Below are 218,879 nucleotides of genomic sequence, written 5' to 3'. Positions count from 1 at the left end.
ATGTGTATAACTTAAATCTAGGGAAGCAGACTAAGTTATCACCTCTTAAGGTTTTGAAAGCATTGTCAGAAAAAAACATGTAAATGGAGTTTAGCATGTCTAATCAGGTCACAAACAAGAAGACAGCCTCCTAAACTATTAGTAGATAAAGTCAGTTGCAACTCAAATGATTAAATATGGTTTAAGGCCCTGCAAGCTAACATAATAGGGACTTCCCATGATGGTGGTCCAGTGGCTAAGACCCCATGCTCCCAATGCAGGGGGCCTGGGTTCGAACCTTGGTCAGGGGACCAGATCCCACATATCCCAACTAAGATTTTGCATGCCACAGAGAAGATGGAAGATCTTGCATGCTGCAATTAAGACTTGGTGCAGCCAAATAAATAAACATTTTCCAAAAAGCCACACACACTTGTACATTTGCACATCCACAAAAAGAGGAGTGATGATGTCAACCAGCTCCTTCATAGTAAAAATAACTTTATCTTGCATATGTTAAAAATTAAAAACTCTGGAGGACTGTGACTTTCTTTCTTTTCAAAGATATGTTTATGTTTACTGCCACTTTCCCTGCTTACAAAATATAAACTTAAATAGTTTTTCAGATTTATTTACACTAAATTTGTTTACCTGACAGTTCATGGACTTTCCTCTCCCTGTGGATCCAAGACAATTTCGGGGAAGGTAGAGAGACAATCTTTCTTTTCTCTTTCTTCCTTCAGGCAGATTCCTTTCAGAAAATAGTAAAAGTTATTTCAAAATAATCTGTTGTGGTCTCATATCACAACAAATGTCACATTTTGAAAGTATTGTATGGGTAATTTAAAAATTATTTTTAAAGAAATATTTATTTATTTGGCTGTTCTGGGTCTTAGTTGTGGCCTGTAGGATCTTCCATCTTTCCTGTGGCATGCAAACTCTTAGTTGTGGCATGTGGGATGTAGGTCCATGATCAGGGATCGAACCCGGGCCCCCTGCATTGGGAGCAAGGAGCCTTAGCCACTGAACCACAAGCAAGTCCCCGTATGGGCAATTTAAAGGGAAACCTGCAGAAATGTGGCTTCCCAGGTGGCTTAGTCGTAAAGAATCTACCTGCAATGCAGGAGATGCAGGTTCGAACCAGGTCAGGAAAATCCCCTGGAGAAGGAAATGACAACCCACTCCAGTATTCTTGCCTGGAAAATCCCATGGACAGAGGAGCCTGGAGAGCTATTGTCTATAGGGTCTCACAGAGTCAGATACGACTGAGTGGCTAAGCACAAACGTATGCAGAAATGTACAATGATGTACAAGAACCACCACAATATTCTAAAGTAATTAGCCCCAATTAAAATAAATTAAAAAAAAGAAATGTACAAGATTGGGAACCCTTATTTGAAAAGCTCTGCAAGAACCAATATAATTGATTCATTTAGTATAAATTTATTAAATTAATAACAACACAAAGTGGCATGGGGTTGAAAAACACAGACAGGATGAGAAATAAAGATGGCCGACCTTTCCTTCCAGGGGCCTGGGAATCTCTGCTGAAGTTTTATTTGTTGTGTTGTTTGAGGAGTGAGTGCTTGAGGCCAGTTCCACCAAGGGACAAACCCGACTCCCAAGCCTCGAGCCCAGGGAAAGGGGACACCTCTCCACTCTGAAATGTTGATGAGCTGTGGAGGGGAGAAGGACAGGGGAGCAGATGGAATTCCTGGACAATTGTTTCGCTGTCACCAGAGAAGACAGGCAGGAGGCAGCATGGATAATTTACAGAGGAACAGATGCCTAGTCTCCTCTAGCACCATCTGGCCAAAAGAGGCCTGGGCTTGGGGTAGATATTATCTTTAGATCTGAGTAAACTCCTCAGCCTCCGGCCCATCCTATTTCCTCGACCTAAATTGGAGCTTTCCCAGGAGAGCTCTGCTCCCTGAGGACCTTGCTCCGGAGTTGCACTTGGCTCTCATCCTGCTCCCTCCCTTCCTTCCTGAGTCTGGATTCTGTCTTCACTCCCATACCTGATGTGGCCAAGTCTGGTCTTGGGGACCTGTACCTTCCATTTATGCACTTCTCTATTTTACAGTATTTTCAACCTCTTCTCCCCATCTCTACATTCCAAAATCCCTCCGTCACTTCTTTCCATGCTATTTATGCATTCCACAAACATTTATTGTGAGGAGTTTCCTGGTGGTCCAGTGGCTAGGGCTCCATGTTCCAATGTAGGGGGCACAGGTTTGATCCCTGGTCAAGGAACTAAGATTCTGCATGCCATGCAGTGCAGCCAAATAAAATAAATGAAATAGACATTTATTGAGTATCTACTATGCCAGGCATTATTTTAGATCCTGGGGATACAGTAATGAATGAGAGAAAGCCCTAGAGCTCTGGAGTTTGCAATATAGTGGGAGATGATCAACAAAGAAAAATATGTCAGATAATAGTAAGCAGGGTAAGGGAGAGTGGTTAGCAGTAGTAGTGTGGTTGTGGTGTTAGTCACTCAGTTATGTCTGACCCTTTGCAACCCCATGGACTGTAGCCCGCCAGGCTCTTCTGTCCATAGGACTCTCCAGGCAAGAATACTGGAGTGGGTTGCCATGCCCTTCTCCAGGGGATCTTCTCAACCCAAGGATTGAACCCTGGTCTCTTGCATTGCAGGCAGAGTCTTTACCATCTTGGGAAGTCCCAAGGGGAGAGTGACTGGGGATGTCTTAGACAGAATGGCAAGGGAAGGCTTCTCTGAGGTGGTAACATTTGAGCAGAGACACAAATGGGTGGGACTGTCTGGAAGTAGCCAATCACAGGCACAGGGAACAGTAAACCTAAAAGTCCTGAGGCAGATATAGGCTTAGTGCATGGGAAATGTTATGCAATTTATTTGTTACACATTTATTGTGAGCCACACACCCGCAAGCGTATGAAGATATAATCAGATTCAGGCTTTGCCCTGAAGGAGCAGGAAGTTTAGCAAGGGACACAAAGTGCAAATAAATAATTACAGCATAGGGTAGCTACGATGGCCAAGTGGCTAGAGATAACCAGCAAAAGAGCACCAAATCCAATCTAGGAAATTGGGGAAGGCTTCCTGGAGGAGGTGATAAACTGACTTGAGGGCTGAAGGAGGAGTAGGAATTCATAATGTAAGGGGAGGAGAGGACTTGCAATGGCGAACATGAAGTCCCCGGTAGGGGTGGAAGATGAGGCTGGTGAAGGGGCGAAGAAACTAGGTCTTGCCGATTTCCACGTGACAAGCTGAGAAGCTGCCTTTTACCCTTTGAGTGATGGGGAACCATTGCTACAACTCTCACTACATTTTTGTGCTGTTTTCCTCCCATTCTTTTTTTGTTTTTCTTTTTGAATAGCAGAATCTTTCCCCACCCTTCTCGCTATCTCCCTACTCCTGACGAGACACCGCCTTCCTTCTTCTGCAGCCGGCCAACAAAAACCTGCTTTTACAAGATCCGCGGCTTTCCTCCGGGTCCCGCGCCCCGGTGCCCCAGTCGGAGGCCACACCCCCATGGCCACGCCCCCGATGACGCGCGGCGCCTGGTGCGTGGGGATTCCCGCGGCCGTGGCCACTACCCGGCCTGCCCCGCGGCAAGATGGCGGCCTGAAGGCAGTGGGCAGCGGCAGAAAGTTTGTTGTGGGATTGGATTAGTCGGGCTGGGAGTCTATGCTTGTAGGGGATCGTGAGGATGCCAGCGGGGAGTTGGGGCAGAGGGAGTAGCTCTGGGGTTGAGAAGAGGAAGTGGAGTGGTGGAAGGTTGGAGGCAGAGAAAAAAATGAGATAGGGATGGAGGGGAGGGGGCCTAGATTCCAGTGGTAGCCTTGGGGGAGGGGATGCCAGGCGGGGAGCCAGAAGTAGGTGTGCAGGGAGGGAGAAGCCGAGTCACGAATTGGAGCGGAACTTCTTAGCCAAGAGTAAAAAAGCCCGGAGCGTGGAGTGGAGGCCCTAGTGCAGGCTGGTGGGAGAGGAAAAGGGGTCTTTTCCGTGGAAGAGAATAGTAGGGAACGGAGGAAGAGAGACCTGAAGGAAAGAGGGAACTAAAGCCAAACAAATGACCCTCTTCTAGACTTAGATCAGCCTTTCCACAGTTCTTATAGCAGCATCTGCCCCAATTTCAGCTGAAGACTCAGGGGCCCCAGGGATTGGAAGAAATCACAGTGCCTGCTTGGAAAGAAGAAGAGATAGCGACTTGCCCCAGCTCAACCCCAGAGCGGGTAAGGTGGCCTCCGTTGACAGGCTGGCATGCTCCCTGGAAGCGGGATGCATGGGCTCCGAGTGATGCTGAAAATCATTTATTCTGAGAAGGGCGCTCTTCTCTAGAGGCTGCCTTTTGCCTGTGGTCCCTAAGTTAGTCTTCTGCTTAGATTTCATGCTGATTTGTTGAGAGTTGGGTGTAGTACTGTGCAGGCACAGGTGAATGTGGGCAAAAGCCTAGAGATCAGACTGAAAATATTTTAACACAGCCCTGTCACAAGCAGTTTCCTTCAGGGTCACTGTATTTTCTTTGATCTCCCCATCACATCTTCAGTTTGGTCTCTTGCCCAAAGTGGAGATTTGTGGGTGACAGATGGTGAGTAACCATAAGAAAACAAACTTCTGGTTGGTGTCCGTTAACCATTTAGGCACCTGCTGTCACCGGTTTCTGAATTCATTCTTGCCACATGTCTACCTCTTTTGATCTTTTCTTTTGGTAAGAAGGGCTCATTTATTTGGGCCTGTGTTATTTGGGGATGTGGATTTGGTGCCTAGGTGGGGTCAGAGGAGTGAGGCAGGCAGGTTGGGATTAGGGAGGAGAAACCTAGATCAGTTTATGGTAAGAGGTCAGGCTGACAGGTGCAAAGCTCTGCACATGTTTTTCACATCATTCTGTTCCTGAGACCCCTGATATTTGAGAGTTGCTTTACAACCTGGAACAGTGTGATGCAAGGAAAGGCTTGTAGAACTTGCCTTTTTCTCTTCTGGTAGTTTTTTCCTCTTCTTTTATATCTTCCTATCAAACGACATTTAAAAAAAATTTTTTTTTAAGTTTTGGGGACTTCCCTGGTGATGCAGTGGTTAAGACTCCGTGCTTCCAATGCAGGGGTCGTGGGTTCGATCCCTGGTCGGGGAACTTAGGTCCCACGGCTATGTGGTGTGGCAAAAAAAAAAAAAAATCAGTTTTATTAGCAAAACTAAGCATGGCTTGAGAGATAGTGGACTTGGGTTTGGAGGAAAGAGAAGCGGTTTGGAGGCACAGAGCTCAGTGAGTATGGTTCCCACTCCTTTGATGCCCTTTGGTTATGCCTAAGCCAGAATTAGAAGCATGCTTCTTACTGGAACGTGTTTCAGGGCAGCATCTGCTCCATGGTTGGATCAGCAAGTCTGATTTGATCTAGGACTGCTTACTAACCATCTTCTGCTCCCTACTCTCAACCCATCCGTGCCTCCAAAAGTCTTACTCCAGGCAGACCAGCCTAAGTCACTGTCTAGACTAGCTTCAGTACCTTCAGGTGTCTGAAGAACTGGTGTTGTTATTGAGCTATGACTTCATTTCTGGAAGGTTGAAAAACTTCTCTTTCTGAGAACAATTTGTGGATGCCTCTAGGAGATTGTGACCAGCAAGGACACTGGTGAGCCAGTATAGAGATTAAGAGCCCTGACGCTGGAGCCAGATTGCCTGTCCAGATCTAGACCTTGCCATTTGTGACTCTGTGACCTTTAGATATTGCACAGCTCTCTGCCTGTACTTTCTCATCAATCAAATAGGGATGGTTGGAGTACCTATCTCACAGAGTTGTGCGAAGGTCAAATAAGTTAGTACGTTAGTGTATTTAGAACAGTGCCTGACATTCGGTATATATATTTGTTGTTGTTATGCTAGTCAGATCTCAGCCCTAATTTCTGCTTCATGATTGAACTTGGTGTCTCTCTGTGGCGGACCTGTACGGGTTTGAGCTGCTCTCCTGATGTGAGAAGACGATAGTATAGATTTTACATATAGTGAGAATATCCTCATTAAGCTATTTAAAGTGATATTAAAATGCCAGTGATTTCCTGTTTGAAACTCTGAGGCTGTAGAATTATCAATTTGCCATCAAGTGATGAAGATAATAATAATAGTGCTTAATGAGCAGGTTCTGTATGCTTGGCACTTTTGTAAGTGCCTTATCTGGATCAGTAGTTTAATACTGTTAGTATCCCCATTTTACAGAAGAGTAAATAGAGGTGCAGCATTGTTAAGTAATTTGCTCAGTATCACCCAGGTAGTAAGTGGCAGAGCTGGGATTTGAAGTTAGGCAGTCAGGCTTAAGCAGTTGAGCTTTTTCTTTTTTTTGCATTTGGTATGAAGTTAACTTTTAAATATTCCTACTGGCAAGTTGTGTCTCTTGTTTGCTTGTCATGATGGTTAGATGTGAACCCATATTGTAGTAAACACTTTTTTGATTGTTTAAAAAATGTTTTAGGAGTTGAGCTTTTATCTCAGCTCTCCCCTTCCTCTCAGAGTTAATAACCCGTGCAGGCACTGGTGGGACTTCCCTGGTGGCTCAGTGGTAAAGAATCTGCCTGCAACAGAAGAGACCTGCGTTTGATCCCTGGGTCGGAAAGAACCCTGGAGGAGGGCATGGCAACCCACTCCAGTATTCTTGTCTGGAGAATCCCGTGGACAGAGGAGCCTGGCGGGCTACAGTCCATGGGGTCACAAAAAGTCGGACATGACTCCAGTGACTTAGCACACACACAGGGGCTGGTGTAGGAGTGCCCTGTGCCATGTTCGCCAAGTCTAAACTCTCTCATCATGATTCAACTTGGTGACTGCTCTTTGGAAAACTTTGAGCTGGCTTGGGTGAGATCCATTCTTGAGATCCATTCTTAGCAGGCATTGAATGTGTCGGTGTTTATGTTAGTTCATGTAGATGTAAATATAGGCTCATTTCTGGCTATGGTTACTGACATGACCGTTGAAGGAACCATAGTGTTAAACTCATAGACAGTCTACATGCAGCTTTCTTTAAAAAAATAGCAAACTACAAAAGGGGAAAAACTGTGGTATTAATGTGAGAGGAAGTTGGAAAATAAATGTGCTTCTGCTGAAGCTTGTGTTGTAGAGGAAGGCTCTGGTGCCATGCGCAGGTCTCTTTTCCTTTAAGCCAGGCAGGAGGCAGAGTATGTGTAAGGATTGACTGACGACTGGCTTTCCTTTGCCCGTGTTTAAGACTCACCCTTCCCTTCCTTCTGAGTCATGCCCTGTCTATTTAACACGCGCCCTCAGGGCCCATCTTTTTCTTTAACAAATGACTGTTCACTCTGCCGTTAGGGCAGGCACACGCCTGGGCTCATGGTGTCGGGGGCTCAGGACCTAAGACTTGCCCTGTGATGAAATTTTCTGTCTGATGAAATTTTTTGTAGCATGGCACATGTGATTTTGAGAGCATCTATCGGTCTCTGCTCCCCTCCTCCACCAACGGAGGATCCACAGGCCTCAGGATGGTGTGCTTTATCTTGACTTGCGCTGCAGTCAGCATGCTGAAACGTGTCATCTCCATAGCGTACATGTTTGTGTTTTGGTAAAAGTTCTCTGACTTCCTAGATCCAGATCACATTTTAGCAAACGATTGAACTTCAGGGCGAAGGCTGATGGATTTTGAGCCAGTTCTCCCCTGTTACCGTTCTCTTTTTGTTGTTGTCTAAATCAGTTTGTTCTCATAACACCCTGTATTCATTTGTTATCGTTGAATCAAATTCCTTCACCTCCTTTTCGCCATCATATTTGGAGTGCCAAGTCCTATGAGTAAACTGGGCCTTCATTTCTCCAGTAGGATTCATCCTCTTAACAGCTCTTTTAAAAAAAAATTATTTTAAAATGTTATTATTAGTTTTGGTTGCACTGGGCCTTTGGTGCTTTTCAAGGGCTTTCTCTAGTTGCGGGGAAGCGAGGGCTGCTCTTTGTTTTTGTTCATGGGCTTCTCATTGCAGTGGCTTCTGTTGTTGTGGGACAGGGGCTTAGTTGCCCTGTGGCATGTGGAATCTTCTCAGATCAGGGCTTGAACCCATGTCCCCTGCATTGGCAGGCAGATTCTTATCCACTGTACCACCAGGGAAGTCCCTAACAGCTCTTTAAATTTATCTGGTTCTCTAGCTTCTGGGCCTTGGTACATGCTGGTTGTGCTGCATTCCAGGCTCCCTTTACTTTCTTTATTGCTCTTGCGGTCTCATTTTAAAAGTCACTTCCTTTGGGATCCCACTGCCCTTTACTGTCCTTCTGTGCTTACTTCTGTTTTAACACTTGGGATATATTATAATTGCCTGTTTATTTGTCTGACTCTCACAGATTGTAAGTGCCCTGAGAACAGACACTGTGTCTTACTATTGTACTCTAGTGCAGGGTGCGTAACAGGTGTTTTATAACGCTGTGGTGCATACAGAATGAAAGAAATGTGATGGGCAGTCTCTCCCTATTCTATCTTCCATGCTGCTGTAAAAATTAACTTTCCTATAAAAAAGTATTGTCTCTTCCCTTTAGGCCATGGTTTCTCTCTTGTTTGGGATAGAGTCCACAGTCTTTAGCCTGGTGTGCCAGAAGGCCCAAACTCGGCTCTCTAGCCTGAGTTACTGCCCCTCTGTTTCATCTGTCCTGTGTTTCCTTGCTCCTGAGTTTGCTACTGCTCTGGACCTTTCTGGACATTTGTTTACTTTTTTCTTCTTACTTGTGCGTTTCACCCTCTGCATCATGCTCTCCTCTGTCTCTGAAACTCTGCTCACCTCCTGAGACCCAGTTTCTCTGTCACCCTAAATGAGAAGACTTCCCTGCTTCCCTTTCTTCCTCTTGGTCCCTCCAGCACTTTGAACCTCTGTCCTGACACTTACCATGTTGTCTACCTGTTTACCTGTCTGTGTCTTCCACTGAGCAACAAAAAAAGGTGAGACTGGGGACTAGTGTCAGTGTGCAAAGGAAGTTTGTTGATGCTTCTTCCCATCTGTTAGGGTGAAATGACTCCTTTGCTGGATCGTGACAAGCATGTGAAATTAGCAGTGACTTTGGTGGATATAGGTAGGGGTGAGTAGGTAGCAGATTTGTTATGTAGTTAAGGCTGGAGATGACTAAATGGGGTGGGTTTTTGCTGCTGTTGTTCTTTTATTAAACTTTTGTATTGGAGTATGGCCAGTTAAAATGTTATGATGATTTCATGTGGGCAGCAGAGGGACTCAGCCATACATGTGCATGTATTGGATGGGGTGTTTGAGGATTCATGTTCCGTGGTGTTTGAGGATCCATGATCCTTGTTTGTGGACTGAAAAATGTTGTGTGAAGCTGGTAGTCTAGGCTTTGAGAAAGCCAGACTTCTTGTCCCAGTTTTTCTTTTTTTTTTTTTTTTTGAGGGGGGGCTTTGATGATCTTGTGTCACAGAACAGGCTTATGAACTCAGGTGCTCCCCAGAAATGGGGCGGGAGGCTGAGGGTCGCTGTCCATCCTTTGGCTTTTTGTTTTCAGTATAGCTGATGGGAATAATTCTTCAGCACCAGTTCTGAACAAGCACCAGAGAAGTTTGTTTCCAGAAGTCTAGACCTCTTAATTGTATAATGCCGGGCTGCACTCCAGTGGGAATTTGCAAGCACAGGAAGATTCGTCTGGGTTCTCGAGAGGGCAACCTTTCTGTCTGGTCTTTAACTCCCTGCCTCAGCCAGATGCCTCTGCTGTTTGCTCTTAGAGCACTCACCACACTGTGATGCAGGGGGGCTGTTAACCTGTCTCTCCCCACCTAGGGGTCTTTCTTTGAACCTTCTTAGGGGCAAGGTCATTTATTAAAGGCTGAGCGTTTAGTTAGCCCCTACATAGGAGGTGCTGAGCAGTCCTGTTCCCAATCTAGTCCTTTCTTGGACTAAAGCAGATAAAGTCTATCTGGTGAAACTCTTTGAACTCTCAGGAAGGAAGATCCTGCATAAACAAAAGGTGATAGTATTAACAATCGCCTTACTAATTATTTTCCAGGGTTGAGTTAATGTGGTTAAATGATCTAGGTGCTTCGCTTCAGTTGCCTCCCTCTTCAGCCTTCTATTCTAACCACACATTCCTAAGCCGGCCGGAAGGAGTTAAAAGAGGAACTGAAGTGCACACAGGTGTATTTTCTTGGTTAATTAGCATCCTCTTAAAAAGGCTTTGGCTGCCGGCATCCTCTTTGTTATTCACTGAGCTCCTTTTAGTGCCTGCAGTCACCTGCTGGCTTTTCTGTGGTATCCTTGGTCCTCCCTTGGTATGCTCCACGCTCACAGCCAAGACATCTTGGTACAGCTTTGTTCACTCCTTGTTCACACCTAGAAGAACCACAGGGATGGAACCAGTAGTTAGAGGTGATTGAAGGAGTTTTCCCTGGGCTTTGCCCCTCATCTCTTGGTGTGGGGTGCACACTGCAATGTGGCCCATCTTCACGATGGCATCTTGGCAGGAGTGATAAGCTGCGTTGTACGTTAAGCAGATTTGAGAGCAGATCGGATGAGCCAGCTGAACTGGATTGTGTTGTGTGCTTTTAGGCCTCAGAGGGACTGAGTCTGGTGAGTGTCCGTGAGTAGAAGGGTGAGACTTTCTTTGTTTGGTCTGTCTTGTAAGTGCCAGCTGTCTGCTAGGTGACATTTGGGATCTATCAAGGACATGGCCCCCTATTTGTGAAGCACTTTTATGTTCTCATAATAAACCGGCAGAGAACTCCCTGAGGGGTGGGACTACCTTGCGGAGAGTCCACCTAGACCTGAAAGCCCTGGGCTAACCAGCAGGTTAGAACTCTGCACTTATCACCTTGGGTACTTAGCAGTGGCCTCTTTGCCCCTTTCCAGGTAAGCCAGATGGGGAATTAAGTCTCAGATGTCTTTGAGGGTCTTTACATCAGGGCAGAATTGTCATCGCTTTCCTTGGCTCCCAGGAGAAGACAGCTTTGCAGGCTTTGCACTGGAATTGGAAATGGAGGGTTCTTTCCCCGTGCGTCTGTGGCCTTGGGCAAGTCTCTTGTCCTCTGTGTCACTTCAGAATGGGAGAACTCCACCTGTTCCGTGGGCCTCACTAAGCTACAAGGATCGAAGGAAATACAGTTGAAGGGAAAGCACTTCTGGAAGGGTACAGCACAATGCAGATGGAGTGATTTTGTCCATTTGTCAAGGAACAGTGCACTTTCATCATAAACATGGTGTATCACCACATTGAGAATACCAATTGTACAGAAAAATATACAAAATTAAGAATAAAGTAAAAAGACCTTCCCTTTCTTCTCCCACTGCTCCTGTCTAAGCCCTTTTCCAAAGACAGGGTATACTGTTAACCATTTATCCTGTATCCTTCTAATCATTCTAATGTATTAATACTTCCAGACATTCCCCATCATGTATTGCCTGTAAAATAAACACAACTCAACAGTAATACATATTGTTCTTCAGCTTGTTCTGCCCTCCTAACAATTAACCCTGGGTGGGGCGGGGAGGGGGGAATTAGTCCCTGCTGGAGCCTTCGAGGAGCCCAGCTTCAGCTTCCCATCTAGCTTGGTGTGTTCCTGGGGGGCTGGCTGGCTCCTTGGGAAGGTTGGAGCAGCTTTCCCAGAGGTTATTGCCGCAGCAGACACCCTGCTTATCTCTGAGGGATTGTCTTTTATGCTGGGATGAAATTTTCTGGTAGTAGTGCCCTGGAGTGGGAATCAGGATGGGTGCGGGTGTGATGTGGGCACCAACACCCCCGGCTCACATGTGTCTCTCTCCTTCACTCTTCTTTCATCTCTGGAAAGGGAGGAGACTTACCTGATTTCTCAACCCCTGCTGTCTGAAACCTTGGATTAACCAGGTCACCTGCTGCTCCCCGTTTGAAAAACAAACCAGACCCAGCTGGTGCGTGTTTGTTTATTTATTTGTATGTCTGTTTCGAGGATTCAGAAGGTAGTCTGCCCATAGCCACACTTCCTTGCCAGTCCGGGGAAGAGGTCAGAGCCCACAGGAAGAGTTGGCGTCTTCTCTGCTAGATGGCTAGCTCACCCTTCCTGGTCAGGCCTTGGCCTTTTGACTGCCAGGGCTGTCAGAGCAAGGCGGGGAGCCCAGCGACGGGGCAGTTGGGAAGACTGTTGGAGGCTTCTCTTGCTTGTGTTCATTGTTGGCCTGCGCTCGGGAGAAGCCAGGCCTATGTGTGGGGCCAGGGTGGTCTCTGCTTTCCCCTTCCTATCCCGAGTCATCTCATCAGACTGAACGGGGGTCGTTCTCCTGCTTTTTCCCTGCCAGCCCTTTTCCATGAATCACAGGCAGTATTTGCTGATGTCTGTGCTGTAACTTTCCTGTCCTGCGTCCCCAGGGGTCACATCTTGGCCAGGGCAGGGGGTCTCTGGGACTCCACTGCTGTGGCACATTTGCCTTGAGATCTCCAAGCCAGGGTATGTCACTTTCCCTGGGTGATTCTGGAGGCTTCAGGGCAGAGTGTTCCCTGGGCTAGCTGTGTGAGAACCTTAGACTTTCTGGGCTTTGTCACCCTGAGGGGGTGGGAGAGTCCCTCTGGGTCTGGGGAGCCTGACTGTGGCCTAGCCCTTACCCTTGCCCCGTGGGTTCCTTTGGGGCCAGCTCCCTTGGCCCTTTCTGAAGCTAAAAGGTGGCAGAGTGTCACCCGTTCCCTGGGCTGGCGTGGCTCTGGGCCGGGCACACACTGCCCCATTGTGCTGTGCTTTTCCATGCAGCTCTTGTTGGAGCCTCTGGTCCCTGAGCCAGTTCTCTCCCGGCGCCTTTCCTCGGAGCCCGTGGGAGGAGGTGGGGTGGACTCTGCTGGCACAGGCTTGGGCGAGGTGGCAGCTGCAGCTGTGGGTGGCTTTGTTCTTAGAAGCAGCTTTCAGGGCTGTGGTCCAGCCTGGCAGCGGTGTTCCGGGAGTAGGTGAGACAGGAGAGCTGCCCCTTGGCAGCAGTGCCCCCTCACTCTCGTTCTGTTGACAGCCAGAGAGCCTTGCTTCCTGGGGTCACCAGCCGGGCTCACTGCTTGGCAGGGCGGGTGCTGTACTTCCCTGAGGCCTGCCTTCCAGAGGGGAGAGGCCCGGAGGGTCTGGCGGTAAGTCCAGAGGAGCGTCCCTATCAGGAGAGGGCAGTGTGTACCCGCGGGCATCCTGCAGCCTGGCATTCCTTCTGCTCTCTCTTTGCAGCTCCGGAGTTGGGCTGCTCACAGACCAAGCTGTCTGTTTGTATGGAGTGCCTGGAGGGCGTCTGCCATGAGTCTGTTGCTAACCGTGCTAACCAGGAGAGCTGGCTGGTTGGGGAGAAGACACTAACCCTGTGAGTCTGACCCGGGCCAGCTAACCGACCCTGAAGGTGCCTGCAGCCACGCCTCCCTCCTCCCTTCCTGCCCCTGGCCTCCGCCCCTCTGCTTACACCCGCTCACTTGTCCTTGCTGCTGGGTTCCCTAGGTGGGGCTGTGCACAGGCACCTGTCCCCCTGCCAGCCGGCTGCTGGACTCTGCCCCTCTTCCTCCCCTCAGTCAGTACTGTGTCTCTCAGTTCTCCCTTAGAACAGCATGTCTCTTTAATCTGCTTTTATCATCATGGAGTTTGAGAACATCCCTCAGTTACCATGCTGTTGGTTTCATGCCTCATAGAGACAGATGGAGGGAGAGTAGGAAGGGAATTTTCTGTTAGACTAGAGAGTTTCCTCCCTTTATCAAAAGGGGAAGATGATGGACAGTCCCTTGGCAGTCCAGTGGTTAGGATTCAGTGCTTTCACTGCCGAGAGCCCAGGTTCAGTCCCTGGTCAGGGAACTAAGGTCCCTCAAGGGCATGGCCAGAAGAAAAAAGGAGAAGGTGATGTCCCCCTTATTCTCATCCCAGGATAAGGGTTGAAACTGCAGGTTCTTCTTGGGGACCGGGAGGTTGAGGAAAATCTTGGCCTGGCTGTGAGAAATGGCCTGAGCAGAGGAGTGAAGCTATGTCTGAAAGCTGGAGCCCAGAACCGGATACCCATCTGAGATGTCGCTCCCGTTGGCGACCGTTGCTCTGGGAGGTGGGGTGGGAGGAGTCAGTCCCCCCACCGCCTTCCATGTCTGGAGCTTCAGGTGGACTTTAACCGAAAAGAGCTGGGAAGGGCGCTTTAGCCAGAGGGGGCAGGACCTGGCTTTGGACTCCACAGTGGGCCTGAAGAGGCATTGGCCTCTGCTTGCCATGGAGAAGCTCCCAAGCTCCCTCCTCCCTCCAGGCTTGGAAAGGAGAAGGGGGGTCCAGAGGTTGCAGGACGGCTGACTACGTGGGGCTCCCTGGTGGTCTGCAGAGGTAACTGTAGACAGACCCTGTCTGCCACCTCTGGGAGCAGTGGCCAGGGAGGGGGGCAGACTGTGGTGCGCTAGATAGGGGGACATGAGACCTGGAGGCCCTCTAAGCCACCTCTGTTTCCCTTGAGCCAGGAGGCAGAGGGCGGGAAGTTGCCTGCGCCCACGGGGTGGGAGTGTGTAAACAAGAGAGGGTGTAGAGGCTCCGCGGATGGTGTGGACCCTGAATAAGGAGTTAGCAAACTGGAGGGAAAGGTTGAGGGCAAGAGGAGAAGGGGGTGACAGAGGATGAGATGGTTGGGTGGTGTCACCAACTCAGTGGCTATGAGTTTGAGCAAACTCTGGGAGATCGTGAAGGACAGGGAAGCCTGACATGCTGCAGTCCATGGGGTCGCCAAGAGCTGGACACGACTGAGCAGCAGCCCCTGGAGGGGCCTGTGGCGTGGCTCTGACCAGGAAAGCAGAAGGGGTGAGGAATGGAGGGTTGGTTCTTCCTGAGCGGAGGGCATGGGGACAAAGGTCAAGTGCTGCTTCTGATCCTGGGGACTTTTGAGCCCTCCCTTTGGGTGGGGGTTGGTTTGCTTGGATCATCATCATCATTAGTCTTCAACCCCTTTGTTCCTGTCAAGTGTTGGCTTGAACAAGAGGCCAGGTGGATAGACTTGAGGTATTTGCTCTGGTGGGGAGCCAGGTAAGCTCTCACAGATCACCAGCACTAGTCTGAGACCTCAGGATGACTCTGGGGCAGAATATTCCCACCCATTCTGGTTTTTAAATACCTGTAGTCTGTTCCACTTAGAGTGGGCAGGGGGCCAGGTTAGGGCCGCAGGCAGCATGTCCTGAAAGGGTGGGGTCGTACTTTCTCAGAGGGGTGGCAGGCCTGCTTGGGGGAGGGGCAGTGGGGCTGGTCTGGGCACAGACTGGCATCTTCCAGTCTTGTCATCAGCCCAGAGGAGAGCCTGCCCCGGCCCCACCCGTGTTCTGCTGGCTGCTTGCCTGCCACGCGCCCAGGATCGCTCAGGGCTTTGCTCAGGTATCTTGGGAACAGCTGCGCCGGAAACTGGGGGCCAGCGCTGGGAGGACTGAACCCGCGCTGCTTCAGTAAGCTCGGCTCTCTGTGCGGCTGTTCACTCTCAGTCAAGAGGGAGAGGAGCCATCCTGATCAGGGGTGGACGTGGGAGGGGTCCTCATGGGCAGTCTCTGGACCCCCTGCTGGCTCGCCTGGTTAGGGGGCTGGCCCTTGCAAGGTGGTGGTTTGTGCTTTTTGGTCCTTAGTTGGAGCCAGAACCCGGATTTCAGAGGCCTGAGAAGCAGTTGCACTGTAGGAGTGTGTCTTGCCCCCTACCCCACCCCACCCCGTGAGGCGTAGCTTCCTCCAGGCCTGCAGGGTTCAGAGACCACTTCACAGCTGAGGACCATTCCAACAGGGCAGGCGCTCGTCCCTGTGATCACACGCTCCTGTTTAGTGGTTCACCGGGGCTTTAGGAAGGGCTCATATTTGGTTTTGTTATTAATTTATATCCTGCTGGGGTAAGACAGCATACAACACAGCTGGGGTATTCTGAAAAGGGGCCAGTTTTCCTTTCATTTTAAAAGCAGCAGTGACTGCTGCCTTCCATTTGACTTTCTTTGCCTGAATTATGAAAGAAGAGCATTAGTTAATGATTTTTGTGATGTGTGTGCCTTCCCTGATTCAGAAGATTGGGTTCATTGGCCCCTCAAGGTCCTTCACTTGCTTGGTTTCAGTGACAGCTGGGGACAGAGGCATCAGTAAGTACAGAAATGCTGAGCCCAGATAAACTGCTGGGGTCATCATTTCTTAAAGAGAATGTGGGTGATGGAAGTGGCAGAGGCAGGCGGTTTCCTTGGGTAGGCAGCTGAACTGGGTAGGGGGCAGGGGTGTAGTACAGAATTTGGGGGCTAGAAGCAGACCTGGGGGCTGTGGGGGAGGGCAGAGTTTCAGCCACACCTGTTTTGGATTCATTCGTCCCCCTCCGCTGGGGCAGCATCGAGGGGGTAACCTCTGAGCAGAGAGAAAGCTGGATGCTGGGAGCCCCCTTCCTCTCCTGCACCTTTGATTTTGACCTGGGCCTCTGGCAGACCCACAGAAGGGATGGCAGAGGGAAGTAAGAGCTTGTCCTTGGCTCTTGGAATCAAACCTTTCATTGTTGCCTCTTTGGGTGTTTGCAGGGAGGAGGAGAAAGGATAGCATTTTGGAGAGAATCAGATTCTGAAGAGGGCTCCTCCTCATCCTGCTCCGTCTCCAACAGCGTCAGGACTGACCTCGGTGGGGGCCTCTGGTCACATCCACACACACTCCATGTCCACAAAGGGGAGCGAGTCGGAGAGCCATCCCCTGGTTCGAGAGAGGAGCTCGGCAGATTTTTTTGTCCTTTGACTAAAGGATACTGCTCAGCTGGCTCCTGGCATATATTGCTCCTTATATCTGTCTCTGATACACGCTCTGCTCAGCTGTTCAGTGGGTTCAGAGCACAGGTTCACTGTGCGTGCCGAGTCCCATTTCTAATGAAAGTAGACTTTGTTCTCTGGAGGCAGCTAATCGTGCCCGTGGGCTGTAATCAGGGAGAAGGTATTTAATACAGGGCAGGAGGCAACAGGGGCCTGCGCCGACTGGCAGATTGCAACATGGCAATTACAAGGCTATCACCCCCTCCTTCTACTCCAGCAGATACCGGTTGAGTCCTCTGAACTGCTCCTGAGTAAGTGAAGAATGAATACTATGCAGGAGAGGAAGGAGGAGGCGGGGTTAGGTGGGGTGGGGGCTGTGAGGAGAGCTGCTTTGCTTTCCTTTCTCACCCCGCCTCTGTGATGCGGGTGGGGTGTCTCCCTCGATAGTGCCTGCAGGTGCAGCCTGCAGGTCAGCTGGGGGGGGTTGAGGGGTCTCAGCCTTTCTCCCAGAAGAGCTTCCCTCATAGCTCAGTTAGTAAAGAATCTGCCTGCAATGCAGGAGACCCTGGTTTGATTCCTGGGTTGGGAAGATCACCTGGAGAAGGGATAGGCTACCCACTCCAGTATTCTGGCCTAGAGAATGCCATGGACTGTATAGTCCATGGGGGTCGCAAAGAGTCGGACATGACTGAGCGATTTTCACTTTCACTTTTCTCCCAGAGCACGGCTGTCATACAAACCCAGCCTGAGATGAGGTAGCCCACGTCCTAAGTCCTCTGCTTCCAGTTCCTTGAAGCTCAGGTAGTTTGTGGTGAGGGGTGGGAGTGGGATTATTCCTCGTCAGTTTCTAGACTTTCTAGAAGACCCTTCTCATGGAGGTGCCCTGGAACCAGCGCAGCATCTAGAGGCTAAGAGACCTCAAGGGCTGTCTGCCCGCTCCTCGTGGCCTGTGGCCCATTTGGACTTGTCTGGCCTTCCCTGGGGGGCTCTTTTTCTTGATGTGGGATTAGGAGTCGACCTAAGGTTGAAACACTCCAAAGCAGCTTGGAGATCTGTGGCTGAAGGCTGTGTGGCCGGGGAGGCGGCCTCTAGGAGCTGGGTCTCCCTGGAGGGGCCGCTCTGGTGCTTTGTAACCTGCCTCTCCTCTTCTCCCAGCTGTGACCCTGCTGCCCAGCTGCCACTCCCTGTGTCCTCCAGCAGGCCTGGCATCGCGCTCACCCCTGGGCTGACCTTCTCCGCAGTGCCAGTGGCCTGCCACGCCCATGTTTGCCTGTTCAGTGCTGGAACAGTGGTCCCCTCCAGGCTGGATCTGGAAACCTTAGCAGACCTCAGGAGTTGGAACCAGGGCCCCAACGTGCACTGGAATTTAGGGATGTGGGGCAGAGTGTGGCACAGAGTCTTCCTCCTGGACTTATGTTGGGACCACTGCGGCTCCCTGGTGGGCTGTCCTCCCTAGCAGGGTGTGGTCTTCTGCTTCCCCGGTCGGGAGTCACATCCCTCCCTGTGACTGCAATATGTATGAAAAGAGCGGGTTCTGGCTGGGGAGAGAACCTCCCGAAACCACTGTCCTTTATCTGAGAGTGCTAGTCTGCACTTTGACCCATCTCACTGCTAGCCACATCCACGCTATCTGTCCCCTCAGCAGGCCAGATTATCTGGCCATGAAAGCCCCAGGAATATGAGCTGTGGGGCCATGAGGTTGAGACGGGGCAGGATGAGCTCGTAGGACACGTGACAGCTTGAGCTGGGGCAGCAGGACATGGAGTGAGGCCGCTGCGTCTCTGCACGGGAAGAATGATTAGATCCCTGGGCACGTCAGTGTCCTCTGCCCACTGCCCACACCAATGTCCCAGGGCCTGGAGGACAGTGTGGGCGCTGGCAGGAATAGGGAGGAGGGGGGAAGGCAGAGGCCGGCTCTGGACTTCACAGGCGCTCCTGGCTACCAGTATCTCTCACTCCTGTGGTCTGACTCTTCCTTTTCTGACATGTACACACCGCCCCCCCCCCAACTTAGACCCCCTGAGTATCCGAACCCAGGTGCCCGGGCTGGCTTGGCACTTTCTGGGCCTGTTCCCTGGGCCAGAGGAGCGTCCACCCAGGGCCCCACTGAAGGGGTAGCCCCAGGGAATTGTGGGGGTGACTTGTTTGCTCCCCCACACCTCAGGAATGTGCTGTCCCTTCAAGCCTGCCCGGATTCCTGTGCAGGGAGTCAGCCCGACACAGCCCGCTGCGTGTGCCCTGTGGGGACACGCTCTGCCTCGCCATCAAAGGGCTGGAGGCTGGCGGCTCGTGCCTGCTGCCACACCCCAGAACCCCACACCAGAGGCCAGGCTGCCCAGACAGAGGGGGGAGGCCACTCCTCTTCCCGCCCTCCCCACCCCCTCACCGTGCCTCCCGCCTCAGGCCCTGTTGGAATGTGACAGGAGTCGTGGCCAGGGCATGTCCCGACAGCAGGAGCACATGCTTTAGCCCGCAAGCCTTCCCTCAGCCCCCAGCTCTGGTTAGGTGGATGGTGGAGGCAGAACTGCTAATGCCGGAAGGCCACCTGAGGTTGCTGCCTCCACCGGTCCCTGCGGCGGCTGCGGCAGAGCTGCTACTGCCCGGAAGGCCACCTGAGGTTGCTGCCTCCACCGGTCCCTGCGGCGGCTGCTGCCCCCGTGCTGCCGCCCAGCTCGTCACAGGCGGGGGAGGTTGGAACCCCAAGAACTTGGAGCGGGCCTCACAGGCCACTCAGTCCAGCCACCGCTCTGCAGATAGAGACAAGCTTATCCAGTGAGGCAGGGACTAGCCAGGGCCACACCGTGTGTCAGAAGCAGCCCTGAGCCCGGAAGCCAGGTGTCTCAGCTCCCCAGACTGGGGCTTCCCACACAGGCCTTCCCAGCCCGGGCGCTATCAACATTGTGTGCCAATAATTCCTTGTTGTGGGAGGCTGCCCTGTGCTTTATAGGATGTTTAGCAGCATGCCTGGCCTCTACCCACTAGATGCCGGTACCACCCACCCCTGGCGTGACAACCAAAATGCCTTCAGATATTTGCCAGATACCAGGGGCGGGGAAAGAAGGGGGCCAGGGAAGACCAAAGTCACCCTGGTTGAGAACCGTCATTGCTCTAAAATGCTGCCTTTTCCAGTTTTCTCTCCTGGACCTACCCCTTCTCCCCACACAGTCTGTTCACCTCTGTTGTCCATAGAACTAGTGCTTGGGCTCTTCTGGAATCATTGGTAGGAGGTTTCTCTGCCCCCCACCCCCCACCAAGCATCTTTTTCTAGGCTTTTTCCTGGTGTTTTCTTCTGCAACCCATGTCCCCCAAATCTCTGAGGAGTTGTTTCTAGACTCTGAGAGGCCCTGGAGATGAACAGGACAGATATGGGGTAGGATAGGGACAAGACCAGACCAGACCTATTCTGGAATCAGATGTGTGGTAAGCCAAGACCACGGTCACACAGACACACCTGTGTCTCCCTGGGCCTGTGATACCATTCATGGGGAGCCCAGTGCTTCCACTCCGGTCCAGCCTCCACGGCTCTCCTGCCCAGCTCTCCTGGGGGCACTGACAGATAGGCGCTGACACCTGGTTTCTTGTTTTCTTCCCGTCTCAAGTTTCAGGAGCTGTTGGCCAGAGGAAGTGGCCGGGCCGTGGGATGCGGAGAGCCACAGGCTGACTCCTGGACAGCGGAACAGAGAGTGCTGCCAACAGACGGACGGTATGTTCATGGTGAGGCCTGCGCCCCCACGGGGCTTCCTCCTGGGGAGGCTGGCAGGTGAGGGGGCAGCAGGTGGCCCCTCTTGGTGGGGGCTGGTGAAGAGAGTGGTGGAGGCCAGACAGGCTTGACCTTCAGGGCCCCCAAACCTGGTGACGCCCCGCCCCACAGGGTCCAGGCTGGGCGTACATCTCAAGCCCTTACTTTCTGCTTACACTTTGCTTTAAAGCTAACATTAGTTGAGCATCTGGGTGCCAGCTTCTGTTATTAGTGCTTTCCATAATCATTACAACAACTCTCTGAAATTGGTTGTTGAAATGAAACTCAACCTAGAGCAAACTGGCGTTTGGAGAGTCGCTCTTCCCTCTGAGGCGACCCTCCCACGCCTGCAGGGGCCAGGAGTGGGGCACTCCTCCAGCCCACCGCACGCTCCCTGCGCCCAGGCCCTGGGCCCTGCCTTTCCCCTCATGTGTTACCACTGGCCCTGGACCCCTCTCCTGTTCACCATTGACCTACAGGCAGTAACACACCAGAGTTGAGCACTTCAAATAACCCTGGGAGTGGCCCAGGCCTGTCTGCCTGCCTGGTGGCTCCTACGTGTCCTCTTTCTCCCTCAGTTCAGAAGCCTCTTGCGACGTCTCTGAGCCTCCTCCCTCCTTATTTCCTTCAGCAGGTTGAAGAGCTCTCGCCTCCCAGAATGACCAGTGCAGCCCCTGCTAAGAAGCCCTACCGTAAGGCACCACCCGAGCATCGTGAGCTGCGGCTGGAAAGTCCTGGCTCCCGGCTCGAGCAGGAGGTCAGCAAGGGCGGTCCCCCTGCCCCAGCTGGCAGATGCAGGTCCCTGAGGCGGGGGGCCTGGCTGTCCTGAGGGGACGTCTGGTTCCCCTAGTTGGGGTGAGGGTGTGGTGTTGCTGGTACCCACTTGGGCTCTCAGCTGCCGCCATGCTTGTGGGGGGCCATGCAGACTAATGGGGGATGGCTGTGACACGTCCACATGTCCAGGAGCCCCAGAGTCTGTAGCTCAGCCTACTTGATGTGTGCAGTGTTATTCTTGGTGTGAGAGGCCGCCCCCCAGACAGAGGTGTCTGACCTACCCGGAGCCTGGGACTCTGGCCCTCCCCTGGTGGACCAGAGCTGTTCAACCTGCAGCCCCTCTGGGCGCCGTTAGGAAGCTCCAGCTGCTTGCCCTCAGACAGTTCTTCACTGTCCCTGAAAGGCTGATGACCTTCGTCCAGCTTTGCTTTGTCGGGCTGACATTTATCAAATATGTGCTCCCTGCTAGAACTGCATTAGATTCTTAGGAGGCCTTCTTCACGCACCTGCCAAACATTCTCCCGATCGGTTTTCCTCCCTCGTTAAGCTCCTGCAGGAGGAGGAGAGTTTATTCTCCTTGATACTGTGTCTCTACCCTGTTGAAGTGCATGGAGCACATTTAGAGAACTTGAGAGATGGCCAGCATGTGCCAGGCGCCCAGGGCAGAAGTGCCATCCACGACTTGCCCATTTTCAGTTTAGGAAACATTAAAAGGCTAGACACTGTGTGAGGTGCCACCCTCTGGACACTCCCCCAGTTTTGCAGATGTGGTCTCTACGGTTCAGCAAAATTAATGTAACCAGTCCAGGTGTCAGTGACTCCCAGGCCCATAGTCTGGGCCACACACCTCATTATCCTGCCTGTGATGAGCGTCCTGAAGCTGTGAGGCCAGTCAAATGCCACTCAACATTTCCCTCCTGCCATAGCGCGGGCTGGCTCTGCATTGTGATTGGCCGAATTCTAGCCCTTGGGCTTGTGACCCGTGTGGGGGCTTGAGGAGGATGCTGCAGGAGGGAGAAAGCAGGATGAGACGCTTCACTCCTTTCGGTCCGGGTTATCCCAGAGGTCCTGCACTTGTGCCTCCCGAGCCTCAGTGAGGGCCCGATGCTGCCCAGGGGTCCGGAGGGCTTCATCAGAGCTCTGGACCCTACTCCATCTAACCTGGCTTTGTCACTTCTCTGGAAAGTCTTCAGCCTTGCCTGCAGGGCCTGCTAGGAGCCCAGTGAACAGCTGAGAGTCTCTCTAGCCCAGGGAGGGATAGCATGGGTACCAGGACTCATTTGTGGTTGGCTCTAGGACTCAGAGGGGTTGGAGCTGGTGTGGGGAACGGGGAGGGTTGGAGTCTGGGTGGCATGGGCGAGAGTAGTCTTGTCTGGTCCAGAAGTTACTCGATGGCCTCCATATCTGTGGGGCCCTGCAGCCCACTTGTGCCAGACACATCTTGCTGCAGACATGACCCTCTCTGGGGCTGTTTGGAGGAGGTGGGAGTGAGCGCGAGGCAAGTGATCCAGAGCTGAGCCTCACGCTTCTGTTCTTTTGTGCACAGGAGCCGCTTACTGACGCGGAGAGGATGAAGTGAGTAGCTGCTGCCCAAGAGCCTTCCCCGCCTCAGCTCTGTCCCCTTAGCCCCAGGCTGTTGGGCTTTTCCTTGGATTAGGTAGAGGTAAAGGTTGGGGAATTTTAGGGACTCTGGAAGGCAGCTTGAAGTTTTGGATATTCCTTCTGGAAAAAGATTTGTTTCATGAGAACCTGGCATCGGAGAGGTGAATGGCTCTGAGGGGCCTGCTCTTGCCAGAGTTCTTCCCCAGCTCCCGGCCCTCCTGTGCCAGCTGTCTGCTCGCAGCCCTTTCCGTCAGCTCCGTGAGGCCTCTGGAGAGCAGGGCACTCCTGGGCTGGGTTTCCACGAGTTAAATAATGGAGCAGCTTGACTGTGCAGTGGAGAAACTGGAGCTGGGGGCCGTCTGGCTTGGGTTGTAACCAGAGACAGATGGCAGCTGTGGCCCCTGCAATTCTGTCTTCTCCAGTGAGGGGGCCCGACTGTTCCCCTCCATCCCCTCTGCCTCCCCCACCCTTTGGCCAAGCTGTGTTCTCAGGACCAGCAGGCCTATGGGATACACTTCCCCAGACTCAGGCTGAGTCTCAGGGAGTCCCGGCCCTCAGCTGCCTGTCCTCCTGTCACCCCTATTTCCTTCCTGAATCCAGCCTGGGACTCCAGGGTGGCCCTTCCACCTCTGATGCCCCTCTGCCCTTGATCCCTCATCCTCCCAGGCTTTTGCAGCAGGAAAACGAGGAGCTCCGCCGGCGCCTGGCCTCGGCCACCAGGCGAACTGAGGCTCTGGAGCGCGAGCTGGAGATCGGGCAGGACTGCCTGGAGCTGGAGTTGGGCCAGAGCCGGGAGGAGCTGGACAAGTTTAAGGACAAGTTCCGCAGGTGTGGGACGGGGGCTGGGACACGCATGCATGCACCTCCCCATTCACGGGGTTGTCAGCCAGGAGTGGCCTCAGAGGTGATCCGATTCTGATGTGAAAACTGAAGTTCTGGAATGGACACCTGCCCAAGATCCCACATCAAGAAGGGGCTGAGCAGGGTCTGAAGAGTGGCATCTTGACCTGGGGGTCTGCCCTGTGTTCGTTACAGGCTGCAGAACAGCTACACGGCTTCCCAGAGGACCAACCAGGAGCTGGAGGACAAGCTGCACACGCTGGTAATCTGTCGAGGAGGGCAGCTTGGCTGGCGCTGCACTCACAGCATAGCACGGGGCTGGGACTCGCCAGGGCCCCCCCGGCCCCCCCACCATCCTGCCTTGGGCTCGGGAGGGGGTGGCTGTGGTGGGGAGGGGCCTGCCATGTGCCGTGCGAGTCAGGATTGTCCTAACGCTCACACTGTTTCTCTTCTCTCGTCTTCCCCTCATGCTGCCACCGTTGCTGCTGTACTCTTCTCTCAGGCCTCTCTTAGCCACAGCTGGATTTTTGCAGTTGCGTCTGAGTTTGTGTTTTCTCCCTTGCCCTTGCCTCCTCCTCAGCTGAGATCTGGGATGGCTGGGGCCTGGCCCTTGCCCTGTGCCCCCTCCTTTCCTCCTCATGGGAGGCCTAGTCAGCAGTGAGTGCCTCACTCCTGGGGGACAGCTGGGGAGCCTGTTCTTGGCTTGGGCAGAGGTACTGATTGATGTCACCACTGAACACTCACAGCCTCTCAGCTGCAGTGGCAGCCAGCCCCAGCCACTTGGAGGAAGGGGGCCTGTGGATCCAGTCCCTGAGCTGAAGATCAGAAGACTGCAGCTCCCTCCCTGCTCGACTAGATAATCTCACAGGCGCCCCCGGCTGCCACCCAGCCCCGCTCCGTGCCCAGCTTCCTCCCCCCACCCAATAGCCTGGTGCTGTAAACAGCTACATGCAGCATAGGCCTGAGCCCTGGGTCTGCAGTTCTTGGCCTCTCAGGGTGGAAGCTTCCTCCCCTGGTGTGTAGGGCCCCTTGAGCACACCCAAGGCTGGGCAGCTCTTAGACTGCTCTGCTCTGGGCCCTGGGCAGCTGTCAGTCATGTTCAGAAAGCCCCTGCCCCACAGCCCGCCTGCACTGCAGGAGAAGTGTCCGGTCTCCTTCTGTCTGTCCATCATCTGTCTACTCCATGTGCCTTGGCTGCCCTAGCACCTGTGGCTTCCTGTGTCTCTGGGCTGGGAGGAGGGGAGGAAGGACTGGCTGGGGCCTGGGTTGGGTTCACTGTGAGTTTCATGCCTCAGATTAAGAAGGCTGAGATGGACAGGAAGACCCTGGACTGGGAGATTGTGGAGCTGACCAACAAGCTGCTGGATGCCAGGAATACCATCAACAAGCTGGAGGAGCTCAATGTATGGGCATCTTGGGGCCTCCCTGCCTGTGCCACTGTGTCCCCACCCTGCTCCCCAGGTGGGGCCAGGCTCTGAACTGCATCTGTGTCTGCAGGAGCGGTACCGGCTGGACTGCAACCTGGCCGTGCAGCTGCTCAAGTGCAACAAGTCCCACTTCCGTAACCACAAGTTTGCTGATGTGAGTAGTGTGCCCTCCCAGCCAGTGCCCATCCACTCTTTCTAGGACCCCTCCAGCTCCAGTTTCTACACCTCTCTGTCCTGTCCTTGCACCTCTGGCTACCCCCCTTTCTGCTTTGCCTTCCCCTCGCCTTCCTGTTTCCCCTCAAGCCAGGCAGCTCAGCCTCTGGTTGGTGTCCTGCATGCTCTTGAGGGCCTATCACTAGGGGCAGGGTGAGACTGGCCCTATGGGTATTTCTCTATGGGAACAGAGATGGGGAGAGGGTCTCAGTTTCCAGATCTGATGCAGGAAGGAGGGCATGCCAGAAGTGTGGGCCATAAGATAATTGAGAGAGTCCTTTGCTCCAAGGGGAAGCTCTAGACCCCAGAGCTCCTGCCTAGGGCTGACAGGGTCGACAGAAGGGGTGGGCCTTAGCACCAGTTCTGGGGTCAGATCCTGGCTGTGTTGATCAAAAGCTTCAAGTCATTTCACTGCAAAATGAGGATATACCTCAGTGTGCTGTGAGAACAGGTGATAGCAAAGTGCCCCGCACACTGTGAGGAGGGAGTCTTGCACATGGCAGCCTTTATTTTTGCCCTGAAGCAAGCTGTCTTAGGCTGGGATCTTTCATGTCTCTCTTTCCTTCTCTCGTTCCTGTACCCCAGCTGCCCTATGAGCTGCAGGACATGGTTCGAAAACACCTGCACAGTGGTCAGGAGGCCGCCAGCCCGGGGCCTGCCCCCGGCTTGGCCCCTGGGGCTGTGGTGCCCACCTCGGTCATTGCCCGTGTGCTGGAGAAGCCAGAGTCTCTCCTGCTCAATTCAGCCCAGTCAGGCAGCGCTGGGCACCCCTTGGCTGAGGATGTCTTCGTGCATGTGGATATGAGTGGGGGTGACCCGGGTGACTCAGCTAGCCCCCCAGCCCCGAGCAGCCCCAGCCCCCAACCCAATGGGGAGTGCCATTCCCTGGGCACTGTAGGGGGCTCCCCGGAGGAGGAGCTACCCCTGCCGGCCTTTGAGAAGCTGAGCCCCTACCCAGCCCCATCCCCGCCACACCCACTGTATTCTGGCCGCAGGGTGATTGAGTTCTCTGAGGATAAGGTGCGGATCCCCCGCAACAGCCCCCTGCCCAATTGCACGTATGCCACCCGCCAGGCCATCTCCCTGAGCCTGGTGGAGGAGGGCAGTGAGCGGGCCCGCCCCAGCCCGGCACCTAGCAGCCCTGCCTCGGCCCAGGCCTCCCCCCAGCACCAGCCCCGCCCCGCTCCGCCGGTGCTCAGTGCCCCGGCCAGCTCTGCCAGCTCCGAGGAGGACCTGCTGGCCAGCTGGCAGCGGGCGTTTGTGGACCGCGCTCCGCCCCCGGCCGCTGTGGCCCAGCGCACAGCCTTCGGCCGGGATGCACTCCCTGAGCTGCAGCGCCACTTCGCCCTTGGGCCCGCTGGTGGAGATGAGGAGGTGCAGGCACCATCGTCCCCACCTGGTGAAAGCGGGCTGCTGCTGCCGCTCGAAGCTGACCCTGGCTTCCCCAGGGGGGAGGATGAAGAAGAGCTGAATCTGCCCATCAGCCCAGAGGAGGAGCGCCAGAGCCTGCTGCCCAGTAATGCTGGCACGGAGGAGGGGCCCGGCACGCCTCGCGCTGAGGGCAGGGTGTGGGCACTGCCCAGCTCCAGCCGCCCCCAGCGAAGCCCCAAGAGGATGGGGGTGCACCATCTGCACCGCAAGGACAGCCTGACGCAGGCCCAGGAGCAGGGCACCCTGCTGCACTAGTGCCCGGCTCGCCTTCTTGCCGCTGCTGCACAGGGACTGCAGGGCGCTCCTGCCCTTGCAGCTCAGGGTCTCCGCCCAGCCCAGGCCCTTGACCTCTGCTCCCTGCGCGAACAGGGTCAGGCCGCACCAGGCCTTTCAGCTGCATTGACTAACTGGTATCAGCTGGCCTCGTGGTTTTTCCCTCCTGGAATATTTATTCTCCAATGGTAACGTGCAGCTGGGGCTCATGACCTTTCTTCCAGTCAGCTCAAATCGGTCTGTTCTGGGGAGCTGAGGCCTTTATTACATCAGTGTTTATCCTCCTTCCTCCTTTCATAGCCACCAGTTTTTTTTTCCCCCCGAGTGTAAGGGGTCATTGGGATTATTAACCTCTAAATAGTTCTAGTTTTTGACCGGTTTCTCTCTCCTTCAATCCCCTGCACGAGCTGTTGCCTTCACGGGGTCTAGCACAGCAGGCCCTCAGGGTGCGGGAGAGGACTGACTCAGGGCTCCTCAGCTGTTTCCTCCTCCCTCTGGGAGGGAGAAGAGGGTGGGATTCAGGGGCCTTAAACTGGGCTCTAGGTGAAGCCTGGCCCCACTCCCAGCCTTGGCTCTAGACTGTTACTCCCAGCACTGGGAAATTTTCACATCGGTAACTATTTTAAAATTAAATAAAACTATTTTACTGGAATGGCCTCATTTGTATTAATAACCTTCCTTCTACTAGTCTTCTCCCCATTCTTGAGTATCCCCAGCCCTAGTCCTGTCCTAGTCTTTGCTCCTGACTCTCCTTACCTTCACTTTGCCTGGGGCTTCCTTGCGCACAGAGCATCAGGCAGTGGGAGAGAATGTCCCTCAATTAACCTTGGCAGGGCTCCTGAGTCTCCTTGGGGTGGGGTCCAGCCAAGTTTTGGGGGTGCTTTGCCTCACTTATAGTCCTTGCAGGGCCTGTGAAAGGTGTCACCCCAAAAACCCAGGTCCTAGAAGTCAGAGACCTGAGCCAGAGCTGTTTGAGACATTTGGGGCCAGTGGATACTGCCTGGAGCTTGGGCCATAGGGTAGCACTGCCACCTAGTGATGTCTAGAGGTATTTCCAACTCCTCCCCTACTGCCATCCCCCAGTGACCAGAGCCACACACCAGGTTATAGAGTTCATAAAATCTCTTCCGAGCCAGCGGGCTGCAGCCAGAGCTGCCAACAAGTCCAGAGGCACTGCCTTGGGTTCCAGTGCTCCCGAGGATTTTGTTGAGTCACAGCCTCCAGAGCCTCCCACCACACCACCAGGAGCTGCCAGAGCCCCAGGCACCACCCCCTATCCACAAGCCCCAGGGTCTGACCCTGACATCTGGGGCAAAGTGCTGGAGACACAAATGTAATGATGCGCAGAAACGGAGAGTCACATCTCAGTCTCAGCCAACAGACTGTCCCCTAGTCCTGATGTCATAAGCACCATCTGAGAGCTGGGATCTGTGGAAGGGCAGAGGGGTGTTTAGACCACCATGCATCCCTCCTCTGGGGACCACAGGCAGAAGTGGCCTAAGTTTCCCATGCCCCGTCTAATTGGTCTCAAGCCTCCGATCAACCCCTGGGGGCTCTTACCACTGGGACCTGTCCAGGAGCTGCTGCCCCTCTGGTGGGCAGCAGGCTGCCGTGCTCGCTCTCGTTCCTGGGTGTCGCCAGGCCCTCCTGCCACCTCCTCCTCCTCCTCCTCCCCCTCAGAGAGGAGGTCGCAGATCTGCTGCTGCAGCTCCGGGCTAATGCTGTTCTCGGCCAACACCAGACTCCGCAGAGCTGTAGGGTAATTTTCTACCATATCCAGCAGGGTCTGTGGTGGGAAGAACACGGAAAAGGATGAAGGCAGTTAAGGAGGCTCCTGCAGGCTCCAAGCTGCCACCCCTTTGGTGTGTCCACAGGATGGATGTTGAGGCTAACCTCAACCCCTGGTCCATCCCCCAACGTCAAGACTTCTCACCTGCGCTGACTGGTTGGTGAGCCCTGTGCCCTCCAAGTCTAGGACCTCTAAGGTGCGGCTGGAGGCCACAGCTACAGCCAGCATCCCTGCCACGTGGTCACCTGGGGAGACAGCGCACACACACACCCACACCCACACACACTCACCTGCAGTCATTTGCAGGCCCGCTAACTCTTCCCCACAGCCTCCCCATCACCCTAAACACCTAAGATCCCACCTCAGGCCAGGAAAGGCTGGCAACTGGTAGATGGCCAGGAGGGAAGCATTGTGACTGGCCAGTGAATGAATGAAGCCAGCTAGGCCTCGGGGGTAGTGATGGATGCTCTGATCTAACTGTTGGTCAGCTGGCCCTCCACACTGGTGGCTTCTGTACTTCCACCCACAACCCTCTTTTTCCTTTCCTTCCCCAGTGTGGTGGTTACTATGGCAACTGATGATCCCAGGTTCTTGCAGGTGGGGTGAGGGGAGTGATGAGAATCAAAAGGGACTTTTATGAGTCTCACCCAGGGGATTGTAGTCCAGATTGAGCACGCGGACCTGGGAGCTGTGGGCCACGGCAATGGCGAGGCGGCTCCAGCCCTTAGGGGTTATGCCGGGGTTAGCGCTCAGTGTCAGCTCCTTCAAGCCTGGGCAGCGTCATAGTGAGAGCCAGGATGGGGAGGGTCAGGCCTTTCTCCAACCCCTCCCCGACCTGGGGATCTTTGGGGTGTCCCTGGTGACTGAGAGCCATGCCAACCTCTCCACAGAGCTTCAGGGACATTAGAGCCCCATGCCCTTCCTGCCCTCTGTAGCCTGGATTCCTGTGTCTTCATCCTGCTCGGCCCCAACCCTTCCTCCTTGAGAGGATCTGAGAAACATTCTCACCCATACAGTCAGAGCCCTCTTCTCTGGGCCAGGCCCCCTCCCCTCTGCACTTAGTTTTTCGCTTTTCATCAAGGCCACATCAGCCCTTGCCCTCAGCAGGGCCCCTGCTCACCGGACTTGGCCCCGTCAGGCGGGAGGAGGCCACAGATGAGGTTGATGGCTTCATCACCCAGCATGCAGTCCCCCAGGTCCAGTGCCACAAGGGCAGGGTGGAGGGCCAGGGCTGGATTCAACAAGGCCAGCCCCGCGTCTGTCAGAGGGCTCCCATGCAGGCTGGGGGGTAAGAGCAGAGAGCAAAGGTTACTTCCATCATCAACCCTGTCTGTAAGGGGGAAGGGGCACCCTCCCTGATGGTGAGCCCTAGAGGTGAAGAGGACATTTGGTCACAGCACATGGGAGAGCCCTGGGAAGGAAGAAAATTCTAGATTCTGAAAGAATGCAGTTAGAAGAGGAATGTGGCTTCTTTTCCAGGGCAGGGACTAGGCTCCACATCAGAACACAGAGAAGGAGCGTGTGGGGGTGGTATTTTGGACAGAATGTATGGGCAGGGATCTAGTTCTCAGGGGAGGATTCCTTCTTTGTGGACTGAGCAGCTGCCCTGGAGAAGTCATTGGGGTGATCACGTTGGGCGGTACGCCGACCCTGCCAGGAAGGGGGTGGGTATCCTGGCTCACTTGGGGTGGGGCTGGTGTTCACAGTCTGGAGATGAAGCAGGAGCTTAGAGGGTGTGGTGGAGGTATGGTTAGAGAGAAGAGGTGCGTGAATAAGGGGTGAGAAGGTAGGTCAAATGCAAAGACAGGTACAAGGAGGTGTGGGAAGGAACAGGAGGTGGCAAGAGGAGTGCGAGGAAGGGGTGTGGTGCCCAGGACCCCCTTTTGAGAGAGCACACTCACAAGAGGGACTGGATGGAGCGGTTGGTCCGCAGCGCCTCCGCCAGCTGCTTGATGCGGCTGGGGCTGGACACGACGCCCAGGTTAAGGTTGAGCTGCGCCAGGGACGTGGCCCCGGCTAGGGCCCGGCAGATTCGGCCGAAGTCGCGGTCGCAGAGACGGCAGCCGCGCAGTGAGAGCAGGCGCACGGCGTTGTCGCGCAGGCCGCGGCAGATGTCCCGCACCTCGGCTCCTGACAGCGGCTCCCCCGAAATCTGGATGGAGCTGGGCAGCATCGTACCCACGGCTGGGCCGCCGGGGCCGGGGCCCGGGCCGCGGCCGAGGTTGGCGGGGCCGCGGGCGGGGTCGGGGCTGGGGTCGGGGCCCGGGCTGGGGTCGCGGACGCAGAGGGGGTAGCGGGGGCGGCAGAGGCGCAGGAGGCGGCGGCGGCGGTAGGGGTGGCGGGGGCGGTGGCGGCGGGGGCGGCGGCGGCGGAGAGGAGCGCCGGGGCCGGGGCCGGCCGGGATTGCGGAGCCGCCGAGGTCGCCGGCCGGGCTGAGACCGCGCGGCGCTGGAGCTGGGACGGACCGTGCGGTCCGTGTCTGGGCGACTGGCCGGGGGGCGCGTTCCGGGGTCGGGCGGGCGCTGCTCCGCGATGGTCCTCGTCCCTCGCGGTTGTGGCGGCGGCTCAGGGACCTCAGCTTAGGACGCGCAGGACCAGTCTCCGCTCGGAGGCCGCATCTGCTCTCTCCCTTCCTCCAGCCCCGCTCCCCCTACCGCCTCGCAGGGAGAGCCCGAGGCGGGCAGGCCGGCGGGCCGGCAGGCGGGCAGCGGGCGACGGGCTGCAGCTCCGGCTGAAGCTGCTGAGCCGGAGCGGGCGGCGGGTTCCCATGGCAACGGTCGCGTCACCACCGCTCGCCCCGCCCCCTGCCCGGCCTAGGCCACGCGGGCCCGGGAGGTTTGCGCACACCCGGCGTTCAGGTGGGGACGCCTGAACGTCTGGGTGTGGGGCCAGACGACAGGTGGAGAGTAGGTAGCCGGGTGGAAGCCTGGGTCGGGCAGGGGATGGGGAGGGGAGAATAGAGGTACGTCACGTGGAGATGGCGTTTGAGACTAGTAGTGTATTGGGTCCTTTTGCTCATTTTTTCGTTGTGCTTTTGCCCGGATCCAGGGCACGCCTCTCTCCCCGTCGCCTACCGGCTCCGCCATCCAGTTTCGAGGTCCCTCGGTTCAGTTCAGTTCAGTTGCTCAGTCGTGACCGACTCTTTGCTACCCCATGAATCGCAGCACGGTCCCTAGGGCCCTTTAATCTGCGCCTCGCCCCGCCCGCGCGACGAGAGGCGTCGCGTGCGTGGGAACTCCAGCCGCGTGCCCCTTGCCATGATGGCTGCGTTGCAGCGAGGGCCCCCAAGGGTCCCGTCCCAGCTGAGACGGCCTGAGTTAACAGGCCCAGTGGAACCCTCAAAGGGTCCTTGGAGTAGGTGAGCTGCAGGTAGATGCAAGGTGCTGGTGCAGCTCCTTTCCAGGTGATCAGGGCACTGCTGATGCTCTGACGTTCTCAGTACCCGTGGAGACTGGAGTGGCCAAAATGAAAGGGGTGCCAGGATGGCAGCCTGGAGTGGTTTTGCCGCTGTGGATGGTGGCTGGAGCTTTCAGTAAGGGCACACTGCTTAACACAGGCAGTGCACTTACAACTTGCTCCACTGGTAACTGTGTAGGGACCTTCCCATATGGTCATATAGCGCAAACCCTAAGGATGTGTTTCTTAGTTCCCTTATTAGAAAGGAGAAATGCTGACCCAGATTTACTAGGGTAATGAATTTTTAAAAAATGCATCACACAAAGTAGTGAAGGGAGGCCAAGGATCCTGTTCCTTCCATTAACTACCCTAAGTAACTCCTTAGCTGGAACAGATTAAACAGCTAGAGGGGGTGGATCTGCTGTGCTTGGGGTGGTTATTGCTTTTAACCCTGAGAGAACTGAAGGAAGCTTTGTTGCTCTGGCCCTGTATAACCAGGCCGAAGCCAACTTTGACTTCAGATGTGAGCTCCCACAGGAAGATTATCCTTACAAAATGACCCAGGTGCCAAAGGACCTTGTTATGACATGGGGTTGCATCTGGAAAGTTGTGTCCAATTGTCACTGCTCCATAGGCATCCCAAGAGTGAGACGGAACCCAAAGTCAAGTTGGGCGCACTGTTCCATCAGATTCATGGTTCTTGAGCTAAGGCCTCCATGCTGCTGCTTGGATTCTCATTTCCTCTGCCTCGGGGACAGGCAGCCTTCAATGTACTCAATGTAGTCTGGACTGTCCCACTTTATTATTAATATTTTTGGCCATGCCATGTGGCCTGTGGGATCTTAGTTCCCCGACCAGGGACTGACCCCATGCCCCCTGCAGTGTGCCAGGGGAAGTCCCTGGGCTGTCTGACTTTCATTCTGCTCGCACAGGGGTATACTTAAGGGAGGAACATGTGACATGACCACCACTGACAGAATAGGGAAGTGCACAAGAAGCAGGATGGCACGGAAGACCACTGGAATGGGTAGCTGCAGTCCCAGACTTCAATCAATATTTTAATTACCAAGTCTATATTTAGCAAGACAATGTGGGAGAGAGAAAGAGGAAGGAAGGGGTAGGTGGTGAGAGGGCCTCCGAGGAGCTGACCCACTTTCTGCACTGGCTGCAGAACCCTGCAGTCCTGGCCAGGAGTTCCTGGCCTTGTGCCCCCAGAAGCCCGACAAGCATCGAGGAGATACTTGAGTGGCTACAGCTCTGTGGCAGCTGCAGACCCCATCAAAGAGACACACGTCATCAGTACTGTCCTTTAATCTTCCTCCGCTTCACCGCTGGGGGCAAGGGGCCGGCCGGGGATTTCAGGTGGGGTCAGTGTGACTGCAGGGTCACGGCGACAGCCCTGGCTGTGGCGTTGAGCACAGTGGTGGGAAGCCTGGCAGCAGGTAGTGCGGCGGGGATGTCTCTGGGGACCCTCTGTATGGGCGGAATGTTGGGGCCCTCCAGCGTGTCCAGGATCCCTGAAAGGAGGAGGATGGAAAGTGAGCGAGGGTTGGCAGGGCCCTGGCCGAGGCAGTGGTCCTTCCCCCTCCCTGCAGCCAGGCACTCCTGTCACTTACCCTCTACCACCTTGTGGTAGGCAAAATGCAGGTAGAGCAGGAAGAGCATGTGCAGGGTAGCCAGGGTGCCACAGAGGAGCAGCCGCTGTGTGGGGCCCACGGTCCGTGACACCAACACTGCCACCTTGGGCAACAGGAACAGAGCTCAGAGGCCTGCTCCAAGCGAGTGGCGTGAGGGAGCCACTCTTACCCAGAGCAGAAACTCTTTGTGGGATTGGACTTGAGCTTTGACCTGTTTTCCCTACTCCCTAGTAGGGCAGCCCACCCCGAGAAACCTCCTGCCCAGCTTACCATGCGCAGGGTGGACAACCCACCCACCAGCAGCCAGAAGAGGTAGAAGAGGGCATGCAGGTGGATGTTATAGGTGATGAACAGGACAATGCAGTGTCCAAAGAGGCCGTAGCCCTAGGAAGGAGGATGGTGGAGAGGAAAGTCGCTCAGACTGAGCTGGCCTTGTGGGGACCTTGAAAAATAAATGGTCCACTGGCCAACTCACCCCATTGCAGGCCCTGGGGCCCTAGGACAGGTGCAGACCAGAGCCTGGGTACTCTTTTAGATCACACTTGCCCACCACTGTCCTGGACTCCTTACCAGCAGTGCCAGCATCTGGAGCATGGTGATCTGCGCGTTGCACAGGTAGGCGAGGAAGTAAATGAAGGACGAGACGCCGAGCCAGTAGCCAAAGCAGGTGCCAATGGCTGTGCCCATCAGGGTGCCCTCCCGCTGTGGGGTGAAGGCTCTATTAGTCCTGTGAGGCCCCTGGTCTCAGTCTAGCCCAAGGCCTCCTCCTTCTATCCACCATGTCTCTGTGGGCAGCTTTCAACTCACTTCAGTCACTACCCCCCCAAAAGTCCTCTGTCCTGCTTACGATAATGGTGTCAGATGTCTTCATCCCATGGAGGAGGATGGCCACCAGCGTGAAGACAAGCATGAGAGGTCCGTAGAGCTCACCTGCGATTTTCTGTCAATATACCAACTCATTCAGGCGGGGGGTACAATGGCTCTTCTGTTGATGTCTTCCCGGGCTTTGCCTCGTGGCCCTACCCTCTGCCCTAGTTCCTCCCCCGGCTCTTCCAGACATGCTACACCCCCCTACACACCTGGGGGAAGCTGACCATCTTGATAGGGATCATGGATTCCAGGAGCCTGGGAGGGGAGAAGAGAGAGGAAAGCAGATGAGGCACTCGGCTATGAGGTTCTGGAAAGCCTGGTCTTACTCATCTCACTGACTGAAGAGAACAAGCTGGATGGTAAGGAAGAAGAGGGTAGTAAAGACAGATGAACGAGGAAATCACTACCCTGCCCCTGAAAATGCTTCCAGGAAGAGCAGCCCTGACGCTGTGCCGACTGATGCAGCAGCAATATGGAGAATCCACAGAGCCCCCTAGGCCTTTGGGAGGGCTTGGCCATTTACCTATGTGACCTGTTCCCCTTTAAAAGGGGAACCTCAGCAGAGATGTAAAGATAAAAATGTTTAGAAGGAAAGTTGTCACTTGAGAGAACCAGGGTGCCCCCTGCCTCTTCCTACTTATCATCCCTCCCGATACCACTGAGAATTTTCCTGAGAAATGTATTTGAAGTGGTATTAAAATTTCAGGCAAAGCAATCCCACTCCTGGGCATACACACCGAGGAAACCAGATCTGAAAGAGTCACGTGTATCCAATGTTCATCACAGCACTGTTTATAATTGCCAGGACATGGAAGCAACCTAGATGCCCATCAGCAGACGAATGGATAAGGAAGCTATGGTATATACACAATGGAATATTACTCAGCCATTAAAAAGAATTCATTTGAATCAGCTCTAATGAGATGGATGAAACTGGAGCCCATTATACAGAGCGAAGTAAGCCAGGAAGATAAACACCAATACAGTATACTAATGCATATATATGGAATTTAAAAAGATGATAACAATAACCCTATATGCAAAACAGAAAAAGAGACACAGATGTACAGAACAGAGTTTTGGACTCTGTGGGAGAAGGCGAGGGTGGGATGTTCGGAGAGAACAGCACTGAAACAAGTACACTATCAAGGGTGAAACAGATCACCAGCCCAGTTGGATGCATGAGACAAGTGCTTAGGGCTGGTGCACTGGGAAGACCCAGAGGGATGGGATGGAGAAGGAGGCGGGGGGGGGGGGGGGGGGGGGATCAGGATGGGGAACACATGTAAATCTATGGCTGATTCATGTCAATGTATGGCAAAAACTACTACATTATTGTAAAGTAATTAGCCTCCAACTAATAAAAATAAATGAAAAAATAAAAAATAAAAAAAACATAAACTTTCAGGCAAGACAAAGAGAAGTACCAAAAACTTTCCCACTTCTTGAGTGAGTAGCTCCTAATAGAACCTTAGATCTGGACTGGATTTTACTTCTCAGAAAGCTGCCCTGTCCAACCCTCCAGCCAACCCTGGGTTAGGGGTCCCTCCTGGGTGTGTCCCTTCATGGCAAATGAATGCTTGAGGGCTGCCCTTGAGCGTAAGGTGTCCCGTCTTGTGTCTAAGGCTCCCAGACACAACTACTACAGTGCCTGATGCATAGCCAAAGCTTAGTAAATACTTGCTAAGTGGTAGTGGGTATTTGATAAACACTAGTTGAATTAAAGGATGAACGAAGAACCAAGCAAAGATTAAATCCAGTTCTTGAAGTCATTCAACAACTATGTACTAATATTCAGATTCAGAGACTGTTCTGGTCCTGAGAATTAAAAAGTAAACAAAACAGAGCCTACTTCTGAGGAAGTCTTTGGAAAGAGAGACCCAGGAATAAGAAAGTACAGCACTGCTTAAGTGTTACCTGTTAGAAGTGCAGAGCCCTACTGGAGCACCAGGAAAGGACAAAGTGGGGATGGGGAGCAAAGGAAGTGACGTTTGAGCCAGGCTTTGAGGGAAGACGAGTAGTTTATCAGATGGAGCAGAGGAGGAAGGCAGTGTGTTATCACCATGCTCTGTTCCATGAGAAGAGGTATGGTGTGGCTGGGTCATGACGAGGGGAGTCTAAGGGCTTGACGTCCCGTTGTAGTTTGGATGAAGGACTAGGTGTTAGGGCAGCTTCTGTCAGGAGGAGGATCCTCACCTGCTTCGCACCTGGGCCGGCTCCACATCAAAGTAGGGTCTCAGGATGTCGATGTTGGCATACAAGCTGAAGGCTCTGGAGGCTTGTCTCTTCCCTGCCTGCCACATCTATAGCAAGGAAGATGGGTGAGGTGGAAGGGTACTGTCACACTCTTGGCTCTATGCTCTGTTACTTATTTTTTATCTGATTTCAACATGGTTCGAACTGGACAACCTGGGGTGAACTTCACCAACACCAACTCCAGAACCAGAGGCCTCCTGGGTATACTTTTCCACCTGTCAAGGAGCCAATTTTGCTTACCTGATCAGCCACCTGACGGCTCAGCTGGCCCTTAAAGCCCTTCATCCCCAGGAACTCCCCATCCTCTTCTTCAGCAGCAGCTGCATCAGCATCCACTTCCTCCTCACGCAGGCGCTGATGCAGCTCACCCATATCCTCGAAGCTGGAGCCGGAGGTATCATCCATGTTCTCCATGTCAATCACTGCTGAGCCCCCACCCTGTGAAGACAACAGATCCTAGAGGGCAGGACCTTTCTGCTTCATCCAGTTGTCTTTCTCTGTTCACCACACGGTTTGGGGCTAGGGGATAGGACTTGAAATCACCACAGATCATGCCACTCTCTTCCCCTCATTTGGCCTCAGAACCCCTGCTTGGTTCTCTGTTCTAGCCTGCGGAACCTAGTCCCTATCTTCCATACACGGCTTTTTCCTACGTTCCCTACCAAGGCCCCAAAGGGCTGCAAACTGGCCATTTCCTTCATCTCTCCCAACCCCAAAACAAGGCTATACGCACAAAGTGTGGTTTTGGCTAGTGAATCCCACCCACCCCCCAAGCCCACTCCCGCCTCCCGCCATGCCTGACTCCGACTGACTTTCTTTAACTTGTGGAAAGCAAGAACAATTGGGCCCAGATACCTAAGGCCCCTGGCAGGAGCCTGGACCTTTAAGATCAGCACTAGTCCCACTGCCTTTCTTGTGCACGAAGACTCAAAGAAGGGAAAAAGTGCTGCAAATAGACCAGACTTCCAGGCTCTGAGGGAGAATCCCCACGACACTTCAGGACGGCTGCCGGCCCTGGGGCTGCGGGCAGCCGGAGCCGTGGGGCCATTACCTGGATGTTTTCTTCGAACCCTCCCCATTCCGGGCCGGCCCCGTTTCGGGCGCCGCCAGCCGGCGCCGCCGGAGTTGCCATGTCCCTAGAGGGCTCCCGTCGCTGAAGCCCGCGCTTGTCCCGCGCGCGGAGGAGTGGGAGAGACGTGGGTCTGAGAAAGGGACAGGTCTAGGGACAAGAAAGAAAGGTACGATAGGCCGGAATGCAAAAAATGAGAAACCCGGATGTTTGGCTCAAACTGACTTCCGGTAGCTGGGGACGTGGACGGAGGCAAGGCACAGTCTCGCGATATTTAAGATTCCAGGAGGTGGTGCGTTGCTACAGAAACGGAGGCGGATGATTAGTGCGCACGCATCAGTTAGGTACTCTGATCACGTGGAGGAGTTGAAGATGGCGGCGGCCCAGGCTGTGGAGGAGATGAGAACCCGCGTGGTTCTAGGGGAATTCGGGGTTCGCAATGTAAGTCTTTTGGCCTTTAGCTCGGGAGCAGAGTGAATTAGAGATGAGTTGGGGTCAGAGTGGGGACGGGCTTGGCCTCGCTGCCCCTTCGCGGACATTCTCGTCTCTCTTTGCTCTAGGTTCATACCACTGACTTTCCTGGTAACTATTCCGGCTACGATGATGCCTGGGACCAGGACCGGTTTGAGAAGGTTGGTGGAGCTGGAACCGTGGGATCGGACTTTGTGATATGAGCAACTTGTACTTTAGAAGCTGTCCTTGTAATTTCCAAGGCGCAGCAGAAAAGGACAGCTTGCAGCAAGCAGCAGAGGGCGGTAGCTGGAAAACTAAGCGGTGACCACAGGGAAAACGTCAGTTTCCCCCACCGGGAAAAAGCCAGACTTCCCCCACCTGGAGTCCTAATCACGACCACAGGAGCCAGCAGTTAGGGCTAGAGTCCCTAGTCCTTGTCTGCCTAGTCAAGAACAATTCAGGCGAGGAGGCAGAAGGTAACAGCATAAAGTACGAAGTTTATTGAAAAGAAAAGTACATGTAGAAAGGCATACAGGCAGGACCCTCCCATGAGGTGCGCACTCACCCCTTAGCCAACATGGATCTGGAAGTGGAGGCTTCTGGGAAGAGCAGGACTCATTATGGCCTGGAATTATCCTCTGACTTTTGACCCCAAGTAGCCTTTCTGCACTTGCGATGTATCTTTCTTATCCTAAAAAGGGGGAAGCGGAGATCCCTTAATACTTAGCCAGAGGAGGGGTTTTGCCTTGTTTTGTCCTTGCTATAATTATTTCTTCAAGATGTGTACAAGAGACATAGACTTTTTAGTTTGTTTCTGTTGTTTCTTCTGTTTTCAGAGGGCAAACAGGAGGCTGATAGTAAATTCCTTAACTGGAGCCCGTCTTTCTCCTACCACACTTGTGATGCGGGACAGGCTAAATTAAAGGTCCAGGTTCTTATTTTACCTGTAATTTGGACAGGGAGTGCGAAAAAAAAGTCACCACAGAAACTGACATGTAGAGAGAACAAAGAAGCAATTTATTAAGGAGAAAGGAAAGTATACACTCACAGAAGAATGCGGGTGTCCACACGAGTGAGGAGCCCACCTGAGGGTCTTTCTAGCCCCCCTGCTTTAATTCCTTGAATGGGTGGTTTCTTTGTTGTTGTTCAGTTGCTCAGTTGTCTGATTGTTTGTGACCCCAGTGACTGCAGCACGCCAAGCTTCCCTGTCCTTCAGTATCTCCCAGAGTTTGCTCAAACTCATGTCCATTGAGTCAGTGATACCATCCAACCATCTCATCCTCTGTCGCCCCCTTCTCCTCTTGCCCTCAATCTTTCCCAGCATCACTTGTTTGCAATGAGTCAGCTCTTGGCATTACATGGCCAAAGTATTGGAGGTTCAGCTTCAGCCTCAGTCCTTCAATGAATATTCAGGGTTGATTTCTTTTAGGATTGACTGGTTTGATTGTTTGATCTCTTTGTTGTCTAAGGGACTCTCAAGAGTCTTCTCCAGCACCACAGTTTGAAGGCATCAGTTCTTTGGCACTCAACCTTCTCTCACATCCATGCATGACTACTGGAAAAACCAAAGCTGTGACTTTATGGACCTTTGTCAGCAAAGTGATGTCTTTACTTTTTAATATGCTGTGTAGCTTTGTCATAGCTTTTCTTCCAAGGAACAGGTGTCTTTCAAGGTTGCAGTCACTGTCCGCAGTGACTTTGGAGCCCAAGAAAATGAAGTCTGTCATTGTTGCCATTTTTCCCCCATTTGTTTGTTATGAAATGATGGGATCAGATGCCATGATCTTAGTTTTTTGAATGCTGAGTTTTAAGCCAGCTTTTTCACTCTCCTTTTTTACCTTCATCAAGAAGCTCTTTTAGTTCCTCTTCGGTTTCTGCCATTAGGATGGTGTCACCTACATATCTGAGGTTATTGATTTTTCTCCTGGCAGTCTTGACTGCAGCTTGTGCTTCATCCAGTACTCTGCATATAGGTTACATAGCAGGGTGACAGTACACAGCCTTGACGTACTCCTTCCCCAATTTTGAACCAATCTGTTGTTCCATCTTCAGTTCTAACTGTTGCTTTTTGATCTGCATACAGGTTTTTCAGGAGACAGGTAATGTGGTCTGGTATTCTCATCTCTTTAATTTTCCACAGTTGTGATCCACACAGTCAAAGGCTTTAGCTTAAGTCTTTGAAGCAGAAGTCAGTGTTTTTCTGGACTTCTCTTGCTTTTTCTATAATCCAGAGGATGTTGGCAATTTGATCTCTGGTTCCTCTGCGTTTTCTAAATCCAGCTTGAACATCTGAAAGTTCTCGGTTCACATACTGTTGAAGCCTAGCTTGGGGAATTTTGAGCATAATCTTGCTCGCATGTGAAACGAGTGCAGTTGTGTGGTAGTTTGAACATTCTTCTTTGGCATTGCTCTTCTTTGGGATTGGAATGAAAACTGACCTTTTCCAGTCCTGTGGTCACTGTGTAGTTTTCCAAAGTTGCTGGCATATTGAGTGCTGCACTTTAACAGCATCATCTTTTAGGATTTCAAATAGTTCAACTGGAATTCCATCACCTCCACTAGCTTTGTTCATAGTAATGCTTCCTAAGGCCCTCTTGACTTCTTTGATTAGGGACAGTCTATTTATTTTGGGGAGGATGGGTGGGATCTTGATCGCACTTGGTTATAACAGCTTCTCTTGTGCATCTGTCTCCTAAAGCCACCACATCAAGAGCCCTTTTCCTCTTAATTTTCCCTTAGAGTGAAGCACCAGGTGTGGAAGGTTGTATAGAAGCGTGTGTCTCCTTATTGCATATGCTCGGCCCAGCTCTGTTAGGTTTCTAGTCAGGGTTTCCTGTCCAGCTGTCAGAAAGTGTAGTCAAGGTTTAATTCCTGTTCCTGCTGTCATTCCTCATGCTGCATTATCTGATTCAGTGCAGAGCAAGGAGAGGTGGCTTTGCCTTTTGCCTGATGTTTGTGTATGATGAGGCCAACATAAACAAATGACTCCAGTGTAATGTGCTAAAGGCAGCTGAAAGCAGAAAAGGATGATGGGGGTGGGGTGGAGGTCAGGATTTTTGGGGCGGGGTATCCCACACACTTAATCCAGAATGGGAATGGGGAGCAGAGGTATGGAAGATTTTCTGAAGGAAATGACATCTAAGTTCCGCCCTGAACAAGGAGCAGAGGCTGAGGAGTGTCCAAGCAGTTCAGTGGTAGGCAAGATTGAAGTGCATTTTAGGCACCAGAGGTGATAGGGAGCTCTGGAAGAGATCTTAAGCAAGTATGATCATATCTGCAGGCTTAGAGGTAGAGAGAGGATTTGAGGCTTGTCCTGTGGGGTGTACAGTTTGTGACAGTTGCATAGGGAAGTTGAGGCTGAAGGCAGAAACGAAGATTGTGATGATGAAAATAGAGCACAGGGGAGACGAAAGGTAAATTTGGTGGTTGCTTGGATATGGGCTGATAGGGGGGAGTGTAAAATAACTGCTCTGATGGGTGGTGGTCATTTAGTGATGAGAAATCAGTCTAGGGAAGGGGAATGTTGAGACATTCAGTTTCCTGTGAGTGAAGTCCAGCAAACTGATTTTATATATATAAATATATATATATGTAAGAGTTGTTCATACAGATGATTGCTGAAACCATGAGCAGGGTCGAGGTCACCCTGGAGAGACAAAAACTTGGGAAACAGTAATATTTATATAGTAGGTAGAAGACTGTGAATTTAGAAGGATTGATCAGATGAGGAGAAGATTGGCGCTCTGAATTCAAGGCAGCTGAGTTTGGAAACAGGCTTTTCTCAACAATGCCAGGTGTAATAGAGGTGTATAGTAAGATAAAAGTTGAGTAGTGTCAACTGGGTGAGCAGTATGTGAGCCTGTTCTTAGTAACATAGCCTCTGTGAATGTGGCTGGAAGCCATATTGCAGAGGGTTTTATTTTTTTTTTACTTTTTAAGGAATTTGTAAGAAAATTTTATTTCTGGCTGTGCTTGGGCTTTGATGTGCTTGGGCTTTCTCTAGTTGCAGTGAGCAGGGACTGCTCTCTAGCTTCAGTGGGAGGGCTGCTTATTGCAGGGGCTTCTCTTGCTGTGGAGCATGGGCTCTAGAGTGCTGGCTCAGTACTTGTGGTTCATGGGCTTAGTTGCTCCATGGTGTGTGGGATCTTCCTGGACCAGGGATCGAACCCGTGTCCCCCCTGCATTAACCACTGGACCACCAGGGAAGTCCCTGCAGAGGGTTTTAAATGAATGGAAGATAAAAATGAAGGGTTTTCCAAAATCTAATGAAGGATTGGGGGAGAAAGTAAGGTCTAATGAAGGGACATCTGGGCAAAGGGAGGTTTTTGAGGGGAGTATCAGGTGGGGGGAGGTATTGCGTATAGAGACCAGGCTTCATTTAGTGTTTCTCCTGTCCCTTTAGAATTTCCGCGTGGATGTGGTACACATGGATGAAAGCTCATTGGAGTTTGACATGGTGGGAATCGACGCAGCCATTGCCAATGCGTTTCGGCGCATTCTGTTAGCTGAGGTATTGGGCACGGCGGCCAAGGTTGGGCTGTGGGGAGGACCTCACTTGGAGAATTGTCTCAAGCCGTGTTCTTGCAGTGTTGCTGAGCATTCCTCCTGCTCATTCTTTGTAAACTTTTCATCAAGTGTTCTAGGATGAGGTCTCTGTCTCCCTGTATCCAGAGACGGGGGAGTTGATGGGGGGACTGCAGGGTCTTCTCTCCTTGGGCAGGTGCCGACCATGGCTGTGGAGAAGGTCCTGGTGTACAACAACACGTCCATCGTCCAGGACGAGATCCTCGCCCACCGCCTGGGTCTCATCCCCATTCATGCTGACCCCCGTCTCTTTGAATATCGGAACCAAGGTGAGGGTTTGAGAAAATGAAATTTGGGGAAAGGGGGGCCGTGCTCCTCTGAAAGGGATTCTGGAATCAGACTGCCTGTGTTCGAATCCTCTGTTATCTACCTTGGGACCCTGGGCCCATTACCAATCTTGGGGTGTGTCCGTGCTCTCCTCTGTGAGAACACTTGCCCTCGTCCTTCCTTTGTTTGCCAAGAGAATGACAGAAATGTATGTTAGGCAGTTGGCGCAGTGCTGGCTGATGCCATTAGCTCTGTGAGAGCCCCCACCTTCTCCCTCTGCAGGAGACGAAGAAGGCACAGAGATAGATACCCTGCAGTTTCGGCTGCAAGTCAGGTGCACTCGGAACCCCCACGCTGCTAAAGACTCCTCTGACCCCAATGAGCTCTATGTCAACCACAAAGGTGAGCACCAGGGGCTGCGGGGGGGAGGAAGAGGGCTGGTGGGCGCTAGTTTTAGGGACTCGGGTGTGATGTGCTTCCTCACGCAGTGTACACCAGGCACATGACATGGGTGCCCCTGGGCAACCAGGCTGACCTCTTCCCGGAGGGCACCATCCGCCCGGTACATGACGACATCCTCATTGCTCAGCTGCGGCCTGGCCAGGAGATTGACCTGCTCATGCACTGTGTCAAGGGCATCGGTGAGACCTTTTGATTACACTGTTGGTGAGATATGACTATAGAGATGTTCCCAACAGGCAGAAAGCTGATGGACCTTTAATCAGTGGCTTAGGGAATGTGAAGAAGGGTCTCCTTCCAGGCTCTGAGTGCCCTCTTTCCTCCAGGCAAAGATCATGCCAAGTTTTCACCTGTGGCAACAGCCAGTTACAGGCTCCTGCCAGACATCACCCTGCTGGAGCCCGTGGAAGGGGAGGCAGCAGTAGAGCTGAGCCGCTGCTTCTCACCTGGTGTCATTGAGGTGCAGGAAATCCAAGGTATGGGATTTGGGATGCTGTGTAAGCCTGGCCCTAAAGTGTATTTCCTTTGAAGGTAGCAGAGAGAAATTCAAGCTGTGGGCTCATGTATTTATAATATGGTTTGTTTTCATTAGGTAAAAAGGTGGCCAGAGTTGCCAATCCCCGGCTAGATACCTTCAGCAGGGAAGTCTTCCGGAATGAGAAGCTAAAGAAGGTTGTACGGCTCGCACGTGTTCGAGACCATTATATCTGTGAGTTTCTGATGGAGGGGCAGCGCCAGTTCTTTGGTGCCACAGCTTTCTGGAGGTCAGATGTGGAATCTAGCAGTATGTGTAAGGCGCGTTTCTCTCCGGTCCCTAGTTTCTGTCGAGTCCACAGGGGTGTTGCCACCAGACGTGCTGGTGAGTGAGGCCATCAAGGTGCTGATGGGGAAGTGCCGGCGGTTCCTGGACGAGCTGGACGCGGTTCAGATGGACTGAGGCTGCGCTGGGGACTTCCGGTTCTGTCCTGCCCCCAACAGGACTGCTACAGAGAGCCCAGAGAGACTAGGGGCCCTGGGCTTTCTGGGGCAATTCCAGCTTTATTTTTAGTCAATACATTTTGTTAAATGTGCCACAAAATGACTTTTATGCCTTTGTAAGGCCTTGGTGTAAATAAACTCACATCCAGAGAAAAATCCTTTTCTTGGAGACCTTTTCTTCAGTTTCCATCCAGAAACATGGGGGCCCACCTCAAAAGAGATTGGCATTATTTAGCAGTTAGGAATTTTGGGCTCAGATGTGACTGCAGGTCAGGGTCAAGTACCTCTGAAGTCCCACGAGAATGCCAGATGGGGGCACAACCAGACCACAGAAAAATACTATGTGCTGCACATCTATTTCCTGTATACGAGGACGTTCCTGAGAGAAAAGAGGGTGTTTCGTGGCAGTCGTCACAGTGCTATCAAGACAGAGGCAGGAAGAACAGCAGTTCTCTTTGGACAGCCCCCCTGGATTAGGTCCAGTGGCCACAAGTGACGACACTTGGGAGGATGCGAGGGCTGCCTGGTCTACATGTCATGGAGAGAAATCCTCTGGCTAGCATGCTATTCTTAGTTCAGAGGGCCTGATGGAGCAGGTCTATAGTCAGTTTCTCCTGTCCAGCCCCCTTGGCAAGATGCTTGTGAGTAACAGCAACCCTGGAGTGTGTCACTGGTTTGAAAAAGGCAGATGGGGCCCTTTCTGTATGAAACAGATTTTTACTGACATGCAGATGTGCTTCAGTTAAATGTTTCTACAAAAAGGTTATATAAACAATAGAAAACTTCTAGCATGAAGTCACTGGATGTTAAAAATATTACAACACAATAAATACAACTATACCCTCCACAGCCCCACCACAGAGAAGAGTAGGCAGCTGATAAATCTGGAGGGAAACATGCGGAGATGGCCTTCACAGTGGACAGGAAGCCCAAAGCACCACCCAGGAAGAGGGGACGGACCTAGCCTGTGCCACAGAGGGTGCTACACGGACTCCAAGTCTTTTCTAGCTTCACCTCTTCCTGCCCCCTGACCTGGGGCCACACCAGCTAAGAGCTGCAGCTTCAGTCCATGCTGTCTCACTTGCTCTCACTGAAAAGCCTGGTCAGTGGATTGGATTGATGCCAGGCCTCTGCAGGGAGCATGTGAACACTGTGTAGATTAACTTGATTCCCACAGCCATGTCCCCTCTGCTTATAGGGCCATCCAGTGATGTCTAGAACAGACTGGAGACTCACAATATAGACTCTGATGGGAAGGCATGTTTTTCTTCTTCTGGAAATGGCCCATGAGGGAAGTGACCAGAACCCGAAAGACCATGAGATTTTTGAAGGCACCTGGACTCAGCTAGTCCTAGGAGAGGAGACCAGTGGCTTAGCTAGCTGCTTGTCACAGATACAGCCTGGTTGGTCTGGATTTATCCTTAAATGCCAGTGACATCACATGACACTAGATAGGGTACTGTGGCTCTTGTGTCTGAGTGGACCCTGGGGGCTGGGGAAACAACACTGAGTTCATGGCAGGATAAAATGTGTGAGCTCTGAGGGATGTTAGCACTACAGACCCTGGCCCAGCCCTGGTCCCTGAAGGTACTAATATTGATACTGTACCCAGAGCTTAGCAGTGGCTCATACCATGGATCCCCTCAGGTGACCAGATTCTTGCTCAAAACAAAGTGGGAACTGGCCAAATTCAGTTCAGCACCTGACCCAGATATGCCCCTGGAAAATGGGGAAGGTTGTCAGCCCAGCAGCAAGGGGGCTCAGTGGAACTTGCAACGACCCAGGAGAAACTCTGGCACAAGTAGTTCAGGGCTGAGCCCTCACCGCAAGCCTGGCTGGTTGCAGCACTGGGTGTGGCGCCCTTGGTTACCACTCTGCACGGGTGTATGGCTGCCTGGGCACGGGAGGGCTCGGGGAGAGGCCGCTCTGCTCTAGCTTTTCTCTCTGGGAAAAGGCAAAACTCCAAAGAGGATGGGAGATACCTGGGAAATCTAGACAGAATGGTGTAAGCCCTGACTCCCTCTCTCTCGATACTTGAGCACAATGATTTCCGGCCCTAAACAGGGCCCGCTCTCTCCAGCTCCAGCCCTGGATCTCTCTCCAGGCTGACGACGGTGGGAAGTGAGGTGGCGGTGGAGAGGGGCCTAGAGATCAGCTACACAGGGGAAGAAGAGATGACAATAAAGGTCGAGGGAGGATGCGCAACAGCTTGATTTAGGGTTCAAAGATGGTGGCCAGGCCGCCCTCCTCATCCAGCGCATCTGTCTCTGGCATTGGCTTTGGTTTTTTGAAAAGGGAGGGAAGATTCTTAATGTGAACTTCTTTCCGGAATTGCTCGCCCAGAGGTTTCTGTGGAAGACAAAAGAGAACTAATGCTGGGGCCCGAGTAGTAGGTTATTTTAAGGATTATCTCACCATAATGGGCGTGACCACAGGTTTCTGAGGTGACTGCAAAGGTGGTTAGGAGCACCAAGAAAAAGAGAGACCTACCCCAATGCACCCAGCAATGAGGCGCTTGAATTGGTCCTTCCGGCGCTTGTCAGCCACTTTTTGCAGAGAGGGGTTCAACAGCTTGCAGTCAAACTGGTCCAGACAGTCCTTCTGAATTTCTGGAATCTGCTCCATCACAGCTCTTATCTCCAGGTACCTGGGCCGCTGAGAAGTAGGGATAAACCCACTCAATGGCATGGGTCTGGGCCCTGCCACACCCACGTCTCAGGGGTAGCACTAGCAACTTGGCAACTGCCTGTGTTGAGTTTATTAAGGCCCAAGTGACTGAAGCGGCCTGTGAGGGATCAAGCTGCAGCCATCCTGCCCACAGGCTTTCTCCACTCACCAGCGCCTCATATATCTGGAAGGCCAGGTGGACCAGGGAAGCCATGCAGCCGTCGTGCTGCCCATGTGTCTGTAAGCCCTTCAGCACGCTGGTGAACAGCCATGTAACAGCATCTGCGAGCAGTGTCCCTGACAGCACCTGGGGAGACAGCTGTGCTCAGGGCCGAAGTGGGGCTCTCTGAAGGCCCCAGCACCCCGGTTCGTCCAACTGATTCAACCCCCCCAACGTTTCATAAGGGGTGAGAAGAGGGATAAGGAACCATACTTGTTTGAGGAGAGGCCAGCAGAGCTGTGTGGTCGTCCTCTGGCAGGACAGAGTGTCCTTCCAGGCCAGGGAGTTGAAGGCCGTAATTAACAGTGCTGTACAAACATCCTAAGGGACAAGGATGAAGAAATACAATGAGAACTCAAGCAGTGTTCTCTGTATTATGCATCAGGAGCCAGCGTTTCAACAGGTAAGCAGGAAAATGATAGAAGCAGCTACTGAAGAGATGTGAGTTTATTTCTGCTATCAGGCCATCAAAAACAGGAACCAACCAGTATAGAAAAGAAAACCTGTGCAGGAAGGAGATAGAACCTAGGCTCGGGGAGGCTGAACACCAGGGCCTGGTGGCAATGTGCCTGGGTGTTTATCTGAGCCTTGACCCATGCCGTCATGGGAATACTGGGGCCTTGAGCCTTTCCCATATGAAGAAATATTACCAAAATACCCTCCAGGTGGTACCAGAAAGTGAGTAAAGTGGATGCGGGCTCCCCAGCAGGGCAAGGAGAGAACCTCACCTGCCCCTTCACCCACCTCATGCTTCATCAGGCATTTCCCCAGGTCTGTAAGCTCCGCCATGGCTGAGGGGGCTACCTCCGTGGCCATCATCTCTTCATCTGTAAGCAGAGAGCAGAATGTTAAGGTTCATCCTTTCAGAACAGAGGGTGTCCTTTCTGACAGAAGCCTGGAGTAAAGCAGAGTGAGGATCCTGGGCTGACTGGTGGTTCTAGGTACTGGGACAGCCCGTTAGGCTCATGAGAGGGTGTAGAAGCCCTGGCCCATGGCAGATCTAGCGATACACCTAACTGTACACTTGCAAAACAATTTTTTCTGGATAGTTACTTAAAAAGCCACAAACGTGGAGGCTCTTTTATCATTGAACCAATATTTGCGCACCCACTGTAGCAGACACTGATTTACTTACTGGGGATATAATAGGAATAGGACAAAATCCCTTCCTTGCTGAGAGTTAAGTTGTAGTGAGGGAGAGAAGTCACTGATAAAATAGGAAAAACATGATGTCAGGCAGTGATCAGTGCTGGTAAGACAGCAGAGGAGACCAGAGGCTGGCGCCGCTGTCTGTGATAGGACAGTCATAAAAGACACCCCTCAGAGGTGACATCTGAGCAGAGACCTGAATACAAGCCACAATACACTGGGCTGGTCCAGCACATAGCTGGGAGAACAATCATTCTGGATAGATTGATCCAGAATCTGGAGAGAGGGATCACCCAGTGCAGAGGCTCTGTGGGGGGATGGTACTGGGAGAACACGCAAGGGGGCCAGTACAGGGGAAAGCTACATGTACCTGTACAAAGTCTCCTCCACACTAGCCTGCTAGGGACATGGTTTCTATGGGAACTGACCTGGTTACAGAAATTATGATATTTAGGAGTAGGAGCTTAACAGCTGACCTCCAAGGGCTGCAACAGCCTCACTTACCATCTCCATCTGCAGGGGGAGCAGTAGTATGGTCAGCACCTTTCTTTGAAACACAGCACACAGCTAAAGCAAGAAAGCAGGGTTACTGGGCTGATTATCACGAGACAACAGCCATCTCAGGCCAGTGGATCCCAAACTGTCTCTGGGCAGGCAAGGACGGGGGAAGGTAGAGGACCGTCCAGGCAAAAAGTTGGCTTCACCAATAGAAACCGAAGCATTTGACCAGATTGTGTTCTGGTCCCTCTTCAAGTTCAATCAACTGGACGGAAATTACAGAATGACCTAAGAGTAACTGACTCGGAGTGGAGGGCTCATAGGTATAACTGGTCTACTTTGGATGTCAAACAAATGAACTAACCAAAAAATAAAACAGAAATATAACCACCTGTATGTCCAAGAATTAAAAGTTTCCCCGTTTGACAAAGCTAGGAAGTTACTCCTACCATTAATCCAAACTCCTCCTACTATGTGAACCATTTCTTCATGTACTGGCCTTAGTATGAACAACTACAATTCAGTTCACAATTCATAACGTGTCTTTAAAAGTTGACTTAAGGGTTACCTAGTTTCTATTTAGTTCATTATTTCTTATCAGTCTGTCAGTGTTGCTGCAAACATGTTAGGTGAATGACCAGCTGTTTTTCCAGAAAAAGGCTTGTCTTCTACCCCTGGTTCCCACGCCACTTACTGATCAGGTCCATGACTTCTCGGGTTAACATCCTCACCAGTTGTTCCTCCAGCATCTCTTGAGACTCTGGGTTTTCATCTGTTGTCTCATCTTCTCCACTGCAGAAAACCAGGGACCAAGTCTCATGGGAATGCCAAAGAGGCAGTGACCCTAGCCAGGCCCTCTGCACCCACTTCCTTCTCCTGACTTCCCTGGTCTACAGTCCACTCGGATGTTAGGAATGGGCAGCAGTAGACTTACCTGGTGGTCCAATGGTTAAGAATCCACCTGCTAACCCAGGGGACACGGGTTCGCTCCCTGGTCCGGGAAGATCCCACATGCCACAGGGCAGCTAAGCCCATGTGTCACAACTACTGAGCCTACACACCCTAGAGCCAATGTGCCACAAGAGAAGCCACTGCAATGAGAAGCCCAGGCACCATAACAAAGGGTGACCCTCGGTGACCCCTGCTCTCCACATCTGCAGAAAGCCTGTATGCAGCAGCAGTGATCACCGAGGGGCATTGTTATAACACTTGTGACTATCTAGTTGGCTCGAGGGGACTAGATCAAAATCCTAAGTGGTAAGGATGTCTTAGCATTCACCTAAGGCAGCTGACGGTACCCCCAACGAAAGCTTGAGCCGAGTTCGCCTGTCACAGAAAGGCCATCTACCATTTCGGCTGAACATGACTAAAACCCACCACTCTTCTAGCCCTGGGATGGTAGAATCCTTTCTTCTACCATTTAGGCTGAGCATGACTATAAGCCACTACTCTTCTAGACCTGGGATGGTAGAATCCTTCCTACCCTATGGCTGCCTTCTCTCATCCCAAACCTGGCTGCAAGCTCATCTATCAAGGAGAAGAGATACTCCCTTACCAAAGCAGGCTCCTCTGGTTGATGACTTGCCATTTTTGGGAAAGCCTCTGGGAAAACAAAACAGAAATAAGCACTACACTGGGGGGAAGGCTGGAAAAGATAATATCTAAGGGCTACTTTGTGGTTAGAATTAGCTGAGGATGAGTCCAGGTAACAATTGCAGAGCCTTAAGAAATCCCACAAGGTTAAAAAACCAGATATGGTTTTCTGTAACCTCTCCCACAGTGGCTCAGTGGTAAAGAATCCACCTGACAATGCAGGAAACATGGATTTGATCCCTGGTCTGGGAAGATCCCCTGGAGAAGGAAATGGCAGCCCACTCCAGTATTCTTGCCTGGAAAATCCCATGGACAGAGGAGCCTGGCAGGCTACAGTCCATGGGGTTGAAGAGTGTTAGACATGACTCAGCAACGGAACAACATCCTCTCCCAAACCCGAGTCAAGGGCAGCATATCAAACATTTCTTTGCTTGGTAAGGATCAAGAGCATTTTAGAATTCCTGAGTCTCTTCTAGACACACCGTATTCTCTGCCCAGCTGGTCTCCCTGCTTAATTCCAGAGCTGGGGAAACAGAACCCCCCCGAACAGCACTCCACTGACCACCTCTCCTCAGTTAACAGGACAAGAGCAGAACCTGAGATTGCATGTGCTTGGTGGGCAATGCAACCAGTTCAGTTCTTGGGTGAGCTGCTCTATCCAGGGCAGGGTGGGGGGGGGGGTAGGGTGGGGTGGATTTGCAGCTGTCCTGGCAGGGCAAGGAGACAACACTTCTGGGAGCTCTTAGCTTGTGAGACTCACAAGAGGCCACCAGCTCTAAGGTCTCTGTGCTACCCTTTCCTGACTGATCTCTTACCACGTGGAGGTAGGTGAAAAGAGGTCCGAGGATGGGAGACACCAGGGCTTCATAGTGCTCCGGGGGACAGAAGAGCACCAGAGGCTTCACAAAGACCCGTGCCGAGGCAGGTTAAGGAGCCTTAGCATACAAGCGACACCCTGTTGCTCTAAAGCACCTCTCCCCTGTGAGGCTGGAACTACAATAAGCTCTCCTTCACCACTCTCCTTATATTGTAACTTCAGGGAAGAAGGACACTCCCCAAAACAAACAAATGAAAACAAAGAATCCAAATGAGAATGCAGTATGAGTGTGTCTTCAAAGAGAGGCACCTGACATAGTACAGAAAAGGGATAAAAGCCTCATCTCCCATCTTTCCAAGCAATGGGAGGGTAAAGATATCTATCCCTAAGGAGAAAGAGCTTTCAGGACCCCCTGAACTGCTTTCAGGTTCTCCCTGCTGTTTACTTCAATCTTCTTGTCTTTTTAATGTGGTTACTGTATACTGAATAGAAATGACTATCTGTTTCACAGAGCTCAGCTCTGCCTCCTCTAATGCCTGTGAACTGTTCCTGTCTTAACCTTCTGGCCCTTTGGGGGTTTTCCAGGGAGTTTCGAAAGGATATGAAGCATGGGTCTGAGTCGGTAGTCAGGAATATTGTTCAAGTTGACGAAGGCAGAGCTGAGGAGCTGGGTGGCCAGATGCTCCACAGTGTAGAAGTCCTGCTGCATGGAAGGGCCTGCCTTCCCGAGGATATGGAAACTGCAAGGGAAAATCATGGACAACGTCAAATCCATGATCTGTCACCACCATCCCTGACTCCCCTGGGAATCTCTTGTCTACGAGAAGACTTCTCAGCTAGAAATGCAATTCACTGTATTTCCTTAAAAGAACTTCAGTTTAATCAGCATCCTTCGAAGACGTGGACTTAATCTTCTATCAGAAGTGAAAATACTAGCCCCCACTTTTAAGGAAACTTGTTGACAGCAGAGTCAGTTACCCCCCGCCCCTGATGCCAGAACCAGGACCCCAGGCCACCAAACATGGCCGCCACCTTTTAGTGTCGCACGGAAAGTGGGCTATGAGTAGTGAGGGGTCTGAGAACATGCATCCCCATCACTGTATCTTCTACTCTGATCTCATCATTATATGCACTGGAAATAGACTTAAGGTGGGCATTAAAATATCAAGTCATGGCTAGGATTAAAGGCACATGTGACAATTAAAAAAAAAAAAAAAAAGAAAAAAGAGGAAATCAGCCTGTTCATTTTGATTTGACACTAGATTCATCAGTCAAATTCTGTCCTCATATAACCTGTACACTAGAATGCTGGATCAGATGTAAACCCCAAGGCCATTCCTATACAGTGCACGTCTAGGAGAAGAACACGAAAAGGCAGCACTGGTTCCTTACCAGTTTTCATAGAGGGTGCAGAAGAAACGCTGCATTCTTTCCAAGACCGTTTTGTAGACAGGAGAGTCATTCAGTTCCAGGAGAGGCTGAGGTAATCCTACAAAGATGGGTCAGGAACCTGCTGGTCCACTGCCGAAGGCTCTCAACCTACCAGCACCCTCCCGCAGGCAGAGGTGGTTTGGGGAGCAGGGGGTGGGGTGGGGTGCGATAAATGCGAAGCAGCTAACCAAGTCTTCTACCAGCAGGAGATGCTAATAGATTCCCTGAAGGGACTGCTACACTGCCTTTGCAGGAAAAGGTGAAAGCCATTTAAGTGTCCAGGTCTGAGGACTCCAACTTTCACCTGGGTTTCTCCAGCTGGAACTTGTACCGAAGCACACAATGACAGCCCCAAATGATCTCTCCATAAAGCACTGGGAATGTACCCCTTCCCTTTTAAGTCATAAAATCTCTTTTTCAAGCAAAATTTTATGCAAATGGCCGAGATGTATAGCAGATCAAAATGAAGTACATTTATTTCAGTATAACAGCTGCCATTGAAGATCTGTACTTCTAATCAGAGGCAATTTTGTTTCCGGCCTTGCTTCTGGTTGGCAGCTGCCAGAGGGAACTGCTTACCCATTCTACTGTTTTGGTTGGTCACACATTTCTACAGCACACGTTCCTGGCTTAATTTGCATAACTGAAGGGGGATGGAAGAGGAATAGGTGGTGAAGCAAAACCTACTTTTTATACTAATAGTAAGACATTTCTTGGATATTCTATCTTTACTGGTGTCTGAAACAGGGAGCTTAAGTAGTGGTGCCAAAGGAAATGGCCCAGGATCATTTAGGTCAAGACAGACGGGCCCCGGAAAGGGACACCGACAGTCTTCTTGTCATTAAGTCATAGCTGAGGTATGCTCATTGGACTGCTTAATCATGGCCAGGCCCAGGCAAGGGTGATAGCCGGGGCAAGAAACACTGTGGGGGCTGTGATGGAGTGCCAGCCTGAACTTTCAGAGATCAGCACACAGTTTAGACAACTCTGTTGTCTCCAGTTCCAACTTCTAACCGGTCACCCTGCTCTCCGTGCTCCAGCCACACCGAGTCGCCTCCTCCTCCCTGGATATATTGAGCTCTCTGCCTCATGCCTGGGGACCTGGCATCTGCCACTCCTGTCTGCTTAGAATGCTCAGCATCTCCTTTTGCCCCCCAGTCTGGTTGGTTCCTGTGCATCCTAAGTCTCCACTCAGAGGCAATCTTGTGACTCCTCTCCACGACTGGGTTGGGTCTTCCAATAAACCCTCTCTCCCAGTCACTTTCCTACACAGCACGTATCACGGTTATGATTGTAAAGTTATTTGCTAATGGGAAATACGAGTTAAAGCAATGTTCTGATAAAGGCAAAACTTGAGAAACTTGACTGAGAAACTATTCCTTTAAAAACTTAATAATAAATATAATATTTTACTGATTAAAGCTATTTAAGCTTAATTGTTTGATTACTTTCCCCGTTCCCCCTGCCCCCCATACAAAAGACAGGTAAGTAAGCTAATATCCTTCAAGTCCAAAAACCATGGTTTATTTACAATCTAAACGCTCTAACATGTACCACCAGCTGGTAGGTAAAGTGGAGGAGGGGTTAATGTGGGGTGTGTATGCTTCTGGAGACCTTCTCTGTATGTTAAGATAATGAAGTGAATGTATTTGTTTCCAGAAAGCCTGCAGGAATTCCATATGCGCATTTCTGAACAAACTAGTGGTCAAGGTACTGCCAGGTGAGGAGAAAGGGACGCAAGGCACAATGAAGCTGCATTAGGGATAAGGTGAACCTCAAGGAAAAAAAAAAAGGTTAGATTCCTTACCTAAAATAGCAGATTTTTCCACTTCAAGCATATCCAGAGCCCTTGTGAAAGGTTCTGCCATTTTGGCTAGCATTTCTGGTGCGTATAATGTATTGTGAGTTCTGAAAAAAAATAAGAACGCTGTGTGAATTTTCTTATCCTGCTGCAGAAGGAAAGAGTGGATTTCACCTTATAATTCAATGATATTACATTTCCACACAGACAGACATCTGTGGACAGACATCTTCCTATCAGCACTATTCTTGGCAGGAGAATTTAAATGTTTCCCTGGAGAAGGGGTTAGACTTGAAGCTATTAAGTTTATTTGTATGGTATACAACAGCTAACAGCAATCAACAAGAACCGAATTCTGAGAGAGCTGGACAACATCTCAGTCTAAAGCTGGAAAGCAAAATTCTTTCAAATCTGAGACAATGCCTGGGCACTGTTTTCTGACTGTCAGTGATTAAGGATGAGATGTCAGAGGCACTATGATGCAGGAAGACAGGAACAGACAGCAGGTAGTGATATACCCCTCTTTTTTAGGATATTTTGTCTCTGATCCAGCAGGGTGGACCCAACAATGTCTGACAGCTGTTTAGCCTCCTAGCGGCACATCTACAGTTCCTAACGTGAGCATTTCCTCCTCACCAAAAATGACTCACCTCAACAGTTATCAGCTTTGTTAGAGTACGGGCCTGATCTGTCTTCCACAGCAATGGCACCCCTGAACATGACAGCCAGAGATCTGCACAGCTACCTATTTTTCTTTTAAAGGTTAATTATAAAAAAATCAAATGTACAGAAAATTCTAGAATATAAAATGGACCAGGCAGATTAAATATTTAAGATGAACACTGAAGGACTTCCCTGGTGGTCCAGTGATTAGGAAACCGTTGTGCATTGCAGGGGACTCGGGTTCGATCCCTGGTTCGGGAACTAATCCTGTATGTGATGGAGCAACTAAGTCTGAGCATAACTGGAGTCTGTGTGCCGCAACCAAGATTCTACATGCTGCGACTAGGACCCAACACAGCCAAATAGATAAATAGATAACTTTTAAAAAGATGGATACGGTTATTTTAGACCATGCTTATTTTTTGAAAACCTGCAATAATTTTTAAAACAACCTAACCATGTGCATTCATCACCACACTCCTTTAAACTGCATTTTTGTGACTGGCTTACTCCACTTAGCATAAAGTCAAGGTTTACCTATATTGCAGCATGTTGCAAAAACTCCCTCCTTCTTAAGGCTGAATGATATTCTGTTGTATAGATCACATTTTGCTTATCTACTCACCCACTGATGAACACTCTGGTTGCTTCCACGTTTTATATAGCTATTGCGAGTGATGCTGCTATGAACATGGTTGTATAAATAGTTCTTTAAGACCCAATTTTAATTCTTTTGAGTATATACCTTGAGCTGGAATTGCTGCTTAATATGGTAATTCTGTTTTCAATTTTTAATTGTCGAATTAAAATTTTTTTTTTCGGGGGGGGGGGTGCTGCACTGCAGGGTCTTAGTTCTCTGATCAGGGATTGAAACTGGGCCCCCTGCAGTGGAAGCAGAGAGTCCTAACCAGCAGACCACCAGGGATTCCCACTATTTTTAATTTTTGAGGAACTGCCAAGCTGTTTTCCACAGCAGCTGTACTATTTTACATTCCTACGAACAGTGTATAAGGGTCCCAATTTCTCCACATCCTTCCTAACACTTATTTTCTGATTTTTGGATAGCTGCCATCCTAATGGGTGTGAGGTTTCTTTATTTTAGTTTTGATTTACATTTCCTTAATGACTAAAGATGTTCAGCATTTTTTCATGGCCATATTGACCATTTGTATATCTTCTTTAGAGACATGTCTATTCAAGCCTTTTGTGCATTTTGATGCGATTATCTGTTTCTATATGTCTACCCTTCTCAGTGGGCTTCTTAGGTGGCTCAGTGGTAAAGAACAGGCCTGCCAAGCAGGAGATGTGGGTTTAAGCTCTGTGTTGGGAAGATCCCCTGGAGGAGGAAATGGCAACCCACTCCAGTATTCTTGCCCGGAAAATCCCATGGACAGGGGAGCCTGGCAGGCTACAGTCCATGGCATTGCAAAGAGTCAGTTGGACACAACTCAGTGACTAAAGCACCATCACTATCCTTCTCAGTTACAAACTATTTTGACTTCTCTAGCTCTGCAATAAGTTTTGAAATTAAGACGTCTGAGTCTCCCAATTTGGTGCTTCTTTTTCAGAACTGTTTTGGCTTTTGGGGGCTCCTTGCAATTCATATGAATCTGAGGATCAGCTTTCTGTAAAACAAAACAGTGTTGGAAATTTGTTTGTTTGCCACTCAGCCTGGGGGACCTTATTTCCCTGACCAGAGATCAAACCTGTGCCCCCTGCAGAAGAAGGGGTGCACTCCTGACCACTGGACTGCCAGGGAATTCCCACTGTTGGAATTTCAATAGGGATTGCATTCAACATTCAGATTGCTTTGGGTAATATTTCATCTTAATGAACTTGAGTCTTTCAGTTCATGAATACAGGATGCCTTTCCCTTTAGGTCTTCTTTAATTCCAGCAATGGTTTTTAGTTTTCAGAATATGTCTTTCATATCCCTTGGTTAAATTGATTCCTAGATACTTTATTCTTCTGAATGCTATTACAAATGTAATTACGTTCTTAATTTCCTTTGGGGATCATTCATTGCTGGTGTATAAAAACACTGATTTTTGTACGTTGATCTTGTATTCTATAATTTTGCTGAATTTATTTATTAGCAGTAGTAGTTTTTTTTTGGCATTTTTTTTGGGGGGGATCTCCCATGAAATGGGAGGATCATCATTTGTGCAGATAGTTTTGCTTCTTTTCTAATTTGGACACCTTTACTTCTATTTCTTATCTAATTGCTGTGTATGGGACTTCTAGTACACAATGTAAACAACAGTGGTGAAAGTGGACATCTTTCTCATGTTCCTGATAACAGAGGAAAAGCTTTATATCTTTCACCAGAGTATTAATGTAAGCTATGGATTTTTTGAAAAAATCATTTTTGTGAAACAGATCGCCAGTCCAGGTTGGATGCATGAGACAAGTGCTCGGGGCTGGTGCACTGAGATGACCCAGAGGGATGGGATGGGGAGGGAGGTGGGAGGGGGGTTCAGGATGGGGAACACATGTAAATCCATGGCTGATTCATGTCAATGTATGGCAAAAACCACTACAATACTGTAAAGTAATTAGCCTCCAACTAATACAAATAATTGGGGAAAAAAAATCATTTTAATGTTGAAAAAGTTTCCTTCTAGTCCTAGTTTGCTGTTGCAAAACAACACTGTTCAGAGGGTGTTGGATTTAGCATGAGAGCGTGGTGGATTTTGTCAAATGCCTTTTCTGTGTCAATTAAGATGATCAACTGGGTCGCCCCCTTTTTCTATTAATATGGTATACTATGCTGTTATATTTTTTTAAGTTGAACGACTTCTCACTAAAGAGGTGGCAACATGGTGACTGCACTTCTAACTCAAATGCAGTGGAAGAAGGATTCAGTACATATTACTCTGGTATCTCTGACTCCAGATCAAGGAGTCATAAGCAGGGCGTCCGACAAGCCCTAGTTATATTCAGATTTCTAAAATATCGCCTTTTCTGATACACCTGCAAGTTAGAGCACTATGCTTCCACTATTAAGAGGAACTAGTTATTGCCTGGCAAAGAAAAAGACAAGCAAGTGATAAAAGTTTTAAGTTGTGCATGATCTGTACTTAGCTGAAATATTCTTATTATCATTAGCTAAGGATTGTAACCATCATACACACAGGTATATATTATTCAGCCACAATAGAGGAGAGAATCTTGCTCTCTGTAACATGATGGACCTTGAAGGCATTATGTACATGAAATACATCAGACACTGAAAGACAAATGCAGTATGATCTTACATATGGAATAAAAAAATCCAAACTCATAGAAACAGAACTAGTTTGATGGCTGCCAGATGAAGGAGATGGGGGTGGGGAAAATGGGTGAAGGTGATCAGAGGTACAAACTTCCATTAAAAAGATATGTTCTGGAGAGGTAATATATACAACATAGTGACTACAGTTAACAATACTGTATTATGTGTTTGAAAGAAAGATCTTAAAAAAGAGATCACAGAGGGGAAAAAAGTGTGTAACGACAAGAGGTGATGATGGTAACTAAATCTACTGTGGTAACATTTCAAAATATATACATATATCAAACAAACAAAAAAGTATAATCATTAGGCTAACCAAGGTTTCCCACATACAAAGATTACAATAAAATATCACAGATATATGGAAACGTAAAAAACTTCAAGTTTATCAGAAAAGTTGTTATTCTAATAGATAGTGAATGATAATGAACCTTTTGAGAACCAGAGAATTCTATCCCCCACATCTATCTTCCATCCAACCCACTAAGAACAACACTGTCCGGTGGAAATAAAATATAAGCCACGTAAGCCATTTAAAATTTTCTAGCCAGCCAAACTTGAAAAGTGAAAAGAAATAGGTTAAATTAACTATATTGTTATTTAACCTGAAACATAAAAAGATCAACATTTCAGTGTTAGCAATATAAAAATTAATGAGGTATTTTAAATTATTTTTGTACTAAATTTTTGAAATGTGGTGTGTATTTCACACCTACAGTTTATCTCAATTCAGACAAGCCATATTTTAAGTGCTCAGTTGCCAGCTATGTGGCTAATGGCTACCACACTAGACAGTGCAGCTCTAATCTGCACAATCAATCTTTGATTATCAGTTGATGAGGAATTAAAACAGGAATTTTATAACAAGGAGTTAACATAAACTGGCAGAAATATAAATTAGTACAACTTTTGAAAACTATTTCATTCATTCTATGAAAGCTGAAAATACACACACCTTATAAACCAGGAACTCCATTCCTATATGTAGGATTCTATTCCTACCCAACACAAAAAGACATTTTTAAGAAGAACATTAATAGTAGCACTCTTTGTAATAATAAAAAAAATGCTGGAAACTGCCAAAAAGTCCATCAACACTAAGTGGATAAATGAGAGCATACTCACACAATGGAATACCATACCAGCCAAGAAAACGAACAAGCCACAACTACATGCAGTAACACGGATGCCCCCACAAACATTAATACTGAGCAAGAGAAGCCAAGACACAGAAGACTGCATGCTTCCAACTCCATTTATTAAAGCTCCCAAACCAGATAAAGTGTTAGTTAGAAGTCAGATCAGTGGTCACCCTTGAGGGGCAGGTAAGGACGGAGAGGCATTGGGGAAGGTTGTTCACTGATGTAGATGCTGATTACACAGAGGTGTCCACTTTGTCAAAATTCATCTGCCTGCACTCACAAGTCGTGTCCTTTTCTTATGTGTATCTGTACCCTTAACATTATACTTCAAGGTAAAATTTATCACAAAAGTAAGGCAAAACTTTTAACAGCCCCAGCTGCACACTTCTCAAGGAATCTAACCACTTCGTAACTACACTCAACATTTTTCAAAATACCTTTTGACTGACTTTGGGATTTTCCAAAAGCATCGAACTTCCTGACAACTGTCTTGTCTCCTTGCCTGACCCGCGGTGCACCCTGTTTTCAGGTCTAGGTTCCTACCACAGGGACTCTGGCCACAGGCCTAAAAAGTCAGTGAGTCTCTTGCCGCCTGACTTCATCACTTTCTTATTTCTCTAAGCTACAGAAGATCCTTCTGGTCTTAGAAACATACACATGCTAACAAATCTTTCCTTGACTAAATATTCTACTACCCTCTCAACATGCAAGCCATACTTCTTTGAAATCTCTTTTCTCCTTTGGAAATCAGAACAAAATATCGTCTACTTCCATAGACATGTCCACAATGACAACTTGTTCAGATACTCCAGCCCTCCAATGTGGTCAACATTAACTTAAAACCTTGGATTCTGTTGCCAGGAGAGCATCCCTGAGACATGAATAATCTGTCTGCCCAGCTGCGACTGTGGTCTTACACCACAGGGTAAGAGGCCAAAATGCAGTGGAATAGAGCTCTCACCTGAACTCAGAAACACTAAAAGATGTAAAAAAGCAATCAGATTTTGCTTTGGTCAGTAAGACGTGCTGCTCTCCAGAAGCTCTCTTGCACTGCAGAGACTATCTATTCCTGGACCATCAAACACACATCGAGTCATCAATAAGTCTAGATTTAGTGTGTCTGGGGTGAAGCCCTAATTCTACACTTTAACCAACCTCTCAGGTGACTGCTGATGCTGCTGGTCTGAGGACTCAGCTTTGAGAAACAGAAACCTAGGGCCCTGCCGTGGAAGAGGTGCCATGGCTTCCTTTGCTCTGTTTGATCCATTTGAGATCAGTCACTACTAGTAAATCCAGATGAGCTCATCTGAACATCTAACCCAGAAAAGCACCACCACAGAAAGAAACTGCCCTGCTCCCAATGAACAATTCCCTTAGCGGCAACATTTTAGACTAAAGAAAACTTAGTAGGGAATGAAATTTAAAGAAGTAAAAGAACTCAGGGGGTGCTCAAAATGAGAAAAGCCATTTTGAGATTAGCACCCACAGATGTGTTCACTTGGAGTGCAGGATTTAGACAAGGGAGAGCCAATGTTATTTTTAAAACGAAGAGCCCTTCTAGAATGAATCAAGACCTAATCTCTCATTTACCACCAAATGGTCTGAAGAAATATAAACAAATTAAGCTTTGGAGATTTGTCAGGTAAAAAGTCTTAAATACAACAGAGAAAAACCCTCAGTCTGACTCACCTTATAAGGGCAAGCAAATTGTCAAGAAGTTTCAGGATCTGTTCTGTGCAGGGGTTACGGAATATTGGGTTCCCAGTGGGCGTATAAGCCACCACAAATCCCCCAGCTTTGGCCTCTTCTAGGTCAGTGGGCCAGCAAGTTCGTTTCATAACACCCAGGATGCTATAAACACAAAAGCTCATCTATAGAAAAACAGAACATGAGAAGTAAACATAAAAGGGGAAGAAAAGACCACAGTGCTATTAGATCTTTGCAAGATTATGGTGAAAGTGATACAAAAGTTGGAGAGAAGGAAAAGACGCTCCCCACCCCCGCTGCCATTCTTGTTTCTTTCTTTAAAGTCAAGTCCAAATGGGACCTATTCAATGCCATCTTCAAGACCAGTGGTAGGTTCCAGAAGCGTCCCTTTCATGAGGATGTCCTAGAGGCTGTGGTGACCCTCTCGCAGGACCCAATCAAAGGTGGCTTGGACATGCTTCAGATGAGACTGGGCACGTTCAGGATGGAATGGTAGTAGACTGGACATGCTTCAAAACTGTGTTTACCCTAACAACATTTCATATTGGTTTTGAGTTGGTCTTGCATCCTCCAGATTAGGCCTTCATAGATTTGCCTTAATCCTCACTCAGTACTTTCGACCAACTGACAACTTGCCAGGTTAACTAGTAAGACTTTTTGCCATAATGGAGCCAGGAACAATGCTCGTTTGAATAGCAAAGAACTGGAAAATCTCACGTTTGCCAAGTCAGGCCACCATTTAGGACTTTACGCTGTGTTGTGTTTTTGTGCTCAGTCATGTCCAATTCTTCACAGTCCCATGGACCATATAGCCTGCAAGGCTTCTCTGTCCACAAAACTTTTCAGGAAACAATACTGGAATGGGTTTCCATTTCCTTCTCCAAGAGATCTTCCCAACCCAAGGACCGAACTTGTGTCTCCTGCATTGGTAGGTGGATTCTGTACCACTGTACCTCCTAGGAAACCCAGGACTTCACATGCCAGAGAGCAAAGGCAGGGAGAACCCACCCACTGACCCAGTTCTGACCTGCTTCCTCATTACACCTTTAGCCCTCTGAGCTACTTAGATATCCTTAAAATCAAAATAACGGCTTCATAAAAAGACTGCCAGCTCTGCTGTGAGAACTAACTCAAGAATTCAAGACCAAAGAAAAGAAAGGAGATGCTCAGGGAAGTGGAGGCACCCAGATTCTTCACTCGTACACAAAAAAATCTCCACAAACCTGGATGAGTGACAATACCCTACTTCTATCCAAGGCCAACACACCTTCCCATTCCCAGGAGAAGCTTACTTACTCGTGCTCGGTTTAAGCCACAGGGATCCTCCAGGCCCGGGTCACAGTTTTTCCGATCGGCACCCACATAGGCAATAAAAGCATCAACATCTGAGAGCACTCTATGGTTGGCAGGGGAAAGATAAGTTACACCATGATTTTAACTAAGGACAGTTACTTCCTCAAGAGATAATAAGCTGTATTACTTAAACCCCAAAGAGCAGTTGCTACAGTGAGAGGAGTCTAATCATATTCATTGTCAGCTGTCATATGAGGATTTATTAAACTTCTCTTCCCCCTTCTAAATGTTACTGGTGACACTTTAAGAAGCAAAGAGGATGCAAACTTGAAAATGCTATGTGGGCACAGAGGCGTATCTGTGCAGCTCCTACTTGCATGGCCCCCACCAGCTGTTCCCACTTCTTTACAGGTGCTAGGACTGAAGCCTGACGCCACAGCAGACCTCGCTCTGTGGCCTCCTGCCCTACCCTATCCATCTTTATTCATTTCTTCTCTATTCCTCTGCCTCTGCAGAGCAAGGTGGTATTTTTAGCACTTCACTCCAAGAATGCCTTTAGACACCTTCAGGTATCACTGACAGCAATGAGAATAAACAAACCACTGACACATTGAAGCATACTGCTGCCACGACACCTCCATATCCTTATGCCCTGACCCCAGGCACAGCTCTTGGAAGAGCGTGGGTGCTCAAATGCAGTGAAGGTCAAGAACAAAGGCTCTCCTCTACCTGTGCATGTTTTCAGAAAGCCAGATGCTGGCTACGGGTGCCATCAGCTCCTCAAGGAACACCTTCTGACGCTCGTAGTTCTTGAACTGGTTGCTGATGAGAACCAGGGCTTCCATGAGGGCACACTTCTCCATCTGTGTCAGGAGCAGCTCGTTGGAGAGTAGCTGCTTCACATGGTTGTACAGCATGTCAAAACTGGGCTGTATATCACAGAGAGAAAAACCCAGAGGTGGTGAAGGTCTGATTTTCAGGAAGTGTGGGTCACTCAAAGAAGGTAAAATGAGGACGAAGACATTCCCAGAATAGTCAGGCCAATAAGACTGTCACTTGATAACTTAATTACAAAACTCTTTTGCCTGAACAGGCAAGGTAATTCAGGCTTGAGTATTTGGGGAACTGTGCTGTCCTCGTCTGTAACTATGAAAACCATCTGTTTTTTTTTTTTTTTCATATTAACTTTTATAGTATGTTTATGGACAAAGAAAAGGAAAAATATACCCATTTGAATGCAGAGTTCCAAAGAATAGCAAGGAAAGATAAGAAAGCCTTCCTCAGCGATCAATGCAAAGAAATAGAGGAAAACAATAGAATGGGAAAGACTAGAGATCTCAAGAAAATTAGAGATACCAAGGGAACATTTCACACAAAGATGGGCTCAATAAAGGACAGAAATGGTATGGACCTAACAGAAGCAGAAGATATTAAGAAGAGGTGGAAAGAATACACAGAAGAACTATACAAAAAAGATCTTCACGACCCAGATAATCACAATGGTGTGATCACTCACCCAGAGCCAGACATCCTGGAATGTGAAGGCAAGTGGGCCTTAGGAAGCATCACTACGAACAAAGCTAGTGGAGGTGATGGAATTCCAGTTGAGCTATTTCAAATCCTAAAAGATGATGCTGTGCAAGTGCTGCACTCAATATGTCAGCAAATTTGGAAAACTCAGCAGTGGCCACAGGACTGGAAAAGGTCAGTGTTCATTCCAATCCCAAAGAAAGGCAATGTCAAAGAATGTTCAAACTACCACACAACTGCACTCATCTCACACGCTAGTAAAAGTAATGCTCAAAATTCTCCAAGCCAGGCTTCAGCAATATGTGAACTGTGAACTTCCAGATGTTCAAGCTGGTTTTAGAAAAGGCAGAGGAAACAGAGATCAAATTGCCAACATCTGCTGGATCATCGAAAAAGCAAGAGAGTTCCAGAAAAACATCTATTTCTGCTTTATTGACTATGCCAAAGCCTTTGACAGTGTGGATCACAATAAACTGTGGAAAATTCTGAAAGAGATGGGAATACCAAACCACCTGACCTGCCTCTTGAGAAATCTGTATATAGGTCAGAAAGCAAGTTAGAACCAGACATGGAACAACAGACTGATTCCAAATAGGAAAAGGAGTACGTCAAGGCTGTATATTGTCACCCTGCTTATTTAACTTATATGCAGAGTACATCATGAGAAATGCTGGGCTGGATGAAGCACAAGCTGGAATCAAGATTGCCAGGAGAAATATCAATAACCTCATATATACAGATGACACCATCCTTATGACAGAAAGTGAAAAAGAACTAAAGAGCCTCTTGATGAAAATGAAAGAGGAGAGTGAAAAAGTTGGCTTAAAGCTCAACATTCAGAAAACTAAGATCATAGCATCCAAACTAATGCCATGGCATTCTCCATCACTTCATGGCAAATGGATAGGGAAACAGTGAGACACTTCATTTTTTTGGGCTCCAAAATCACTGTAGGTGGTGATTGCAGCCATGAAATTAAAAGAAGCTTACGCCTTGGAAGGAAAGTTATGACCAACTTAGAGAGCATATTAAAAAGCAGAGACATTACTTTGCCAACAAAGGTCCATCTAGTCAAGGCAATGGTTTTTCCAGTAGTCATGTATGGATGTGAGAGTTGGACTATAAAGAAAGCTGAGTGCTGAAGAATTGATGCTTTTGAACTGTTGTGTTGACAAAGATTCTTTAGAGTCCCTTGGACTGCAAGGAGATCCAACCAGTCCATCCTAGAGGAAATCTGTCCTGGGTGTTCACTGGAAGGACTGATGTTGAAGCTGAAACTCCAATACTTTGGCCACCTGATGAGAAGAGCTAACTCATCTGAAAAGACGCTGATGCTGGGAAAGATTGAGGGCAGGAGGAGAAGGGGACAACAAAGGATGAGATGGTTGGATAGCATCACCAACTCAATGGACATGAGTCTGAGCAAGCTCCGGGAGTTGGTGATGGACAGGGAGGCCTAGCGTGCTGCGGTTCATGGGGTCGTAAGGAGTTAGACACAACTGAGTGACTGAATTATGGACGAAGATCAGTTTGTTTTATATATATATACATATTAATATACTTTACAAGTACATAGAGCAAATAAAAAAGTCGGGGGAGAGGGAAAGAAAGAGACAGACATAACTACTGTGTATTCAGAGAAGAAATTTTTGGTTAATCGTTATCTGAAGTAGTGCTAAACTTCTCAGAGAAACCCTCCAAAAAAGGTTAGGGTTTGTACCTGGCTTCTCTCAAGACTTGCATATTACTTAGCAGTGGTGGTTAAGAACATCACATAGTACAGTAAAGAGGTGTACCAACAGGGACACCCCCATATGGAAGAGAACTATTCATTTGAGATAACATGTTTGGATATTTAACTCCACTAAGGAGGAGAAGGGGCCTCCTAGGTGGTGCAGTGGTAAAGAATCTGCCTGCCATGCAGTAGACGCGGGTTCAATCCTTGGGTCGGGAAGATGCCCTGGAGAAGGAAATGGCAACCCACTCCGGTATTCCTGCCTGGGAAATCCAACGGATAGAGGAGCCTGATGGGCTATAGTCCACATGGCCGCAAAGCATTGGATTCAACTCAGTGACTAAACATCACTACCACCACGAGCATGAGGAAGAAGACACCAACTCCAGAACACATATACTAATACTTTTTCTAGCAAAGCTAAAGTTCCTAGTTTTCCTCTTATGTGAGGTATAATTAGGGTTGGATTTACAGGGAAATGTAGGCAAACTGGGCATGTCTCAGTGGCTCCTTGACCAGAGTCAGGGCTTACTTACCAGCACGAGCTGGGGGTAGTCACGACACATCTTGATGATGGAGGAACATGCATGTCTCCTCACATTCCTCACCGCCCGGGTCCTGGGAGCCTGGGAAGAGATATTCAATCAACTTAGAGCCACTTTGAATATAATTTACAGATGCGGCAGAGAATCATGTAAGTATCTCCTTCAGAGGCAAACACAACTTTCATAGCTACAGGAGCATAATGAAATGACATTTATAGTTACCATGAATGAACCCACACGTTTACTGCCTGCCCTAGGGTGTCTTTAGTGCCCAACACCACATTCTATGACTATCTGTCTTCTGCCTTTATTAACCCTTTTTGTTTACAGAAAAAAGCTAGACTAAGTGTTGGGTATTTACATTTTTGTTCTTAAGAAGTTATAATTTGGGGGTTGAATGAATGGTCTTACCTTACTTTCTTCAACAATTTCAAAAGTGACAGATGAAAACAGCTATGGGAAAGAAAAAAGGTCATTTATCAGTACCAAATGCATAAAGTATTTTAAAATAATAGTTGTAAAATTTTCAACAAAATCCCCAAAGTGCAAGTAATAAGGTAGCAAATGGGTTTTCAACTGGCTTTACAAAGTTTCAGGTGTTCCCTTCCTCAGATAACTGGAAGAGGCTCGATAGCCGTAATTTTACCATCAAACATTTTACAAATAAAAAGTTCACAGAACCCCTGAACAATCTAGGCTATCACCCAAACACTCAGCCAGGGTAACATCGCTGCACTTTTTATTAAAAGTTGAGTGGTCTACTCTCCCTGATTCCATTTCACAACTTCCCATTTAATCCAGTGTGGTGGAACTACTGCCCTAGTCACTGTAATGGAGTAATACGCTAACAAAGGTCTGATTGAGGAACTCAATGGACATTTTCCAATTCTTAAGAGAATTTCCGTAGCAACAAATGAGTCTGTTTTGAAGTCTAAAGTTCTCCTGGACTTGGTAACACATTTTCTCTCTGGTCATCCCTTTCTTCTTCTTTGAGGGCTTCTCCCTCAATGATGGTGATCACCAGGATTCTCTGCTTAAGCCCATGTCCAACTCCACATACATCTTTGCTAAGGCCTTCGTCTCCACTGTGGAGGAGGGCACAGCAACCCACTCCAACATTCTTGCCTGGAGAACCCCCATGGACAGAGGAGCCTGGTGGGCTGCAGTCCATGGGGTCACAAAGAGTCAGACACAACTGAGTGACTAAGCACACACATGCTGTCTATACTGTTGGCACTTCTATCATGGCTATGACTTAATTTAATCTCATCAATTTTCTGAGTCTAGACTTAATCTCAAATAGCCGATTTGGTGTGACACATCTCCACCTAGAAACTGTATGTATACTTCAAACCTAGTCCTTCAAAACAGAGCTCATCCCTTCTTTTCCTGACTCCTACCCTCCTCCTGGTCCAGTACTCTCACTCAGGTGGGACTCCAACTCTCACTAATCACCTAAACTGGACCCTGGAAACTTTCCTCTTACAAATCTCCTCCCAACCTGCCAGCACACGTTGACACCTCCTCCTTCAGGTACTCTTTTCCATTCCTCAGTGTATACGTCTACTAACTGCGATGCCACGGAGGTACGACACCTGTCTATGCACGTTTTCTCTCCAAACAGAGAGGTGCTTATGGACAAGGCTTTCCTCCTAGCATGGTTCCTGCTCCACTGTAAGTACAGGGTAAACATTTGATAATTGAATAAACAACTGTTTATTAGCTTATCTCATATATTTATACAAACAGTTACAAAAAATAATTAGCTTAGAAATGCCAAAATAACGTTTACAAAGGAGGGGGAGTTTACCTTAGAGAAGACCTGGGGCAGAAACTCTGGTCTGTAGGTGACAAATGGAAACAGTGCTGAGACGTTAGTGAGGACACAGGACAGGATGAGGGGATCCTTGGTGTCAAAGTTCAGAACCATTTGCAATAGCTCTACTCCATCATTAACAGGAATTTCCTGGGATGCAGACATTAAAAGGAGGTTGCAAGAACTGAAACTGCTTCTGTTAAATTTCCTTCACACTATAATTATGGCCATCAAATATGGTTTTTATATACTGCTTCTTAACCCTTAAAACAATCTAAGCATTACACCATGTTATTAAAATTTTCATAAATGATGCTGCCATTATTAGGGCTGAAGCATCACCTACTACTGGAAACTGAACAAACTCGGAATGCCATCATTTCTAACTGAAGTAATTGATGTAAAAGCAGATGAAGTCAACGTTCCTAACATCTAATTTGTTAATATGCCATTTATGTGAAAAAGTAATAAATCTCACTTATCGTCAAGGGACTCAGATTCTTTAGACAACTAACCTAGAATGCACTAAGATGATTACCCCTCAAACAACTGATCCAATTATTTTAATCTAATTAACATAGCTAATACAGTATATGTTGTTATCCAGATGATTACATAATTACCTTTAACATTATAAGAGACGGGTGACAGGTGACATGAAGTATAGAAAAGCAAGATCTACTTAATCAGATTACTTAGCAGAGAGGGACGCAGATCAGCCATCATGAACGTTCTGGCCGATCTGCCATAAACTGAAATGGTAATTACCATAAATCCTAATGGTAATTATCTCTCCAGATTTTCCGATTCAAGCTTTCTATCACTGTCCTCCCTGTAATTGTTATCCTGCTGGTGGTTCACTGTACTATCAGGCTCATCTTACTACGTAAAAACAAATATTAAACCCTGCAGGGCTTAAGAGTCAGAGAGACCTAACTGTGTTCCAACTCTGCTGTTTTTAAACCATTTGACCTTGAATATGTTACTCACCTTCTCTGAACCTCAGTTTCCTCTTCTGTGAGACGCACAGTCACATATTTCCTATCTCCCTACCAACTCTAAAAAAATCAAACTCACTGTGCGACCCGCCTGGGAAACAAGCACTTACTTCCTTGTCCAGCGTTCGAAACATCTGGTTGATCACACTTTCCAAAAAAAAGGTCATGGCTTCCCACTGCACAAACGATGGTGAGAATATGGAGCAGAGGCTGCTTTCTCCAGGTCCAGCTGTGGGAGAAGAGCATTGCAGGTAAACACACACACACACACGCACTATAGGATCGCAGAAGGCATCAGGCCAGGGGGGCCTCAGAAACCACTAGGTCACTTCACAGCTGAAGGAACAGGGTAGTCTAACCCTGCACAGCCAGGGAAGAGAAAATGGTAAGAAGCAGAAAGGGGTCCTTATCCTGCCTCCACCTCTAAAAATGAGCTATCTGGATTTACCTCTCTGAGCCTTGTCTGCAAAACCAGTTTGACTACTGAATGAGAATACACACATCATCATCAAAACCAGTGCCTGGCCAATTAGACAATTGAGAAATATTAATTTCCCCTTCCTTCCCCTTTATAATCTGTCCATGGGAATCTAAATAAAGATATCTAAGACCATAAAGAATCCCTCCAACAAGGAACTGATATAAAGATACAGAACACTGCTTCACATCCAGCTCATGACAACTCCAAGGGCTGTGTGCAGATAATGGTGCCACCCTCCAAATTCACAAGTATCATCGAAGCACATCACTCCAACAGCAAGGCACAGGCCAAAGGAACCACAAAATACTTTTCTTGCTACTGTATAGTGCTCACATTTACTAACTTCATCTTGGTACACAATCTATTCGGGCCTCCATGAATATTCAAGCTACTAATAGATACCAGGGACCTTCAGAATAAATTGTGAATACACAAAACTGAATGTCCCATGAATGTCAAGTAACTAGTGTACTTGCTAACTGATCATAGTGTGGAGCTTTGCAAAGCAGTGACTTAAATCCTTCCCTTAAAATTCTCTCACCCGCCGCATGCATTCATAAGATGACAGACAGAAGATACAGAGAATTTACCTGGCCTACACTTTTGGGTAGAGGGGGCTTATTTTGATTTTACATAAAGTGACATTTCCCAAAGACTTGGAGGGGAGCTGAGCAGTATGGTAAACCCCTGCACTGCTCCTGCTGAATATAACAAGCCATTCTTTTCCAGTTTAAGAGAAATGCTATGCAAGAACTTGGTTGAAAAGCTTTAGAAAGTTAGGTTGAGACATGTAATCTGTTAAGATGGTGCCTGAAGTGAAATAGTAAAATAATCAATAAACAACTGGTTGACTCTATTAGAAAAGAAAAATGAAGGCAAACCTGATAGGGTCATGGTTTTACCCTAATTAAAACAGAATTAAAATCTGGCATTGCATCTGTCTTCTCTACCTGTTTTTTTCAATGAAAAGGCTCATTCTCCAGGATGGAAGTGGGCAGTGAGCAAAGCTATTTCTGAACACTACTATCATAATGTATTGATATGGGGCTCAGAGATTTATTTCTATGCACAGTTTTGATAAAATACTTCACTATTGTTTAGGGGGGAAAAAACAAAAAAAGTCTTACAGTTCATGGAGCCAGGGTCAATAGAAGTTGAGAGCTGATACTTTAGCCACTCCCCAGCCATCTGAAAGCTAGTCTTGGGATCCAAACGACATGCTAACCTTATTACCTCTCCTTGTTGGGCCCGAGAGGCTGCCAAGAGAAAGACATGAATCAAGGATCAGTGTAACGTAGATACTTAGGCAATATTTATTCATTTATCCACCCCAAGAGAAAAATATTCAGAAAATTTTGTTTTGAAGAAAGAATCTAACAGATGTTCACTAAAGCTTTGTTAACAAATCTAGAAATTATCCAAAATAAATTCTAAGCTGTCACACCACCTAAATCCTCTAAGTAGCAAACCAAACAGAAACTCCCCTTTCTATTGGAATTAAAAGATCAAGTTGGTACATATGTAAAATGGTATGGCTGCTGAAGAAAATGGTCTGGCAATCCTGAAAACATTAAACATGGAATTACCATATGATCTAGTAATTCCCTTCCTAGGCATATACCCTAGAAAAGTAAAACTATACATTAATTTAAAAACTTGTACACAAATGTTACAACATGATTCTTAAAGCCAAAAAGTGAAAACAACTCAAGTATCTATCAACCTATCAATGGATGAATAAAATGTGGTATATTCATACAATGAAATATTATTGGCAATAAAAGAAATGATAAACATTACATGATAAAAGTTTGTCATTACGTGATAACCATTAAATGATAAAAGTACTGATAAACATTACAACATAGATTAATTGTTAAAATAATACACTAAGAGAAAGACAGCAGTTATCAAGACAATATACTGTTTGATTCCATTTATATCAGATATTCAGAATAGGTTAAATAAAGAAAAGTAAATGAGTGCTTTTCCAGAGGGATAAGAGGGTTGGGAGATGACTGCTAATGGTTACAGGGTTTCGTGAGATCAAAAAACATCTTAACATGGACTGTGATTGTAAAACTCTGAAAATACACCAAAAAATCTCCACTGCATTGTATACTATAAACAAGTGAACTGTATGATAAATGAATTATCTCAGAAAAGTTGTTATTGAAAAAAGGTGGGGGGAGAGGGTGTAGAACCAAGCTATAGAAAACCTAGAAGAGAATTGTGAATCGTGAGCTTTTCTTCTCTTTTCTAGAAAAAAAGACCTACAAAGTAACATGGTATTTAATTCTAATACATTTAAAAAATCAAAGTGCTTTACATGTGGTTACCATCTCTCAACATCAATGTCCAAAGGCAGCGTGCATGTGCGTGTTTTAAGAGAGAACACCAAGCTTGGAATGAGTGCAATCCCAGCGCCCTCTGCAATGTGCAAGTGGAGATTAAACAGACTGCTGTCCACACTTGGGGAGGGGGGACTTCCCAGGTGGCAAAGTGCTAAAGAATCCACCTGCCAAGCAGGAGACATGGGTTCAATCCCTGGGTTGGGAAGATCCCCTGGAGAGGGAAATGGCAAGCCACTCGAGTATTCTTGCCTGGGAAATCCCATGGACAGAGAAGCCTGGCGGGCTACAATCCACGTGGTCGCCAAAGAGTCAGACATACGACCTGGTGACTGGACAACAATGACAACATCCAGGCTTGGGGCTCTAAAATACAGAACCCCAGCTCATACACCATGACTCAGTGCTAGATGCCAGGCTGAGACTGCTGGGAGAAAGTTCAGGCCAGTTCACTCACAGTTGAAGAAAGCATTGAAGTCCTCATCGCTATCAAAATCAAATCGAGAGTATTCACAGCTAGGGCTGTCAGTTTTAGAAGGAAAGCCCATCTGGAAAGAGAAAGGTAATTGGGGGATGGAATGAAAATGGACCCACTGAAAGAGTCTTCAATTTCAAGAGCTCAGAGACCTTTCATTTAAGAAGAGCTAAGGGTTTACATGAGGTAAGGGTTTTATGATAAATAACTGCTTCTGGTCTACACTAAGTCCACAATTTCCTCCCAGTTGGAACAGTCCTGGGAGTTGCAGAAAGAGAACATTTTTATTTGATACTGTCTTCCAAGTTCCTCATGGAAAATTAAATTCTGAAATCACGTTTAAGGTCTTTGAGTATAAAGATGTCTCGAAATAAAGTGCTAATACAGCAAACAATAAGTAGAATTGAGACTATATGTCTTCTTTAATGTTGAACCCAGGGAATAAGCATGGGACTTTGTATGTTTCATTCAAAAAGTACCAAAGACCATGACGGCAGAGATCTAGAACACAGTGTGCTACCTGAATCCCCTGAGGAAATAAGAGAATCCTTGAATGGGTCCCATTCTCTGATTTTATAAATCAAGAATAAGTATTTGTTAGTTGCCAAAAGCCTTGAGGAGACCTCCGAGTGTTCATAAGCAACTCTCGACTGAGGTAGTGAGCAACCTGCTTTCATTCTCCCTTATTCTCATTCACGTTCCTGACTCTCATTTGACCTTCAGAAAGTCAGATATTAACTTCCTTTTGGCATCCCCCTGACTCCGCCCTCCATTCTGCTTTTAGCTTCTGAAAAGCAATGATCACATTTTATGGATCATAGTCACTACTCTCATTCTATCACTTTTTCCTAGCACTTGGCTCAACACTTGGCGCGTAAGTGCTCGCAAGTATGAAAGGGTAGACATAGTAATGAGTAGACATAGTAACGAGTTCTTTCTTTTTAAGGAATAAAAGTCTAATACACCTAAGGAAAGGATCTCAGTGACCAACACAGGGCTGGCAATGGAGCCACCTAAGTCTTAAGATGTGTATTCACCTACATTCCACTTTAGGGTCCCACTGCATACCTTGACCAAGTTAGTCATAGAAGCACGCAGATATTTTGGTATTATTGCTAATAGTAAAGGGTCTCGGGAGAGGATCTCATGTCGAAAGAGGGCTCCCCAAGTCATCTGAGTTGAAGAGCGCAAAAACTAAAGGAAAAAAGAAAAACACTCGGTTTAAGGGTTTAAGTTTTATATAACCAAGACTATTACTTAGCTCAGCAATTATCCACTATATTTTTCCATGGAAATAAAGCCCTGTAATACTTTGAAACTGCCCATACTGGAGTACATTAGCAATGACTGGTCACTACAGACCATACAGTAAAGACAGACAGACGGTGGGTCATGTGCAATACCCAGAGAATGAGCTGAACTCTACCACTTTCTCTTTTATGCAAGAAAGCATACAGACAACTCAGGATGATACCACAAGGAAAATCTTGGATTGGATGAAATTAATTTTATAATAACACAATTAATTAGACTTTGTGATTTACAGTATGTTTAGTAGCAAATTACCTGAGAAACACCTCACATCTGATTGAGCATTATCAGAACGATATTACCTGAGGAGGTAATTGCTGATCTAGACTGCAAAAGCTAACTTGGGAAGAAGATGCGGCAATTCTCTTAATGAAATCCCACTAGAGTAATTCCCCAGGATCTTAAGAGTCACATTTTATATGTGAGCTGCTAATTATTTCAGGTCATAGCACTTGATTTTAATTTATGAACTAAAATTTTGATTAGTTATCGCCATAAAGTTTACCTGACTTGGATGAGTTGTGAAAGCAAGAAAAGATTCCAGGTATTTTCCAAAGTTTGCTGGTATTTCTACATCAGAATCCACACCCTATAGGACAAAAAGGTCGCTATATTAATAATGCTGATGAGGAGGTCAGGGTGGAGAGTGGAGTAAGACAATTTATATCCTCAAAACTTTCAGTTTTGAAAGGACTTTATTGTACTTCCTTGTGGCCTAAGGAAGACATCATTTCAAGGGCAAAAACCCAGAAAAGCTGCTTTACCTCAATCATCATTAAAATCTATTCTGTGATCAAACAGTAAAACAAAAGAGCATTCATGGACTTCCTGGTGGTTCAGTGGTTAAGAATCCACCCGCCAGTGCAGGGGACACAGGTTCGATCCCTGGCCCAGGAAGACTCTACAGGCCTCGGGGCAACTAAACCTGTGCACCACAACTACGGAGCCCACTCGCCTAGAGCCTGTGCTCTGCAACGAGAAACCACCGCAATCAAGAGCAGCCCGGCTCACCACAACCAGAGAACACCCTTGCACAGCAATGAAGACCCAGCACAGCCACAAGTAAATGAATAAAATTTTTTTTTAAAAAAAGAATATTCATTTCAGAAATCACCTATTTCTTCAGACCTGGCCTAGTCACATTTCTGTGACTCAACCCTTGATGGTACACATCTTATGCCTGAAGTTCTATCCCCTTAAGCCATTCAAGCCACCAAAAAAAGGCACTGACATCAAGCACAAAAGTCTGCACCAACATTCAATCTTTTAATGTGTAAGAGAGTTATTTTCAGGTCAATCAGACTAAAGATTTTTTAAAAAATAATTCAGTAATATATCCTTTAATTTGGGAAAAGCGTTCTTTATTCAAATCCATGTTTCATGACCTAATAGGACTTTAAAGGGTAAGGCACCAGGCAGACTGAAGTTTTACAAGTATCAAAATGAAGAGAAGCAACACTGATTTTACGGAATAACAGGTGTGAACATTTACTATCGATATTAACAACTGACATTAAATAGATCTATATCATTCAAATTCAGTTAAGGTAATTTAACCTACAGAATTATAAGAAATAATCTGTAGGGCAATGTTCCCTCAGGCTAAAGTCAAGGGCACATGTTACCCCTTACACAAACACCACTTTCTAAATCCTCTCCTTAGATGGCCCTGAAACTCTCCAGAAAGTGCTCACCAACAATGCACACAGCTGGTTGCCCAGAGCACGCAACACCTGACACAGTCTCTTCAGGAAGACGTAGTGTTTCTCGACTAAGCCTCCTCCATCAGCGGTCCTGTGAGATGAGAAAACAGTGTGATTAGCAGCACATCAGGAACACCAAAGAGTCCCCCGGAATGGACTGTATGTGGTCTGTGCTCCAATATTCATATTTCAGGTGATTGTTACTGTTGAAAAGAAAAAAAAAATCAACCCCTAATCCGCCAACCAAACACTGAAAGATCGATGAGCAACAGGATTCAATGCAATCTCATCCTTTAAGAGGCACCCTAATTTGGGGTATTATATGGTATTGGGGTATTTTGGAATAGTAATGTTAACTCTAAGCATGACTCCACAAAACAATGCATATATGTATAAGAAAGTGCACGAAAAGACAGTGATACCTAGGAAGGACTTGGATTCCTAGGGAAGAATGTAGTAATTCCTTAAACCACTGACAAAATCGAAAGGACTATAATCAAGAGAATGAGGGACTTCCCTGGTGCTACAGTAGATGGGAATCCACCCGCCAATGCGGGGGATAAAGGTTCAATCCCTGGTCTGGGAAGATTCCACACGCTACAAAGCAACAAGAGAAAGCACTGCAATGATAAGCATGTGCATTGCAATGAAGAGTAGCCCCTGCTTGTCACAGCTAGAGAAAGCCCACACACAGCAATGAAGGTCCAAGTACAGCCAAGAATAAACAAATAATAAATAATTATTAAAGAGAGAGAATGAAAAGTGATAGACTGGGAGAAAATATTTACAAAAGATACATTTGATAAATACTATTATACAATATACACAAGAACTCTTAAAACCCATTAAGAAAAAAAATCTGATTAAAAAAATGGGCCAACAGACACCTTATCAAATAAGATACTCAGATGGGAAATAAACATATGAAAAGAAGCTCCCCATCAAACTGCTATCAGGGAATTGCAAAATACAAAAACGAGATAGCACTACACACCTATCAGAATGGCCAAAATTTGTAACTCTGAGAACACCAAATGCTGGGGAGGATAAAGAGCAACAGGAACTCTCATTCATTGCTGGTGGGAATGCAAAATAGTTCAGCCACTTTAGAAGACAGTTTGACAGTTTCTTATAAAACTAAACATACTCATACTATATGATTCAGTAATCACACTCCTTGGTAACTACCCAAAGGAGCTGAAAACATCTCTATACAAAAATCTACATATAGATATTCACAGAAGCCTTATTCATAATTGTAAAAACTTGGAAGCAACCAAGATGCTCTTTAGTAGGAGAATGGATAAACTTTGGTACATCCACACAATAGAATATTACTCAGTGGTAAAAAGGAATGAGCTGACAAGTCATCAAAGACATGGAGGAACTCTAAATACATGATCCCGAGTGAAAAAAACCACTTGCAAAAGAAAAAAAACCACTTGCAAAGGCAACACACAAGACTTTTGACAGTCCCTTGGACTGCAAGGAGATCAAATCAGTCAATCCTAAAGGAAATCAACCCCAAATAATCACTGGATGGCCTGATGCTGAAGCTGAAACTCCAATACTCTCGCCATCTGATGCAAAAAGCTGACTCATTAGAAAGACCCTGATGCTGGGAAAGACTGAAGGCAGGAGGGAAAGACTGAAGGCAGGAGGAAAAGGGGACAACAGAGGATGAGACGGTAGGATGGCATCACCAACTTGACGGATATGAGTTTGAGCAAGATCTGGGAGTTGGTAAAGGACAGGGAAGCCTGGGGTGCTGCAGCCCATGGGGTCGCAAAGAGTCGGACACGACTCAGAGACTGAACAACACAACATCCTAGAAAAGGCAAAATTATGGAGAAAGTAAAAAGATCAGTGGTTCCCAGGGATTTGGGTGGGAGAGGGAAGAACACGGAGAGCACAGAAGATTTTAAGGGCAGTGAAGAAACTCTGCAGGATACTATAATGATAACGCTGAAACCCAAAGCCTGTACCCATAAAAGGTAGAACATAATATGTGTAACATAATGTATAACACACTGTGTGTCATTGTAAGTTCCTCATCCGTTGTAACATCTGTCAGATCATAGAAAAAATAAGAGAGTTCCAGAAAAACATCTACTCCTACTTTATTGACTATGCCAGAGCCTTTGACTCTGTGGATCACAACAAACTGTGGAAAATTCTTCAAGAGATGGGAATACCAGACCACCTTACCTGCCTCTTGAAAAACCTGTATGTAGGTCAAGAAGCAACAGTTAGAACCAGACATGGAACAGACAGACTGGTTCCAAATTGGGAAAGGAGTACGTCAAAGCTGTATATTGTCACCCTGATTATTTAACTTATATACAGAATACATCAAGTGAAATGTTGGGCTGGATGAAGTACAAGTTGGAGTCAAGACTGGGAAAAATATCAATAACCTCAGAAATGCAGATGATACTACCCTTCTGGCAGAAAGCAAAGAGGAACTAAAGAGCCTCCTGATGAAGGTAAAAGAGGAGAGTGAAAAAGCTGGCTTAAAACTCAACATTCAAAAAACAAAGATCATGGCATCCGGTCCCATCACTTCATGGTTAGATGGGGAAACAATGGAAACAGTGACAGGCTATTTTCGTGGGCTCCAAAATCACTGCAGATGGTGACTGCAGCCATGAAATTAAAAGATGCTTGCTCCTTGGAAGAAAAGCTTTGACAAACCTAGACAGCATATTAAAAAGCAGGACATTACTTTGTCGACAAAGGTCCATCTAGTCCAAGCTATGGTTTTTCTGCTAGTCATGTATAAGCTGAGCACTGAAGAATTGATGCTTTTGAATTGTGGTGTTGGAGACTCTTGAGAGTACCTTGGACTGCAAGGAGATCCAACCAGTCAATCCTAAAGGAAATCAGTCCTGAATATTCATTAGAATGACTGATGCTGAAGCTGAAACTCCAATACTCTGGCCACCTGATGTGAAGAAATGACTCATATGAAAAGACCCTGATGCTAGGAAAGATTGAGGGCAGGAGGAGAAAGGGAAGACAGAAGATGAGATGGTTGGATTGCATCACTGACTCAATGCACATGAGTCTGAGCAAGCTCCAGGAGTTGGTGATGGACAGGGAAGCCTGGTGTGCTGCAGTCCATGGGGTTACAAAGAGTTGGACACGACTGAAAGACTGAACTGAACTGAAGTTCATCAACTCTAACAAATGTATCACTGCTGTGGGAGGAGGTCTATAATGGAGAGGCTGTGCATGTGTGGGGGCAGGGAGTATATGGGAAATCTCCGTACCTTCCCCTGAATTTTTCTGTGAACCTTAAACTGCTCAAAAAACATAAAATTCTTTTTTAAAAGACTATATTAAAAACATTAACTTGGTGTCTCATTTCTCCAAGTCATTTAGTTCAGATGAATAAGCACTTAGGTGCTATCTTAGAGTACAAATATCTTTTTAAATTAAAAAGACAATTTTTATTTAGTGGCAAAACCTGACCAAAAATGATGTAGTACAATTCACACTAATAAGAATTAATCAGGACTGGTGTGGACAGCAGCCACGGAGGCAGTACACTGTAACGCAAAAGCACGGGCCTCGGGGTAAGGAAGACCTAGGAGCTAGTGATGCTGAAAGGCAGTGTGGCACCATGGTTTCTGGTGCTGGCTCTGAAGTCTGACCACCTGGTCTGAGTTACAGCTTTACTAACCAGTACCAGTGGCACTAATGGAGATGGGATACCTCAGTGGGAATGTCATAATCTTTAGGGAAGTAAGAAATGGGACTTGGAAACAGTAACTAAAGTGGCCATCCAAAAGACACATTATTCATTTAATTAACAAGCCTTCTTAAAAACAGACCTGTAGTATCCATAGAAAAGAAAGCCATCATAAAATCTGTGTTAGAATGGACAGTGAGAGAGTTCAAGTAATATATGTGTGTCTCGCATCTTTCCATTTGTCCTTGGCACCAAAAATGAAGAGTATGGAAGAAAAGTGGGTGTTGTGACAGTTTCAATTACTTATAACACACAATTCTATCTGACTCCTGGGTAAGAGACACATATCAGGAAATGCTTTAATATTTTCCAGAGCAATTAGAAGAAAAAAAGCACAAGCCACTATTTCAGGACCTAGAATGTGTTTATAGGTTGGTGGAATGTGAGTGGGTGCTAAATCAACAGCCAAAACTTATTTCCAGCAGAAGGTCTTCAAAAGGTGAAACAGTCCCTTTAAGAGTGTCTGATTTTTCTTCTAAAAACACAGGGAATTCCTGGTGGTCCTGTGATTAAGAATCTGCCTTCCAATGTAGGGGACACAGGTTCCATTCCTGGTTGGGGAACTAAGATCTCACATGCAACTAAGCCTGTGTACCTCGACTAGAGAGCCCATATACATTGTAGCCAGAGAAGCCTGTACACTGCAATGAAGACGCAGCATAGCCAACACACACACACACACACAGACACACACCCACAGCAAAATAAACCATAAGAACTTCACACTGTCCTTAGAATAAAGCTCAAACTTAAAACAAAAAAAAAAAACAGTTGACTGACTGCCAACAGTCAGATAGGAACTTTGGATATATCCAAGTAAGATACAAAAATGACAAAGAAATTAGAAATCACATAGAAAAGTAGACACTCACTGTGCAGCGGAGAGTATATAATGCATGGCAACATCTCCAAATAAGACCATCAAGGGCTTCCGGTCTTCCAACTTGCCCTAGACCCAATTTTAGGGAAACACAGGTAATACAAACTATGTTACTAAAGAATTCTAAGTACTAACAACTTCTACGCCTATATAATCAAATATACTGACTTCCTAATTTTCACATAGCCCTGGGGCTAACTGAACACTGGAAAGAGGTCAACTCTTTAAATTGAAATCTGGATAAGACATATTTTAAAATGTGTTGGTACTCAATTAAATAAATGATATGCTGGGTAATAATGATGATATGAAAGCAAATTACATCTAAACATAACATTCTTCATGGAGAAAAGTCATGATCTCATTTGTTAGCCAAATCAGCTATAAAGTCAGTTCAGTCACCTTCTACGATTCTTTGACATAATACTGTGTGAGTTTTAACATGACACTTACATAGTTTTTTAAATGTGAAGCACCAAAACCCACAAATGTTTCAAGACCCACGTAGCCCTACACATCTCTGTATATCCTGCCAGTGGATTCCTAGCATACCGGCAAACTGTTGTCCAAAAGGTTGGAGATAGGTAGGTTGGTGTCAAGTAAAACAAACAAAACAAAACACCCAAACCTTTAAATGTCGTTCACCACAACGTGGAATGGAACACACATATGCGTCCCTCAGAGGCTGAGGATCAAAGTCAGCCTGCAGGGGTAACTTACTTTCCTGCTGACCGCGATGAGAAGACACTCAGCGGCTCCCAGCTGAAGTTCCTGTTCGTTCAGGAGCAGGCACAGCACCTCCAGGAGCTTGCAGTTCTCAGCAGTAATGTGACTCATGGGCACCCAGTCAATGTAGCCTGCCAGAGTGTTCAGGGCCGCCACTCCCACTCGACAGTTCGCTTGGGCCTGCGTGAGAAGAAGTAACTTTTAACCGCTAAGTCCTCACTAACAGGTGAGAAAGGCTGTGGTTATACCTGACCTCCTTCTGTTTTTTAATTTTAAAAAGAAAACAATGGAAAGAAAAGTGCTCATGCAACAGTTATTGATAGGCAACTCAAAGGTTTTTTCTGATACACAATCATTTCTCAAACAATGGCACCTCAGTGTCCGTCAATGAGACCACATGGGCATGTGTGGTCATTTTACGTCCTTCAAGAAATCTCAGATATTATCATTTTAACTCCCTTTCACCATAGCTCAGTGATCAAATAAACCAAGGCTGAGGGAATTCTCTGGCGGTCCAGTGGTTAAGACTCTGTGGGTTCAATGCTGAGGGTGTGGGCTTGCTCTCCCTGGTAGGGGAACTGAAGCTCCTACAAGCTCCATAGCACGGCCAAAAACAGAACAAAACAAAGCTGAGGTAACCCTCCACCAGGTGTATGCATCCCCGAACCCGAAAGCCTCAAAAAAAGCCCCCTTCCAGCTCCACAGAGAGCTCTTACCTTTGACTCCTGAGAATTATCTGTCTTCTGAAAGAAAAGAAGTATAAGGATCTAATGTTTTTAATGAACAAAAGGCTGTGTAATAACTTTCCACCCCCATAATCTAGGCCCTCAAACAATGATTTTCAAATAGACTCAACTTTTAATTTTGGAATAGAAAGACAACTTTACTAAGAACACATAGCTGATATTCTCAAGAGGAGGACAGGTTATTTTAGTAATATGACAGAAGGTTAATATTTAAAGAGCTTACATAAATTTATTAGAACATTAAGATCCAAAAAGACAGTTTCAAAGCACAGTTTACGAAGAAATACTACTAACAAATGAACAATGGAAGCAGGCTCAACACTGCTACTGATGAAAAGAAACAGTTAAAAATTTAAGTATTAGCAATTTTTCCATATTAAAATAGAGACAAATTATAACTGGCAAAGGTATACTGAAACGATGCAATGTTAGTGGAAAATAGCAAGAAGCAAAATTGAGTACAATTTATGACCATGTATATATGGACATAACTGTGGGAAAACCACATTTACAAAGAATATTAAATGTTAAATAGACCAAAATAATGTCTGTTCAGTTAATTAAACATTTTATAATTTTTTAAGCAGGAGTAGCAACTCCTGAAGTACTTGAAAAATTACCACCATAAGCATCATAGAAGATTTGTTTTATGATTCTTTTTTTCAACTTTCAAAAGGTATTTTTTCTAACAAAGAACAAGTATTAAGCCTTCACCAGTGGTGATCGAGGAGGGGTGTTAATGGGACAGAGATGAGTAGAACCCTTTCACAAGTATCTACTGATGCTGCCTGAGAAGGAAAAGGGATCCAGGCAACAACAGCCCAGTCCAGCCTTGACCCTCTACTCCAACAAGCCTGCATTACCATTCGGATCCTATTCTGACCCTGGGACCAGTGCAAGAGCCAGGGGATAGACAGGGAGAGTAAGCCGACACATCCCATCCTCATTTACCATTCAGTCTACTGCCCAGGGAAGGGGAAAGGATGGAAGCGGAGAAGGAGCTATGAGCAAACTAAGAAGTTGCAGGTGCAAGAAATGTCCCTTGGTATGCTCTGGTCCTGGGAGCCTGGTTTAACAGATGGAGAAAACAGAAACTGAGGCTGAAGAAAAACATCAGTGGATGTTTTTCTAACTTGTGTCACCCTGCTCTAGCATATTGGCTTGATGTCTAGGGCATCGAAGCATTCATAATTTGTTCATTTCTCTTAGGGATTAAATCTCCTAGGGGAAAATAAAAATATCACCTCTTTCACTCTCAATACACAGAGGTTTTTTCAATTAAAACACTTTTGAAAAATCCTGGGGAGGTATTTTGGGGGAAAGAGTCCATTCTAGTAAAAAGGATGGGGCTTGAATTCCCCACAATCATTAATCAGGGGATCTCCAATAATTACTCTCTGAAACTTGGTTTCTTCATCCATAATATGGAAACAATAGTTTTTGACTCAGGGTTGAGGATTAAATAACGTGTAAAGCATGAAAAAGTATATAGCATAATATTAGGTACTCATTGTGTCTCCCTACCCTGACAGCTAACAATACCTTGTCTTATCATTTGTGTTAGTATTCTAGAGCTCTCAAAATAAACTTAAGGAAGCTACTGAGGGCAGAAAAAATAATGAATCTTAATGAACACTATTTGTGTGAAATAAACATGTATTAGGATTCTACCTTACGGTTCTGAAACCTCAACCCTATTGACATTTTGGGTCAGATAATTCTTTATTGTGGAAAACTGTTCTGGGCACTACAGGATGTTCAGTAGCATGCCTGGCCTCTATCCACTAGATGTCAGGAGCAACCCCTAGGTGTGACAACCTGGATGGCAAAATTGCCCTCCCCCTGAGAACCACTGTACTAAATTTTAAAAAATTCAGCTTCATTTTTACACTATCTCAGGAATTTTCTTACTAAAAAGGAAATTATTTTTTCTATTATGTTCGGAACTCATTGAATTGAACCTCCTAGAAACTTAATTCCAGTTTTTCCTGTCATCTTTCTGTTTTGCTTATAAGATAGCCTTTTCTTTTACTGACCTGAACATCCTAGTTCCTTGCCACAGGATTAACTTCAAAACACACAAACCCACTCATATCAGAAAACAGAACTTGACGAAAGGTGGGGGGGGGGGGGGGTTATAATCGGTATCCCTTACCACTTGCTGGTACTTGTTTACATTTTCTTGAAGTGTGTTAAGGAGAAAACTGAAGATTCTTTCCATGTTCTGGGTTAACGTTTGCTGGATATCCCTTCGTCTTTGAGGGGGTAGTGTCTGAAAGGTCACTACATCCTCTGCCAGCCGCAAAAGAATGAACATCACTAATTCAGTCTGTGTTTCCTATACCAATAGAAAGAAGGTAGTTAAATATGTTTGTTTTTTTAAAATTGGGCTATGTATAGCTGATTTACGTGAAAACATGTTTTGCATTATAAATATGACCAAAGGCTCTTTTCTGCTGACAGGGCAGACAAACAAACCAGAAAAACTTGGAAAAGCAAACAAAAACAAAACCCTGAATTGATACAGCCGTACTGCATACCCCTTGTTTGGAAAGAGTGTCCAATTCTACTAGCATGTCAGGCCAGTGCTGTGGCCACTCTCGCTTGATCATTTCTACTACAATTCGAGACAGAACATCTTTAATATGGTTCTCCTCTTCCAAAATGTTCAGTGTTCCCTGCAAAAGAATAAGTGACATCAAGAGGTTTGCAAGACTGAATTCAAGGGAACAAACTGGGCTGTAAGAGTGTAGAAAACTTAGGGGCAGGCCTACTTTTCAAGTAAACAAACCCGTTCTCCATGTCTGAGTCACCGGTCCTGCGTTCTCACTAATCATTCCTCCCTCTCAAAGCTTAACAGAGGGTTGCATCAACTAGTAAAATGGCTGTCACACAGAGCAAGGAAGACATCACTGTTCTTCTTTACACATTGAAGAGACTTGAATATGATTGTTTCATTTTGTATGATGGCCAGAGTAGAAGAGTATAGAAATAAGGAATACACTGAAAGGCTGACAAAGTGAGAGATTCAGGAGCAACTGAATATTTTCCTAATAGTTCTAGCTTTAGAAGACACAGGAAGACCACTATTGGGACTCTCTTCTCAAGTCTGGTATCAAGTGTAATGGATTAAGATTTCTATCACATCTCCCCAGAACTAACAAAATATAAATCCTAGCTAGCTAAGTTAATAATTTTGAAGGGAATTTTTTTTTTCCTATCAAAGACACTAGACTTTGGGGATGAAAGGGGGCATGAATTCCCCTTTTCATGTCCTTTGTAAAAAAGAACATAAAGGCTGTGGATTCTAAATGTGTTTATAAAGCTATAGTCTAACTCCAAAAACAAACTCATTTAGCCTACTTTTTTATTGCTAGTAATATAAAATAATTCAGTTTAAAATAAAAGGAAACAAACAGCAAAGTGCAATCTAATTTAGAACTGAGTAATCTAAGACTCTTATACATCTGTTAAAAATGTTTACTATCTCTACCCTGTCTTCATAATTTTAAAAATAGAAGTCAACATGTAAGGGATTAATTAAACCAAGTAAATGGGATGAACTGTGATTTCTAGTGATGGTGGTTCTTTTTAACTTGAACGTAACATTTAATATTATATAAAGTTGTTTGACCTATGTAGAACCAGTGAATTTTTACACAAATGCTACATTGGAAAAGTCACACTTTGTCTAAACTACCTAGTAAACGTAAGTCTTCCAATCAACCATTCCTTACATTTGCAATCAGCTCCATGACACTGTTCTTCAGATAGACCTTCTCCAATCGAGACATGTTGTTCCAACGAAACCTGGCCACCAAAATGCATAAAGTCAACAGAACGACATTATAAGCCTTCTCTTCAGAAGAGATTAAGCTTTGATTCCTATGTTAAAATTATGCTGTTGATTTTATTCAGAAATTATACTCTTGATTTTGTATCCTTCAAAAAACGGACAGAAACAGTCCACATTTAATTAAAATGCTAAAAGCAAAAAAGAGTTTAATATAGACAGTGACCCATTAATTAGAATCCAGGTAGAATTTGTGCACAGATGAGCTTTCCCCCTTGATTTTACTGACAGACCATAAGCAAATACATAGCCAGGACAACTACAACAATGTAGCTGGTTTTCAGAAACTAGAACCTGATAGTACTAACTCCCCTTCTATACTTGCTTTGTTTAGTCACTAAGTTGTGTCCGACTCTTTGCAACTCCATGGACTGCAACACACCAGGTTTCCCTGTCCTTCATCCCCCGGAGTTTGCTCAAATTCATGTCCATTGAGTCAGTGATGCTATCTAACCATCTTAGGCTTAGAAAGTAATAACAGCACAATTCCAGAAAAACTGTGACTAAATCTTAAAAGCTGGTGGATTCTTCAGATAGGCAGTAGGGGTAGGAGACTCAAGTTAGAACGGGTTTTTAGTTATTCTCGTATAATCCTGCTTAGAATCCTGCCATGCACACTCAAAACTTAAGGAAAAAGAAAAGAAATTAAAGGCAGTGTCTTTCTAGTGTCTAATCAGATATTTATTGACCTGTACACTGCATTATTCTAAAAAGACTGAGGTCGGTGGGCATATATTAGGAGCTCAATAAATACTAGCTAAGTGACTGTAAGCTAATATTTGCAGAGTATTTTAGTATGTACCACGTACTTTACACAGATGAAGAAACTAGGGAAAGGTTAAGTTCTGAATGAGAGCTCCCATGAGGCTGTGATGACCTCTAGGAAGCACTCCTTTCTCCCTGGGGATTGCTCTTTTCTACTCACCTGAAGACTATCTCTAAGAGTTATATAAGAAATAAAGATTTGCTCTCTCACATACTTGACAACGTGTTCCAGGATCTGAAGGCCAAAATGTCTGACGATGGCAATTTGTGTTTTCTCAGCCAACCGCAAACCACAGGGGACACAGACAGGGCACTTTTCTTTAAACTCCTCACAAAACTGGAAAAAAAAAAAAAAAAGTTAGTGTTTCCCTCAGGAGCCAAGAGAACAGTGGGACTAGGAAAAAAAACAAAACTCCAACCTGAGCTACTAAGTGGCAAAATTTAGATAAATATTATATAAAGGATTATTTTCAGTTTGATAGTTCCAGATTTCCCAGGCAATGGCCAATTAGTGTTGGAAAAAATAAACAATGTGACTAAATGAGATAAACCGGTGAAGCACATAGGGGTGAAATGACAATTACTAGGATTAAAAACCTTTGGTTGGGGCGAGGAATAAAGCAAATGTGGAAAAGTCTTTACAACTGCTGAGTTTAGGTGATAGGTATACACAAGATCATTACAGTATTCTGCTTATGCTATTCCATGGTAAAACAGACAGAACCCAAATATTTCTGATTCCAAATTCTATGGCATACATCAAAACATTGTAAAACTTCCTCCAAGTGATGCTCACTCTACTTCATGAAGTTGCATCTCTTAAAACACACACAGTACTGTTCCAGTGGTCATTTCTCATTGCCCACATACATTGTTTGATGGGGGAATAAACTCATATCGTATTAGCATCCCCATTTGTTTTGTATTCAGTTCAGTTGCTCAGTCCTGTCCAACTCTTTGCGACCCCATGAACCGCAGCCCACCAGGCCTCCCTGTCCATCACCAGCTCCCAGAGTCCTCCCAAACCTATGTCCATTGAGTCGGTGATGCAATCCAACCATATTTTCCTCTGTCCTCCCCTTCTCCTCCTGCCCTGAATCCTTCCCAGCATCAGGGTCTTTTCCAATGAGTCAGCTCTTCTCATCAGGTGGCCAAAGTACTGGAGTTTCAGCTTCGACATCAGTCCTACCAATGTTTTGTATTAGCTTTCCCAATATACACAAGAATCAGTCTCAGTAGTAGAGAAACTGGCAGTCAAGAAAACTACTTTCAGGAAACCAAAAAGCCCTTGCTAAAATGCAAAATAAGTGGTAGAAGTTCAACTTTGCGCAAAATAGTCTAAGAATATCACACAGGAAAAAACATGGGGGTAGGGGGGATGAGAATTAAGCCAGAAATATCCAAGACACAGAAGTGGGTTAGGGAGAAGTGTAGGGATATAAGTAAAAGGGCACTAGAGAGGCTGGGGCTCGGTTAGGGCGAGTCAGGAGTGTGTGCCAGCAGGGAAACGTTTAGTGTAGGGAGACTGTAAAGAATGTGGCCGATGTTGGGGACGTGTTGGACACGTGCTCCACGGGAAGGAGATGGGATGCAGGAATGTGGGGGTTAGGAGAATAAAGTGGGTTCAGCCAGCTGTGGAGGGGATCCTGGTGCGGAGAACAGTAAACAGAAGCGGGGAGGGGGGAGGAGAGGGCAGTGGGGAGTGTCGGTGAGAAGAGACGACCACAGTGAGGTAGGGACCGGAGCGTCCCGGGAAAAGGGTAGGCGCGGCGAGCAAAGAAGGCGGGGAGTGGGAAGAGGCGCGGGGAGTGGGAAGAGGCGCGGAGAACTGCAAGGGGGAGGGCCCCCCGGGGTTGGGACCGAGGTCCAGGGGCCGCGTGGGCGGGAGACGGCCAGCGTCGTGGGCTGCGCCGGAACGGCAGAGGCTGGGGGAGGGTCTCGGGGCAGGCCCGGGTCGCCAGAACTCAGATACCTTGAGGGCTTCTAGCCGGTAACGCTGGGTGGAGCTGGGGTCCATCATGATCGTCACCGCTTTCACCAGCTGCTCGCACAGCGCGTTCACTCGATCCATCGCCATGAGTAGTGCCACGCACCACGAGCGCGCAGCACCGCAGTCCTGGGAGCACGAGGCAAGGACCGCTCCGTTGGCGGGACCACACGCTGGTACCGGGCCGCGGCGGGCCGAGGCGGGGCGGTGAGGAGCAGGAGGAGGAGCGTGAGCCGCCGAAGATCCAGCCGGGAAAGAGCCGGCGCTGCGCACGCGCCCGACGCACCAGTGCGCATGCGCCCGCGGAAGTGGCGGCTCCCCATGACGGTTGCTCCTTGGTGGGCGGAGCGAGAGACTTTGGGGCCGCGGTACGCAGGCGCGTCAACGGTCCCCGGCGGCGCGCGCGCTGTGTGATTGTCAGGAAGGCGGTGTGCCGGTCGCGCTGGGCAAGGCTGGACACGCCCGACTGTGCTGGCAGCTGCTTAGGCGAGAGCCGTCTGCGACCCTCGGTTCTTTTCTCCGTCGTTCCGGGGAACAAATCTGTCTCGAAACCGACTGATCCGTTCCCAGAAAGGGGACAAATATTCAGGACCGTTTTAACATCCTTCCAGTGGACGCCTAGCCCAGTCTCGGCGGCGTCCGCGGGTGGCGATTTTGCCAAGTGTCGTCACATTGGTAAGAGAATTTAGAACCGTTCGGTATCTCTGTTTTTAGACTTTTCATGTTGCCTTGGCTATTGGTTGTATAATATAGCAGTGATTGAGGACAACATTGGACCGAAATTACAGTGAAGTAGAAAGCATTGCTTACAGAAAAGGCCCTCGTATTGCCTTTTAAGAGAATTTTTCTTGTGGGGAAAAATGGTAGCTCTTAAACTTCCCTCTTGTACTTGTTTTCCTTGGCTGTGTTATCAGCTTATAGGCACTAAATGTGTTTTGTACAGATCTTGGTAAATCGAGATCGTTAAAGATGAGGAATTGTAAATACCGAAGGTTTGTACAGTTTTGGTCATTTGAGGTGTAGCCTAATCCTTATTCCCAAAGGAAAGTTTTAACATAGAGCGTATTTCACTTTTTATCTTTAAAAAGTTGTTGCTTTTCCCGGCAAAATACGTAAACTGAAAACTAAAACAGTTAAAATCTAAATATCCGTTTTTGGTGTTTGAATATTTAGGAAATGTTTGCTGTACTTAAATCACTGCTCCCTGTTCCTACTCCACTTTTAGTATTTGTATCTAATATGGTACTTAGGGGTGTGTGTGTGTGACAATGCATTTACTATTTTTAATCTGATGTAAGTCTGTGTCTGTATGTGTGTGTGTGCGTGAGAGAGAGAGAGAGGCATTGCATTTACTGTTTTTAATCCGATGTGTGTGTGTGAGACAATGCATTTACTATTTTTAATCCGATGTAAATCTGTATGTGTATGAGACAATGCATTTACTATTTTTTAACCCAGTATTAATCTGTTCGAAGACTACACAAAAGCCACTTCAGGGTAAAGTGATTTCTGGTATGTTATGGTTTAAAGTATTACATTCTGCCTGTTTTTGGTGAGTGGAGTTTGTAAGGAATTAATACCTTGACTACTATGATTTTTTGAAGTCATCATTGTTCCTCCCTAATCTTCCAGCATTGTAGTAGCATGACACTTTTTTCAAGGTGAATGTTAATTTTTGACACTTAAAAAGAAATAGTTGAGTGCTTACTCAAGTGTAAAACCTGTGTTCTCTCGTATTTAAATCATAAATTACTGGTATCTCCACAAATATCTTGTTTACGTTAGGTCAGTGGTTTCCAATCTCTGCTGCGCATTAGAGAGGACTTTTAAAAAATTGCAATGCCCAGGCCACACCCATACTGATTAAGTTAGATGTCTGGTAGTAGAAGCCAGAAATCAATAGTGTTCCTAGGTTATTCCAATCTGTAGCAAAGTTTGGGAGCCACTGCTTTTGTTTACTAAAGCCTTCTTTCAGATTTCTAACAATGTTAAATGAAAACATTAGCCTCTATCAACTTTATAAGGTTTGTTCTTTCAATCTAGCATCCATACCTTTACGTGTGTCTATCTACAAATAGTGTGTAGTATTTTCTTTTTTTTTGTTTGCTTTTGTCTTCAAAAGTTGAACATGAATAGATAGAAAATCAGCATTAGAACACTACAAACTAATTGTTACAGGACAGATCCATTGATGGGTGCTCAGAAGTTCAAAATTTGAAGAGAAATGGGATATTTGCATAGTCTCAAAGTATGTCTTCTAAGAAAGGTTTAGTAACTTTACAGTGAGAAACCTAGCAAACACTGTCACTATTCAATGATATGTTTACCATCACTAGTATTAAGACATAGTTACATGTACTTCCAAACATGATACATTACTCAAGAAAAGCAGAACATTTCCACAGTGTTCTTGCCTGGAATGCATAACCTCAGTCTTATCAAGAGAAAACATCAGGGCTTCCCTAATGGCTCAGTTGTAAGGAAGCTACCTGCCAGTGTAGGAGACACGGGTTTGATCCCCCACCCAGGAAGATCCCACATGCCTCAGAACAATTAGGCTGGTGCTCTAGAGCCCGGGAGTTGCAGCTTCTAAAGTCCATGCACCTAGGGGCTATTCTCTGCAACGAGAGAAGCCACTGCACTGCAAAGTGCACATTGCGACTAGACAGTAGCCCCCACTCACAACTAGAGAAAAGCGCAAGCAACAATGAAGACCCAACACAGCCAAAAATAAATAAAATTAATTTTTTAAAAGAATTTATTTAAAAAAAGAAGGGAAAACAACAGACAAACCTAAATTGAGAGATGTTTTCAAAGCAACTGAGTAATTCCCTTTGAAAGTGTCCAGGTCATGAGAAACATGAAGTGGCACTGATTGGAGAAGACTAAGACTAGATCTTAAGCTGGATTCTGGAACCAAAAATGGACATTAATGGGTGTAACTGGTAAAATTCAAGTTAAGTTTGTAGTGTGAATATTATACTAATGTTCATTTTTTAGTTTTGATCATTGTGCTGTGTAAAATGTAGCATTAGGGGAAACTTGGTATGGGAGAACCCTACTATATTTGCAACTTTTCTCTAAGTATAAAAGTTTTTCAAAATAAAAAGTTTTAAAATTCACATGAATGCTTTGATATTATATATTATTTTGTACTTCTCTTTACCCTGAATTTATATTTGAAATTTGTCCATTAGATTAACTGTTGGCTTTATCCCACCATTGATGTATATTGTAATTTGCATTTGTACATGCAATTTGCATTGATGTACATGCAATTTGCATTTCCCTATGCCTAATAACATTGAGCCCATTTTCATGTGCCTGTTGACAATCTGAGTATCTTTTGTAAAGTGTTCAGTTCTTTGGGAGGAAATGGGTATTTTTTAAAGTTTTTAATATTATTATCCTTCTAAAGTTGTTGTATCAATTTTTTATTCTCCTGCCAGCAGTATATGAAAATGCCTGTTTCATTCTTGTTAGTTTCCATGCTCCCATGCTTATGGTAATTTGACAGTGAAAGAATGGAAATACAGTTTTCTTTGGTGATTTAGATTCAATATCCTTTCTAACTGTTCATAATATATTGTCTTACAGAAAAATGACTAATGGAAGAGACCGGGTAGTTGCCCTAGTGGACATGGACTGTTTTTTCGTTCAAGTGGAACAGCGGCAAAATCCTCATTTGAGGAATAAACCTTGTGCAGTTGTACAGTACACAGCATGGAAGGGTGGTGGGTATGTATCGTAGTTATTCTTATAACTCTAAACTACTGGTTTAATCTCTGAGAATACATGGCACTATGCTATGTCCTATTTTTGAGAGTTCTGAACTGCTGTGTTTGAGAATGAATAGTCGTATCAGTGGGACTTTCATGGCAGTCCAGAGGTTAAGACTTCACTCCAGGGGGTATGGGTTTGGTCCTTGGTCAGGGAATTAAGATCCCATATGCTGTGGTGTGGCCAAAAAGTATTTAAAAAAATAGTAGTAGCATCAGTGGCCAAAAAGTTTCTACTGTTATGTTTATAACCTAGTTGTCATGTGAAATTTTATGATCATGTGAAATTTTTATGATCATGTAATTTTTGCTCCATGGCCAAAAAATTAAGAAAAATAAAACAGTAGCATCTGTGAGCAAAAAGTTTCTATTATGTTTATAACCTATTCATCATGCTAAATTTTAATTACTTTTGCTTATGATCATGTAATGTTTTTGCTCCCCTTTTTTTCCTAACCTTAGAATAGTTGCAGTAAGTTATGAAGCTCGTGCATTTGGGGTCACTAGAAACATGTGGGCAGATGATGCTAAGAAGTTATGTCCAGATCTTCTACTGGTACAAGTTCGTGAGCTCCATGGAAAAGCTAACCTTGCCAAGTAAGAAGAGAAGATGGTTTAAGGGGAGTGGAGGAGTTGGAAGCATTTCATGAGGCTAGGAGCTGATGTTTTCTAATTTGTTTTATGTAAATGACATCTGAAAAGGTTCCCTTCAGTCAGCCAACTTTTTAGTGTGACATGAAAACAGACTTTAATATTGTGTTTTAGGAACAGTTGAGAATCATTATTACCTATAATAATATCTACTTTTAATACCTTTTCAGTTCCTTAAATGTTTAAAAATTGGTTATTGTAATTAAAACTTAACACCAGTTCCAATGTTCTCAGGTCAAAAGTCTGACGTGTTTGAAGTTATTAAATTGATTGTGAAACTTAAAAGAGTTTTCCCAGAGAAAGTTGAGTCAGATTCACATTCTAGTGCAATATCTAGAATTATTTGCCAGAATTGAACAGATTCAAAGGTGCTGACCTTCTCTGTTTTGAACTGAGCTCTCTTCCCCAAGATTTAGAAAGTTAGCCTCAGAATAGACATTAGTATAGGCATAGCCAAGTTAGAGGTAGATACAAGCCCCCACCATTATAATAGCTAGTATATATTGAGTCCTAGTAGAGATGTTGAGAGATGTTTTCAAAGCACCTGAGTAGTTCCCTTTGAAAGTGTCAAGGTCATGAGAAACATGAAGTGTTTCTTCCCAGTATATATTGAATCCTAATAGCTAGTATAGATTGAACATATGTCATATGCCAGGCACCGTGTGACATTTTTCATTGGCAGTGTCTCTTAAATCTCACATCGTTATAAGGTAAGTTCTAGTATTATCCACCCCACCCCCTCCCCACTCATTCCTACACACACGCACACACACACACACTCTCACACAGATGAGGGGCAAGTTTAGAGAGGTTAAATAATTTAAGTTCATATAGCTAAAAAGTAGAAGACTGAGGATTCAACTTTTTTTCAGATCTCCACATTCTCACAGTACACTATACTGTGTGTGGTGGTGTGTGTAGGGATCATGCTTTGACTTGGGACTTGAGATATTCCTGATTTCACCTATCAGAAGTCTAAAAGTAGAGTGTCATAGCCAACCTCACACTGGAATTATTGCCAGAAAAGGAGACAGATTTAACTGAAGATTAATACTGTTACTCTAAAGTAGAATTAATTTAGCTAATGGATATATGTTACATTGCATTGAATAGAATTTTATGCTGGCTGGGAAAGACTGTTATGTCCCAGAAATATAGTTGACTTCAGAGTGTGATTTTGAAAAGCCATATGCCGCCAACTTTATACTGGATCATTTATTTTACCCTTAAAATCTTCAAGTAATGAACAAAGGCAGTTTTTAAAAATTTAGGAGTATGTTTATAGACCAGAAGGTTATTAAGACCTGGATAATTTAAAATTATTTTAATAGTTAACTTGAGATGCCACATTATAAAAATAAAAATATGATTTGCAGAAACATATATGTATGTATATGTATACACTAAGTTTTTCAAGTATTTGTAAAAATATCTTGGAGTAATTTACTCAAGTCTATGAAGGAACACCAACTACTGCATAAGAGCATCCTTTCCTTGGTCTGTATGTGAGTATATTATGCTATCATGCTCTTAGGTACCGGGAAGCCAGTATGGAAGTGATGGAGGTAATGTCTCGTTTTGCTGTAATGGAACGTGGCAGCATTGATGAGGCTTATCTAGACCTGACCAGTGCTGTGCAAGAGAGACTACAAAAGCTCCAAAATCAGCCTATCTCAGCAGACTTGTTGCCAACCACCTGCATTGAAGGGTTTCCCCAGGGGCCTACACCAGCAGAAGGGACTGTTGAGAAAGGTACTTCCATAGCATCAGTATCGCTCTGCTTCCTGCCTCTGGAGCCTGCTTTGCTTGGCCACACTGCTCCTTCTTGGATTCAGTGAAAGGAAACTTAACCTGCAACGTGAATGAATCTCAAGGACTCACATGGAAGGATAGACAAATTCTCTTTATCTTTCCAGGTATATGGATATTGAGAAGCTGTGAAATCTGTAAAATCAAGTTTCTCCTTAAGCATAACTAGGGCAGGTTAAAGTTATCAGTAGAAGGCTGACTGAGCACTTCCATTGTTTGTAGGTTAATTTATATTATTATAATGTGGTTCATAAGAAGGGTGAGCTTTATTAAGGGAACCTCAAAAACAGGGAGTTGAGTTACTCACAGGATGATGCCATCAGTGAGCTGCTAAAGGCCTCTCATTTTATTTGACTTATTTTATTCCTTTTCCTCTTCAGAGTGATTCCCTTCACTCCCTTCCTACCCCACAAACCCTCTGGCACTCACTGACAGATCGTCTTAAATATGTATGTGCCTTATAAATTGTACAGTGTTGCTTTGTACATGTGCTTTAAATTGTTTTTATTTTAATAATTTATTATAATTTTTCATTTATTTTTTAAAGTATAGTCAATTTACTATTATTTTAATTTCAGGTGTACAACGTAGTGATTCAATATTTTTGTAGATTATATTCCATTTCAAGTTATTATAAAATAATGACTCTGTTTCCCTGTGCTGTATCATTTATTTTATACACAATAGTTTGTAACTCTGATATCCATACCCCTAATTTGCCCCTTCCCCTTCCCTTTCCTCACAGTAACCACTAGTTTGTTCTCTATATGTGAGTCTATTTCAGTTTTGTTGTATTCATTTGTTTATATTTTAGATTCCACACATAAGTGATAACATATAGTATTTGTCTTTCTCCGATTTAATGTGTGCTTTTAAAACTTGGGCTTTTTATATAATGTGTCCTTAGCACACATATAAGTGAAAAGATGTTCAACATCAATAATTAGTAGAGAAATGCAAATCAGAAATACAATGAGGTATCACCTCACACTGGTCAGAAGTGCCATCATCCAAAAAATCTCCAAATAAAAATGCTGGAGAGGATGTGGAGAAAAGGGAACCCTTGTATACTGTTGGTGGGAATGTAAATTGGTACAGCCACTATGGAAAACAGTATGGAGGTTCCCTGAAAGACTAAAAACAGAACTACCATATAACCCATCAATCCTACTTCTGGGGTATATACCCAGAGAAACTGTAATTCAAAAAGATACATGCACCCCAGTGTTCACTGCAGCACTATTTACAATAGCCAGGACTTGGAAGCAACTTAAATGCCTATCAATAAAGGAATGAATAAAGAAGATGTGGTACATATATACAAAGGAGTATTACTCAGCCATAAAAAAGAACAAAATCATGCCATTTGCAGCAACATGGATGGACCTAGAGATTGTCATACTAAGTGAAGAAAGTCAGACAGACAAATACATGATATGTGAAATTTTTTAAAAATTGATTAAAAAAAAAAAAAGGTACAAATGAACTTAACTACAAAACAGAAGTAGAGTCACAGATGTAGAAAACAAACTTGTGGTTAGCAGGGGATAAGGAAGGGAGGAATAAATTGGGAGATTGTAACTGACATGTATATACGCTACTATATATAAAATAGATGACAGGAACGTGCTGCGTAGCACCAGGAACTCTACTTAGTACTCTGTTACGGCCTATATGGAAAAAAAATCTAAAAAGAGTGGATGTAGGTATTGAGACATGTATAACTGATTCACTTTGCTGTATACCTGAAACTAATACAACTTTGTAAATCACCTATACTTTTAAAAGTTTTTTAAAAAGATGAAGTTGAGTATAAACTGCATTAATTTGCTGTCAAACAAGGTTAAAAAAAAACTTGTGGTTCTTAATTACAAGATAGTGTTAAGGTATTATAGATCTCATTCTTTTTAATTTTCTTTCATTGGTGGTTTTATAGATCTACCCATGTAGCTGTATTTATGTGTAATTGATTTTTAGAAAATTATTAGAAAGTTATTTAGAAAAATTTATTATTAGAAAAAATTATTAGAAAAATTTTTAGAAAAATTATTTTTGGGGGGGCGCTGGGTCTTCATTGCTGCGTGGGCTTTTCTCTAGTTGGAGCGAGCGGGGGCTGCTCTTTAGTTGTGGTTCACGACCTTCTCAGGGAAGAGGCTTCTCCTGTTGTGGAGAATGGGCTCTAGGGTGCACAGGCCTCAGTAGTTGTGGCTTCCTGGCTCTAGAGCACTGGCTCAGTAGTTGTGGTGCATGGGCTTAGTTGCTCTGCAGCATGTGGGATCTTCCTGGACCAGGGATCAAACCTGTGTCCCCTGCATTGGCAGGCAGATTCTTTACCACTGAGCCACCAGGGAAGCCCAATTGATTGCTTTTAATTGCAGCATAATCTATGGTATGGATCTACTATGTTTACAGACCCTTCTGTTTATATGATGAATGTCCTTATTAATCCTCTTTTGGACCTATGCAAGGGTTTCTCTTGAGTATTTTCAGGTGCGATTGCTAGATCATAGGGTATACACATAGTTTCACTAAATATTGTCAAATTGTTTTCCAGAATTGCTGTAACAATTTGCGTGACCCCTTACAGTACGCAAAAGTTCCCATTTCCTCCCTATCCTCACCAGCAATTGGTATTATTTAATATTTTAAAATGTAACAGCTATAAAGGTGTACTTTATGTTTTGGGGCTTGAATTAACTTATATTTCTCTACTAATTGAAGTTGAGCTTTTTTTCATATACTTGTTAGCCAGTCGAGTTTCTACTTTTATGAGTTTGTTTGTTTATAATTGCCCAATTTTCCATTGGATTTCCTGCTCTTTTTTGTCGGGGGAGAAGTCTCCTGTATCCTCATGGTTGGTTCCTTGTCTGTTTTTGACACTTCAAACATCTTTTCCGAGGTCTGTCATCCATTAACTTTATTTATACTGTACTTTGTTGAATGAATTCTTTTAGTCCTTCCATTTTTCACCTTATGGTTTGTGCATTTTAAATTTCATTTTAGACATCCATTTCTACCAGATGTTCCTAAAGACATTTTTCTATGTTTTCTTCAATTTGCCTTATAGCTTATTTTTAGATATTTCAGCTACATGGAGTTTACCGTTTTATTTGATTTAAAGTAGGGAGCCACCTTAATTTTTCTTAGAGTAAGTCAGTTTTCCCAACAGTTATTTATTAATAATCCATTTTTCTCAACTTCTCATATATGTGAGTCTGTTTCTATAATAGCCCATTAGTGTCTCCTTTTGCTTCAGAAACACATTGTTTTTATTAATTTGTGGTATGTTATAATATTTGATAAGGACTTCCCTCTACTTTTGTTTTTCAAAATTGCTTGGCTATTTATGGGCCTTTATTGTTTGATATATATTTTAGAATGCATTATTTGAATTCCTCAAGAAATTCTGGAAGTTACATTGAATTCACATTTTTATTTATTTATTTATTTTTTAATATTTATTTATTTAGCTGCACTGGGTCTTAGGTGCGACACGTGGGATCTAGTTCCCTGACCAGGGATCAAACCTGGGTCCCCTGCATTGGGAGCTCAGAGTCTTAGCCACTGGACCACCTGTGAAGCCTCTGAATTCACATTTTTAGAAAGATTAGTATCTTAGTGGTAAATTATCCTATCTATAAACATTTCACCAGCTTTTTAAGGTCTTCATTTATGTACCTTTTAGTGATTTTTATTTTTTAAAATGCGTTTTGTTGAAATGTAGTTTTTTTTTAAATTTTGGCCCTGCTGGGTCTTCATTACCATGTGGGGTTTCTTTAGTTTCGGCCAGTGGGGGCTACTCTACAGTTGCGGCATTCAAGCTTCTTATTGTGGTAGCTTCTCTTGTTACAGAGCACGGGATCTAAGGCATGCGGGCTTCAGTAGTTGTGGCTCCTAGACTCTAGAGCACAGGCTCAGTAGTTGTGGCACATGGGCCTTGCTGCTTCTGACCAACCAGGGATTGAACCTGTGTCTCCCACATTGGCAGGCGGTTTCTTCACCACTGAGCTACCAGGGAAGCCCTGTTAAAGTATGGTTTATTTACAATGTGTTATTTTCTGCCATACAGCAAAGTGATTCTTTAAGCCATATATATTTTTTTCATATTTTTTCCATCATAGTTTATCACAGGATGTTGGTATAGTTCTCTGTGCTATACAGAAGGACCGTGTTGTTTATCCATTCTCTGTATTGTAATAGTTTGTATCTGCTAATTGCAAACTCCCAATCCGTCCCTGCCTCCTGCCCTTGGCAACCACAGGTCTGTTCTCTTATGTTTTCTAAGTCTGTTTCTGTTTTATAGATAGTTCATTTGTGTCCTACTTTATACTCCACATACCTTTTAGTAACTTTTAAATTATAATTTTTATGATACGATTATTTCTGCTTCTTCTGAAATCTGGAATCCAGTAGGTTTCCCTTTTTCTTTCTCATCTAAACTTTGATATAATACACATAAAGTGTGTAAATGTAAATGTACTTGAATGATTTTCCAAAGTAAACCCACTTGTATAAATAGAACCCAGATCAAAAAACATCAGAACTCTAGAAGCCACATTTGCTTGCCCTCCCAGTTATTCTCTGTCCTCTCCGCTCTCTCCTATATAAAAACTGTCCTGATTTCTATTGAACTTATTTTTGAAGTTTATAAAATTGAAATTATGCAGTATATACTTGAGCCTGGCTTCATTCACTCAACATTGTGAGATTCATCCATTCTGTTGTATATAGTTGGGTTTGTGTAGTATTACATTGTATGAATATACCAAAATTTACCCATGGATATTTTGTGGGGTTTTTTTTTTCCCAGTTTTGGACCAATAATAACAAGAGTTGCTATGAACATTTTTGTAAATATCTTTTGGTGAACAAATGTATGCATTCTGTTGAGCATGTGACTGATGTGCTCAGTTGTGGGGTTTGCCTGTATTCAGCTTCAGTTTGTCTGTACTCAGTGTTGGTAGATACCCTCAAAAGTTTTCCAGAATGGTTGTACTGATTTATAATTCCACTAGCAGTATATGAGAGTTCTAGTTGTGCCACATCTTTGTCAACCCTTGCTTTTTCCTCTTTTGTGTTTTAACCATTTTGATGATATCATATATTGTGTTACCATGTTATGGCTTTAGTTTGCATGTTCCTGGTGTTACTGAAATTGAGCACCTTTTTGTAAGTGATGACCATTCTTTCATGAAGTGTCAGTTTAATCACTTGCCCATTTTTCTTGGTTGTCTTATTCATCTATAGGACTTCTTTATGTATTCTGGATATGAATCATTATCAAATATATATATTGCAACATCTTATTGTTTGTGGCTTTTCTCTTTTTAAAAATTTTTTTGCCATGCCATGTGATATGCAGGATCTTAGTTCCGTGCCCAGGGATCAAATCTGTGCCCCCTGTAGTGAAAGCCTAGAATCTTAACCACTGGACTGCCAGGGAAGTCTTGAGACTTTTCTTCTCTTTTTGAGGAAGGCCTGTATTGCTATGAACTTCCTTCTTGGGACTCCTTTTGCTGTATCTCAGATTTTGTATGGTTGTGTTTTGCTTTTATAATATTTAAAATAATTTGTTGTTTAAGGTTTTTTTTTAATTTTGAAGACTGTATGCCCTTTTGAAAACCTGTTGAAAGCTATGGACCCTTGCTTGTCTCAGAAAAATGGGATACCTACATATAAGACAATTTTGCATGCAGTTTTCAGGAGATTAGCAGACCCTCGCAAAACCTACATAGTTCAGAATAAGAACTGTTTATTACACATTACATTGGTTTTGTGGGGGGCAACTCATTGTTGAAGAGCTCTCTGGTGAAGATGATGGTGCATACCTTTGTTGGTGGTCAAATGTTACTTCAACTCAAATGGTTGTTCTATACCTATCTTTATTAACATTTTTCTATGAAATGCCAGTGTTTTAAAGAAGTCTTATTTCTGTATGAGGAAAAAGGTATTTGTATATGAAGAAACAAGTTGCTTTATTGTGTCTAGTTTAAATATTAAGCTTCCAGAGCAGTGATAACATCTTATTATTTAGAGTGTTCAGAATAATACAATGTCTAGGAAATGATTTATGGTGATATTTCATCTATACTCCTGAGTCTTCATATGATGTGTGCAGCCAGAAAAAAATCTGATAACAGAAATTAGCTGATCTAAGTGTATATATTCTCCCAGAAATTTTCATGAATGTGACATATTTCAAAGCTAGGAAAACAATTCAGGTATCTGTGATGTTTTGATACTAAAGTTCCCATTCAACTTTACCATCCTGTCTCTTAATGGGTCCTATTCACCCATTTGCAACTTTGGGTTTTCTGTTTCTGAAATAGTTGTGTGTGTGTGTGTGAAGTTTAAGCAGTATGATTACTTAAAAATAATACTCAGAACTTGCCAGAGTGAAAACTTTCCCTTTGGGACTTCTTTGTAACTGGTTTATGTTAGCTAAAGAACTCCTTTGTTTTCTCCTTTGCTTCCTCTTAATTCATTTCTTTCTAAGCAAATATTGAACACGTGAATGTATATAACAAGAAACAGTTGTGTAGTTGTATTCATATAAAAATATTATAAATCAACTGTCAGGGACTTCCCTGGCAGTCCAGTGGTTAAGACTCCATGCTTACGCTGCAGGGGCCATGGGTTCTATCCCCTGGCCCATGTGCTGCCCAGCTCAGCCAAAAAGAAACAAAAAGAAGATAAAAATAAATTAATATTTAAGAACTTAAAAAATATCAGCTGCCAAAGTTGAGAGCTGTAGGAGTTGGGATAGATTCCTTGCAGGCTTTGAAGAAGGACACTGCCATATTGCAAGAGGGCCTTTGGAGAAACCCCCATGTCTAGGCTCTGAGAGCTGTCCTCTGCTGACAGCAAGAAAGAAGGACCTCAGTCCTACAGCCACAAGATGATAAATTCTGCGAACAGCCAGAGGGAGCTTGAAAGTGAAAGTGTTAGTTGCTCAGTGGCATCCAACTCTGCGACTCCATGAACTGTAGCCCTCTAGTCTCCTCTGTCCATGGAATTCTCCAGGCCAGAATACTGGAGTGGGTAGCCATTCCCTTCTCCAGGACATCTTCCTGACCCAGGGATCGAACGGGTCTCCTGCATTGCAGGCAGACTGTTTACCATCTGAGCCACCAGAGCTTGGAAGGCACTAATCAGCTCATGGCACAGAAGAAGGTACACCGGTTATCAGTATAGGGACTTCTCTTTTAATAGTTATGGATCCTAGCATTGTGGACCATAGCTAGAGTTTATCAGTTTAATCCTGAAGTTTTGGCACATATTACCAGTGCTCATTCTTACGACAGTTCTAGTCAACATTGTACTAGAGGTTCAAGATGATGCAGTCAGTACAGGAGAAGAAATAAAAGATGTGAAGGAAGAAGGATATAGGAGACATGGCCATGTTTATAGAAAATCCTAAGGAATCTACCCACCCCCCACCCCCACTAAAAGAACCTAGAATAACTGAGATTAGCAGGGTTGCAGGGGACAAAGTCAATGTGCAAAAATTTATAATATTTCTATATATTAAAATCTAAAATGGGAAGTTGAAATTTAAAAAGCAATGGCATTTGCAATAGCATTAAAACCATGAAATTATTAGAAATATATCTAACAATATATGTGGAAAAAAACAGTTCAACATATATGCAGGTTAAGCCCTAAGCTGGCCTGCAGATTTGTTGCATTTTCACCAAAATCCCAGCAGGATTTTATAGAAATTGACAAATTGATTCTAAAATTTATATGGAAATGCAAAGGATGTGGAATAGTCAAACAATTTTAGAAAAAAACTAATTTGTAAAACTTAACACTACCTGATTTTAAGAGCTAACTATAAATTTATGGGTACTTCCTAGTGATCTAGTGGTTAAGACTTTGTTTCCACAGCAGGGGCTAGGGGTTTGATCCCTGGTGTGGCCAAAAACAAAGCAAAAGTTAAGGTGGCACAGGCAAGAATGGAAGAAATATGAATAAAATAGGGTGAGTTGCAATGGATATGTGGAATATGCTGAAGTGGCCTTGGTAACTAGATAACTGCAATTGTTGTGTTAGTCGCTCAGTCGTGTCCGACTGCGACCCCGTGGACTGCAGTCCACCAGGCTCCTCTGTCCATGGGATTCTCCAGGCAAGAACACTGGAGTGGGTTGCCATTTCCTTCTCCATAGATAACTACAATGAAGGGGAGTAAAAGAAAAGAAGTCAATATTAGATTTTAAACCTTTAAGAGAAACAGGAAGTTGTTTGGGAAAGAGAACCTTTGGGGAGGAAGATATAAAGATTGACTTTAGTAACATTTTGTTTGATACTTCAGTGAAAAATTCAAGAGGACTTTTTCTGTAGGGAGGTAGAAATAAGGGATTAAAGTTTTAAGAATTTGGGGAAGGAGCTTTAAGATTTGCATGTACTCAGCATAAGCAAATTGAAAGTAAGCCAGTACCAGTTCACTGAGAGAAAAGGTATCTATACAGAGAAGAATGTTGCTCAGTATCCACAGTTAGGGCATTAGAGGAGGAAGACAGGTTAGCAAAGGAGAGAAACAGCAGCTGGAAAATAGTTGAAAAGTACTTCCTTCTATGTGGTCATCTTCCTCTTAGTCTCATATGTATGAACCTTCACTCTACCTCTTCAAGATACTCTGTATCTTTTTGCCTTGTTCATAGTTCATTTGTGTGTATGTGTGTGCTCAGTCATGTCCGACTCTTTGCAACCCTTTGGACTGCAGCCTGCCAGGCTTCTCTGTCCATGGGGTTTTTCAGGCAAGAATACTGGAGTGAGTTGCCATTTTCTCCTCCAGAGGATCTTTCTGACTCTGGGACTAAACCCACATTTCCCACGTCTCCTGCGTCTCCTGCACTGCAGGCAGATTCTTTAACACTGAGCCATCAGGGAAGCCCTCACTTCAGCCTCTTTAAACCAGCATGTGTGTACTTCTTAACTTTCTTGTTAAATAATGCGTTTAAAATGTTTTTCCAAAACTCACTGGTCCTAAATTGGATAATAAGATATTTTCAAGGCTCTAAGTACAAAGCTACATCTAATTTAAATACTTTGTCAAGAGAATAAATCTTCTAGCAGCTCTGATTAGATTTAAGCTATTCAACTGGAACCAGCCTGTAAAATACAAATGTGCTAACTTAAGTTTATACTGAAGTGTGAGCTAATTCTGAATAATTTCTAATTGAGTAACTTAATAGAATTCTTGGTGGCATGCAAGGGAAGTTGGAGGAAGAAAGTTCAAAACTGGAGAGAGAAAACAGAAGTACTTTTAAATCATTGCTCATAAAAGACAATACAAAATATTTGTTGGTTATTGGAGCTTACAAGGTTCAGCCTAGGCTGGAAATTGAGGCTGCTGGACTTGGTATGAGAAATTTATCTCTGTTGTGATACTGAGTAGTCTTCTAAAAACATATCTAAAGTACCTGAAATCTAAGCATTTCTGCATTAGATTACACAAATAAAACCCTGACTTTAAAAAAATGTCTACCTGTGACCTCTCGACTTTTTCAGAGGAAAGGCGAAAACAAGGCTTATTGCAGTGGCTTGATTCTCTTCAGACTGAAAGCACCAGCTCCCCAGACCTACAGCTCACTATGGGAGCAGTGATTGTGGAAGAAATGCGAGCAGCCATCGAGAGGCAGACCAGTTTGCAGTGCTCTGCTGGGATTTCACACAATAAGGTAAAGGCTAATAGTAGATTTCAAAGAGAAACACAGATATATCTATAGTTAAACACAGGGATAGAAACAAACACAAACTTAAAAAAACAACAACAATAAAACATAGCCGGGATAGACAGGAGTGGGGCATTTTTTTTTAAGATTTTTTATGGTGGACTATTTAATAGTCTTTATTGAATTTCTTATAATATTGTTTCTGTTTTATGTTTTTCTTTTTTGACTTTGAGGCATGTAGGATCTTAGCTCCCTGACCAGGGATCAAACCCACATCCCCTATGTTGGAAGGAGAAGTCTTAACCGCTGGACCTCCAGCAGAAGTCCCTGAGTGGGGCATTTAAACCATTACACATCTTTGAAATGGGTTCCTCTTTAAACTTCACATTGAAGACGAAAACCTAAGTAATTCTTCAGCGTGAGAATTGACGTCGCACATGTACTTTCCTAACAAACAGGCTGAAAATTTTGCTGGAAATGGTTATTTACATAGTTGTAGCCACAATATTTCCTTAATGATTGAACTATCCAAAGAAAGGAGGAGGTGGGAATTCCCTTGGTGATCCAGTGATTAGACCTTGGCACTTTCACTGCCCAGGGCCTGGGTTCAATCCTTGGTTGGGGGAACTAAGATCCTACAAGCCTGGAAGTGTGGCCAAAAAAAAAAAAAAGGCTAGTCTTTTTATTTTATATACGAACCTATTCCTTTTCTTTTTACTTGCTGAATATTCTAGTATTATCTCACTTCTTCTGTGGTGTTACCTAGGTATTCTCTGCTTTTTTCTATTCTTTCTAATTAAAGTACAATTTCGCCCTGGGATCTTCATCCCCTTTGGTCTAGGCTTAGTCATTGGGGTAGCTGATTTTCCCTGGTTACTACCTTCTCTCCCTTCCTCAAGAGGAGGAAAGTTCGGCACTGTGCAGCTTGTGGAATCTTAGTTCCCTGACCAGGAATTGAACCCAGGCCCTCAGCAGTGAAAGCACTGAGTCTTAACCACTGGACCACCAGGGAATTCCCAAGAAGAGGAAAGTTGCCAAATTACCTAGTAGAGTTTTGGGAGGTTTTTTCCTGGATAGGTGGAGGGAGAGGAAACAAAAATCTCAGTGTAGTAATGACTTAGTATAAGTTTTAGAGAATCTCTCCCATGAATGTGAGGTAATTTTGTATTTTTTCCTACCAATTATAATTTGTGAAATGATACCACTGAAGTACCTTATTCTTTGAAAAGACTTCTCATGGGTGTTTTTCATTTTGAAGTCCTATTTAGTAATAAGAAGATGTTTGCTATTGGATGATGATTTTGAGCCCAGTCTTTCTCACAAATACTAAATGATGGTAACCTGTATTAAACTGGGACTTAAAATGGACTGACCATTAATCAATAAATGTCTTTAGGTGGGGTAGAGCAAAATGAGTTTGTTTTAGCATTTTCATATGAACACACTAAGAAATGCCTCTTAAGTCTCTTCTGTAGCTTCTTTGTTCTTTACCCTCTTGAAGTAGGAGAACTTTAAGGAACAGATGAGGGTGGAAAAAACTAGTAAAGGAAAACTGAGAATGGAAGATGTGGGAAGAACAATGAGGATAATGATAGTGGGTCATGTTTTCCACTGTGGATGTTGTTGGACACCCAGGTTTGGAGATGTCTTGAGTTTCTGGTTCTGTTTTTTTTTTTAATGTGGAAACCACCAGTTACAGCCCTTAAGCTATGCCTTGTGTGTGAATGGGGGTATGTGTGTATATTAATATTCACCATGTGTGGGTGTTGACAGTAATGAGATTTTTACACTTTCCATGCTCCAGGTTCTGGCAAAATTGGCCTGTGGATTAAACAAGCCCAACCGGCAGACCCTGATCTCACATGGGTCAGTCCCACAACTCTTCAACCAAATGCCTATTGGCAAAATGTAAGTATTCAGGGAGCACCTCAGATTTCATTCCTCTATCTATGTGAAGGTCCTCTCTGGTTGTAGTTTCTTCTGTTCCTGAAGAATTGGAGCCAAGGAAAACAGGTACCATGGAGATAGGAGGGAGATGACCCAAAATTTTGCAAACACACTGAGATTTCTTTTCTTAATGAACCTTCAATTCCAGATTATCTGTGGAAGATACTTAATCCTGAATTTTAAAAAAAGAACTGATTTTTAGCCATATGTTTAACTTCCTTCTAGATTTTTTATTAAAACCTATTACTAAATAACAAATAGGAATTTTAATTCTTTCCTTTTTTCTAATTTCATAGCAAGCCATTCAGGGCTATTGAATTGTTCCCAAATAAAATTAATAACTAGGCTGTGCATACCAATTGTGTGTCCTTGACAAGGACTTATAGTATTGTTGAAGGGACACAATATAACTGTTCAAAGCAATAGTGAAAGTTCTGTAATCAAGACTGTATGGAGCTGCTAAATGAATTGTACAGGGAGTCACCAAAGTTCATAAAGTCATCTGAGGACATAAAAAGGGCATGGGGTCTTGTTTTCAGATTTGGCACAATTTGGAGTCAAATGAGAATATAAGAGAAAAACCAATTTGGAGAATGTTTTGAACACAAAAAGGGGGAAAGTATAAGGTATTTTCAGTGAACAGGACACGACCTAGGACTATATTGAGGAAAATAAGTAATGGAAAAAGGACTGAACAGATAGGTTAAGGACAGATTATTAGACATCTCAAAGGCTAGGCTGAAAAATTACTATATTCTTAAATACAAAAGGTTTTAGCTATTGAAAGGATTTGTTTTGGGAGGTGGAGTTTGAATCCATAAATGGGACAGTAGATCCTATACAGTTGAAAATTTTATATACAGTTGATTTGATAACCACTTAATGACTTTACCCTTGTGTTTATGCCATGGTTACTCTTCCTAGGCCCTAACTCCCAGAGTATTGAATTTCCCAGTCATCTAGTCTTAATTCTAGAAAATCAGTAATTTACAGGACCAGTATGTATTGTCATTTTCCCTGAATCTTCTGGAGAACTGCTTACAGAAAAAATGTTTTGTATCTACTGCTTACTAGATATTGATGATGTTAGTTACAAATGTATTGTCTTTTGTTGTTTTTGTTAGCCGTAAGCTTGGAGGAAAACTAGGGGCCTCTGTCATTGAAATCCTGGGGATAGAATACATGGGAGAGCTGACCCAGTTCTCTGAATCCCAGCTCCAGAGTCATTTTGGGGAGAGGAATGGGTAAGTGATTCCTGAAACTGTTCAGTCGTAACTTTTATGGATATGCTAAATTCAAATGTAGACAAAAGCATCAGGTAAAATCTAGACCTATTAGGTTAACATTCACTCCTTGAGGTAACTGCATTGATCCTTTTGCTTTAAAATATTAGATCACTATAGGCTATCAGTCTAGTGTTATTTTTTTTTTCCCTTCATGTACCTAACTAACTAGATTGGTAGAAAGGAACTCTTACTTTGAAGCTTAGTTATATATGTGTACAACATATGTGTGTGCTAATATGCTGTTATTCCTTTAAGATCCTTGTATTTAGGCTTAATAAGTACCAAAAAAGCTTGGGGATGTGAAATCCTGTAATTTGGTTGGTACTTTTCCAAAAATAGAAATGATGACTTGACCTTAGAAAGCATAATCAGAATTCTTCTCCTGAGCCAGTTTATCATACTGGAATTCATGGGGAAGGGCAAGATTCTGTGATGTACTTAATTTTGAATAGATTTTTCTTTTTTCATGAAAGGGATAAAAGGTTTAGTATAATAGGTATTTTAACAAGAATAGTCATTTGCCTTCACTTTAAACTTTTGTGTTGGTTTTATTAGATCTTGGCTATATGCCATGTGCCGGGGGATTGAACATGATCCAGTTAAACCCAGGCCAATAACCAAAACCATTGGCTGCGGCAAGAACTTCCCAGGAAAAACAGCTCTGTCTACTCGGGATCAGGTGGGCAGACATTCCTGACAGAACATTGTCTCTTTTAAGGGAACTGGTGGGTAGGTTTTGGTAGCTGTGCAAACTTAGATGGAACCTTCAGGCTGTAAAATATGTAGGAAACAGAAGGGGTTTTGGGTTGAAAATTGATGAGTTTCATTTGGGATTTTTATTTTTTTTTCCTTTCTTCATCTAAAAAGAAATAGAATGGAACTGACTGAAGTTTGAAATGGAATTACTCCATTGGATGAAATTACTCCAATGGATGAAAACTTAAGAAGCCAGGATATCGTGCCTCAAGTTTGTGTCTTTTTTCTCAGAGCTGGAACATGCCTGAAGTTCACCTAATGGCATGCCAGCAAGAAAAGAAAGTAAAAACTCCTAGATTAGGGCAGGTCAGAGTTCTGAAGATTTCTATCATCTGGTGATCCTTACGGGGGAGACTTTGTTGCATACTTCCATTTTGGGGAGAACTGAACAAAATGATTATTTGTGTGTGCTAAGTTGCTTCAGTCATGTCTGACTCTTTGTGACCCTATGGACTGTGGCTGGCCAGGCTCCTCTGTCCAAGGGATTCTCCAGGCAATAATACTGAAGAGGGTTGCCATGCCTCCAGTATCTTCCCAACCCAGGGATCAAACCCATGTCTCTTACGTCTCCTGCACTGGCAGGCAGGTTCTTTACCACTAGCACCATCTGAGAGTTCTGTAATAAACCTAGTCTTTAAATGAAAGATTAAAATCTCAATACTTTTTTTAGGTACAATGGTGGCTTTTGCAATTAGCCCAGGAACTAGAGGAGAGACTAACCAAGGACCGAAATGCTGTAAGATTTTCTTTATTGCTTGGGTGAGCTTTGGGATATAAATATCAGTATAGAGTAGAAAGAAGATACAAAAAATATCAGCTAGAAAATGTTAAGATGTCTTTTATCTTTTCCCATAAAACTGCCGTAAAACTCTATGATTTTCAAAAACCTAGATCTGTGAACTACTGACTACTCCTGTCTCCTTCATTACCATTTGCTTTTACATTTTTGTATATTATCTAAATCCTACTCCAACTCTGAACATACAGTAGATCTTCAATAGAGTACAGAACTGTTAAGCAGAACATTTAGGGATTGGACTGTAAATTATTCCGCTTTAACACAGCCCATGTGATGAAGTATTCAGTTTTAGAGAGAGTCTTAAGGCAAAGATTACACATATGATTAGTTTATCTTCTCTCTTTAAAAAAACCTATATATATATATATATATATATATACACACACACACATATATTTACACACCATCAAATTCACCCATTTACAGTATAAAGTTCAGTAGTTTTTGTATATTTCAGAGTTCAACTATTCTATAATCAATTTAAGGACATTTCCATAACCCAGAAAGAAATCCTGTACCCACTAATAGTTATTCCGCCAGCCCTAGGCAATTCTAGTCTGCTTTCTGTCTGTATGGATTTAGTATTCTGGAAATTTCATATCTGTGCAGTAATCTTATATGTGGCCTTTTGTGACTGGCTTGAAATCTTTAACATGTTTTCAAGGTTTACATGTATTGTAGCATCTATCAGTCCTTTTATTCCTTTTATGACGATAATATTCTACTGAATGGATATATCACATTTTATTTATCAATTCATCAGTAAATGGATGTTTGAGTTTCCACTTTTTGGCTATTTTAAGTAACGTTGCTGTGAACATTCATGTACAGATTTCTATGTAGACATGTTTTCACTTCCCTTGTATATATACCTAGAAGAATACTGAGTCACATGGTAACTCTTTGTTAGCACATCAGGCTGTCGTTGCACTATTTTATACTCCCGGCAATGTAATTTCTCTATATCTTTGTTGTTTAGTCGCTAGGTATAAAATGGTTTTCAGGTGCCTATTGACTGTTTTCTGATTTTATTTGGAGAAATACCTGTTGAGATCCTTTGCCCATTTTTGAAATGAGTTGTCTCTTTATATTGAGTTTTAAAACTTCTTTATATGTTCTGGATACAAATCCCTTGTCAAATATATAATGTACAAATATTTTCTCCCATTCTGTGGATTTTCATTTTCCTGATGGTATTGCTTGATATGTCCTCTTCTTGTTGAAACATCAACTAACTATATACTATCAGGAATCATCTGTAATTAACTGTCTGCCCCCCTTTAGCGGAAGTGGTGGTAAATGTTTGTTTTTTGGTTGTTTTTGTTTAGTCACTAAGTCATGTCTGACTTTGCAACACATGGACTGTAGCATGTCAGACTCTTCTGTCCTCCACTACCTCCCAGAGTTAGCATCACTGACTCAATGGAGATGAATCTAACCACCTAATCCTCTACTACCCTCCTCTCCTTTTGCCTTCAAGCTTTCCCAGCATCAGGGTCTTTTCCAGTGAGTCAGCTCTTTGTGTCAGGTGGCCGAAGTATTGGAGCTTCAGCTTTAGCATCAGTATTTCCAATGAATGTTCGGGATTGATTTCCTTTAGGATTGACTGGTTTGATCTGCTATCCAAGGGACTCTCAAGAATCTTCTCCAGCACCACAATTCAAAAGTATCAATTCTTCAGTGCTTCGCCTTCTTTATGGTCCATCTCTCACATCCCTACATGACTACTGGAAAAACCATAGCCTTGACTATATACTTCTTTGTTGGCAAAGTCATGTCTCTGCTTTTTAATATGCTATTTAGGTTTGTCATAGCTTTCCTTCCAAGAAGCAAGCATCTTTGAATTTCATGGCAGCAGTCACCATCTGCAGTGATTTTGGAGCCCAAGAAAATAAAATCTATCACCGCTTCCACTTTTTCCCCATCTATTTGCCAAGAAGTGATGGGACCAGATGCCATGATCTTAGTTTTTTGAATGTTGAGTTTTAAGCTAGCTTTTTCACTCCCCTCTTTCACTCCCATCAAGAGGCTCTTTCGTGCCTCTTCACTTTCTGCCATTAGAGTGGTATCATCTGCACATGTTGTTGATATTTCTCCCGGCAATCTTGATTCCAGCTTGTGCTTCATCCAGCCTGGCATTTCGCATGATGTACTTTGCATAGAAGTTAAATAAGCAGGGTGACAATATACAGCCTTGATATACTCCTTTCCCAATTTTGAACCAGTCTGTTGTTCCATGTCTTGTTCCAATTGTTGCTTCTTGACCTGCATACAGATTTCACAGGAGGCAGGTAAGGTGGTCTGGTATTCCCATCTCTGGAAGAATTTTCCACAGTTTGTTGTGATCTGTACAGTCTAAGCTTTAGCGTAGTCAGTGAAGCAGATGTTTTTTCTGGAATTCCTTTCTCTGTGATCTAACAAAGTTTGGCAATTTGGTCTCTGTTCTTCGGTAGGTAACATAAAGAGGTTGTGCTATGGGCCTATTTGATGTTGCCCACTAGGTGTCGCTCCGTTTTCATCTCTTTATCCTCTGATAGTCTGACCTCATGTCCTGTCATCTCCCCCTCACTTACTCCACTAACAGCCTCCACTCTGCTGGCCTCTTCCCCGTTTATTTAACACACCAAGTAAATTTCACCTTCACTTCCTCATCAGTTCCTCTATCATATCCAGCAGCCTCTGTCACTCTCTGCCTTACTCTGCTTTTTTCCATTGCACTTTGTAGTCATTTCTATTACAAGCCTACTTGTTTATTATATGTAGCTCCTACTACAAGATAAGATCCTCCAGGGCATGGACTTTATTTTGTTCTCTCCTTTATCTCTAGATAGTGCCTGATACAGTTATAGTTAACTGGTTTTAGTCAACAAGGACTTCTTTGTAGTTGTGATTTGTATTCTCTTGAGATATATACAAACCTGAATAAGCTGTATTTACAAAATCCACAAAAATACAAAATGTATTTTTACCTAAAAATTAGTTGCTATTCTCAGTTTATTTGTCTTAAGTATATTTCTTCTCACTGGAATCTTTTGATTTTGAGGAGTCCCTGTGTATACTTGTCACCTTATTGCCTCTTGGCTTTACTTTCTTAGTTTGCTTTGCATGAACAGGATTCATATACTTAAGATTTCACTGAAAAGTGAGTCAGTGATCTTGCTTTTTAGAGGCAAGCTCACTACCTGTGTATCTTCTATAGATGGGCTGTAAGGAGGGGCTCGTAGAAACTTCTCTTCTTGAGTATGAGAGCATCAGAGAGGTTAAAGAAGAGATCTACTACTCAATCCTGACCCCCTTTCCATGACTTACGTGAACTCTTCCTTCAGTCACAGAATATAGTACTATAGACCTTTGTATAATCTTCCTGCATGGATACCACAAAAGAACAGTTAGGAGAAACCATTTTCATTTATTCTGTCAAAATATCCTAGATATTCTAATACTCCATCACCCAAATTATGTCTTCTCCAGCTACTTAGAAACAGCACAAATATTTTAAAAATTAAATCCTATTTCCAAACCATTCTGCCACCCTGATTCTTTTCTCTCACACAGTTCAGTATTAGAATCCAGCTGCTCAAAGTAACTTTAGTTCTGTCTCAATCCTCTTACACCCACAGAACTACAGGGTGGCCACTCAGCTGGTCGTGAGCATGCGCATACAAGGAGACAGGCGTCTCAGCAGCTTGCGACGCTGCTGTGCCCTCACCCACTACGATGCTCACAAGATGAGCCATGATGCATTTGCTACCATCAGGAACTGTAACACTTCAGGAACCCAGACTGAATGGTGAGTTTCCTTCTAGCTCATCTTCGTTTGAGACTCATACCCTGTCTTTATTTAAAATTAGTGAGTATATAAGCTTTCCAGTTGGGGTAGGTTCTTTGTAGCAGGACCTGTTACAGAGAGGGGTGGTCATGCGTTAAGGGAGAGAACACAGTAGAAATATCAGAAACATGGTGCAGCCTCTTTGTCTACATTTGGTGCCTTCCAGTGCCCAGGGGTGAGACTGAACCAATACTACCCTTTCTGATACTAAAATTATGTTATAGTCAGGGGAACAACCAGTTGTACCTGGGAGTGCAGAACTCCAAGTTTTAGAGAACTTCTCTCTCAACTGTCTGATTGTTGTCTTTTAAAATCATTCTCCTTAAAAAAAAAAAAATCATTCTCCTTGATGGTGAAAATGACCTGTATTTACCAGTAATCTCTATCTCACATCCCAACTCAGTTACAAGCTCCACTGGTGTAATACCAAATGTCATAATAATAAATTTCACTTCTGCTGGCCATTAAAAATAATCAGCTTTGTATGGGAGTGTGTTCATTTACTGTTCAGATAGCAATGATTTTCAGTATTGGAATCCTATCATTATTTAACATAGCCTCTTAAATTGTAAAAGTATTCCAAATTCACAAGGTAAATATATTAATAATATGTGAGAAAGATAAACTGGTTGTTTATTATAAATCTACATTAGAGATTATAAAAAGAAAGTTTAGTTACCATCTTAAGTTATTGCTTATCTGAATATATTACTCTCTAAAGTTAGAGTCTTCCTAATACTTAGAAGACTTACTTACTTGAAGAATACTTACTTCTTGGCATACTTGTTATTTACAAAGACTCTAATGAGAAGTAAATTATTCTAAGTAAAGAATGAAGACTATTTATTTTCAAATATTGAGTGCTTTTACTGAACCAAATGATAATTGTGATACTATGTTCACATTAAACCTTATAAACTGACAGATTATAATAAATTTCACCAACAGTATAAAATATATTGGCAGGGAAGCATAACAGTATCTGATTATAAGACTCTCCCAAAGCATGAAAGAGAATAGTGAGATACTGTCATAATAATCTTAAAATAGCATTGACCCTTTACCTCATTGAGGGACTAAACCTGTATATAAAAGCACATTTTCATCTTCAGAAATTCAACTTCTGTGAAAATTTATTTGGAATGAGATATAATGAGGAACTTCATGACAGAAATTTCTTGAAGTATTTCTGAGACTAGGCTAGGTAATCAAAAGCAGTTGTGAAATTTCATCCTCTAGATAAATTCCAGAGTTGAAAATCTATCAGAGTTCAGGTTCTGTTTAAAAACAGAAGACTGTATAGAGCATTTTTCTTGAAGTCTTTCCAGTCTGAATATTTTAAAACTTTTTGGTAGCTCTAGATAGTGTCTTGCTTCAACCCTGAATTTCAGCAGCTGTGAAGCAGTATCATGAAAACAATAAACCCACTTGTCAGGGGAGCCAACTTACACATCCTACTTGCTGGGTCTTCACCAAAGCCAGTGGTTCTCAGGGTGTGGTCCTAGACCGCAGCATCAGCATCACCTGAGAACTTGTTAGAATGGTAGATTCTCCACCCATTCCAGGTCCGCTGAACCCAGTATACCCACTTTTGTGGCAGAACCAGGGTCCCAGTCATTTAGAAACTTACTGTGACCTGCTGCTAATCTATTCTTTCACTTTCTATACAGGTCCCCTCCCCTTATAATGCTTTTCCTCTGTGCTGCCAAATTCTGTTCCTCTACCCCTTCACCTGGTCCAGACATCACCATCTTCTTGAGCAGTGACCCAAGTTCTCTGCCAAAAGTGCCAATCACCAGTTCAGAAGCTAAGACCCAGGGAAGTGGCCCAGCGGTGACAACGCCCAAGAAAGCAACCACTTCTCTGGAATCATTCTTCCAGAAAGCTGCAGAAAAGCAGAAAGTCAAAGAAGCTTCACTTTCTTCTCCTACTGCCACTATACAGGCCCCCATGAGCAATTCGCCATCCAAGCCCTCATTACCTTTTCAAAGCGGTCATACTACAGGAACCGAGCTCTTCTTTAACCAGAAAAGTCTGCTTCTAAAGCAGAAGCAACTCTCTAATCCTTCAGTTTTCTTCCCTCCACAGAAGCCACATTCTAGTCCTAAAGAGTTACCAAATTATTTTCCAACAGAGAATCCAGATTGTGCCCCTAACTGTGAAAAGATGTTGAAGCTAGGATCCCCCAAGACAACTCCCACAGAGATGGATTTGGCCCAGAACAGCCTCAGTAGCCATGCTTCTTTAACTTCCACATCTGCTCTGGAGGTGGCTCAGAAGGCAACTATGACCTCCAGTCTTCTGGCTGCTGAGGACCAAGTGCCCTGCGAGAAGTGTGGTTCTCTGGTACCTGTGTGGGACATGCCAGAACACTCGGACTATCACTTTGCATTGGAGTTACAGAACTCCTTTTTGCAGCCCCACTCCTCAAACCCGCAGGTTGTTCCTGCCAGTTCTCCTCAAAGCAAAAGAAATCCCAAAAGCCCTCTGGCCTCCAGTAATAAACGGTCCAGGCCTGAGGGCATGCAGACCCTGGAATCATTTTTTAAGCCATTAACACACTAGTGCTGCCCTCAGGCTTGCTGCAGGGTGTTAACATTTTATATGTAACCTGGGAGGTGAGAGTATGTTCACTTCTCAAGGAGACTTATAACTTCATGAAATTTTTAATAAGAAAAATAATCCAGATCTTGAGTTAAGGCTCCCATCTCTTAACAGGCATGGATTCAAATCCTATTGCTGATAAGGATGTAAAAACTCATCTTTCAGATCATAACTGTTTTGAGTTTTTAATTGTTAGTCTTTAGGGAAGCAGTGTCAGTTTAGAATGCCTGAGCCTCTGAGCTTAAGAGATCTGGTTCCAAACCTGGCTTTGCCTCTTGGAATATGTCCTCAAGACCTTGTCCAGGACCTTGTTACTCCCAGTGTGACTTTGAGGAGCAGCAGCAGCAGCACAAGGGAACCTGTTAAACATAATCTCAGCCTTATCCCCACCTCTGCTGAATCTGTGTATTAATGAACTTGAGAAATGAATTTGATCTAGAAGATAATAACTATCCTCTGGGCAATGTAAATTTCCTTAGACCCTAAATACACATTTAAGAGGGAAGTGCTTAGGCCTTCAGGGTCACCGCCCTATTCAGTTCTTTCCTATTCAAGTGTGATTAGCTTAGGGTTTTAAATGAATTATTGTAGCTTTTTGCACTTGTCTGTTTATATTACTGTATACTTAACTCTGCCTATGTATAGAAAGCTGTGGCTTTTCTGATGTGGGACATGTTGATTACACAGAGAAGCCAGCTGAAGGTGAACTGAGTGATGGGGGCATAAGGTACACGTACTCAAACCAGTACTTCTGGGCTTATTTTAGCTTATTTATAAATTGGGTACCTATAGTTTGAAGGGGGAACATTTGAAAACCACTGTGTCTAGCAAATTAGTTCTTCCTCCAAAAATACTTTCCACTTTTGTGGCAGTTAAGTATCTAATAAAAGACATTACTTACCGTGTCCATGGCTCTTCCTTACTAGATCTGTAGATTTCTTAAAGGCAAGACTTCTTCACAGAGACTTCCCTGGTGGTCCAGTGGCTAAGACTCCCGTGCTCCCAGTGCAGGGGGCCCAGGGGTCAGTCCCTGGTCAGGGAACTAGATCTCACATGCTGCAACTAAAGATCCCACATGCTGCAATGAAGACCCAGTGCAACCAAATAAATATTTAAAATGGAAAAAAAAAATTCTTCACAGTGCTTTGCACACAACAGGTGCTTAATATTCATTGGACTGATATACAGAATGAAAATTTTAGGGTTAGGGGAACTAACACAAAATGTACAGACTACTTATACACTTTTTCATCCTTCTCAGCGCTGTATCAATGCAGAGTGCCTCACTAGTTTGTGGAGATGTCTCAGTATCATTTTCTAAAACTTCCTTTCTTAATCTAGGGAGAAATTTGAAAAGAAATTTCCTTTGGGTGCTGTACAGATTAAGTTGAACAAATTGTTAACACTTCGGTAGACAGGAAGAAGTCATACAGAAAAGCACTGTGGTAGAAACTTTGGTTCCAATGGCCTTCTAGAGGTCAGGAGCGGTCCTGGGGGGAGGGGAGAGGGAGCACCAGCAAAGAACCAAGGCCACACCGGAAGCACACCTTGGTTTCTTGGGGATACCAGCCCTGCCCCCGCATACTGGTGAGGAACCCATGGAGGGGACAGCAGACAGATGTGCAAAGGCTAGTGTTGGGAAAGCTGTAGTACCTTCACGCTGACTGCAGCCTTCCCTCATAGCGGTTTATGAGCAGCTGTACAGAAGGAAGTAAAGGGTTCTTAGTTCCCAACACCAGTAGGAAGTTCTTCAACCACAGGCTTCTTAGTAGCCAGTTAAACCAGCAATATTTAAAAAGCAGCCAAGGGACTGTGCTTCCCTTGCAGGGGGTGCAGATTTGATCCCTGGTGTCAGGGAACAGATGCTTCACGCTGTGCAGTGTGGCCAAAAAGGGCAGCTAAGCCTGAATGATAGGGAGGCTCACTTTAATGCTCTGAAGGCAGAATACCTCTGGGAACATAGGCCACACTTATTATTAAATTTCTTTTGCAAGGATCAGTACTGCAAATGTAGTCCCTGTTTTTTGCATTGGATTTTAACCTTGAACCACATTTCTCCACACATAGAATGTGGTAGTCAGGTACTCTGAACACAAACAGGAAGAAGACAGGTTTCAGTGGGTAGCCTTCAGCTCCAAAAAGTCAGTTTAGACTGTATTACGAACCTCACTTCACTTTGCATTGCTAGGAAAAGAGTGAGGATCAGACTGCCACGTCTCTTAAGTTCTACCCATCACTACATAGCTGGCACGCTTATCTCCAAATCTCTGACAGGGCAGTCATCAGCCTCCTTATGTAACCCTGTGACCAACTCCTCAAGTACAGGGTGGGTACCTGTCTTAGCTGGAAAGGTGACAGTTTCACTTTCTATTCTGCTCAAAGAACTATGCAAACCAAGCCAGAAAATGTGAGTCACAGCACTGGAACACTGACCCCAAGTGGGGGAGAGGAGAGGACACAGGGTGAACGGGGGGTCAGATGGGTTCTGTCCCCCCATCAGGGCTTAGCAGCGTAAGGGTTTCGCTTTTCTCTGATCCTCGAGAGGAATTCAGCTCTGGAAGATGAGCCTGGGGCTTAAACATATGCACGGTGTGTTCAATAAAACATTTTTATTCTGTACAATATATATATATGTGTATTTAAATATATATATGTGTATATATATATGCAGAGAAACCTCAACCAAATCCCTGAGTCCATGGGAACCCAGGACACTTAACAAAGGGAAAAGAGGGAATCCATGCCCTGAAGAGTAGGAAATATGGCAACATCTTTCCCTTTCCTCCAGGTTCCCTGCAACAGAGGGAAAGGGATGCTCACTGCAAACTACTAAAACAAGAGAGGACTTACACGGGGCCAGAGGGGAGGTGAGGGTGTGGGACGGGGAGCTGTGGTCGGGGAAAGTAAAACATCCTGGCTGATGCAGCGTTAAAATCAACAGATCACTGCGGAGGTGGGGACAAGACTTATTGACATGCAGCTGACCTTCGGTTGGCCAAGTCTTAGCCTGGCGGCCCCACACCTGGGCCAGCACAACAAATAGCACCTGTGGGGCCTCTGAGAGGATAAACCGGGGACGTGGCCCTTGAGTGAAGAAGGGAAGGGGGAGAAAGCTAAGGAGCTGACTTGTGTGTCGGCACAGGGCGGGAGCTCGGCCTTCACTGTCCCTGTGCCTTTTCTTCAGACCCTGGGCCACCGGATGGCCCGGCACAGAGGTCTTTTGTCCACAGTCAAGTAGAGGTGGGCAACTTACATGGCCTTGAGAAGAGGTATAGAAAAAGAAGAGCTTTCGAGGACCACCCCCCGCAGTTGTGACAATTCCTGACATGCAGGGACCACACCGGTGGATCATGCCCAGTCCTGACAGTGGGGCCGGTGTGGCGGTGGTCAGCTCCCTCCGGTGACAGGCCGCAGGGTTGCCAGACTTGATGAGCCAACCAGGTGAACACTAGGCTGCTGAGCACTGCCCTGAATTCTCCTGTCTTCTCCCTCACGACTGACTGCCCCTCCCTGGTCATACCTAGATTGGCATGTCTCCAGAAAAGAGGCAGGGAGCAGGCAGTGGAGAGCGCCCCCTCTCTCTCGCCTACTAACACACAGAGCCGCCAACGTGGGGGCAGCATGGCCGGAAGTCACCTTTTGTATTGTAGGGACAGCAGCAGAGCTGTGCCCGCTTGGAGTTCAGAAGCCCATGTTGGCCTGGGCCTCTCCTGCTGCAATGGCTTGCACATCGGTGACATGGCCGATGCCTTTGGTGACACCCTCCCGGAACAGCAGCTTGGCGCCCACCTTCAGGTACTCTGGGTGTTTCAGGAAGCGGAAACGTACCACTGCCTTCTCCCCTGTCCGCAGCTTGTCCTGCAGCAGATACACGGTCACTGGCCCTGGACCATGCCTCTTGTCTCTACTGGCCTTGGCCCTCCACCCTCGAGGGTTGAGCAGGCATCTACCCACCCCGAGTGGGGCTTTGTGCTCTTTGAGGGATAAGGGAGGTCTCTGATTCTGGGGACAGGGTTCCCTCCTTTCTGGACGCAGGAGAATTCTGACTGTTCCCTGGGAAAACGGGGGCATGGCTGGGTCCCCTCACCTTGGCATGGATCTTCTCCACCACTGCTGTCTGGCGTACGTTGCCCACATGTACTGTCACCTGGAAGCCTCGCCGGAAGGTGGTGGCATGGAAGAGCAGGACTATCTCTGCCTCGAACACTGAGCAGATGGTGGGGTTCATCTCTGGGCTCACCATCACCATGCCCTGGGGAGGCAGAGCCCTCGGACTCAGGAAAGGCAGACCTCACATTAGTCTCTCCTCCCGGGCTGCTCTCACCACCCTTTACAGCTTCCTCTTCCTCTAGGACTTCAACCACAAAGCCCTCAAAAGACTGAAAACCCTTCTCTCTAAGGAGTGCTCCCGTAGCCACCTCTGTGTCCTCTAACCCTTCTAATGCTTGGTATTTTCAGAGTCCTGGACACTAGGGTTGTGACACAATGATTCACATTTAGTGATCTGTGCTTTGTGAGTCCCCTAAGCCTTCTCCATACCCAGAGAGTGTACGTCCATACCCAGACAGCCTTCTTGGGTTAGAGACCACGTTCCCTCCGAGTTCCCCTGAAGCACCTTTGGTGCTTCTCCTTCAAGTAGCCAGCCTCCCAGGCACTTCTCTTTGTGTTTTCTCTCCAACCCACTCTTCCACCTCACCTTGCGAAGGAGAGCTCTGTCAAAGTCCCCGAGGGCCAGCGTAGCCGCCTGACCAGCTCGCAGCACACGACAGGCAGAGCGGTTGCGTTGGATGCTACAAACTCTGAGCTCCAGGAAGCAGCCGTCGTCTGTGGGGCCCACCACCAGCTGGTCCCCCTCACGGCAAATCCCACTGCAGTCCAGAAGGCAGGAGGCACAGCGTCAGTCTAAGCCCCCCACCTACTTCTACTAGGTCATTCCCTTCTGAGTCCCTCAGGTTAGGGGGAGAGACCCCAAATTGTGACTCGAAGCTAAGGGAGATGACTGCCTTGCCCCAGTCCAGACTGAAGGCTCACACCAGCAGAGCCTGGCAGACAGGGACCTGCTGGCTTAACTCTGAACACCTGATTCCTGAAAGGGCAATCATGCCCTTGGGCAGAGTCTCAGGGGACCTCATTTCCCTGGTGGCAACGAAGTCAGCTGAATGCACTCGAGGTGTCTTTGTGGGGTCAAGACCCACACTTCCCCCTGCAGGGGCTGAAAGGTCCTAAGAAGTGGCAAGTTTCTTCCCTTATAAGCCAATTTATGAGCTTTCTCCAGCTCCTCTGATGGCAAAAGCCTCATCTACAAACAAGCACATCCGTTCACCACCAGGGTTGCCTGTGAGCTATGATGTTTTCAGGTCCTTGGGTGTGTGAGGGCTGCGTGGGGTAGATAACAAGCAAGAAAGGCAATTCACCTGGAAAGCGTCCCTCCAACAACTGTGCCCACCTCTGGTACTGTGTAGATTTCATCCACCTGAAGCCAAAGAAGATTCTATCAAGGGCTGGCAGCTCCAAAACCTCAAAACAGACTCCGGGCTAGGGATTAGTCCCTCCTAGTTCCCCCGCTGACCGCCTGTCCAGATGGCCAATTACCTGGAACTCCGTCAGCTGCTGCATGAGTTCCTCCTGCTCTTTGCTATTGGTGAGTGGCGGCAAAATATTCAGAAAGACTTTGAGCAGGTCCAGGCTCTCTCCAGACACGCTGGACAGTGTGAAGATAGGGGTGATGCTGTAGAGGGAGGCAGGGAATGGGCAAATGAGCAAAGTTCCAATAGGAGGCAGAGGCTGGGGCCCCTACATGGAAAGGCAAGCCTCTCTTGGGGTGGACAGGGGCTCCCCTCTCCTATTTGCTAACCAGCTCAGGAGCTTGGGGCCTCTCTCTATGAGCCTGGCATTTGAGACCCATCTCAGAGCCCAGAGAGATGGCAAATGCCTGGCACAGCACTTTGCCTCCAGGTTCCCAGGGGTCAGGAAAGCTGACTGGGGGAAGGGTCAAGCCTTCAGCAAAGACTCCCTCCCACAATCCCAACCTGAAAAACCACAGAACTGAGCCGAACTGGTCTGGTCTGTCAGGAAGGGGATGGGTACCCCATGCTCCAGGGCCTGGTGGCAGCCTTCCCTGAGGATTCAGGAGTGAGAAAGCCTTACTTGGGGGACTGGGCAAACTGCTGAGCGGCAGTGACGGCGTCGTCCTCGGAGGTGACCAACATGGGAACCTTGTGGCAGCCAGGCTGCTTGAGGACCCGCTCTAGCTGGCGTACTGTCCTCTCCACGGTGGTCTTGGCACACAGGTCCACCTTGCTGACCACGATGAAGAAGGGCACTTTCAGGGCCAGTGCCAGCCCCAGATGTTCCCGTGTGGTGCCAGCTGCTCAGAGAAGGTGGGCGGGAGAGTCAGGATGCGGGATGGGGGGTGAGAGCACAAGAGGAGAGGTGGTCTGGCTCCCAGATGTGTGGGGGCCCGGGAGAGGAGAGTGAGCGCTGCCCCTGCGCCGACGCCTCTTACCGATCCCGGTGTTTGCACTGACGAGGAGCAGGGCGCAGTCGGGGCAGTAGGAGGTGAGGCCGAAGATGGTGGTGTGCAGGTACTTGTGGTGGCCTGCCAGGTCGATGAAGGTGATCATCTTGGAGCTGCTCTCACAGATCTCTTCTGCCGTCCGTGAGTCACTGTAATTCACCACCTGGCCCAGAGCCCCGGGCTCTCAGTGACCCCGGCCAGCCTCCCCAACCCTTCATGAGTTGCCAGGACCTAAACCAGTCCCTGGGTAACCCTGCCTCTTAACCCTGAGCCCCACTGAGGATTTAGTTCAGTTGATTCCCTGTTTGTTTTCTAAGGAGGTCACAGCAGGTTCAGTGCCCAGGGGCCTTCATCTACACTACTCCACAAAGTCTCCACATTCTGCCCTCACACTCTGTCCTTCACCACTACCATCCCATCCTCAGAGTCTGGTCCCACTGGGTCCCGTTGATTGCATGCACCTCTCCCTTGCTGTTAAAGCCCAGGATCTCGAAGCTGATGCTGGAGGTTCGGCCGGACTGAATCTCATGCAGGTGGCGGAAAAGGTTGAGCCGAGCCCGGCCCCGCCCATTGTCCAGCTCTCCCTGGGTCAGGACTCCAAGCAGAGTTGACTTTCCTGAGTCCACATTCCCCAGGACGGCCACACGGAGGTCCAGGAACTGCGGATGAATTGTCAGAGGTCAAGTTCCAACCCCTCAACTCTGTCCACTGAAAGGTCAAAAGCAGCGGCAGGGACTTCCTTGGTGGTGCGGTGGTTAAGAAGCTGCCTGCCAATGCAGGCAACATGGGTTTGATCCCTGGTCCAGAAAGACTGCACATGAGGTGGAGCAACCAAGTCCAGGAGTCACCAGTACTGCAGCCTGTGCCCCTGGAGCCGGTGCTCCGCAACAAGAGAAACCACCAGAATGAGAAGCCCATGCACCACAATGAAGAGCGGCCCCTGCTCACCAACTAGAGAAAGCCGGGGCACACCACCAAGGACCCAGTTCAACCAAAGAAAACAAACAAAAAAGGCATAAGCAGTCTCTGGGGACCAAATCTCAGAGTCCCAGGCCAGGGAAGAGTCTGCCACCAGAGGACCTTCCCAGGGAGCAGGGGTGTGAGAACAGGGAGGAGTGGGGACCCACCTGCTGGTTGTCAGGAACCTTTCGTACAAGCACCTCGGTGATCTTCCGGGGTGTGTCACTATCATAGTCCACTTCTCGCTCCCGGAGAACAGTGATGTCTGCCCCGACTCTGTCACAGCAAGGCCACAGCTGCCACATCTCACCCGTACTCCCCATCCCCCTCGACCAATGGCCTTCTCATACCTCCCCAGAGCTCCGAACACCTTACTCCACTTCCTACCTGCCTCCAATCTATCCTGCATCCACAGATCCCTTGACACAAATGAACCTTAAGTCAAGGAGCAAAAAAGCCTGGATCCAGGGCAGAGGATGCCAGAAAACTAACCCTTCCCACTTCAGCCCTTTGTCCAGAGAAGGCGGGTCCTGGGGATTTAGGGAAAGGAGGACCAAAGGGAAGCATACTTCTCTGCCATCCGGTGCAGGGTCTTGAGGGAAGCCCGCATCTCCTCCTCAGCCAGCCCCACCAGCAGCCCATTGTCCTCTACCCCAATCTGGTAGACGGCCTCACCACGGCCCTCCTGGAGCCGCCACTTCATCTGTGTCACCAGGTGCTCAAAACGATACTGGGATGGATTCACCAGCTTCAGCTTAGGGCAGGTGAAGTACCATGAGAAGGAAAAGTCAGAGATGCTCCTGCTGAACCCACAGGTTCCCCATCTGTCCTGCTGCAAGGACCAGGGCCTTCCCTTTCCTCTTAACCACCCTCATCCCTGACCTCCTCGGACAGCGAGTCCTCTTCCAACAGAATGAGGTACAGAGCCCTTACTCTGAACCACATCTTTAAATGACTATAGGGCATAAGGTTAGAAGGATCATAAAGAAATCATCCCACACCAAGGACAACCTGACCCTCCCCAGCCTAAGACTCACTTTATATTCGATGTTTCCATCTTCAGCCTGAAAAGAAACAGGGAGCTGTTACTACACAGTGTCCAGACCTAACCTTTACTTCCCCCGATTCCCACTGGGGTTCAGGTAGCTAACTTAAGAGAGCAGGAAGCTTGAGCTGCGCTTGTTTAGGCAGGTGTCTGTCAAAAGCCATGGCAGACCAGCCATGTACTCAGTTCCAGGGTGACCTCTCTGAAGGAAAGGCCTCCAAGAACACAGTCAGTCATCCATCTAAGCCAGGAACAGTACTCTGAGTCCCTCTTTTTTGGATCACTGGCAGCATGCTCATCTTAGATGCAAGATCACCGTCTTTCCTTCCTCCTAGGGCCTCAAATTGCTGTCCCCACATCTGTGTCTTCTCCATGTCCAAGCTGCGGAGGCCGTTCTTCGCCACTGGTCTGAGAGACACCACTTCCTTCCTGCCCACCCCTCTCAGCTGATGACACCAAGAATAAGAGGTTGCAAGAGGTTTTGGAGCAGTGCCAGAGGGTGAGCTCAGCACTGGTCACTACAAACCCAACAAGAGAGGAGCCAGAAGGAGAGACAAGTCTCCATAGTTGGGGTTGAGATGAAGAAACTCAGAAAAGATAATGAAGGAGACAGACACCACAAACCAGACCACTGTGGCTTTTCCCCTTCTGTCCCCTAACCCTCACGCCCCAGCTGAGATGAAATCTTGAATCCATCACACCACCTCCTCCTCTTCCCTGTATCAGGTGACCCAATACAGAAGTATCCTATTGCCTGAGCCTTCCCCTCTCAGGTGCAAAAGGATATGAGATTTGCCTGTTCTGCCAGTCCCGTATTTCTGCACTCCTCCTCCCTGGCTATTTAATTTTTCTTCTCCCCTTCCTGTCATCATTCCATCCCTTCAAGGCTCTTTGACTCTCAGGCTCGTAAGAGGTCTTCACCCATAATTGCATGGGAGTATAAAGGAGATCGTTCCCCATCAACAGAGACCTTCCTTTTTATCATTTTGCTGGAGATGAAAAATTAGAATGGGTGGCTTCAGAATACTGATACAAGGATGATGGTCTAGGCTAAAGTTTCTCAAAGTGTGATCCCAGGACCAGCAGCAGTCGCATCACCTGGGAACTTGTAAGAAATGCAGATTATCAGGGATACCTTTGAGCTACTGAATCAGAAATTCTAGGGGTGGAGCAGCAATCCAGGTGATTCTCTAAGGTGCGCAAGTTTGACAACCACTGGATGAGGCTCTCCCCCTGTGTCCTCCTTTTCTACAGAGGGACAAAGCAGCAACTATTGTCTGCCTTAGGGAACAGCTGGAGCAGGAAGGTGGAGGCTGTCCACACTTCCTCGTAGGACAGGCAAAGGGCGGGAGGACTTAGCCAGAGTGTTCTCCGCTTGTGTTTGTGTGTGTGTAGAGGGAGGGAACATATTGCTCTTTTCCCGGTACTCCTCTCCTCCCTGGAACAAGTTTAGAAAACTCTAACTCCTCATATCCCGGGATGCAGTCTGCCTTCTTTCAGTTGCACAGGGAAAGGGCTGGGGCATTCTACTCTGCTCTTCGCAAGGGATGCGGGTGGGACCGCCTTTCCCCACTTCACCTGGAGTTACTTAGATCAGAGTGGGGAGATTCCCGCCCCCGTCCCAACTCTTCCACCCCAGGGTCCTGACACAGGAAAGGAGGCCCAGTCTTTCTGTCCCTCCTCCCTGGGGTCCTTGGACCGGAAAAAACTTCTCCTCTTCTCAGGGGTCTATGACACCGGAAGGGGGTACTACTCTCTGTCCCGCCTTCCTGGAGTCCCGGGACCGGAAGGAGTGGTTACCTCTGACCCCGCCACTTCTCAGGTGCTCACCTCGGGGGGCAGATACGGGGGGTTGTTGGCTTTGCTCCCTCTGTTCCTTCCGTTCTTTTTCTTCCCCTTTGGGCCACCGCAGCTGCTGCTGCCGCCGGCGCCCCTAGCCTTGAGGGTTCCGCCCACGGCCGGGCCCCCTCCGGGCCGGCAGCAGCCGCCGAACAGCTCCGATACCCGCGAGTCCATCCGCCGCTGCCGCCAGCCCCCCGCCCGGCCCCTCCCCCCCGCCACCGCCGCCGCGGACGCCGCCGCTGCCCCCGCGCCTACTGCCACGGCCGAGTCGGGCCAGCCAGAGGAGAGCGGGGTGGGGCCCTGCGCAGGCCACGCCCCCGCACCCCCTGGCCTTCGGGTCGCGTCAGAAACAGCCGCGGAGCACCATGGGATATAGAGTCCTCAAGCCTAGGAGCTTCCCGGAAAGAGCTCGCCGCAGCCCTACAACTCCCAGGAGGCATCGCGGCGCAAGGGGCCGAGGGCGGCTTCGGGGCGTAGACAAGGAGCGCGGCTTTGCGCGCAAAGGCCTAAGGGAGCTGTAGTCTGGTTCCAGTCCCCGAGAGCTGAGCGGGTCTTTCCCAGGGGCCTGGAGGTGGGGCAGTCACTGGAGTCGGGGGAGCTTACATAGAATCTAGCCTTGTAGGCGCTTCTGGGTTTGGCCCCTTAACGCGATCCCAGACAAGATGTTTTGGACCTGGAGAGCTGAAGAATTCAGGGCGACTTGTCCCTCCAGCCTACTGGCTCCGCCCATGCCTCAGTTTCTCCCTCGACGGCATGCGTGCCTTCTGGGTGAGTCAGGACCAATGCCAGGGCGGAGGCGGATGGTGGTTAGCCTAATTATGGCTTTTATTGTTACGATGATTATGCCACCTTTACACAGTAGTCACTGCTTTATTACCGGGCTGGCACCCTCCGGGGGCTGGTTTTAGCAGCCCGAGACACCGCGGTGGCCCCGACACGAGGCTGGAATCCATAAATCAGCCCTGCCCTGCGGCGAGTGCCCGCAGCGAGTATTACCCCTCCCCTTTGTTTTGAAGTAGAACCAATCCGGGAGAACCGAGTTTGGTTTTAAAACAGCCAGGGGTGTCGGAAGAGCCTGGCCCCTACTTGGGCGGGGCTGGGGCTCGGGTTACGTCAACCGCTGCGAGGGCGGGGGAAGTTGCCTGGAATAGAAACTTGGCCAAGGGCCCGGGGGATTGCTGACTTTTGACTTTCTTGCCAAGCTGTCATCTCTCTTGCTCTTTAGGGCTCTTGCAGTCAGCAAGGAGTAAACACATTCAGTGACATAAACCAGTGTACAGCACACTAGAAAGGCAGAGTGGAGAAGCAGTTGGTGTTGCTGAGCTGCGAGTCAGGACGCCAGAGTTCAGTTCCCAGCCCCGTGGCTGTCTCGTGACTCACCACTCACCCATTGTACCGTCCACTTCCCTTCTTTTCACAAACAGCGAGATCCTCAAACGCAGCCCAGAAATAAAACAACCCTTCCCTGCAAACCTCAGTTTTCCTTGGAAAACTAGCACCAGTGGCTTACCTCTGGTGATCCTTGCCGAGGTTCAGACCTGCTGGAGTCCATGGCTTCCCCCCCCAGGACCACAAGGAGGAAGGCAGATTACTGATCAGGTAGATGCTGTCCACATGGCATAACTCCCCGAACCGGTGAAAGCAGAAGGACCAAAATCTGCAAAAGGGCTTAGCAGACCCAACCAATTATGGGGCCTTCACTGGTTGAAAGCACCTGTAACTTCTGTATCCTGTTCAGCTAAAGGAAGGTTTGTTGCAGACAGCCAGGGACAACCCCACCAGGAAAACTGCTACTTAGGGGCTGAGTGAGACAGCTGAAGAAAGATGAGGATTGGAAGTGAGAGCTAAGAATATTCCTCCAACCTTATCACCGCCGCCACCACCACCACCACTGGGTTCTCTTGATAACCAAGGTCTGCTGCAGTCACCTGATAACACTTGTGCTCTCATCATCACAGATCTTTCAGCTGTCCCACACACAGTTTAGCTTCATTCTTTCCAGTTCCCTTCTTTTAAGTGTTGGGGTGGGATAGCCCATTCTGATATCCATTCTTATACAATCTGGCTTACCACAGACAGGAGTGAAGGCTGGCAGAGGAGTAGGAGGAGCAGGGATATCTGCCCAGGAGGAGATCAGGGTCCTGGGAGATGGAAGGTGATATGTGTGTTTAGTTTCCTGGAGGGATTGCTTATGAGGTGCTTATGAGGTGGTTGCCTGTGGGGTAAATAATGGATGTACACACGCAGACTTTTTTCCTAGTACATAATTAGTCATTCATTCTTTATGTATAGTACCTTTACATATATTTTAAAGTCAGATTTAGTAGTATTTTTCTTTATATTTTGTTTTTGTGTCACGTCTAGGCCAACCCCACTCCTAAATTATGAGTTATTCTCCAGTATTTTCTTCTAGGAGTTTTGAGATTTATTTCTATGTTTATATGTTTAATTGATTTGGAGTGTATCTTTATGTAGAATGTGTAATGGGAACTAATCTTTTTTTCCCTCCTAAATGGATGGGGAGCTGTTTCAAATTATTTGCTTTTAAGAGTCAGCCTCATCATTGCTAAGACCTACGTATATATTGATACATTAATCTGTTTCTTGACTCTCTTCCGTTTTGTTTATTCCTAAACCAATACCACAGTATTTTAATCATTATGCTTTTTATGGAGTGTTTTGATCGCTGGTCCCTGTTTGCTGAAACACACTTGTTCTCTTGGTCTCTATCACCTAACACTTGTCTATTTTTATTACTACTTCCCTGGCTACTCCTCAGTCTCCTCCATAGACTTTTTATTTCTGCTCATCCCCAAACATTAGTGTCTTCAGGATCCTTGCTCATTTTCATTGTATACAACCTCCCTGGGTGATTATCCACTCCCATGCTGATGACTTTCAAATATATATTTCTGCTTCTCATGGTGTTCCTAAATTATCTCTTCACTGTCCAATGGAACAGCAAACTCAACCTATCAAAAATAACTCATCTTTTCTCCTTACTCATACCCAATAAAACTGGCCTTCCTCTGGTGTTCCCTCCTTCATTGAATGGCACAACTGGCCATAGAGTTGCTGAAGTAAAACGTCTGCTTATCTTTTTTTTTTTTTTTTTTTTTTTTGCTTATCTTCTGGACAGTTTCTCACTATCCCTCCTCTTCCTGGGATCAACCACCTTACTCATTGGACCTCCTAAATATCTATAGGGTTCACCCAGTTTTCTCCACCCCACTGTGACTACCCTAGTTCAGGCCTCTCTCACCATGTACTTGGGTAATTCCAATTGCTAGCTCTGACTGGTATCTGTATTTCCTCCTTTATCCTCTCTGTAATCTAATCTCCACATTGCAGCCAGTGTAGAGGTTAAATTTTTCAGTATAAAATGTAAATATAACCATGTCACTCTCCTACTTAAACCTTTCAAATGTTCCTCCATCCCCTTACAGGAACAAGTTCAAATTTTTTAATATGGCTCAGAAAGCCTTCCTTACTATGATTTGGCTCCTGTTTGTCTACCACAGCCTTAATACTTCATAAGCCGAACTCTTTTTATTTCTTGAATTGAGAATGCTCTTGTATCTCAAGGTCTTGTTAAAAAACAAAATTCAGCTGAAGATGTGAAGATCTAATTGGCTTTATTTAACAATTCATGAATCAGGAAGTATCTCATCGAGTAAATACAAAAACACTCTGAGGGGCTGTACAAAATGCAAGACTTTTATAGAAATAGAGGCAGTACAATGAGGTTATTAGCAAAAGAAAGGGGAATTCCATTTAGGGGGAATGCTGGGGGATTTATCTTAAAGATTACCTCACTAGCGCTGAAATGTCAGACTGGTTAGTTTATAATTCCACTCCAGAAGAAGCTGAAACTCCTACTAGAGTTAGGAAATGAGTCTCGGTGAGATTTAGCAGAAGTGAATCCATTTGGGGCTTGTTTTTAACAGTCTCCAGGACCACCAGACCCTCCTCTTTACCTTTACTCATCTTAAAGATCAATTTCCTCTTGGACCACCCCTCACTCCCACCTCCTCTAGGTTAGGCGCTCCTGTTCTCCGCGTCCACTGCCCTTGTACACCTTGCCGTATAATTCATCACACTGCATTGAATCTATAGGCACTGAACCCCTTGAGGACCCCTCCAGTCGCTGGCTTCTTCGCGCAGAGACTCCAGCACCTAGGACAGGGCCTGACACGAAGTAGGTGCGTAGCGAATAGAGGACGCAGGAAAGAATGGATGCGGGCGAGCGGTGTCCTCGGAAGGCAGCGCCAAGTAGTTGAGAACCCGCGTTCTTTCTGTGGGAGGAGGGCTCGACGGACTCGCCGAAGGGTGTTAAGGAGGTCTACGCTCCGCTCCTTGACAGGGCTCAATTCCCCACCCAGCACAGCCTTTGCCACACAGACGCGGCGCCCCTCCCTCTTCCGGGCCAGCAGAACAGGAAGTGGAGGCGCGGGCTTCCCATGAAGCATCGCGGGGCGCCTATTCAAACCGAACGGAGAACCGGGAGGAGGTCGTGATGGCGGCCCCGGAGCCGGAAGTGCAGTCCCCGACTGCAGTCCCTGGTAAGGTATGGAGTCCGGAGCTCGAGGAGTTTGTTTCCTCCCTGCCACGGCTCCCTCCAGTCATTTAGCCCGTAGTCGTTTCACTAATCCGTGTTCCTTCTTCCCATTTCCCGGCGTCCCTCCCAGCTCTGACTCGGCCCCTTTGACTCCCATCGCCCCCGCGGCGCTGGATTCCATTGGTTCACCCTCCTCTTTCTTCGCGACGTGTTTCTGGGCCCTGCTTGACACCGCTTTCTCTCAACTCATTTTCCCATATCAGGGCCTCTGCTTTCTGAGCAGATCTCCAGTCTCTGTCTCCGACATTCTCGCCACCCGGTCCCCCCAAATCCTGCAGTCTCTTTCTTAGGCAACTGGGATTGGAACCTGTGGGCGGCCGTCTAGAGGGGAGTTTGCGGAGGGAATCCGCCTGTGTAGGCGTGTGTTCTCAGCTGTGGTGGCTGATGTCGCCTCAAGGGATGGGAAGACTGACTTTGGCCTCTTAACTTTTTCTCATCCAAGTTCTAATCAGGCCGGATCCTGCTTAGCTTTGGAGAATAGAGGAGATCGGGCTTCAGGGTGTTATCTCCATAGACCTTTTAAGTTTTTCGTTTTTCTCTCTCGTCCCTCTGTGCACCTGCTAGATTTGGAGTGGTGTGAGAAGTCGGAGGAAACCCAGGACCCCCAGATAGAACTACTTGAGACCACCTCCACCCAGGAACCTCCCAACCCTTTGGAGCCCTTTCGTCCCAGGGACTGCATGGTTCCAGTGGTGTTTCCTGGGCCTGTGAGCCAGGAAGGCTGCTGTCGCTTTACTTGTGAGCTCCTGAAACATATCATGTACCAACGCCAGCAACTACCTCTGCCCTACGAACAGCTTAAGCACTTCTACCGCAAACCTTTTCCCCAGGTAGGCACAAGGTTTGGGAGTAAATTGGTGAGTGAACTTTGTGGCTGTTAGATGATGGCAGGTAAAAAGGGTGGTCAAAGGAACCTTCACGCCTGTCAGCATAGGCAGCTGTAAAGAATGTTTCAGCCCTATGGCTTCAGTCCTTTCCCACTCTAGTCTGGGTAGTCAAAGCCTTCGCGCCTTTTCTCTTGTTTTCTTTTTCTGAAACTTCTATTTTATGTTACGTTTGGACTTCGTGAACTGATCCTCTAATTTTAGTGTATTTTCTCTCCAAATCCTCATTTCTTTGTTTCTGTTATACTTTTCTTCCTTGAGTTTATATTCTTACACTTAATTTTTTGGCAGTCACAGTCTTAAGAACTTTTTCTTAAATTTTTTATATTTTAAATTTATTTTGACTGTGCTGGGTCTTAGTTGCAACCTGCAAGCAAGATCTAGTTCGATCCCTGCATTGGGAGCTCACAGTCTTACCCACTGGACCACCAGGGAAGTCCCACATGTTCCTTTTTAATTATATCCTGTTGTTTCCTGTCTGTATGAACTTCTCTTACTTTCGGGTATTAATTACTGTGTTTTTGTAGTTTTCCTCTGTCCCTTGCACTGTCTCTGTTTCTTCCAGATTCCTTTCCTATTTATTTGTTTTGGTCTCTTTCACAGTTGAGGCTTTTATTTGGTGTCTGAATGTTTAAGAATAAGTCATTGAAAGTTCTGTGTGCATGGTTGGCCCTGTGAGCTAGCTGATAGACTTAAAGGACATGGGTGGGAATGATAAAGGGAAAGAGGATTATTTGCTCTAATAAAGGTGATTTTGGAGTTATCTTTTAGTTAAACATGGTAAACTGAACACATTTATTTGTGCTCCCATCTGATACACTACTCAATGAAAGAAAAAGGAAGGAAGGAAAGAGAGAAAGAACATTTCCACAACTATGTTTGGGTGGGGGAAACTGGCAGGCCATCTAAGGGTCCTGGTCTTCCCAGGTGGCACTAGTGGTAAAGAATCTGCCTGCCAGTGCAGGAGACATAAGAGTTGCAGTTTTGATCCCTGAATTGGGAAGATCCCCTGGAGTGGAATGGCAGCCCACTCTAGTATTCTTGCGTGGAGCATCTCATGGACAGAGGAGTCTGGCAGGCCAGTCCGTAGGGTCACAAAGAGTCGGACATGACTGAAGTGACTTAGCACGCACGCATGCTGAGGGTCCTTGCACAGGTGTTCACTCAGTCCCCATGTGTTCACTTTTGTGTTCTGTGGTGCTTGAGTGAACAACTCCTGTGCCTTTTATGGGCTTCTTCAGTGTGGTTTTGCTTCTCAGGGGAGTCCCCTCTGACAGCACTTGCTATTCAGCTCTCTTGAGTGCTTCCTACTTTCTCTCTTCCAAAAATTTGTTGTTGTCTTTAGCCACTGTCATCTGTTTTTTAGTTATTTTTGCCACTGGGAGTCCTCTTTCTCTCCCCTCCCCTCTTTTTTCCTCTCTCCCACCCACTCTTTCACTTCCTTCCTCCCTTCCATCAGTTTGCCACATTTTTAAAAAAAATTTATTTTTTATTGAAGGATAATTGTTTTACAGAATTTTGCTGTTTTCTGTCAAACCTCAACATGAATGCCATGTTTAACTGGAGGATGAACTTCAGAATTTATTAGACCAAATAATCCTTGGTGGTTTTTTTTTTTTTTTGGCTGAATAGTTGCCCAGCACAGGCTCTCTAGTTGCCCTGTGGCATATGGGAATCTTAGTTTCCTAAGCAGGAATCAAGCTCTCGTCCTGTGCGTTGGAATGTGGATTCTTAACCACTGGACCGCCAGGGAAGTCCCCAGTCCTCAGTCTTGTTATTATTTTCAGCACAGCAAAAGCTTACTACCTGCCATGCCACCACATGAGTACTTCAGTATTTTAGTTGCTAATTTCTGGATGCCCTCCTGCTTCAGTACACTGTCTTTGCTATTCTGAGTGCAGAAGAATTAAGATTTTGTACAAAGAATCTATTTTCCTTTTTGATACATTTCCCTGTGATGAAACCCAGGGTCTTGAGTGTGGCGGTTCACTGATCTGGAGCTCCAGTCCTATAAGTCTGCTCCGTCCCAGCAGGGTTCTTCAAAGGGTATTAGCTTTCGTCTACCTTGCAGACCTTCTCTGTCACCATTCTTTGTCCTCACAGGCAGAGGACGCAGTGAAGAAGAAACCTTGGGCCACTGCTGAGGTGAGCAGCAGGAAATGCCAGCAAACCCTGGCAGAACTGGAGAGTGTCCTCAGCCACCTGGAGGGACTCTTTGCCCGGACACTAGTCCCTCGAGTTCTGATCCTCCTTGGGGGCAATGCCCTCAGCCCCAAGGAGTTCTACGAGCTTGACCTGTCCCGATTAGCCCCCAACAGCATGGACCCGAGCCTGAGCACGGCAGCTTGTTTGCGCCGCCTCTTCCGAGCCATTTTCCTGGCTGATGCCTTCAGTGAACTGCAGGTCCCTCCACTCATGGGCACCGTTGTCATGGTGCAGGGTCACCGCGACTGTGGAGAGGATTGGTTTCGACCCAAGCTCAACTACAGAGTGCCCAGCCGGGGCCACAAGCTGACTGTGACCTTGTCCTGTGGCCGACCCGCTATCCCAGCTACAACCTGGGAGGATTACATTTGGTTCCAGGCACCAGTGACACTGAAAGGCTTCCACGAATGAATGGGAATGCTCATCGTGAACACAGTGGCTAAATTATCTTTCCCCTGGTAGCACCACATCACCCATCTCCTGCTTGGAGCTAGTTAATTCCTGGTGAGAGGAAGGTTCTGTCCTTCTGGCTGCCTGCCCCCTTTAGACTTTCTGGTGGACGGATGGTTGAACAAGCATCTCTTTGAATCACAGGCTGATTTTCCCAGAAGGTGCTGGGTCAGGTGTTTCTTTTGGGGGCTGGAAAGCAAACATGGGCCCATAGGCAGGCTCCCTCCCCTGCCCACCCACCCCCGGGGCTGAGGGGAGGTGACCCTTTTTAGTTTTTGCTGTGGCTTTTCAGAATTTTTAACAGGGACATAATGTGGCTGTGATTCGTGGACTTAAATATGTTATAAAATGAATGGATTCATATTAAATTTTCCTGAAACATTTTTGGCTTAAAGAGACTTAAAGAGGCTTAAAGCTAAAGTAATCTTCTCCCTTGGTCTCTTAGGCTTCAGCCTTCCATGATTTCTTTTTTTTTTTCTAATAGTTCTTTCTTTTCATTATTCCTGGGCCAATATGGGAAGTGAAATGACTTGGCCAAGGTTCTTTAACAGTTTGATAGCAGAGTTGGGACTAAGAATCCTCATCAGCTAACTCCTAGCCTGATGTTCTTTGCTTGCCACATGTTGGTTTCTGTGACCCTTAGAGTATGTGTACCCAAAGCAGAGGTCACATAGTGGGAGGGACCTGAGAAAAGAAAACCTAAAGCCTGATTGAACCAGAGGCTAAGACACCGGGTCTTCCCAGTAGAGTCACTTCCCTGAGGCCACGTATCCCTTCTGGAATTCGCCCTGTGTCTCCATCGCAGTTGCGTGGTGGCTGCTGGCAGTTACTGTTGGCAGTACTGTCCTCATGCCATCCCTGCCCTCCTGCCAGTGGCCATCCCTCAGCGCCATCTGTGGCTTGGCCATCCTGATCCTTAGTGTTGTCCTCGCCAGCTTGGTGCTGTCCTGACCACTGAGCACTAACGCTCTTTGTCCCTGAGAACATCTGCTTATTTCTTGGAAGCAAGTTGACGGCAGAATCCTCACCCTGCTGGTGTTGGAGATAGGTGTGTGGGGTGTGTGTGTGTGTGTGTGTGTACAATATATACTATTTTTTATACTTTAAGAAAACATGAAAAATAGTTTATATTTTTAGTAGGTTTTAAGCACTTTACATATATTATCTAATCTAACAACCTTATAGATTTCATATTATTGTCTCTGTTTTATAGATGAGGCTTGGGGAGACTGAATAACTTGCCTAAGTGTTGAAACCTGGATTCAGATCCAGTCCAGCTGACTCCAGAGGCTGAGTGCTTTACACTGTACTGTACATTCTGGGTGATTTTACTCTGAGATGATTAAACAGGGTTTGCCCTGCTGAATTTGGTAGCATTGGAAAGCTGTGGGACTTCATCTCTGGCTTCAGATTGTGTTTCCTGGCGTGGAACCTGCCACTTACTGGTGCTAAGTAAATATAGAATCAATGCAAACAAAAGGTTTGAGTTCTTTTCTGTGCTGTGTCCACTTGAAGCATACTCCGCCAGCTGGACTCTCCACTATTTTTGTCTGATAGTACCTTACAGAAGAGGAACAGGGCCATATCTCCCACTCGGAAATGGATAGGCTGCGGGGTCGGCTTAAAGGGAGGGAGAATTTTGAACATGGAAGTTAAAAACTTTTGAGATGGAAGACATTAAGGCAAGTCTGATCCCTCAAGTCCTACTTTAAAAAACCTTCACAAACATTGTCTAGACAATTAAAACTAAGTTAATTGTCCAGGTAATTTAGACACTTCTCAGCTTGGCATTGGGGCCCAGGTCATTCTGACTTCATGAATCTTCTCCAAAGGAATCCAGAAATTAATAGATCAGTTAATAATTTTATCAAGAAATATCTCCTTCCCTGACAACAAGCCTGCTGAGGTATCTGTTTATCTCTTTTAACCTTGGCTGGGCACTCCAGAGATGCAGGTGAAGAAATCATATCTAGCCCAGGGAGTGAAGATCCCCAGCTTCAGTGGTTCTGGCCTTTCATCTGTTGCTACCATTTGAACCTAAAAGCAATAGGTGTGGGACCTGAGGTAGGTAAATGTAGGTGATAGGGAACATGTAGCTGTTGATGTTGTATGTGGCAATGTTGATGGGGAAGTGTAGTCCATAAACACACGTAACCCTCTTTGCACCCTCCTTTCCCAGGGTGTGGCCCTATATGGTGCCCCTTGCCCAGCCAGCCCCTCCCTACCCCCCACACTGGAGTCCTGACATTGGACCTTTGGGGAGACCCCACTCCCCGCTTCTAGGTCTCTGCCACTTAGCTGAAGCAATCCTGTGAAAGGGAAAAAGCCATCTGTGAAGACTGAGGACAGTGGAATAGGTGGACCCCACTCTGTAAGACCTGGTTCTGGGGGGGATTGTCTTGGGAATCTTAGAGCCAGGAGGATCTTAAATTCTTTTCCAAGGAAATTCTGAGGCCAAGAAAGGACAGACTGGAGTGAAATAATATAGCTAGTCTTACGTTGTTTTTCTTCCCAAGCCCCCATTGCGTATGCTATACAATGAGGACTCAATAAATGTCGACTGTGTGGAGGGGCTTTAGAGGAAGCAAAATAGCCCTGGAATTCGGCTAAGTTGGGACCTCCAACCTACCACTGTATCCTGCTTATTCTGGGGGCAAAAACCATGCCGTTGCCGTGACAACTGAACACCTCCCATCACCCAGTGGGGAAAGGAAGCAGAAGGGAGCGAGTGTACGCCCAAGCTTTTCGGAAGCGTTCCGTGGGTCAGGTGGGTGAAATCATGCTTCCGGTAGGATGGAGGGGCGGAGCTTTGGGTCTCCATGGACACGGCTTCTCTTAGCAACCTGGCGGGCGTTGAGCAGAGCCGCCTGCGCGATGGACGCGGAAAGCCTCCTGCTGTCACTGGAGTTGGCGTCTGGCAGTGGGCAGGGCCTTAGCCCAGACCGTCGGGCCTCGCTGCTCACTTCGCTTATGCTGGTTAAACGCGACTACCGCTTCGATCGGGTCCTCTTCTGGGGCCGCATCCTCGGCCTGGTCGCCGATTACTACATCGCTCAGGGCGTGAGCGAGGACCAGCTCGCACCGCGCAAGACCCTGTACAGGTGGGGAGGGCATCCGGCTGGCCACGGCCGCAGGGGGATGCTGAGGGGAGGGATGCCGGGCCGGGAAGGGGCGAGTGGGAGGTAGGACCTAAAGGGACGGGTTCCAGAAGGCGAGGGGATGAGATCTGAGAGAGCAGCCCCGGGAGGACGCCTGGAGAGGGGCGCCAGAGAAACTTAGAGGCTGATGGTTTAATAATGGAAGCGGGGCAAGAACGGAGGCGGGGCAAGATGAAAGCTTCCGGAGAATGAAAACCCGGAATAGAAGTCCTGTGGTGGGCCTGGCTTTCCAAAGAGAAACGTTTGGAGAAGGGTCTAAACTAAAGTTTCTCTTTAGTTTGGAGAAGGGTCAGAAGCTTTGAGGGGTAGCGTGGAGCTGTTTGGAAATGGGTCCTGAAGCATTTGGGGTGGAGGTGTTGGCTCATAGGAGGCACTCCAGGAAGTAGTGAATGAATGTGGAATGGAAGAGAAGGGATTTAGAACTGAGAAAATTTTCCTGGACACTGCCATTTAGGACCATCCAACCTCTTTTTTACTACCCCGTTGATGGGGAGCTCCCCATCTTACAAGCGTTTTGTTCAGGCCGAAGAAAGTTGGAGAGTTCATTTATCTATCCATGCAGCAATCCAACATTGATTGAATGTTTTCCAGGCTAGACCTGGGGTTAAAAAGATGTCTAAGACTCTCCCCTATCTCCAAGTTATTCACACCCAGCAATTACAGCAAAGCAGAGGTGTACACGAAGGGGAGGCAGGGTGGGACATTCTCCTGGAGAGCTTTTTTTTTTTACCTTCAAAATCTCAGCTTTAAGATCTTATTTGTTTCATTTGCATTTTTTGGTAAATTAATATTTAATTGGAGGCTAATTACTTTACAGTATTGTAGTGGTTTTTGCCATACACTCACATGAATCAGCCATGGGTGTACCTGTGTCCCCCTCCCACCTCCCTCCCCATCCCATCCCTCCAGGTTGTCCCAGTGCCCCGGCCCTGAGTGACCTGTCTCGGGCATCGAACCTGGACTGGTGATCTATTTCGCATATGGTCGTATATATGTTTCAATGCTATTCAGAGAGCAGTTTTTAATAGATTACTGATATCCGAGAGATGACCTGGAGTCCTCCAGGAAGGAGTGGGGGAAAGGCATGCCAGTCAGAGGGAACAACTGCAGACTTGCTGGCTGGAGCTGGCTTGGGAGGACAGAGGGTAGGCAACCATGACAGTGGCAGCCTAGGGTGTTAATGTTGAACTTGATGGAGAGGCCAGGAGATTTGAACTTTGTCCATAGGCTATGCAGAGCCACTGAGGACCTTCAATCAAGAAGAGCCTGCTCAGACCTGAGTGGGCAGAAGGGTCTCAAAGTGGGCAAGCGTTCGGATGTCTGTTGCAGACTGAAAGGAGGAAGGAATGGAGGGGCGGGGTTGGAAAGATTTAAGTGGTAGAAGTGGTAGGACTTGTGACTAAATGGGGAAAGGTGAAGAGGAGGTCAAGGTTGACACTTCCTTCTAGCTTAGGCAGCTGGGTAAGGGCTGCTGCCATGCACTAGGAAAGAATTCAGGAAGTACTAGGGAAGGCCTAGTGAATTTGGTGTCAGGTGTCCATGGGGCAGAGTGGTAAGGAAGCATATTAAAGTACAGATTTGGAGTCCAAAAGAAAAATTTGGACTGAAGATAGAGATTTGAACCTCACTGTATTCCAATAAGTTTTTATTTCTCCAGCACGTAGTATGTGCCAGGCATTGATCTAGACATGGGGAATTCAGTGCTAAAGTCCTTGTCTTCATGGAGTTTACATTTTAGTGTGTGTGTAGCAGGGGAGGGAAGACAGACAACACACACACATATACTGCATACGCTTAGCATTGGTGCTAAGTGCTAAGGGAGACATGGAATACAGGATGGGGTACTATTATAAATAGAGTGGTCCGGGATGGCCTCTCTCAGGAGGTAACATTTGAGAAGACACCTGAGGCAACGGAGTGAGTTATGTGTTTATCTGAGGGAAAAGCATTCCAGGCAAGTGCAAAGGTCCTGAGGCAGGCACGTGCTTAGTGTACTTGTGGGATCCTGTAGAGGCTAGTGTGGCTAGAGAGGAGTGAGTGAGGGGGACCACTCACAACATGAGGTCAGAGAGGCCAAGACAATCATGCAGGGCCCCGTGAGTACTTGGCTCAATGGGAAGTCACTGGGAGAGTCTGCACAGAGTCATGGTCTGGCTTAGGTTTTCCCAGTTGGGTAGAGACCAGACCGAAGCGGGAGCCGGTATGGACATGGGGAGACTAGTTAGGAAGCTGCTGCGATATTGGGCGAGAGAAGGTGGTGGCTTGGATGAGGGTGGAAGCAGTGGAGGTGGTAAGAGGTGACTGGATTCTGGGTATCCACTAGGGAGTAACTGGGGTTCTGGGAGTCAAGTAGGTGAGACTGTGGAGACAAAAGAGGGGTGAGAATAGATCCTCGGAAATACTTAAGGCGCTGGGGAAGGGGAGGTGTCACAGGAAGCAGACGTGGAGATGCACTTGTTGGCTTGTAAGCCCCATGGATTGCCTTCTTCAGGGCAGTTTCTTGGGGTGCCAGGGGTGGAATCCTGGTGCAGTGGTCAGAGTGAAAGCGGGGTGGGGAGGAAGGGATCTGGCAAGGCGAAGTGTTCTTGATTGCAGTCCAGAGCTGAGGAAGAGGAGGGAGGGGCAGGAAAGGGGCATTTCCCAGAGGGGCATGGATTTGAGGACTGTTAGTTTTATAAGGCTGGGGCATCTTCATGTAGTGAAGGAGCCAGTGGAGAGTGAAGGGGGGAAAAAGCAGGCTGGAGATGTAGGCACTGGGTGGATGAGGGAGGAGCGGGCGGATACCCTTCCTGGCAGGATGTGAGAAAGAAGTGACTGGGCTGGTGATGCCCCTGAAGCTCTCAGAGGAGGAGAGCTCCGTGGGGGAGATGGCTGTGTGTCAGCTCAGCAGGCAGGCTGAGCATGAATGTGGGGCCCTCTGGAGCATAGGGATCTGAAATTAAGGCAAGTTCAGCTTCCAGAAGCTCATCTGCAGCCTCACAATCCAGCTATGTAGGAAGACGCTCTTGGAATATTCACAGACTGAAGCTTTTAAGAAATTAAGTTTTATGTCATCACATCTGGGGTGGGGCACACCACAGGCTCTTGCGGCTTCTAAGGGGGAAAGGTGTGACTCCCAACAGCCTTTCTTGGGCCTCAGGCCCTCGGGAGAAGGGGCAGGGGCAGGAAGCTGGAATGAGAGGGGAGTTAGAATTGAGGTCATGCGGATGTTGTTGGCAGCCTGAACTGCATGGAGTGGAGCCTCCTGCCTCCCGCCACAGAGGAGATGGAGATGCAGACGTCTGTGGTGAAGGGTCGCTTCATGGGAGACCCCTCCCATGAGTACGAACACACGGAGCTGCAGAAGGTGAACGAGGGCGAGAAGGTCTTTGAAGAAGAAGTAGTGGTGAGTGAAGACGAGGAGGGCCTGAATGCGAGGGGCTGAGCTGGTGGACACTGTGACGGTGGCAAGCATGGTCATCATCACAGCCACTGGGGCCCTGGGGCCTGGAGCGCTGGGTGTGCTCGGCCCTGGGCCTCCGTGCCAGCCCTCTCACTCCATCCTCGGGGCCCTGGGAAGCTGGTGCATTGCCTCCAGGGGGTGGAGAGGAGGAAACCTCTGTTAAGTCACCTGCCTGGGGTCACATCACTCCTGAGTGATGACAGGGTGGCAAGGGGATGGGCAGCTCTTTGGAGTGCTGGGTTATGGGTCCAGGGCTGGGAAGAAGCAGTCTGTGCATTGCTCTGAGGTCAGGGGATGTGCACAGGTGCTTATATTTTTGTATAGATTTGTATTTTACTAGGTAACACATTTGGGCTTCCCAGGTGGCACTAGTGGTGAAGAACACGCCTGCCAATGCAGGGGACATAAGAGACGCGGGTTTGATCCCTGGGTTGGGAAGATCCTCTGGAGAAGGGCATGGTAACCCACTCCCGTATTCTTGCCTAGAGAACCCCATAGACAGAGGAGCCTGGCAGGCTACAGTCCATGTGGTTACAAAGAGTGGACATGACTGAAGAGACTTAGCACACGCACAGGCAGATGATACATTCACTTGAAACTGTTAGCAGGGATTACTTTTAGGAGGTGGGATTATGAGTGATTTTAATTTTCTTAGGTATGTTATAAAATATCTCCATATTACCCAGATATTCTACAGTAAGCATGACATCTTTTATATTTTAAAACAACAAAATAAACAACATTAAAATATGGGACTGCATGGTTGGAAAATAACCCAGTTTCTGAAACTAGACAAACCTGTGATTCAAAATCCAGCCTTTGCACTTGAACCTGGATGAGGCCAAATGTCTAGGTCTAGGTCGGTGATGCTTCAGCTGCAACCCCTGCCTGCCGGACAAACTCAACATACTCTCAGTTTTCTCTTCTGTAGAACTGAGACTTGTACAGGTTAAATGAGGTGCCATTTTTTTGGCCTTGCCACAAGGGTTGTGGGATCTTAGTTCCCTAACCAGGGATCGAACCCACGTCCCCTGCATTGGAAGTGCAGAATCTTAACCACTAGATGCCAGGGAATTCCCAAGGTGATGTACTTAAAGCACCCGGCCTAGACACTTACTAGTTTCCATTTCCTTCTTTGTAAACAATTCCAATCAGCAGCCCATGGGAAATACGTGGCTGAGTGGCTCTGGGGTCTCCCAGTGACCTTTTCCCCGTCAAGTGCTGTTTTCTCTCAAACATCTCTATGAAGTCCTTTTGTTTGGGTTGGGGTTGCCCTTGATATTGATTCTAACCAAATTTCATCTGTGTAAACCTGTTACAGTATGGGGTGATACTTGAGAAATGATGTTAAGTCAAAGAGCAGGACAAGAAACTATATAAACTGTAACTCTAATTTTCCTTTGAATATAGGCATAGAAAAAAAATAGAAGGGATTATACCAATATGTTATCGGCGATTACCTTCAGGAGGTGGGATTATGAATGGCTTTAATTTTCTTAGGTATATTATAAAATACTTCTATATCACCCAGATATTCTACAGTCAGCATGATAGCTTTTATATTTTAAAAAGGCAAAATAAGCAACATTAAAATATGATGACAGAATGGTTTATTTCTGGACTGGTACATAAAACACTGTTAATGGAGTCTGCTCCCAGTGAGGGCAACTGAGGGACCAGGAATGAGGTGAGACATCGCTTTTTATGATTTTTTTTTAAAGTTTTAAATACTGTACTCACCACCAGTACGTATTACCAGTTTAAGAAAGGGCGGGAAGGAGGGAAGGCAGGGAAGGGCTTCACTCATGGTGAATCTCCATGCACCTGGCATCTCTGCGTGATGACCCAGGTCAGATGGACATGCAGAGGGCCCTTGCACCAGGTGTGACTGACGGGGCACAGCACCCCAGCGGGATAACTTGTCTCCTGTCTCCTCAGGTCCAGATCAAGGAAGAGAAGCGCCTGGTGTCCGTTATTGACCAGATCGACAAGGCTGTGGCTGTCATCCCCCGAGGCGCCCTCTTTAAGACCCCTTTTGGACCTATCAACGTCAATCGGACCTTTGAAGGTAAATTTTCTTCCTGAGCACAGTCAGACATATGTCTGGGAGTCCAGGGGAACCTACCTGTTTTCTCAGAGGAGTAACTGTGGCCACATCACTTGGGAGGACCTGCCGAATGGCCAGTTACTGGACCCTGACTCTTCTATGCCTAAGGCTGAGAGAGCGCCTGGCCATCTGGGTTCGGGGCTGTGTGTGGGGCTGGGCCCCCCACCTTTTCCCATGCTCCTCCTCCATAGTCTGCTGCAGGGTCCAAGCCGAGTTCTGGCTGAGAGAACTCTGGTCCCTGTTTGCCCTTCAGTTCCCCATCAGTAGCTGACTGAATCCTCTGTAAGCCCCTCCACGTGATCTCCAATCAGAGTCGAAGGGGGCTGTGGGGCTTGGGGATGACCATCCCTTCCTACCTGCCGCCCCTTTGTAGGACTGTCCTTGTCCGAAGCCAAGAAGCTGAGTTCTTACTTCCACTTCAGGGAGCCTGTTGAGCTGAAGAACAAGACCTTGCTAGAGAAGGCTGAGCTCGACCCGTCCCTAGACTTCATGGACTCCTTGGAGCATGACATCCCCAAAGGTAACAGCCTGTTACTTGGAGGACATTGGATACACCCCCAGGTCAGAACAGTGGGCCATGCCACTTGCTATCCCCTCTTAAGAGTGGGACCCACAGCCTGGGTGGGAACTGGGAGTTCAATATGGGACCTTGAGTAGGGGGCTCCTCCAGGGCCCAATACAGGGCTCAGCTCCTAGTAGAGAGTTGGTAAATGTTTGCAGACAAAAGGATTGTCTTCCAGGTGCTTCCACAGACAGAAGTCTCTCTTGATTTTCATATCAGTCGTGAATGAAGGCAAGTTGGGAATTTCCCCCCACTAAAACATCCCTGAAAATACTAGCCATATATATACATCTTCAGGGTTGGTTTCGGGGTTAGATCCAGTGCTTGGCACACAGCTGGTGCTCAGGGAGTAGGTACCGACTGACCTGAAGAGGACCACCTGCTAAGGAAATGAATTCTGTACATCTGTCTCCTGCTAAATGTGCTTTTAAATCCTAAAACCTACAACTTCAGAGGCCTTCTTGTGCTTCAGGGCCCACCTGGCCTAGACACACAGCAGGCAGTTGGTGGGGGTCAGAGACCCCTGGGCAGTTTCCTCCCTGGGCTCCATCAGTAAAGAGCATGTCCTCGGAAGATGCTCTTGCTGGGCTCTGCATCCCAGGTCAGGTGCCAGGCTCTGGGCATTCAGGGGCCACACCCAAGGCACTGCATCAGCACCCCTGCTTTTTTCCTCCCCATGCTTGGTGTTCTGAGAGCTGGGGGGATCTGTTATTGATGATGGCAAAGACAATGATACTAGGAGCTACTTAAAAAGACAAGGACACTGCTTATTGTGTGCCAGGCACTGTACCCACTCTTTCCCGTGCCTCACTTTTTTTCTTAGTTCATTTTAATCTTTACTGCTGATCTGTTAGTTAGATACTATTATATCATTATCCCCATTTTACAGATGAAAAAATAGAGGCTCAGAGAGTTTAAATCCAAGGACACAATATGTGTTAAAGCATTAGACTCCAAGGGTCTCGGCTTAACCGTGGTATCAAGTAGATGGTATTTTCAGTGGACAGTGGGAATTGCAGGACAGTAGTCACCCTCATCACCAGGGGGAAACAGTTCTGAGGAGCCATGAGCAACCCAATTGGGCTGGAACTTAGGGTAGGGGTGAGACAGCAGTAGTGGTTAAACACAAGGGCTCTGGAACCAGAAAGCCTGTGTTGGAATCCTGAATCTGTTGTGTAATACCTGGTCACCTCAGACAAGTCCCTCAATTTCCTTGTGCCTCAATTTTTAAAAGGGGAAAATTGATATTTTCTACCTCATTGGGTTGTTATGAAAATTAAATAACACATATACAAAACATTTATGATAGTGTTTAAGACATTCAGGACTTAAGTAAAAATCAATAAGTATTACTGATACTGTTTTCAGTAGCAAAAAGGCCTTAGAGGGGGGCTGTGCAGGCTAGGGAGGGCCTAGAGGGCCAAAGGGTAGGAGGGTTTAGTTGCTCAGCTGTGTCCGACTCTTTGTGACCCTATAGCCTGTGGCCTGCCAGGCTCCTCTGTCCACGCGATTTCCCAGGCAAGGATACTGGAGTGGGTTGCCATTTCCTTCTCCAGGGTATCTTCCTGACCCAGGGATCGAACTCACATCTCCTGCATTGCAGGGAGATTCTTTACCACTGAGCCACCTGGGAAGCCCTAGGAGTAGGCCAAGGCAGTAGGAGCTGCTGGTGGCTTGTAGGCAGATCTGCAATAACAAGGCAGTGGTGCATGAATGGATGCAGCAGGGCAAGCCAGGGCTCTGGAGGCCGTTTTGGGGCTACTGCAGTGCCCCCGGGGGCCGGGCCATGGGTCACAGGGGCTAAGGGCTGCCAGCAGAGTGGCTACGCTGGCCTCCACCACACGGGGGCACCAGAGTCAAGCCTCCCTGAGAATAGACTGGGGGTCCTGGACCTGGCAGGGAGATGGTTATGGAGGGTGAGAATTTCTTATCCATCAGACACATTTTCCAGATTCCCATTACCTCCTCCAACTCTGTGTGTGCTCCCCACCTGACTAGGGGCTGGAGGGGACTGCACATCCCTGGTTGGTAAAAGGAGTTAGGAACACTGTGGTGGTGGGACCCAGTGCCAGGGCCTGCGTGGCGGACTGAGAAAAGTCCTCTTGGTGCTCCTAATCTGGGGGCAGTAGCCCCTCCCTGATTCAGAGTGTGGCTGGAAAGCTCTGCCCAGTGCAGACTTAGCCGCGGCAGCAGGGAGCCCAGGGCCAGCGGATGAGGCTCTCCCTTCAGAGGGCTGGGTGACTGGGGAGGGCGGGGGATGACCCAAGAGGGCCTCCCTCCCAGCCCCAGAGCCTAGACTTCTTGCACTAACAGTGGGCCTCAGGGCTGAGAGGTCAACCGATGATTCGACACCCCCGTCCCTCCCAGAACGCTGCCTTGTCCTTAGTGCTGGAGCCTTAGGAGTGAAGGGCTCCCGGTGTCTCCTGCGTAGGGGGGCCGGAGGGGAGAGATTCTCCTGGCCTGACTTTGGGAAACTCCACAGTTCTGGGCCTCCAGCTCCCCTCCTCCCAGAGCCACCATTAGAAAGCCTGCAGGAAGTCTGGCCGGGTTTTACTCAGGATGGTGTGGTGGGGCCTGCGGTGTGGTGGTTAAAGTGTGGCTGGCAGGGGGAGAGAAGACACTCTGACCCTGCTCCCAGACTCCCTGCCAGATCTGCCCCTGAAAGAGCAGGAGCTGCTGGGAGGCTGCCCCACCAGGCAGACAGCAGCCGGAATGGCCGGGCCGCTAAGTGAAGCAAAGTCCCAACAGAGAGTGCCCTGGGGCACCAGCACTGGCAGGAAGGACAGGATCCAGGAGCTGCTTCCTGCCTGGGTAGGATCAGCTTCCTTTCTGGGTCTGAGGCAACTGTTGAGGGGAACCCTGTGTTACCTGTGAGCAGGAACGGGTCAGGCAGTCCCCGGGACTCCTGCTCTTTGTGGCCACGTGGGTTGGCCAGGCGCTCAGCAGCTGGTCCCTGGATCACCCTCGGCTGGAGAGAGGATGGAGGGATGTTGCCTGGAGCCACTTGTGACCTCCCAAGACGTCCCACTGTGTCATGAGGTCTGTGGAGTTCTGTGGGAGTAGGGCTTTGGCGGCCGAAGCATCCTTCAGGCAGACACAGGGCAAGAGCCAAGAGTTCAGTGAGCTCGGGCTGCTGCTAGGTGAGACTCGGAGAACTAAGTCAGGATGCCAGAATTCTGGGCAGTACTCTGCTGTTCAATGCTCCTTCACCTTCTATACTGTCAGTAAACAGTCACTGAGCAGCTAGTATGTCCCAGGGACCGGACATGCTGCTGAGAAGAAGGCACCATCCGTGCCTCACAGACGTTTGGGAAGATCAAATGAAACAGAGGATGGGAAGTGGCAATGTAAAACAGCAGGTGCTGCACAGGTGTCCTCGGAAGCAGAGCACGTGGGTGGAGGGCAGAGCGACTCTCTGCTCCACTCTGGGCTGGAACAGAGAGATCTCAGGGACTGCCCGATACAAAGCAGCGAGGGCTCCAGCACAATGCCCAGAGTAGGCAGCAGAGGGCAGCAAGGGGCCTGCCTGCCTGGAAAGCAGCCTGATGGCTGGGCAGAGGTGAGGGACGGGAGACAGCACTGGGGAGCGTGGGCAACGCGGGGTCTGGGATCAGCCCTCTCTTGATGGGGTATGCAGGTGGCGCCTCCCTTCCAGTCCAGTGGAGGCTCAGGTGACAGGTGCTCAGCCTTCTGCACCAAGGGGCTTGGCCTTGCCCATCAGTAAGACTGGGTGCACTTCTGCCTGTCCCCGCCCCCACCCCTCCCATGTGCCGTGGCCCTGGTGTGGGGGAGTGGTTGCTCTGAGAAGGGGCCTGTGGCCATTTTTGTGTGTGTGAGACAAGTTGTGTGGTGCTGGTCTGAGTGGATTTAAGCCATCTGCCGCCCCTGGACAGCCCTGAACTCCAGCCTGGTCCACTCTCCTCCTCCAACTTAGTATCAGAACTTGGCTGCCTTTCTTCTTGGAGGGCAGGGGAATGTAACTATGATGAGCATCTCCCAGCCTGAGCTTCCCACACTGGCAAGGTGGGTGAGACCCCCAAGGCCCAGGAAACCCAGGACTTCCTGCTCATGCAGGAGGCCCCATTCCTGGTTAACCAGCTTGTATCCCACCACATCCTCAGAAGAGAGAGCTTGTGGAGAAGAGTGGCTGCCAGGGGGCTGGAGGGGGAGGTCTGGGGAGACTTGAGAGACAGCATGGGCTGCAAACACCAGGGCTGCAGGAGGCTGCTTCCCTCAGAGTCCCAGTGGCGGCCTTCTGGCTGGGCCCAGCCTTGCCAGCAGCTGCAGTAATAAAAGTGGGTGAAGGTGAAAGCAAGAGCCTGGCTTCCCAGGTAGATGCTACGTGACTCCTGGCACGTTGAGAGTATGTGTTTCCTGGGCGACAAGCTGAGCCAGAGACAAGGAAAGGACAGAAGTGTGACAGGAATGCAGGGGAGGGAGGAAGTAGTGTCATTGGCTGGCCAGCCCCTCACATAGCACTTCTGTACTCTGCCAGCACCCTGGGCCTGCATGGTGCAGATCCCCAACCCTGGTGGGGGAACCCTGTTTCTCCTTGCTCTTGCTTGGCCAGTGTAGGGGGAGCCCCTGAGGAGCCTGGCCCCTCCCCCACCCACTAGAAGCAAGAGGTGGCCAAGTCCTATGTGGGCAGGCTGGTACCGGGGAAGCCAGGACCCAGTCCTTGCCCAGGGTGTGCCAAAGCACTGGTGACAGGGAACTGCTGAGTGTGTCTGGTTGGGGGCCTCCAGTTCTTTCTCCAGGGCAGCATTTGGCCCAGGGTGGGGCTGTAAGCTGCCTTCTCTGTGTGGTCAGAGCCTGACTTTTTTCAGTTCCAGGGGACTGTGGCTGTGGACTCCTGGAGCAGAGAGGGACTCCCCAGATGCTGCTGCGGGGACTGGCACGGGGAGCTGCCAGGGGTTACCTTCTGGGAGTCTGCGTTCTGACCAGAAGCTGCATACAGTGTATTGGGAACACTTTGTTCTGTCACACCCCCTCTCCTGTTACCCCTAGGCCATCTGTTTTCTGGAATGAATGACTAGAAGAGCAACAGGCTAAGTCTCCAGAACCTTCAGGCAGGTTTATGAGGGGGAAGATCTCAGGGATCCAGAGAGGCAAGCTGCAGGAGCTGAGGGAGATATTCCCCACTTCTCTGACCACCCCCACCCCGCCGGGCAGTGCCCCACCAGAGCTCTGGGAACCCAGGGACACTCTTCTTTCTCGATACTATCTGGCTGGCACTGAGGGGGCCGGGGGTCAGGCCGACACTGTGGCTTCTGTTTCATCACCTCACTCTTGGCTGGTGGTACTTGGTGCAGGCCACTGCACAGTGCTGAGGTGGCCCCTACGTGGGCACCCCTCAAGTAGGTCAGGGCTAGCAGGCTACATACACCCTGAAAGCTCTAGCTGTGACCTGGGCAGGTGCTGGAGCCCTGAGACGGGCTGAACTGCCATCAGGGCTAAGGGTGCCTGATGGTCGGGTCTCCTGGATTCAGGGTGGCCTCTGGTGGGTGGGGCCTGAGCTCCAAGGCTGCTGGGTGTGGAGTGATCGGGGTGGGCCATGGTTGGAGGCAGCCTGGGGGCAGCAGCGCAGCGGGAGCCAGGCAGCCGGGCTGGGCTGGCAGCTGATGAAGGCCTCGGCGCAGTTCTCAGTGCATCACTGGCTGGTCCAACACCAAAACCTTCAAAGCATTTGCCTTTCTGGCAGGGGCTGGGGCAGAGCTGCGGCTGGGCTGGGAGAGGCCTCGGCGCAGGGGAATAGAAGCTCCAGATCTGCATCCAGGGGCGATTTTCCCAGGCTCCTTCCTCCCACACAGCGGCTCCCTCCCTTGGTTCTGGAGCTGGATTGGGCCCTTCCCGCCAAGTCCTCGTGGCTGCACAACTCAGCCCCAGGCTGGGCTGCTCCCATCTGGGGAGCAAAAACCAGGGCAGAACCCAGGACAGACAAAGGCTCATTAGCTGCAGCCCAAGTCCCCTCCCACCAAGGACCGCTCTCAGTCTACCGGCTGCCAGAAAAGGGCTATTGAGCTGGAGGCCTGAAAAGGCCACACTTTTATGTGAGCCTCGGCAGGTCTCATCCACCTCAGAGAGAAGCTGCTGGGCCTGGAGCAAAATTTTGCAAGACAGGTGAAGCGCAAAAGGACGGCAGGCCACCAGCAAGCCTGAGTGCAGGGAGAGAGGAGCCTGGCGTCTCCCCGGCCTAGCCCCAGCCCTGCTCCGCCTGTGCATGGGTGACCCAGCTTCCTCCCCCATGCAACCTGTCACTGGACTTGCTGACAGGAATAAAAAGGACTGCTTTGAGTTCCACCTCTTTTCATTTCCTTCGCCCTCCCTCTGGAAGTGGCTTTAATGAGCAGTGAAATGGCTCAAAGGCAATCAGGAGGAGTAAAGCACCGGGATAATTAAATTGTCTTCCCCTTTCCCATGAAACCTTAATGCTCAGGCCTGGCTGCCTGGAGCTGGGGTTTCCACACCCCCAGCTGGGCTCTGCCTCCACGATGCCCAGGCCTTGCCCTCTGCTGCCTCTTCCCCACCCCCCAGGGTCCTGGAGTGTCCAGATGGAGAGGGGCAATGCCCTGGTGGTGCTGCGCAGCCTGCTCTGGCCCGGCCTCACCTTCTACCACGCTCCTCGCACCAAGAACTATGGCTACATCTATGTGGGCACCGGCGAGAAGAACCTAGACCTGCCCTTCATGTTGTAGGCGGGCCGCCCGGAGGGTGTGCAGAGTCTGAATAGTATTTTCATAAAGGCGGTGAATCTGGTCGGTCTGTTCTGTGCTGCTCCCCCCACCTCCACCTCCATCTGGCGTCCAGGCTGAGGAGGCCCAGCTCTAAATAGAGCAAGTGGCAGAGGGCTGGAATGTGCTAACAAGAGAGGACGGTGGGAGGAGACGGCACGGGGGAGAAGGTGATGGCCAGGCCTCTGAGGAGGGCAACTTCCTGGACTTGGAAGCGCTGCACGCAGGCCAGGCAGCTGAACAAAGAGCCAGCGGCTGTCAACAGAGAGGAAGGGAGCCTGTGCGGCCGTGAGCTCCGCGTGGTGCCCCACGTGGCCCACCACCCCAGACCAGCAACTCAATGCGCAGTGACTGGCTGGAAACAGGCTGAGCCCCCCGCGCTTCCCCAGCAGTGAGCACACACCCAGCGGGTGAGCACAAGCCTGGTTTATCATAGTCCTTGGGATAGAGGGCCGGTGCCCCAGCCTGAGCCCCGGCCAGTCGTGAGACCACCGCAGCTGCGCAGGGTCAGACACCACAGCTGTCTGCCCCCAGCTCCCAGCACCACGGTGGTGCGGGTCCCAGGCGCTGCAGAGGCCCTGCCGCCCCCCGGGCCGTCTGCCCGGGAGGAGCCGGGCTGCCCTGGTGGGATGGGGCGGGAGTGCAGGACGAGCCCAGGTCTCAGGAGGCCCTGCGCTCCGTCAGTGATACAGCACCAGAGGCCTGCCCGTGTAGGAGACGTTGTCCTTCAGGAGGGGGGACCCCACGGCCATGCGCACCTTGTTCCAGCGGTGGCCCTTGTTGTAGATGGGCTTGACGGAGCGGGGAGACCAGCGGGTCAGGTACCTGTGGAGGGAGGGTGGGAGGCGGCCATGAGGGCTGGCAGCCCAGGGTGCGGCAGAGACCACGGGCGTGGGCCTCTCGGGCCGAAGCTGCACTTGGTCAGCCAAACACTTTCACCAGTTTTCCTTTCTTGAGGAGAAGGGGCTTTTCCTGGGAGCAACTGCCCAGCGTGCTGTAAACAGACGGGCTGGGCTCTGGCAGCTGCAGGCGTGTGTGGCCACGTGCTCCCTTGTCTTTATGAGTTGCCAGTGTGTGTGCGTGTGTATCTGCTGGGGGAGGAGGCAGAGGAAGAGGCTACTCAGACAGCAGATCGGCCCTCTCTGGCCCAGTCGTGGGGAGAGGAGAGGCTGATGTAAGGGCCTGGAGGAATCCCTCCCTCTCCCCCACTTGGCTCACTCCACCACCCCAACCCTCAGGGGACAAGCCTGGGCAGCCATAACTGGCGGAGGACCCCTGACCCCTGACCCTCAAGCAGGCCATGACTGGAGCTCAGGGTGAGGGCCCATGGGTGCAGACGTAGCCCAGGAAGGTTCGTGTAATACGAGCAGGGATGGGGAAAGATGGCTGCCGCCCATAGTCCTTTGGCCTCCTTTGGGGACGGCAGGGCCCTGACAGTTCCGAGAAGAGTGGCTCATGCCGGCTAGGACTGGGGTTTACTCTGTTCAGAACGAAATTTGGACCCTATCCAGAGGCCCACCCTTCATCCTGAAAGCTCAGCCTCGGCAAAGGCCAGGATCCTCCCCTGCTTCCACACTAGGTTAGGGCTCAACCCAGTGCCTCTAGAGACCCTCCCATGAGAAGTTTTAATTTAAAAAATGAATAACCATGGCTGAAAATTTTTAGAGAACAGTGAAAAAGTGACTGCTAATGTATACATTTCAACTGAGCTCCCCTGGACCTCTATCTTCTGAGTTCTGAGAGGAAGTAAAAGCTGGAGGACTACACGCCACGTGCGAGCTGGGCAGGCAAGAGGGCTTCCAATGACCACTGGGTGGCTGTCAGCCCCCCAGCAGGGAGGTCTCTGTGCAGTGAGCTGGCCCCAGAGCCGCCTTTGCTATGGCTGGTGGTGCTGGGACCTGGCAGGGCCCTGTGCGGGTGTCTCCCTGGCTTCAGAGGGGGTGGGTGAAGAGGTGGGATGTGGAAGCAGGCTGCTTGGGACTGAAGATCCCGAGGCACACCAGGGTCTCCAGAATCGCTGCCTTATTGCACCCCTCCGCCCACCCTCGTCCCTCCTACCCTGGAGAGGCCGGCCCTGGGAAGTTGGGCTTCGGCTGGCCCTGGGCCTGATGCCTGTGCCACAAGGAGCAGGCAGCTGCTGTGGAGGGGCTGCGGCCTCCGGCCAGCTCTCTGGGGCCACTCCAGCTCTAAGAACCAAAGCTCCCTGCTAATCGAACTTCTTCCCCTACCTCTCTGGAAGGGGCACTGAAGGAGATGGCACGGCTCCTCAGGGCCCAGCAGAGCCAGGGCCAGTGCACGGGCCTGGGCAGCTCAAGGGCCGCTGGATGAGACTGTCAAGTCCCTAGTTGTAGCCAGGACTCCCTCTCCTCCCCAGGAGGGCCTTTTGCAACCCCACGAACCCCCACACGCTATCAGTCCTACGTCACGTTAATGGACACTGGATATATGGGAGGGAGCCTGTCTTTGCTTCAGAGGGCTGAGGGCAGGATGGATTGTGTCCTCAGGCCTGCTGCTGTCTCTTTAACAAGTTGGAGTGGGGGTGGGCTCAACTCCCAAATGGTCCGCAGCAAATTTGGGGAAGACAAGAGGAGGTTAATATGTCCTGTTCCCCCAGGGCTGCTGGCAGATGGCCCAGCTGGTAGCGTGGGAGGTGCTGGTGGGAGATGGGAAGGGGCCAGGGTGCTGGCAAGGAGTCAGTGAAGACCCAGCTCTGGCCCTGCACCCCAAGCCCAGCAATCTAGAGCTGGTATCTGCCTGGCCTTCCATCCTCCATTCCTGGGTTCTGTTAGGGATCAGCCTAGGAGGCTTTGCTGGGGGCGGGGGATCTTGCTTTGCTCTACCGAAAGAGCCCAGTTCTAGTGGCATTAGGACATGCTGAAGGAGGGAGGGGCGTTGATAGGAGAACAAGAAACACCAACATCTTTTACAGACCTGGATCTACTCTCAATAAGAGAGTACTGTAGTTCTAGGAGTATATAGTGTGGTAATGTCAGAGACAGCTGTTTGAGTGTTAGACAGGAACCTGTTCCTATACCAGGGGGGGCCACCTTGCTCAGGCTGAAAGGCAGATTGATTGATTCTAGGATCTAAAGGCCTTTCTTTCCTCTTCCATAAAACCTCAGGCTCTCATGGGATACTATACGCAACTGAGCAGGTTGTTAACTGCACAACTCTAGGGAGAACATTCACAATCTAGTCTACAAGGATGCTGCCTTCAAGTTTTGCAGTATATGATCTGACAGCTCTATACAGTGGCCCTACCCTGGACAGCCCTCCCATTTCTATTTCTGAAGTCTCATTTTGCCCTTTAATAACCCCAGTGCTATTACTGAAAGTTTGTAGAACTGCTCTGACATTCCCATAGCAACCCAGTATGATGTCATAAACAGAGGATTAACACATTCTAATGCCCAACCAGCAGATCTTCTTACCCTTGTTACCCCTGGGCTAAGTGCCCTGCTGGGGAGGGACAAGGAAAGAAGCTGAGGCTGGCAGGGGGAGAGTAACAGAGGCATGCACAGTGGTGGGACTGATGGGGTGGTGGGGTGGCGTTCAGGCTGGAAGGGACAGAGCGCTCCAGCTTTCCTGAGCTGCATGATGAGCTCCAGGAGCTGGTCTCCCCAGCCCAGGTCTGTGTACCTGTTGAGTCGGGGTCTGGTCTTTGGAACAAATCCTTCAGGAAGCTTGGGCCTGTGATTTGGGAGTAGACCTGAATGGAGGGAAAAGCATTTAAGAGGATGGTCTCTGCACTCCCTCTGCAGCTCTGGGGGACTGAACAGAAAGCCCAAGGTGGGGCGGGGGGGAGGCTGGCACTGGGGTGTGAGTATAATGAAGTCTCTGGATACACACTGCTCTTTCAGGAGGGGCTAGAAGATGTGGAAGGTGTAATGGTGCCCACAGCCCCTGCCCCCTCGGCCCGAGGGCCCTTTACCTGCTCGGTGGGCCATCTTCACACACTCCTCAATCTTGCGGTGCTCTTCCTGGCACAGCCCGGTGATCCTCCGGGGCAGCATGCCCCCATGTGGCCGGATGAACTGACTGAGCAACAGAACATCCTAGTGGAAACCGAAGACAGGAGAGGAGGATCGTGGGGATGGGTGCTGGCTGCCAGGGAGCCAGGGCCAAGTGGCCTGCAGGGCAGGCTGTTGTAGCTGGCACTGTAAGGGGCTGACGCCACCCTGAGAAGCGACCTGAGACCAACTCCCTCCACACACAGCTCTGCACTCAGGCCTGCTGCCTCCACCACAACAAGTTCAATCTCAACTTAGCAAGACTTCCTGGCCCCATTACCAACCCCAAGAGTTCTCAGCTCCTCTATGAGACAGTCTTCCAACAGACTTGGTGAGAGATTGGGAACTTTTCAAGAAGGTTAACAAGCTATCATGCACCCACAGTATCTCTCCTGGTGATGAAAAATGTGTTATCCTCTCTGGGTGGCGTAGCGGGTATGTTATGTATTTACACACAAGAGGGAAGACCTGTACCATTTCCGCCCCCAAAGTCTACACACCATAGCCCAGAAGACTTGCAGAGAGCCCCTCCACCTTCTGCCATGCCCTCTGAACAAAGCGCCAGGCAGCAACAAGCTGAGGAGGATGAGATCAAGTTGTGAAGTTAAATCCCACATCTTCTACGCCCTCTGTGCCCAGATGTGAATGGATTCTTGGGCTTCCTTTGTACCATCAGACTGCTTTGGATGAATCAAGGAAATAATGATAAACAAAGCCAGCATCCAGAGAGACCAAGTCCCCTCCCAACTCTCACAGGATGGCAGGGGTTAAAGAAAAAGTCTCCTACACCACCCCCAGGGGCCTGACATGCCTGTCTTCACAGTCCTGGTCCTCAAATGGATTCGCTGCCCTGGCAGGCGCCACTCTGTATAACTGTAGATTTGCTTTAATCACTGGTCAGCTCCTGGGGGACCCAGGCCCCCAATTCCCACCCCTGTAATCCTCAGAATCTGATGAAAAGAACTTGGACTGGATTATCTGGGGATAATACACTGGGCTCACAGCCCCAATGCTGCCCCCGCTGCAGGCTGCCAAGGAGGCTGACAGCTCTCTGCAGCTCAGAGTGGCGCTGTCCTGAGCAGAAAGGGGTGAAAAGGAAAACAACTTCTCCAGCCTTTACCTTGGAGGGGATTGGATTTCTTCTGCTTGATAAACAGAGCCAAGTCCATTTCCTGGAAATGGCTGGTAGGAACAGTACCCCGAAGTGGTCAGGCAGGTGTGGGTTCCCCTCCCCATCCACAGCTGGGATTCTAGGTATGCCTAGGACCCTGCTAACTTCCATGTCACAAGAAGCTGAGAGCACTGCCTGTGTCCTCCAAGTTCCCAAGTGGCCATCAGCAAAAGGGCGGGGATAGGGTGAAAGAATATCTCCACCCCCTGGGGTGGCATGAGGCCAAGGCTCCCAGCCCAGGAGATTAGTTGGGTTGTTCTGTTCAGATCCCATGGGCATGTGGCCTTTCCTGCTCTCACCACCTGACCGGGATCTCTGCCCTTAGTCATCCCATTCCACAGAGGGGCACAGGGACAAGGTGCAGGTCAAACTGGCCCAAAGCCTGAATCACCTGAAACCTAAAAATAGGATGCTTAATGTCACCAGCAGAACTCTGAAGGACAAATATGTATTTCTCCAGGGCTGTGTCCATCCCCCAGGCCTGCCCCATCTCTGCAACCCCAGATGCAGAATAGCAGCTGGGACTAGCGGCTCTGCCTGGGTTTCATACCCCCGAGTGCATCCCAGCTCTGATACTTACTAAGCTGTGTGATCTGAGGCAAGTGCATTAACTTAGCCATGCCTCAAATTGCCTCATCTGTAAAACAAGGATGAAAACAGTACCTACTTCACCGGGATATTGTGAAAACAAAGTGAATTATGCCCCGCAGGTGCTTCACACACAGAGCAGCACCTACCGTTGTTTGCTCTCATTGTTTCTCCGTGAAACGACGCTCTAGATGAGCTACAGCAAACGGGTCCCTGTAGCTCCAGTGTGGGAAGACAGTGACATGTCCTCAGATCACAGTGAGGACTCTCAAGACATGCCTTCATTACACAAGGAGGAAAACCAAACCCGGACTCTGAGTCCACCCCTCAGGAAAACAGCCCTACGAGACTGGGCTCCAGGGCCCTGGTGGTCTGAGCTGCCCGCAACCAGACCAGGAACTGAGTCAGGGACTCTCCGCCCTGGCGGCACATTAGAATCACCTGGGGAGCTTTAAAAAATAATGATGAAAAAAAATTAAAAAAAAATAAAAAATAATGATGGGCGGGCTCCATTCCAGGCCAGCGGAATCATCTAGGCGTGGGGTCTGAGCATTTTTAAAGCTCCCCCAGGACTCTCATGTACGGCCAGCGTTGAGAGCCACTGGACACAATGCTTCTGTCTTGGTGGCTCCACGAGATGCCTGTTAAGCCCGCGGGGAATGTGAGCTCTGAGATGCGCAGACTTACCTCATAGCTATACCTGTGCTTCAGGTTCCAGCGGCAGATGGGGCACTGGCCAGAGGGGTTGGGGGGATTTGGACTTTCTTTGGGAGTCCCTGTGATTCGGCCTTCAATCTAGGAGGCAGAGAAAGAGAGCTGATGAGGGGGGAGAGTTGTGTGGAGACCCCGATCCTTGAGCAACCCCCAAAAGCTGGTGAGGTTTCCTCTTTAGGGGCCTCAGGGGAGCAGCTAATGGGCCTCCCTGCCTGAACACAGCTGCTGGACGCTGGGCCTCAGGTGGCCACAGAGCTGGGTTTGGTGACCTGTGAGGGTAATAGAAACTGAACTTAATGCTGGTGGCAAGAGGAGAGGTGTGTGGTATCTGCTGAATGCTAGCTTTCCATCCTCAAAAAGACAAAAACTCCAGAACTTTATGCTTCTCTGTCCCTGCTTTGGGAAAAAGTAATCCATGCACATGGTAAAAAGTTTCAAACTGCACAGGGATGTGGAGTCCAAAGGAAGTCTCACCCCTTATCCCGCATATCCTTCTTAGCAGAAACTGCAGTTTCCAGCTCTGACAGAGGTAAGTCTACGCCAGTGGTTCTCAACCAGGCATGATCTGGCCTCCCAGGGGACACCAGACAATGAAACATTTCTGATTGTCACCATGGGGGTGGGGCAGGGTGGGGATGGGTCCCTAGCCCCTAGCGGGGAAGCTGCTAATAAGCATCCTATGACAGACAGGACAGGCCCCCAGAGCAGAGAACCAGCCCGTCTAAAACACCAACAGTGCTGGGCTGAGAAACCTGGTCTAGGCCTACATGAGCAGACCACTGTGTGCACGCCCCTCCTCCCCTCTACAAACACAGAGTGGGGGACACAGTCCCCTGGCTGCCTCCTCTCAGCACTCTGGATGCCACCTTTCACACCCCGCTCAGGCCACGTGTGAAGTGACCTCCGCCATGCCTGCTGTGTCCTGTGACACAGCCTTGGAGAGACTAAGCGCAATAAAGCAGCGACCTGGGCGTCAGCTCCAATTGCAGGAGGGGGAGGTTAGACAGCCTTGCTGATTGAGGCCACGGATTATGAGTGAGGCTGGGCCAGGTCTGAGAGGCTTTAGGGGGAAGCAACTCTCCCAGGGAAGAAGTGGAAAAAGGCAAAGGAGCTGGCTGCGTAGGCGCTGTTACTGCCTTTTTGGCGATGCCACCCCAACGATGCCAGAAAAGGAGCCAAGCGCTCGGGAAAACAGGCAGGGGGTCAAGGTGGGCCTGGGCGGGGAGAGCGAACATTTACACACTCCCCACTACAGGCCTGGCTCTGTGCTGATACTGGTCCACATAGATCATCTCATTTAACTCCACAGCCTAGTGAGGGCAGATTCATGATCTTATTTTACTGATGAAGAAGTCAGACGCTGGACAGCGAGTAATACCCGAAGTCAGCCATGGCACTGCCTCTCGGGCATGGCCGGGCTCCCTCCCCAAGGGCTCTCATGGGACCACATGCCTCTCTGTTCGTTCCACAAACAGCAAATTCATGCCCCACAGGAAAAACACTCTGCACACACAGAACCCCGATGAGTTTCTCTCCACCAGCATGGAGTTTACAGGGTGAATGCTTGTTTCGGTTTTGGAAAAGGGAACTCTTCTTAAAGGGATGGGAGTCCCTAGAAAGAACTGTCTTGAGGTCTTAACCTCAAGTACAAAGGTTGAGGGGGAGCCTTCTGGGGAAGACCCCAAGAGGGAACCCTAAGGGCTTGTCCTGGGGATAAGAAGGCCTTGGGCAGGGCCACGCATGGCTAGCTGCCAGAGGGTTAAATCCCTGGTTGACATGGAAGTCACAGAGGCTTCTGGGAGCTCTGTGGAGTGGTTGAGGATTTCTTGGGAGGCACAGAAGGCCATGTGAAAACAACGTTGTCTTTTAGGGATTATAGGATAATCTAGGCCCCATGACTCCCTGAGGAAGGGAGGTGAGATGGGCCCAGTGAGGGTGGGGGGTGGGGGAGGAGTAGAGGGAGTGAAAAACCGTCTAGCTTTCTCACCAACAGATGAGCCAGGGCGCCAGCTATGAGCCCAGGGCCCAGAAAGTGTCACCTTCTCACTGCCTCACTGAAGGAGTAGCTTAGTCATTCTAGGCAGAAAGGAAAGAGACTGAGATCCAGGCTCCTGGCCTGGGGTCAACTTACTCTCTCTAGCCTTGCCATTACCTTAGTTTCCCCTTTGGAAAACTGACTTATCGCCCGCCAAAAAACACAGCAGAAAATACTTCTGAGCCCGTGTCATACAAAAGGCCACTTTAATCAAGTAACAGATGCCTCAGTCCAGCACAGCGACTGTTCCTGATTAACCACATTCCCGCACACGGGTTGAAAATAGTAGATGCGGGATTTATGGTCATGGAGGGAGCAGAACCTGAAGCCAGTCCAGTTGGGGCTCCCACCCTCTCTCAGAGGAGCAGCCAGGCAGCTCCAAGTGGTACAGAGGTTAGAAGTGGCCAGATCGACAATACTTACTATAGTCGTCTTCCCTTCTTGGATCTCCACCACTACAGAGATAAAGGGGAAAAAATTAGGTCAGCCATTTAATAAGGAACAGGGAGTTTTAAATCACAGCTCAAACCTTACACACGAAGAAAAATGAAGCGCTCTGTCTGCACTCTCCCGTGGCCCCCACCCGGAAGTATGTAGGGTTTACCTCCCAGTGCCCAGGCTCTGTGCCCAGCAGGCTGTGCAGAGCGGTGCTAAGTAGATTCAGTTGTGTCCACCCCTTTACAACCCCATGGACTGTTGCCCACCAGGCTCCTCTGTCCATGGGATTCTCCAGGCAAGAATACTGGAGTGGCTTGCCATTTCTCCTCCAGGGGATCTTCCCAACGCAGGGATTGAACCCAAGTCTCCTGTGGCTCCTACACTGCAGGCAGACTCTTTAATGCTGAGCTACTGGGGAAGCCCGTAACATAAGGGTTCCTGCAAAGCAGGAGACCCCGGTTTGATTCCTGGGTTGGGAAGATCCGCTGGAGAAGGGATAGGCTGCCCACTCCAGTATTCTTGGGCTTCCCTGGTGGCTCAGCTGGTAAACAATCTGCCTGTAGTGCAGGAGACCTGGGTTCAATCCCTGGGTTGGGAATATCCCCTAGAGAAGGGAAAGGCTACCCACTCCAGTATTCTGGCCTGGAGAATTCCATGGACTCTATAGTCCACAGGGTTGCAAAGAGTCAGACACAACTGAGCGACTTGCACTTTCACTTTTCCTGCAGGCTGGGTGGGGGGAAAATCCAGATGCCCATATCATATCACCTCTCTGAGATTAAGGGTCTTCACACTGTTTCTGCCTTTCTAAGCCAAGATTTATCTTGGTCCCATCCAAGGTACTTGGCAAGATCTCGCCCTACTGTGGCTAGCAATCATGGCCTAAGAGCTGAGGGGTTGGGGGTGGACAGAGGCCATAAAAAGACCTTCAAAAGTACCCTCTGTATGTGTTCTTTCATGAAGAGAAATCAGACAAATGTGGTTCCTGACCTTGACCAGTCTGCAATCTAAGATGCAGCACCCCTGCATTACCCACAATGGGTAATAATGAGATCAGTTAACTCTGAGAACATCTTGAGAACCTTGCGTTAAACCCGTACAAAGGCAGCTATCTCTCCTCCCTGCAGGGATGCATTTTGTTATCCACACTGGAGAGGGAAGAGTGACAGGAACGAGGGGCCTGCAGGTATGGGGTTGGGGTCGGGGCACAATTTCAAAGAGAGGACTGCAGAGCCATCTGGAGGACTCCCTCAGCTCTTCGCCTATTTAAGAGTGAGGCAGTCAGAAAAGAACCTGAGGGCAAAACAATTTCATTGCATACATGTCAGGCTGTACTTATGTCCTCTTATTTAACCAGGATTCAGAAAGACCACTTCAACAATATCCTAACGGAGAACCAAGCTCATAACCCACATTTGGCAAATAAAATCAAACAGAAGGTTCTTGGATATTGTCCCATGGTCGCCCAGTTTCTTTAGAAAGAGAGAAGCCGTGGCTTTTAGCATAGGAATTGGCACACCACAGATGCTCCATAAACTCCAGGGAGCAAAATACTGGTTGTGATGCCCTTCTGACTGCTAATTACCATAACAGAAAATGTGAGTGCACACAGCTATAGATAGGCTGCAAATTGTCTCCCCAAAGCTAAAACTGTATTTTAACAGCAGCTTGGCTACCACAATTAGTTCTACTCAGCTCCAGTCAAGGAAAGAAGCAGTAGAGATTAGAAAGAACCTAAGGTTAACTTTGTGAATCTAATGAAAGTTACGGACCTCGCCCTAGAAACACGTCCCTCGGTGTACACACAATTAGACATGGATTACAGGAAGCTCACAGACCCCTGCAGCTGTGTACCTAAATGGTAAGACTGGTTTTCCCTCAGTGGTGGCAGGAGGTGATTTTCTAAAGTTTCTAAAATAAACATGTACTGCTTTTGCAATAAAAAATAAGCAATAAAAACAGAGAAGCTAAGAAAAAAAAGTGAGGCAACTTGAACCCACCCGGAGGCCCAGGGCAGCATCTGTGATCACTGAGCTCTGTGACTGACACCAAACTGGGCCCAGACTGCCTGGAACTGTTACCCACTCGTTTTCTGGGCACGGCCATTCATAAAGACCCATTACTCCAAACAACCAACTGAAAGCCCCTCAACTGCGACTCCACACACACAAGGGAGCGACAACTGGCCAGAAAGGCCCTGAGGCTTTCTCTAGAGAACACTATAGTTACTAATCAACTCAAAGACAAACTAAGCTTCTCTCCCTAAGAGAAAATGCGTCACCCCACGCACGGATCTACTTGTTCCCAAGAGACCAGCCTAAACGGGATGTGGGTGAGACTCAACCTGTTACTCAGTCTGGAGGCCAGCACATCTGCCGGGGGATGGTCACTGTGCTGCGTCAGCTTACAAGAGCACTGGGGCAGGAGGGCCTAGCCCTAGCCCAGCTGGGCACCCAGGAAACTGCAAATTTGCAAAAACCAAGTTGGAAGAGGGACGGAGGGTGACCCAGTCTGAGCAACAGCAGGTGAGGGGGGCAGCACAGGTTTTTAAGAATCCCGATTGCAAACAAAAGGAGAGAACTTCTCCGGAATCACTTAGGTCGGCGTGAGATCAGCGCCCTGAAGTGAAGCGGACCACCATGTGCTTCCCCTCTCCATGGAGGCACTTGGGTCCTAACCATGAGGTAAACAAGTCTAGCAAAACACACATCACTCCCGGCAAAGAACCAAACCCTGAAGTCATCCCACTGGCCCCTGGAAGAGAGATCAAAGTCTGTGGCAAGCTCCACTGTTCATAAGCTCCCCACACAGCAACTCTGAGCCAGTGAATCATCTCACTATAAGTTATCGGGTAAAACAATAGGCAGATGCTTATCTCATAGAGACGATTTGTCAAACGAGGAGGAACGACTTGAGAACTCATACCGAACTGAGACTGATCAGGGGGGTCTCTCAGTGCAGGGGCAGAGGGCCCACTGGAGCCTGAAGAGGCCCTAGTAGATTTCAGGCCTCTCAAAACAGAGATAGGAATCAAAATAGTATTGCTTTTCAGCATGCATACAAAAACATGTCAAAACCAAACAAAACCTGAGATCCATTTTGTCCCTGGCCGCCTCTCCATTCAAGAGAAGTGGGGGGTGGTTAAGAAAAGCTGGACTAACAGGAGACCATTAGTCACTAACTGAAAACTTGTTTAGAAAAAGATGGAATTGCCCTTGTGTTCTGAGATGTGGCTGGATCAAGTAAACTAAAGAAGCAGTTTTCTAAACCAAGATTAAGGGCCAGGATCTTACACATCAAATAATCTGTGCCACAGGAGGCAAGGCATTTGCTGAGCAACTGTGGAGTGTATGACTGGGCTCCACCCACCGTGGAGAGCTCCCCTCTAAAAGGAGACACAGTCTTTGCCCTAGAGGAGAAAAGAGAACTAAACCAAGCATGGGAATTTCACTCTAATAAAGTCCATGCCTCGTAAAGAGGTCCTTTGAGTACTTCAGTAAATACTCGCCTAGGATGGAGTCCAAGATAACTGAATTGTAAGTCTAGAGCAAACAGCGTCGCGGTGAGATTGCAGTGAGGCAAAAAGACCTCAATGGCCACACAAACAGACACAGAGAACTGTGGTGGGATAAAGGCCCAACTGTTTAGTAAAGGAGGAAGTGAGGGGAGATGAATGACAAGGGCTGGAGGGAACTGCTGCAGGAAGTGCCCAAAGGACCGATGTCCTTCTTGGAAAGGCTCCATGGAAATCAAGTCTCAAGCAGAGCATGAAGGGATGGAGTAACTGAATGGCAAGGTGGCTACAGGGCAGCACCAACAATCCTACACAGCATGCTTGGCAAGTGTGGCCATTTACTTTTCTCAAACTCCTTCCTCCCTCAAGCACTGCTCCCTTCTGTTCATCTTTAACTCTGTCACAAAAGTTTTCTGATTCTCTTAACCACCTACCCCTTCCTTTTCCCTTGGACCCGAGGGAACTTCCCTCTGCACTATCCTTCAAAGGAGGAGTCTCACTGCTACACAAAAATCTCTTTCTACTAGAAGGTTACTCTGGACCATGTCTTTTGAATTCTTTAAAGCCCCCAACTTGCTCACTTCTATCTCAAAGCTTTTAGTTACAGGGCTGTCCATCCTGCAAGGCATATCCTTGTCTGAAATGCTAGGTCCTCTAGAAAGCTCCCTTAGCTAACTGGAAAAGAAGAAAAACATTCCCTTCAGCCTTTACTTGTTTCAACACACTCTGCTCTGAGGATCTGCCAGATCATTACTGTTCATTTAGAAAGTCATATGTGTTTATTACTCTTGTTTTAAATGCTTTCCTTCACAAGGGCTTTAAGAGTGACAAGGCAGGAACAAGGTCTAATCTCTGCTAGGTCTGACGGTGTCAATCATGAAATCAACTCCAGCAAGTTAACCAACAAAAGCTTTTAGGGACGGGAGGGAACCACGGGGAAGCCCTACCATGGAGTACCAAGGTGGTGTCACTGGTGAAGAGGGAAACTGCTGGCCTTACTTCTGACTCCAGCACTTACTAGCTGTGCGATGCTGGGCACAGCTACTGAACACCTCTGGACCAGATTTCTTCATTTGTAAAAATGCCAGTAATATCCACCTTTAAAGGTTGCTGAGAAGACTGAAAAGTGTATGTGGAAAACCTGGCAGAGTGCTTGCAGCACTTAGTAAACCACACTTTCCATTTTTTGCTTTCCTTTAAGTCTTGCTTCTTCCATAATCATCTTTTTTGGTTCTGTATGTCCCCCTGGTCAAAGATCAGACCAGGCTTTCCCAACAGCAGCAGGACTGGTATTTCAGGCCAGGTGGTTCTTTGTTGTGGGGGGGCTGTCCTGTACAGAGGAAGATGCTTACAGCTTCCCTGGCTTCTACCACCACACACACACCAGGAGCATGAGCTGTGACGACCAAAAATGTCTCTGGACGTTGCCAAGTGTTCCTGAGAGAACAAACTGCCCTTGACTGAGAATCACTGCTTCATACAGAGAGCTTCTACAGACAGGAGCAGTAGCGCTGAGTGCCCACGAACTCTGACTAAAATTAAACAGTACTATGGTATCAGAAAAGTAGAAATGCTTGAATGTTTTCAGCAAGACGCCAGCTCCCTCTCTGTGACTTTAAATTCTATGTATACAATATTATTCCTCAAATATACCAGCCAGGACCAGTCAAAATTAGCTGTATATGTAATTCTTTAAGCTTTACACATAATGAATAGAATATCAAGAGAAAGTTGCTGGTGCTGTTTTTAATTTAAAGGCTTTGGAGATAGGTGGTTCTCAAGAAAAGTACAAGCTGATGCCTTCAAGTAAGATCACATCAATTCAATTATTTGGCTTTTAGGTCTGACAGTAACACAGAGAAGCTACTAGGTATTCATGGTGAGGAAGACTTCAAATATTCATCTCATCATACAGCCATCTCTCCAACTGAAAAATTCAAATCTCAAATATTCCTTTGTAAAAAAACAAAACTATTCCTTTTGCCTATCCTCTGGGAACATAGCAAAGAACTGTTTTCAACTTTTAATTTCGTAATGGATATGTGCATTGTAGTTGTTAATGTTTGACACTTGGTAGATGCCACCAAAAATGTTACAGGCAAGGAATTCCCTGGTGGCTCAGTGTTTAGGACTCTGTGCTTTCACTGCAAGGAATCCAAGTTTGATCCCTGATTGGGGAACTAAGATCCCACAAGCCAAGTGGCATGGCCAAAAAAAAAAAAAAAAAGTTATGGGCATATGCCCATTTTACAGCATAGGAACACATGAAACAACTTTCCAAGTCCTTGTTACCATCAGCATGATCTCTTTGGTGTCTTTCTTTATCAATGTATTAGTTCATCTAACGCTAAAGAGGCAGTACCTGGATTTTGTTTTTCTTTCTAGCAAATGTTCCATCTTCCCTTCATAGCTAAATTCTTCAAACACCTATTTCCATTTCTTCATTAATTATTTCTTTATTTTCCCAAACTGGGTTCCTTATCTGCCATTCTACTGAAAACTTACAGAAGACTTTTTCTGAGACAAATCCAATGCTCCCCTTGTTAGGCTCTTTTTTTTGGACTTTTATGCTTCCCCTGGCAAAACGATCATTCTTTTTCCCTGGATACATCTCAGGTTTAGTTAAAGGATATGCTACTCCAGATCTTAAACACACACACACACACACACACACACACACACACACAAAACCACTTCTTTGCACATCACTTATCCTTTCCTGCTTCCAGCATTGCACAAAGGAAGGTTATGTACTGAAAAGACCTTTTCACTTTCCACCAGATTCCATCCTTTTATGAGCCTATTAAAGACACACCCCCTTCAGGAAAACTTCCAATTCAGTTTGCTGTTTCCAGTAACCAAATCTCTCTGAACATGTGCTTAGTCGCTAAATCATGTCCCTCTCTTTTAGGATCCCGTGGGCTGTAGCCCACCAGGCTCCTCTGTGCATAGGATTTTTCAGGCAAGAATACTGGAGCGGGTTGTCATTTCCTTCTCCAGGGAATCGTCCCAGACCCGGGGATCAAACCCGTGTCTCCTGCATTGCAGGATTCTTCACCCGCTGAGCCACTGAGGAAGCCCCAAACACCTAAAACCTAAATTGTATTCATTGGAGAGTACTGCATCATCTCATTAGAACCTAACTACTCAGGAACCCCTTGACAGTTTGAAGTATAGCACTTCGCCTTCAGTAAGCTCTCAGTTCAATGTCAGGCTGCCTTTCCAGACTTAATGAAAAGCAAAACCACTGTCCAGGATATGTCTGTTTCAGCTGTTCAGTGGCCTTTCCACCTTAGCTTCCACCTCTTGGACTAAGGGTTCCGGCAGTGAAAGCTGCCATCAGATTATACCATTTCAGATGAGAAACTGGAAAAGGAGGCCCAGGGGAGGGTATCCAGCTGACCTTCCCTGATCGCGCAGTAGTTTTTTAGTGAAGGAGGAGGCGGTTCGAAGAATATGGAATAGAGAATTAACATCCAGTGCCTGCGTGCGTGGGTGCTAAGTCGCTTCAGTTGTGTCCGACTCTTTGTGACCCTATGGACTGGAGCGTACCAGGCTCCTCTGTCCAAAGTATTCTCCAGGCAAGAGTACTGGAGTGAACTGCCATACCTTCCTCCAGGGGATCTTCCCGATCCAGGGATCGAACCCATGTCTCTTATGTCTCTTGAATTGCCAGGCCCTTAACAAAAAACTTCTGAACCCTAGGACAAGTTTCTATTCTGCTCCTAAATAAGCAAGCTTTCTCTCCGATCTTCATCCCCCTCTCCCCCCTCCCCGCCACCACCCATGAGGACACTCACGATGAATGAAAGATCAAGGTAACAGAATCAGGGTCTGGAAGAAAACTGCTAGCATTCCTCGAGCGCAAACATCTCCGACGTTTCAGAATCGCGCGAAGGAAAGGGAGGGAGGGGCGCGTGGGGGCAGAAAGAAGCAGCCTTCGTTTCTTCTCTTCAACCCTAGGAGGTCACCAGGACCCAGCACTCACCTTCCCTGAACGCGCGGGCTGGTGGCCTAGCCCAGTTGGTCACGGTCGGGCCTGTCAGCAGGCCTCTGAGAAACCGTCCGCAGCCGGACAACAGCACATTGAGGGCCGCCATCTTGAAAACTATCGCTGACCTCTTGTGCACTTCCGCTTCCGGAACGGCGCGCGCGCGCAGCCGCAGTAGTGGGCAGGAAGAGTGCGTCTTGTGAGTGTCCAGCTCCGTTACTCTTGTCAGTTACTTCGATTTCCTCACGTCTCCAGCTCTGAGCAAAGCAGAGTTAATGTGTGAAGCCTGTGCTTCATTCTGAGAGGCTGAGGAGGTCTTTATCTCCTGTCTGCTAGTCCTCGAAGTCTCCAGGGTCCCTTTCGTTCCCTGGCGGACTTCAGTAAAATTACACGCACTATCCTTACTTCTTTAAAACTTTTTGTTTACAAGTGAGATGTGGATTTTCAGCTTCTTGAGGCTGCGGCTAAGTCTGTACCAAAGAAGTTGAAATGGTTAGGACAATGATTCTGGAACATCAGGTAACCCTCAGATCTGGGATAGAATTAATACTCGTGCGCCAACCCCACCCCACCGCCGCCCCCACAGTCCCCAGGCTGCGCTGCCCTCACCAAGGGGTCTTTCATTCTGGTAATTTGACGCTGACCTTTTGCCCCAAATCTTGAAAGATGATGCTGTGAAAGTGCTGCACTCAATATGTCAGCAAATTTGGAAAACTCAGCAGTGGCCACAGGACTGGAAAAGGTCAGTGTTCATTCCAATCCCAAAGAAAGGCAGTGCGAAAGAATGCTCAAACTACCGCACAATTGCACTCATCTCACACACTAGTAAAGTAATCCTTAAAATTTTACAAGCCAGGCTTCAGCAATATGTGAACCGTGAACTTCCAGATGTTCAAGCTGGTTTTGGAAAAGGCAGAGGAACCAGAGATCAAATTGCAAATATCCACTGGGTCATTGAAAAAGCAAGAGAGTTCCAGAAAAAAACATCTATTTCTGCTTTATTGACTATGCCAAAGCCTTTGACTGTGTGGATCACAATAAACTATGGAAAATTCTGAAGGAGATAGGCATACCAGACCACCTGACCTGCTTCTTGAGAAATCTGTACACAGGTCAGGAAGCAACAGTTAGAACTGGACATGGAACAACAGACTGGTTCCAAATAGGAAAAGGAGTACGTCAAGGCTATATATTGTCACCAAGCTTATTTAACTTCTATGCAGAGTACATCATGAGAAACGCTGGGCTGGAGGAAGCACAAGCTGGAATCAAGATTGCCGGGAGAAATATCAATAACCTCACATATGCAGATGACACCACTCCTATGGCAGAAAGTGAAGAAGAACTAAAGAGCCCCCTGCTGAAAGTGAAAGAGGAGAGTGAAAAAGTTGGCTTAAAGCTCAACGTTAGAAAACTAAGATCATGGCATCCGGTCCCATCACTTCATGGCAAATAGATGGGGAAACAGTGGAAGCAGTGGCTGACTTTATTTTTCTGGGCTCCAAAATCACTGCAGATGGTGACTGCAGCCATGAAATTAAAAGATGCTTACTCCTTGGAAGGAAAGTTATGACCAACCTAGATAGCATATTAAAAAGCAGGGACATTACTTTGTCAACAAAGGTCCATATAATCAAGGCTATGGTTTTTCCAGTGGTCATGTATGGATGTGAGAGTTGGACTATAAAGAAAGCTGAGCACTGAAGAATTGATGCTTTTGACCTGTGGTGTTGGAGAAGACTCTTGAGAGTCCCTTGGACTGCAAGGAGATCCAACCAGTCCATCCTAAAGGAGATCAGTCCTGGGTGTTCATTGGAAGGACTGATGTTGAAGCTGAAACTCCAATACTTTGGCCACCTGATGCGAAGAGCTGACTCATTTGAAAAGACCCTGATGCTGGGAAAGATTGGGGGCAGGAGGAGAAGGGGACGACAGAGGATGAGATGGTTAGATGGCATCACCGACTCAATGGACATGAGTTTGAGTAAACTCCCGGAGTTGGTGATGGACAGGGAGGCCTGGCATGCTGCGGTTCATGGGATTGCAAAGAGTTGGACATGACTGAGCGACTGAACTGAACCAAATTAAAACTTATTTCTCAGGGCTCAGCTCAAACTTCACTTCCACATTAGTCTTCCTTAACCTCCCTGTTACTGGTTCTCAGCACCAGATATCTCTCCATCTTAGTTGTTGTTTTCTTAGTTAAGTCATGTCTGACTATTTTGACAACGTGGACTGTAGTCTGCCAGGTTACTCTGTCCATGGGATCACCCAGGCAAGAATACTGGAATGGGTTGCTGTTTTCTTCTCCAGGGGACCTTCCCAGACGGGATTAACAGGTGGATTCTTTACCACCAAGCCACCAGGAAATCCCCTCCATCTTAGTACCTTTTCAATTACAGTTTTGTATCAGTTTGTGTAACATGTGTCTCCCCACCAAACTGTAAGCTCCATGAAGGCAAGGACATTGGTTTTGTTGTTGACTCTCATGTCTCCAGCATCTAGTACAGTGCTTGACACATAATGAGTGCAATATATATTTGTTGAGTGAATAAGTAGGACCTATTTTCTATGGCTTTTGTGAAGATTAGATGAGATAAAACATAAGTGTTTAATAACCATAATTTATTAATAAGGCAGTTAATGAGATGACCGTGTGCTAGGTACTTTTCACAACTTTGACATACTTGTCTAATGACGAAACTTATAGTACCAAAAAGTAAGCTCAGTTTTCTATCTTTTGGATTTGCAGGATGAGCAGAATATTCCTCTAGAGCTATATTAAGAAAGGAAAGTCATTCACACCTCAGTTCTTCCACATGGTGGTTAGGATATTATTTGCCACATTTGAAGGGGGAATTTCTAGTTATCCTAGTCTGATTCATACATGGGGAAATAAAGCTTATTAAAAGGCAGAGCACGCTCTCTGATGAGGGGAGGGAAGGAGTCAGTCTTCCAGTTGGGACTGTCACGTTGGTGGACTAAGACGATGCAGAGAAGCTGCTGTATGGGGTACTTGAGTGGTATCAACTAAGAAGAAAGAAAGAAAAATGTGGCACTGGGTTTCCTTAAAATGTCACATTCAGCAAAGACAGGTCCCAGGAAGGGGGAACTTGAGAGAATGGTCAATCTAGGAGGTGAGACAGACACATGGATTAGGAGTGGAGCAGAGAGTTGGTGGTGTGTATGTCTAGGTGTTCTAGTCAGGGCAGGAAGTCCTCAGCTGTCCTGGTAGCTTTTACTTTCCTTCTGTACAGATGACCTTGAACCCTTCCTGATTGTACCACACCCCATGTTTCTTTATGAGTCCCCAGCTTCTGGAGATCAACTGGGACCAAGGCAGTAACAGAGCCCCATCCAGGGTTTATTTTGGACACAGTGATTCAAAAGATTTGAATGTTAACCCTCTCTTTGTTATCATATCCTAATTTACTCAAAGTTTATTTTAAAAAAAACTTGTATTTTCTACAATAAGTAATGTGATCATTGTAAAAAAAAAAAAAGAAACAATGAAGAAAAAATAAATAGCCATAATCCAGACATAAGCATTATTTGCATTCAGCAAAATGAAATAATACTGTGTGTTTTCTTTGTCTTCTTTTTTTGATTAATCTTTGGCTGCACTGGATCTCTGTTTCTTGTTGAGTGGGCTATTCTTTAGTTTCAGTGAATGGGGTCTAATCTTTATTGTGGTATGAGGGCTTCTCATTGTGGTGGCTTCTCTTGTTGCGAAGCACAGGCTCTAAGCACACAGGCTCAGCAGTTTTGGCACATGGGCTTAGTTGCTCCTTGGCATATGGAATCTTCCCAGAGTAGAAATCAAACCTGTGTCCTCTACATTGGCAGGCAGATTGTTATCCACTGCACCACCATGGAAGTCCATATTTATTTATTTCACTGTGCTGGGTCTTAGTTGCTGGATGTGGAGTCTAGTTCCCTGACCAGGGATTGAACCTGAGCTTCCTGCATTGGGAGCACAAAGTCTTAACTACTAGACCACCAGGGAAGTCCCTTATTTTTTGTGAATCCATTTGTAATTAGTCTCTACGTGAAAAAAGAATTTTGTGAGACTAGATCTTGCTAAGAGACTAGACTTTACCTAAAAGAAGTTGTTATTGAAGAAAGTATACAAGTTATCGGTGTACAACTGATGAATTTCCACAAAGAGAACACATTACCCACACCAACAAGTAGAACATTACTAGCACTCCCCTAGTGTCTCCTTCCAGATACTACCCCCCAAGGTAATCATTATCCTGACTTTTAACACCATAAAGTTTTTTCCCTTGCATTTGAACTTTATGGAAATTGACTCTCATGTAGCATGTACTCTTTTCCATCTACTTTCATCTGCTCACCAATGTCAGGTTTGTGAGATTCACCCACATTTTTATTATACATTGTCGTGATCATTCATTCTCATTTCATATAATGCTCCATTGTGATTATACTATAATTTACTTATCCTTTCTTTTGTTGATAGGATTTAGATAATTTCCAGTTGGGACTGATACAAATAATGCTGTGATACACATTCTTCTATATGATTTTTGGTGAATACAAGAGCAAACCTCTCTTCAGGATATATCTAGGAGTGGAACTGTTGGCTTATAGGGTATGCATATACTCATCTTAAGTAGATTCTGTCAAACAGTTTTTTTAATTAAATTAATTTTTATAAGTTTAGGCTGTGCTGGCTCTTTGTTGCTTTGCAAGGGGTTTCTCTAGTTGGTGGCGAGCAGGGGAACTCTTCATTGAGGTGCTCAGGCTTCTCATTGGGGTGGCTCCCCTTGTTGCAGAGCACAGGCTCTAGGCACATGGACTTCAGTAGTTGTGGCACATAGACTCAGTAGCTGAGGCTCAAGGGCTCAGTTTTTCTTTGGCATGTGGAATCTTCCCTGACCAGGGATTAAACCCATGTCTCCTGCACTGACAAGCGGATTCTTATCCACTGCGTCACTAGGGAAGTCCAAACAGTTTTCCATAGTAGTTTTACTGATTATGGTTGTTCCACATCCTTATCAATATTTGATTTTTTTTTGTACTTTTCATCTTGGCCATTCTTGTGAGCACAGAGTAGGTTCTCATTTTGTATTTAATTTACATTTCTCTGATGCCTAAATGAGGATGAGTCACTTTTCATATATTTACAAGCCATCTAGATATCCTGTTTTGTAAAGGGTCTGTTCAAGTCTTTGGCCCATTTTATGTTGGGTTGTCTTTCTTATTGATTTGCAGAAGTTCTTTATATACTCTGGATACTTGTCCTTTGTTGGATGTATGTATAGCAAATGTCATCTCCCTCTCTGTGGGTTGCCTTTTCATTCTTTTACCCTGCAGTTGACCCTTGAACAATGTAGGGGTTAGGTACCAATCTCCATGCAGTTTATTTATTTATTTATTTTTTAATCAAAAAGAGATGATTAGTACTTTATTAAGTTAGCACAGACTGTACTTTTACAAACTGCAGAGCTGCCCTATTAGAGACTGATAGAAAAAATATATAAGCAATTGTTGGTATGATAACAGGATCAAGTTCCACCTTGTATTTCAACACTCCCATTTTTATCCATCCAATTTACAGTAATTGTTATTCTTCCTTATCTAATCATATACAGAGTGATATGATATTTAAAAGGATCCACTTTCAATGATTTAGACACCATATTATAGGCATTCTCCATTGTAAAATTATTTTTTCCTTAGGTCTTCAAAAGTGTGAGATATATATATATGTATATATATATGCTGGCCTGACCTTATGACTAGAAATGCTTAAATACTAATATATTTTTAAAATCAATAACTGCAAATGCCAGATGACTATACTTATACACTGTATTGTCAGGGAAATATTTTAGAATATTTTGAATAGTCAGCAGCTTATGATTCCAATTGTCTTCATGGGTATAAGTCATTGCCTTTTCATTTCACGCACATTCAAAATTCTTACAAAAGAAGAGTGATGAAAACAAAATACATAGTCTTGACTCGATAAATTGTGATGTTCAGCAGTTGCACAGACACAAGTGTTGAGTTTCAGGTGGGGAGCAAAACAGTAGCCCTTCAGAGAGGGGTGAGCCGCTCATCTTCTGTCACAAAAGCATCGTTAATGTGCCCTCCTTTCATGTCCAGGGGATCACAGGGGATGCCATTTTCAATTGTGATCACGTTTTCACACTTATCTTCAGTGTCTTCCATTTCAGATGGTCCTTTGTTCTTCCTTCTATGTTGCCGGATTCCTGATAAAATCAATAGCATGGTCGCCACAAGGACGATGCAGAATATCACACCAAATATAATAATCCAGATGGGCACAGACGGGTCAGTAAGTGGTGCAAGAGTGGAAGGAATCCTTAAAAATTCCAGAGTCTGGTCATTCAAAAAGAAGGCATTGTTGATCCGGTTTCGATTCATTCTGATGGCTGACTGTACCTCAACGGCAGGAAGGGTGTGATTTCTTGAAGGATCAGTAACCACAAACCAGAATGACACCCGCTGGGTTACATTGCAAAGTAGGACGTGGGAAATTTCAGTTGTTTCTCTGTTGGGAACTTTTCTCATGGAGAAAGCCACCATTGCTTTGAAGAGATACTCTTCATTTGTATCCCAGGCATACTTTCCTACCCGGTTTCTGCTCTTGGGGTGTGGGGCTGCCGGGGCTGGCAGGTAGCCCGGACCTGGGTTTCAGTTTCCCGTGAAAATCCTCCATGCAGTTTAAAATCTGAGTATAATTTGTAGTTGGACCTCTGTATACAGGCTTCCTCCCATATGAGGTTTGTTCATAATCACTGCTCCATATCCATGGAACCAACCAACCAAGGATTGAGTGATACTATAGTATTTACTGTTGAAAAAAATCTGCATGTGAATGAACCTATGCAATTCAAACCCATGTTGTTAAGGGTTAACTGTATTTAAGAAATAATAATTTGGGGAACACATGTACACGCATGGCGGATTCAAGTCAATGTATGGCAAAACCAATACAATGTTGTAAAGTAAAATAAATAAATTAATTAAAAATAATAATTTTATTTATTTATGGCTGTGCTGGGTTTTTGATATTCTGTGTTGACTCTCTAGTTGTGGCCAGTGAGGGCTACTCTCTAATAGCAGGTGGTTTCTTTACCAGCTGAGCCACAAGGGAAGCCCAAGAATACTGGAGTGGGTAGCCTGTCCCTTCTCCAGGGGATCTTCCTGACCCAGGAATCGAACTGGGGGTCTCCTGCATTGCAGGCAGATTCTTTACCAACTGAGCTATCAGAAAAGCCCAGTTGCAGTGCTCAGGCTTCTCATTGTGATGGCTTTTCTTGTTGTGGAGTATGACCTCAAGGGCATGCAGGCTTCAGTATCTGTGGCACATGGGCTCAATAGTTGTGGCTCCCAGGTTCTAGAACACAGGCTTAATAGTTGTGGTGCATGGGCTTAGTTGCTCTGCATATGGACCAGGGATTGAACCTGTGTCTCCTGCATTGGCAGGTGGATTCTTTATCACTGAGCCACCAGGGAAGCCCCAACTGTGTGTGTGTGTGTATGTATACACCAACTGTATATTTTTATCACAACTGATATACAGTGTTTTTAATTTTAACATAATATAATTTATCAGGTTTCTTTCCTTTGTTGTTGGCTTGTTTGGTTTTAATTTAATTTTTTTCCTCATCAAGGTCATGAAGATGTTCTCCTATGTTGTCTTCCACTTTCACATTGGGTCTTAAACTCATCTTGAATTCTTTAATTATGTGATCTGAGATTGGGATTAAGATTCATTTTTCTCCCCATGGTGATGTTTAACTGACCCAGAATCATTTATTAAAAATATTATAATTTCCCCCACTGCATTTTATATGATATAGATCTATTTCTGGAATCTCTGTTTGGTCTCTTTTTCTGTTTTTCATTGTCTGGAAGTGCCATTACTTACTTAATCAATCCCCAATTACTAGGCATTTAGATTGCTTATTTTTTTCTTCCTGGTGCTGGGTCTTAGTTGTGGCACATAGGATTTTGTTGCTGCATGCTGGCTCTCAGTTGCAACATACAAGATCTAGTTCCCTGACCAGAGATGGAACCCAGGTCCCCTGCATTGGGAACAAGGAGTCTTAACCACTGAACCACTAGGTTGCATTTAATTCAAACATATTTTTGAAGACCTATCTCCCTACTCCAAAAATAGCATTTTCTTTTTCATTAGTGAGTCTTAACATACCTTGTTCCCAGTTGAGTAGGTTGTGGCTTATGTCACTATTGTTTTTTCAAGTACAACTGTACTGTGGGATATAATGGAGTGAGGGCCTTTCTCTGGGGGGCTGCAAAATGGTAGCTGCTGCCCAATGGGAAGGTTCTTTAAGAGTCAGAGGGCTGCTGGCAGATTCACTCTCATGCACAGGAAGGAACTATTTCCAGCTGCAATGGCAATCCTGGAACAGGCCGCCAAGATGCTATACTCTGCACATGTGTGAGAGAAAGGAGGCTGACAAACAATTCCTTATTCTGACACAATCTTCTGTCCACCTCCTCTTCCCAGGAACCCATCCCCCTTGCTTTCACCCCATTTTCCAAGGAAATCCTCCTTCTTTCCTCTGGGGTCCTTATTGGACCCTAGATCTTAAACCTGGAGAGAACTCAAGTCCCAAGTAAACTATCCTAATGAAGATGTTCAGGGAAACATTCATAGCAGAGGAACCCAGGAAAATGTTCATTTTGCCAAGGAAAACTTGCAGCAAAGATGATCTGTTTGGTCTCAGTGACTTGCTGCTGGCCAACGGGACAGCCGGCTCAGGTCAGAGCAAAAGCGAGCGTTAGGAAGCCCTGGGTGGGTCAGCCTGTCTGTGGCTTTGGGGCTGAGGAGGTCCTGGTCCCAGATGTGGATGAGTGTGCTTGCTCTTTCAGCCTTCCTCCCACCTCGCCCAGGAAGAGGGGGTCAGAGCCAAGAGCCACACAGATGTTCGCTGTGAAGCAGCAGCAGCTGCAAAAAGGCTCAGGAAAGTGGAGAGAGCTGATAGGGTAGAGACAACGGCGGGAGAGGGCCGTGAGAGCAACTGGGAGAATAGGGCTGGCAGAGCGAGGGACAAGGGATGGTCCTATTTGCTTTTTCCTAGTTAATGTGGTTTCCTTACAAATCCCCCCGCTGATTCCAGCTGGTCAACTCAAACCATAACAGCACGTGGCCTGCCCGGGCCAGGAGCTGGGGCTGCTGGCCTCCCCACAAGGGTCTGGTTTCCGCTGTGGCTGCTGACCCTCCTCCCCAACTGGCTTTGTGCAGATGAGGAAAGGGACAGCACCCTAGTCGGGGCTGGGGGTGACAGCCAGGGACTGCTGGCTTTCAGCTCGCCTGGCTGCTCACCTCGGTTTCCTATGACCTTTAAAAAAGGGCACTTCTCTGCTTGTTTGGGCTGCTGCTTCCCAACAGGTATGGGTGGGGGTGGATGGGGAGACCTTGGACAAAGAACCTCTTGCCACTGATGGCTTCTCTACCTACAGGTGTGACCTGATTGACGCAATGGCCCTGGGAACCATCGGGGTGTGTCCTCGCTCATTCATTTTCCAGCGTTGTTTCATTTCCTCATTGGGACTTTACTGTGTCCAAGTTATTCATCTTATCCCCTTATTCCTTCTGGGATTTGTTTTGCCAGCAAGTCTCAGCTGAGCAGCTACTATGTACCTTTTGTGAACAAATGATTACATGCCTCAGAGGAACACTTTCCAAGGATAAAAGTTCTTGTCTGACAAATACGTTGTAATAAGCTGGATGACTGACCTGGGCTTATTTGCTTTCTCTTCCTTCCCCCATCTTCCCTGCAAAAATTCTTAAAAAAAAAAAAAGAATAAAATACACATTCAGGAAATGTACATAAAACTTGACTGTGCTGTATAATCAGTTCAACTCAGTTGCTCAGTTGTGTCCGACTCTTTGCGACCCCATGAACCGCAGCACGCCAGGCCTCCCTGTCCATCACCAGCTCTCAGAGTCCACCCAAACCCATGTCCATCGAGTCGCTGATGCCATCCAACCATCTCATCCTCTGTTGTCCCCTTCTCCTCCTGCCCTCAATCTTTCCCAGCATCAGGGTCTGTTCAAATGAGTCAGCTCTTCTCATCAGGTGGCCAAAGTGTTGGAGATTCAGCTTCAACATCAGTCCTTCCAATGAACACCCAGGACTGATCTCCTTTAGGACGGACTGGTTGGATCTCCTTGCAGTCCAAGGGACTCTCAAGAGTCTTCTCTAACACCACAGGTCAAAAGCATCAATTCTTCGGTGTTCAGCTTTCTTTATAGTCCAACTCTCACATCCATACATGACCACTGGAAAAACCATAGCCTTGACTAGATGGACCTTTGTTGGCAAAGTAACATCTCTGCTGTGTAGACACAAAGTAATATCTGTGCCGTATAATAGATTAATTGTAAAGCAAAACAGGTTTATTTCTATGCTAGATCACTTGGGCATGCTGCTACCCTGATACGGATAGGGGGAGAAATCCAAGAGAAGTGGGATTGGTGGGAAGCAGCTGTAAGGGCCTTCAGCACCCTAGAACCTTTCTGGAAAAAGTGAGACCACAGGAAGGCAACCCCAAAATAGAACTGCCAGAGGAGGGGGAGCAGGCCTGCAGTGCCCTTTGTGTCCACTCTCCAGGCCGAGGCCAGGAGACATGCCAAGCAAGTGTATCCTAGTCTGGGCCCCCAGTGCTTGGTTAGCATTCACCTCACTCCATCTTCAGCCAGTGGTGGGGGCCAGTGAGACCCACTCCACTCAGTTGCCACCCAAACCAAGCAAGCTCTGACTGTGACTGGTCATTTCTGCAGTGGGCTGGATGCTCTATCAAAAGGACTTCATGTCCCTGTCCAGCTGAGAAAGTCATCAAATTTCTTTCTCCCGGTGCCTCAATTCAGTTCTTGTACAAGGGGAAGGCTTTTAACCACTTAGAACACTTTGGAATTATCAGCACATTTTTGCTGATGGGTCTAAAATGACACCTAAGGAGATGCTGTCCCCTGTATGCACTGGGAATTGCTACAAAAGCAAAAGAAAGGAGCTTCAGGCTGAAAACCAGGCTCTCCTCTAACCAACGGGCAACCTGAAGTTGACAATCATGCTCTCTGGACCTCAGTTTCTCCGTTTGTGAGGAGTCCTGTCCGGTTCTAGGATTCTGATTCTGTGAACATCTCTATCTTTGTAACCCAGAGTGGTAGAGTTCAGTCTTCAGTCCCCACTGCTCTCTTAGAGTCTCAGCCGTTTTCACCCTCAGCTTTCACCTTGAGGCTGATAAGTCCAAAATCTACAGCAATGCTTTTTTAAAAATCTTTTGGGCCATTTCAGGGATTGAACCATCATCCTCTGCATTAGAAGGGAGGAATCTTAACCACAGCAACCCACCTTTGAGCTCCAACCTCTGTCTCCAACTGTCTACAGAAATTTCTATTTGGTTCTTCTGAAGGAGCTTAAATATGCACCCTCTCTAAGCAAGGCCACTTCATGCTCAGTCGCTAAGTCATGTCTGACTGTTTGTGACCCTGTGGACGGTAGCCCCCACGCTCCTCTGTCTATGGGATTTTCCAGGCAAGAATACTGGAGTGGATTGCTATTTCCTTTTACAGGGAATCTTCTTGACTCAGGGGTTGAACCTGCGTCTCTTGCATCTCCTGCATTGGTAGGCAGATTCTTCACCACTGAGCTACTTGGGAAGCCCAAGGCCACCACAGCCTTTCTCATAAATGCCATCAGGGCTGTTGGTCTCCCTGTGGCACAGATAGTCAGCATTGACTGCCTCCATCCAATTTCCAAAGTTTTCATAATTTTCATGAATTTCAAAATTGCCTCATGATTTCCTCCTCTTCCTTATCATTTAAATTTCCACCGTCTTCTAATACCTCAATTTGCCCACCCATTTCCCCATATCCAGTCTACTCTGCCGTCTCTGTCTGATTTTCCTAAACACCCCAATCAGTTTCCTACTCAATGGTATCTCATCGCCCACAGCTGCTGCCTGAATTTGCATTTTTAAGGAACTCCTGGAAGAGGAAAGTCTGAAAACTGCTGACTAAGGGGAATAGAATTCCAGCGCTGAGGCTTGACTTGAGGGGCCTTCTGTGATATGCCTCCCTTCCCCTCCCCATTCTTCCCCCCTCTCCTCCTGCACAGACTCTCAAAACCTACCTCTGTTCAGGACTTCCCTGGTGGTCCAGTGGCTTAGACTCCTATGTCCACTGCAGGGGGCACAGGGTTTGATCCCTGGTTGGGGAATTAGATCCCACATGCTTAAACTAAAGAAGAGATTCTGGGGCTTCCCTGGTCCCAGGTTGGAAATCTGTCTTCCAATGCAGGGAACTCAGGTTCCATCCCTGGTTGGGGAGCTAGGATCCCACTTACTGTGGGACAACTGAGCCCCAGGCCACAATCAGACAGAAGCCGGCCAAAGATCCCTCATGTCACAACTAAGATCCAGTGCAGCCAAATAAATAATAAATATTTTTTTAAAAACCCACCTCTGCTCATTTTCCTTCCCTTGTCCATCCCATCATGCCCCTCTTTGGGGCTACCTTCCCTCACCTTTTAGTCAGAATCCCCACCTCTTTCAAAGCCTGACCCATCCCTCACCCTCTTTGTCAGGACGTCCTCCATCTGAACTTACTGCATTCTCTCTCACCCTTTCCTTCCTGCCGCTTCAGTGTTCATCTGACTTCTACCTCTGACTCCTTAGGTACATGCTATTCCACATTAGACAGGACTCTCTGAATTGTAAGTGACAGTCATCCAGTTTGATGAAGGACATTTCCTACCTGTTATCTGTATCTTTTTAGTTTTTTTGGGGGGGGGGGCTGCACAGTTTGTGGGATTTTAGCTCCCCAACCAGGGATGGAGTTCCTTGGAAGTGGGAGCCTGGAGTCCTAAGCATTGGACCACTAAGGAATTACCCATTTGCTACCTCTTAGAACCAACCCTGGGTGGAGAGGGGACAGTGGGGCCTCGGGACACCTGGAGCCAGAGACTCAGCCACCACCAGGCTCTTCCCCTCCTGCTCTTGTCTGTTTCTCTCTGCACTTTGCACTTTAATTCTCTCGTCATTCTCTCCTTGAGAGGCTGCCAGTGGTTCCCAGCCTTGAGGCAGGGACTGAGTCACTAAGATTGGCAGGCCCCAGTGGAACTGTATGGAGAAACTGCAGGAGAGGCAAAAAGGAGTTTCCCCAAAGAAGGGAAAGAGAAAGGGAAAGTACTAGACAGAAAGACCAACACATGGTCACCATTGTGTTAGTTAGAAGTTAGGTCAGCTACACACGGCAGAAAATCCCAAGCAGCAGTGACTATTAGATGATAAGATGGCCAAGGACTCTGAGACCAAGCTCCTTCTAGCTGGTTGCTCTGCCACCTCTTAGTCCTGGATGATGGCTTGAGCTTCAGCCTTTCTGCCTGTATGATCCAGGGAACAGAAAGGAGAAAGAAACAAAGAATGATTTGGGAATTCCTTGATGGCCCAGGGGTAAAGACTCCAAGCTCTCACTGCTGAGAGCCTAGGTTCAATCCCTGGTTGGGGGGTCTAAGATCCCATGAACTGTGAAGTATGGCCAAAAATAAATAAATATTTTTTTAAAAAAGGATAGTCCAACTTCCTGCCATCCTTGAAAGTCACCTTCTGGAAGTTGTACATGATTTAGCTTATATCCCTTATATTGCCAGAAATAAGTTCTATGGCTGTAGCTGAATGGGCTTCTGGGAGATATCCTAATTCTGAGCAGCCATGTGCACAACTAAGAGTCAAGAGTGCTGTTAAACACAAGGGAAGGAGAGAATGGATGTCAGAGGACAGAGGATGTGCCGTGACCCTAATCCACCAGGGGCTCTGAGGGGGGCATTTCCTGCTAATGGGGTGCGCTTTTCTACACTATGACGTTTAAATGGTTGAAAGACAATCCTGGCACCCAAGTCTGTTTGGTCTGATCATCCTTAAGTTCCATTTTTATCTCTGAAGTTCCAGACCTCAGCGTTCTGGTGTGCAGCTGGGGCTGCTCAGTATCCTTCTTAAAATGAGATGCTCTAGGATGGCATCGCCGACTCGATGGACATGAGTTTGAGTTAACTCATGTTGAGTTGGTGATGGACAGGGAGGCCTGGCGTGCTGCAATTCATGGGGTCGCAAAGAGTCAGACACGACTGAGCAACTGAACTGAACTGAACTGAACTGAAGCTGGAGCCAGTGTCCCAGATGTTGTGTGACCAGTACAAGATATAACCGAGCTCTTGGTGCCCCCATTTCAATACCCTACATCTGTTAAGGTCCCCAGATTGAGACAGAATGTGCCTGGCCTGAGGGGCTTGTTGTCCTTTAACCTCACGCTCATCCTGGGGTGACACCTCACTCCATAATCTGCTTCTCTGCAGACTGACCCCAAAGCAGGAGGGACTTCCCAAGCATCTATGCCAATGCCGTCGTGCTCTTGTGAAGCCTTCATTTAATATCTTAACTGTCAGTTGGTGGATCCGACTTCTTCCAGGGTCAGAAGCCATGCCCTCTCCACCCTTCATGTGCCCCATGGAGCAGTCTGTTTTTTTGTCTTTCCTTTGGGTAAGTGTATTTTCTTAAATAAAATGCAAGATCTCGCAGAGCAATGGAAACCCACAGCCTGCATTCAGAGTATGTCACAGATTGGGTTCCTGAGCAGTGGACTCGGAGGCAGAGGTTAGTATGCAGTGGGTGTTCTAGGAGTACATGGTTGTTCTGCTAAAGGGAAGGAAGGGAGGTGGGACAGAGAGAGGGGTCGGGCTGCAGTGGGGCTCAGTGAGCTGCCCCTGCCCCTCACAAGGAGTTCCAATGCTGGGGTGATCCCTCAGGGTGACTCCAGCTGGGACAGGAGGGCCAGATATTTATATCCTCATGACAATTAGCCATCAGAGGTGGGTAGTCTCCGCAGAGGTTGGCAGCTCAGGTCTTTCTGCCTGCAGCGCTTTCAGCAGCTGGAAAAATCCGCCCTTTATTCCTGAAGTGGGGTCTGGACAATGCCTCATGGAGTCCGTCGCTGAGTGGAAGACCTACGGGCTTAGAGTTGCCACTGATCAGGTGGGTCACTTGGGGCCAGTCCATTCATCTCTCTGAGCCTCAGTTTCTCCTCTTGTAAAAACTGATGCCTGGGGAATCACCAGGTGCGATGGGTGGAGAGTGATCATATACTGGAGTAGCTCTATTCAAAGGCTTGATTTGAATCCAGAGGCCATCCCTGGGTCCTCCCATAAATCCTCAATCTTATCTTTGTTGCTGTGGACATTATCAGAGGGCATGATCACTTGGGTCCTAGGCCGGGGATGGGTATCTAGGTCAGAAGGGGGCAAATTTAGGGACCAGCTGGCAGGAGCCCCTGGGGAGTTCTACTGTTTGGAGTGGTCTGATGGGAGGTAGGCAAAAGCCACAAAGTGGTTGTCAGAGACTGAACCTTTGCGTGTCCCTCCCACCCCAAATTTATAGGTTGGAACCTTAACCCCCAATGTAACTGTATGAGAAGGGGAAGTCTTCAGGAGTTGATTAGACTTAGATGAGTCCTGAGGGTGAATCCCCATTGATGGGATTAGCGGCCTCATAAGAAGAGGAGGACACATCAGATCTTTCTCTCTGCCTTGTGGGGCTACTGTGAGAATGGGGCCGTCTGCACACCAGGAAATGGACCCTCACCAAGGATCGTATCTGTTGGTTGGCACCTGGATCTTGGCCTGCCCAGCCTTCAGAACCATGAGAATGAAATGTCTGGTTTTTAAGCTGTTCAGTCCGTGGTAGTTTGTCCCAGCAGCCCATGCTGAGTAGGAGAGTGGGAGTGGGAGGTGGGGAGGGAGACACCTGAGAAATCTGGGGGTTCATGGCTTATAGGCAAGTCATCTGGCTCTCAGGACTGGGCCCACCACTGGCCGTGGCACCTGGGGCATGACCCTGGGCTGCTCTGGACTCCAGTGACCTCGTGTGTGTGTGTTCAGTCCTCCAGTCCTGTCCGACTTTTTGTGACCCCGTAGACTGTAGCCCACCAGGCTCCTCTGTCCACAGAGTTCTCCAGGCAAGAATACTCGAGTGAATTGCCATGACTTCCTCCAGGGGATCTTCCCAACCCAGGGATTGAACTCGTGTCTCAGTGTCTCCTGCATTGCAGGTGGGTTCTTTATCACTCAGCCCCCAGAGAAGCCCCCAGTGACCTCACTGGAAACTGAGTGGTGGGGTGTGAGTCTCTGAGGTCATCTCTGAGTTGATGAGCTGAAGTCCATCCTTTGCACCTCTGTCCTGGGACTATGATGGGTTGGGAGAGGCTGGGAGCCAGAGAGCTAAGCTTTCTCCTCTTTTCCTTCATGCTGGCCCTGCTGTCCCTACAGACACTGCTGGCCCCTCAGGAAGCCTGCCCTTGTGTAGAAGGGGGTAGGGTGGTGGTTGGAAGGTGCTGTGGGCAGTGAGAAAACTGCGCCCCAGGTGCCACGGCCAGTGGTGGGCCCAGTCCTGAGAACCAGATGACTTGCCTATAAGCCATGAACCCCCAGATTTCTCAGGTGTCTCCCTCCCCACCTCCCACTCCCACTCCCACTATCCTACTCGGCATGGGCTGCTGGGACAAACTACCACGGACTGAACGGCATAAAAACCAGACATTTCATTCTCATGGTTCTGAAGGCTGGGCAGGCCAAGATTCAGGTGCCAACCAACAGATACGATTCTTGGTGAGGGTCCATTTCCTGGTGTGCAGATGGCCCCATTCTCACAGTAGCCCCACAAGGCAGAGAGAAAGATCTGATGTGTCCTCCTCTTCTTATGAGGCCGCTAATCCCATCACTGGGGATTCACCCTCAGGACTCATCTAAGTCTAATCAACTCCTGAAGACTTTCCCTTCTCATACAGTCACATTAGGGGTTAAGGTTCAGCCCCTCCACACTGTCCTTCCTGGCTGCTGGCAGCCTCCACATGAACTTTGGGTCTGACAGTTTCTGGGTGAATTGATTAAAGTCAAGCGTATTAATAATAAAAGAATGTAAACTAGATATTATCAGTGACACAGATCTTGTGACCACGTGGTATGTGCTCTTGTGTGTGTGCGTGCTGGGAGGGAGGAGATGTCTGTTAAGTTTGGAGAAATGCCACCTTTTCCTCTGGCTCCATTTCCTTTTGACCCCTGAGAAGATTTTCAGTTGTATTTATCACCACAAGCTACCAGGGCTTGGAACGTGAGAACGCAGGGGAGGCAGTGACGCCAGCCTCTCTGCTCAGTCCTGGGGGTGTTGGAAGGCACCCTGGGCACAGAGTGAGGGTGGATGTCTTCTCTGCTTTCTCCTTTCTAGCCTATCTGACCTTTCACAGGGACCTATGTCCCCGCGACCTTCCTCTCTGAGAAGCTGCACGTGGGCTTGAGTGGAAACCGGGGGACGAATGGGATGCTCTTAGAGGGGCCCTTCCAGGCCAGGTTGGTCCTGGGATCTCCATGGAGACTGGACCACAAGCCCTTGCCCCTGAAGACCTGTGCATGCCACCTGCCTCAGGCCTGCAGGCTCCCAGAGCCGAGGGTCTCTGACTGGTGGCAACAGTCCTGGGAGGCAGGAAAGGGCAAGTGGAGGGAGTTCCTCTTTCTGGAAGGACCTCCCAGTTCCAGAGCAGTCTAGTGACTTGCCCAAAGTGACACAGAAAGTTAGAGACAAAGTCCAAGTCAATCAAGTGACCTGACATCTAGAAAAAGAGGCATTGCATTTGCTCTTTCTCATTGGGAGGTGGGAGGGGCTGGAAAAAAAATCTTTTTGGCTGTTCAGGTAGTCCTGGGTGGTAGCATATTCCTTGTGGTCCTCCGCATGGTGCCTACTGCTAAGAAGTGCCTACTTGGTACCCTACCCCCTCCAATCTGCCCAAGGAGCTGGTAAGGGGTAGAGAGCAGAAACCAGGAAGGAAGGAGGGAGAGGCCAGAAGGGGGAGGCAGAAAGGGAGGAAAGGGCTTGGGGACAGAGGGAGCTGGAGAATGAGCAAACAAACAGTGTCCTGGAAAACAACTTGTTTCCCCTTTCCAGGCTCCCTGCCTGCCCCGCTGGAGGCGGTGATTTAGAATAACGAGCCATAATTTGATTACATTCTCATCCAGCCTCTCAGGGTAAACAAGGATCTCCTGTGGAAGGAAGGGACACGCTGCCCAGGCTCTGGCACACTCCCCAGGGCCTGAACAGGGGTTCCCCCTCCTCCTGGGTGCGCCTGAAACATGTAGTTGAGCGGCTTCACCACCCCCCACTCCATTTTCTACCAGGGTTTACATTCTCCGTGTGTCTCCTGCCGCTCCTCCCCTTCTTCCTCTTGGCCTGCCCCAGTAAGGTCCTCACCCTGAAGCCTGCATACCGTGTAAATATTTAAACCCATCTATTATTTCCTGTTTATTAGCAGTGTAAATCCTGAGTTCATTCATTGTGCATCTGTCTCCCGGTACTGTCTCAGAAGAAAAGTCCCAAAGGCAGGGCCGTGTGTCCACCCTTCCCTGGGAACAGCCTTGCTCAGGTCTGTGGTCAGTCATATCACTGATTCTTTAAAAATGTGCTTTTACTTTTTCCACATTTAAAAACTGTGGTCAAATATGCATAATATAAAATTTATCATCCTAACTGTTTTTTTAAGTGTGTGCAGTACATTTGTAATGTACCACTGTCACCACGTCCGTCTCCAGAACTCTCTTCTGTGGATGAATTCTTCATCTGTGGATGAAATTTTGTACCCGTGAAGCACTAATTGCCCGTTCCTCTCTCTCCCCTGCCTCTGGCAACCATCATTCTGCTGGGTCGGCCAAAAATCTCATTCAACTTTAAGTACAAATAAAAGACACTTTTTCATTTTCACTTAGAACTGTATTGAACAATGTATTCATTAACTTGAACCAACTTTGTGGCCAAGCCAATACTTTCTGTCTCTCTGAATTTGACTATTCCAAGTGTCTCATATAAGTAGAATCATACACCATTTGTCTTTTCGTGACTGACTTATTTCACTTAGCGTAGCATCCTCAAGGTGTGTCCATATTGTAGCATACTGCAGAATTTTCTTCCTTGTTAAGGCTGAGTGATATTCTTTTGTATGTATACACCGCATTTTGCTTAGCCATTCTTCTCTCGACAGACACTTGGGTTGCTTCCATGTTTGAGCTGTTGTGAATAAGACTGCTTTGAACATGGGTGTACAAATTAGCTTTTTAAAAAAATAACAAAAGACTACCTGTTATTGATTGCTTACCGTGTGCTTGGGACCGCGTAGATGTAATGACTTAATTGTCACACGTACCCCCCAGGTGGCAACAGTACTCTCCATGAGGCTCTGGAAAGCCAAGTGATTTTACCCAAGGCGAGGAAAGAGCAGAGTGAGGACCATCATCTGTGTGTGCTCCAGCCATGACCCTTCACTACACTGTGTTGATGATGGACTTGAAGAAGGAGGTCCAGGGTATATTACCCATCCTGCACCCCCAGAGAGGACGGACACTTTCCCTGAGTCTCTGCCCAGTTTGAGAACCCATCCTCCAGTTCACAGGGTTCAGTCAGGCCAGTTTCTCCCTCCGAGCTGTGCCTTAGCATCCACTGTGGGGATTTAAAGCAGATGGCCCCTAGGCATCAGTCGTTTTTTTCTTTTTTCTGGCCATGCTGCAGTGTCTTAGCAGGATTTTAGTGCCCTGACCAGGGACTGAACCTGGGTCCACGGCAGTGTAAGCGCCAAGTCCTAACCACCGGACGGCCAGGGAAGTCCCCAGACATCAGTCCTCTTTTTAAAATTTTAATATTTTTTGAGGTATAATTGACATGTAACACTATATTAGTTTCGAGTGTACAACATGATGATTTGATATTTGTATATATTGTGAAATGATAGCCACAATATGTCTAGTTAACATCCATCTCCACAGAAAGTGACAAATAATTTTTTTCCTCTAATGAAAACTTTTAAGATCTGTTGTCTTAGCAACTTTCAAATACCCAGGCATCAGTCTTTGAAATAACCTCCCCAAGTGCTTCTCAGGGCCCCCAGGGTTGAGAAACACTGGGTTAGGAGAGAGGAAGAAGGATAGACACTCCCACCCACTTCAGCCCCTCGGTTTTCCCCTGTGTCCCCAACCCCTGCCAAGGGCCATGAATGCCCCAAGTCCAGTGGCTGAGAACCCCGGGCTGCCTCCTCCCCTGCCTCTAGAAGTTCTGTGTAGCGAGTGTGCCTCCCGCACTGGATGGCCTGGATACAGGGCCCTGAGGGGGCCTGGGATGGACCCATCAAGCCCAGCCAGACTCCAGAATAAAAACAGCTGCTGACAGTCCACAGGCTGCTAGCATTTTTGTCACCTCCCTGGGGCTGAAGATGGTGAAGTGGAAGGCAGGGGTCAGTTCATCATTAGCAGGGTGGGGAATGGAGGGAGTGGGATGTACTGGGGCCCCATAGGGCGAGTCCGGGGACATCATCTTCTCTATCCCCAGGCTGTAGCACATCTCCCTTTGGTGTTCCTGATGCGAGCTCCCCCCACCCCCCCACCCCACCCATCTCCCTGAGCTCCCGTTAAATCCAGGGTGGTGTCTGGCCCAAAGGATTTCTGGGTGGGGCTCTGCCCTAAGGTGTCCAGCCTCAGGGGCTGCTTGGTGGGGGCACACTGGGGTAAGCAGAGTCTTTCAGCCTGTCCTGGATCTCTTCTTCTGAGCCAGCCTGGAGCCAAGACCTCCAAGGTCCCTCTGGGAGTAGCTGTTGGCCGGCTTGGTTCCCACGGCAACGTGGAAGATGGGGGCAGGGGCACAGCAGAAGGAGAACTGCCTTGGGCACTGAAAGACTTGGGTCTGGCCACTGCTGAGCTTCATAACCTTGGGTGGTCACATCTCAGCATCTCTGCATTATAAAGGGGCTGGCCCAGATCCCTGCTTCTCAAACACACTGCGTGGTGGAATCCTTTGGGAGAGCCTTAAAAACTACCCTTAACTGGATTTTATCCTCAGAGATGCTGCTGATCTAATTGGTATGGGCTGTGGCCTGAGCACTGGGACTTCTACAAGGTCCTTAGTCCGTGTTAGTCGCTCAGTTGTATCTGACTCTCTGCGACCCCGTGGACTGTAGCCCACAAGGCTCCTCTTACAAGGTCCTTGGAAGGTTCTAATTTACACTCAAGTTTGAGAACCACTGTTCTAGATAACTTCTTCCTGACCATGGTCCTATCATGATATCCATAGAGTAAAGTGAAGTATTAATCATTCAGTTGTGTTTCTGACTCTTTGCGACTTCTTGGACTATAGCCTGCCAGGCTCCTCTGTCCGTGGGATTCTCCAGGCAAGAATACTGGAGTGGGATACTTCTCCAGGGGAGAATGCGTCTCCAGGGGATCTTCCTGACCCAGGGATTACACCTGGGTCTCCTGAATTGCAGGTGTATTCTTTACCTTCTGAGCCACCAGGGAAGGAGGATATTTGTTCTATGTCACCAGAGGTGACCACAGAGGAGACTCCAGCTGCCCACCTGTCTGGCTGTCCCTAAGGACTGCATGGCTCTATACCTCTGTGTCAGCAAGAAGTGCTTGTGTCTTTCCAGCTGAAATTTATTGCCTCATCGGTCCCGCAATGGAGGAAATTCATGTTTTTGTGCTGAAGTCCCAGGCAGTTTACAAAGTTACAGGTTACACACGGGGTATCTTCTTGGTGCATCAATTTCCTAGAAGATATTAGGAGAAAAACAATGATTCACCTTGTAAGTAGCTTAAGACATTTAAAAATATATACTAACAGATATGTATGGCTGTATCCTGGAGTAGAATGCAAAGCTCACATATGTTTGAAGCTAAAAGATCAGATGTCAAAGAAATTTGACCATTGTGTCAGGAGGCATGGGCCTGCCATACTTCCTGACTTGGATGACAGTTGGAGAAAAACATTGGAGAAACCTTGAGTCAATCTATGCAGGCAAGGAGAAGCATTAACTTTTGACAGTTCAGGAAGGCTACCTGGAGGAGGCAGCATTTCAGGGAGCTTCTTGGAGAGAGGGGAGGAAGAAAGGAACAGGTTGGAAGAAGGGCATGGCTGGGACTCTGTAGCACCTGCAGCAGGAATATAAGCTCAGACAATGTCTTTCCTGCCCTTGGCTTATAAGTTTGAGAAAGTCCCTAAAGATCCCTCCAATACACACCACTACCCTAGTCCACACCCTTGAGGCCAGATCACTGGCCCTTAGCCCACCTGCCTGGAGCAGCTGGTGCAAGACTGCAACACCAAAGCCCTTGTCTTGGCTTTAGAGGCTGCGGCTGAGTCACTATCGCAGAGATAGCCGCTGACCACCCAGGCAGGAGAGCAGCCCAGTTGCCCCAGTGCTCTGCCATTTCCTCCAGCCTATAGGCTCTGGTCTCCAGCCGTAGGGGCTTCCCTGGTGGCTCAGATGGTAAAGCATCTTCCTGCAATTCGGGAGACCCAGGTTAGATCCCTGGGTTGGGAAGATCCTCTGGAGAAGGAAATGGCAACCCACTCCAGTACTCTTGGCTGGAAAATCCCATGGATGGAGGAGCCTGGTAGGCTACAGTCCACGGGGTCGCAAAGAGTCAGACATGACTGAGTGACTTCACTTCACTTGCAGCCTTAGAGAGACCCTTGGCACTGTAAAGTCAGGAACAGGCTTGGGGAAGGAGAAATTCTCTCTCTGTTTCGCCTGTAAAGTCTGTCTGGCAGACTGCCCTTCACCCTTCTCACCCCCTCCCCCTCCCCAGTGACTGCCAAGAGATTGGGTACAGAGCAGAGAGTCCATGGGAGGGGCACTCTGCCCAGTGGTGAGGGTGCTGCAGGGCCTGAGCCCTGGGTCCTCTGTTCTGTAGCCTGGCTATCAGAGAGGGGATCATGAGCCTCAGATGCCACCGGCTTCTTGGCAAAGGGGCTGCTCTTTCTCCTTGGCAACTGTGCCAGTGATGCCCTGGGGGCACTGAGCATCCTCTCCGGGCAGGAGGACTGACCTTTGCTTCTGTTCATCCCACCCCAGGGAGGTAGCATGGAGTACTTGTTGACTACATGGACTATTTGTAAATTTGTTATTTATCCGCCTTTGCATACTAAGTGTTCAGACAGTGCCTGGCACATAGTAGGTGCTCAGTAAATATTTATAGTATAAATAAAAAGAGCCTGACTCTGGATTTGAATGCCCTTGGTAGAAACTGTGGGACTTGCTTCATTCTGTAAAATGATGACAGTCATAGAACCTACTTCCTAGGACTGACATATATAAAACCTTGAGACAGTCCCCAGTATATGCCAAGCACTCAATAAGTGTTTGCTGTCGTCTTAAATCTCTCACCTTATTTTTCAGTCTCTCCTGCCCCATGAAAGGTTCTCTTTGTTCTCCTCTGAGCCGCTCCTGGAGATATGGTTGATAGCAATGAGGACAAGCTGGGCCTGGCATTTGCCACCTTTGAGGCCTAGGACAGCATCCAGACCAGCCATATGTACGGTTCTTTTCCTTTCTCTGCCCTACACATGCCTGCGAAATGTGGTTCGAACACACGTCGACGGAGTTTTGCTTGGTGTGAAGGGCAGGAGGGGCCCGCACACCATGAGGTTGACAGTCCCCCTTCGGATCACTTTTTTTCCCTGACGGAATGATCTTTCTAAGCCAGAAAGAAGACCCTGTCATGCCCTCGCTTACGGCCCCTCCACGGTTCTCTGTCTCCGGCATAAGCATAAGCCCAGGACGCTGCAGGGGCCCGAGCAGCTCCCAGCCCTCTGCTCCCCCCGCCTCTCCATCTTGTCTCTAGCTGTTAGTCCTGGGCTCCACAAGCCAGTCACCCCAGACGACCTACCCTCCCCAGCTGGCCCGCAGGCTCCCACAATATAAAGCATATGCTCTCCAGAGAGAGTTTGGCCTGGCCGCCACACAAATGAGATGGCCTCAGCGCTGCCTGGAAAGCCCATCCCCTCCCCTTCTCCCCCAACCTCATTTATTATTTTCTTTCAAGGTTCAGCTCAAACATTAACTCCGTTAAGTAGCCTTGACTGACTCCTGCATCCATCACATATTTCCTTCTCAGCGTCTGATAAGGGTGTGTGCTTCCTTTGAACAAGGCACCTAAACGCCGCCGGTTTCCCCCACTGGATAGGTAACTTCTTCATTTTTTTTTGGAAGAAGTTCTTGATTTTATTTTATTTTGGCCACGCAGCATGTGGGATCTTAGTTCCCCGACCACGGCTGGAACCCACACCCACTGCAGTGGAAGGGTGGAGTCTTAACCACCTGCCTGCCTGGGAAGCCCCTGGATGGGCAACTTCTTTGTGGGCCAGCATCCTTGGTGCCTAACTTGGGACTTTCAGTGTGGTGAGCCCAGGGAAAACTTGTGGGAGGAGGGTGAATGGATTTCTTGGGGTGTGTAATTACTGGTGCACATCAAAGCTGAGAGTGACTGTACCATGGGAGGGTGCGGGGTCCTGCTGCTGGGCTGGGAATCATTTGGGAGCACGGGTAGCTGGTGGGAAGGGTCAGACCACTCTGGGCTGGGGTTGGCAGTCTGGGAGCTGGAAGACCCAGGCTTCTTGTCTCCTGCCTGCTTCCTGGAAGCCTTGTCAGGGCCTCTGTCTGCCAGGCAGGGGTTTGGAGCCGGGCGGATATGTGTCTCTCTCCTTGTATGAAGGAGCTGTGATGCTCTCACTTGTAACCTCTGGCATGGGCGGCTGCTCCAAGCAGTAGCCGCTGAGTGACCTGCAGACTCAGACTCCTGCCCTTAGGGCTCTCAGTGCAGGTGTGGATCAGAGGAGGGTGAACGCCTCCGAAAGTGATATTATCCAGGCCCTGGCCTCTACGCAGGCCTAGACTGAGAGTGGTCCTCCCTCCACTGGAAAAACTCCTGCAGAGGGAGATTCTGTAAGGCCTTTTCTCCACCTCTCAACCCCACGCTCTTGCTGGGCTGAGCCATTCCATCTCATTTGTGTGGTGGCCAGGCCAGCCTCTCTCTGGAGAGCATAAAAATTGTGGTTATTTATTTGTCCTGATGATTTTAAAAACTGTATTCATTAATAGCCATTTATCATGTCTCTGGGTACGTGCTCAGTTGCTTCAGTCATGTCTAACTCTTTCGCAACCCCATGGACTGCAGCCCACCAGGCTCCTCTGTCCATGGGGTTTCCCAGACAAGAATACCAGAGTGGGTTTCCATGCCCTCCTTCAGGGGATCTTCTTGACCCAGGGATCGAACCCGTGTCTCCTGCATTGCAGGCGGGTTCTTTACCACTGAGCCACCTGGAAAGCCCTTATCATGTTTCTACTATAGCTAATTTTTATTGAATATTTATAAGGTGCTGGATACATGGATTTTCTGGCTTTTGTTGTTGTTTGTCTTTTGGCTGCATGGTGAGGCATTTGGGATCTTTGTTCCTTGACCAGAGATTGAATCCGTGTCTCCTGTAGTGGAAGCGTGGAGTTGTAACCACTGGACCACCGGGGAAGCCTCGAGACAATTTAAATAGTTGGGAACATATGCTCTGGGTTCAGACGGTGGTCAAATCCCAGCTGTGCCACTTGTTAGCTGTGATGCTGGCTTCACGTTCCTTCACGGCTCTGTGCCTCAGTTTCCTTATCTGTACAATGGGGATAATACAGGGTTGTTGGTAGTTGCTAAGGTTGTGGTGGAGATTAAGTGAGTTGATGCATGAAAAGCTTTTAGAGGAGCACCTGACATGTAGTAAAATTCACATGAGCTGTGCTTATCACACAGCCGCTGCCCTCCTGTTCCAGATCTGGCCCGTATTGCACCCTCCCTGTTTGTCGTTCACGTCCACACACTTACCTCACCAGACCAATTCAGTCTGACAGACATTTCCTTGCTGTTTTCTCTGTGTGAGGTCTGAGCCATTCTGTGCCAGGCATTGACGGAGGACCAGATGTGTTAAGTTGGATTTCCTGCCCTTAGGATGCTGTGAATCCCCTGGACACATGAGGCTGGAGACAGAGGATGAATAAGACAGGTTTCTGCCCCCAAGAAACTCACAGTCCAGATGGGAGGCTGGTGTGGAAACAGACCTGGCAGAAAAATGAAAGGGCCATTGAATATAGAAGCTAGAGCCACTTTTTCTGCTTTCTAGGAATGTACTGTTTCATTTTGAGGAAGTGGTTCTTTTGTGGGGAAAATACAGCAATGGAACTTTGGGTGAGACAGGCCTGGCCTTGAATAGGTGAAGATGAGGTCAAGAGGGAAAGTTTTGCATGTTATCAGATGTGGGGAAAGTGGCTTTGCAGAGACAACTCAGCAGAAGTTCAATGGGTGAGGACCAGCAAAGACATCTCTAGGCAGAATGAAATCTCATATTTTTTATTTTATTTTTAAAATTTTGGCTGTGGCATGCAGCTTGCAGGATCTCAGTTCCCCCACCAGGGGATTAAATCTGGGCCATAGCAGTGAAAGTACAGAATCCTAACCTCCAGACCACTAGGGAACTTCCAATGAAGTTCCAGTCATCTGGATTTTAAAAATTTATTTTTCCTTGGTAGGTAATATATTTGCATATTTCAAAATTTTTAAGTGTATAAAGGTGTAAATTATGAAGAGTGTGCCTTTGCCCCTGCCCTCCGTCACTAAGCTTACCACCAGGTTCACGTAACTGCTGGGGGACAAGCTTGGGAATCAAAACCTAGGAGTCTGGAGCTTCTGGTCTGGAGTCTATGCTCTGAACCTCCCCATGTTCCCTGGCTTCACAGGTGAGGGGGCAGAGCCCAGAGAGGCAGTCACACCACAGGTTGATGGCAGAACATAGGCAGCTAGAAGCCAGGACCGCACTGAGGACCCTCACTGGCCACATTGCCTGATGAGCCCAAAGTGAGGCGGGACGGTGTGGGGGAAGGGTCAGCAGGCATGTGGTTCTGAGATGGCGGTTTGTTCTGGGCAGTGGTGGTGGGGAAAGCCTGGTGCATGGAGACGTGCTAAACACTTGCCAATACAGGTTGACCTGGGCTGTGCCCCAGAGACCCCTGCTGTGGACTTAAGAGATATATCTGACTCTTCCTGCTCTTTCAACTGTGGTTTGTCCACTTGGTGGCTTTTCTGTGACCCAGACTAACACCTTGCCCTGTCCTCAGGCCCACCAGGTAACTCTCTCTCCCCCCAGGTGTCATCAGTAGCATCCTTTTACCACACAAGCAGGATTCATCATGTTTTGGGGAGTGTGGGGCATTTATTTTATTTTGACATGTACACACTAATTTATTTATTTTTTATTTCTTTTCAGCTGTGCTGAGTCTTCGTTGCTGCACATGGGCTTTCTCTGCTTGTGGAGAGTTAGGGCTACTCTCTAGTTTCAGTGCTGGTAAAGATCGAGGGCAGGAGGAGAAGGGGACAACAGAGGATCAGATGGTTGGATGTCATCATCAACTCGATGGACATGGGTTTGGGTGGACTCCGGGAGTTGGTGATGGACAGGGAGGCCTGGCGTGCTGTGGTTCATGGGGTCGCAAAGAGTCGGAGGCAGCTGAGCGACGGAACTGACTGACTTGTTGCAGCGCACAGGCCTCTCATTGTGGTGGCCTCTCTTGTTGTAGAGCACAGGATCTAGGTGTGAGGACTTTCAGCAGTTGTAGCACACAGGTGCGTTAGTTGTGGCACGCAGGCTTAGTTGCTCCGCAGCATGTGAAATCCTCCCGGACCAGGGATCGAACCCTTGTCCCTTGCATTGGCAGGCAGATTTTTACCCACTGCACCACCAGGGAAGTCCGGTTGGGGGCAGCTACTCAAGGAAACAAAGAAACCACATGCAGGTGGGAACTGTATATGGTGAGGACTCCATAAATGCTCTTGGTGGTTCCCTGCCCAGGTCTGATGAAAGCGATTTGGGGATCAAGGGTGATGGCATCGAGACTCTCTGACCTCTTCCAGGATGGGGCACTTTCAACAACTGTCCCAATTAGGCTAGGGAGCACCCCAACTTGCTGCTCCTCGCACCCCCTCTCCCTTCCCTCAGTCACAGCCCCGGCATCTGTCTGCTGCAGCGTTGAGCCCACTGGTGAGTCTGTCTCAGAGAGAGAGATCAACACCCCCTCCAGCTGAAGACAGAGGGCAGGGCAGTGTCCTCCCTGCCCCCACCACGCCCAGCCATGGCTCCGCTCCTGTTGGCCTCTCCCAGGCACTGTGAGCACTTGAGAGCATCTCAGCCTCCCAGCCTCTGACACAGTGCCTGGCCCTAGGTGTGTGCTACGTGAGTGCTAAATCGCTTCAGTCTTGTCCGACTCTTTGTGACCCCATGGACTGTAGCCCACCAGGTTCCCCTGTCCATGGAATTTTCCAGGCAAGAATACTGGAGAGGGTTGCCATGCCCTCCTCCAGGGGAATCTTCCCAATCCCGGGGATTGAACCCATGTCTCCTGGGAGGATGGTTCCCAGGAGACAGGTAGGTTCTGTCTACCTACTGGCAGGTGGGTTCTTTACCCATCAAGCCACCTGGGAAGCCACTCATTAAAGCCCGTGGCACCAAGAAGTAAGTCCACCAGCCTGCCAGTCTGTCTCGAGGAACTCGTATTGCCTAGCTTCTCTAAGTCTGGCCCTAGCAGAGTATCTCCTTCCTTCTATTCAGCCTGCTTTTTTTTTTTTTAGAGTCACTTTCTTGAGGTGTAATTCACATACCACACAATTCACCCACTTAAAGTGAGAATTTGATGGTTTAGTCTAGTCGTAGAGTTGTGTAACCATCCCCACAAGCAGTTTTAGAACATTTCCATCACTAGCCCACCCATCTTTTGGCTGCACCCATCTTCCTTAGCTTTCAAACACCCACAGTTTTCCTAAACTTAAAAGAAAAAAAGCCTCCCTTGACCCTGCTCTGCACTCTCTGGCCATTGTGCAATATGTTTCCCTCTTTCCGTGACTAAGCTGCTTGAATGAGCGGTTCACACCCACTGCCTTCATTTTCTCAGATTCAATAAACATTTTTAAAAAAGCATCTATGAGGTACTATGCCAGAAGTTTTCATATACATCATCTCATTTAATCCTCATAAACATTTTGTGAGTTGGGAATTATTATCTCTATTTTAGATGTGAGAAATACAAGGAAAGTGACTTGCCCCAGGGGTTTGGCCAGGATCTGGTTCCAGCTTCGTGTGAATCCAGAGTGGGTGCTCTGCTTTACTGCCTGCCATCAAGGCCAGCAGCACAGCCCAGCTGCTGACCTTCTTACTCATCACATGGCCTGGGTGTCGGTACCTCCCAGCACCCCTCTGATGACCTTGCTGTGCCAATCAGATTGATGACCAGTACTGTCTCTTCTTCCAGCCTTGGTTCAAGCTCTTCCTTCCACCTGGCATAATTTTCCTTCTTATTTTCTATCTTGGGAAATCTGATAATCCTTTAAAAATTTTTTTTTCTCTTCTTAGATCTGGCTCAGCTCTACTCTCTCCTGGGGAATGCCCTATATTTTTGGTTGAGCCTCAGAGAAGGGGTTGACAGAGGATGAGTTGGTTGAATGGCATCACCAGCTCAATGGACATGAGTTTGAGCAAACTCCAGAAGATAGTGAAGGACAGGGAAACCTGGCATGCTGCGGTCCATGGGGTCGCAGAGTCAGACAAGACTGAGCAACTGAACAACAAGAACCTGCTTTTGAGAGCTATGACGTGCTTTGTTCATTATCTAACAGCTTGGTGTTCTTATTGAACTGGTTATGAGTGTAGTTTTAAATCTCCTGGGACTCTGAACCACATTGGTATACTGCAACCCACACTTTGCTCTATTATTATTATTATCATTTTAAAGTACCTCATCAGGTACAAGATCAGCTGGCACTTTAAAAAAGTAATTATTATTATTATTTTTTTACCGTACCACATTCACGTACCGCATGGCATGAGGGAGTTTCCTTCCCCAACCAGGGATTGAACCCACACCGCCTATAGTGGAAGTGTGGAGTCTTAACCACTGGACCACCAGGGAAGTCCCACCTTGCTGTATTATGATGGAACAGGTGCTCAGTAAGTGTTTTAGCAGAAAGGAAAGAAGGAGAGAATAAAGGGAGGGAGGGATAGAGGAAGGGAGGGAAGAAGGAGGCTTTGGGGGTTGATACGATGGTAGTGATAGTAGGTACTTGTGCCTTCCTCTGGGTAAGGAGTCTTCCAAGCGGGGACCACGTCTGTCCCTGATCACTTTCCTGGACTTAGCACAGGGTTTGACACATGGCAGACCTCCAAAAATGCTTAGCAAAAAAGTAGATTTACCTGTTGCTCAACTGAATCTCTCAAGATGTGTTCCATAGGTGTCTTCGGGACATGTACCAGCTCAGCCACCTCATTCAAGAAATACTAATTAAGTACCTACTGTGTGCCCAGCATAGTTCTAGGCACTTGGGATTTGACAGTGAACAAACAGATGTTTGCCTGCCCACATGGAACTGGCCACTCTAGTGGTTGAGAGAGATGACAAAGAAGAAAACACAAAAATTAGTAAATTTTAGGGTATATTAGAGACTGATAAGGACTTCGGAAATTAAGAGTTGAATAGGATAAGGGGAGAGGATTGAGAGTGTTGATAGAAGAGTGATTACAGAAGCATATTGTTGGGTCAGAGTAGGCTAAATGAGTGGTGAGATTTAGGATCAAAACCTGAAGGAGGTAAGGATATTTGGGGGCAAAGAATTCAAGGCAAAGAAACCAGCAGAAGCAAAGGCCCTGACGCAGGAAAGTGTTTGAGGCCAGTGTGGCCGGAACAGAGGGAAGGGGAGGGTGATAGGAGGGGAGGGAGGGAGCAGAGTGCTGGAAGTCACTGCGAGCCCCTGGCTTTACTCCAAGTGGGAAGTAACACTGGTGTGTGTTGAACAGAGGACGGATGAGGTTGGCTTGAGAAAGGTCAACTCTAACTCTGGTGACTGTGTAGAGAGTAGATTGTAGGGTCCAAGAGCAGAAGGAGAAAGACCTGTGAGAGGCGTCCTTCCGAAGTAAACCAGGAGAGAGGGGAAGGCAGCTTGGTGGTTGGGCGTCATAGGACTTGAATGTATTTTGAGGGTAGAGCCAACAGCACTTCCTGATGACTGAAGGTGAGATGTAGGGAAGTGTAGATGGTGGCACTGAGCCATTTGTTGGAAGGAGGGAGTTGCTATTAGCTGTGGTGGGAAGTTATGGATGAAGTGCCCTTGGAGGGAAAGATCAGGGGTTTGGTTTGGACACGGTGAGTCTGAGCCCCTACTGGGCACCTAGGGGGCGCTGATGCATAGGCAGTTGATTACTCCGGTCTAGAATCCTGTGTTCCCCCTGAACTGGAGTCTGCTATTTACCACCTGTGCAAGGCTAGGTACAGAGGGTGCTGGCCCCATAGGCCAGGTCTGCACCGCATGTGGGGTGGCCCTGTTTCTGAGGCTTGGTTTTCTCATTTGAAAGATTTATACAAATAATACACATTTGGGGGGTTGCTGTGGAAGGTCAGATAGAAGACGTAGTGCCTGGCACAAAAGAAGCACTAGAATGGTTATGAAAAAATAACACGGAGACAACCTGGATTGGCTCCTGTGGAAAGAAAAGTGAAAGTGTTAGCTGTTCAGTCATGTCCGAGTCTGTGTGACCCTACGGACTGTAGCCCACCAGGCTCCTCTGTCCATGGAATTCTCTAGGCAAGAACAGTGGAGTGGGTAGCCATGCCCTTTTCCAGGAGATCTTCCCGACCCAGGGGTCAAACCCTGGGTCTCCTGCATTGCAGGCAGACTGTTTACCATCTGAGCCACCAGGGAAGCCCTGGCTCCTGGGGACCAGTCTTCAAACGGGTTAAGGGGGTGTGGAATAAGGGGTGGGGAGAGGAGAGGCAAAGAATGAGGTCAGAGCCCAGGGGTGGGGGTGGGGGGATGTGATTTCATTGTTCCAGGGGGACTGGAGCTTGTCGACCAGCAGGAAAGGGTGGGTGTAGGGCCATCCAACTGCAGGTGCTCGGATCAGTTTCTTGGCTTGGGGCTGAGCAGCTCTGAGTGTCCCAGCCAGGATGACGACAGGCAGGGCAAGCTGTGCGGTGGCCTGGGGACACTGCCCTTATGCAGTAGCACCCACAGGAGATATTAACCAGTCCTTGGCTTTTTCAAGCTCACGTCTTCTAAGAGGAGAATCCAGGATTTCCTTGGTTTTTCTTCCAGGCACAGTACATGGCTTGATGTGTGGCAAGGGTTTGATGAATGTCAGTGTGTGTCCTTCTCTCCAAATCTATAGAGTGGTGGCGGAGAAACCATAGTTTCCAGAATTTCTGTGATGGTGACATGTCGCATCTTTGCAGCGGTGGTGATATTTAACCCCCAGGATAACTGAGTCTCAGAGATGTTCAATAACCTCCCCATAGTCACATTTACTATGGGATAGAGGGAGATTTGGGGGCAGTCTCCCTGGGCAGGAGGTCTTCAGCAAGTTTAGAAAGTGAGGAGGGCAGAACTGGGCGGAGCGGAGGGAAGGTCAGGCTCCATCTGGGCAGGGCATGGCTTTCAGAGTGGGTCCAGGCAAGTGGGGGAGTGAGTGAACTGGATGGAGGCACTAGTGAGTGAGACCCCAGAAAGTGGGGCAGGGTGTGAAGTGAGGGGAAGGCATCCCGGGCAGTTTCCTACAGTTCTTAGAGAGGAGGGAGGCAGTGATCTTGGATGTAAACCAAACCAGGGAACCCTCTAGCAAGGGCGGTGCCATCCTCCCATTGCACAGCTGGGGCTGCTTAGACCTGGTGAGGGTAAGGACCTTGCTCAAAAGTCACACGGACCAACAGTGATGGAGCCAGAACTGTGACCCAGCTCTGCTCAACCACAAAGGCTGCCCTCTGTCCGCTATACCATGTGGTTGCTGTCGTGACCTCCAGGCAACAGGGGGATAGACAATATCAGATGACTTTTTGCAGATTTCTTCCAGCAGAAATATTCTCTTCATCTCTGTCCCCGGTCTCCCTCCACAGTCTCCCCTGCCTCCTCCCTCTCTCTTTCCTCCTCATTACTCAACCCCAACTAACCCGGAGGGCAGGCAGACTGTCTGCACGATTGAGGGAGGAGGAGACCAACTCTTCTGGGTGACGCACACGCACCCTTTGCAGCCTGCCCATCTCCCTCCCACCCCACCCACACGGTGGGGAGGACCCCCTCCCCCACCGCCCCCTCTGCAGGCATCCACGGCTGAGGGGTCTTTCCCAGAATTAGCCACCAAGAACAGCTGGAGCAGGGAGGGGGAGGGGGGAGAAGGGATGGAGGCTAACAGCTTCCAGATGTGCCAGGGCACGAGAGAGCCGAAGGAGCCTCCAGTCCAGTGGTCTCCTGCAGTGACTGGGAGGCTGGGAGGAGCTGGCCTCTGTGTCCCAGACTTCAGGACTGCCAAGGCAGCTGGGCAGATCCCTACTCAAGAGCTTCATGCAAATTCATGTGAGCAGGGCAAGGAAGACTTCTGTACTGCACCTGCAGGGAAAACCCCTGTGACCCAGCTGTTTACTATACCTTTAAACATTTTGTAAAATTAACATCCAACTGTTACTTTGTTTTGTTTTCAGGCTGCACCATGTGGCATCCAGGATCTTAGTTCTCTGACCAGGGATAGAATCCATGGCTCCTGCATTGTGAGCTTGGAGGCCTAACCACTGAGCCACCAGGGAAGTCCCTGATTATTATTTTAGGTATATCACTAAGCTTAAATGACATGGAAGAGACAAATGAGCGGTTCTATCCTATTTCTGGAAAAGTTTCCAATCAACGCTGGTTATGTGGTGACAGGTAACTAGGAGTGGTGACAGGTAACTAGGAATGGTGACATCTTTGGGTCAAGACTGACCATGAAGCATGGGCTCTGGTGCTGTGGTTCATCTCCAGCAAGACTCTGGAGATGACGACCAACGCCAATCACACTAACATGGAGCCTCTAGGGCTGGTCCAAAATTTGCATCTCTTCCCGAAAGTTAACAAACCCATAAAATAACTGAGGCTTTAAAAAAAGTTTTAAAATGAAGCCCAAATAAGATTAAAACTATCCTCTTGATACACTTTCCCTTCCAAAATTTACATAAGCACACTTTTTCTCTAATAATATTAATCCTGATACTATCGACCTTGGCTACACTGCCAGTGGTGGAGGCAGAGATTAGGGGCTGAATTCCAAGCACTTGGAATTGAATCCCAGTTCAGCCACTTACCAGCTAGGGAACCCAAGGCACACTGCTCAGCTCTCTTGGCCATGCAATGCTTTCTGTTTCATGAAGCTATTATTAGAGTTGTTTAAGTTAGCCTATGCAAAACACTTAACATGGTGCCTGGCATGTAGTACATTTTTACCATTCAGAAAACACCTACCTTGTTTCAGAAGCTGTGCCATTTTACCCTTGCAACCTGGAAATTAACTATGAGTACCCTCATTTTTATGAGCAGAAATTGAGGATCAGAGAGGCTGAATGACTTGTCCAGGGTCACATGGGTCAACGTGAACCCAGACCTATCAGACCCTAAAATCCAGGCTCATTATACTGGGCCCCTCCCTGGTTTTGTTGTTGTTGTTACTATTTTTCAATTAGTAGTGAAAGGGTCCAACACCTGTTAGGGGCTGGGGTGCATCATTTTCAATCCGGCTCACCTAAAGAGAGGACCGAGTCAGAAAAATGGGCAACAGCTCAGGGGTTCAGAGGGGCCCTGGGAGGAGAAGCCAAGGGCCCTAGAGGGGCGCTAAGAACGGGAGATTTCAGGGACATGGGAGGAGCAGGTTGTGGAGGGGGCTGGGAGGCTGGGGACAGGGGATCCAGAGGTTGGAAGGAGTCCAGGGTGTCCCGAGGTGCCCTCAGAGTGCCCCCAGCCCCCCGAGCAAAGCCCCTGGGCCTGCTGACCGCTCTTTCTCCTGGTGTGTATGTTTCTTGCTTTGCCAGTGCTGCTCTGCTTCTGCACGTCTTCTCTTTGGCCCGGGCGGGGTGGTGGAGGGTCTCCAGAATTCCCCTTTGTGGGATGGAGGGGACAGGAGGAGGAGGACCAAGAGCGAGGGGGCTGGAGCCGGCCAGCAAGGAGGCCCGCCATTGGCCCAGCTCCCAGGGCCTGGGCCCGAAGAGGGAGCTGCCTGCCCCTCGTTATTCCCTCCCCCTGCCCCCCAGGGCTCCTTGGCTGCTGAGCCTGCCAGCTGGGCCCCCGCCAAGCCAAACAGCTGCCAGGGGGAGAGGAAGAAGCATTTCCGAGCAGAGAGGCCCCTGTGGGCTCCAACTCAAGCCTAGAATCCCCCTTTCTCACCGCCAAGTGAAAAGGAGAGTCTATGCACATGCACACAGGCATGCATGCATGGCACCAGGGAGCCCGGCCCAGGGCCGAGGGCCTGGCAGGCTACGGGATGGGGCGGGCGCTGGCCTGGGAGGTATGGGGGACCAGGGCCATGATCCTGCCAAGTGGGAGGGGGTTTGGGGAGTTAGGTTTGGCAGAGGTTGGGGAGGGGTGCAGTGGTTTAATACCTCCAATGCCCCCAAATCTATATCTACCCGAGGCCTCACTGTGTGATCTTATTTGGAAATAGGGTCTTTGCAGATGTCATTAAGGTAAAGATTGAGATGAGATCACGCTGGATTAGGCTGGGCCCTAAATCCAATGAGAGTGTTCTTAGAAGCAGAAATGAACTTACAGAAACCCCTGTGAGGTTTGTATGCGAAGATGTGAGAGAGAAGGGAGAAGAAGGCCATGAAAGGACACATGTGAAGCCAGAAGCAGAGATGGGAGCCTGGAGCCAGGGAACGCCTTAAACCACTGGAACCTGGAGGAGACAAGGGAGGAGTCGCTGCTAGAGCCTTCGGAGGGAGCCTGACAGTGCTGACACCTTGCCTTCAGACGTCTGGCCTCCAGACTTCTGGCCTCCAGACTTCTGGCCTCCAGAATGGCAGTGTAACACATATCTGTTGTGTTAAGCCACCAAGTTTGTGGTAATTTGTGATGTCAGTTCTAGAAAACAGATAAAAGGAGGCATATGGCAAAGGGGTTGGTGGGGCCAGGGGTTGATAAGAAAGCTGTGTAAATTAGCGGAATGAAAAATGAAAAAGATCTGTTATTCATCATACTACTCTCCTGTGCCAGGCACATTTAAAGATACTTATCTCATTCTTCACAAGGACCCTGCCGGGAAGAATTGATTCCCATTCTATAGAGAGATTCAGACCTAAGTTTGTTCCATGAAGTTGGGATTCCAGCATCGGATCCTCCATCTCTGAAGCTTGGCCTCTTCCCACCTTCTCTCAAGGGAAGCTCAGCAGTTTCTGGGCCAGAGGATACGTGCTTCAAGTCAGAGGGAAGGTCTCCCAGGGCCGGGGAGGGGAACACACCATGCCTCACCGGGGAACTGGGCGAGGGGTCATTACTTCATTGCTCTGGGGCCCTCTCTGACTAAATGTCCTGGATACTCTTCACTCACCACTGTCCCTGGAGTCCTCGGGGACACGTCTGAGGGTCTAGTTGCATCCCCAGCGTTAGGGAGGGAAGGGAGACACCCCTATTCACCTCTTGCCCGCTGCTTCAGCTATCATTGCTACCTCCACGATCGTCACCTCCCAGCAACGCCACCGCTTCTGCTGTCACTGCCAGCCCTCCGTCACCACCACCATCACCTCTGCCTCCACGAGCACCGTCACCATGACCGCCATCAACACCAGCTCCATCACCACCACCACCACTGAGACTGCTAGGATGACTGCAACAGCCATGCCCACATCCTCACCTCCATCACCTCCCCTCTACCCCTTCCGCCATCACCACCAGATGGCCGTCACTCTGTTACGTAACGGAGAGGTCAGGGGCAGGGAGGAGACTCAGGGGAGACGTCCTGTGCCGGGACAGCTGAGCCGAACCTAGCAGGGGAAGACTTGGGTATACTTGGTATGTATCTGGCTGACAGATGTGATTGGTAGTGGAGGGCGCCCAAAATTCAACCTTGTAGGGAGGGGAGGTGAGCCTGCCTGGCGGCTGTAAATCTTGGAGTGGGACAGGCTGTCTTCACGGGCGTGGGTTCAGGCGGGTGGAGGTTATTTGAGTGACACGTCCTGGCCCTGCCTGGCTCGTGCTCATCTCGAGGGGATGCAGATTTTGGCGGGTCCCTGGCTCCCGGCCACCTGCCTGGCCTGGCCATGACAGTGAGGTCATGAGAGTGGCGGTACCCAGAGCCCTGGGGGGTGGGGTGGGAAGGAGGGCCTGCCCTGGCTGGGAGAGAAAGGCCTCTCTCCTCAGGCTGACCCTACCAGAAATGATGAGGTAAGCCCTCTTTCTAATTTTTTAAACATAGATTTAAAAAAATTTTTTTAATAAAAAAATTATTTTTAATTATTACTTGATTTTTGGCCGTGCTGTTTCTTCGGTGTTACAGGTAGGATTTCTCTAGTTGTGGAGACTGGGGACTACTCTCTAGTTGCAGGGCATGGGCTTCTCATTACAGTGGCTTCACTTGTTGCGGAGCCCAGGCTCCAGGTGCGAGGGCTTCGGTAGTTGCAGCTCCCAGACTCTAGAGCTCGGGTTCAGTATTGTGGTGTATAGGCTTAGCTGCCTCACAGCGTGTGGAGTCTTCCCAGACCAAGGATTGAACCTGCATCCCCCACACTGGCAGGTGGACTCTTAACCACTGGACCACCAGGGGAGTCTGATGTAAGCAGTCTTGACACTTCCTTCCTCCAGACTCCCCTCCCCTCTGCCTGCCCCTCAGAGGCTCTGGGTGCTGTGGGTGCTCTCTGCCATGGGCTCAGAGTTTCTCTGCCCCAGGAGACACCTGGCTAGTCACCTGGTTCAGTCACCTGGGGATATAGAGGGACCAGAAGGCTCTGTTCTGGGGGCAGGGAGAGAACTGACTATTGGAGAGAGTTATCTCATTTCTCCACTCCGCTGGGCAGCCCCTCCTGCCATCTTAGGCTAAATGTGTATGGCTGTTGGGGAGGACGGCAGAATGTTCCAGAAGTTCAGGTCACAGCTGCTCCCCTCATCTCTTGTCTGCAGGCCCAGCCAACCTCAACTGCCTTTAAGGATGGGGCTGGCCAGTTCTGGGAACAGCCTCTCAATCCTTCCAAGCCCCTAAACTGCCCAAATGCCTGGCTAATCCCACCATCTAGGATCACACTTGAGAGCTTCTGGAAGTGGGAAACAATACTATCGCGGGATGTGTTTATCTCTGCATCAGGCGTGAGAGCCGGGCAGACAGGCTGGCGACTGGAGAGGCCGAGGGGCCACTGAATCCCAGAGACCGAGGAGTGGAGGGCGGGGTGGGTGAGAGCATTGGGAAAGGCCCAGGCTCTCCCCACACCCTGGGAAGTGGTTGTGATTGGAGCTGCCTGTGGCTTGCTCCTGCAAATCACTCCTCAGGGGAAGGCCTTTTGCTGGGTTGGGAAAGACTCTGGCAAGACAAGGAGCCCTTTTGATGATGATTCAGTAGCGATAGCCAGCGTTCACTGAGTGCCTGCTACGTATCAGGTGCTTTCCAAACACCTGATATGTGTCCTGATTGAGTTCCCCCACATCATTGTAAGATGAGTACGATCACTGCTATATTCGTATTTTACAGATAGCATCCTCTGTGACTGGGGGCAAACCCTTGCTCTCTGGCCTCAGTTTCCTCATCTGCTCTCTGCAGGCATCTGACTCAGCCTGCTGCTCCCGAAGGTTTTTCCAGGTGACATTTGGAGTCAAGCTACCTGTCTGGAATGTCTCCTGTTTCTGGGGCCTCCCTGGGATCAGCCTGGTCCCTGGCAGTGGCTAGGGGTGGAGAGAAGACGCTGGCCTGGAAGGCCCCTGTGTGGCTCTTATGTGGCCCTGTGGCAGCGGCCCTTTGATTGTGCTCTGCCAAGAGGAGCAGGGGCATCACAGATCAGAGACAACAGCCGAATGTGCTTGTTCACTCGCAGACCCCATCTGGGTGTGGGTGTAGGGGTGAGGAGGGTCTGCTGGGATCCAGTTCCCACCGAACCCTGGATTCCCCCTGGCCTCCCCTGGCTGTGTCCCCTTCCCTGTCAAAAGCTATGGTGGGGACCAGGCAGACCCTTAGCTGTCATTCCCTTCCCATCTCCTGCTCTCCCCCAACCCTCAGAGGACCCAGTGGGCAGCATCTCAAATTATCCTCACCCCACCCCACCACACACCCCAGATCCTTTCCATTTATCCTGTAGATGCTTACTAAGTGCCCACTCTGTGTCAGGTACCCTTCCAGGTGTAGCAGGAAAGGGATGGATAAAGCTTGATCCTTGCCCTAAGGAGGTCACAGCCTAGTGGGGTTTAATCCCAAACCAGTCCCCCATCCCTTATCCTCCACACTTCACCTCTGGGGACACATCCTCATGTCTTTGGGAGATCACAGAAGGTGGAGGACAGAGGTGGAGAGGGGGATTCTCTGGAGTCTGGAGGTCAGAGAAAATCTGGGACACCGGAGCAAGAACCAAGAACTGGAGACGGTAGACCCTGGAGGGGCACGCCTGGCCTGTGGAGCCCTTTTTTCTCATGGCCACCTGGGCTGATACCTGATGGGAAGATGCTGGTGAGTTCCATCTTCCTCCTTGCTGGAGGAGATTCCCAGCTAGATGTGAGCCTGTTTGCTGAACTGGAATTCTGAGACCCATTGAGGCTGACTTAGCAAGGCTGAGGAATCTTGTCTTTATGCTAGATGACCATGGCCTTAGCAACAGATCAGCAGTTCTACTATTAATACTAAAGAAGAAGAGATGGATAGAAGTCTATGACACAAGGTCTTAGCTGGGTGAGAGACGGGGGCAATGAAGACTGGAAAGAGAGAGGGACTGGCACGTGTGGAGGCCCTCAGGCAGACAGGGCATTGAGAATGACTCAATGACTCCCAGTTTCTAGTCTGATCAGCTGAGTGACTGATGCATTTGCTGAGCTGAGGGACCCTGAAGAAGGAGTAGGTTTTTTTTTCCTTCCAAATATTTACCTTAAAACATTTATTCATTTATGGCTGCACTGGACCTTGGCTGCTGCTCATGGACTTTTTCTAGTTGTGGAGAGTGAGGGCTACTCTCTAGCTGTAGTATGCAGGCTTCTCGTTGTGGTGGCGTCTCTTGTTGCAGAGCTCAGTAGTTGTGATGCATGGGCCTAGCTACCCCATGGCATGTGGGATTTTAGTTCCTTAACCAGGGATGGAACCCACATCCCCTGTGCTGGAAGGCAGATTGTTAACCACTGGACCTCCAGGGAAGTCTGGAGGAGCAGGTGTGGGGATCAGCACAAGTTCAGTGTTGGACCAGTTGAGCTAAAGGGCCTGTGAACCATCTACGTAGTGAGGTTCCTGGAGATACGGATCTGGCCTCAGGAGACGGGCCTGGGTTGGAGGTCTATATTGGAAATCGTAGGCTTGTCAGCTGGGGGCTTCCCAGAACCTGCCCGACGATGCAGGAGACACAAGAGACATGGGTTCGATCCCTGGGTTGGGAAAATCTCCTGGAGTAGGAAATGGCAACCCATTCCATATTCTTGTCTGGAAAATTCCATGGACAGAGGAACCTGGTGGGCCACAGTCCATGGGGCTGCAGAAAGTGTCAGACTTGAGTGGGCACACACACATAACAGGTATGTTACTGGCAACTGCAGCCATCACGGGAGGGAATGAGAAGGGCCAGGGAGCAGTTAAAAGTAGAAGAGAAAACACCAAAGGCTCAACCCTGAGAACCCTGGGAAGACGTTCACCCTCATTTTGTGGCCTCCTGGTCCTTATTTCCCTTTGGGGATGGTCTCTCTACTATCTCATAGGCTGACATATCAGATAATCTCCTCTCATTCTAGAGTTTTAGAAGGATTCCTAGAGATCTGTCCTGTCAGACCCTTCCTTGCACTTGCATGGGACAGCCTAGTGGTGGCCTTGTGAGCTGGGCTCAGCTGACCAGACTCTACCTTGGGACTGGGGATATCTTGAGTGTCCTAACACAAACATGAAAGAGGCCTTTGGAATCCAGCCAAGTAATTTATGTTTCATTTCCAGTCTCCCTGTCCAACCCTTGAGCTACTTCCTCGATGTTTTTCTAATACATGCTATTGGTAGTGGAGGGGGGTGGGGAACCTTATAAATGCCAGAGTTGGTTTCTGTTACTCACAAATAAAGAGGAGCCAGCAAAGGAAGATGAGCTGGACGGGACTTCAGAGAGGCCAGAGGAAAACTAGGGGGGTGGAGTTTCATAAAAAATAAGCAAAAGAGTATATATATCTTGAAGGAAGGAGTAGCCAGTGGTGTCAATTTTTATTTAAAAAAATGTCCAGCATGTTTAAATAAGCATAGGAGGAACAGGCAAGAAGGAGACACAGCTGTTAACAATGATTAACAATGGGGGGAGGTTCAGATAGATCTCTGTTTTAAAGGAAGGAACCTAACTCATACTTGCTCATGACAAGAACAACAAAGAAGTCACTTATTGGCTTATGGACACTGAAGAGTTCAAAGGTGGTCCTGTCTTTGGCACAGCAGGAATAATGTCATCAGGACTGGTCTCTGCTCCCCTGAATTGGCTTCCTTCTCCGGCAGCTTCTGACAGATGCACATCCAGTTAGCAACTCCAGAGCAGACAACTATTAATATTCGCCTTCCCATGGGCTTCAGTAAAATCCCAGCATTGGCATTATTGGCCTAGTTTGGTTCATATGTGACTTCCTGAACCAATTAGGACATGTTGGCACTTGAGTGGCCAAGCCAGAATCACATGTCTCCCCCTGGAGATGGGGGTGGAGGTGAGTCATCTCCATGTAAGTCATTTCTATCAAGGGCCTGGGTATTGCCCAGAAGAAATTTAGACATGATGATCAGAAGAAGGGGTGCATCCTGGGAAGGGAAATCAAAATCTGTAGCCCAGTTTATCAGGAGGAAGGGTATAAGAACTGATTAGATTTGGGTTCCCTGGGCCATCCCTGGAGGCACATTTCCCTAAAGCAATGGGTACTGGGCAGACCTGGAACAGGAAGGTGGTCCTGGTGGTGGGGAGACGTGAGAATAATAAAATAGCTTAATGGATAAGTGAAGCCAGAGACCTGGATTTGAATCCAGGCTCTGCAGTTTGCTAACTATTTACTTGTTAGTTTCATTTCTGAAAACTGGGTTAATGCCAGAGGTAGAAATGGTGCCTACTTCTTAGGATTCTTATGAGACTCAAACGGAATAATCTACATAAAGGTCTAGCTATGTTCCAGGAAGATGGTGAGTGCTCAGTGAGTGTCTGCCTTTATCACAGTGTTCTTAGGGGTGTCCTATGCCCCCGAGAGGGAGGCAGGCAGTCTTTGAGGCCCCCTTCCTTGTGCCATCAGAGTCTCCCCAGTTCAGGCCCCAGAATACACTCACCTAGTCTATCACAGAACCCAGCCCCAGGGATGGGGAGACGAGTGGAGTCCTGGTGGCAGGATGTAGTCAGAGTACACACTGACAGGGCTGGAACACTGGGGGAGATGCTGGAGGGTCAGAGACTGGGGAGGAGAAGGTGGGTGAGGAGGGTGACGTAGACCAGGAAGGCGAGGAATAAGGGGGAGGGGTGATTTTGGGCAGAACCAGCAGGGGTCACTGCAGATCTAAGTAACCTCAGGGAGGTGGCCGGGCCACCCAAGGGCCCTCTCACATTACTACCTGCCTTCGTAACCATCAAAGCCAGGATGCGGTGCTCTGGCCAGCTCTGGGCAGAGGGGTTGGGGTTTGACTCAAGCAGTTGCGTCCACCCTCGTCCCCTCCAGGGCCTGCCATCTCTCCTCCCGTGGCAGCCCTTCACGGTTGGGTGTGTGCCTGGCTTTCCACCTCGCTGGACCCTGAGTTCCCACAGTGCCTAGAAAGTGGCTCTGGAGATGCTTCCCTATAGATAGCTCTGCATCCAAGTGTGTTTCCTCATCTTTCTCCTCCTCCCAGAAGGTCTCGGCCCACACTAGCACGTTAGAGGCTCAGAGAGATCCTGCGGGCAGGAAAACGTGTCAGACTTTGCTCAGCCCAGGTTTCCGATGCTGATTCCAGCCCTTTCACCCCATGGCACGCTTAGGGAAACACTGGTTTCAGGCACCGTTCTGGGCGGAAGGTAAACGCCCCAGGGAAGGTTAAGTCCATCCCCCCTTTTGTAGCAAAGTATTAATAATATGCAACTGTATGTTTGTTATAGATAAAGGAAAAAAAAAGTGCAAGGAAGAAAATTACCTTCCCCATCTCCTGATCCTAGAGTCACTTCAAAAAGCTCTGGCCACTGCCCTCCTTCTTCCCAGGGAGGAGGTGACCATGGGGTTCCCCTCAAGGCACACCCACTTCTATTGAGGGGGAAGCCCTATCCGGAGAAGGGCCCTTTTAGCGGTCATCGCACCCAGCCGTCTGTCTCCACCCTGCATAATTCCTGCCTCCCTTTCTCAGAGACCTTCCTAGGGGGAAGGAGGATGGTGGTGGGGTTGCAGAGGGTGAGAGTGGCGTCGAGGGGAGGGAGTCTCAGGATCGTGAGGGTGGAAGGAGATCTTCCTTTCTAGGTGGGGAGACGGGCTCTGAGGGGACGTGGCTTACAGGGGTTGCGCCGTGAGCCTGCGGCGGCGCCCGCGGAGCCCTGGCTCCCGGCCGGGTGTCCTCCCCACCGCTCCCCATCTGCTCTCCACGCCGGAGCTTGTAGAGGGGCCTGTGCCCTCCCCGCAGAGCTGCGGTTTCCTCTGTGGCCCCGGTTTCCCCGGGCCACCAGGGTGTGTGGCGCACCACGGTTGTGTAACAGGCTCTGCGATGTGTGCACGCACTCAGTAACCTGATGCAACAGGGAAGTTGCGGTCCCGTGAGCTGGGGTGTGGGCGCTTGGCTCCCGGCCCAGACCACAAGGAGTATTTGGCTTGCGGCTGCGGAGGCCGGGCATGGGGGGTCGCAGACTTGTCTACGTCAGGGCTTGTCCGTCCCTGGGGTGCCCACATCCTGGTCCCTGTGGGCACAAGGCTTGAAATGGGGCTGCCGGGTCAGCTGATGCTACGGGTGTTGGGGTGGGGGGGGGCGGTTGGTGCGGAGAGGAGGGTCTTGCTCCATCCTCATCCTGTTTGCCAGGATGCCTATTGTGGTGGGGGTGGGGCAGGTGGGGCTTTCTCCTGTGGTTCCATCCCTTCCTGGTTGTAATTACGCCCCCCCCCCACCTCCCCCAAATCCTGGGGCCCTCACCTCAGTTCGTGTCTCACTCCCTCCGCCCTCTTTGAGTCCCCCCCCTCGCCCCATAGTCTTTTCTAAAGACTCCTCGATCCCTTTGAGAAGCAGAATGGAGGAGGATAAAAAGAACAGCCGCTTGCTGGGCAGGCCAGGTTTTAACTGCCACTGCCATTTCTGAACTGAGGGACCAAGAATGATCTGTGTTCTCCCTCCGCCCTTGTGTGCTCATCTGAAAGATGGGATGCTGGAAGGGAGCCTAGGATCTAGGGAGGGACTCCAGGGATGGAGCTTGACCTTTCATTCACTCTCCAGTGGATTGAGCATCTGGGTGTTACCCTCGCCCCCTGCATCTCCATCAGCAGATGAAGCAATGGGCACTTTGGAGAGCCAAGGGCCTTGGAAGGGCTCTGGCCTTGAAAGCAGGCACTATGCCCCCTCCCCTGTGCCTCAGTGGACACCTGTGAGCCCTGCCTCCTCTCTTTTCTGAGGGGGGAGGCAGGCATGTGCGATTCTTCTGTCCCACCCCACCTACTCTAGCTCCTTAGAGAAGCAGCATCCTTAGGGGTGGCCTGTGGGCTGCAGGACTCAGGTGGGGGTGGGAGAGGAGGAAGAAGAGCTTCTGTGTTCAGTGTCCTCACCTCTGTCCCTGGCTGGGTCACACTTGGCCCCCTGGGCTCCTCCCCAGTGCTCTCAGAATGCCTTACCTCTATATCACTCTTTCCTACACTGGCTGTCAGTGTTTTGGTAACCCATTCATGCATCTGTTTTTAAAAAATAGATAGCTTGCAGTGCTTATTGTGTGCTAGGTCTCACATATGTTAATTCATTTCTTCCTCACAGCAGAGGTAGGTGTAATTGTTATCTCAGAGAAGGCAAGTGCCCTGCTGAGATTCAAATAGCTTGTGCTGTTCACCCTCAGTCACTACCATATCAATCTGTTTTACTTTCTTTAAACTTTGATCATGGGTCATTGCCTATCTATGTGTTGGTTGCCCATTGTCTGTCTCTCTGTCTAGTTGGTAAGCTCCATGAGGGCAGGGACTTCATCTTTCTTGTTCACAGTCCCAAAGTCTTAACTGGTGCTTGATGCATGGAAGATGTTCACTAAATATTTCTGTAAAGAAGGAGCCTCTGAGTGACTCATTGGAGTTGTCTTGAGGGTGTACTCTTTGGTTATTATTTCAGTTTTCTGTACTGACCAGTACAGGGCCTGGCCCAGACCTGATGCTCAGTAAGCAGTTTGCTAAATAAATAAATGAATGAATGAATGGATGAATGAATGAAAGGAAGAAAGTCCAAAGGATTGCTTCTCTCCCCTCTAGACTCCAAGAACTAGTGGAAGATCTTCAGCCACAGGAAATATGGGAGAAGAGTGTATTCTTCCTAGATCTCTGTTTTGATTTCTTTTTGTGATTTTGTGTGTGGGCACAATCTGGGTACACAGAAGAAAAGTATGAGAAAAAGACTGGAAACCAAACAACCTCTGGGAAAAGACTCCTGGAATAATTGCTTTGTGTCCAGAGACAGGAGGAGATATAAACACAGTGTATGTGTGTGGCCCAGAGGATGCTCATAGTAAGTGATGAATAAATGAGGGAGTGTGTGAGTGAGGGAGTGGGTAAGTTGAATCGACTACACGGTGAACTTCTTGAAGGCAGGCCCAGGCTGTAATTTTCTTTGTAGCCCTAGCCCTCAGTGTGGGCCCAGAGTTTGGTGCATGTTTGTTGAATGAATAAATAAATGTTAGCACCAAGAAGCATGGAAACGAACAGAAACGGTGGGTGCTGCAAAGAGGCCCAGAGCCTCAGTGAAAGAGACCACAGATGCAGATTCCAACCTCTGGGTCTTTTTCGTAGGAGTCAGGATTTGAGAAGTAAGGAAGGGGCCTGGTGGATGCTAGGAGTTTGGCTCCACTCCCTCTCCCCCTCCATTCATTCTTTTTAGGTGATCTGCCTGGGATACTATGTAGATACTAGTGATAATTAGAAAAAGTAATCAGAGCACCTGTGTACTGAGCATTCACTATGTGCCAGGCTCTAGGTTCTTTAAGTAATTGAATTCTTTCAGCAACCATATGAGGAAGTGTGCTATTTCCCCCATTCCATAGAGCAGGAGACTGAGGCATAGTAAATGTAATATTCGTACAAGTAGAGAGTGAACACACAGTCATTGCTCAGGCTCTTCTGGGGGATAGCAGAGCTTCCCTCCCTGTGGCTATAAATGAATGAATGAATAAATGTTAGCACCAAGGAGTATGGGTCTTGATCTGGTTGCATTACCTCTCTAGGCCTCAGTTTCTTCATCTGTAGAATGGGAATAACATTGTGATGTGTTAGGAGATGGAAGTCAGAGGATTTTCCCAGTTGTAAAGGGGCTACAGTGCTCCTTTAATAGGAATTTTTATTTTCATTATGATTATGTTAGTGATTATGACTGTGATCATGATCACCCCTGGACCTGGCCTCTTGCCATTAATTAATACACCAGGCTAGGCTACAGCACTGGAGACCCTGGTGAAACAGACAAATCCACTTCCCATTTATGGGTAGTTGTTGTCTGACTTGGCCTCCACTTATCTTGTATTTCCATTTTTATTCTCTACCCTCCAAGCTATGACTCACTTTCAGTCCCACCTTCTTTTTCCTTAATTACTGCAACACCTTCCCCAGTGGCCTTCCAGCCTCTGGGCTCTTCCCCATATGCATTAACTAATTTGCTTAACTTGTAAAATCAAAACCTGTTATCTCCTGTCCCCCAGGGCAAGAACTAGCGCTGTATTCTTTTTTCAAAGATGTGAGAGGCCCTTGGTAATGTGGCCACATTTTCCAGCCACCTACAATGCCCTACAGTGATGCCTTATGGCTGGCAGTTCCTGGAATAGAGGATGGTTTAATGACTGGTCGCTTCTCCTTTGCCGTTCCTCTGCCTTGCTAGGACCAAAGTCCTTCCCCACTTTGTCTCCACAGTGAATGCCTACTTATTCTTTTTACCCTTCAAAACAAAAAAGGCATCATTGCTTTTCCTGGTTGTAAAAATGATGCATTCTCACTATAAATAATTAAAACAATATAGAATGCACTAGAAAAAAAAGACAATGTTTACTCTTCCCATAGTTCCAACAATTGGAGAAAACCACCCTCAAAAATGGACAAAACAATTAGACAAAAGATCAATAAAGAAATAGGGTACCTGAACAATGGCATCACCAACTCGACAGACATGAGTTTGAGCAAGCTCCGGGAGTTGGTGATGGATAGGGAGGCCTGGCGTGCTGCATTCCATGGGGTCACAAAGAGTCAGACACAACTGAACGACTGAAGTGACTGACTGAACAACACATGAACCAATTAGACATAACAGATATATACAAAACACACTATCTAATAATAGCAGACTACACTTTCTTCTTAAGTGCACAGGGACCTTTCTCTAGGACAGACTGTATCTTAGCCACAAAATGTCTTAATAAATTTAAAAATACTGAAATCATACAAAGGGTCTTCTCTGATCACAGTGAGATGAAACTAGAAATCAGTAACAGAAGGAAAACTGAAAAAGTCACAAATATGTAGAAATCAAACAATATACTCGTAACCATTGAATCAAAGAAGAAGTCATAAGGAAAATTAAAAAATACATTGAGATGAGTAAAAATGAAAACCCAACATGCCAAAACTTGTGGGGTGCAGAAAAAACAGTGCTCAGAGAGAAATTTGTAGCTGTAAGTTCCTGCATTAAAAAGGAAAGATATCAAATCAATAACCTAAGTGTATATTTTAAAGAACTAGAAAAAGAAGGGCAAAGTAACCTCAAAGCTAACAGAAGAAGGCAAGTATAATAAATATGAGTATAGATAAATGAAGTAGATAATAGAAAAGCAATACAGTAAATAAACAAAACCAAAAATTCTTTGTGACGATCCACAAAATTGACAATCTTTAGCTAGATTGACTGAAGAAAAAAAAGATAAAGCTCAAATTACTAAAATCAGAAATAAAAGAGGGTACATTACTACCAATCTTACAGAAATAAAAAAGATTATATGTGAATACTACAACAAATAATATGCCAACAAATTGGATGGCTTACATAAAATGAATCAATGCTTAGAAACATGCAAAATTCTAAAACTGACTTAAATAGAAATAGAACATCTGGATAGATCTATAACAATGGAAAAGGTTGAATCAGTAATGAAACTCCTACAGAAGGGAATTTTCTCAACATGACAGAGATGGCTTCACTGATGAATTCTACCAGAGATGTAAAGAATTAATACCAGTCCTTTTCAAAACCTTCTGAACACTGAAAAGGAGGGAATATTTCTGACTCATTCTATGAGTCCAGCATTGCCCTGATATCAAAACCAGACAAAAGCACTATAAGGAAAGAAAATTACAGGCTAATATCCTTTAAATGCATAAGTGCAAAAAATCCTCGACAAAATACTAGCAAACCAAATTAAACGGTATTTAAAAAGAATTATACACCATGACCAACTGGGACTTACCTCTGAATGCAAGAATGGTTCGATATATGAAAATTAGTCAATGTAATATACTGCATTAAAAGAGTGAAGGAAAAAAAAGACATACAATAATCACAGTTGATGTGGAAAAAGCATTTGACAAAATACAAAAACTTTCATAATAAAAACTCTCAAGCTAGGCATAGAGGGGACCTTCCTCAACGTGACAAAGTCCTATATGAAAAATACACAGCTAACATCATATTTAATGGTGAAAGACAGAAAGCTTTCCCTCTACAATCAGAAACAAGATTCCACACAGTAATGGAAATCCTAGCTGGAACAAGTAGGCAAGAAAAAGAAAAGACATCCAGCGAGAATGGAAGAGCTAAAACTATCTGTTTGCAGATTTCATAATGTTACCCTACCTTGCACTACATATTAAAGTTACCATGAAATGGATTAGTGATCTAAATTTAAGAGCCGAAACTTTAAAACTCTTAGAAGAAAACAAGAAGAAATCTTCAAGACTTTGGATTTGGCAATGGTTTCTTTAAAAGAAGAGATTAATTGAACTTCATCAAAGTCAAAAACTTCCACTGGAAAAAAACTGTACACTTCAGATGGTTAAAATGGTAAATTTCATATTATGTGTATTTTACCATAATAAAAAAACCTAAAAGACAAAAAAAGAAACAACTCCCCCCCCAAAAAAAACCTAAAGTAGAAAAAACCCCTTAAATTTCAATTAATATGTTTATTGTATGGTTCTCCCTTTTCCCCCCTACTGCCACCCACAGTGCCCTTCATTGTACCTTGTACACCTTTATTTGCCACTTATAAGGTCATTATTTATTTACAAACTGGTTACAATCTGGCAGGGTCTCCACCGTGAATTCCCTGCAGGCAGTAGCACAGTGTTTAGGACCTCAGTCCCTGGAGACTAAGTTCACATAAGTCTGCCTCTGACCACTGTGTGACCACTGGCAAGTTCTTAACCTCTCTGGGCTTCTACGTCCTTTCTATAAGGGTGATGATAGCATCTGCCTCATAGGGCTGTGGTGAGGAGTCAATGAGCTCTTGCCCCATAAGGTCTTAAAAAGATGCCCTGCACACTGGTGGACGTGCTCAATGAACATTAGCTCTCATCATGTGGGCCCGGCTAAAGGCAGATGGCTAGATAGTTTGTAAAACGAGTGTTCAGCAACAATCCCTGCTCTCCTCCCTGCCACCCCTGCAGGCTACAGAGATAAAATCTATTTCTGTGCATATATATTTGGATGATCAAACATGTGTGTATTCATCCCAGGATGCGGAGAGGAGGGAGAACCCCCTTGCCCCTCTTCCCTTGCCTGTCCTCTTGGGCTGGGGCAGGAAGATTAGACAAACTTCCCTCTCGTGTTTCTTGGAGTACTGTCCCCGGTGGCGGCCCTTATCCCTGGCTTTCGCCTCCCTTGAAGCGGGGCCCTGGGTGTGCCCAGGTTGAGGATGGGAAGGGCTCAGATTTGGGGGTTAGAGTCAGTCACTGCTGCCATATCAGTCAGGGCCCTTTCATCAGCCGGAAACAGCGGCACCCAGCCGCCCCAACAAGTCCGGACCCGGGTTCCCTGCCCCTCCCCAGCCTGCCCCTCTCGCCCCCTCCTTCCCCAGCTGACAGTCACTCTCACTCTCCCCCCGGATGCAGGGGACAGGCTGGGGCAAGCCAGGGACATACTCAGTTTCCCTTCCCTGCTGCCCCTCCCTGGGGTGATACCCTCCTCCTCCCCTCCCTCCAGCCCGTCTGCCCTAAGTCTCCAGGACCCAGCTGGGGTAGGGGCTAGAGGGGCAGACAGGAGAGGTGTCCACAGGAGGCTGACCGTGGTCAGATCTGAACTCCTTGGGCAAGATGCTTTACCTAGAACCCTGGAACAGCAAAGGTAGAGGGGACCCCAGAGCACAGGGTGGGGAGGGGTCACACAGTGGCTAAGCCAGTACTAGAACCCAGAGTTTTGTTTTTTCTTTTAAAAAAAATTTTTGGCCCCACCGCAGGGCACGTGGGCTCTTAGTTCCCTGACCAGGGTTGGAACCCATGTCCCCTGCAGTATAAGCACAGAGTGTTGACCACTGGACCGCCAGCATAGTCCCTTAGAACACAGAGCTTTGGAAGCCCATTTTTCTCTCTCTTATCCTGCAGCCTCAGTTTCCCTGTCTGTGTACTGAGGGACCACCTGGAGGTCTCCTGATTCAACACTGTGGGCCTCTCAGGATCTTTCCTCTTCCCCCCCCTTGTTTCTCCCTGTTGAGGGTCCTCAGGTTTGCTGGTGGAGGTGGCTGGGGTGGGGTGAGGGAAGGGGGCCCTTCTTGAAGATTCAGCCTCTGTTTTTGACAAAACCCTCTCTACCGGCTACGAGACCAGAGGCTGTTGTGTGGGAAGTGTCTGGTTTGGGTGGTGGCCAGATCGCTTCTGCTGGGTTCATGGCTCTGTGTTCTGCCCATTGCGCTCTCTAGTCTGGGGACTAACCGAGGCCTGATGGCTGATTATTGCCAGGATGTGATTGTCCAAGGCAGGCCCCAGAGGTGGGGAGTGTGTGCGTGAATATGGAGGTAACAACCTGGGCAGGACCCGTGGGGTGTGGGAGTCAGGACCCTAGAGGAGGTGGGAGGGAAAGACTGAGTCAGTTCAGAGCCAGGCATCTGAGGATCCAGTTGTTCTGAGGTCAGGACCTCGGCTGGACTGTGCGGGGGTCCCACAGGTCAGAGAAATACTTCTCTTCTCCCTCTGACTTCTGCTTGCTCTGCCTGAACGAGGGAGAGGGCCTCACTAGTAGGACAGCCAGTGTCTTCCCTTTTGGCCAGCATCACCAGACAAAGTTGCGGGTGGATGGAAGCAGGGAGGTGGTGGGTGCCCTGCAGTGTCCTCTGGGACCCCCAGGCTCTTCTCCCGGCTCCACCCTTCTTCCGTGGACCGCATGACTTTAGGTGAGTCACTGGGACTTGGCCTCTCCATGCGGACAAAGGGTCCCTGCCCTGCTCTCTCTCTACTGCAGATGGGCGTGGGAGTCTCCAGGAAAAAGATGGTGTGTCTACGGGACAAGATGGTCCTTCAGAAGCTACCCATCCCTCACCCCATGGCCTGAGGCAGCTGCAGCCAAAAAAAAAAAAAAACCAAAAAAAACAATTGTATTGTCAACTCATCCTGAGTCAAAACACTCCATCTCCAGAGTACATCTGACACAGCTTGGGGGCCCTGCCCTCAGGGAACTTACTGTCAGAGCCAGTCAGCCTGTACAGGCCCGGGCAGAAGCCCAATTTAAACCTGAGGAGGAGGGGGAGGGGAGGAGGACCCTTCACAGCAGCAATCTAGATGCAGTGGCTGCTCGGGTTCATCTGCCTTATGAAACTTACAAGTCCTTCCTAATGTCCCCAAAGGTAGCCATATCCTCTGTCCTTCTCTCCTCTCTCTCTCTGCCCCTCCCTCACTGCCTGGTGAATGTCCTCCGTCTTCCAGCAAGCTGGAGCAGCTTGAGGCCCTTGGCCACCGCTGTCCTGAGGCCTAGCTCAGTGTCTGCACATAGGAGGTGCTTAATCCAGGCAGGCAGGGAGTCTGGTGAAATCTAACCCCGCCCCCCTGCATCCTCCCCACCCCCTCCACTTCCCCCACTGCTCTGTTCCCTGGACAAAGCCCCCTGGCCTGGGCCTGAATACTGCAGTGACGGGAACTATAACAAGGT

At 47.7% G+C, this 218,879-nt stretch overlaps 11 protein-coding genes, 1 long non-coding RNA gene and 1 other non-coding gene across 47 annotated transcripts; 6 read left to right on the top strand and 7 right to left on the bottom strand.

Moving 5' to 3' along the window:
- The first annotated feature begins 3,527 nt into the window (after positions 1–3,527).
- Positions 3,528–27,579, top strand: TJAP1 (tight junction associated protein 1). 21 transcript variants are annotated; one of them, XM_020914115.2, is made up of 14 exons: positions 3,528–3,612; positions 4,102–4,197; positions 11,725–11,824; positions 12,905–13,016; positions 13,108–13,237; positions 20,228–20,342; positions 20,999–21,124; positions 22,688–22,716; positions 23,410–23,571; positions 23,779–23,845; positions 24,086–24,115; positions 24,879–24,986; positions 25,081–25,164; positions 25,809–27,579. In XM_020914115.2, exons 5-14 carry the CDS (start codon positions 13,149–13,151, stop codon positions 26,907–26,909), a joined length of 1,911 nt encoding a protein of 636 aa, XP_020769774.1. In that variant the 5' UTR covers positions 3,528–3,612; positions 4,102–4,197; positions 11,725–11,824; positions 12,905–13,016; positions 13,108–13,148; the 3' UTR covers positions 26,910–27,579. The 21 variants fall into 21 exon arrangements, with proteins under 21 accessions (XP_020769774.1, XP_020769778.1, XP_020769775.1 ...); XM_020914119.2 differs by lacking the exons at positions 11,725–11,824; positions 12,905–13,016; positions 13,108–13,237 and adding exons at positions 16,906–16,939; positions 17,349–17,429; XM_020914116.2 differs by lacking the exon at positions 11,725–11,824.
- On the top strand, positions 15,262–16,720 carry LOC139031429 (uncharacterized). Its single transcript, XR_011483906.1, has 2 exons — positions 15,262–15,989; positions 16,410–16,720. It is a non-coding gene; the product is annotated as an uncharacterized lncRNA (long non-coding RNA).
- Positions 27,580–28,031: 452 nt separating the features above from the next.
- LRRC73 (leucine rich repeat containing 73) lies at positions 28,032–31,851 on the bottom strand. Of its 2 annotated transcripts, XM_020914134.2 has the most exons (6): positions 30,618–31,843; positions 29,837–29,997; positions 29,364–29,486; positions 28,861–28,961; positions 28,488–28,713; positions 28,032–28,355 (listed from the first exon to the last, which is right to left on the bottom strand). In XM_020914134.2, exons 1-6 carry the CDS (start codon positions 30,887–30,889, stop codon positions 28,285–28,287), a joined length of 954 nt encoding a protein of 317 aa, XP_020769793.1. In that variant the 5' UTR covers positions 30,890–31,843; the 3' UTR covers positions 28,032–28,284. The 2 variants fall into 2 exon arrangements, with proteins under 2 accessions (XP_020769793.1, XP_070312492.1); XM_070456391.1 differs by lacking the exon at positions 29,364–29,486 and having other exon boundaries at positions 30,618–31,851.
- A 1,306-nt stretch (positions 31,852–33,157) lies between these two features.
- On the bottom strand, positions 33,158–38,172 carry YIPF3 (Yip1 domain family member 3). Its single transcript, XM_020914008.2, has 9 exons — positions 37,927–38,172; positions 37,116–37,313; positions 36,816–36,922; positions 34,829–34,874; positions 34,597–34,689; positions 34,320–34,451; positions 34,020–34,133; positions 33,729–33,852; positions 33,158–33,629 (listed from the first exon to the last, which is right to left on the bottom strand). The coding sequence occupies exons 1-9, from the start codon at positions 38,005–38,007 to the stop codon at positions 33,481–33,483; spliced, it is 1,044 nt and encodes a 347-aa protein (XP_020769667.1). The 5' UTR covers positions 38,008–38,172; the 3' UTR covers positions 33,158–33,480.
- Positions 38,173–38,259: 87 nt separating this feature from the next.
- Positions 38,260–44,841, top strand: POLR1C (RNA polymerase I and III subunit C). Its single transcript, XM_020914006.2, has 9 exons — positions 38,260–38,385; positions 38,505–38,576; positions 42,800–42,907; positions 43,118–43,250; positions 43,531–43,650; positions 43,737–43,889; positions 44,034–44,183; positions 44,300–44,416; positions 44,526–44,841. Exons 1-9 carry the CDS (start codon positions 38,263–38,265, stop codon positions 44,642–44,644), a joined length of 1,095 nt encoding a protein of 364 aa, XP_020769665.1. The 5' UTR covers positions 38,260–38,262; the 3' UTR covers positions 44,645–44,841.
- Positions 44,842–46,872: 2,031 nt separating this feature from the next.
- Positions 46,873–88,850, bottom strand: XPO5 (exportin 5). Its single transcript, XM_070456378.1, has 32 exons — positions 88,582–88,850; positions 86,825–86,946; positions 85,729–85,801; positions 84,532–84,669; positions 84,147–84,329; positions 81,962–81,988; positions 81,240–81,425; positions 80,512–80,588; positions 75,877–75,976; positions 74,688–74,771; positions 73,940–74,065; positions 72,854–72,944; positions 71,173–71,301; positions 69,675–69,793; positions 68,561–68,716; positions 67,162–67,203; positions 66,742–66,831; positions 63,670–63,869; positions 62,944–63,043; positions 61,630–61,811; positions 54,868–54,968; positions 53,022–53,118; positions 52,234–52,369; positions 51,628–51,726; positions 50,775–50,821; positions 49,914–50,011; positions 49,226–49,288; positions 48,317–48,399; positions 47,786–47,893; positions 47,522–47,659; positions 47,176–47,340; positions 46,873–47,034 (listed from the first exon to the last, which is right to left on the bottom strand). Exons 1-32 carry the CDS (start codon positions 88,684–88,686, stop codon positions 46,900–46,902), a joined length of 3,600 nt encoding a protein of 1,199 aa, XP_070312479.1. The 5' UTR covers positions 88,687–88,850; the 3' UTR covers positions 46,873–46,899.
- Positions 88,851–88,987: 137 nt separating this feature from the next.
- On the top strand, positions 88,988–116,638 carry POLH (DNA polymerase eta). Of its 2 annotated transcripts, XM_020914073.2 has the most exons (11): positions 88,988–89,271; positions 92,194–92,334; positions 92,838–92,972; positions 94,561–94,778; positions 104,349–104,518; positions 106,317–106,420; positions 107,584–107,703; positions 108,301–108,424; positions 109,172–109,237; positions 112,921–113,090; positions 114,800–116,638. In XM_020914073.2, exons 2-11 carry the CDS (start codon positions 92,198–92,200, stop codon positions 115,692–115,694), a joined length of 2,139 nt encoding a protein of 712 aa, XP_020769732.2. In that variant the 5' UTR covers positions 88,988–89,271; positions 92,194–92,197; the 3' UTR covers positions 115,695–116,638. The 2 variants fall into 2 exon arrangements, with proteins under 2 accessions (XP_020769732.2, XP_020769733.2); XM_020914074.2 differs by lacking the exons at positions 88,988–89,271; positions 94,561–94,778 and having other exon boundaries at positions 92,244–92,334.
- Positions 105,452–105,524, bottom strand: TRNAE-UUC (transfer RNA glutamic acid (anticodon UUC)). The gene has a single exon. It is a non-coding gene; the product is annotated as a tRNA-Glu (tRNA).
- GTPBP2 (GTP binding protein 2) lies at positions 114,245–127,685 on the bottom strand. 4 transcript variants are annotated; one of them, XM_070456371.1, is made up of 12 exons: positions 126,086–126,307; positions 124,248–124,274; positions 123,780–123,964; positions 123,378–123,486; positions 122,712–122,909; positions 122,239–122,413; positions 121,881–122,100; positions 121,326–121,461; positions 121,148–121,206; positions 120,430–120,601; positions 119,821–119,985; positions 114,245–116,811 (listed from the first exon to the last, which is right to left on the bottom strand). In XM_070456371.1, the coding sequence occupies exons 1-12, from the start codon at positions 126,269–126,271 to the stop codon at positions 116,776–116,778; spliced, it is 1,668 nt and encodes a 555-aa protein (XP_070312472.1). In that variant the 5' UTR covers positions 126,272–126,307; the 3' UTR covers positions 114,245–116,775. The 4 variants fall into 4 exon arrangements, with proteins under 4 accessions (XP_070312472.1, XP_020769761.1, XP_020769762.1 ...); XM_020914102.2 differs by lacking the exons at positions 114,245–116,811; positions 126,086–126,307 and adding exons at positions 118,328–119,591; positions 127,608–127,685; XM_020914103.2 differs by lacking the exons at positions 114,245–116,811; positions 126,086–126,307 and adding exons at positions 118,328–119,591; positions 126,701–126,886.
- Positions 127,213–135,733, top strand: MAD2L1BP (MAD2L1 binding protein). 5 transcript variants are annotated; one of them, XM_070456375.1, is made up of 5 exons: positions 127,213–127,696; positions 127,836–128,010; positions 130,214–130,659; positions 131,280–131,545; positions 133,703–135,733. In XM_070456375.1, exons 3-5 carry the CDS (start codon positions 130,614–130,616, stop codon positions 134,213–134,215), a joined length of 825 nt encoding a protein of 274 aa, XP_070312476.1. In that variant the 5' UTR covers positions 127,213–127,696; positions 127,836–128,010; positions 130,214–130,613; the 3' UTR covers positions 134,216–135,733. The 5 variants fall into 5 exon arrangements, 4 of the variants coding, with proteins under 4 accessions (XP_070312476.1, XP_020769764.1, XP_070312478.1 ...); XR_011483905.1 differs by lacking the exon at positions 127,213–127,696 and having other exon boundaries at positions 127,747–128,010; positions 133,703–134,308; positions 135,468–135,733; XM_020914105.2 differs by lacking the exon at positions 127,213–127,696 and having other exon boundaries at positions 127,747–128,010; positions 130,214–130,299; positions 130,461–130,659.
- Positions 135,734–137,039: 1,306 nt separating this feature from the next.
- RSPH9 (radial spoke head component 9) lies at positions 137,040–150,268 on the top strand. 5 transcript variants are annotated; one of them, XM_070456374.1, is made up of 7 exons: positions 137,041–137,355; positions 140,632–140,797; positions 142,793–142,922; positions 143,335–143,491; positions 146,345–146,437; positions 148,140–148,148; positions 150,058–150,268. In XM_070456374.1, exons 1-7 carry the CDS (start codon positions 137,048–137,050, stop codon positions 150,251–150,253), a joined length of 1,059 nt encoding a protein of 352 aa, XP_070312475.1. In that variant the 5' UTR covers positions 137,041–137,047; the 3' UTR covers positions 150,254–150,268. The 5 variants fall into 5 exon arrangements, with proteins under 5 accessions (XP_070312474.1, XP_070312473.1, XP_070312475.1 ...); XM_070456373.1 differs by lacking the exons at positions 146,345–146,437; positions 148,140–148,148; positions 150,058–150,268 and adding an exon at positions 148,356–148,567 and having other exon boundaries at positions 137,040–137,355; positions 143,335–143,481; XM_070456372.1 differs by lacking the exons at positions 146,345–146,437; positions 148,140–148,148; positions 150,058–150,268 and adding an exon at positions 148,350–148,567 and having other exon boundaries at positions 137,040–137,355; positions 143,335–143,481.
- A 397-nt stretch (positions 150,269–150,665) lies between these two features.
- On the bottom strand, positions 150,666–166,857 carry MRPS18A (mitochondrial ribosomal protein S18A). 2 transcript variants are annotated; one of them, XM_020914070.2, is made up of 6 exons: positions 166,713–166,857; positions 159,196–159,227; positions 156,711–156,818; positions 154,186–154,309; positions 153,894–153,963; positions 150,666–151,079 (listed from the first exon to the last, which is right to left on the bottom strand). In XM_020914070.2, the coding sequence occupies exons 1-6, from the start codon at positions 166,822–166,824 to the stop codon at positions 150,935–150,937; spliced, it is 591 nt and encodes a 196-aa protein (XP_020769729.1). In that variant the 5' UTR covers positions 166,825–166,857; the 3' UTR covers positions 150,666–150,934. The 2 variants fall into 2 exon arrangements, with proteins under 2 accessions (XP_020769729.1, XP_020769730.1); XM_020914071.2 differs by lacking the exon at positions 153,894–153,963 and having other exon boundaries at positions 150,986–151,079.
- Positions 166,858–172,133: 5,276 nt separating this feature from the next.
- Positions 172,134–200,960, bottom strand: CLTRN (collectrin, amino acid transport regulator). The gene is made up of 2 exons (XM_070456909.1): positions 200,939–200,960; positions 172,134–173,377 (listed from the first exon to the last, which is right to left on the bottom strand). Exons 1-2 carry the CDS (start codon positions 200,958–200,960, stop codon positions 172,782–172,784), a joined length of 618 nt encoding a protein of 205 aa, XP_070313010.1. The 3' UTR covers positions 172,134–172,781.
- Positions 200,961–218,879: the final 17,919 nt, after the last annotated feature.

The sequence above is a fragment of the Odocoileus virginianus genome, chromosome 27 (assembly GCF_023699985.2).
Source record: "Odocoileus virginianus isolate 20LAN1187 ecotype Illinois chromosome 27, Ovbor_1.2, whole genome shotgun sequence".
NCBI classification, from domain to species: Eukaryota; Metazoa; Chordata; class Mammalia; order Artiodactyla; family Cervidae; genus Odocoileus; species Odocoileus virginianus.
Note: the sequence above shows the minus strand (reverse complement) of the source record. Positions and strands in the feature narration are given on the sequence as shown.

Coding starts and splice junctions, on each gene's coding strand:
- MAD2L1BP (XM_070456375.1), top strand. CDS start 130,614: ATGGCGGCCCCGGAGCCGGAAGTGCAGTCCCCGACTGCAGTCCCTG. Junction 130,660..131,279: donor GTCCCCGACTGCAGTCCCTG/GTAAGGTATGGA, acceptor TGCACCTGCTAG/ATTTGGAGTGGTGTGAGAAG. Junction 131,546..133,702: donor ACCGCAAACCTTTTCCCCAG/GTAGGCACAAGG, acceptor TTGTCCTCACAG/GCAGAGGACGCAGTGAAGAA.
- RSPH9 (XM_070456374.1), top strand. CDS start 137,048: ATGGAGGGGCGGAGCTTTGGGTCTCCATGGACACGGCTTCTCTTAGCA. Junction 137,356..140,631: donor CCGCGCAAGACCCTGTACAG/GTGGGGAGGGCA, acceptor TGTTGTTGGCAG/CCTGAACTGCATGGAGTGGA. Junction 142,923..143,334: donor CGTCAATCGGACCTTTGAAG/GTAAATTTTCTT, acceptor GCCCCTTTGTAG/GACTGTCCTTGTCCGAAGCC.
- POLH (XM_020914073.2), top strand. CDS start 92,198: ATGACTAATGGAAGAGACCGGGTAGTTGCCCTAGTGGACATGGACTGT. Junction 92,335..92,837: donor ACAGCATGGAAGGGTGGTGG/GTATGTATCGTA, acceptor TCCTAACCTTAG/AATAGTTGCAGTAAGTTATG. Junction 107,704..108,300: donor CATTTTGGGGAGAGGAATGG/GTAAGTGATTCC, acceptor TGGTTTTATTAG/ATCTTGGCTATATGCCATGT.
- TJAP1 (XM_020914113.2), top strand. CDS start 12,649: ATGCAGCTCTTGTTGGAGCCTCTGGTCCCTGAGCCAGTTCTCTCCCGG. Junction 12,846..20,227: donor CAGCGGTGTTCCGGGAGTAG/GTGAGACAGGAG, acceptor TCCCGTCTCAAG/TTTCAGGAGCTGTTGGCCAG. Junction 23,572..23,778: donor TTTAAGGACAAGTTCCGCAG/GTGTGGGACGGG, acceptor TGTTCGTTACAG/GCTGCAGAACAGCTACACGG.
- CLTRN (XM_070456909.1), bottom strand. CDS start 200,960: ATGGCACAGCTTCTGAAACAAG. Junction 173,378..200,938: donor GGCACAGCTTCTGAAACAAG/GTAGGTGTTTTC, acceptor GCTACCTGCCAG/CCCCGGCAGCCCCACACCCC.
- GTPBP2 (XM_020914101.2), bottom strand. CDS start 126,271: ATGGACTCGCGGGTATCGGAGCTGTTCGGCGGCTGCTGCCGGCCCGGA. Junction 122,101..122,238: donor CAGTGCAAACACCGGGATCG/GTAAGAGGCGTC, acceptor TTCTCTGAGCAG/CTGGCACCACACGGGAACAT. Junction 121,462..121,880: donor CAGTTTGCCCAGTCCCCCAA/GTAAGGCTTTCT, acceptor CTCCCTCTACAG/CATCACCCCTATCTTCACAC.
- YIPF3 (XM_020914008.2), bottom strand. CDS start 38,007: ATGGCAACTCCGGCGGCGCCGGCTGGCGGCGCCCGAAACGGGGCCGGC. Junction 36,923..37,115: donor GCCGTCAGGTGGCTGATCAG/GTAAGCAAAATT, acceptor TCCTTGCTATAG/ATGTGGCAGGCAGGGAAGAG. Junction 33,853..34,019: donor GGTTGTCCACCCTGCGCATG/GTAAGCTGGGCA, acceptor CTGTTGCCCAAG/GTGGCAGTGTTGGTGTCACG.
- LRRC73 (XM_020914134.2), bottom strand. CDS start 30,889: ATGCTGCCCAGCTCCATCCAGATTTCGGGGGAGCCGCTGTCAGGAGCC. Junction 28,714..28,860: donor TCACCAACCAGTCAGCGCAG/GTGAGAAGTCTT, acceptor TTCCCACCACAG/ACCCTGCTGGATATGGTAGA. Junction 28,356..28,487: donor CTCCTGGACAGGTCCCAGTG/GTAAGAGCCCCC, acceptor GCCCTTCCACAG/ATCCCAGCTCTCAGATGGTG.
- XPO5 (XM_070456378.1), bottom strand. CDS start 88,686: ATGGCGATGGATCGAGTGAACGCGCTGTGCGAGCAGCTGGTGAAAGCG. Junction 72,945..73,939: donor CTATGACTAACTTGGTCAAG/GTATGCAGTGGG, acceptor TTCTCTTTCCAG/ATGGGCTTTCCTTCTAAAAC. Junction 71,302..72,853: donor CTTCAATGCTTTCTTCAACT/GTGAGTGAACTG, acceptor TTCTCTTGGCAG/CCTCTCGGGCCCAACAAGGA.
- MRPS18A (XM_020914070.2), bottom strand. CDS start 166,824: ATGGCGGCCCTCAATGTGCTGTTGTCCGGCTGCGGACGGTTTCTCAGA. Junction 159,228..166,712: donor AGCCCGCGCGTTCAGGGAAG/GTGAGTGCTGGG, acceptor TTATCTCTGTAG/TGGTGGAGATCCAAGAAGGG. Junction 153,964..154,185: donor GAAGATGGCCCACCGAGCAG/GTAAAGGGCCCT, acceptor CCCTCCATTCAG/GTCTACTCCCAAATCACAGG.
- POLR1C (XM_020914006.2), top strand. CDS start 38,263: ATGATTAGTGCGCACGCATCAGTTAGGTACTCTGATCACGTGGAGGAG. Junction 42,908..43,117: donor GGCGCATTCTGTTAGCTGAG/GTATTGGGCACG, acceptor CTCCTTGGGCAG/GTGCCGACCATGGCTGTGGA. Junction 44,417..44,525: donor TGTTCGAGACCATTATATCT/GTGAGTTTCTGA, acceptor TCCGGTCCCTAG/TTTCTGTCGAGTCCACAGGG.